The sequence below is a fragment of the Canis lupus genome, chromosome 16, assembly GCF_003254725.2.
Source record: "Canis lupus dingo isolate Sandy chromosome 16, ASM325472v2, whole genome shotgun sequence".
Taxonomy (NCBI): Eukaryota; Metazoa; Chordata; class Mammalia; order Carnivora; family Canidae; genus Canis; species Canis lupus.
In genome coordinates this window covers 23,756,471-24,044,828 of record NC_064258.1, presented here as the reverse complement: position 1 = coordinate 24,044,828, position 288,358 = coordinate 23,756,471, and the positions used below count along the sequence as shown (strand labels likewise).

The 288,358-nt window shown below is 38.8% G+C and overlaps 6 protein-coding genes and 1 long non-coding RNA gene across 15 annotated transcripts; 4 read left to right on the top strand and 3 right to left on the bottom strand.

Moving 5' to 3' along the window:
* Positions 1-24,411: 24,411 nt before the first annotated feature.
* Positions 24,412-43,402, top strand: CHRNB3 (cholinergic receptor nicotinic beta 3 subunit). Its single transcript, XM_025443230.3, has 7 exons — positions 24,412-24,817; positions 24,932-25,083; positions 25,965-26,116; positions 27,148-27,192; positions 39,156-39,265; positions 39,482-40,364; positions 42,494-43,402. The coding sequence occupies exons 3-7, from the start codon at positions 25,985-25,987 to the stop codon at positions 42,626-42,628; spliced, it is 1,305 nt and encodes a 434-aa protein (XP_025299015.1). The 5' UTR covers positions 24,412-24,817; positions 24,932-25,083; positions 25,965-25,984; the 3' UTR covers positions 42,629-43,402.
* A 12,395-nt stretch (positions 43,403-55,797) lies between these two features.
* Positions 55,798-74,590, bottom strand: CHRNA6 (cholinergic receptor nicotinic alpha 6 subunit). 3 transcript variants are annotated; one of them, XM_035699872.2, is made up of 7 exons: positions 74,150-74,590; positions 73,678-73,735; positions 72,248-72,387; positions 61,522-61,566; positions 59,415-59,524; positions 58,332-59,310; positions 55,798-56,963 (listed from the first exon to the last, which is right to left on the bottom strand). In XM_035699872.2, exons 2-7 carry the CDS (start codon positions 73,709-73,711, stop codon positions 56,832-56,834), a joined length of 1,440 nt encoding a protein of 479 aa, XP_035555765.1. In that variant the 5' UTR covers positions 73,712-73,735; positions 74,150-74,590; the 3' UTR covers positions 55,798-56,831. The 3 variants fall into 3 exon arrangements, with proteins under 3 accessions (XP_035555765.1, XP_025299086.1, XP_035555767.1); XM_025443301.3 differs by lacking the exon at positions 73,678-73,735 and having other exon boundaries at positions 74,150-74,589; XM_035699874.2 differs by lacking the exons at positions 72,248-72,387; positions 73,678-73,735 and having other exon boundaries at positions 74,150-74,589.
* Positions 74,591-114,121: 39,531 nt separating this feature from the next.
* On the bottom strand, positions 114,122-124,754 carry THAP1 (THAP domain containing 1). Of its 3 annotated transcripts, XM_025443755.3 has the most exons (4): positions 124,155-124,420; positions 123,671-124,062; positions 120,785-120,980; positions 114,122-116,982 (listed from the first exon to the last, which is right to left on the bottom strand). In XM_025443755.3, exons 2-4 carry the CDS (start codon positions 123,721-123,723, stop codon positions 116,608-116,610), a joined length of 624 nt encoding a protein of 207 aa, XP_025299540.1. In that variant the 5' UTR covers positions 123,724-124,062; positions 124,155-124,420; the 3' UTR covers positions 114,122-116,607. The 3 variants fall into 3 exon arrangements, with proteins under 3 accessions (XP_025299540.1, XP_025299426.1, XP_025299615.1); XM_025443641.3 differs by lacking the exons at positions 123,671-124,062; positions 124,155-124,420 and adding an exon at positions 124,616-124,754; XM_025443830.3 differs by lacking the exons at positions 123,671-124,062; positions 124,155-124,420 and adding an exon at positions 124,616-124,754 and having other exon boundaries at positions 114,122-116,916.
* Positions 124,755-124,834: 80 nt separating this feature from the next.
* Positions 124,835-129,763, top strand: LOC118350969 (uncharacterized). The gene is made up of 2 exons (XR_004805672.2): positions 124,835-124,973; positions 125,355-129,763. It is a non-coding gene; the product is annotated as an uncharacterized LOC118350969 (long non-coding RNA).
* A 5,257-nt stretch (positions 129,764-135,020) lies between these two features.
* Positions 135,021-163,776, bottom strand: RNF170 (ring finger protein 170). 5 transcript variants are annotated; one of them, XM_025443521.3, is made up of 8 exons: positions 163,540-163,776; positions 157,721-157,796; positions 156,704-156,847; positions 153,177-153,252; positions 150,614-150,722; positions 146,903-146,976; positions 142,468-142,578; positions 135,021-138,255 (listed from the first exon to the last, which is right to left on the bottom strand). In XM_025443521.3, exons 3-8 carry the CDS (start codon positions 156,838-156,840, stop codon positions 137,986-137,988), a joined length of 777 nt encoding a protein of 258 aa, XP_025299306.1. In that variant the 5' UTR covers positions 156,841-156,847; positions 157,721-157,796; positions 163,540-163,776; the 3' UTR covers positions 135,021-137,985. The 5 variants fall into 5 exon arrangements, with proteins under 5 accessions (XP_025299306.1, XP_025299257.1, XP_025299359.1 ...); XM_025443472.3 differs by lacking the exon at positions 157,721-157,796; XM_025443574.3 differs by lacking the exon at positions 157,721-157,796 and having other exon boundaries at positions 156,778-156,847.
* A 115-nt stretch (positions 163,777-163,891) lies between these two features.
* HOOK3 (hook microtubule tethering protein 3) lies at positions 163,892-280,309 on the top strand. The gene is made up of 22 exons (XM_025444110.3): positions 163,892-164,202; positions 179,212-179,297; positions 195,974-196,046; positions 200,656-200,706; positions 202,253-202,385; positions 206,777-206,844; positions 216,833-216,895; positions 218,308-218,391; positions 225,206-225,369; positions 228,590-228,730; positions 230,282-230,483; positions 234,158-234,268; positions 235,167-235,254; positions 243,316-243,385; positions 246,660-246,800; positions 254,396-254,483; positions 260,513-260,547; positions 264,247-264,329; positions 265,745-265,845; positions 267,481-267,585; positions 267,740-267,811; positions 270,703-280,309. Exons 1-22 carry the CDS (start codon positions 164,146-164,148, stop codon positions 270,841-270,843), a joined length of 2,157 nt encoding a protein of 718 aa, XP_025299895.1. The 5' UTR covers positions 163,892-164,145; the 3' UTR covers positions 270,844-280,309.
* Positions 236,834-243,309, top strand: LOC112657891 (peptidyl-prolyl cis-trans isomerase A-like). Its single transcript, XM_035699870.2, has one exon. The coding sequence runs from the start codon at positions 241,748-241,750 to the stop codon at positions 242,240-242,242; it is 495 nt and encodes a 164-aa protein (XP_035555763.1). The 5' UTR covers positions 236,834-241,747; the 3' UTR covers positions 242,243-243,309.
* Positions 280,310-288,358: the final 8,049 nt, after the last annotated feature.

The window sequence follows — 288,358 nt, the reverse complement described above, 5'->3', positions numbered from 1 at the left end:
ATCATCCTCAACCATGGGATTACTGAAAACAGGTTTTGTTTTAGTTTTTGGTGTTTTGCAGGGGCAAGGAGAGTACTTCTCTTTGTCTTCAGGATCTGCCTGACTCTGGATATACAATCAAATTACTCTGAATTTAAAGTCCCTTGAAAGATCTCACTTCTGGGCATTATGCCACCAGCTCAATATAGAGTTAGGTCAATTTGTGTAGTTGCTTTTTTTTTTTTTTAACGATTTTTTTCCTTTATAAGTTTAACTTTGTAATAATTGTACAAAATATTTACCCAATTCTAGGGGTATCTGGATGGCTCTGTCAGTAGAGTATGCAATTCTTGATCTCGGGGTTGTGGGTTTGAGCCCCACTTTGGGTGTAGAGATTACCAAGAAAAATAAATAAGCTTAAAAAATATGCTTACCTGGTTTCAAAATCAAATTTACCAGACAAGGTATAGTCAGAGAAGTCTAGCTTTCCATACCTATTTTCTCAACTCTATTCTCTTTTTTTCCCTATCAGTAATCTTTATCCTCCCTCTTTATGGTTTATTATTCTATTTTTAAAAATACAAGTTTATATATGTGTATCTATAGAAAAATGTGTGTATGTATGTGTATATATATTCACATTCTTTTATCAAATAAATGGTATATTAACATTTCTTCACTTGTACTTTCCACTTATTGATATAATCTGGAAATAACTATGCAGTACTAATAGATGGAAATATTTATTGTTCTTTTTATTTTCCATTAAATACCTCTCCATTTTGAAAATGTAAGTAATTCAACCAGCCCCTATTGATGGACAGTTGGTTTGTTCCCAGTCTTTTCTTACGTGGTGCTGCAAGAATAGCCTGCCTTGTACATGCATCTTTTCTTATTTTTGCTATACTATCTTTGGAATAGATACCTAAAAGTGGGAAATCCAGGCCAGTGAATAAATGCATATGTAATTATGCTAGATATTGCCAAATTTCCCTCCATAGGAACTATACCATTTTGCTTCCCCACCAGCAATGTGTAAGAATGCCCATTTCCCCATAGTGTGGCCAGTAGAATATGTTATCAAACAGTTTGGGTTTTGTCAATCTGCTAAGTGAGAGACGTGGTATTTCAACAAGTTTTAATTTGCATTTTTCTTATTGTAGCGAGATTGAGAATACAGTTAAGAGCTGTTCAGATTTCCTTTTCTGCAACTTGTCTATTCATTTTTCTAGTCCACATTTCTATAGGTTTGTGGTCTTTTTCTTCTTTAATTTAGAAACTATTTCTATGTTAGGAAAAAATAACCTTTTGTCTATAATTTTCCCTCAGACTGTTATACTTTGCTTATGATTTTTCTTGTCATGTAAATTTTTTTTTTACATTGTCAGATCTACTAATCCCCTCTCTCATTGCTTCTGGATTTAAAACCTTAGGGAACTTTGCCCATTGCATACATTACACAGGAATTCACCCACATTTTCATCTAGCAGTTGCCGGGCTCAATTTTTCACATTGAAGTTCTTATCCATTGGAATTTATGTGTACTATGTGGATAATAAATCTAATTTTATCTTTTTCCACAGGGCTTCCTAGTATTCTAAAGCCACTTATTAAAATGCCTGTCTTCCCCCCATTGATTTGAGATGCCTCCTTTATTATACACTAAGTTTCCATATGCAATTGGACCTTTCTCTAGACTTTTTAGTCTGTTCCTTGGTCTGTGTGTTTATTTATTTGCCAGTACCACACTGGCTTGTTTATGGAGGTTTTATAGCATTTTTCCTGTTTTACCCTCTCCTATAGTTCTTTTTTCAGGGGCTTCCTGGCTACCCTTGCCTTTTTGTTCTTTTAAACAAACAAACTATTCTTTCTATAATTTATATGATTATACACTTTATAATCAGTTTTACCTCCATGAAATCGCCATGACCCCTGACAATCCCACCAATTCCATCATCCCATATCTAGATGCTTCTTGGAGAAAAGCCAGCTAGAAGGTGGAGGGTGGAAATTGAGCATTTATTCAAGAGATTGAATAATCTAAAAGAGATTGAGATGCCACTCTCCAGGAAGCTTAAAGCTTTTGCTTTCCTGTTACCCAGAAGGTGAGGTCTCAAGTGAAAATTCAGATTGCTTATGGAGAAACAAAGAAGATATGTTTTCTTTATATATCAGCACAGGAGTGTGAGTGAATTTGTGATGTTGCTCTTCTTTTCTTGATTTTATTGCTCTTAGCATAATCATTCTCATCCAATGGAAACCTCACCAAAGCCTGTTCTTCACATTCCTTCCCCAATCAACCACCAAGGCCTGTTGTTTCCACCTGTACAGTATTTCCATGTGTTCCCAAATAACAGATGAGCAGAACCTCAAGGCTCTCAACTGTGTCATCCCACTGTAATTTCAAAAGAAACATTCTTTCCAGAACCAATTCTTTTTTTTAAAGATTTTATTTATTTATTCATGAGAGGCAGAGAGAGGCAGAGACATAGGCAGAGGGAGAAGCAGGCTCCCTGTGGGGAGCCTGAATGTGGGGCTCTATCCCAGGACCCCGGGATCATGACCTGAGCAGAAGGCAGACATTCAACCACTGAGCCACCCAGGCTCCCCTCCAGGGCCAGTTCTAAGAATACACATGCATATATTCTTCTAACCAATTAATTTTAGCGAATTTACTTTGAGAAACAAAGTATGCCGAACCCCCATTATGATCTCACCTGTTCACTGTGCAGCATCAATGTTGATTTTTTTCCTTGTATTTTAAAATAAGACATTGCGCCTCTCCATGGAGCCAATCACGATTAAAAATCCATTTTCTGTGGGCTGCAGATAGATCTCCCTTTAATAATATCTGTACACATATTCAGATTAAAAACTAGTGTGCTTTATCTAGGAACGTTTTAATCTAAAAAAAAAAAAACTACCCATTTTTAGAATCAGATTCTATTCTTAGATGTGTAGCAAGCCATAAAGCACACTTACCCACCAAAAGACACGTATAAGAATATGTGTAGCAGCTTTAGCCATAAGAACTCCAAAGTGAAACAACCCAAATGTCCATCAGCAAGAGAACACACAAATAAATTGGAGTATTTTCCTTCAACAGCAAGCTACACGTCAATATAGAAATCAGACTACTGCTAAATGCATCAACACATGGAGGACTTACAGGCATAATCATGGGGGCAAAGGAGCAGACAACATAAAAAGAGTACATATTATATAATTCCATTTATAGGAAGTTCCACACAAGTAAAACCAACCTATGATGATAAAATCAGAATTCTGACCCTGAGAGGAAGTATAGTCTGGGGAGTGGCAGTAGGAAGTACAACCTTTGGGGGTGGAGGGCAGGTGGAGATGTCTCTATCTCCAGCTGGGTGGTGGTTATCTGAGTGTTGAGCTATGCAAAAATCCACTGACTTGTATATTTAACATTTGTAAACTTTCCTTGATGTAGTTTATACTTCAGTTAAAAAAGTTAATCTTAGAGAACATCCCTTCCCAAATCCCAACAGATAGCAGACTTCGCTAAAAATCCTTTGGTCCCCAAATACCTGGCACAAGAAAAACCATGGTCTTACACACCAGGCAGGAGCACAAATCCAAGTGTATTTTCCTATAATGGTGCTCCCTGAGACACAAAAAAGATGTACAGTTTACTTTCTGGTTAAAACGGAATTTCTCAGCCTTACATCTCCCATTTACTGCAATCACCATGTGAGCAAGGGAAACCTGGCTCAATTTATGAATCAGGAACATGATAAAGTGAGGTTGGAACTCCTACAATACAGTAGAAGTTCTCCTGGCAAGCACATAGCTGGCTTTACAGGCAACTGTAAATTCCTCAAGGGTGGGAGATTGTCATTCTATCTATTGTCTGTCCTTTGAGCCGTTAGTACTGTGCCTTTCCTGAACAGAGTAGAAAATCAGAATGGATTAATAAATGGATGGATGCATGGATGGATGGATGGGTGGGTGGAACCTTACATCCTCAGTACAACAGTTTAATTATCATTCCCAAATGCATGTTTTCTTTGTAGTAAGTCCTCCTCGAGGCTCCACGATTATAACAAGCCTTCCTCATCTCTTCCCCTTCAATTCTATTGTATCTTTGATGAAATATAATTATATGCAAGTGGTATTTTTCTTAGTGTTCTTCCTTGCTGAAATACATCCTGTTCTCATGGTTGGTGTCCCATAGTGAAATTTTCCAGTGATAAGAACTGGCATATAATCTCACATTTTTTTTCCATGGGAACTGGCAATGTTAACAATTAGAGTCAAGTTAGTTTAAAATACACAAAATACACCAATACTGGGATTTCTCACCAAAGGCTTAATGTAAAATCAAACTGTCAAGCACTTCCACCAGAGTAGAATAAATTTCTCCTTGAGAGCCAGCCCTGCCAGCCTGGGACCAGGGCAAGGGTCCACCCAGGGAAGGGCTGGAGGATTAATAGGATTCCTTTCTAGATTGGTGAGGCTTACCTAGGACCATTTGGTTCAAGGCTGCTGCTGTGTCTCTAGAGTTTGTCTATGTCCTTAGGTTGCAGGCAGAGGAAGGAAGATCCTTCTCTTTGCCACTTCTTAGAAGATCTAGAACATTCTTTCCACTTTATCCTACACCCATCCTTAACCCTCCAGAGAACCAGACTTCCACTGTTTGTGGGATTAGAACCAGAATCTAGCCTCAGCACATTGACATTGTGGGCAGATGGTTCTTTGTTGTGGGGTTCCCTGTGTTAGTAGGATATTCAGTAGCATCCTTAACCTCTACCCACTGAATGCCAGTAGCACTCCTCTTCCCAGTGTGACAACCAAAATGTCTTCAGACGTTGCCAAATGTCCCATGAAGGATGAAATGGCCTCCAGTTGCAAACCACTGAAGTAACCAATCAGGTATGATGGCAGTACTCAAAACCCAGGGATACAGCTCCCACTCATTTCCACCCCATACGACTTCCAACACTCCCTTACTGATAGCAACTAAGAAGGGAACAGTAAAATATTAACTCTATGACTCTATGATAGCCACTGGGTGCAGTGTGGGTAGAAACAATCAGATATAAGAAGATAACAAAATGCAAATTTTATGATAATATTTTGGTGTCCAGGATGTGTTCTGCCTGCAGGCAGGCCACAGAAAACTCACAAAGGACTGCAGAGTTGGTGAGGTCAAGGAGTATGTTTTCACAAAACCTTCTGAATCAAATCTAAGAGCTATAACATCTCTTTTGTGGTTACTGCGTTATAGAAAGAAGGGGGAACCTGGGAATTCCCTAGTCAAATGTTCTCTGTGATTCAATCCTTCAACTTCAAAGACTATCCAGTGTTTCCACATAGCCAAAGACCTGGAGTGGGGCAGTGGGCAGGCACACGCAGGCCAAGAGATGGCCCCTAACCCTGGATGTATTGTGCATTTCCTTAGCCCATTATTACATACTTTCACTACTGCTTTATGTCTGTGAGTCTCCTCTTGCTGCAAGAGCTGTGTGGTGACTTGATTTTGTCTGACCACCATATTCTCTCTCCTTCTCATAAAGGACCCTATCTAAGTTCCTTAGCTACAGAGGGAACACAGGATCCAGGATGAGTCCATCAGAATACTCCATCTCTCTAGTCACAGTGAGTAGTCGCCAAAATTCTTTTTTTGACATTTTCAAAGCTGGGAGAAATGAGCTCCCTTGCCTCTCTGGTCAGGGGCTAGGTCAGATGTACCAGGCACCATGTGGAAAAATCCATTTAAACCAGGAGACATGAAAACAATTCCTGAAGATAGGAAGCCCTGGTGATGTTGCATCCCTGGTTCTGGTCTTCACGGTGCTCAGGCTTCCTGTCCCTGTAAATTTAGATCTTCATTTGACTGCATAAATCCCCGGGGGATCGGGGCACTTGGGTGGCTCAGTGGTTGAGCGTCTGCCTTCAGCTCAGGTCGTGATCCTGGTGTCCTGGAATCAAGTCCCACATTGGGCCCCCCGCAGGGAGCCTGCTTCTCCCTCTGCCTGTGTCTCTGCCTCTGTGTATCTCTCATGAATAAATAAATAACATCTTTTTTAAAAGAATAAAAAAAAAAAAAAAAAAAAACAAGAATCACCCTGTTAGGTGCCCCTCCATTTTTTTATTCTAAGCAAGACTGATTTGAAGCCTTGTTCACTATAACAAGAAAGTGCTGGCAATCATAGACTGTAAACTTAATCTAGGAGAGGATGCTATCTTACCACTTTTGTGTATTACTCAAAGTTTCTATCACAAATGACCCCAACACTGGTTTTCAAGAGATTCTTGCTGATTCATTCTGAATATTGAGTTCTAAATAGGAGTAATTCTTAGACAATAGTCTTCTCATTGTTGTATAAACCCAAAATGTTCCTTCCTGCTTTACTATCCACAGAACTACATGTCTTTATCTTTACTGAGAGAGACTGTGCTGACATAAACCTTGTTCACATTTAAGGACGACCCGTCAGTGACATGTCCCCCTGCTCATCACCAAGGTGATTTGGCTGATATCCCTGGGGCATAGTGTCTCTCCTGCCTTCATGAGTGCCACTTCTTGAGGCTGTTTAGTCTAAGGGGATAATCATCAAAGCACGGAAGGCCTGATTATTCTATCATGTCTATATTTGTCTGGGGCAGCTTGCTAGAACCTATATTCAATGGATAATATTATCTTTTTAACACCTATACTGGCAGTTAATCAGTAGTACATAAATACATATTTAATACAATTATACATAATGTATTTATATATATATATAATTATGTCAGGAGATGGCATATGGAAATTGAGAACTCACTCCAGGACCCTCAAATTCCAATTATTTTAATGTTTCTTTCTTTTTCTTTTCTTTTTTTTTTTTTTGAATGTTTCTTATACCACTCATGGAGCCAACGAATATAAGGGGTGTGGGGGAAGGTCCCTCTGGCCTGGCCTCCTCATCCATTGAAGGCCTACTGATGTGGCTCCTCTAGGCAGACCCTTTTCTCCACTGTTGTGATCTTTGCCTCTAGCCCTGTAGGGACAGAAAACTCGATGTTCTCAGTCTCAGTGGTCAGTTGAGTCCTCTGAATATCTCTAAAATCCACAACTTGCAAAAGATAAAATAAAACATATATTAATCATGAGAAGGAAGAACAACCTCAGTTTTCTTTTCTATGGGCCACCATCTTTGTTTTTCTGATACGTACATCTTATCTTCTTCTTGCTTAATGCAAAGGACAAAGCAATTCTAATATTTGTGCCTCTGAACTATAGCCAAATTATAAATTGTTGTCAATAGTTGCAAGGAAAAAAAGTGACACCTTAGAATCCTATATTATCACACCTTATTGCTTCTTTTATAAATCAAAGTACAATTGCCAGGTCATTTTGGGAAAAGATGGGTGTGTTTTAGGAAGCACCCAAGAACTCACCCAAAGTTCCAGTGTTGAAAACCTGAGAATTTAGTTCATTCTGGCCCTTGGCTCAAAACAAAACAAAACAAAACAAAAGATTCCAGTAGTTGGAGAGGGAAACAGCTTGCCATATGGGTAAGATGACTGTTCTATAAGATGAAGGGTTGGATAAGAGCCAGTGAGGAATGCATAAAGAGGAGAAAGAAAGGAAAAAAAAATAAGAAAGAATGGTGAAGGTAAAGAGAGTAGATGAATGAAAGATCATCAAAACATAGGTCAGAAGACTTCTGCTTCAAAGAAACATTCACTTTGTCTCCCCCATAAAGTCCTCATTAAAGATTTTTAAGAACTACAACCTCATACATTTTCTGAATCATGAAGCTTAGAAACCCCACAGCCGAGCAGAGTTACTACTAACAAAACACAAACGAAAGGAAAATTACAAGTGTTGGTGAGGACAAAGACACTGGGACCCATGTGCACCGCAGGTGGGGACACAACATGGTACAGCAGCTGTGGGAAATAGTGTGATGTTTCCTCAAAAAATTAAAAATGGAATTACCATATGATACACTTCTAGGTGTATACTCCAGATAACTGAAAGCAGAGACTCAAAAAGATATTTGTACACCCATATTCACAGCAACATATTCACAGAAGGTGGAAGCAACTCAAGTGACCATCAACAGATGAGTGGATAAACAAAATGTAATATACACACACAGTGGAATAGATACACACAATGGAATATTATTCAGCCTTAATAAGGAAGGCAGTTTTGACCCATGCTACAACACAGATGAACATTAAGGACATTGTCTTAAGTGAAACAAACTAGTCACAAAAACACAAGTACAAATATAGCAGAATGATTCCACTTATATGAGGTCCCTAGGGTAATCAGATTCAGAGGGAGGAAGCAGAATGGTAGTTGCCAGGAGCTGAGAGGATGGAACAACGGGGAGTAGAGTTTAGTGGGTATGGAATTTCAGTTTTGGTAGATTTTTGTTTAAATATTTTATTTATTTATTCATGAGAGACACAGAGAGAGAGAGGCAGAGACACAGGCGAGGGAGAAGTAGGTTTCCTGCAGAGAGCCCAATGTGGGATTCGATCCCAGAACTCCGGGATCATGACCTGAGCCGAAGGCAGGCACTCAACCACTGAGCCACTCAGGTGCCCCTCAGTTTTGTAAGATTAAAAGAGTTCTGGAGATAGATGGTGGTGATGGTTGCATAACAATGTGAATGTACTTAACACTACAAACTGTATGCTTAAAAATGGTTAAGATTTTATGTAAGTTTTATGTTATATATATATTAACACCATTTTTTTTTTTAAACTCACAGCCCAAGAGTGATGTTCTGGAGTCCAGCATCCTACCCTGCTCCATCTGCATGCATTGCCTTGGAATGCAGTGGGTAGGGACACCTGGATGGCGTCTGCCTTTGGCTCAGGGTGTGATCCTGGGGTCTGGGGTCACATCCCCGCATCGGGCTCCCTGCAGGGAGCCTGCTTCTCCCTCTGCCTGTGTCTCTGCCTCTCTCTGTGTCTCTCATGAATAAATAAATAATATCTTAAAAAAAAAAAAGAGGAATGCACCTGGGGCCTTGTTGGAGCTGTGTACAGTGGGTACCACTCAGACCTCTTGAATCAGAAATTCTGGGTTCTGGAATTATTATTTTAACAATCTTACCAGGTGATTCTAACACCCCTCAATTCTGAAAACCACAGCACTAAGGTAATTGGAGACAGAAGGGATATGTTTTGAGATTTGGGGTATGTTTTGAAGATAGAGAAAATATGACTTTGTGGGGAATTGGATATAGAGTAGAAAGGGAGAAGAATCAGTAGGTAAAGATTGAATGGATATCTGTTAGATGAGTAAATGTTTTTCAAAACTGTTCTACCTTTATTTTTTCTTTGTTTTACTAGAGTCAGAAAGTAGGGGGTGGGGAGCATAATTTCTTAAAGCATCAGGCTGGAGAACAGGAAATAGGCCAGGATGATTGACCTATAATCTTTAGAAATTCATGCAAGGTAGGTTTTACCCAAATGTGTACTTAACTGTACACATGGCAATTATGTCGCAGGTGGAGTCATAAAGCTCATCAGCCTACAGTCACATACAATACTCCCCCACCCCCAGCACACACACACCTAGAGCTGTGAGCATACCTCTCTTCTTTCTTTTTGTACTGATGTCAGAGGGGGAATGATGTGGCTCAAACCTAGGATCTTCTGGGACAGGGGACTTTCAGTTTTTAAACCAGGATTGTCCCAAGCCAATCAGATGGTTGGTCATCTTGGTTATAACACAGACTCATAGAATTATCAAATTTAAGGGAAGCAGAGTTCATCTGATCTATTGTTTGACACTTTGGCTATAGATTGGAATTACCTGGAGGACTTAAAATTTATATGATTGCTGGGTTTCACAGTGGACCAGCTCAAATCAGTATCTCAGGGGCACATGGCTGGCCCAGTCGGTGGAGCACCAGACTCTTGATATTGGGATATTGACTTCAAGCCCCATGTTGGGTGTACAGATTAATTAAAAACAAAATAAGATCAGTGTTCCTGGGTGCATACCTAGGCATCAGTATTTTTAAAAGCTCCCCAAGGGAGCACTGAGAACTGATTTAATCCAACTTTTTTACTGGATAGATGAGGAATCTAATGCCACTAAAAGTTACTTATCCAAGGTCACACTATTCATTAGCAGCAAAACTCAGTGTTCCTGACTCTTAGGCCAGTGTTCTTCCCACACACCACAATCCTTTTATGGATAATTACTGATTAGTTCCTTGCAACCAAGCCCTGGTCCAGTGCTATTATTTAGGGTAGCTCACACACACACACCACCTGTCTGGACCTCAATAAAACAGACCTTTGAGCTTCCAGTTGGGTGCACTCATGGCTGAAATCCAAGACTCTCTTTTCTTGCTCCCTTCCAATTTTGTTCTCTACCACCTGCTCTGTTCCCAAGTCCCTCTGACTCCTGAGGGATTCGGACTCAGCCCAGATTCCTCGCTCCTGTTTACATATTTGGCCTCAATTGTGTAGACCCCAGCACCGCCTCATTTCAGCTCCTGGCAGCCCCTTAGGGCATGTGGGGTGGGCACCCCAGATTCCTGGCCTGGGTGGGGAAGCCCAGCCGGGCAGCAGCGGGCCTCACCAACACTCCTACCAGGAAGGGCTAAGATGAAGCTCCCTTCACTGCAGGGCTGATTCTTAAAACAAGCTAAACCGGGATCCCTGGGTGGCGCAGCGGTTTGGCGCCTGCCTTTGGCCCAGGGCGCGATCCTGGAGACCCGGGATTGATATCCCACGTTGGGCTCCTGGTGCATGGAGCCTGCCTCTCCCTCTGCCTGTGACTCTCTTTCTCTCTCTGTGTGACTATCATAAATAAATTTTTTAAAAAAAGGAACAAGCTAAACCCACCGCAGCCTGTGGTGTAAACTCTCCTCCCTGGCTGCCTGACCACTCGCTTTCTAGCACTAAACCAGCAGCGGCTGCTGAAGATGAGTCCGGAGTGAAATAAAATGCTCGTCAAAGGTCAGGGTGGAAACCAAACCTCAGGCCTGGCCACTCTGCCCAGGAACGGCTGCACGGTTTCCCGGGCCAGGAAGAAGTACTGGAGAGTTAAGGTGGTAAATTGACCACAGCGAAGGAAGACGCCGTCCTTCCAATAGGATGCAGTCAAGTCAGGGAAGAGGCACCCGCAGAGGATGACATGAAAAGTGTTGAAATCCATTTCTAGGCCCAAATGGAGCCGCTCCCAGCGGGGGGCCACAGCAGACAGAACCCCAGATGGCTTTGGGGCCTGCAGTGCTCTGCTCGGGATGCCCCCCACCCCGTCAGCTGGTCCCCACACGCCGAGCACCTGCGGCCTCTCCACCCGGACACCACGGCACTGCGGCCCGGCCGGTGTTTCCCCTGCGTCTCCTCCTTGGTCTTTGGTCTTTGGTCATCGGGAAAAGCTTGCTGCCTGCCGCCCCACTTTGCAGGAGACTGTCCCCTTCGTGAGCAGTGACATAGTGTGTCCCACAAAGTGTCTTCCTCAATCCTCTTTGTAAGAGAAGAGCAGCAGCAGCCCCTCCTCCCCGGGGCCCTCCCTGGGGCTGCCACCCACCGCAGCCCTGCGCACCCCGGGGCCCTCCTCCCCGCCTGGCGGCCTCCTGGGGTGGGCCCTCCTGGGGTGGGGACCCTGCCATCCAGCGTGTCCTCCCGGCCCGGTGGCGGCTCCACCTGGACGGCGGTGAAACAAGTGCGCCCACGGCCGCCCCACGGGCCCGGGAGCCTGGGGAAAGCAGCCGGACACGTGCGCGTCTCGCAAGCACCGGCAGGTGTGGGGAACGTGCCGTGCGCGCTGTTTGGAGACGGTTCCTGGGTGCCAGCCTCCTCCCACACTGGCCGCCGGCGGGTGCTGGGCGCGGGTGCACCTGCTCCGCGCCCCGCCGCCGTCGACCCCGTGCCGCCCAGGGGAGGATGCGTGCGGCCTTTAGGAATTCCAGCAGCCCGTTGCCTCCTGGCGCTTGGGTTTTTGGGTGTAGGCAGCCTGTTTTTAGTTCCGTTTATTTTTATGACTTTAAAATGTAAGGAACAAACACCGCGGAAAACCCATGTCCCCTTACCCGCAGTGCGCCCTGCCGTCCACCAGGGGGCCCCCAAGTCCCGTCCACACCTGCCGGCGTCGCCGAGTCCTTTCCCTGGGGCCCCGGCCCTGCTAACGCCGAGCTGGAGAAATGCAAAGCATTCCCGGGAGCCACGGAAGTAATCTGACACGTTATTTAGATGCTATGACTTTCTAATCTCTGAGGGTGACGAGAAATGCTTCTATAGGGAGGACGTCACACAAGCGAGCAGTGCAAAGGAAGGAAACGGTTGAGACTCTGCATTAAAAGTGCGGTTCCTCCCAGGCTGTTTGAATTTAGTAAATTGGAAAGCCAAAGAATTACCGTGAGAGTGAAATGTTAGCCGTCGAAGGATAGGAGATTATTTAGGAGGGCAGTGAGACTTTCAAAGTCATATACTATGAAATTCTCGGCCTTCTGATTCCTATGAACACTGACGCCCCTCCTGAATCCCTCCCACAAAACATCCCACTGGTGGTAAGAAGAGTATTGGAAGTTCTAGAAATGCTGGCTAGACGCACAGGGAGATAGGCAGCTGCAGGAATGACTGAGGCGAGACCCAAGGAGGGGCCCAAAGAAGAGTGTGATGAATAACTGGGGAGAGACAGAGGTGCTGAACCTGCAGAAGGCAGGGTGTGTGTTCTCTCCACTCCCATTTCTCCATTTCTGTATAAATGGACAGTCTGGTTATGGGTATCTTATGAAGCCGCGTGGCACATGATTCTGACCCTGATTCCACCATCATCTAGCTGTGTGCCACCGGACCATGACACCACCTCCCTCGGATTCACTTTCCTTGCTAGTAAAATGATGTTGGTGTCAAGGGGTTTGCTGTCACATAGCAAAATTTTCCACAGCAAAAAGGCAGTTGTTCCCCTAAGACATCTTTTTTCCTAATCAAAACCCCTTGCTCTTTCATCATTTGTCATAAGGCCTACTTTCCAGATCCTGGGTCTCTTGACTCCCCTAGATGAGCATATTTAGCTTTCTTAAAACACGTTGCTCTGGGGATCCCTGGGTGGTGCAGCGGTTTGGTGCCTGCCTTTGGCCCAGGGTGCAATCCTGGAGTCCCGGATCGAGTCCCACGTCGGGCTCCCGGCATGGAGCCTGCTTCTCCCTCCTCCTGTGTCTCTGCCTCTCTCTCTCTCTCTCTGTGTCTATCATAAATAAAAATAAATAAATAAATCTTAAAAAAAAAAAAAAACCCACATTGCTCTAAACAAGATGGTTCCAGGTGCCTCTGGCAAGGTAGAGCTGCTGCCCTGGACACCATTCTTATGGGAACCACGATGCTGTCAGTATTATATAATTTCAATAAAGGCAATGCATTAATAATAACCTCAATATATTTAATTTTTCTAAATGTTTAAAAAAATTTTGTAGAAATTGACATATTTTGTCCCAATTCACACAAATGTCATTATAATCTATTGTACTTTGTCTGTAGGGTCAGCATCCCAGCGTTTTGAGGTTGTTCTGAGTCTTGCTTCTGTCACAACAGTGGATGACAAGGTTGTATAGTTTACTATTGCAAGGGAACCTCGGCAACCAAGTTGATCCTCTTATTTTTGTGTTATTTGCAAATCTGACAGGATGTCTTCCATGCCTTTAAGAAAGTACTTGGGAGGAGCGCCTGGGTTGCTAAGCAGGCTAAGCATCTGCCTTTGGCTCAGGTCATGGTCCTGGAGTCCTGGAGTCCTGGGATCAAGGCCCAGACTCCCTGCTTAGCGAGGAGTCTGCTTCTCCCTCTCCCTCTGTGTGTGTTCTCTCTCCCTCTCTCTCAAATAAATAAAATCTTAAAAAAAAAAAAAAAGAAGAAAGAAAGAGAAAGAATGAAAGAAAGAAAGAAAGAAAGAGAAAGAAAGAAAGAAAGAAAGAAAGAAAGAAAGAAAGAAAGAAAGAAAGAAAAAGAAAGAAAATATTTGGGAGATGTTAAGTGTGTCAGAGCCATGCTGCCACAGGAGAAAATGTCACTAGAGACCTTCTTTTCGGTTGACTCTACTTGCTAATCAATTCCCTATCTATGGTTGCTCAACCAGCTCTGAATCTACTTAATTGTACTATGGAACCATCTACAATTCTTCCATTTGTCTTCATGCAGATCATGAAATAATTTCTAAAAGTTTCTTTTTTTTCTCTAAGTTGATATTAACACATTCTCCTTTTTAATGGTATCAAGTTTTATGTTACAAATAGTAACAGTTCTGCTGAGGATAAACTTTCTATAAGGTAGATAAAAACTATGCAATATTGTGTGTATGTGTCTAGGTGTGTGTAGAGCAAGATCTTTTTTTTTAATTATTTAAAGATTTTATTTATTTATTCATGAGAGACACAGAGAGAGAGAGAGAGGCAGAGACACAGGCAGAGAGAGAAGCAGGCTCCATGCAGGGAGCCCGACACGAGACTCGATCCTGGGTCTCCAGGATTATGTCCTGGGCTGAAGGCAGGCGCCAAACCACTGAGCAACCCAGGGATCCCCAAGATCTTGATGGTGGTTAGATTAGGAAGGTGGACCATAAGTGTTCTTAAAGTTTACAGTGAGGAGGGTTCCCTGGTGGCTCAGCGGTTAAGCGTCTGCCTTCAGCTCAGGGCGAGATCCCAGTCCAGGGATTGAGTCCCACATCTGGCTCCCTGCGAGGACCCTGCTTCTCCCTCTGCTTATGTCTCTGCCTATCTCTGTGTGTCTCTCATGAATAAATAAGTAAATAAAATCTTTTACAAAAATTTACGGTGAGGATTATACTACTTTTACAATTAAAAAGAATACTGATTGGAGGCACCTGGCTGGCTCGGTTGATAGAGTGTGCAACTCTTGATTTTGGGGTTGTAAAGGTTGAGCCACACATTGGATGCAGAGATTACTTAAAGAACTAAAATATATAAAAATAAATAACAAAAAATATTTATTGTAAAAATATATATATTTATTGTAACTTTTCAAATCTTCAGTTGAAAGCACATCTGCTTTCTCTCACCTTTCACTGTGTTTTTGTGACTATCATGAGTACATGTCGTATGGAAGTGGTCTGAAGAGCATTCCAGAGCCTCAGGGTAAGCGAGCTCACTCTTTACATAGAGCACATTTGGTCAGTGATAGATGAGCAGAGGTTCTGCTTGGGATGCTAGAATACACACTTCTCCTCCATCGATAGTGGAGACCTCTGATTATTTCTGTTTTGATAGACCCAACACCATAGCCCAGCTCATGTTTATTGTTGGTCAGAGAACAGATGAGGGAACATGCACACAATGGTTCAAAACAGGATGCTTTTTTGAAGTAAGGATTTGTGTTTTGTTCTTTGTATGTTGTATTTCTACATTTTCCAAGAAAGGAGCTGGGTTCCTTATGTCTATAGGGACCCAAAGCAGAAGCTTCTTAAAGACAATTTCTCTTCCTGTTTATTTGAGGTCTGCTATCACCAAGAGTCTAATCTCACTGAAGTGATTATTTGAGGTTTCTAGAGTGGTATGGAGACAAGATGAGTGTCTTTTTCAGGGAAGGGAAGCTGTAAGGAGAGATAGGTGAGAACTTCGTAAAACTGCTGAAGGGGCCAGAGGTGGGCTGGTGCCTCCGGAAGGCAGGACCGCACTGCAGTGGTAGCACCCAGTGGGGGTGGCCATCCTCAGGAGGCAGTGGCATGTGGAGGCTCAGAAAGGGGGCATCTGTCACCTCCTCAATCCTGGGCATTCTACCAAGCAAAGGCTAGCACAGCTGCCACTTGCAAAGGACCATGTGGGCTGGCCACGGACCCATCTGCTATGGTCAAGATGGACTGGAGCCTATAGGGCCTGCCCTCTGTTTGGAGTGCCACATAAGCCTCCCCAATTCTTTTGCTACTCTGGGCAAGAGGATGGAGCTCCTGTAATGACTGAGACAGATTTTTTTTGGCTGCTCAGCCAAACAACAAGCTTCATTTATTTGATTTATTAAAATAAAGGTGATACTTCCTGCACCCCTGGGTTGGCGGCTCATTTATTCCTGAGACAGTTGTAAATTCACAGCAGGCCGGGAACACAGTTCAGATGCATCGGGAATCAATGTCTGGTTGTTTCCTTCCTCCTTCCCAGCAACACTCTTAAGCATTTCGTGTGACAGGCACTGGACAGAAAGTGGAGACAAAGGGACGAGAGAACACAGCCCTACCCTCGGGGGTTCGCAGAAAGGATAGAGAGGGGTGGGCATGCGGAGGCAGGACTCTGTCAAAACAGGGCTGTTTTGATTATATATTGGTACTTAATTGAGCAGGGCCTGGTGTTTGAAAGTTGCTAATGGCACATAGTGGGGGCCTAACAAGATAACATCAAGAAAATTCTAAATTGGATTAAGTCAGTGTTAGAAGGGGCAGGAGGGCCAGTGATGTATCCTCCAGACGGAGGAGGCACATTACGACTGAAAGACAGAGCGGCTGCTCCACACTGTTCACACAGTGTTTTATTCAGGGTGGCTTATTGACAGGGCAGTCGGGGGCGAGTGGACCAACCCTTCAGGGCCCTCCACAGCTATTCTCCACCCCTACTGTCCATGAATCCAGACCTTAATTCCCAGGTTTTATGGAGCGAGGGGCAGGGTGCTGCCGCCACAGGGTAGTTATCTAAGGTGGCCCCAGCTGTGCCCAGATGGAGGCCAAAGATGGAGTCATTGTTGTCCACGTGGAGTTCCTCAGTGCCCTGGGTCATGTTGCTCCAGTGCTCCATCCCCATCCAGGTACCCGTTCCCACCTGGCCCTCTCCTGTAGCCAGCCTTAACTCACACTTGTTCATTCGTTAGATTTGCATTTATGAGGGGCCGCACTGGGTGTGGACTGCACTGAACTCGATGAAAATCTGATCTGCTGTGAAGAAGGTAAATCAGAGGAAGGTGGCATCACAGCCTCCAAATCCCATAAGGGAAACAAAACAAGACTGAGCTCTGACTACACTTTCTCCTGTAGAAAGATGAGTGGATCTGATGGGCTCAAGGGAAGCCCAGAGGATGCCCTGGCATTAGAACACTCGAGAACCAGTAGATGTGGGAACCAAAGGGCATATTCATTATTCCTTTTTTTTTTTTTTAAACTGCCATATAAAATAGACATCCGACATTATATTAGTTTCAAGTGTACAACATAACGATTCAATGTTTGGATATATTGCAGAATGGTCACAATAAGTCTAGTTACCATCCGTCAGCACGCATAGTTACAGGTTTTTTTTCCTTCTGAAGTGTTAAGATCTATTCTTCTAGCAATAGCATTATTAACTATAATCGCCATGTTGCACATTACATCCCTATGATTTATTTTATAACTGGGATTTTCTACCTTTCAAACCCCCTCTTTTTTTTTTTTTTTTCAAACCCCCTCTTATTCATTGTTCTTCAGCTCCAAGTCCAAAATGAAGACACAGGGAGAAATAATATGTATGAGAAACTTCTCACTAACTTTCATGATGCATGTGATAAAATGCAGTTTTTCTCCTTTGCTCAGATCTCCAACAGTGAGAAAAATACCACAGAATATTCAGAAGTTGTCTAGCTTCATCCTTTTCCTCTGCCTTGCAACTCTTTGCGAGAGAGCAAATTAATAAGTCAGGAGTTAGGACCCAGAGATATGTTTTAGACTTACATGATCTGACAGCTGACTGGAAATCAATGAAGTGTAGTTTAAGAAACATCGCACGGATGCGGGGTGGTCTGAGACTGTCTTATCCCACTTCAGGTGTCTACTTTCCCCTTGGGTTCCACTTCGGATTTTGAACCACTGCATTTGCTATTCAAAACCTCCCTTTCTGATGGAAATACTGTATTGTTGAAAAGGAAGGAGTTATCTCTCCTAAACTGACATCATGAGACTGGCAGGCTTTATCCTTATGCTCATCGTCCTTGGTGTCACTCCCTCAGGTAAGCTCAAATTAAAGTAAATTAAAACTTCATCGTTGTAGAATGATTTAAGCAAGGGAGGTGGAAATACGATATTGATAATGTTAGAATTACAAACTGTAATGTATAGGTATCTTTAGGATAAACTTTGGGATGTGGTTCTAATGGGTGATTCTAGGAAATCTGTTTATTGCTAAAGAAATCATACCTATGGATTCCATAATATTTATGCTGTTGTCATTTTTCTGGGATATTCCTTTTGAATCATGAACTTGGTAGGAAGATACAAAAGCAGGAAAAATGTTACTGAATGCTTCTCAGGATTGTTAAAAGATCTGGCACAGAAATTTACTCCATCAACTTTTTTCTATCATGTCTACTAATAATCATTATATCTGTGTGTAGTTTCTTAATTTTATCCAATATATCCTATACACCTGCATACAAACTTTAATAAATTTGTGTGTAGGTTTACTTAGTATGTTTGTATATCACAAACAAAAATAGACGTCAAATGTCTATGAACATATGTGAGTTTTCTGTCACTATTATCCCCCTGCAAGTCAGAGAATTCTTTTTTTTTTTTTTTTTTTTAAGATTTTATTTATTTATTCATGATAGTCACAGAGAGAGAGAGAGAGGCAGAGACACAGGCAGAGGGAGAAGCAGGCTCCATGCACCGGGAGCCCGACGTGGGATTCGATCCCGGGTCTCCAGGATCACGCCCCGGGCCAAAGGCAGGCGCCAAACCGCTGCGCCACCCAGGGATCCCAGTCAGAGAATTCTTAATAAAGAGGACAAATTAAAAAAAATATATATATAAAATATATATAGATATAAAGATATATATATATATACACAGACAGACAGGCAGACAGACAAAAGAGAAGTGGAAAGAGGGAGAAAATAACTGCAAAGTTTAAGGGGAAATGGTCATTTGCACCTGCCAGTTATCTGGGTTTGGAAATCATTTCACTTTTTTTCTTTCTTTTTTTTTAAATTTAAATTCAATTTGCCAACAAATAGTATAACATCCAGTGTTCATCCCATCAAGTGCCCTCCTCATTTTGTTTTTTATGTAACTTAAGATCACAAAGCTCTTCCCATTGTGGTGGCAACCATTTAGAGCTGGAGCCAGCTGGTTGGAAAATCCTGCTGTCCCATTAGCAATTTGTACTTATTTCTCACTAATATTTTTGCCATGTTTGACTATGCTACTTTCAGCTGGAGAGCCAGAGGCACCAAGTGAGATTTGCCCAAGTCCTAAAATAAATCCTAGATTCCAAATCTAGGCACATGTACCTAAACAGTATCCTTTCTTTAAAAAGGTAGCTTCTCCTCATACTGAGGACTCAAAAGCCATCCTTTCTAAGTGCTGAGGGCATCAGACCCACTTTCTAATATGACTAAATTTGATCTCTGCAGTCTGAAATACAATTTGTCAATCATAAAAATGATAATCAACTTCTGTGTGTTTTAGGATGCAATTAATATCCAGGATTCTAATGTTTTTCTGCTTTTATTTACTGTTCTATTTACTATGAAAGAATTTATTCTTACCGTTCTTTCCCCAGGGAACCCATATCACAGGTTAGCAGGGGTGGTTGTATAAACCCTCTCAGTTCACTTGTGCACCCTCTTTTTGCACAGTAGTGGTTACATAAGAAAATGGGGATTGGAAGGGAGCCTGGTACTCATTCTCCATCAACGAGGCTGCAAGCTTTTGGGAGTGTATACTGTGCTGTATACGTCTGTCACAGACCTGTAATACATCAATAATCTGTAGTCACTCTCACACTTGTGAACATTTCTAGATCCATTAGAGTCCATTTCTATTTTTCAGATCTGTACCACTTTCCTTAAGTTCTTTAACTATACTACTCACTGCAAAGGAAAGAGTTTCTTTTTGTTACAAAAGTACCTTTTCCAAATTACAGAGGGCAATTCCTCATTTTTACATTTTTGGCTTTGGTGGAGAGGATAATTGTGTATGGCCATGTGACATTTCTTGTGTTGCTAATTCATATTTGTTGCTAATTCATCATTGTATGTTTATCACTGCTCCCAGAAATAAAGACTGTATCTTACTCATCTTCCTATTACTCTTACCACACGATGACGTGTGTTTACTCATTCAGTAAATATTTATTGAGGATCTACCGTATCCTAGGAATGGTTCCAGCATGGGCAATGCAAGAGGGAAAAAACAAAGTCATTCTAATAAACTCTCACGCTGGCAAGAATCCATTCAGTATTTATTATTTATTTCGCCCTGAGGGCTAGCTCTATGTGTTGAGGCTAATATATTTGTAGTATGATTTTTTTTAACAAGGTGGTGATAATGGAAAGACAGAACCAAAATATACCAAAAGGTGTCAAAATACAAAAAAAATGTGTCTCAATCATATTTGCTGAGGTTTAAAAGTCTTCAATTACTTCTTTACTCTCTTAGCTAAGGATAAACAATGGTGTTGTCTTCAATAAAACCATAAATAAGCATGTGCATTTTCATCAATTAAGTCTTATCAGTTATTTATACCTCAGCGTGCATACACTTGTCATAATTTTGCGGAAAATGGGTGTTGATAATTGGGTGGGAGAGAGCAGAAGGTCTGAGAGTCTGAAGAAAGGAAAAGAAACACAGTCAAGAAAAATAAAGATGTCAGAAGGTCAAGTTGTAGGTTCCAAAGAAAAATGTTTTTGTCTCAAGCTGGTACCGAGTACCTCATCCACATCTCTCATGGTCCCACTTACAGGGCTTGAGAGAGTCCTAACTTCCTCATGGGCAGTGAGTCCTCTCTAATCCCATCATAGCTTTAGATACCTTTACCTGATGCCTCCTCTGTTGCAGTAAATGGCAGCCAAGAGGGAATTTGTCTGATCAATGGCATATTTTAAACATTGCCTCTTTTTTGTGTCTTCAAAATAGCAAATATAGGTCACATTTTGTGGCTGTTTCATGGACGTGAAATCCTAGAACCATAGGGCAAGTGAGTTGGTAAGGGCTTACCCATCATCCACATTTCTAATTTTACCGGGAGAGGTTAAATGCTTTTCTTAATTAAGATCGCCTGGTTTGGAAACAAGACCAGAACTAATGTCTCTAAATCTGAGTCCAGTAGCTCTCAATGTTAAATAAATATTTGTGGGATGCTTGTTCTAAAAAGTGACGAGTTTGGCAAGAGACTCAGCATCCAGGGCCAAGAGCTGAGTCCTCCTAGAGCAATTTCCCAGCCTGAGTTCCACATGGAGGAAGCTACTAGAACTTGGGAGTCAGAAAACCGTACCCACCACTCATTAACTGAGTTGACCTTGAGTAGGTCTCTGCCCCTCTCTGCACCCCAGGATCTTTGTCTGTAAAATGAGGAGCTTAGTTCATCTCAGTTATCCTTTCTAGCTTCATTGTCTACACATGCACCTTAGTCATTTCACTGGTCCTTCCTCTTTAATGTTGAAATTATTTATGAATACAAATGCTTTGCCATCCCTCTCCTTTGAGGGGCTGACTTTGGAACTGCAAGCACCCACTCAGGGAATCACTCACCTTCTGAAAGCAGCTTCTCAACTTGTCAATGTATTGCTGAGATATATCTTAGAATATCAGACTTGTCAAATTTGTTTAAAATACAAGTGCAAGGGCTCCTGGCTGGCTTAGTCGGTAAAGTGTCTGCCTCCAGCTCAGGTCATGATTCCAGGGTCCTAGGATGAAGCCCCCCACATCCCTGGTCAGCCTGCTTCTCCTGCTCCCTCTGCCCCTCTTCCTGCTCGTGCTCTCTCACTCTCGCTCTCAAATGAATAAATACAATATTAAAAAAAAATAGAATACAAGTCCATTTGCAAAAATTTGGTTTACACACAACTTCTCAGGAATCCATTTATTCCTTAAAACAGAGACCACTCGTCTTGGAAATCTTGAAAACATCTGTGACTCTACACCCTCTAGATGACTGAGCTGGGGTCACTCTGCTTCCTTCCCCTGTGCATGGAAAGTGCTGTTAGGCCCTCTTGGGCATTTGTTCACTCACCAGACAGCATCAAGTATTTATTGAGGCCCTAGCCTCAAAGAATCAATGGTGGAAGCAGTTTCCCTTCCTTATCATGTTTTATTTTACGGAAGGACAAACCAGAGACATTTTCAGGGCTATCCTCTGCATCTGCTTCAGTAACCTCGATGACTTCAGCTTTTATTTGGGGAGATTGAAGATGTCAGACAGAAAGCATGAAACCTTTGGCCTTTTTTGGTAAGGTCTGCTTTGGTCAATACAGATGTGTACTAGTCAGCTCAGGCTGCCATAACAAAACACCACAGACTGTGTAGCTTCACAGAAATTTATTTTCTCACAGTTCTGGAGGCTAGAAATCTAGGACAAGGTGTAGGCAAATTTGGTTTCTGGTGAGAACTCTCTTTCTGGCTTGTAAACAGCTGCCTTCTGGCAGTGTCTTCACCTGGCTTTTCCTCATGCCTGCACAGAGAGAGAATGAGCTCTCTTGCATCTCTTCTAAGGACATCATCCTATTGGATTAGGGTCCTACACTGATGACTTCATTTAGCTTAAATTACGTCCTTAAAGGCTCTATCTGCAAATACAGTCAGATGGTGGAGAGTACGGGTTCAACATAGGGATTTGAAGGAACCCAAATATTTAGTCCATAACAGCCAGTACAGATCTATGCTTTTTGTTCCTTGATTCAGACAGCAGCTTACCCTCCCACATTGGCCAAGCAGGTAAAACATACAAAGTGCCCTGAAAGAGCAGATCTGCTATTTCCCTTTGGATCCTGGCAAAGAGCAGGGATCCAACCATTCTTATGGAGGGTATAGTTTTAAAGGTGGCAAGTGCTGGGGATTGTCAAGGTCAAAATTTTAGAAGATCCTCCCCAATGTGCAACTCTACCTCTCTGCAAATTGACAGTAAAATTTTCCTGCCAGGAAAGGAAATCAAAAGTACAGTTTCTGTTCTCAGAATCCCTCCCACAAATCCAGAATTATAATGGCAGCGTATCCAAGCTATGAAGTCCCTTATGTGTGTGTGTGCGTGCACATGCACACATGTGCTGGCTCAGATGTTATTCAGTTGTTCTCAGCCTTCCTGAGTGTCTCCATCCACCGAGAGACGGTGTCTTAAGTAATTAGTCCTTACTGGCCTGAACTGGAGCACAGGGGCTCTTGAGGAAGCAGAACCCTGGCCCTCAGCTGCTAGGACTGCATTCAGATAGAGGTAACTATGGCGATAACCACTTATCCCAAAAGGAGAATGACTTTTCTCACACACCAAGAAATTTGGAGCAGGCATTCCTGGGCTGATTGGCGGTCCTACAGCGCTGGGAGCCCAGGCTCTGACGGCCCTTTTATTTCACCATCTAGTGTGTGTAGCTTTCATCAGGCTTTAAGATACCTCTGTGGCCAAATCCCTAGATCCCACGTTCCAGTTCCAGGCAGGAAGGAGAGAGAGCAACCGGTGAAAGATGGAAGGTGAAAGATGCAGGTCGGACGAGTCTGTCTGCTCCAATGGTATTTCCTACAAACCTCACCCTCTTGCTTCTGTTTGTATCTTAAAGTGGCCAATGTGTCTGTCACATGGCCCTCCCTACCTGTAAGAGAGCCTGAGAAGGGAACATTTTAAGCTGGCTCCATGCAATGCTGAATAAATTTAGCATCTGTTACCAAAAAAGAAAGGGCAAATGGGCTATTGAGCAAGGAACAGTCACTGCCATCGTGCCCTTGAAACAATATTCTCCTCCTCACTGGAGGGCTGCCTGCATGGGGAAAGGCCAAGGGAGGACAGCTGTGGCCTCCCTGTCTCCCTCTTCTCCCTAGCAATTCAACTCTAGCCTAAACTCTTCTAATACCACTCAGCAAGCAAAAGCCAAGTAGCTCACCATATTGCTACACACATGTTGGCTCAGCAGCCCCAATGGGCCAGGCCCCACTGAGCCAGGAGGAGCAGTGAGGAAGGTTTCGCGGAGCTGGCATTTCCCGTGTGGCAGACAGACAATAAACAAAGACACATAATAGGTCCAAGTGCTCCGATGTGAGATAAAGTACCATTAATGGGAAAAAGTGTGAGGAGGGATATTTAGATTGTGTAACCCAGAATGACCTCTTCAAGGAGATGACATGTGAGCAAAGATGGGACAAAATGAAGGAATGAGTATGGGGTTATGGGGTCTCTACAGGGCCAGGGCCTGCTCCAAACAGAAACATACAGGCATGTTCTGGAAAGAGCGGACGGGCTTGAGGCACTGGGGAGGAGGGCTGAGGACAGAGTGGGAGAAGGTAGGGCTGTACACAGCCTGGGAAACCATGAGAACATGAGATGTCCCTTCTAGGTTTGATAGGAAGCCACTGCAAGACTTTGAGCAAGGAACTAACATAATCCTCTTCTGCTTGTAAGAGCTGGCTTGACAGCTGAGCAGAAAATGAACTGTAAACGGAGCCAGGGTGGAAGTGATGAGGAAGCTGCACACGAATCCGAGGGCGAGGATGGAGTCTGTGACACGGGCGGTTGCCCATGGAGATGGTGGGAAATAATCAGAGATGCGATGTATTTTGAAGGAAGATGAGCCTGGATGTGGGGTAGGAAATTCGTGAAGTGTAGCCTGAGCGAATGAACACTCTGTCCCTCGAAAGGTTTCGGGAAATGTCAACTCCCACCCTCCCCAACCCTTCCAGTAAGGTTCTAGGGTGTTTACAGAGTGCTGCCCTGGCAACCACCCAGCTGACCTGCTCCGGAGTGTGCCTTTGCTTGCTGAGAACAGCTAAGTATCCAAGTTTGAGAACAGCTAGCTTTTTAAATAACTAAGTATAAACATAAGTTACAGCTCTCTCGTCACTCATTTGCATTTTAGTCACTCATTTGCATTTTAATATGCTTTCTTGAGAGTGAGAGAAAGAGGTATGCAGCCCATCTTACACCTCTGATCACCCCTAGGAGCATTAAGAGTAGGTTTCAATTTACTTATTTTATAACTGGAGGGACAAACTTCCAGTGACCACGAGAGAGGCCATATTCAAAACAACAATAACAAAGTGTCCCTGTTTTCTTTTTTTTTTAAGCCCACATTTATTTATCCACAAAAGACACAGAGAAAGAAGCAGAGACATAGGCAGAGGGAGAAGCAGACTCACTGTGGGGAGCCTGATGTGGGACTCGATCCCAGGATGCCGGAATCACACCCTGAGCCAAGGGCAGATGTTCAACCATTGAGGTACCCAGGCACCCCAGCTTCCTTGCTTTAAATTTGATAGTATGACACTGAAAAGAAATAAAACTCATCTCTAGGCTGCATTCCTAGACCATTTCTTCAGCCTGAGGATCAAAGCTTGAAATTAGGGTGTTCTTAGGCTCTCAGATATACAGGAGTGGAGAAGAGTGTTAGAACCTGGTTGTTGACCAGGGAAGGTCTTTGCAAGGGAACAAACAGCGCAGGGGATGTGGTAGGTGTTCTATGGCTATGTGGCAAACACATGGAAAATGTCCCAACATATTCCTTTCATCGGTTCATTCATTAAGTAGATATAAAACGGGTATGTGCTGTGGGTAGGCACTGTTCTAGGCGCTGGATACACATCATCGAGTAAATTGGATCCTGTGCCTGCCATCATGGAGCTCGAGGGAAGGACAGACAGTGACAAATACACAACACATTGTGGTGGGGACCTGACGGAGCTCAGTGGGGGCGTGGTGGACGGGGCCGTGTCTGTAAGGAGGGGGCATCTCAGCTGAGACGTGAGGTGGAGGGTGGGGGGGCGCTGCAGGTGATTCTTTGGGGGTCAAGGTGCTGACCTCATGATGGGAGAAGCCGATGGATGAGAGAGCCAAGCTCTGGGGGAAGCAGAGTCTGCTTTCCACCCACCGTGTGTTGTGGGCATGGAGAATTGAATTTAAATTAAAAATAAATAAGTACGATATCCATTAGAAGAAGAAGCAGCAGCAGCAGAAGAGCACGGATCGAGAACTCGCTCAGAGCTGCCTTTGCTGAGAGGCTGCGCGGCCGGGATGAAGGCTCAGGACGGAGGAAGCTCCACCAGCCGCCCCGCCCGGCCTCGCCTCGCGCATTAACCGGGGTTTCCCTCTGGATTCTTCCAGGCTCTGCGGGATTCCGTTCAATGGCCGAAAGTGAAGATGCCCTCCTCAGACACTTATTCCAAGGTTATCAGAAATGGGTTCGCCCTGTGCTAAATTCCAATGACACCATAAAAGTGTATTTCGGATTGAAAATCTCTCAGCTCGTAGATGTGGTGAGTCCTCCTTGGCGCCGCTGGAAAGAGCACGCGTTCCTCACCGTGTGTGGCTCGGGGACGCCGTTTCCGCTTGCTTTCCCCGTGTCTGCCATTTCAATTTTAAAAATAGCTTGCTGTGAGAAAAAATCTGCCCCGAGAGGCCAGTGAAGTGACCTGGGGACGGAATGAGCAGCGTCGTGGCGGCGACACTCCTGGCGCGGGGCGGCGTGAGGCTCAGGCTGCAGGTTGCAGGGACAGGCATCGCCCCCGGGGGCGGGGGGGGGGCGGGCGGCGCCAGGCTGAGCCCCGGGAGAGGAGACCAGGGACAGCCGGCCCGGGGCTCCGCAGTGTCGCCCAGACCGGTGGGGGCAGGCGGGGTGCCTGCAGGGAGAGAGGGCAGGTGATGCCGGAGCCTGACGGAGGGCCTGGTGTCCCCATCTCCTCCCGAATCCCCTCAGGGCCCCACGCATCCCGCATCCCGCGGGCACCACCCATATCTTAACACGCTCTACTGACTGCTGCCGAGCTCCCACTTCTGCCCTGGTCCAGTTCCCGGGGAAATCAGTGAACTTTAACAAGCCGGTTCTAAAAAGTCATCCTGCTGTGGTCCCCAAAGTTCCAGAATAATCCTCCCAGATTGTCCCAACCCCGGCCCCGCCCCACCACTTGCACCCTCACCCACCCCAGCTGACTCAATGCCCAAGGATTCCTTCTAGCAAATCATGCAAAAGTGACCTCTGATTTAGCTAATATTCATTCTGCTTTGCGATCTTACTTTGCCTTCTGGATTTAGACAATTTTAGGTAAATATCACCACAATGGACTGCTACTTGCTTTGATTATTATTTTTTATTTTGAGCAAACTATGCATAATATTTTAGGATCCCATGGCATTTAACTGTGTTGAAGTTGAGAATCCTTTATGCTTTGAACTCCTCAAATGTAAGACTCAGAAAGGTCTTTCGGACCAAAAAAAAAAAAAAAAAAAGAATCTAAAAGACACCTTCACTTAATTTGAATTTATATCTTTCTAATTCTCATTTTGTTAGGATGAAAAGAATCAGCTGATGACAACAAATGTGTGGCTCAAACAGGTAACTGTCAATCCAAGCATTATATCTGCTAACCTAATTATTGCCACTCTTTTCTATTTAAAAAGACACCTATTTGAAAAACAATGATATAAAGAACATATTGGGTTCCTTGGGGAGATATTTGGGAATGGTTGGGGTCTATTATTTCCTGTTCTTTTGCGGGAGTTGGAGAGCAAGCAGGTCCTGGAAGCTCAGAAGCATGCCTGGAATGGACTCTGATGCCAAGGTCTGAGCACTGCTCCCTGACTACCTGGAGAAATGGGGAAAGCTCCAGAGAGCAACTTTCCCCCCCTTAGGATATGGCAACTAGAGCAGGCCTTTATTATTGGTACTTTTCACTTTTCTTGAGATTTTGAAAACACGAGGTCATTTCAGTAGAAGTGAACAAGAAGCCACAACTCCTCACAAACCTTAACTGCAACTTTGGAAATGACTTCCAGCAAAGCTGGGCCACCAGAATCACAGTGGCCTGGTGGATGCCTCCAGGTCAAGACAGAGTCAAAACCAGAAATCTCCAATACCCAAAACAGAGCAAGAGAAATCCATAGGAATGGGGTAAGCTGATGCTTGGAAAAGCCAGCCTGACGACTTAGGTTCCCATATTTTAGAAGTAATGAGAATAATTTTTTTTTCATTAAAGTATAGTTGACACACAATGTTACATTGGTTTTCAGGCATACAACATAGTGACCTATCAAGTCCGTATTTCATGCTGTATTCAACACAAGTGTCACTACCATCTGTCACCATATGCGTTATTACAATACCATTGACTACATTCCCTATGCTGTACTTTTCATCCCCATGACTTATTCATCCTATAACTGGAAGTCTGTATCTCCTACCCCCCTTCACCCATTGTGCCCATTCCTCCACCTCCTCCCCTGAGGCAACCATCACTTTGTTTTCTACATCTGGATCTGTTTCTGCCTTTTTGTTTGTTTGTTCATTTGTTTTGTATTTTTAGATTCCACATATAAGTGAAATCATATGGTATTTGTCTTTCTCTGTCTGATTATTTCACCCTGGGTCTATCCAGGTTGTCACAAATGACAAGATTGCATTCTTTATTAATGGCTAAGTAACATTATATATAATATAATATATACCACACATATATATATAATATATATACATATATAAATTATATATATATGTGTGGTATATAATATATATACCACATCTTCTTTATCCATTCACTTATCAACTGACATTTGGGTTGATATGTCCCATATCTTGGCTATTATAAATAATGCGTAGGGGTGCATGCATCTTTTTAAATTAGTATTTTCATTTTCTTTGGGTAAATACCCCAAATTGCTTGATCATATGGTAATTCTATTTTTAATCTTTCGAGGAACCTCCATACTATTTTTCACAGTAGCTATACCAGTTTATATTTCTAGCTATAGTGAGCGACGTTTCCCTTTTTCCACATCCTTTCCAGCACTTGTTATTTCTTGTCTTTCTCATTTTAGCCAAAGAATAATAGACTTTCTTTGCATTAAATTTTTAAAGGATTGTCATCTTTCTTCTCTCATTTACATTTCTCAACATTCAGAATTAACAAAGCAGGTATCACACTATCCCTGTTTACAGAAACAGAGGAGTCCAGGAATTCATCTGGCTGGAATCTGGATTCCCCAGTTAGGGCCTTCTCTGCCATACCCAGCCTCTGCCTTAACCATCAAAGCCCTGCTTCTAAATCACTGGAAGAGCCAAAGTAAGAAAACCCTCTATACATTTTATAGAACAACAGAGAATATTATCAAAGCTATTCTGTGCACACAGATTGGATTTGGAGTACAAATATCACAATAAATATTAGTTAATATATTCTATGTTATGGCACAAAAAAAGAAAGATGAATTCTATAGCATGGTGGCAAGCTGGGAAGGCTGCATGGAATAGGAGGCATTTGAGCTCCATCATATGATATATATGTATCTTTTTATTTGTTTTTAAGATTTTATTCTTAAGTAATCTTTATACCCAACATGGGAATCGAATCTATAACCCTGAGATCAAGAGTCATGTTCCATGGACTAAGCTGGCCAGGCACCCCTAGTTTTTTTTTTTTTTTTTTCATGAGAGATAGAGAGAGAACAAGGCAGAGGGAGGAGCAGACTCCCCATGGAGCAGAGAGCCCAGTGCAGGGCCCGATCCCAGAACTCTGGGATCACGACCCGAGTCGAAGGCAGATGCTTAACCAACTAAGCCACCCAGGCGCCCTACCCTTTGCTTTTTAAAACTAAAAAGGTAAAAGAAAAGTGAAGGATAAAAAAAAAAGGTAATAAAAGATAAAGAAAAGGGATGATGAAAACAAGACAAAACTGATATTAACAACCATTGGCATTTTATACAGATCTCAGTTTCAGAGTAGCTAATAATAATACCTAACAGTTATTGAGCATGTACTAAATGCTCTGATTGGGTGTGTCCTAGGAATGAACCAGGTTCATTCTCGCAGCCACCTTATGAGGTAGGTTCTATTAGGATTCCCACTTTGCAGATGAGAAAACTGAGCATTAGAGAATTGAACTGACTTGTCCCAGGTTAGGCACTGGAGGTCTGGCTCACATGAAGAAATCCTTCCCTTGCCTTGGACAAGGGAGCAGCTCCAAGATGTCCTGTGCTCTGCTCAGTGCTGTCTCCATATAGACTAGTTCCTGGTCCTTGTCTTCTAAGGTTTTGCTAGCTCAACATCGGATGGTGTAGAAAAGCATTTAGGAGAGAATGAAGTAAGGATTCGTTCCACAAGGTTTACTTACAGCCTACTAAGTGTCAGCCACTGGGCTAGATCCGGGTATATGAAGAGGAAAATACAGCCCTGCCTTCAAGGGGAGGACAAAGTGTAGTTGTGTAAAAAACAATGACTGTGATATGATAAACACCATAAGGAAAATCTACACAAGTACTATGTCATTACAAAAATAACAATGAAACAGGGAGAAAATCAGGGAGAGCTTGCAAGGGAGGAGATATTTAAGGTAGTTAAGGTAGGTCTTCTGGGATCAGTAGAAGTTCTGCAAGCCAAAAAGGTGGAGAAGTTGTGACCCCCTGCATACTATTCTCAATCGTATAACTTCCCAAAGCTCTCATGCCAGAGCAAACCTATGGGAAACTCTCCCCAGCCACCCCTGTTTACCTCAGTCAAAATAAAGACAGAAACAGTAAAACCCCATTCTTTTCTCACTTCTCATCTAGACGCTGAAAAATGCTCCCTGATTCATATCACAGAAAGAATAAAACTCCACGTGCTTGGAACAAAAACATGTTCCATGGTAGCTTCCACAAACAAGATGCTTGTTTTTTTAATGCAATTCTCCCATCTTATCCCCTATTTCCACAGTTCTCCTCTGGTATATTTAGATGTTCTTCCTCCATCCTCTTTTTTTTTTTTTTTTTCCTCCATCCTCTTAACCAAAGACCTTTATCAAGCACGAATGTAGTGACATCCTGAGAAAGTCCTCTATGTGGAGCTATTTTTGTTTTATTGATTTTATTTTGGAAACTTATTTGTCTTCCTCCTTCCTATTTCAAGGAGTAATCAAAACCCTATAAATCATAAATAGATTATTAACACCGACTCACTAAAACTACATGAGAAAGTACTTAATGCCTTACCACTCAGATTCTGCTCCATCATATTCAAGGTTAGGAAAACTGCTTCGCAAGCACCGTAAAGGCAAATGGGAAATGAAACCACCCTTTCTTTAATAATAAAGGGTTGAACCCTTGGCCTAGAGTCTATCATATGAGTAATCGCTAAGACAACAGACATTAAAATTACTCACTCGACAAGCATTTACTGAGCACCTACTATGCACCAGACACTGTGTAAGACCCTGGGCTAGGCACTGTGGGGTGTGAATACCATAAGACAGCAAGATTCTGAGTGATCTCGCTTCACTGTAGCTGACAGCAGTTTGCTGTCCTACCCCCTTCATTTTCCTGAGGAAAATAAAACTGCCTGAATGTCTGCCAAAGCCAACATCTCAAAGTAGCCTTGTTTCTCCAACAGCTGATTCCTGTTTTAGACCAACACAAAGTTCCACTTCAATATGCAGGCCTCACAGGCTAGATTCCTGGAGCTGGTCTGGGAGGGAAAATGAGAAACAAACTTGCCATGGAAGGGACAGCCTTGCTGTAAAGGGCTGGGACAGCTTCCCAAAGTCTAGTAATCTTCCACCACCTGCAACGGCACCTACAAGTCTAGGAATTTACTTCCGACCCTTAACTCAGCATCTTATTTTCCTTTCTTCTCCTAGACTCACTCTGACTTAGCAAAGGAGGTCAGTTTGGTGGACCCTGAGTAGGAATTGAGCAGGAGTTAGGAGTCAGGAGTCAGAAATCATGATATATAAGCTTCGGCAAGTCATTTTGCCTCTCTGACCCTCCATCTCTTCTTCCATGAAATAGAGGCAATGCCTACCCCACAATGTTGTTAAGAGGTGAAATGCAATCATGTGTGTGAATGTGATGTACAGTATCTGGCACATACTTGGGACTCAATAAATGTCATTTCCGGCTGCCACATTTGGAGGCTTTTTCATCCTTAATGACAAATCCCATTTTTTGGCTCTGGCAGCTCATGGATATAGTAGGAATATGAGACATAAAGTATGTCATGTTGTTTTCTTTAAGATTGAAATGAATCAACCTTAACTTGCTTTAAGAATTTCACACTTGGAAAAAAAAAAAAAAAAAGAATTTCACACTTGACTTTAAGGTAAGTGAAGATCCCCAGGATGCCCCAGAGGCTACAATTCAAGGCACTACTTGTTCTTTGCTATCTTTTGGTTTTAGTATTAAACTAAGAATAACTAGGGGAATTTTTTTATAGTAAAAAAGTCTTTGATTTAGGTTTAAATGAAATTCAGTTCTGGATAACAGCTAGACACTTATGAGTGATATTTCAAACTGTCTAAGAAAGGACAATTTTAAGGGAATATATACGATATGGATTTGAAATTGCACTTCTCAGAATCAAGGAAACTATTTTTCCTTTTTTTTTTTCTTAGTCACAGAATTACTTTGAGATTTGGTCCTGACATATCCCGTGCTCGCCTGTTTCCTGCAACGACACAGCTTTCCACCTTGGAACTGCCTCAGGGTAGAGCTGATGTTTGTAAAGAGCTTTGAGTATCTTGACTGGAGCATGCTATATGAACATAGTATATTATTTCTAATCTCTTACTTTAAGAAGGGAGAGACAGGAGATTAGTCTCTGGATGACCTCAGGGTTTCGGAGAAAACAGGAAGTAACCAGAAAGTTCCAGAGGTCCTTAGCAAGAGAGAGGATGGAGGCTCTGAATCCTCACCCTGACATTGCTGGCTTAGCACGTGCGGTCATCCTGGGGCTTAGGACTCTGTCAGCATCGCAGTGGACGCATATGTTGATAGAAATTCAGGGAACCCCTCTGGACGGACTTGTCAAGGAGAACATTTCTGATTCCCCAGGTCTGGGTACAGAAGAACACCCCACAGAGGCATACAAGCAGCAAAGGACCACAGGGTGGGGAACTCACAGCTTCTGACTCCAGTTCAGTGCTCTTGCTCTTCTGGGTACTCCGAAATCCCAGAAGTCCCACCTCGCCCCCTTCTCTTTCCTGGGCAGGAACAAGACCTAAATCACTCTAGATCTCTTTACGTCCTCCTCAAGGATTCTTCGCACCCCTCATCCGTCGTTCCCCCTTCTCTGCCCCGGCGCCTTCCCTCTCCGGGTTCCTTCTCCCTCGCGGCTCCTCCTACCCTCAGGTCTCGGCTTTTGCAGGTTGTCTCCTCAGAACTGCCCTCCCTGTCCACCCCGCGTTCCTTCCCATTACACCCAAGCCGCACCCCCCTCGGAGCAATGAGCCCGAGCCCAGAGGCCGAGGCCCAGGCCAGGAGTAGGGGCGGCGATGGGTTCCGCGTGGCCACCAGCCTTGCCTTCTTGTGCCGCGCGCATTCGTTCCGCCCAGACTGTGACCCCGTAAGCCACTGGCACTCTGTCAGGAGGTCCGGCAAGCAGGGCAAGCCCTTCTGGCCCAAAAGTTCCATACCCTCGGGCTCCCCCCTCCGCCCGTTCCCTTTGAACAGTTCCTAAAACCAGGTATTTGTTTGCTGGGCTGCGCCAGACAGCAGAGGCCCCAGAGCTGTAGGTGCACCTGCTCCGCTGGGGGAACCGGGCGCAGGGGAGACAGCTGTGCCTGCCCCAGAGAGGAGCCTGGATCCGAGGAGCAGACAGTTTTGTCCGCAGCCATCTGTATGCTCTTAACAGGGAAGGGCAAGAGTGGGCCCGGGGCTGAGCTCAGCAGTGCTGTCCCCTCAAGACAGCGCTGGCCATGAGAGCGCGCTGGCAGCCCACCTGCCCACCTGTGTGTCTGCCCCGCCGCTTGCTGCCTGTGCACCAGAGACCCGCCACCTGCTCAGGATCTACTCAGATGCTCCCAGGATGAGCTGAGAACTTTTTGGTTGCACATGACAGAGAACCCAACCCAAACTGGCTTCAGTAAAAATAGAAAGTACTGGCTTTCATAATCTGGAAAGTCCAGGGACAAGGCCAGAGTCACCTGCAGCTTGACCCAGGGGCTCAAGCAATATTCCCAGGAATGGTGCTCCTTCTGCCTGTCTCTAGGCCCCTCGTCCTCTGGGTGACCCCATTCTCATCTCAGCCTCACCTCAGCAAGGTGGCTGTATCAGCTTCTGCCTCAAAGTACTTCCTTCCTGTGTTTAAGTCCAGCAGGAAAGAGGATGGCAAGCCTCTTTTCCAGTGCTCCAGAAGATTCATGCTATCTCACTGTTCCCCATTTGGTTACCTGACAACCCTGAAGATCATGGTGGGCCAGTGTGAGGTGCAGCCCCATTTGTGGGACAGAAGGAAGAGTCAGATGCACCCACAGCTAGTGAGTGACAGTGCAATGAGGTAGTTGCCCAAGAGGAAACTAGGGTGCTCATACTGGAAGAAGGGCAGGTGAATCTGAGGCAGCAGGTGGCACATGTCCACTTTATTTCTGAATTTGTTTTCTCCTCTTTCTATAAAGAGCTCTTAACAACTGCTTCCTTCTCAAACTGAGCCTTGCCCAAGTGGAAGTCAGCTGAAGTTTCCTATTATTAATGGTTCATCTTCATACTATAATTTTCTCTCCCCTTATTTGTTGCTGAACTTGGACATTGTGTAACATGCTTATTTGTAAAATTCCTCCACCTTTTGACAGATATTTACCATTAAGGCAAAACAGATTTTCTGTTTTTATTGTCTTTCTTTTCTTTTTTAACAGAGGAAAAAGTGGAATAAGCAACTGTTTTAGCCTGAGTACAGAGTCCATAAGCTTTATAGCTATCAGCCCCAGAAATATCCTTGAAAGCAGAGCCACAGAAAGTTGGATCAAATAACTGATGTTATGAAGAATTGTAAGCCACAAATTTTTCCACTGTCCAGTAGCATGGGAAAAGGGAAAAGAGTGCAGGATATGCCTTTTAATGTTCCATGGCTTGAGTACCATTGCCATCACTCAGTGGCACACCTTGGTGGGGGGCACCCTTCACGTCCTAGTCAATGTGAAAGGCACCTCCTAGGGTTGTGATGCACGGCATGCCCAGTCATATGCAGCAGCCTTGAATCCTGTTTTCTTTACTGACCAACTGTGTGGCCTAGTACAAGGCACTTGAATGCTCCGGGCCACAGGGGCCTCATCTAATATAGCACTAATAGTAGGTAATTTTGTAGCTTATTGAAGGAGTTAGCACTAATAAATATAAAGCACTTCGTCAGTATAGGGGAACCTGGCTGGCTCAGTCAGTAAAGCATATGACTCTTAGACTCAGGGTTTTGAGTTTGAACCCCATGTTGGGTGTGCAGTCTACTTAAAAACAAAAAACAACAGAAAATCAATCAATACAATTCATCTTATTAAGAGACTAAAGAATAATCATGTAATCATCTCTATAGAAGCTGAAAAGCTTTTTATACAACTTAGGTCAAGATCCATTCTAATTAAGAAAATTATATTGTGGGGCACCTGGATGGCTCAGTTGTTGCGCATTGGACTCTTGATTTTGGTTCAGATTGTGATCTCAGTGTTGTGGGATCCAGCCCCACATAGGACTCCACACTCAGCAGGAGTCTGCTTGGGATTCTCTCCCTCTGCCCCTCCCCCCATTCACACTCTCTCAGCATGCGTGCTTTCTCTCTCCCTCTCAAATAAATAAATCTTTTTTTTAAAAAAAGCTCAGCAAACTAGAAATAGGAAGAATCTTCCTTAGTCAAATAAAGGGCACTTAAGAAAACCAACAGCTAACATAATACTGAATGATGAATATCTTCTACCCAAGATCAGGAACAATGAGAAGATATCTACTCTCCCACTCCTATTTTTTAAAAAGATTTTATTTATTTATTCATGAGAGACCCAGAGAGAGGCAGAGACAAAGGCAGAGGGAGAAGCAGGCTCCCCACAGGGAGCCCAATGCGGGACTCAATCCCAAGACCCCAGGTCCACTCCGTGAGCCAAACAGCAGATGCTCAACCACGGAGCCACCCAGTGCCCCTCCCCTCCCATTCTTATTTACTGTCATACTGAAAGTCCTAGCTAGTGACTTAAAGCAAAAACAAAACAAAACAGTAAAAGGCATTCAGATTGGAAAAAAAAGAACTAGAACTCTCTATTTGTAAATGATGTAATTGTTTCTGTAGAAAATCTACCCCAGGGGATCCCTGGGTGGCGCAGCGGTTTGGCGCCTGCCTTTGGCCCAGGGCGCGATCCTGGAGAACCGGGATGGAATCCCACATCGGGCTCCCGGTGCATGGAGCCTGCTTCTCCCTCTGCCTGTGTCTCTGCCTCTCTCTGTGTGTGTCTATCATGAATAAATAAGTAAAATCTAAATAAATAAATTCTTTAAAAAAACCGGAAATGCTGAGGTATAAATCTAACAAAATATGTGTGAGGTTTATAGGCTGAAACTACAGAACACCGATTTAAAAACATCAAAAAAGACTTAAGTACATGGAATGAGAAATGATATTCCTTGGTCAGAAATCTCAATATTATGATAGTGGTTCTACCCAAGCCAATCTATATATTCAAGGCAATCAGAATTAAGATTTCAGAAGGATTTTTCTTATAGATAGCAACAAGCTGCTTTAAAATTTTATAAAGAAAAGCAAAGGAACTAGAATAGCCAAAACGATTTGGAAAAGGACACTACAGTTGGAGGACTCACATTACACCATTTCAAAACTTACTAGAAAGCAATGGAGGTTAAGAGAGTGTAGTACCAAAGAAAGGAGGGACACAGATTAATGAAATGGGACAAAAAACCCATAAATAGACCCACAGAGTATATATGGTTGGTTGATTTTTGACAAATGTGTAAAGGTAATTCAATGGAGAATGTTTACCCTTTTCAACAAAAGGTGCAGCAATGATTGGATAGCCATGTGGAAAAACAAAAACAAACCAAAAACTTCATCCCACATTCACACCATAATAAAAAAAATTAACTCAAAATGGATTTTAAATCTAAATGTACAACCTAATACTATAAAATTTCTAGATAAAAAAATGGGAGATCTTTGTGACCTTGAGTTAGGCAAATATTTCTTAGAAATGGTATGTTTCATAAAAGATAAAATTGGTAAAATAAACTTCATCAAAGTGTATAACTTCCGTCTTGTGAAAGACGTTGCTTAGAGAAGTAAGAAACCACAGACTGTGGGAAACTATTTGCAAATCAAATATTTGATGAAGGGCTTTTATCCAGAATATATAAAGAAGCCTGAAAACTCAGTAATAAAACAAACACCGTGATTAAAAAATATGCAAGAGATTTAACAGCCAAATAAGATATATGGGTGGCACATAAGCACATGAAGAGACGCTCAACATCATTAGTCATTAGGAAAAATGCATATTAGAAACCTTAATGAGATATCATTTCACAACTATTATAATCGAAATAAAAAACGAGACAATATCAAGTACTGGAGAAGACGCTAAAGACCTGGAACTCTCATACATTGCTAGTGGGAAAACAAAAATGATAGAGCCACTCTGGTACACAGTTTGGCAGCTTCATATAAAGTTGAACATACACTTACTTTATGGCCCAGCCATTCCACTCCTGGGTATTTACCCAAGAGAAGAAAAGAATGTTTTTCACTCAAAAAATTACACAAAATATTTATAGTGGCTTTATTTGTAATCATTAAAAACTGGATGAACCCAAATATCCTACCTGGGGAATGGATACATAAGTTGTGGTAAATTCATACAAGGGAATACTACTCACTAATAAAAATGAACCAATGACTAATATAGAAGAATCCAAAATCCATATGGTAAGTAAGAGAAATCAGGATCAAAAGGCTCTCTATTGTATGATTCTATTTATATGACCAAAGGCAACATTATAGGATCAGAAAGTAGATCAGTGATTGCCAGGGGCTGGCAATGGAGGAGTTGATTACAAAGGAGCAGCACCAGGGAAAACTTTTTGGGCAACAGAGTTCTTGGATCTTGATGTTGTTAGTGATTATACAACTGTTTGCATATAGAACCATATACAAAAGAGTGAATTTTATTGTATGTCAATTTTTAAAAAGTGAAACAAACAAAAAGTGCTACTCTGAGTTCCCTTCAACATTTCTGAGATTCAGACCTGCCACTGATAGTACAAGTCTCCTTCGTAGGAGACAAATGATTCATAGGAAGGAAAATGAATGTCCTTTTCAAAATGGGTAGAGGAAGGGGAAAAGGAAGAGAAGGCTGTGAGTACCAGGTAAACATGGTAAATACTTTATTAGCTTGGGCTCTTAAACTTAATCTTCATATGCATAGTTTTCCATAAATAGGCACACAGTCTTTTATCCTTTAGATTGTAGCTTTTTAATAACCTACATCCTTTTAAATTTGTTTTTCAAGGATCAAGCCTCACAAATATTGCCTAAGATAGACAATATCTCATCTGGTGTAACAGCCTTACACTTTTTCAGGCATCTTGCATGTTTCAATACTTTACCATCTAGCGAAGTTACCATCTGCTGAGTCCTGATTTTTTAAAGACAGGGAGGCTCTCATTGGGCATACCCTTCAAGCTTTCTGAAGTATCATTTAATATTATCCTACATCATTACTTAACAGTCTACCTGAGGGACAGTGGGAGAGAAGAACTTAATTTTCAGGTCAGATTTCATAAGATTCTGGATCCAGATCTTTTTAAGAAAGTCCACTTCTGCTGTAATTGGATCATCCATACATCATCCTCTTGACCTTCATAATCCAATCAATTAGTGGTCAGGTTTGTTAATCTGGGTCCATTAGGTCCTATAAAACATGCTGAATGATTTCATTCTATTATGAGGAAAAATATGTAAATCTCTGGAGGCTAACAATATTAGGAATATAATTTAAAATTGTAATTGAGTGGCCACAAAATAAATTTAGATTAGAACTTAAAAGGAAATTCTTGGAAAAGATTTTTTTCTTTGGATTAAGGTTATAATGTCATCAAGACTACTCAGTGGATACTGGATGTTTCATATTAACATACTGGGTGGATGTTTTTTTAAGACTCTTGAGTGATATTCAAAATTGTTTGTACCCATCATCATGAGATTAAGATATTACTGGACCAGCTCTCCTGAGCTAGATTTACCATTGCTTTTTCTTTTGTTTCTTAAGAGAAATAGGCTGAAAAAATAGATCACAAATCAGTGGCCTTGTTATTGAGACTCTTCATTGAAAGGTAAATATGGCAATTTTGGAAATCCCAAGTGGGATGGCTGTGTGGACCTGGGGAAGACCAGAGACCAGGCTGGCTCAACCTGTATCTTGAGAATTGCACTAAGCCACAGGGTAGGGTCATAAGATCTAAAAACAGATGAATTTCCCATTTAAAACCAAACATTGGATAAGTAAATTAACATAAACTTGAACACTGAATTTTCAGAATAAAATTACAGTATACTCATTTTGATGCAGGAATGGACAGACCACAAATTACGCTGGAATCCTGATGAATATGGCGGGATTCATTCAATTAAAGTCCCATCAGAATCTCTCTGGCTTCCTGACATAGTTCTCTTTGAAAAGTAAGTAACCCCGAAGAAAAATATGCTGGTCAGATTAGGACAGGTGACAGAAAAGCCTGATTTTGGCAAAATAATTCAGAGAAATGTACAACTTTCAGTAAGCACAGAACCATTTGTTCTTGAAATACTGACTCTGTGGCAGGAAAGTAATAAATGCAACTAATAGAGGGGTGGGCCAAGACCCAACTCATCTGTGTCCACTTGCTTCTACCACAGTGCTGATGGACGTTTCGAAGGCTCGCTCATGACCAAAGTCATCGTGAGGTCGAACGGCTCGGTCATTTGGACCCCTCCCGCCAGTTACAAAAGCTCATGCACCATGGATGTCACGTTTTTCCCATTTGACCGGCAGAACTGCTCCATGAAGTTCGGGTCCTGGACTTATGATGGCACCATGGTTGACCTCGTTTTGGTCAATGACAATGTTGACAGGAATGACTTCTTTGATAACGGAGAGTGGGAAATACTCAACGCAAAGGGGATGAAGGGCAACAGGAGAGACGGCTTCTACTCCTACCCGTTCATCACCTACTCCTTGGTCCTGCGCCGCCTGCCCCTGTTCTATACCCTCTTCCTCATCATCCCCTGCCTGGGACTGTCCTTCCTGACAGTGCTCGTGTTCTACCTGCCTTCCGATGAGGGCGAAAAGCTGTCCCTCTCCACCTCCGTGCTGGTTTCCCTGACAGTCTTTCTCTTAGTAATTGAGGAAATAATCCCCTCTTCCTCCAAAGTCATCCCCCTCATTGGGGAGTACCTGCTGTTCATTATGGTTTTCGTGACCCTGTCCATCATTGTCACTGTGTTCGTGATTAATGTTCACCACAGATCTTCCTCAACCTACCACCCCATGGCCCCCTGGGTGAAGAGACTGTTTCTGCAAAAACTTCCTAAAGTGCTTTGTATGAAGGACCATGTAGACCGCTACTCCTTTCCAGATAGAGATGAGAGTCAACCGGTGGTGAAAGGCAAAGTTCCAGAAAAAAGGAAACAAAGGCAGGTTAGTGATGGAGAAACAGTCCTTGTTGCTTTCTTGGAAAAGGCAGCAGATTCCATCAGGTACATTTCGAGGCATGTGAAGAAAGAGCATTTCATCAACCAGGTGAGTACACTGGTGCTTATCATAACCCTGCCCCCAAAGAGCCCTGCAAGAACCAATATTCCCGTATCTTTTGGCAACAAAACACTGTCATTGCTTGAATGGGACGTTATTAGCTACCTGCTTTTCACATGTAAAATGTTAAACAAGCCCTGACATGAGTAAGAATTTTAGTGTGAATTTTTAGGAAGCAGTTCCCAGGAACAGAATTAAGAGAAGTGAAGCATGTGTGGATTAGGCCCCATTCCTTATGATTAGACTTGATTCTATTTAACATAATTTAATTCTACATTTTAAGTTGGTTATCCCTGTCTCTGGTAATTTATCTCTCATTTTTAGTGGCATGGTGGTTATTTCTATCCGTAGTATTTGGAAAGAAAAGAACAGAATTAGATTTGGGGATTAATATAAAAAATACAGTGCTCCACAGATATTTTGGTGAGGGGAAAGCATAGTTATTTTGCTTACAGATTTTTTTAAAAACGCAGTGAGAGTGTATATTTTGGGCTCAAAATAGTCATGGACTCAGATTAACTGCTTAAAACAAGTTATAGGCCAAGTTACAGGGTTCAATTATTCTCCTCTAAAATCAGTGAAAATTAGTGCCAAGAGTTTGGTCACATAAATAAAATAATGAAAGAATTTTTTAAAAGAAATATCCTCTGGGCAGCCCCGGTGGCAGAGCGGTTTAGCGCCTGCAGCCCGGGGTGTGATCCTGGAGACCCTGGATCGAGTCCCACGTGGACTCCCTGCATGGAGCCTGCTTCTCTCTCTGCCTGTGTCTCTGCCTCTCTTTCGCTCTCTCTGAATAAATAAATAAATAAATAAATAAATAAATAAATAAATAAATAAAACTTAAAAAAAAAAAGAAGAAAGGAATATCCTTCTGTATTATGTCTAGATACTACCTAGAATATTCTCTCTATTTGTTGTGTTTTTAATACACTGAAAAACATTTTTAAAGCATTAGGGGGGAAATGCTGCTATGGAACAAACATTTCTGCTATTCTTAGGGTTGTTTGTTGTTTGTTTACATCCTGTAAAAATTCTGATTCAAAGATTTAAATAGCTTTTTAAAAATTATAAAAGTGACACCTTCTCAGGGTAAGGAATTTGGAAAATACATAAAGTGGAAACAAATGAGATGCCAGGGTGACTCAAAGGCATCTGCCTTTGGCTCAGGGTGTGATCCCAGGTCCTGGGATTGAGTCCCTCATCAGGCTCCCCCAGGGAGCCCACTTCTCCCTCTGCCTGTGTCTCTGCCTCTCTCATGAATAAATAAAATCTTTTTTTTAAAGTAGAAACAAGAACATTAAAATCACTCATAATACCACCACTTAATGTTATGACACTTTAAACATTCAATGTGTATTCTTTCCGTTTTTTCCCAAAGTTTTCTTAAATCCCAGTGTGTGCCAGATGCATGCAGGTTCTACCTCCGCACCCATGTCCCCTTCTAGAACTCCTGGGCTGTGCCCTCTTTACACAATCCCCATATAAAAGAAATGGGACATTTCTTTTCCTTCGAAAGAGAACGGGCCCATGTCCTTCAGACCTCTGGATATAACCCTGACCTCGTTCCTACAGGCTTATTGCCCCCCCAACCCCCCAACTCCCCCGCCCCCATCCAAAGGGATCCCGCCCACCTCCCCTTCAGGGTGCTGTCCTCCCCTGACCACCTGTCCCCACCAGCAGTTCCCAGGTGTCCAGAAACGAGCAGCCATCCCCACACGTGGAGGGGAAGAAAAGGCTTTTTCCTTTCTGGCCAGGAAAACTTAACTTTTAAGTTTGCAATTCATCTCATATGTAATATCTGGAAGATCATAGTAAGAGATTCTGGCTTTTTGTCTGTGTAAAAATCAGGCTTTTCCCATTTTGATCAGTCTTGTTTACCAAGGCATAAATGATTCCGTTGTTTCTGTTACGCCTTCGGTGTTGCCAAAGAGTTCACAGGCTGGCCAGTGAAGGTCACGGGGAGGAACCAAGCCTACCCTGCTGGGGATGTGGCAGGTGTGTTTTGAAAACTGCTGTGTGTAAAGCTGAATGTTAGTTACTCTGTTCCAATCCCTTGAAATGAATTCCGAACAGTTGCTCCGCATCTTGAATGGAAGGAGTCCTTTTCTCTTTTGCAGGTGGTCCAAGACTGGAAATTCGTAGCCCAGGTTCTGGACCGCATTTTTCTGTGGCTCTTTCTGATAGTGTCAGTTACAGGCTCTGTTCTGATTTTTACTCCTGCTTTGAAGCTGTGGCTACATAGTTCTCACTAGCAATCCGGGGCCGTCTGAAATACCAGAAAGACGAAATTAGATCTTAGAGCTGACATCCAGCTAGCATGTACATACGTATCCACCTGCACGAGCTTTCTGGAAGGGCCTGTGTCATCCTCGGGGAAACTGACATTTGTAAGTGTGGGTTTGCCCACAGTAAATCCATGATTGCCGCTGGAGCAAGTCTGGGGTTTAAGTAAAGCAGAACATCTTCAGGCCCCCGCCTTGCCTTCCCCGGACATTCAGGAAGTCATACATTCCAGGCTTGACATCACAGCCAGGACGCACCAGGACTGTTGCTGGCTACTGGACTAAGGCCCCCAGGAAACTGGACTGAAGCCTCACCAAGGATGCCCACGAAGAATTTAAGACAGTCTTCGAGTCAAACTATTTGCATGCTCAGACCTGGGTCTCCTGCACCTACTGGTGTCCTTGCTGGTTTTGCCTAAGTTTGCAAACTGCTGCTGTGTGTTGTGCTGCTGTAGCAGTGTGCGTGAACAAATCTCAACAGCCATTTGGGGAATTAAACCGGTTCCACAGATCTGGCCCAGCCTGCTTGTTTTCACGAAGACTCCAAGATGCTGGGTAACTAAACTCCTTCCTTTTCCCCCACAAACATAGTATTTGTTAAAGACAAATTCTCTCTTGAATGTGGTGACCTCAGGTGGTCTTCATGGATTATTCATAACATTATAAAGCTTTTCTGATGGTGAAACTAGAACCTACTGTGAGTTGTAACTTGCTTAAAGGGCCATATCAAAATTACTGACGATAGAAACCATGTCATCTATTACTGGCAGTGTGGTCATTAATACCCATGATCTTCTCCTAGAAAATACAAGTCCTGAACATTCTCTGATAATGGTTTGGAAGTACCCACATTCAATCTAATCCATTTCAACAGTACTCTCAAGGCTTGCCATTCTCTTTCTTTCTTTCTTTCTTTCTTTCTTTCTTTCTTTCTTTCTTTCTTTTTCTTTTCTTTTCCTTTTTTTTTTTTTTTTTTTGGTAAGAAGACTTAAGTTCTACTCTCAGCAAATTTTAATTATACAATGTGGTATGATCAACGAGTCACTATAATTTACATCAGATCCTCAGATCTTACTCGTTTTATAACTGATAGTTGATACCCTTTACCAACCTCTCCTTATTTTCCCTCCTCATCAGCCCCTGGCAACCACTTTTCTACTCTCTGTTTCTATGAGTTTGACTTTTTCTTTGTGTCCACATATAAGTGAAACCATGCAGTGTTTGTCTTTCTGTCTGATTTTTTCACTTCTTAGCATAATGCTCTCCAAGTTCATTTGTGTTGTTGCAAAAGACAGGATTTGTGTCTCTTTTAAGGCTGAATTCTGTTCCCGTGTGTGTGATCACATTTTCTCGATCCATTCATTGATAAATAAACATTTAAGTTGTTTTCATACCTTGGCTATTGTGGATAATGCTGCAGTGAACATGGGAATACAGATATTTCCTTGAGAAAATGGTTTCATTTCCTTCAGACACACCCAAAAGCGCATGGATCTCTTGGCAGTTCTATTTTCCATTTCCTGAGAAACCTCCATAATTTTTTTTTAAAGTGGCCATACCAGTTTACATTCCCACCAACAGTGCAAAAGTGTTTCCTTCTCTCTACATCCTCGCCAGCATTTGGTATGTCTTGTGTTCCTTATGACAACCATGCTAACAGCCATGAGGAGACATCTACTGTGCTTTGGATTTGCACTTCCCTGATGGTGAGCACCTTTTCACATACCTGTTGGCCATCAGTGTGTCTTCTTTGGAAGCATGTCTATTCAGATCCTTTAACCATTTTTAAATTGGGTTATTTGGTTTTTTACTATTCAGTTGTATGAGTTCCTTGTACAGTGTATACTAACCTCTTATCAGAAACATGGTTTCTGAATCTTTTCTCCCATTTTATAGAGTATCTTTTCATTTGGCTGATGGTTTTCTTTGTTGTGGAGTAGTTTGATGCGGTCTTGCTTGCTTATGTCTGCTTATGTTGCCTTTATTTTTGGTGTTAAATAAAAAAAAATCATTTCCAAAATGCCCTCCATTCCATTTTGACGTGTCTCCCCTGCCCCTCCGGGAGCACTTCATCCCCGCTCTGCCAACCCCCTCTTGAAGATGCATCAGGGAGAGTAGGTTCTCTAAAATTACTGCTGCCAAATCCTGGATTTTAGCTTGAAGCATTTATTCTTCTTCCCCAGATTTAAATCCCCCAGATTTAGATCCCTTCTGGATTATTTTGTTTGGAGGCACGTTTCCCATAAACAGTTTACAGCTGAGACAGGGTTTAACCTTTTCATATGTATTGTTACCACCGACAGGGTTAGTCGTATTCATGCCATTTTGTTTTGTGTTTTCTGTTAATGTTTTCTTGTTCTCTCTTTTTTTTTTTTGCCTCTTTTCAGCTCTGACTAAATTCATATGCTGTTCCTTCTTCTCTACTGAATTGAAAGTTATGCATCCATTTCTATTAATTTATTAATGAACATATTCAAACTTCTTTTTTTGGTGAGGGGAGGGACAGAGGGAGAGGGAGAGACAGCATCTTTTTTTCTTTTAAACAATTTATTTATTTATTTGAGAGAGAGACAAAGAGAGCATGAGTAGGGGGGAGAGGCAGAGGAAGGTGGAAAAGCAGACTCTGTGTTGAGCAGGGAGCCCAATGTGGGACTCAATCCCAGAACCCTGGGATCATGACCTGAGCCAAAGTCAGACACTCAAACAGCTGAGCCACCCAGGAGCCCCAAGAGGGAGAAAAAGAATCTCTCCACATGAGGCTCCTTCTCACGGTTCTGAGATCATGACCTGCGGAATCAAGAGTTGGACACTTAACTGCCTGAGGCCCCTAGACATCTCCAAACTTCTTTTTTTTTTAAGTTCTTTTTTTAAAGATTTATTTATTTACTTATTTATGATAGACATAGAGAAAGAGAGAGAGAGGCAGAGACACAGGAGGAAGGAGAAGCAGGCTGCATGCTGGGAGCACGACGTGGGACTCCATCCAGGGTCTCCAGGATCACGCCCCAGGCTGTAGGCGGCGCTAAACCGCTGAGCCATCGGGGCTGCCCGGCATTGGGATTTAATGCCCATAGCCACCGCTCTCGGAATGAAACAATTCCTTAAGCACCTTCACTTCCCCTCTTCTTTTATCACTTTTTATATTTTGTCTAAATCATACAGACTTTTAGTTCCAGATTATTATTTTTTGTTATGTATTTCTTTCTTCTAAATAATTTATTGTCAATAAATACATTTTGTCTACAACCGCATTATAAACAAGTAATTGTTTTACTCATTTCTTGGTTCGCCACTTTTTTTTTTTTTTCTCCTGTTTTCCTTTCCCTGATTCATTTCATTATCTAAGAAGAATACATCTCCAAGTAATTCTTTAGGAAAGTTTTGAGTGGGGTTATCTTTCTGAATCCTTGCATTTCTGAAATTGGATAAATTGGCCCTCCTAGAATAGATTGGCTCTGCGTGGAATTTTGAAATCAAAATCATTTTCCCTCAGAATTGTGAAGATATTCTATAATACCTCACGTTCTAGATGAGAAGCGTGGTGAGGGTTGATTCTCATTCCTTGTTCCTATGGATTCCTGTTTTTTTCCTTTATGAAGCTCTTGGACTTTTTTTTTTTTTTTTGTCTGGAATTTAGAACTGTCACCTGAATATGCTGTGTGTGTCTAAATGTAGGGTTTGTACTCTCTCTCCCTCTTTGTTTTTATCTTGGCACTTGATGACTAATGTCTTTCGTCAACTCATGCAAATTTTCTTCTCTTATCTCTTTTATTATTTCCTATCATCCATTCTCCCCCTCCTTTCTTTTTGAAATTTCTAGTAGGATATCAGTATTCTTGGATCTGTCTTCCATGTTTATTAACTTATTAACTCCTCTTTCATACTCTTTATTTCTCCAATTATTTACATTGTCAGCTTGATGATACTGTTAACTAATTTGATATTCAGTCATTGTCTACTTCACTATGCAGCCCACATACCAAGGTGAGATTTTGTGTGTTTGTGGAAGAATCATGTATTTTATTTCCAAGAACTTAGTTCTTGTTTTGGGAAGTCATGCTTTGTAATAACTTGGGAGAATATTAATTATGATTATTTTTAAGTCTTCTGTTGTCTGCATTAATAATTTTTCTTCAATGGTTAATTCTTCTACTGTTATTTCTAATGCTTTTTTATGGTAGCTTTACTCCAATGTTTGTTGATTTATGATATTGTTTCTTTACCTGACAGTGGAAACCATGTCTAATTATAGGAAATCAGGCTCCAGTTGTTTTTTCCTTTACTGTATGTGTCCAAGAAAACATTTCTCTAGGTTGTGTGACCAGCTCATCTTCTACATTCAAGGAACCCCTTTCTTGTTGGCAGCCATTAATGATCTTGGGCACTAAACTGTTTCTCTGACTTCAGTGCCCACTCTGGTTTCTCATATATCAGGATACCCACCAGTTGGGACAGAGCACAGAAGCCATGATGAAAAGTGAAATATTGCTACAACTGCTCTTAGGCCTCTGCTTCATTGCCCACCAATTATACCTTAAATCTCCTCTGTGTATAATCTTAGAACTATTGTTGGGTTTTGTTAGAAAGAAAATAATTTCTTTGGTGGTCCCATCTTTCCTTCATGGGTCCAAAATTCTACTGTTCTGTTAGGTTTTATCATAAATCTGATCTCCCATCCTACATATTTCAGCCATTCCCCACCAATTGGGTCTATGAAGGTACCTCAGCCAATGTTCCAGTGCTATTATGGATGGATTCATTTTACATTTCTTTTGATATATGAATAGGATTTGGAGGACAAAAAAAATTTTTTAAAGGAAACACATCAGTCAACCATTTTATACTGATCTTTTCTAAATCTCAGTCCTTATAGACGTGTCCAATTGTATATGGAAAGTAGGACACTGAAAAACCACCACAGTGACATCACACTATAAGAAGAATGTGGATCTATTTTAAGGACTCTGATTAATCTTGACTTTACAGACAGGTGGATGCTGGTCATGATGAGGAAAGATGATTCTGTTGGGAATAAGATCATTGATTAATGACCCCAAAAAGTGAAGCGTGTCTTGAAGGTAATGTTCCACATATGTTGTTAGATTTGTCAGGAGGACTAAAGAGGTTCTTCGCACCTGGCCGTTTGCAGTCTCCTGGACATCTGCACTCATTTCCAAACTGCTTCTCTTACTTCCAGTCAGATACCCATCCTGTTCACACCAACCAGCCCTTGTCTCTTTCATACCTGATCTCTCCATCCCTGTGCCCTTGATCTCTGCTCTGAAACATGGTTTCTGCCATGACCCAGACATCTGCCTTGTATGGCTCTCTTTCCTAGGCCTATCAGGTGCCCAGATTTGCTTTCATTTTAGGACAAACACAGACCATAGTGAACAGAAATAATAGGTTGTTTTTTTTTTAACGGCCTGGACTGCCTTCATAGAGAGATTCATGCCATTCGAATCATCCTCAAAAGCAGTTATAAATTCCAAAACAGAAATCACATTTACATATTTTGTTTAATATTTAAGTGTTTAATATTTAATATGGTCAGTACATTTTTCAACAGATACCAAACTTTATACCATAGAATTTTGTTTTTATGTGCCATGCACACACATTGTAGGACACTGGACTCCTTGTATGATCTACATATCTGTTACTTTGCTGCACATTTTACTGAATTTTTAAAAGGGAAACAATATGGTGAAGTGGAACACAGAGCACTAGGCCCCTTGGGTTCAAGACCGGCCATCACCTAACTGTGTGGGTATGTGGGCGGTGGGGCCTTAGGTGGATCATTTGCCCTCTAAGAGTTTTATTTTCCTGGCCAATTAATTAAAGATTATGACTCATGGTTCTCTCCTGCTGTAAAATACAGTACTTTGAAGATTTTCACAATTTTTTAACCACACAACTTCTAATTATAACTCTGTTCCTTTAGGAAATGTCATCTATTTTATTACTGCTTTAGACCAGGATTTGCAGGGATACATTGTAATGAAAATCAAGGATTCCCTGCCTTAAATCCCTGATTGGATTATGGACTCAAAGGGCAAATCACTGTTCTTCCTTTTATTGAGAACACTATTGACTTTAACTCATTACTTAACTTTCTCTAACATTAGCTTGCTAGGTAAATGGCAATACTAGTAAGAAAAATGCATTTATATTCAGTTGTAAATTTTGAAAAATGTCACATGAAACACTGTCCACAGCAAGCCTCTTTCTGACCAGACACAAATAGAGCAAAGGTCAAACATTTTTATGTGTACACACAGCTTTAGGTGGAATACAATAACAGTTTCAAATATGAAAAGCATAAGTATTTATATATCACAATAACCCAAAGACAGTAACTACAAAAGATAACTTCAAAGCAAAGAAATTTTAATTTCAAATGTATAACAAGAAAAATCTTTTGTGGGCAAAATCTGCCAGCAATTATAATGGGTGGGTCGGGGGTGGGCAGGAGTGCAAGAGTACCTGGTTCTGGCAGTCCCAAAGAGATCAAGTTTGGCCACTCTCTGCTGACACAACTCAAAGGCAAGACAGACTAGTGGTGGTAAAACCAGAAAGGAATTCATTTCAGTGAGGCCAACACCAGGAAGGCAGTGAACTAATGTCTCAAAGACTGGCTCCAAAGTGCTGCAAATACTTCAAGGTTTATATAAGAAAAATGTGGGATGAATGTCAGTGGGGAAATGCAGGTGGCCAATAAAGATCAAGTCGATTGTTGCCTTGAGGTCAATTACCCCAGGTCTTGCTGGATGAGAGCAGTTGCCCTTGTTGCTCAAGGGGTAGTTTCAGTCCCCATCATGGGATGCTTTTCCTGAGTTAAGCTTACCTGCTGGAAAAAAGAGCTTAATCAGTTACAAAGTACAAACTGCAGCCAGAATGGAGGTAGGCAGTTGAAGTCCTCTTTCACTATTTCCAACAAGTAGATGTTGTGAGACCCATACAACTCTCCATCACAAGTATGAGCATGTAGGACACACACCTGCGTGGACACATAGAGAATGTCCTAGATTGTCCTTATCCTCACATCTCTGTCTGTACCTCCTCATGAAGCCTTCACAGAAGGCTAAGCTCCCTGTCTCTGAAAGCCTGTGGTTTTCAGTATCTGCTAGATCATGTAAATATAATTGTCTCCTGTTATTTCATTAAGTGAATTTTATCCCCTTTAGTTATGTCATAGTATATCATTCCATTATATCCCCAACAGCATCTAATAGAGCCGAGTACATGGTCAAGGCATAATTAATATTTGTTGATTAATTAAAACAACATCAAAAAAAAAAAAAAAAAAAAAAAATAAAACAACATCAGACAATTTGATTGCTTTATCTAAAATGAGGACAAATTTGTAGGCTTCCTCAGCCTCTCTCAGTATTTCCAGGTCTGTGTGTGTGTTCATGTGTATGTAATCTTAAGTATGCACCTTAAAGAAACATTTTCCTACATTAAAAAATCCTAGGGACACCTAAGTGCCTCAGCAATTGAACATCTGCCTTCGGATCAGGGTGTGATCCCAGAGTCTTGGATCAAGTCCCACATAGAGCTCTTTGCATGGAGCCTGCTTCTCCCTCTGCCTGTCTCTCTCTCTCTCTCTCTCTCTCTCTGTCTGTCGTGAATAAATAAATAAAATCTTTTTTAAAAGGGGATTCCTGGGTGGCTCAGTGGTTTAGCACCCACCTTTGGCCCAAGGCATGATCCTGGAGTCCTGGGATCAAGTCCCGCATCAGGCTCCCTGCATGGAAACTGCTTCCCCCTCTGCACCTGTCTCTCTCTATCACTCATGAATGGGTAAATAAAATCTTAAAAAAAATTTTTTTTAATTCCTAAAGTACTATTATTATGCTTAGAAAAATTAATAATTCCATATTCAAGTTCCTATCTCAAGAACAGCCTAAATTTGTAGTTAGCTTGTTTAAAGTAGGATTCAACTATAATGTTATGCCTCTTAAGTGTATTTTCATTTCTTTCTGGTCGCTGACTTATTGAAAGGACCAAACTGATTTTCCCCAAGAATGTCTCATTTTGGTGGTCCATCTGGTTGCTTGCTTCTGGTATCATTTAACTTATTCCTCTGTTTCCTGTATTTCCCACAAACTAGAAGTTACATCATAATTCTGGTTAAATATTTTTGGCAGAATACATCATACACTATGCTGTGTAGATCATATTGTACCATAAGAGGAGCATATTCTCTGGCTGTCTCATTAGTGTTAAGACTAATCCCTGGATCAAGATGATAACAGTCTGATCTCTTGCCTTACCCAGTGAATATAGTGGAATAGCCTATGACAATAACACACAACAAAGTTATAAAGACTCTTACCTATCACCTTGGACCCCTTAAAGATGGTCTCTAACCAGCTACATTAGAACATTGCAATTTCTGGGCAGCCCTGGTGGCTCAGTGGTTTAGTGCTGCCTTCGGCCCAGGGTGTGATCCTGGAGACCCAGGATTGAGTCCCACATCGGGCTCCCTGCGTGGAGCCTGCTTCTCCCTCTGCCTGTGTCTCTGCCTCTCTCTCTCTGTGTCTCTCATGAATAAATAAAAAAAATTTAAAAAAGAAGAAAAGAACACTGCAATTTCCAAAAAACAGCATTTTCACGCTGGGTTGGTCCTTTTGGTTGTGTCATAATTCTTTGTTGAAGCATCTACTGTTATGTATTTAATTGAATTCGTTTCATGAACACCATGGTGACTGCCATTTATGTTCAACCTGAGATGCATTCCTCCTTTGTATTAAGAGTTTCTGTTCAGTATGTCAATAAAATAATAGTGAAAATAAAAGTAACATTACTTCTTTGGCTCACGGACAAGCGTAGGTTTGGGAAAACTAGCCGCAAGCAGCAATCCATCCACTGGTGTACATCATCACACTCCAGAGTGACCACTGTCAGGGCAGGGCAGATAAAATTAGACATAGCCCTGAGCTCAAGGGTCGTTCCAGCATTGGGCAACAAAAGGAGATACAACCAGGCCAGAAGAATGCAGCATAAAAAGTGAAATCATATGTAAAAAGAACACACGTTATGAAGATTAATTTAGGCAACCTTCTAAACAGCCCTATGAGAAAGTACTATTGTAATCCCTGCTCACTGGTAAAGGTCTTCTTCCTGAGCAAGAGTCAACCCTCAGGGGAAAAAAATGGGAAAGACCAACCTTACTCTTTGTCCCTCAGAAAGGATGTTCTTGCCACCAAGAAGTGGCCGGTGAGGGTGTGCGGGGTGTGGGAGGTGTGGCATGTCACTGCGTCTAAACAAGCCTGCTTAGCCTATGCCCACACAGGCCTGTGCTCCAAACCAGTACCCTCCAGAAGGCTCTGGTTTTTCATAAGGGGCTTAATGGGTGTTTTGATAATTCTACACTGGCCTGTCATACACAATGCAGAATGCTTCACAACCCCAGCTCCCAGGCTTTAAGTGACAATAGTCCTTGTGACAAGCAAAAATGCCCTTGTAGACATTTCCAAACACCAACTGGAAATAGAGTGTGTGTGTGTGTGTGTGTGTGTGTGTGTGTGTGTGTGTGTGTAAAAGGGATAAGGTAGCCTTTCTGGCTCAGAATGACTAGATACCGCTGAAAGGTCCAGATGACAGTCAAAAGCAGGGACAGGCAAAGGGAGGTGTTCAGATGTTGTTCCCCTGTTCTTGTTGCCCTGTCCCCTCCCTCACTGAGCACAGGAAGCACATGTTAAGCCTTGTGGGAGGATGGGGCTAGGTGGAGGCATCCCAAGTAGATGCTCCCTGGGCCCTCACAGGGTGCCTCCTGATTCTCAGAGTGCACCTCTTCCCTTCCTTCCCACTTCTCCCACTTCCCTCCACTCAGATTTTGCCCCCTCTGGTATGACCCTCCCAACAGAAGGAATCAAGCCCCAGTTTGTTTAGTCAACACTGCAAACTTCTGGCCCAGCACATGGGGCTTGTTTGGCTAACATGAAGGCTTTATTTTTGTTTCTTAACTTAGTTGCCACACTTTAAAACTAGGAGATTTTATATAAAAAGCTGGATTTTCAGTTTTTCTTTAAAAATCAGAAGTTCAAGCACCCAAGTTCATACTTGTATCCCCTGTTGCCATTAAAATAAACTTTGCCACTAATACAATCTCCCTCAAATAAGATAATACATGGAGCTTCATCTCTCTAACCTGATTTACATTTCACTTATATTACATGTCTTCCTCCTGATTACTGCCAGTGAGAGGCCCTCTCTACCTATGAGGTTACTGGGGGGGTGTTAAGGGGAGAAGATGGGCCATTCTCAGTTGATTGCCCTCTCACAAGAGCAACTGAATTGTACTGGGGTCAGGGAAATGAGTAAAGAGTCGGGAGATGTGGAATCTGTTAGCTGTGTGATCATGGGCAAGCCACTCTACCTCTTGAGATTAAAAAAAAAAAAAAAAAGTTGGGTTAAATAATCCATGAGCTCCATTCCATCCCTAAAAGTCACTGATTTTGCAGTTCAGGTACACAGACTCTCCTATGCACGTGCACAGACACACACACACACACACACACACACACACACAGATATTGATAATGAAATCATAACTAAGATAATTTCAGATCAATTCTAAAAGTTAAAAATGTCAATTAACAAAGAATTTTTTAACGAGTTACTGTGTTCGCAACTCTTTAAGATTTCAATCCTTGCTTTCCCCTTCTTCTTCCAAACAAATGAACAAACGCTGTGACTTCCCTTTTATTCACATGCTTATCTCATTTCTTTTAAATGCATATTGCTTGTTTGCTTACTTGTGAGTGCAAGATCTTCTCTCTGAGGGTCACTGAGCAAATTCTGGAAAGTTGGGGGAGGAAGTCTGAGGTCTATTCGTGTATAAAAGAATGTGTAAAGAAGTCAGGATTGGGGTTTCCCTGCTCATGGCTGGGAGTACTTTCCTCCCATCTTCCTGCTTTGCATTTCTTACAAGTCTTGTTTTTATATCTAATAAGGGGTTAATATCTAGAATATATAAAGAACTGCAACTCAACAGCAACAATAAAAAACAAATAACTTGATTTTTAAAAGGGCAGAGGACTTGAATATACATTTCTCCAAGGAAAATATGCGAAGAAAAAAGGGACACCTGGGTGGCTCAGTGGCTGAGCATCTGCCTTCAGCTCAGGTCGTGATCCGGGGTCCTGGGATCAAGTCCCACATCCGGCTCCCCGCGCGGAGCCTGCTTCTCCCTCTGTCTTTGTCTCTGTCTCTCTCTGTGTCTCTCATGAATAAATGAATAAAAACTTCGAAAAAATAAAAAAAGAAGAAGGGGAGGAGGAGGAGGAGGAGGGAGAAAAGGAGGGAGAGGAAAGAAAAGAAATACAAATGGACAATAAGCACATGAAAGATGCCAATGATTAGAGAAGTGCAAATCAAAACTACAAGGAGATATCACCTCACACCCATTAGGATAGATGGCTACTATAAGGGGGGAAAAAGCAGAAAATAGCAAATGTTGCCAAGGATGTGGAGAAAATGCAGCCTTTGTGCACTGTTGGTGAGGTTGTAAAATGGTGCAGCTACTATGGAAAAACGGCATGGTAGTTCTTCAAAAAATTAAAAATAGAACTACCATATAACCCAACAATTCTACTTCTGGGCATATACTCCAAAGAATTGAAACTCAGAGATGTTTGTACATGCCTATTCATGATAACCAAAAGGTAGAAGAAACTCAAATGTCCGTTGATGGAAGAATGGATAAACAAAATATTGTAAGTACGTACAATGGAATATTATTCAGCCTCAAAAAGCAAATAAATTCTTATGTCATCTGTACTTCAAATAAAATAATTAATTATTTTTTAAAAAGCAAAGAAATTCTGACACATGCCACAACATGGATGAGCCTTGAAGACTAAATGAGACAAACCAGTTACAAATAGACAAATACTGTATGATTCCACTCCTCTAAGGTACCTAAAGTAGTCAAATTTGTAGAGACAAAGGGAATGGTGGTGGCCAGGGGCAGAGGGAGGAGTAGGGATGGGATGAGGAATTGCTATTAATAGGTACAGAGTTTCAATTTTACAAGATGAAAGAGTTCTATGGATGGATGGTGGTGAATACCACTGAACTGTATACTTAAAATAGTGCAGACAGTAAATTCTGTTATGTGCATTTTCACTATTAAAACTTTTTAGGGGTGCCTGGGTGGCCCAGTCAATTAAGTGTCTGGCTTCGGTTCAAGTCATGATCTCAGGGTCCTGGGATCAAGCAAACATCAGGACTGTCCTCAGCAGGGAGTCTGTTTGTCCCCTCTGTCCCTGCCCCTGCTGGTATTCTCTCTCTCAAATAAATAAAACCTTTAAAAAAAATAAATACAACTCTTTAAACAATAATATTAAATCAAATCAATTGGCTTAACAGTGAAAAAATGTATCAAGTAAACCAAACCATTGTAAGAAAGATAAAATATAGATATGATCACAAATATGAGAGGCAGTAAAAATACTTTAAACAGAGAGCTTCAAGTTCACAACCTCTGCCTGGTGTACCACAGAGAGCATGAGGCTCCTGGATGAGATAGACAAGGAAGAATGAGCATGAGGTAATAGAAGTTCTGGTGCATCAACACAATGGAGATTATGCAATCATAAAAATGTACTTGAATAGAGAGGCAGCTGGTAGGCAGTGGGCTTGAGCAATGGAAATCCGACCACAGTGATCCACAGCTGAGCCCAAACAGGCTGGTGAAGTCACCCACTTGGAAATAGCCATAGGCCCTAGCTGACCAATGGTCTACTTACATGCAGGCACAGTTACCAGAAAAGGGAAAATTCTATACATTCCCATACCTCCTTCATTCCACCCTGTACCTATAGCCCCTCGCCACCACCTCATGGCAGATAGTCTCTCTCTCGCTGTCCTGGCCACTGGTCCCTTTCCGTGTATTCAGTAAACTTTTATCTCCTTTGTTCTGACTCGGGTGAAGTCTCTCACCACCTGTGCCACCGACCTCCATGGATGGGGACACCCCACATTCAAGACTATGTAACATCATGGAGAAATACTGCTGACATGTTTTGAGAAAACAGCAAAATACAAAATTGAAAGGTATAATTGAAGTGTGCATTCATTACATGTGTGATTAGGCAAGGACGAGATGGGAAAAGACAAAAAAGAAATTAGTTCCTTTGTTAGGTAGATTTATTTTTTTTTTCTGCTTTGAAAGACATTTTTATTGTTACAATAATATTTATACAACAAATATGAAGATAAAGATAGAGTAGAATGAAACAGAATTCCCAAAGTGTTCCTTCTCAGAAAAGGTTTTGCTCCACAAGGTACCAGATCACAATTTCTTAAAGAAGAAATAACTTTATTTGCAGTCTCGGCTACAACGGACCAGTGGAAACAGCTGACCAGAGCAGCCACCTCTTTGACCCACAGCAGAGGCTGCCACACATTTATGTGGCAACACTACATCATGCTCTCCTACTCTGGCTGCTGTAGTTACATTCCCCACGCGATACCTGGTCCTGGAGATCTTTGTGTTTATGACTTTTCCTCAAAAGCTGCAAGCACTTGGGGACAGAACCTATTTCTGTTGCCCTTGCAATGCCTAGTACAGTGCTGGGTTACCACTCAAGTTTCTTGCCAGATGAGTGCTAATTAGATGCAGCCTGCTGAGAGAGACCCTGATGACCCGCTATTATTTTTTGCTAATTAATATATCAAATAATGTTGACATGCATGAGTACATTCCAGAGGCATGCATAAGAAGGCAGGCGTATAATAATTCCCAAGCGCTGCAGATGCCAGCAAGGTACGAGCTCCAGTGTTTCATGTCTGGATGGTAAGCAATAAACTGGAGGTACAAGAGCACCCCATTTTAGCGTGGTTTGGTGTTCCTTACATGGGTCACTGTATTATGGATCACTCGTGTCCCTGGAAGTCGAACATGTACAGAGAAGAGAAGCCTGTGGATGCTGCCAGCTTCGGACTCCAGTGTTATAAAACATCTTCGAGTACTCCTCTGTGCTACAAAGGAGGGCATTCAGCCTCCTAATCTGTAACAAAGTCCTCTTTTTTTCCATCTAGTCGTCAGCTTCAGTAGATGGGGGACTTGGATGGAAAACTATGTCGCTTTCCTTACAGCAGGGAGCATAGAACAAATATAGCATCTGTAAGTTTCAAAAGGTAAAAGGAAAATACATCCTTAGGACTTTCCTGTGTTCCCCAGCAGTGGTTGTAGAAATAGCCCTGCAGTTCCAAACACACAGACAAATATAAACACCCAAAGAAATACTCTGTCTACCACCATGGCTACGTACTTCCAGTCATCTTCAACCTGAAAGGCAAACAAAAAGTCAAAACAATTAAAAAAAAAAAAAAGGAAACCATAGGGGATGTGTTTTGTCTCATAAATAAGCTGCTTTCTTTTCAAAGAAGACTTCCCTGGCAATTTTTAAAGCAAACATAATTTTATCGTGGTTAACTCGTGTTTCCTATATAGTTCACAGAACTTTTGTCTGAAGAGAGTGGATGCACATGCCCCTCTAGTGCCTCGTGCAGATGGCTACAGAGTTAGCAGGATCACCCAGAGCACAAAGGACTTTTCCTGCAAAAAGCATTCCCAAGAAAACCACTCGGATAGCTCAATTTTTGCCATTGGCACCACTGGATATTCTGACCCCTTGGCAAGTCTGGGAAATGGGTTTGAGACAGGGGTGCAGGATGGGAGAAATGATGGAGGGCCCTCTTATCAGGAATAGGCAGCTCTCTAGCCCTCAAAGTCATGCTAGCTATGGAGAATTCATTGCTTTTCTCATGTCCTTCCAGTTTCTAACCTCCAAATTCTTATGCCTCCAATTTATGGCTGAGACTTAGTCTCAGGTTGTGTCTTGAGGGCCCTACCAGATGATGTTTAAGACAACAATAACCCCTTGATTTTATGAAGGTGTCACCATGATGCATCCCCCCACCCCCTGCCTTGTGACTCACAGTCACAGTATCCTCCCCTGCACCAACAGAGCGGACTTCAGGTCTCAAGACATCCTTTCACTAGGAGATATGAATGCCGACAACTGCAGTATGAGGTCAAACCCTGACACCTGGCACAAATTTTCAGATGCCCGAAGCTAGTCATCCTTATGCTATGGAAAACTGGCATGATTTCCTTGAGCTCTCTCTTTGGAGAATGGGGGAGGTCCATGCTGCTATCATTAGACTCTGGGCAACAAAAGCAGAATATGTTGATGCTAAAAATATCCCTGAGGCTCCTTCAATCTACACCTAGATCCCTCTCCAGTAGAATAAGTGGGATTGGAATTGCAGAAGACTCACTCCCCTCTCCCAGCACTCTCAGGCTGCAGGCTGCTGTGCAGTTGGTTCTCCTGCCCTGGAGGCAGATCTTCCCATTCACCCTTCCCTCTGCCACTGTTCTTAAGAAAGAGTTTCATTAACCAAGGTTGTCCTGAATGTTTATTTTAACCAGATTTCACTGGAGTTAACATTTCAAGAGGTGGAGTTTTGTTCTGAAACTATGGTTTTTCCTAACCAACCCCTAGGCCACTTCACCCATAACTGCTTAATAACTGAGTGTCAGTAATGCTCCCTGTTCCTCTTGTAAACAGAAGTCACACTGAAGATCTGACTGGACCTACAAGTGCCTCTAAGCCCACTCTAGGTGGACAGGCTGGAGGAGCCATGTACCTACCTCCTTTGTTTCATTTTGGTTCTTCATGTTTTCTGCTATGAATTGAACACTATTAATTACATCTTCGACATCAGGCCAGTGCTCTGAATTTTCAGTCATCCATTGTAAAGACTGATGACTTAATCTTCTTTTGCTGGTGGCAAGCTCACTTGATTTATGACAGTGGCAGCATTCTTTAGGAAGTTTTGTCTCTCTGTAATTATCAAAGTTGACTTTGGTGGGCCTACTGGAAATGCCTTTGGAGTTTTTATCAGAACTCGTCTTCCTCATCTTGTCCAGAGGCCTCCTCATCATCAGGATCTGGGGTAACAGCTGGAGGAAAACCGTCTTCACCCACTTGGGCATAGTGTGTGTTGCTGGGGTGCGATAATGTATGTTCAACACAAACACAGTCACCGCAATGGACAGGGTGACAAAAATCATGGTGAACAGTAGGTACTCACCCACCAATGGGATCACAAGAGACGTGGATGGGATGGTTTCTGTGATTACCAGCAAAAACACAGTCAGAGAAAGCAGAACTGAAATACAAAGTGTCACCTTTTCACCACAATCAGAAGGAAGGTAAAAGACCAGCACAGTTAGAAATGAAATAAAGAGACAAGGGATGATGAGATTAATGGTATAAAACATTGGCAGTCTTCTAATGTAAAAAGAATAGGTTATATCTGTGTATATCTCCTCACAACAGTTGTATTTTATATCATGTTTGTAGCCAGAAGCATCAACAATTTCCCATTCACTGTTTTCCCAAAAATCATTCATGTCTACTTTAGATCCAATGATTAGAAGATCAATTTCAGCTTTGTCATAGGTCCAAGAACCAAATTTCAGGGAACAATTTTGATGATCAAAAGGGAAAAAAGTGATATCCATAGGACAGGAACTCTTGAAAATAGCCGGTGGAGTCCAGATTATCATGCCATCATATTTAAGAAGAGCTTTTGTCTTGCCTTCCACTTGAAAGTCACCAACAGCACTGCAAAGTAAACCAGACACCATTTAGTAACACCCCTTTTGCTGTGGGTAGGCATGTACTGAAGGCAACTTTAGAAAGAGATTACTGTTGCCAGAAGCCCATACTTGTTGTAGAGGACAATGTCAGGCTTCCAGATTCTATCCGCAGGAACACGAAGAGTCTCAATGCCATCATATTCCATTGGGTTCCAGCGCAATTTATAGTCATTCCAGATCTAAAGGCAAAAGTCAGTTGAATAAAAAAATTTTAGTGACTTTATTCCAATATTAATTCCATGTTGGTTTAGCAGGTTTTTTTGGAAAAAGTAAGTTCTTATTTAACGAGTACATTGGAGGGGCACCTAGCTGGCTCAGTTGGTAGAGCATGACTCTCGGTCTCAGCGTCATGAGTTCAAGACCCACACTGGGCATGGAGCCTAGTTAAAAAAAAAAAAAAAAAAAAACAAAGAATACATTGGTTTCTATCAAAAGCTAGGAGATTAGGGATGCCTGGGTGGCTCAGCAGTTGAGCATCTGCCTTTGGCTCAGGGCATGATCCCAGGATCCCAGGACTGAGTCCCTCATCGGAGTCCCCACAGGGAGCCTGCTTCTCCCTCTGCCCATGTCTCTGCCTCTCTCTGTGGGCCTCTCATGAATAAAGAAATAAAATCTTAAGAAAAAAGAAACTTAAAAAAAAAGGTTGGGAGGTTAAATCCATGGAGGATAGGGTGCTAGGAAAGAAACAAACAATCCAATCATGAAATGGGCAAAAGACATGAACAGGAATCTCACAGAGGAAGACATAGACATGGCCAACAAGCACATGAGAAAATGCTCTGCATCACTTGCCATCAGGGAAATACAAATCAAAACCGCAATGAGATACCACCTCACACTAGTGAGAATGGGGAAAATTAACAAGGCAGGAAACCAAAAATGTTGGAGAGGATGCGGAGAAAAGGGAACCCTCTTGCACTGTTGGTGGGAAAACTGTGTGGAGGTTCCTCAAAGAGTTAAAAATAGACCTGCCCTACGACCCAGCAATTGCACTGCTGGGGATTTACCCCAAAGATACAGATGCAATGAAACGCCGGGACACCTGCACCCTGGTGTTTATAGAAGCAATGTCCACAATAGCCAAACTGTGGAAGGAACTTTGGTGTCCATCGAAAGATGAATGGATAAAGAGGATGTGGTCTATGTATACAATGGAATATTACTCAGCCATTAGAAATGACAAATACCCACCATTTGCTTCGATGTGGATGGAACTGGAGGGTATTATGCTGAGTGAAATAAGTCAATCGGAGAAGGACAAACATTAATGGTCTCATTCATTTGGGGAATATAAATAATAGTGAAAGAGAATAGAGGGGAAGGGAGAAGAAATGAGTAGGAAATATCAGAAAGGGAGACAGAACATGGAAGTCTCCTAACTCTGGGAAACAAACTAGGGGTGGTGAAATGGGAGGAGGGCGGGGGGTGGGGGTGACTGGTTGGCGGGCACTGAGGGGGGCACTTGACGGGATGAGCACTGGGTGTTATTTTGTATGTTGGCAAATTGAACACCAATAAAAAATAAATTTATTATAAAAAAAAGGATAGGGTGCTAGGTAGCTGAGCTGATTTTGGCAAATATGACTTAAATAATTAGCTATTGATTATTAGCTGGCTAAGGTTATAAATTCAACTTCTGTGTTCCACAGACTATATTCACACTGGAGTAGCAACTCATTTCTAATATTAAAAAAATAGTTCAAGTGTACCATGATGAATTTGTTACAAAGTCTGCATAAAAGATTAAGACAAGAAGGAAAAATGAAATAGTATAACTGATAAAACCAGCTGGTGGGACTCTAACCCACAAGCTCTCATAGTCAGTTCCTGACTTCCCCCTGGTGCAGCAGGATCAAAGAGCTGGCAAGCATCTGACTCTGGGGCTCAAGTTACAGATATAAATAGGAGACCTGAGGCAGAAACCAGAAGGGACAGGTCTCTATGTCCCAGAGAACTTTATCACTACGTTTCAGCACCTGTGCTGTGTTTCAGCACATCAAGAAGCTGTTTCAGAGCTGACCTTTAGGCTTTGGAAACAGATAGATAGTATTTTATGCTCCATCATAAGCTAGAGATGGAAAGAGGGAATGTTAGTGGAATTTATCCAGTAGACATTGTTAGCCTGGCACATGAGTAAGATAGGTCCAAGGGAAGGACACATAATGCAGACACATACGTGACGTAGCCACAGATTGGTTTCCATGATCTGGTTTACTTCATCCTGGAAAAAAGAAATAACATTTTTAGCCTTAAATGTACTTGCTAATAAATGTACTTGCTAATAATGGATCTTAGAACAATAATTACAATGGAAGAGAGCCAAATCTGAGTTATTCATACTAACGGAGGAAAACAAAACCTAAAAAGTCAACTTATAAAATGCAACCAGAAATATATTTTCACATCTCATTCCAACCATGTTCACTTTGAAAGAAACTGTGGCTTAAAAACTGTCTTTCAAATCAGATTTAAGTCTCACTTCTTCTGTGAAGCCTTTCTGATCTCCATAGCTCATAAGGTTTCTGATTCCATGAAAGGAGGAAGAGAAGGGACTGTGGGAAGAAGGGAGGGGTAGTACTGCAGATGGTGATAGCTATCAGAACTTGGTTCATTGTTTTTACCATCTTCTTCCCAGTCCTTGGAAACCTCCCTTCCTCAGCTGTGCTCAGCACTCTCCAGGCTCTGAGTGCTGAGCCCAATTGCCCCTTGAAATGTGAGCCTCAGCTTACCATGCGGTTTCCACCTGGGACCTGCCACTCTGATGCACCACATCCCAATTCTCATTCAAGCCATACTGATTTCTTCAATCATTCATTACTCAAGTATTTATTGAGTACTGTGTGCTCTATAAATGCCGGGAATTTAGACACATGAAGGTAGGGGATTTTTCCATCCTGTTTACTGCTAAACTATTAATTGGAGAGACAAAAATTCAATAATAGATATATAATATAATGTATGACAGTTATAAGTCCTATGAAGAAAAATAAAGAGGGATAGAGGGGTGTGTTTGTGCATACATACACACATACACAAGCACACACACAAGCAAACACATCTGTTTGAGACAGAATGATGAAAGAAGGCTTCTCTGAGGAGATAGATTAAACAAGTTCCTAAATGGCCTGAAGACAGTCATGGAGCTATCTGGAATAAAACATTTCAAGCCAATATACCAAATATAGTATGCTCCTAAGCAACTACCAGGCTTCAGTGGGAAAACTACTGAAGACATATTCAGGACCTTCAGCAAACTTACAACACAACTGCTTGGATATTAGGTATTGGGTATTCCCAGTGGCCAGCAGTAGGTTCCCAAAACTTACCAACCAGGGTGCCCAGGTGGCTCAGTCGGTTAAGTGACTGCCTTCACCTCAGGTCATGATCTCAGAGTCCTAGCCTGGGATTGAGGCCCCCATTCCCCTACCCTGTCAACCTCCCTGCTAAGCAGGGAGTCTGCTTCTCCCTCTCCCTCTCCCTTTCCCCATCGCTTGTGCACACACTCTCTCTCCCTTCTCTCTTTCTAAAATAAATAAATAAAATCTTAAAAAATAAAACAACTTACCAACCTTGCTTTACAAGACACATGGACACCTTTCATGTCAAATGAATTCAACTGTGGTTGACAGAATTATAGCCAGGACTCAGACATTAACCTGCTCTTTTTCACTGAGCTGCTCTGTTGTTCTCTACTCCCCCTGCTAAGTTTCCTCCTTCGAATGGGTTTGCGTCAAATAATGGTAAGCTTCAGTGTTTTAAAAGGTCAACAAAAAGACTTACATTTATGGTTTCCTATTAGCCAGGAACAGAAAAAAAAAAAAAAAGGAGTAGAGAGCTATACTTATCCATTGGCCAAGCAGTCCATGGCTGGTGCCTTCTGCTCATGAGAAGGTCTTGTTGTGACCTATGGATTCCATCCAGTGGAGGCCATGTCAATAAACCATTGGCTGTCAATCAAAAATGGACTAACTATGCAATCCAGAAAGGCCTCAGGGGTAAATATCATAAGCATCTTCCAAAGACTGCATTCCCTCTATATACTAGTATACTGTGTTTACAGAACTAGTGTATACTGTGAACTAGTGCATCGTGTTCAAATAGTTAAAATCTGTTGGCAATATTGTCCTGACAATATCCCTGTCTTCCACCAAAACTTCTATAGGCTAGTAAAGCTCAATGTGGTGTGGACATCTTCAGGGGTGTCAGCCAACTTTCTTGTGAATGAGGACTTTTTCTGGCAAGTCTTGTTCTCCATCCAATTCCATACCACACTGATGGTCATGGGTAGTATCATCAGAGAGCCCAGCTGAAAGAGGCCAGAGATCCACAATACCATTCACGTTGCTGGGACCATTGCCCTATATCTCTTTCTTGGGAAAATAAATTAGTTGGCACCCTGCCTGAATTAAAGGATTGGAGTTACAATTTCAAACTGATTAGGCTCTGAGCAGCAGAGATTGAGATCAGAAAAGCCAGGTGGACTACACTTTCAAGGCCTTTAAGTTTGTCATTTCAGATATGTGAGGCCATCGAAACACTAGGGGCTTTGTCTTGGATCTCTGTTGGGAGCACAGCAGGAGTACTCTTACACTGAAAGATCATCTATCCAGAAAACTTTGTGGCCAGTATCATTCTGTATGGCAGCAAATACACTTCCATACAGAGGAGCAAAAGGCCTAGAGACTTTGAGAAGGAAGTTGATGATTGTGCGTCCTTGTTGTACTGCATCACAGAGCTATTCCCAGGGCTCACTGTGGCTCAATGACAACAATGTATATGGTCCACAGGGGCTTCTGGTGCCCCAAATGAGACCAGGTAGCTTATAATACACCAATAAGAATGGCTACATTAATGTCTGACAAAGTAGACTTCAGAAAAAAATGATTACTATGGACAAAGAAAGACATTACATAGTGCTTGAAGGATAAATTCACCAGGAAGGCATATGATCCTAATTGTATACACACCAAACAATGAAACAAAAATTGGTAAAGCTGAAAGAAGGAATAAATCCCTAATTATAGCTGAAGACTTCAACACTTCCTCTCTCAGCAACCTATAGAATACTAGACAGAAAATTGGCAAAAATATAGATCTGAAGAATACAATCAACAGGACCCAACTGACATATATAGAATCAAAATAGCAGAATACATAAATTTTTCAAGTATGTGTGGAATATTAACCAGATAAATCATATTTTTCATTTTTATTAAATATTTTATTTATTCATTCATAGAGACACACAGAGAGAGGCAGAGATACAGGCGGAGGGAGAAGCAGGCTCCATGCAGGGAGCCTGACACAGGACTCGATCCTGGGTCCCCAGGATCACACGCCAGGTGTAGGTGGCACTAAACTGCTGTGCCACCAGAGCTGCCCATAATTTTTAAAAGATTTTATCTATTTATCCATGAGTGATGCACAGAGAGAGAGAGAGAGAGAGGCAGAGACACAGACAGAGGGAGAAACAGGCCTCATGAGGGGATCCCGACGTGGGACTTGATCTCAGGACCCCTGATCATGCCCTGGACCGAAGGCGGCGCTAGACCGCTGAGCTACCCGGGCTGCCCGATAAATCATATTTTTATCATGGGCCATAAAATAAACCTCATAAACTTAAAAGAATTGAAACCATACAGTGTGTTTTCTGACTATAATGGAATCAAACTAGAAATCAATAACAAAAAGACAACAGGAAAATCTCTAAACCCACAAGAATTAAACAATAGACTTCTAAATAATACATAGGTCAAAGAAGATGTCTCAAAGGAGGGTTTTTTTTTAAGATTTTATTATTTTTATTTCTTTATTTGAGAGAAAGAGTGTGTGTATCACCGTGTGAGTAGGGGAAAGTGCAGAGGGAGAAGAAGAAAGAGAATCCCCAGCAGACTCCACAGCGAACATGGAGCCCTGGGCAGGGCTTGATCTTATGACCCTGAGATCATGACTTAAGCCAAAATCAAGAGGCAGACACTTGGGGCGTCTGCCTTTAGCTCAGGTCATGATCCCGAGATCCTGGGATCAAGTCCCACATCAGGCTCCCCAGAAGGATCCTGCTTCTCTCTCTGCCTATGTCTCTGCCTTTCTTTCTGTGTCTCTCATGAGTAAACAAATAAAATATACATTAAAAAAATCAGACACTTAACCGAGTTACCCAGGTGCCTCTCAAAGGAGATTTTTAAAAATACATAGAACAGAATGAAAATGAAAATACAACATACCAAAACATGAAGGACATAGCTTAGAACAGTGCTGAAAATAAAATTATAGCATGATATGCTTACACTAGAAATAAGGCCTCAAATCAATAATCCAAGTTTCTACTTCAAGAAATTAGAAAAAGAAGCACAAAATAAATCCCAAAGCAAGCTTAAGGAAGGAAAAATAAAGATAAGAGTAGAAAATTTGGGATACCAGGCTGGCTCAGTCATTGAAACATGCAAGTCTTGATGTAGAGAATAAATAAGTAAACAAACAAACAAACTTTTTTTAACAAGAGTAGACATCAAAATTAAAAAGGAAAACAAAAGGCTGAGTCTTTGGAGGAGAAACAACAAAATTGAGGAATTTGTAGCAAGATTGACAAAAATAAAAACAGAGAAGACACAACTCACCAACATCAAGAATAAAACAGGAGCTATCACTTCAGATCCTGTAGCCATTACAAAGAATAGACAATACTATAAACAATTTTATCATACACTCAAAAATTTCTAAAAAGTGGACTAAAACCTCAAAAGCCACAAACTATCCAAATTCAAAGAAAATGAAATTGACAGTCTGAATAGTCTATGGCCATTTTTAAAAATTGAATTTATAGTTAAAAACCTCTGGAAAAGAAGTATCTAGACCGAGTAAGTTTCCCTGGAGAATTCTACCAACCAGATAAAGAATTAATATTAATTTTACACAATCTTTTCCAGAATGTAGAAGAGGATGGAACAATTCTAAACATTTTTTATGAAGTATTATCCAAACACAAAACCCAAAGACAGTACAAAAAAAGAAAATTACAGATCAATATCTGTCACAAACCCATCAATAAAGTATTAGCAAACTGATTCTAACAATATATAAAAAGTTATACACCAGGACACCTGGGTGGCTCAGTGGTTGACCGTCTGCCTTCGGCTCCCTGTGTGATCCCAGGGTCCTGAGATCAAGTCCCACATCTGGCTCCTTGCACGGAGCCTCCTTCTCCCTCAGCCTCTGTCTCTGCCTCTCTCTCTGTGTCTCTCATGAATAACTAAATAAATCTTTTTTTAAAAAGTTATATACCATGACTAAATGAGATGTAAGGCTGGTTCAACACTCAAAAATCAATCAGTGTAAGTTACCATATCAACAAGGTAAAGAAGAAAAATTATGTGATTATATCAATTGATGCAGAAAAAGCATTTGGCAAAAATTCAACATCAGCTTATGACAAAAATTCGTTGAAAACTGGGAATAGGGATCCCTGGGTGGTGCAGTGGTTTAGCGCCTGCCTTTGGCCCAGGGCGCGATCCTGGAGACCTGGGATCAAATCCCACATCGGGCTCCCGGTGCATGGAGCCTGCTTCTCCCTCTGCCTATGTCTCCGCCTCTCTCTCTCTCTCAATGTGTGACTATCATAAATAAATAAAAAAAAAAAAAAAAAAGAAAACTGGGAATAAAGGAGAATTTCCTCAGCTTGATGAAAACCTCCATAAAAATGCTACAGCTATCATTATACTAAATTGTAAAAAGTTGACTGCTTTTTCCTTAAGATTGAGAACAAGGCAAAGATGTTCATTTTCACCGTTTTACTCAATACAGTACTAGAAATTCTAGTCAATGCAATAAGACAAGAAAAAGAGGAAAAAAGCACAGATTGGAAAGAAAGAAAGAAAGAAAGAAAAAAACTATATTTGCATATGACATGGTTGCCTACATAGAAAATCCCATGGAATTTATAAAAATATTGAAACTAAAAAAATACTGATATTAATAAGTAAGTTCAGCAAAATCTCATGACATAAGATCAATAGACAAAAAATTCAATTTCCATATAATAAGAATGAACATAGAGAAACCAAAATTAAAAGCACGTTATTTTCAATTGCTTCAAATAAAACAAAATACTTACATATGTACACAATAATACATGAATAGGATCTGTGTACTGAAAATTACAAAATGCTGATAAAAAAAGGGCTAAGTGGAGAAATATCTTGCATTCACGGGTTGGAAGACTCAACAAAGTAAATATGCCACTTCTCCCCAAATTAATTTATAGATGTGGTACAATTCCTTTCAAAATCCCAGCAAAGCTTTTTGTATACATAGGCAGCTTATTCTATAAGGCTTAGGCCCTAGAATAGCTAATATAATTTTGACAAAGAAGAATAAGGTGGCAGGAATCACTTTGACCAATATTAAGACTTACTGGGTGCCTGAGTGACTCAGCCATTAAGCATCTTCCATCAGCTCAGGTCATGATCCTAGAGTCCAGGAATCGAGACCCCACATCAGGCTCCCTGCTCAGCGGGGAGTCTGCTTCTCCCTCTCCTCCTGTCCCCACCCCCACTCCTGCATGTGTGCTCTCTTTCTCTTTCTCTCAAATAAATAATTAAAATATTTAAAAATAAAAAACATAAAAAACAAGACTTACTATACAGTTACAGTAATCAAGACTGTGTGGTATTGGTGGAGGGTTAGTCATATAGATTAATGGAATGGAATAGAGGACCCTGAAGTAGATCCATACAAATATGCTCAACTGATTTTTCACAGAGGTACACAAGCAACTTAATGGAAAAAGGATAGCCTTTTCAACAAATGACACTGGAGCAACTAGACACCACAGACCAAAAAAAAAAAAAAAAGAGAGAGAGAGAGAGAGAGAGAAGGACCAAGCCTCGCATTTTTTTTTAAAGAGAGGCAGAGGGATCCCTGGGTGGCGCAGCGGTTTAGCGCCTGCCTTTGGCCCACGGCGTGATCCTGGAGACCCGGGATCCAATCCCACGTCGGGCTCCGGGTGCATGGAGCCTGCTTTTCCCTCTGCCTATGTCTCTGCCTCTCTCTCTCTTTCTCTCTCTCTCTCTCTGTGTGTGTGACTATCATAAATAAATAAACATTTAAAAATAAATAAATAAAAATAAAGAGAGGCAGAGAAACAGGCTCCATGCAGGGAGCCCAGTGTGGGACTTGATCCAGGCAACCCGGATCATGCCCTGAGCCAAAGGCAGATGCTCAATCACTGAGCCACCCAGGCATCCCTAAGCCTCAGATTTTATACAAAAATTAAAAATTAACTCAAAATGGATCACAGTCTTAAAAAAATAGAGCTTTAAGAAAAAAAATAAAAGAAAATCTCTGGGATCTGCTTAACACCAAAAGCACAACACATAAAAGGAAAAATTTATAAACTGGACCTCATCAAAATGGAAAAGTTTGAGTGAAAGCCCACATGAAAAAGATGAAAAAAGAAGCTACAAACTAGGGTAAAATACAACTGACCCTTGAATACACAGGTTTCAACTGTGCAGATCCACTTATATAGAGAATTTTTATAGCACTGTGCTATAAATGTATTTTCTCTTTCTTATGATTTTCTTAATAACATTTTATTTTCTCTTACTCTATTGTAAGAATACAGAATATAACACCCTTAATATACAAAATACATGTTAATCAAGTGTTATCAGTAAAGCTTCAGGTCAACAGTAGACTACTAGTAGTTAGATTTTGGGAAGTCAAAAGTTATATGAAGAATTTTGACTGTGCTAGGCGCTAGTGCCCCTAACCCCTGCATTATTTAAAGGTCAACTGTATTTACAAACCACATATCTGGCAAAGCATTAGCATCTAGAATATAGCAAGAACTGTTAACACTGGACAGTTAAAAAAAATCAAACAATTCAATTAGAAAATGGGCAAAAAACCATGAACAAATATTTCACCAAAGAGCATATACAGATGGCAAATTAGCACATGAAAAGATCGTCTATGTCATTAGTCATTAGGAAAATGCATATTAAAACTGCAATGAGAGGGATCCCTGGGTGGCGCAGCGGTTTGGCGCCTGTCTTTGGCCCAGGGCCCGATCCTGGAGACCCGGGATCGAATCCCACATCGGGCTCCGGGTGCATGGAGCCCGCTCCTCCCTCTGCCTGTGTCTCTGCCTCTCTCTCTGTGTGACTATCATAAATAAATAAAAATTAAAAAAAATAATAAAAATAAAAAAAAATAAAACTGCAATGAGATATCATTATATACCTATTAGAATGCCTAAAATAAAAAAAAAACACCAAATATTGGTGAAGATGCAAATAAACTGGATCACTTATATATTGCTGGCAGGAATGTAAAAGGATAGATTCACTCTGGAAAGCATCCTGGCAATTTCTTTAAAAAACTAAACATGCAACTACCATATAACCCAGCAATTACACACCTGGAGATTTATCCCAGAGAAATGAAGATTTATGCTCACACAAAAACCTATACCCAAATGTTCATAGCACTTTTATTTGTAATAGAATAAAACTGGAATCAACCCAAATGTTCTTTAACCACCGAAAAGTGAAATAAACTGCAGTGCCTAAATACCACACAGCACCAAGAAGAAATGAACTATTGATACAGTCGACAACTGGGATGAGTTTCCAGAAAAACCAATCCCACAAGATTACATACTTTATGATTCCATTTTTATATAACTTTCTTGAAATGACAAAATTTTTAAAATAGAAGACACATTAGTGGTTGCCACTGGGAAAACTGGGCAAAGTGTACAAAGGATCTTTCTATTATTTTCTTTTTTTTTAAGATTGTATTTATTTATTCATAGAGACACAGAGAGAGAGAGGCAGAGGCACAGGCAGAGGGAGAAGCAGGCTCCATGCAGGGAGCCTGATGTGGGACTCGATCCTGGGTCTCCAGGATCAGGCCCTGGGCTGCAGGTGGTGCTAAACCGCTGTGCAACCGGGGCTGCCCAGGATCTTTCTATTATTTCTTACAATTGCATTTGAACCTACAGTTATTTCAGTAAATAAAAATTCAAGTCTTCCTTACATTTCCCAAGTCTCCCTTACAGCTAGAGGTTGTCAGTGAACCAGGAAGCAGAGGATGTTAGTAGGGTTAGTAGGACTTCTAGGAAAACCCCTCAGGAAGTCACAGATGTCTGTTACATGCCCTTCTCCCTTCCTCCTGCTTATCATCAAGGATGTGAATATGATGAGCGAAAATCAGCAGTTATCTTGGACCACTTTGGCAACACTGAGGGAAGAAAGCACATGGTGAAATAGAAAGATGGAACCTTGCTCACTGTCACCAATGTATGGTTTATGCTTTAAGCATCACGGTCAATGTGATTGGCATCCCCTGAATGTTGTGCAGTGCCTAACCTGAGCAACTGAATACAGTGGAGCAATCACTAACACCATGAAGCCACCTGGTATTAATCTCCTAAACTGTTAACCTTTACATTTCTATTACATAAGAAAGAAATAAACTTGTTTTATTTAAGTCATATTTTTTTAAAATCTTTGATAGCAGCCACATGCAAATGTCAAAATCTGTGTGTTGCCATCCCCACCCACCATCCTCAGAACAATGTCCTGGAAAGAAATATCAACCAAGGATTTGAAGTGATGCTGTACAGTGAAATAGAAATAGTGAAATAGTGAATAGTGAAAATTAGAACAATCCAACCACAGCAAACTATAGCTTCCAGCCAGGTAGGAAGCCAGTAACCAGTCAACACGATTTGGGGGTAGAAAGGACCAGAACAGGTACCAAATAAATATTTTTTAAGGAATGAGTAGGCCCATCTAAGCAAAATAAAATGTGTTATTTTTTTTAACCAGTATATACTGGTATATACATACTTCCAATTTGGGCCAGAAGCCAGAGAACCAGGCCAGGGGTCAGTCTCATCCACTAGGAAACATGGACTGGAGAAACATCATGGGCCCTGACTTCACATCTGTAATTAAGATCTTTCCCCAGTGAACCCTGAAAGCCACCACTGTTTCCTAAGGGGCAAAGTCTAGGAGCACAGAGAACTCCTTCCTTATCCATAGGCTGGGACTGATGAAAGGGGCTCCCTTTGCTGTACACTGTTGTCTCAGGAGCTCTAGCTTTAGCCTCCCCCTATACTTCCTGAGCCTACCTATTCCTGGCATTTGGTCCGCAGGCCAGCTCTGCTCCCTCCTATGCCTTGGAGCCCAGAACCCTGCTCTATGTTATAATACCAGGTCCCACTACCTCCTCTCTGAGCAATTAGGACATGAAGGTTATTCAAAGGAGAGAACTGCAGTCCTCCTTGCCCTTGAACATAGCAAGAAATCCAAATTCCCGCCTGTTTTCTCACACTGGATGGAACTATATGAAAGAAGGTGATTTTCTTTTTCTTTCTTGCATAATGTAGAAGACTTAAAGCCATTCTTTTTCTATGGAGTAAAAAGAACATGAACTTTGGAGTCAGACAGGCTCAATTAAGATTGCAGTTCCACCATGTTATAGTTGTACTACCTAAGGAAGGTCACTTAACTGAGCTTCCCTCCAGCTATAAAATGCAGATGACAGCCACTAAGTGCAGACATAGTGACTGGTGCAATGGAATTAGCTCCCTTTGTATTCTCCCTTCAACTTCCCCTTCGCCTCTTTGTTTCCTAAACTGGCTCTGGAAGCACTTCCAGAGACACACTGCCTTGATGTAAGTAACTTTAACATTAGTGGTAAAGTGTCTTCTTCTCAACAGGAGGACTTCAAAGGGCCAGCACCCATGTAGATGTGCATTTGTTCGTATTTTCAAAATTTCTATATTTACCATGTGCAACAACTAGGACAGTGTTTGAGAATTGCTCTGCGACCCCCACTGCTCTCTGCAGAGTCAGGGTTCCTCCAGGAACATGTGAACTGACGGCACTTACCACATTAGCCAGCTGTGTGATGGCCACTTCAAAATGCACTGTGACGGGATCAGAAACATTTTCTACAGGCCTGATGAACTGGTTATAATGAGAAAACAGTTTGTGAAAGAGCCTCTCTTCAGATGCACAGCCTGCAGAGCCTGCATGGCAAAACAGAGGGAAGAGTTAGAGAAGCAGAGAGAGTGCTCACAGGGGTGGGGAAGGTTCTGGCAGCTTCCATCACCAAGTGACATGAGCAGTGGGGTGTCCAAGTAACTGAGCACTCCTGGCCTGCGTTCTGTCCACCCACACAGACTTGTGTGCCCGTTGTATATGCCTCTCGGGGCCTCAGTTGGTTACCTTTGCCCTGAAGATAAAAAGGGTAAAATGCCTACGTCCCATAACTATTGTGATAGCAAATAAAATAATATTGGCAAGAGCACTCGTAGAAGTCTAATACACCGCGAATATAAAGGGATAGCATGAAATCCAATTCTTGTTTATGTCACTGAGGATGACGATCTTACTGATTTGGTTATTATGGAAAAGTCCTGCCCTTTCTTGTCAAAATACTGATTCAACTACCTGTTTCTACAACAGTGAGGTATTTAGCTAGGGAAGCTTCTCCAAGCAAATTGAAATAACTAGTAATTGTATTAAGATCTTAACAAGCCATAATCCTTTTTAAAATCAGCTTTGAGTTCAATTATTCTGGAGATTTGTGTAAGTGCAAAGTTTTTAGGGCAAACAAATAGTTTCAAAAGAATTCAAATTTAGTCCTTAAATAATAGCATTTTAATCACTAAATTTTAGATAGTTTAATGTGTATGTCTGTATTCTTCCAAGAATGCATCAAAAGGAGGTTACTTGGCCTTCATGCCTTCATTTGACATAATTCATTTCATTCATACCCCTCTGTATCCCTTACAGAAGCCAAATTTGACATCTGAAGTACTATTCTACAAATTTCCCAGAGGGATTAGAAATCCCTCTGAAAGAAAGAAAATTAAAGGGACTGAAAATCAGCAAAAATGAACAAAAGGATAGCTGTTGTATCACTAAATAGTCATTTGACAAATGGACTTGGAAACACTGAAACTCTGAGATTCCAGCAGGGAAGAACAATTTTAAATGTAAAATAGCACTCTTAAAAAAATAAATAATAAATAAATAAATAAATAAATAAATAAATAAATAAATAAATAAATAAAATAGCACTCTTGTTACCATAATCAATAAGGGTAGCAATATTTCTACATAAAACAGACAATAAACAATTCTCTCCATTACCCCATTATCCATGCCCCCCACCCGAGACAGCATAGGTAAAGCCTCCATCAGTCTTGAAGAGCAAACCCTGCAAAGCCAAAAGCACGTGGAAATGTGGTTTTCTTCAGCAGAATAGCAGCTAGCTGTTTCCAAGTCTTAACTTTTAAAATGAGTGATCTTACTCTTAGGATCCATTCCAGCACAGTAATATGACATGCTTCCCAAAACAATGATGATTACCTTCAAAATGGAAGGGTTCATGGAGTAAGTAATAGTATCAGCTAACAAATAAATCACAGCTTTAAAAAGATATATTCAATACAAATACAAGTAAGTCAGCTAAATATATCCAGAGAAAGTATGGATAGAAAACTGCATCATTATTATCACCACCAGTTTTTTAGTGGGACAATAAAATATGGTTTACAGTGTTTCATCGTCCTCTCCACCCCACCCCCTAAATCTCATGTTACATGTTAAACTTCCCCAGTAAGAAATAGATTAATTAGCAGTTATAACCGTAGTAATCCCTCTGCAGACCCTCTACATATTCAGACATAGGGCATTTCACCTGTGCTCAGTCGAGCACAACTAGAAAAGTAAACACATGTAGCCATAAAAGAGAATATGAGAAAAAACAGAAATAAGACCTACCTTTCAAGCAAGGAATGAATATACAGGAGCAGAGGCACAGACCAAAGTGAAGGAATCCCTGGCCCTTGCTGGTCAGCATGATTAAAACACACTTTGATTCCTTTTATAGTCAAAGGATTGTGGAAAACAAAGACCTTTCAGACAGCCACATGCATCAGACCTTTAAATCATTAGAGTCCCACTGCAGTCCATGTGTGTCTTCTGTGAAATAAAAACATTCACAAACCTAACACGGATGTTCCCAATATCATAAAGTGGGGCTCACACAAGGGCAAATAAAAAGGATTCAATCTGATGTCAGATGAGTCATCACTTTGCTGTCACCCTAGATCTCTTTTTGTGTAAGAACAGTGAAGGAAAGCGCCGAGGAAACGGTAGGCAGGCAGAATGGAAAACATTGCCTGGCTTAGATCTTTCTGTAGCACAGTTTGGGCAGTAATTCTTGGGGGAGAAACACTCGTTTACTGAGCCCCAAGTACAGGCACAGCATGTGCTAGGGTCCCAGGCAGTGTATTCTGATTCACCGAATTCTCTGGTTAATCAAGGCCATCCTTGTTACTAAAAAACTTACTAAAATAGGAGTTTCCTGTCTTAATAAGCATGGCTTAGAACAGGATTCATCTGATTTTGACTCCAGGGCTTTTAGTGTTTTGTCTTTCTGAGTTCAGGAATCACCATCCAGGACTAGAGATTAGGTATCTGAGAACCAGAGGGGATGAGTATGGAACACAGAATGCCACCTGGACAGCCCTATGTTTATTTCAACATCCTTGTCATCAACTGGTTTTCTTATAGGTTTCTTCTTGTCTCTATAAGTTTAGTGTCGATGGGATTCTGATGAACTGGGCCTTCTGGTCAGATTTTGTTATTGGTTAAAGAGGAGATAGGCCTACAACAAAAGGAAAAAGTGACCTCAGAATGAGAGAAAATATTTGCAACCACATGTCTGATAAGGGATTAATACTCAAAATATATAAGGAACTCCTAAAACTCAATATAAAAAAAATCCAATTAAAAAATGGGCAACGGGGGCACCTGGGTGGCTCAGAGGTTGAACATCTGCCTTAGGCCCAGCATGTGATCCCAGGGTCCTGGGATTGAGTCCCACATCAGGCTCCCTGGAAGGAGAAGCCTGCTTCTCCCTCTGCCTATGTCTCTGCCTCTCTCACTGTGTCTCTCATGAATAAATAAATAAAATATATATTTCTTCAGTTTAAAAAAGGAACTACCAGGAGCAGAGACCCACGATTTACTTGGCTCACACCTTCACAGCTACCAGAGTTGCCCCCGCCCTCAAAAGGAAGAGTAAGCGGAGCCAGTGAGAACTCTCTTCCTGATACGTGTGCCGAATAAAGTCCTAGGCAGGCCTGAGGGTCACGTGGTGACACGTGAGATAAAACCAGCAATGTGTATCGTGGGAAACTCTTTGAGGCAAAGGGCAACATGAATTGCTGGGTGGCCAACATCACACTCACATATAGAGAAGGCCAAGTGGCACAGCTGGGGCAGGTATACATCCATGGCGGCAAGATCTGCTTTCTCATTTTGTCTGACACGCTGAAAAATGTGCCCATGTTAAAGAGCATAAAAAATAAAAACCAAGGCTCAGAAGCTGGCCGGGGAAAAGCTGCTATTCTGAAGCCCCAGTTGGCTGCAAGACATGGAATGGGGTATGGAAACATCTTATAGAAGATAAATTTATCTGTCGAACAGAATTTTGTTATCTTTTCTTTTAGGTTATCTGGGTTTGGGAAGGTGTGCATGTATGTACATGTTCTAGGTTTTCATTTGACATCTTTCTCTTTAGATCAGAGTAAACTAAAATATGGTGGTGGTGGTTGGTCTATTTTCTTGGAAAAAAATAAAGAAAGAATTACCATATTATCTAGCAATTCTACTTCTAGAAATAAATTCAAAGGAAATGAAATCAGTATCTCAGGGAGATATCTGATTTCTCTGTGATGGCAGCATTGTTCACAATAATCACAGTACGGAAACAACCTAAGTGTCTGTCGATGGGTGAATGGACAAAGATATGATGTGTGTATGTGCATATTGTGTGGAATATTATTCAACCATGAGAAATCCTGCCACCTGGACAACATGGATGAACCTGAAGGACAGCGTGCTCAGTGAAATAAGCCAGACAGAGAAAGACAAATACTGTACAATCTCGTGAATGTATGAAATCTAAAAAAGTCAAACTCATAGAAGCAGAGAGTAGGAGAGTGGATCCAGACTTTCAGTTATAAAATTAATCAGTTCTGGTGACTGATTAATCACACTACAGTGACTATAGTTAATATATACTTTAAATGTGCTAAGAGAAGGGCATTTGGCTGGCTCAGTTGGTAGAGCACGTGACTCTTGAGCTCAGGGTCACGAGTTCCAGCCCCACAGTGGGCATAAAGTTTACTTAAAATTTTTTTTAATTAAAATTAAAAAAAATTTTTTCTAGGTAAATAGATCTTAAGTGCTCTCACCAACACACATACACAAATGATTACCAAGTGAGGCGATGGATATGTTGATTAGCTTGACTGTAGAGTCATTTCACAATGCACATGCATATCAAATCATCACACTGTAGACCTCAAATATATATAATTTTTATTTGTCAATTAGGCCTCCAGAAAGCTGGGGAAAAGAAGAAGAATGAGACTGGAAGATGATCCCTTGGGTCCTTCCCACCCAAACATTCTGTGACGTTATCCCAAAGACAGTACACTTTGCAATTATGCAGAGTTCAGACCAATGACTTTCCTCAAAATTCTATTAACCACATATCTCTTGAGGGAATGAAAAAGGAAGCAACATATAGAACCAAACTTAGACCAGACAAGTGCTGGCTGCCTGCCTGCTTTAGATATGTCATCTGAAGATGTTACTGAAGTGCTCCCCTTAGCAGATGGGCTTTTGTCCTTTGCTGGAATGTCCTGTGGAGTCTGGAGAGAATCTAAGGTGATAAAGAGAAAAGCCTGGACAACACTTAACCATGATGGATAAAATGCCAGGTCATATCCTGAAATGAGGCAATGCCTCACTCATTTTTGGAGTGAAACACAAATCAAGTTGGCTGTTTTCCAAAGCACCAATACCCTCAACTCTATTTCTCGGGCTTTAAATGATTTGTTCTTCACACTTTCTACCAGACGGACGTTGCAGTCTGTCAAGAAAACTGTTGTTCCAGGGTGCCTGGGTGGCTCAGTGGTTAAGCGTCTGCCTTCAGCTCAGGTTGTGATCCCGGGTCCTGGAATCGAGTCCCACACCAGGTTCCCTGCTCAGTGGGGAGCCTGTTACTCCTTCTCCCTCTGCTGCTCCTCATGCTCACTCTCTCTCTCTCTCAAATGAATAAATCAACCTTTAAAAAAGAAAAAGAAAACTGTTGTTTCACATCTTTTGTTTTATCCATCAATCCTCTATAGCCATCACCTGTCACCTTAATGAACCACTCTAGAGCAATCTCCTGGAATGAGTCCCAATCAGCTCTGCTTTCTTCCAGGAACACACCGCCTGTCCCCAGGAGTCAAGGTGCAGAATGGGAGGATAGGGGATGTAACAAGCGGAGGTCACAGAAGAGCCTCACCGGAGACCAAGAATGCAGAGGGAAGAATATGGACTTTGGAGTCAAACAGACCTGTATTTAGATTCTGGTACTGATACTTGGAGGATGTTGGACAAGTTACTTAACCTCCTCCAGCTCTGTCACCAGAAAAATGTGATTAAATTCAGTGTTAGAGATGATTTCACCTCTCCCTACCCAATTTTTCTTGTCATTTTTACTCACTGTCTCTCTTTTCTTTTAAAGTTTATTTTGTTATTTTAGTACTCTCTTCCCCCAACGTGGTGCTTGAACCCATGACCCCAACATCAAGAGTCACACACTTTTCCAACTGAGCCAGCCAGGTGCTCCTCTCACTCTCTTACCACTGCAGACAGCCAACAAAATTGGATAGCTCCTGGGCCTGAATTTACAGGAAAAATGTGCTGTATTTTAAATGCTTATGTAGAATATACATTCTCCCACTCAAAGAAAACGTTTACACTCTCCTCTCATCATCAGAAAAATGCTTGAGTTTTGTAATTCAATTCTGGGTTTACATCCTGTTTCAATCCCTTTCTGAAAATTGCAGGGAGAGAAGTTAAAACCAAATACACAGAAGAAAAGAAGTATCACTTAAAAAAAATTTTTTTAAATTTAATTCAAGAAACGAAAGAATGAAAGACATCTTGTCTTTTCCTGGTGTTGCTGGTTACCACTTCGTGTTCATATTCCAGTCATTAGTTCAGCTGTGCTCTCAAACCAACCAGAAGCAACATGGTTTATGGAGGTGGAAAGGCTGAAGGGAAGGTGAGATTCATCAACCTGGGAAGAGTCTATCTTGCCCTCCCCCCCCCCACCTCCTGGGCCCCCTCATTCCTCTTAGCCCTTCCCAAAAGGAAAAAGGAAGACGTAATGCAGCTTAACGTTTCCAAAGCTATAATCTGATAAAAACTGAGGATCCTACAGCTCCATACCCTTATGTGTATCAAATAAAAAGTGACATCTAATTCCTGGGGATTCTTAACCCTGGGGGGAGGTATCTGTGGCTGGTCTCATAGTTTTCCCAATTTCTGCTCCCAGTCACCCCACCTTATCCCTTTTAAAAATAATATTCTAGAGAATGAATGTGTCAGGAAACTGATAAGCTTCAGAGGCTCATTGTTGGGTTCCTTTTGGGTTATTGTAGACACTAAGTTCAATTTGGAGGTTTTCTCTTATTTATTTATTTATTTATTTATTTATTTATTTATTTATTTATTTTTTATTTATGATAGTCACACAGAGAGAGAGAGAGAGGCAGAGACACAGGCAGAGGGAGAAGCAGGCTCCATGCACCGGGAGCCCGACGTGGGATTCGATCCCGGGTCTCCAGAATCGCGCCCTGGGCCAAAGGCAGGCGCCAAACCGCTGCGCCACCCAGGGATCCCAATTTGGAGGTTTTCTGAGGGAAAAAAAAGTGATACTACTAATATGAAACTTTTAATTATTAGTATTATTTTAAGCGTTTCCCCCCTCCAGTTGCTTAGTGAAAGCCATTGCCTCACTCGCTCTAAAAATAAAGGTGACTGATAGTTGTGTGCTTTGTTGAAGTCTGAGGGCTTTTTGGCATAGAAACTGCACGAATGAACATTTGTGAATGACCTTTCTCCAACTGTCAGTTCCCTTTAAACTCAAAACGAGAAGACTCTTTAGTTGTCCCTAAAGAAATGTAAAGGAAATAAACCCTTTAAACATGTATTATTTATAAATCCACTGCAGCAAAGCATCATCAATAATTTAATGATCCCATATGCCTGTTTTTTTTTTTTAACTACTGTCATTAAAACTGTCACATGTTCCATATCCCTAGTCAGTAGTATTTCACATCCACTCCACTTGACATTTCCTATGAGGCAGGAAAAATAAAACAGCAGTAGGGTAAGTATTCAAATTAAATGCTAATTTTGGACCAGGAAGAAACATTTAACAAAGAGCTTATAAAAGAGGCTCAAATTAACCCTACAATGCTCACCTTTTGACCATCTACATTTTAAGAAGGGAAAGTCTTAGAACCTGGGGTAAGGTAAAGCGGTGAAAGTAAGTCAAACTGTGTTGAAATGCTGAGAGGGGGCATAGCAATGATAGCAACCTCTCAGCAGCACAGGCTGAGGCCTTGACATTCTATTCTCTCTTTTAATCCCCACCCAGACCCGGAGGAGATGTTGTAGTTGAAGACACTGACACTCGGTCACAGTGGATCCCAGTCTAGGTCTGTCTGAGTCTACACTTAACACTTTAACCTTAAAGCTATACTCAGTTGCTTTTAGATTCATGAATATTTCATAGGCTCAATATCTTTTCAGAGGGTTGTTATTGAAACGGGTTGTGGTTAGCACTAACTTCATTTTCATTTCCCATGATCCTTCACCTGAGTCAAGGAAGCCAAAGCTGATACATAAGGGGTGTTGTAATGGAGCACACAGTACCACACTGAAGTGAAGGCCCAGGGACTGACCCACTTAAGGCATAAGCTGACATCAGGCAAGTTCCTGCCTCGGGGAAAGTGGGTGGGTGATGGCAGCCACAACCGCACCTTCAGGAGTGCTGTTACGGTTTGCTGGGAGGTCGCTAGGCTAAGCACTTACTGGGGAAGGGCACATAGGCCACACTCTTCCAGCCAGAGTGATTCCTACAGAGACCTTTGGGAATTCTATAACTTTCCTCCAGCCTTTCCCTTTCACTAAATGGGAAGCAATTATCTCTGGGTCCTTCAAGGTAGAAGAGAATGTGCTTAAATCATACACCCCCTAAAAGAAAGAATTGACTCAAGGTTACCATTGTCCCAAACTCAGTAGTAATAAAAATGTAATAAAATGTATCCTACTTACAGTAGACCCAGCTCTATGATGGTAAATAGTAATAACTGCCCATTTGTATTCATTTTCTAGGGCTGCTACACTGAATTACCACAAACTTGTTGGCTTAATGTGACAGAAAGTTATCCTTTCACAGTTCTAGAGGCTAGAAGTCAGAATGAAGGTATCAGGAGGACCATGCTCCCCCTGAAGGCAGTAGGAGAGAAGTCTTCCTTGCCTTTTGCGGCTTCCGGTAGCTCCAGGTGTTCCTTGGCTTGTGGCCACATTACTGTGATCTCCACCTGTGTCATTATAAGGCCTCTACTCTACACCATGCCTTTGCCTCTTTTGTGTCTTACAAGGAAGCTGATCCTTCCATTTAGGTCCTATCAGGCAATCCAGGATAAAGTCATCTCAAGATCCTTAAATAAATCACTTCTGCACAGACCCTTTTTCAAAGAGAGTAGTATTAATATAAGTTCAAGGGTTAGGACTTGAACTATATACAATACAATACAATACAATACAATATATACAATATATATACATATATATGTCTGTATATATACAGACATATATATCTTTTAGGAGGGCCACCATTCAACCCACCGCAGGAACTCACAGGATTGTGGTGAGGATTTAATTAGAAAGTATATATAAGGGATCCCTGGGTGGCGCAGCGGTTTGGCACCTGCCTTTGGCCCAGGGCGCGATCCTGGAGACCCGGGATCGAATCCCACGTCGGGCTCCCGGTGCATGGAGCCTGCTTCTCCCTCTGCCTGTGTCTCTGCCTCTCTCTCTCTCTCTGTGACTATCATGAATAAATAAATAAAATCTTTAAAAAAAAAAAAAAAAGAAAGTATATATAATTGGGGCACCTGGATGGCTCCACGGTTGAGCATCTGCCTTCAGCTCAGGGCATGATCCTGGAGTCCCGGAATTGAGTCCCACGTCGGGCTTCCTGCATGGAGCCTGCTTCTCCCTCTGCCTGTGTCTCCGCCTCTCTGTGTCTCTCATGAATAAATAAATAAAATCTTTAAAAAATAAAAAAGCATGTATAATAGCAGCTACTGGAGTAGTATAGGGGCAATACACATTCATTTCCTTTTTCCAAAGAACAGTACCCTGCTGTGTACTACTGACTTTGGGTACTGGTGGGGAGATGCAGAAAGTATGACTGCTTTTGTATAAAATGGAAGACTTCTTGTTCTTTCAAAGAATAAAATCTGAAAAATCACTTATATGATGGTTCCTGATTTGTAGTTCAACTGTTAGAGTGCATCAGAAACAAGGATGAGAGACCATCTTTAAAAGCTTGGATTTCAGGTCCCGTCCTCAGAAATTCTGATTCACTGGGTCTATGTGGGACCTGGAAACCACATTTTTATAAAACTCCTGAATTGATCCTGATGCAGGTGGGCAATGCTACACGTCTGAGCTCCTCCAGCGAGCTGTGGTAGAATTTCCACACGGTCCATCTACAGTGTGCTTTTGTGATATTATAGAGTTAGACGTTTCTAGGACATATGTGCCCCCATAAATGCGTAGGTCACAAAACAAAAATGTTAGAGATATTCTGAAGTTGCTATACAGCACTTTGTGTTTCTCATACTTTTTCTATGAGAAAGCTCATTCAACACGTATTTACTAAGTCCTACTATGTTCTGGGCACAGGGATAGATGCTGAAATATAGTTGTAGAAAATATACATTTATGTTTTCAAGTATCCATGGGACATTTACAAAAATTGATCTCTTGTCAGGACCAAAAGAAGTTTCAAAAAGTAACAAAAAATCTTTGCCATATGGAACACTCTCCACAAAAAAAGCAAAATTTAAAATTCCAAGATAATGCTCCAAACTTCTCTTTCTTGCAGATTTCAAAATGTTGTATCCAGTCTTCTCTTTTTCAAGGGCCAGGGAGGTAAAGCTAATAATGGATAGAAGTCATGTGGCTCAGGTTTCATGGGTCCAAATATAACTAAGGTCCTGTTAATCCTAAGGTGCTGATCACAGCACTCATGCAGCATGTGGCCCCTTCCCAAAACTGCCCTGGTGTTCAGGAGGCTGTCCATGCCTCTGTGGGAGCTTGACCCTGCCCCAGGCTTTCCCGCTACTTTACTGAGCGTGGCTGTCTTCACAACATCAAAGCCTTCCTACCATCTGGGAGATAGGGATAAAGAAGGGGGGCTTGGGGTAAGGGGTGGGGGAGATGATCTGGGCATGGAGAACCCAGGGAGAATCACCACCTCCACCTGCTGAAGTAGGACTGCTTGGGCCCAAAGCTTTATCTGGACTTGTCTAAACATGGCAGTAAGGGGACCAGCTAGGCCCTTGGCTAGGCTACAGTCTCCATCTGCTAACTGCTGCACTCTTTTCTGAAGCCCTCACACCAGAACACCTCCCTCTTCCTCAAACTAAAAAGGCAGAGGCCCAGAGACCTATCTTTGGATGTGACTTGCTAGGGAGAGAGTTGGCTCCAGGAAGTTCCACGGTCCAGAAACAAGGGAATGGAGAGAATGAGGAGGACGGGGTGAGGCACTCCCCCAGAGGAGACCCTGGGGTGGCTCCCTCAATTTGCTGTTACTCAGAAATAAAGTTTCATGAGGAGAAGAAAGAAAATCAAACTTGTGACAAGGAAAGTGTACCGTTGCCTAGAACGTGATGTCAAAGCTGCATGCTGGAGGCAACCACAGCCGTTTCAGGAGACCCAGCTCTGCCTCCACAGCTGCCTGTGTCCCCTACACAGTAAGACCCTGATTTTGCCTCTCCAGGTAGCAACTTCTTCCTTAAAATGAGGTGATAGGAGCAGACAAACTCAAGGCCACAGCTCCTGGTTTTACCCAACAAAATACAGTGACATGAGCAAATGTGCCTACTGTGGTTAGTGTTTTAATTTTAAAACTAGCCTAACATTAAAGGGTGCTGACAGGTGCAGACAACCTTGAAAGAAAGCAAGAAAGCACTCACGTAGATGAATGAAGGGGAGCAGTCTGGGCAAGGGGAAAAATGAAGTGAGAAAATAGGGTATCTGGACATGTTAAGTAGATGAATTTGCTTACTTGATCGAAGAGTGAAGATGCTACTGGATGGAGAGCTCAGAGCTAGATTTTGGAGGAATTTGAATGGTAAGCTAACACATTTAGTCTTTGGGTAATAAGAAACCATTGGAAAGTGTGAACATGGGATTAACATGATGGAACCTATAGTCCAAGAACATTAATTTCCACCTTATGCTGTGTTTGTTTTGATGTATCAGGCTTTTTGTTTTTAATAATTTATAAGTATTTTCTCTAGTATATATGAAGGAATTGATAGTGATTGAAATGCATTAAGCTAATTCCCTTAAGACATTGTAAGACTTTAAAACCCTGTGCTCTTTTCAAGTCCAATGCTCTCATGACTTTACATGAAAAGCTTTGGAATCTACTGCAAATTCATAGTACACTACTATATGTTACATTTTAGTTTGAACTTAAGGAATTTATAACCTAAGACTGGAATCATGAGTTTAATTAGTTTCCATATGTTCTCTAGTAGTTCAAAACTAAAATTAAGGTTAATTTATCTGACATCTTATAGTTCAGTTGAAATGGTTGGCAATACTATTTTTCATATTCCCTAGCAAATATGAGGTCAAGCCAAAGTAATTAAACTGTTTTGACCTACAAAGATGGTAATTTTATATAGCTCTGCCGATTGTATTGTGATATGTTTCATTACTATACATTCAGTGTTCCATTTTCCTTTAAAATAGAGTATATATACTACATGTGAGATATTGGGGCAGAGGGAGAAGTTACTGAGATAAATAATAATGACCATTACCCTTGTATACCTTAAAATCTAGAAGATTCTCAAACTCGCAAGTATATAAGAATCATCTGGAGATCTTTTTTAATTAATGCAAGTCCCCAGAGATTCTAATTTTTACCAAACATGTAAAGCCAGAGTTCTCAGACTATCCTCTCTTAAACACTAATCTACAGAGAGAAGCATTTTAATGACTAGTATGGCCTTCAACGTGGAGCTATGGGAGGCCTGGAGAAGAAGTATGAACGAGGCTCTGCTACCAACTACATCACCCGAAACAAAGCCCGGAAGAAGCTGCAGCTGAGCCTGGCTGACTTCAGGCGGCTGTGCATCCTGAAGGGCATTTATCCTCATGAACCCAAACAGAAGAAGGTTAACAAAGGCTCTACAGCAACGGGAACTTTTTATCTTCTTAAAGACATCAAGTTCCTCCTCCATGAACCCGTTGTCAACAAGTTCCGGAAATACAAGGTGTTTGTCCGGAAGCTCCAGAAGGCATATGGGAAGAGCGAGTGGAACACTGTGGAGCATCTAAATGACAACAAGCCCAACTACAAACTTGACCATATTGTCAAGGAGCGGTACCCCACATTCAGAGATGCTCTGCGGGACCTGGATGATGCCCTCTCCATGTGCTCTTTCTTAGGAGAGAGAAGAACTTCCCCCCAGAGACTCCTTCAGCAGCCTTCCTCTTTCATCTCAACTGTCAGAACTAAGTCACACACCCAATCCTAAACCAGTCACAGGCAAAGAGGATGGGATTGTCAATGGTGATTCAAAGCCTTATCACCTGGGGTGGAATGGGTGTTTGAAATCAACCACACCCTCAAGAGTCTGGATTAGGGGGTAGATATGCAAACTCCAAACCACTCACCAGAGCCATAAGATGACCCTTTAAAGGCAATGGTCATATTTTAGAATTCTTTATACCTTTAGCAGTGAATGTCGGTGTTTATTTGACTGAAGGAATGATCTAGTACATAAATACAATGCACAGAGATTATCTTTTGTATAAAATGGTGAGATGGTAAAGACAAGATGATAAAAAAGGCTATCCACCTAGACAGGATCTGGAATCGTGGAGGGAGAAAAGCTCTACAGAAAGTGGTGACGCTGTCTGAATCTTGCTGCGTTAACCTGTAACAGTGACTTCCTGTGTAAAGAGGCATTTTAAATGTCAAGGAGCTAAAAGACAGGATTATGGTAGCTCTTAAGCTAAACACTAAATCAAATTACTTCAAGGACTCTAGTCTTAAGGTCATATTTATATAATGATGGCCGAATTGGACTGGACCCAAAAACTTGGACTGCTTTGTTTACTGAGGCTTATGTGTAGATACATATATACCCATCTGGAACACTTCCTATTCGGCCAGGCATTAAAAGAGCTTCTAACAAATTTAAGTGAAGTTTTGTTCTGAAATCTGTCATAATCATAAGGTTTGGGCTTAATATGAAATTTTAAGAGAAAATCAACAATTTGTTAAATAGAGAATAAAAGACACAGTTATACTGGCTGTCTAAAAAATAAGCAAAAACCATGGAAAGGCATGTTTTCTCATAGTTCTGAATTGTCTGCTACAAAAACCTTGTAGTTTAAGAAAGAATATATGAGATTGAAGAGGTTGCATTTTTTTTGTCTCCTAAATGTCTTGTTAAGAGCTGGTGAAGGGGCAGCTGGGTGGCTCAGTTGGTTGAGCAACTGACTCCTGGTTTTGGCTCAGTTCATGATCTCAGGGTTGTGAGATCGAGCCTCCCTCCCATTGGGCTCTGTGCCAGGCATGGACCCTGTTTGGTATTCTCTCTCTTCTCTCCCTCTGCCCCTCCCCCCAACTCACTTTCTTAAAAAAAAAAAGGAAAGAAAGAAAAGCTCCTTTAAGTGTATTTTTAAATGCATATTTTGGCAAGATTTAGATGTGTAATTGAAAAAGAATCTGGTGGGTCTCTGAGAAAGATATATATCTAAAACTGTTAGTTGAGTTTATTGGTAATGCAGAAATCCAGAAAGTCACTAGCCACTTTCAACTTCCAAAGCTGCTGAGCTGCAAATTTTTGAAAATAAAGAAACATAAAAACTATACAGGCAGCTTTTTTTTTTTTTTTAATTTTTTTTTTATTTATTTATGATAGTCACACAGGGAGAGAGAGAGGCAGAGACATAGGCAGAGGGAGAAGCAGGCTCCAAGCACCGGGAGCCTGACATGGGATTCGATCCTGGGTCTCCAGGATCACGCCCTGGGCCAAAGGCAGGCGCCAAACCGCTGCGCCACCCAGGGATCCCTATACAGGCAGCTTTTAAAGGAAAGGGCACAGTGGATTATATGTAAATATAATATATAATATATAGTATATAATATACAATAAAATATATATTATATAAATATATTTATAAATATAAATAAGTAGTAAAAATATAGAAGTACTCTTTTTAGAAGTACTATTTTCCTAGAAATTTACTTTATATTGATAAAATTTCCTACACTATCAGATTTTATGTGCTATGCATATGTGAAAAAATAATAATAAACTTCTAAATATGATGCCCCTTTCCAGCAACTCATGAGTTTATGACATCACCATGGGGAATTTACTCAGTTTCAGAAAAGAAAAAAAAAATTAGGAAATCTTCTAAATTTTTGAAGCCAGTGGGTAATGTATCTGAGAAAAGAAGAAAACTAAGTCACACCCTTTAAAAAAAAAACAGTATAATAAGACTTTTTAAAAAGGTAATAGAACTGCAGATAGTAGCAAATACTGATCTGATGTTCTTAAGTTGTTCTTATTGCTGATAATCAAGAGATAGGAGATAGACGACCCTGTACTCGGAATCTAGTTCTTCCACTGCCGGCCTCTATGCCACAGGTTTCACAGGGGAGATGAATGGTGAGGAGGAGAAAATATTCACTATTTTATTTTTTTTTAATTTTTATTTATTTATGATAGTCACACAGAGAGAGAGAGAGAGAGGCAGAGACATAGGCAGAGGGAGAAGCAGGCTCCATGCACCGGGAGCCCGACGTGGGATTCCATCCCGGGTCTCCAGGATCGCGCCCTGGGCCAAAGGCAGGTGCCAAACCGCTGCGCCACCCAGGGATCCCCAATATTCACTATTTTAAAAGCACACTGCAGTTTAAGACTGTTGCTCTAAGCAAGGGCTGCCAATTCAAACACCTCTTAGAGCCAAGCAAGTAATAGGAGTAAAAGTGCAGATGGGGGATTGCCTGCATATGCCCCTCAGAGATGCCGCAGCCCTGCTCTGCTCCAGCCCACTGGGCCATGTGGAATGTGTTGCGCCCAAGATTGCGAATCCAAGAAACCACCAAGGAGCCAACACCCATGCAAGCGCACGAGGGTTTATTAGCAAACTCGAGCTTGGGTCCAAGTGTACCCGACACAGCGGAGCAGGGACTTGGACCCCGAAGTGGGTTGCAGCTGGGTTTTTTTAGGCCGGTCTAGGGGATTTTCAGAAGGGGTGGAGGAATTCCTCAAGTTCTGTTTACATTCTGATATGGGGCTTTCAGGGGCATTGAGCTCTGTTCTCATTTTAATATGGGACTTTCTACCACAGGTGTGGGCTCTGTTGTCTTTCTGATAGGGGATTCTCTGCCTAGGGCAATTCTGAGCTCTCTTGTCTTTCTGATATGGGATTCCCTGCTGAGGACATTCTGCAGTTTTTCCTGTAAAGTTCAGCTCTTATTCACAGGGGCCTAAGATGGCTATACTTGTGCTAATGCTAAACTTGAGGTGGAATGGCCTTGATTTTTCTTGGCCTCCATAGAATGGTATTGCCAGGATTGCTGATTTTTCAAGAAAAATACAAACTTTCAATTATATGTGATTTCCCTTGATTCATTTTGTCCTCCTTTTATTCTTTTCTTAGGTAATCTGTATGCCCAATCTGGGACTCAAACTCACAACCCCAAGATCAAGAGTCACATGCTCTACCGCCTGAGCAATCAGGCACCCCTCTCTTGATGCTTAATTTTGACAAATTTCATTTTATTTTTTAAATTCCATTTAAAACACATCTTAATAGCTTGTGGCCCCACAAAATATGTCCCCTGATTCAGAGCATGACCTCATAGAATTTTCTAGAATTTCTAGAATTTTCTAACTCCACCCTAGAGGAAAAACAGTATCTGTAGGTAGAGGATTGCAGTGTCACTTAAGACAACATGCAGATGGGCAGCCCCGGTGACCCAGCAGTTTAGTGCCACCTTCGGCCTGGGGCCTGATCCTGGAGACCCAGGATCGCGTCCCACATCGGGTTCCCTGCATGGAGCCTGCTTCTCCCTCTGCCTGTGTCTCTGTCTCCTGTCTCTCTCTCTCTTTCTCTCTTTCTCTCTCTGTGTGTCTGTCATGAATAAATAAATAAAATATTTTAAAAAAAGAAGAAGAAAGAAAAAACATGCAGATGGAGTTTTTGCTCTGCTAGTCTGCACTGCTTGGCTGCTCTGTCTACATAACAAAGTAAGGCACATGTGTCATTTGTGTGGAATTTGGGGGCCAAAAAACAAAAACAGAAGAAAATTTCTTGGGAGCAAGTGGGAAAGCAGATGTCAGCAATATGGTTGGTGGCCTGTACTTACACTGAGGAGGATGGTAGGAAACTCACAGGAGTGAGATGACTGAGGCCTTATTGTGTGTATTTGTGAGAAAGAGAGAGAGAGAGAGACACTGCAATAACCACAAACCTTCAGTACAAGCCCGTTTCACAAAAACACTGCGGAGGTGGCACTAGCAGAACAGGAGTCCATGTTAGAGAAGTTCTGAAAGAAAGGTCACAGTGTACTTACTAAGAACGATGACCACCAGAATGCAAATGTGTATGGAAAAGGAAAATAATAGTTTTGGCTACTTCATTTTAATTTGGAGAGTAATCTCTGATCACAGAGACTTTAAAGGGGGCATTATTTTTATATGATCAGGGGCACTGAAAAACCTGGGTTTTTTTCTTTCAGACACTTCAAATACCAAGCTTTCCCTGCCACCTGCTGGTTATTGGTTGCAACTTAAAAAAAAAAAATCTGAATAAGTCGTAAAGTATAAAAGAAGACCACCACAATGTGCCAACTTAAGAAATAAAATATTACCAATAAAATTTGGAATCTGCTCTATTCCTCTCCCTGACTGCATCTCCCTCCTCTTTAAAAGGATCGTCTTGAACTATAAGTTTATCATCTCAACACACTTAATTTTTCTGTATTACATATGTATCTCTAAGCTATACTGGTATGGTTTTGCATGTTTTTAAAGTTTATATAAAGAGTATCATTTTGCATAGAATTTTCTGTATGAAATATGCAGGCTACTTTTTAAACCCACATTGTGTTCATGAGATTCATCCATGTTGACATGGCATTTTCACTGCCATATAGAATTCTAGGTAGTGGATATGTCATAAATTGTTTGTCCATAGTCTTCTTCATGAATATTTGGACAGCTTCCAATTTTTTACTAATACAAACATTGCTTGTCTGAACATTCCAGAATATGTCCTCATATGTAAATGCTGAGTTTCTCAGGCAGCAATTTTAATTGTAAATGTTTTGTCAAAATGTTTACACATCTCCATCCCCACTTGATATTGTCAGATTTCTGAATTTTTGTAGTTCTGCTGGGTGTGCAGTGATATCTCTTTGTGGTTCTAGTTTCATGACCTTGATGGCCTTTGGCACAGGATCTGGGAATCAAGTTATTTAGCTCATCTTGAATAAAGGTTTATAATTGCCTCTGTAAAGATCTTGCATTTCTTTTATTCGATTCATTCTTAGATATCTCAGATTTTTTATTGTAAATGTATTGTTTTTAAATGACAATTCCTAACAGATTTTTTTGGTACTAGGGTATATTCATGCAACTGATTTTTTTAGATCAGTTTTATGCCTAGTAACATTGTTAAATTCTTTCATCCACCCCTAAGACTATATTTGTAGATTCTTTGTGATCTCCTAGGAAGTCAATCATATTTTCTATTTTATTTTTTTTCTCTTTAAATTCTTTCTCCTCTTCCCTATTTTTCTGATCTTATTACAGTGTCCTGGGATGTAGTACAAAGTTGAATAGAAAGGGTGAAATCCAGCACCTTTGGATAGCCCGTGATCTTATCGGGAAGTTCTTCATAGTCCTAGTTCTGTAAGAATTTACTTTTTGTTTTGTTTTTACCATGAATGTGTGTTAAAACTTATTTTTTTGCCCTGCATATATTGATAATTCTGTTTGGTTTGTCTCCTTCATTTGGTTACTCCAGTAAATAACATTAATAGATTTTTTTCAGACTTATACCATTCTTGCATTTGGAGGATAAACTCAAATTTATCTCAAAAATGAGTGAGCTCAAGCCTGAAAGATTCTTTTCTTACACTATTTGTCTGGTTCCGGCATATCTGCTACATAAAATAAACTGGATCACATTCTCTCATTATCTTTTCTCTGCCATGAAAATTAAAAGACCCAGTAGAAATATCTGTTCTTGAAATCTGAGGCATCAGTGGGAGCATTTTTTAAAGAATGCTTCATTTCACTTTAGAAATGTCGAGTCTAAAAAAAAAAAAAAAAAAGAAAGAAAAAAAGGAAATGTCGAGTCTATGGTAAAAAAAGAAAGCCACAGGGCCCCAAAATGGTGCATTTATGTTGAGGCCCCAAGTCAGTAAACCAAGACTTAATACCTAACCTAATTGCACTTTCAACTCCCCAGAAATGTGACCTTTCAACAGTCCACATGGGAATTTCCTGGTCAGCACAAGGAATTTTACTGATAGGCCACTTCCATTCCCCTTAGGAGGGTTATCTTGCCCAAAACAATGGATTCTTTGCTACTCATTTTCTTTTCTCCACTCTCTAACTCTCCTTTTCGGTAGCCCTTTGGAGCTCCCCTCTACTTGCTATATGGGATGCTACCGGATTCATGAATAGATGAAGAAAGCCAATTAGATCTTGAAAATATACTCTGTTCAATTTTCATTATTTAACATGGCACATATGTCATAGATTCATTTCATTCCTTCAGGAGGGAATCAGTAGCTGGTCAAGCAGTTGAAAGACTGAACAGGTACTGAAGCTAGAGGCTGGAATATGATGGCTAGATTCAATTCAAAACTGGTTAATAAAAAAAAAAACTGGTTAATATCTATACACGGAAATAAAACTGGAGACTGTGGGGTTATATCTTCTACCAGAAATCTCAAGCATCCCTACTGGAAAAAAAAAAAACAAAAACAAACAAACAAACAAAAAAAAACAGAGACTTAGCATGCAACTTCAAAGGGTCTTAGTTCTAATCATTATTAAATAGTCAATCATATAAAAAAGTATGGTGTCTTAAAGATTGAAATAGTCTTCACTAGGCCTGTTAGATAATGCTCTGGTATGATCCTGGAAAGACAGGCATCTTTTGCCTGACTTCATGCTCTGGCTATTATTTCTTAACAATTGAATGCCTTTTATGGGCTGAGCACCCTATTGGGGTGAATGGCTTCAGCCTCACTTTCAGGTATCCTATAGAGAAAGACAGCCATGTAAATGACCAAGTTCAATATTGTATTATAGGTACTATGATTAAAAGTCTCCCAGGGCACAGGAGAGACACTAAGAGAGGTGGTCAGGTGTTACTAGGAGAGCAAAAAGGCCAGAGGCATTGCCCAGGTGCTGGGGAGGAGCAGCCATTCCAGGGAAGAACAGTCACAGGCAAGAATGTGTGAAAAGCCAGTTATGTTACCTGTCACAACCACTATTTGTAGCCTTTAATTACCTACTGTCCTCAATTGTCATTTAGCTGCTTTGTATAATAGAAACATTTCAGCAGTATCACATACTTGAAGTGGGGAAATGCTGGGCAGAGATGGTCTTATACTTTTGGGAATAAAGTAAGCTGTCATGGGTAGTCTATGAGATTTGTAAAAATCAGGAAAATTGACACTTGGGACCTGGTTTGAATCCCAGCACAACCATTTGCTAGCTGCGAGACCTCGGGTAAATTAATAAACTTCTCTCTGTGACTGCTTTGTGCAAAAGGGTCCCCAAATGACCTGACACTAGCACCATGAGGTATAAGTGAAGAACAGTGTTTCTTTGGAAGCTCTCATGCAGAAAGGCAGCAGAGTCCAAAGATTCCCTGTGCTTCCGCCATCCTGAGGGTCAGTGTGCTAGGTCAGCAGGCACGGCTGGGCACACCACAGAAGAGTCCAGTAGAAGGACCCCACTGCATAGTAGCGCTCTAACTATGTTCGGGGGAGGGGGAGAGCCAGAGGGAACATACACATGAAGCCACGATTACGGGAACTTTCTAGAGGAGACAATGACCTTTTTAGGAGGATAGTCCTCCAGAGACAACCTCTGGTTTCAGCCTGTCAAATCTGTGTCCAAAATGTATACTTGCACGATTTTAATTAATGCAGGTGACCAGGTGCCAACAGGAGAGGCCAATGCCATTGAGAGAATTTATCACTAACATTTTTCAAGGGAAGGGGACATTGCAAGGCCACGCAGGGTCACAGAGGGAAAGCCAGGTTTGGTCAGATGGCAAAAGATAGGAAGGAGGGAAAAGCTGAAGCTAGAGCTTCTAGTGGGGTTTAGGGCAAAGGCAAGAAGGCAGGGAAGGGGGTTTGCAGTCAAGATTGGCTAGTTCAGATAATTCTGGTGGTTTGGGCTCTAGGGGTAATCTCCAGTTGTCCCATTCCTGACACTGGGGATTTAGGGCTGGGGAGATACTGGCTGGGGATGCAAGAGTCAGAGAAGGGAATGGGAAGGGCCCAGGCTAATGTCTTCCCAGTCTGCGCATGAAAGGTGTATTCTAGGCAAGCTACCCACCATTCCCAGAAGTCACTAGCTAACCTTGGGGAGAGCAGTTTCTCCCCAGACCGAAAGGCCCCCAAGAGTTATCAAAACATCTTGAGATACAGAAAATAAAATAACAGAAAGAATACAAGCTGCTGGGACAGCCTCTTGCTAAGCTACTCATGCCCTCCAGCATCACCTGGACTTGTCTGTCGTCACCTCATCTACCACACGGGAGCATTCATGTCAACTATATCTCATGAGCTTATTATGAGACCTAAGTGTAGTAGGAGACACTTCATAAATGGCAGTTCTGTGACCTGTCTCACCAGCCTTAGCTTCAATAATCCATGTCACTCTCTTTTTATTGTAGTAAAATACACATAACATAAATTTACTGTCCTAACCATTTTTTAAAATTTTTATTTATTTATGATAGTCACAGAGAGAGAGAGAGAGAGAGAGAGAGAGAGAGGAAGAGACACAGGCAGAGAGAGAAGCAGGCTCCATGCAGGGAGCCCAACGTGGGATTCGATTCCGGGTCTCCAGGATCACACCCTGGGCCAAAGGCAGGCGCCAAACTGCTGTGCCACCCAGGGATCCCTGTCCTAACCATTTTTAAGTATACAGTTAAGTGATATAAATACATTCACCTTGCTGTGCAACCATCACCACCATTCATCCACAGAACTCTTTTTATCTTGTAAAATTGAAACTCTGTACCTGTTCTACGATAATGCCCTATTCTCCCCTTCCCACCAGTTCCTGGCAAATACTGTCACATTTTCTGTCTTTTTTATTTTAACTACTCTAAAATACCTCATATAAGTGGAATCATACAGTAGTTGTCTTTTTCTGACTTTCTCATTTTCCTTAGCATAATGGAACAAGATTCATCCATATTATAGTATACTGCAGGATTGTCTTCCTTTTCAAGGTCAAATAATATTCAATTGTATGTCTATATCACATTTTGCTTCTCCATTCATCTGTTGATGGACAATTGGGTTGCTTCTACCTTTTGGCTACTGTGATTAATGCTTCTCTGAACCTGGGTATATATATATCTCTTTGAGACCTTGCTTTTAGTTCTTTTGGCTATATATCCAGAAGTAGGATTGCTACAACATATGGTAGTTCTATTTTTAATTTTTTGAGGAACTATCTTTTTTTTTACCACAGCTATTGTACCATTTTACATTCCTGCCAACAGTGCACAAGGTCTCCATCTTCTCCACATCTTTGCCAACACTTATTCTCTGTTTTTTTGATAGTAGCCTTGCCAATGTGAGGTTATATATATTGTTGTAGTTTTGATTTGCATTTCCCTAATTACTGGTGATGTTGAACATCTTTTCATGTGCTTATTGGCCATTCCTATATTTTCTTGGAGAAATAACTACTCAAGTTTTTTGTCATTTTTTAATTGGGTTATTTGGCTTTTTATTATTGAGTTTTAGGAGTTCTCTATATATTCTGGATATTAATCCATCCCTAATTAGATATATGAGCTGCAAACATTTTTTCCCATTCTGTGGGGTGTGGCTCTCCACTCTATAAATAGTGTCTTTTGATGCACAAAATTTTAAAATTTTTGTGAAGTCCAATTTGTCTATTTTTTTGTGTGTGTTATCTGTGTCTTTGGTATCATAGCCAAGAAATCATCATGAAATCCAATGTCACGAAGGTTTGGTTCTATGTTTTATTGTTTTAGATCTTGCATTTAGGTCCTTGATGTATTTTGAGCTAATTTTTGTATAGTGTTTAGTAAGGGTCCAACTGTATTATTTTGCATGCATCCAGTTTTCCCAGCACCATTTGTTGAAGAGACTGTCCCTTCATTGAACAGTTTGGTATCCTTGTCAAGAGTCATTTGTCTGTCTACATGAGAGTTTATTTCTGGGCTTTACATTCATTCTATTGGTCTATGTGTCTGTCTTTATGTTAATACCATCTTCTTTCTATTAGTAATTTGTAATCAGTTTTGAAATCAGGAAGTGTGAGTCTTCTGGTTTCATTCTTCTTTTTCAAGATATTTCTGGCTATTCGGGGTCCCTTGGGATTCTTTAAGAATTTTAGGATGTCTTTTTCTATTTCTGCAAAAAAAAAAACCCCACAAACCAACCAACCACATACCATTGGGATTTTGACAAGGGTTACCATTGAATCAGTAGATTGCTTTGGGCAGTATTGACATTTTAACAATATGAAGTCTTCCAATCCATGAACATGGGATGTGTTTCCAATTGTTTATGTCTCCTTTAATTTCTTTCAGCAATGTTTTGTAGGTTCCATTACACATGTCTTTTACCTCCCTGATTAAGTTAATTTCTAAGAATTTTTTTAGGCTATGAAATTGGTCTTGCAATTTCCTACTCAAATTGTTTATTGTCCTTGTATACAGGTAAACAACTAACTTCTGCATATTGATTTTGTATCCTGTTACTTCACTGAATTCATGGATTAGTTCCAACAGCTTTTTTGGTGTAGTCATTAAGGTTTTCTACACATAAAATTATAGCATCTATAAACAGAGATAATTTTACTTCTTTCTTTCCAAGTTGGATGTGTTTTATTTCTTTTTCTTGCATAATTGTTCTGGCTAGAACTTCCAGTACTGTCTTAAATAGAAGTGATGAAAGCAGGCATTCTTGCCTTGTTCTTGTTCTTAGGGGGAAAGCTTTCAGTTTTCACCATTGAATGTGATGTTTGCTGTGGGGTTTGCATACATGGATTTTATTATGTTGAGGTAGTTTCCTTTTATTGTGAAAGGATGGTGTTGAATCCCACATCACTTTTATTTCTCAAAGCAACCACTCTGACCAGATCAGCAGAAAGCTCATTATCTCTTTCTTAGGCTCCTTCTGCAAAAGTAGAAACTGGATACAGGCCCTTAGAAGCTAAGGCAGGGAAAGGACTGCAGGGTGAGGGATGGTAATGGACACTGTGGGAACAGCATCTGCCAAAGAACTGCTGTTGGGAGAGTCATATCCCAAACAAACTGTGGTGTCTGCTTCTTTGCAGACCTCTGCAGCTGGTACATATCGTGTTCCAGCCCCAGTGGTCGTTCACGTGGACAATCCTCCATTCTCAGCACTCACTTGGCCAAGGCTGCCCCCCACACTTTCCTTTCTGCCCATGTGCCCAGGCATTGCTGCCTAAGCACACCCACTGTGAGTTGAGGAAGTTGGAGCAGACTTTCACACCTTGCCCTGGGCTCCCTGTCACCAGTCCAGATGAATCATTTATTTCTTCATATTTAATTCCTCCAGAGGGGCCCTGGGACCTTCCTTGATGGTAGACATCACTTGGTCCCTCAGAAAAATTCTAATAATATTGAATCTTCAAAAGGGAGTCCACTGTACCTCTTGAAACTGTCAAGGTCATGAAAAACAAAGAAAGGCTGAGAAACTGCTACAGACCTGAGGAGACTAAGGAGACATGACAGCTAAATGCAATATGGATCTTGGAACAAAAAAAGGATATTAGTGGAAAAAGTGGTGAAATGTGAATAAGTCTGGAGTTTTGTTAATGACAACATACTAGCGTTGGTCTCTCGTTTTGGGCAAAGGGGTAAAATGGGTAAGATGAAAACAGAGAAAGCTGAAATTCTGAAACTTTTCTAAAAATCTGAAATTATCGCAAAATAAAAAGTTTATTTAAAAAAGGGGGTAGGGGGAGTCCAGGTCTTAGTTCCATTTCTTCCAGATGACTTCCCTGGTTCTTACTTAAATTTATTCACGTCTTTCTTACCCATAAATTTCTTTTTTTTTTTTAAGATTTATTTATTTATTTGAGAGAGAGAGACGCATAGCACCAGCAAGGAGGGGAGAGGTAGAGGGGAGATAGAGAGGAAGAGAATCCCAAGAAGACTCCCCACTGAGCATGGAGCCCGATGCAGGGCTCAATCTCATGACCCTGAGATCATGATTTGAGCCAAAACCAAGAGTCAGATGCTCAGTCAACTGACTGAGCCACCCAGCCTCCCCTCCCCCCCCCCGCAAGTTTCTTTTTCTTTTTTCTTTTTTTTTCTTTGTTTGCAAGTTTCTTTTAAAAACAAAATTCTTTTTCGGCAGGGCAACTTGGTCAAACCAAAAATATGGATGTGTTCAGTGTCCTTTGCATACAGTTCCTTTGCATACAATACCTATTTCTTTACATTTACCTAACACATGATGCATGATTCTCCACAGATTATGGAAAATCTGCTCCAAGAGGATGAAGTAGCTGAAAACCCCTCAACACCTTCTTTCACTAAATACATGTGAAGTTCTGGGGTCGCCGGGTAGCTCAGTCAGTTGAAAGTCAGATTCTTGATTTCAGCTCAGGTCATGATCTCAGAGTTATGAGATCAAGCCCTGTGCTGGACTCTGTGCTGAGTATGGAGTCTGCTTGGGACTCTCTCCCTCTTCCTCTGCCCCTCCCCCTACTTTCTCTCTCTCTCTCTCTCTCTCTCTCTCTCAATAAAAAGGATAATCTAAAGTTCTGTTAATCCTCCTTACAGTAACTACTCTTATTGTTGATATGAACTAATGAGAAAAAGATAATACCATATATTTTAAAAACATTATTAAATGAACCAAGCTAGTTATTTACAAATCTTGATCTATGAAGAAGTACTATTATGCTCTTCTAATTGGAAGAGATTGTCCAGATATCTCCTAGGATAAAATGACCCCAAAGTGAGTTCTTCCATTCAATGTACATACATTATTTACATTCTGTGTAGGTGTCCTTTTATTGATGGGAACCATCAAATGACTTAGCTGTAAGTATGCTAGTAAAACGTTAAACAGCTATCAATTTGACTACCAACCTCCAATATCACAGGAATGTGTTCAGTAGCCCCATGATGGCCAAACTTGTAAATATCCAGGCACCTTATATCAACTTGAATGAATGAATGTGAACAGAGACCTAGGCCCTCCAAAATCTTATACTGACCTAAGAGGGAATCTTGTGACAAATATACCACAGGTTCTGTAATTAGACATTCTAAGGGGAGGAGAAAAAAGAATTTTTCTGGACATACATGAAAAACAGATTGCAAGAGTAAAAAAACAAGAAACAAAACAGAGGTTTTTAATAAATGACAGAGGAGTTAGCCAGTGACCGTAACTCTTAGTACCCTGTAGTTGTCCCAAGCCAGAAGGTTTCCCCACCTCTCAGCAGAACTTAAGCCTAAATTCAGCAGGCAGGACTATTTTGGTGCACCTCCTTTAGCCAACTGAGTGGTTCCCCTGCTCCTCATGATTCCTCCAAGATGGAGAATGGGGCCCCAGCTGGTGACTAGGCATCCTATACTAGATGGCAAAATGGGCAAGGGATGGAGTAGGATACACTATATCCTTCTGAACGCCATATTCCCAGGAGTTCCATTTTGAGACCCTAGCTATTATGAATATCTACTTTGAATGTGTGAGTTAGGAAATGTATCTGCCAAAGCTCTTTGTTTTAAGCAAATGGAAATCAATTCTGGCTAACTTAAGCAGAGTAAAAAAATGACCACATTTCACTGATTCCTACACACATAACTTTTACTTTTAACATCTTTTGAAATCAGGAATATCTTTCAATAGATAGTGCCTTATAACTGCTGTTGGCCAGGTGGCAGTCATGACATAGTCGTCATTGCCTGAATGTATATGCAAACTAGGTTGATATTCCCATTGGCATGATGGAAAACTGCAAACCTGGACATTTCTGTCAATGAGCCATTTAAAGTCCATTTGAGGGATCCCTGGGTGGCGCAGCGGTTTGGCGCCTGCCTTTGGCCCAGGGCGCGATCCTGGAGACCCGGATCGAATCCCACGTCGGGCTCTCGGTGCATGGAGCCTGCTTCTCCCTCTGCCTGTGTCTCTGCCTCTCTCTCTCTCTGTGACTATCATAAATAAATAAAAATTAAAAAAAAAAAAAGTCCATTTGAGAGAAGAACATGAGCCTGTTTTTATCTGTCAGCTATGGTAAGATCAAGAAAGTGTGAGCAGAGCACACTTGAAAAACTGGTATAAGGAACGTGGAAGGGACGCCTGGGTGGCTCAGTGATTGAGCATCTGCCTTCAGCCCAGGGTGTGATCCAGGGGTCCCAGGATCAAGTCCCACAGTGAGCTCCCTGCAGGGATCCTGCTTCTCCCTTTGCCACCCGCCCCCCGCCCCCCGTCTCTCCTGAATAAATAAAATCTTTTTTTAAAAAAAGGGTGTGTGTGTGTGTGTGTAAGAAACTTGAGGAGACAATAGTGGGGCACTTTTAATAAACGCTTCATCACCTAGGCTCTTAATGGCATAGAGGGCAATGTTGTATGGAGAAAAAAATGGTTTTTAAGGATTCTAAAAAGTCAGACTCCGAATGAGATGTTTTAGAAATACCTTAAGCCATTTGTTCTGCTAATATTTTCTTTTTCATGTATCCACAGGTGATAATATGACAAGGAACTATGTCTAAATACATCTTTAAAATACATCTCTGGGGATCCCTGGGTGGCGCAGCGGTTTGGCGCCTGCCTTTGGCCCAGGGCGCGATCCTGGAGACCCGGGATCGAATCCCACGTCAGGCTCCCGGTGCATGAAGCCTGCTTCTCCCTCGGCCTGTGTCTCTGCCTCTCTCTCTCTCTCTCTCTCTGTGACTATCATAAATAAATAAAAATTTAAAAAAAAAAATAAATAAAATAAAATACATCTCTGGTGAGTATATAGATTTAAAATTCCTGGTAGTAAGAAGACATTGCATCACCATTAAATTGGCAGCCATAAAATAAATAAATAAATAAATAAATAAATAAATAAATAAATAAATAAATATAAATTGGCAGCCATTTCTCATTCATAGTGGTACATGAACCTCCAGTTCATTGATCATTTGAAGGTTTCTTAGATTTGATGATGATTAAGATGGTGTGGTAAATAAGAATTATCAAGATAATCAAAGAACCAAACGAGGTCAGAAGTCAAGAACAATGCTGAGTGATGATTGAGTGACACAGTCTGTTAAGCGTAAGACTCAGTTTTGGCTCAGGTCTGGATGGATCTCAGGCTTCTGAGATAGAGCACCCTACCCCCCACTGCTGCCATTGGGTCCTCACTCAGCATGAAATCTGCTTGAGACTTTCTCTCCCTCTCCTTCTGCCCCTCTCTGCCTCTCTCTCTCTCTCAAATAAATAAATAAATCTTTAAAAAAAAGAAGAAAAAGAACAAGGCTGAAAATCATGCTGCGAAAAATGGTATGGTGTGAACACCGCATTCTCACTCCCAAGCATGGAGAGCACAACACATGACCCCAATACTCTTAATGCCTGCTGCTACACCAGTGTCATAGCCAGTGGTGACCAGAACTCAATGTTGCTCTATTTTCGTCCCTGCAAGAGACCATGTCTCATGGTCTTTTTTTCCTTCCCTACTTTCCCTATGTCTCACCTTTATTTGCATTATTAGCTTCTGATACAAAGACTAAGGTGGATATTAATGTCCTTGCCATAGAAACTGGGAAAACAAGTAGCTGGCATTTTGGTCCTTCATAGTAGAAGGTAGACTTGGTCTCTGATGAATACTGACAGATAAGGGAATTCCCAAGCTGTAAAAAGGTGATTTAGATGTGAGGCAGCCAGAAAGAATGACAAATAAGACCTCCTGCTGGTGAAATCATAATGCCCTTCTGTGGAGGCCCATGGTGAAAAAAATCATGGTTAATGCTGGGGAGAGGTCAGAACCACAAAAACTCTAAGCCCATCCCAAAATCAAAGACCCAAGGACACCAAGGATACCCAGAGACTGCAGTACTAGATCAGGAGGTTCTATGCTTATCAGACTTCATGTTTCAGCTTCACTGATCCTGGTTCTTCTGTCCAAAATAATGATAGACAAGATTATTGCCACTTTTACTTTTGGAAAGTCCTTCATATATTTGAAGATAGAAGCTTCTTTAAAAACATTTCAACAATTTAAAATTTTAAGTTATGAGAAAGTAGAAATTGAAAAATTCTATGTTAGGGGCACCTGGATGCGTCAGTTGGTTAAGCATCTGCCTTCCTCTCAGATCATGATGTCAGGGTCCTGGGCTCAAGCCCTACATTAGGCTCCTTGCTCAGCAGGGAGTCTACTTTTTTTTTTTTTTTTTTTATAGTCACACAGAAAGAGAGAGAGGCAGAGACACAGGCAGAGGGAGAAGCAGGCTCCATGCACCGGGAGCCCTACGTGAGATTCGATCCCAGGTCTCCAGGATCGCTCCCTGGGCCAAAGGCAGGCGCTAAACCGCTGCGCCACCCAGGGATCCCAGGGAGTCTACTTCTTCCTCTCCCCCTGCTTGTGCATGGTCTCTCTCTCTCTCTCAAATAAATAAATTAAATTTAAAAGAAAAAAGAGGGATGCCTGGATAGCTCTGTGGTTGAGTATCTGCCTTCTGCCCAGGGTGCGATCCCAGGGTCCCAGGACCAAGTCCCACATCAGGCTCCCTGCATGGAGCCTGCTTCTCTCTCTGCCTGTGTCTCTGCCTCTCTCTCTCTGTGTCTCTCATGAATAAATATATAACATCTTTAACAAAAAATTAAAAATAAAAGAAAAATTCTATGCTAGTATCCACATTTTTTGCCTTGTAGAAAACTTATGATTGTGCATCAAGAAAAAAAATAAAATTAAAAAAAAAGAAAAAAAGAAAATTTATTACAGGGCTAAAAGCTACCATTTCCAAGATAAGTAAGAATTATATATAGCAGAATAACATAAAATCTCTATGATAGGATCTTAATTCATCATTACCTGAATCAAAATTTAACTTTTAACTTAGAATAATACAAATCAGGGGGATCCCCGGGTGGCTCAGCGGTTTAGCGCCTGCCTTTGGCCCAGGGCGTGATCCTGGAGTCCTAGGATTGAGTCTCGCATCGGGCTCCCTGCATGGAGCCTTCTCCCTCTGCCTGTGTCTCTGCCTCTCTCTCTGTGTGTCTCTCATGAATAAATAAATAAAATATTTTTTAAAAAAAGAAAAAGATTTTACATGGAAGTGCTTTCTGCAAGAATAACAATGATAATTTTTAAAGTAATTATACTGTGACTTAAATTTATTATCATGCATTCTTTTTTCTTTTTCCAGCTTCACTGAGATATAATTGACATATAGCAGTGTGTAAGTTTAAAGTATATGACATGCTGATTTGATACATTTATGTATTGCAAAATGAGTACTACCATAGCATTAGCTAATGCCTCCATCAGGTCACACACACAATTATCCCCCATCTTTTTTTTTTTTTTTTTTAAGATTTTATTTACTTATTCATGAGAAACATAGAGTCAGCAAGAGAGGCAGAGACAGGAGAAGCAGGCTTCATGCAGGGAACCCAATATGGAACTTGATCCCAGGATCCTGGGATCAGGCCCTGAGCCAAAGGCAGATGCTCAACCGCTGAGCCACCAGGGTCCCAACACCTCTCCTTTTTTTTAGTAATGAAAATAATCTTAAGATCTCATAGTGGCTTTCAAGTATACAATACAGTATTACTAACTATAATCATGTGCTCACTTCGGCAGCACATATACTAAACTTTAATCATCATGCTGTACAATAGATCCCCAGAACTTATCTGGCTTCTAACTTGAAGTTTGTACCCTTTGACCAAAATCTCCCATTTACCCTACCCTCCAGTTTTTGGTAACCACCACTCCACTGTTTCTGAGTTCAGCATTTTTAAATTCCACATATGAATGAGATCATACAGTATTTCTCTTTCTTTCCCAGACTTCCTTCACTTAGAATAATGCCCTTAAGTTTCATCCATTTGTTGAATGGCCACAAATATTCATAAGCTTACTACATGTCCTGAAATGTGTGCAAATAAGTCTCAAAGGTAATTTCCAACTTGCTTCTAATGTTTAAAGTACTTCCTCAAAAAAAAAAAAAAAGTACTTCCTCATGAGAGGCTAGATAGAATTCAGAATGTTCAAAATGTGTAACCATTTCTTTTTCTTAAGAGTCTAGAACCTTAGTCAAGCCCTGGCTTTTTTGATTCTTTGCTTCAAAAAGAATAGTATCATGTCTAGTAGGTATAGTTTTCTTTACCGTGTACTCCTCTCATCTAGAGTTAGGACCACTTGCTTACTTCTTAGGGAAAATAGCATATCATGAAGGCTAAGGGTGCCATTTCTGAGTCAAGATACTAGAGTTCAAACCCTAGCTCTGCCTCTTTCTGTCTGTGAGATTTCTCTTTCAGTGGTCCCACCTGCAACAAGAAGATAGTAATAGTATCTCCCTGACTCGTTGAGGTGTTCTGAAGATCAAATGGTATGAAGTGTTGAGTAAGGTGTCTAATGTACTTTAACTGCTAATAGATTTGATATTCGTTGCTATTTTTTTTTCAATTTTTGTTTTTGAAACTTTGGGTATACAAAATTATATTAACTGGTTACTCCTTGATTCATAACCCACTGTCATCATTGGCCCATAAAAAGGTACTCTTTTGTTTTATTCCTTTAATTTGTGTTCATTTTTTATTTTTCTATATTAGCTTGTTTAATAGTATATTAGATTCATATCAACCCATTCAACCCTAGAACTAGACTATTACCAATAATTTACACCTACTTAAAGGCTTTCACTTTGTCCTCTTTTTTCTCCTCACTCTTCCCAGAGATAACAACCGTCTTAAATTTTGTGTTACTCCTAAATACCTTTTTAAAAAACTAAGCTATTTATCTATATGGCTCAACAATATATTACTTAGTATTGTTGGTTTTGTATTTTAGAATAAGGATATAAAACTATACATTGTTAAAAAAATTTAAAAAAAATAAAATAAAATAAAACTATACATTGTGTTCTAAGATTTGCTTTTGTTACACATTATTTTATTATGAGTCATCCATGTTTTTTTATGAGCTCCAATCATTTATTTTCACAGTTATATGATATTCTATTGTGTGACCAAACCACAATTCATCAATTCTCCTATCAATGGGGATTAGGATTACTTACTTTTTTCTTTTTTTTCTAACAGTGTCTCTATGAACATTCTGGTACATGTCTCTGGTGCATATGTGTAAGAATTTCTCTTAGTCATATAAATATAATGAATGTGCTAGTTTATATGCGAAATCATTTCCCAAAATGGGTGTACCAGTATACAGTCTTACTAGCAATAAGTAAAATATCACATTGTTCTATATTATCTCTAATGCTTGGTATTGTCAGACTATTTTTTTTAGTAATACATTTAGTTTTTGGCCCTGTTGGGAACTATACAATAAGCAAGTGATTTGCTGTTAATTTATTAAAAATAGAGAGGGATATTTGAAAACAATATATGACATTTCAATTGCTGAGCATCAAAGTTGATCCATGTTCAACAGAAAAAGAATAGAATGGGAGCTGTTTTGTCTCAATATATTTAATTTTATGTTTGTTCATGGCTACATGTATACATTATGACTAAAATGCTAGGCTAAAAATACTAGATAATATTACGTGAATGAAAGTTGAATGAGTAAAGTCAATTCTGTATTTTTGTTTCTTATGAGACATGATTCAGATTGCTGCTCAGTTAATATATTCATTCATTTAACAGATTTGTTTGTTTTAAATTTACTTTTACCTTTTCACTTTTTAACTCTTAACTATCAAATGAGTATGAAATCACATATCTCACTGTAGTCTCTATTTCCATTTTTCTCATTATTACTGGTATTAAACATTTTTTATATGTTTATCAGTCAAATGTGTTTCCATTTATGTGAAATGCCTTTAAGCAGTCACTCATGTTGGCATTTAATTATTGTTAGCCTAGCTAAAGTTTGTCCCTTTTGTTGATTTTCCCATACAATCAATTTTTAGTTTCTTTGATTTTCTCTATTATTTTTCTATTCTCTATTTCATTAATTTCTACTTTAATATTTATTATTTTATTCCTTTTGTATACTTCAGATTTAGTTTGTTCTTTTTCCAGTGTTTTTAGGTGGAAGTTTAGGTTATTGAGTTGAGATCTTATTTTTTTTAAACATAGGTTATAAATTTCCCTCTAATCATTGCTTGGGCCACATACTATAAGTATTGATACTTTGTGTTTCTTTTTATCTATCCAAAATATTTTTACATTTCTTTTTTTTTAATATTTTTTTTAAGATTTTATTTATTTATTCATGAGAGGCAGAGAGAGACACAGGCAGAGGGAGAAGCAGGCTCCATGCAGGGAGCGCGATGCGGGACTTAATTCCGGGACTCCAGAATCACTACCTGAGCTGAAGACAATTGCTTAACCGCTGAGCCACCCAGGCGTCCCTATTTTTACATTTCTTTTGTTATTTCTCCTTTGTTCAACTGGTTGCATAGAATGTGTTTTGTAATGTTTACATTCTTAAATTTCTTTCTATTTTTTAAATGTCTGTTATTGATTCCTAATTTAATTCCATTGTAGTCAGAGAATATACATTATATGACTTCAATACTTCAAAACTTATTGAGACTGTATTTTTATGGCCCAATATATATTCTATGTGATTTGAAGAGAATATGTACTCCGCAGTGATTGAGTGTAGTGTTTTACAGAGGTCTCTTAGGTTTAATTTGTTTATAGTGTTATTAAAGTTTTTCAAATTCTTGTCGATTGTCTACTTAATTGTTCGACTGATCATTAAAGATGGAGTATTGAAGTCTTTAACAATATTGTTGCCCTTTTTCTCAATTTCCATCACTTTTCACTTCATGTATTTTGGGGCTCAGTTGTTAGCTGCATATATGTTTATAATAATTATCTTTCTGATGGATGGACCTTATATAATTACCAAATATCCTTCTACATCTAGTAATTTTTTTCCCTTTAAAGTATATTTTGTCGGGATGCCTGGATGGCTCAGTGGTTAAGCTCTGTTTTCATCTCAGGGTATGATCCTGGAGTTCAGGGATCCAGTCACACATCAAGCTCCCTGAGGGGAGCCTGCTTCTCCTTCTGCCTATGTCTCTGCCTCTCTCTCTCTCTGTCTCTCTCATGAATAAATAAATAAAATCTTTTTTAAAAAATAGAATATATTTTGTCTAATATTAGCATAGCCACTGCAGCTTTGTTGTGGTTTCTGTTTGCCTGGCATGTCATTTCCATCTCTTTACTTTCAACCTATTTTTTACCTTTAATGTAAACTGTGTCTCTTGTAGACAGCATATGGTTGGAGCTTACTTTTCTTATTCAGTCTGACAGTTTCTGCCTTGTGATCAGATTGTTTAATCTAGTCACATTAAATGCTACTATTGATGCTGGGTTTATGTCTGGCATTTGGTTTTTGTTTTTTAAATGGCTTGTGTCTTTTTTCCCTATTCCTCTTTTATAGCTTTCCTTTGCATGAAGTGAAAGTTTCTAGTTTAAAATGTTAATTCCTTTCATGATTCTTCCTCCAACACTTTGGAGTTATTTTCTTAATGGTTGCTCTGTTTATCTTAATTTATCATGATTTATTTCAGAGCTGTACCAACTTAATTCCAGTAAAATATAGAAACATCACTTCTATGTAGCACTATTACGTCTCCTCCCATTTGTCTATTATAATTACTATACATATTACATCTATATATGTTACAAACCCAACAATACATTCTTATAATTACTACAATATATGTATATTTTTATATCTTCAAAAAAAGCCGAGAGAAAAAAGGAGAGCAAGTATAATTTGTAGTTTATTAACCTTTTATTTATCATTTTTGTTTTTCTGCATGTCTTCTTATGGATTCAAGTTACCATCTGGTGTTATTTCCTTACTTCAGTACAACTGTTCTCCCCACTCATTTGTTATTGTAAAGTAGATTACATTTCTCTATGTTATAAGCTAACAATTATATACATAGTTGTATGCAATTGCTTTTTAAATTAGTTAAGAGTAAAAAAATGCAGTTGTACTGTCTTTTATAATTACACAATCACCTTTATTGGCAATCTTTGTTGTTGTTGTTTTTTTTATTCAAATTACTTTTGAGTGTCACTTGCTTTCAGTGTGAAAAGCTTCCTCTAGTAGTTATTTTAAGGTGGGTTGGCTAGCAACAGATTCAGTTTTTGCTTATCTGAGAATCTTTTTTATTTTATCTTCATTTTTGTAGAACTATTTCTCCCTTCGATTGTGCCAAATTTTTCTTTTACTAGGTATATGAGTGTTTATAATTGTTGTGTCCTATTTATTCTTGAGCTTTTTATTAAGACAAAATATCTTTTTGTCTCATAAATCTTTTTAATCTAAAGCCTATTTTGTCTGTTAGCCACCCCTTCTCTCTTTTGGTTACTGTTTGCATTGAATATCTTTTTCCCCACCCTTTCATGTTTGATCTATTTTGTGTCTTTGGATCTAAAGTGAGTCTCTTAGAGACAGCATATAGTTAGATCTTTTTTTAAAAAATCCATTCTACCAATCTCTGTTTTTTGATTAGACAGTTATTCCATTCACATTTAAAGTAATTACTGATGAGTGATTTACTTCTGTCATTTAGCTACTTAATTTCAATATATTTTATAGCTTTTTTGTTTACTTCCTGTATTACTTTTTTGTTTCATTGAGCTTTTTTAAATAATGAAACATTTAAATTCCCTTCTCATTTCCTTTTGTGTATATTCTATAGCTATTTTCTTTGTGGTTACCATGAGGATTACATTTTACATCCTAAAGTTATAACACTATAATTTGAATTTATACTATCTTAACTTTAGTGACATACAAAAACTCTGCTTCTTTACTGTTTTATTTCTATCCCTTTCAGTTTTTTTTTTAAGTACTTGCATTTTTTTTCTAAGATTTTATTTATTCGTGAGAGACACACAGACACACACACACAGAGCCAGAGGGAGAAGTAGGCTCCATGCAGGGAGCCTGATGTGGGACTCCATCTCGAGACTCCAGGATCACACCCTGAGCCGAAGGCAGACACTTAACCACTGAGCCACCCAGGCATCCTCCCTTTCAGTTATCGATGTCACAAAATTACACTATGTCCAAAAACATAAACTAATGATTTTTTGTTAATATATTAGTACCTTAAATTATGTAGAAAACAAAATGTGGAATTTCAAACCAAAGTTACAATAATATCACCTTTTATACTAATAATTATTCTTTTTAATGTTAATGCAATTATGTAGAAAACAAAAGGTGGAGTTACAAACCATTGTTACAATAACAATAGCTTTTTATAATTGCCCACGTGTTTATCTTTATTGAGATCTTTATTTTTCATATTGCTTCAAGATGGTGTTTCCTTTCCTGCAGGACTCCTTTAGCATTTCTTGCAGGCAGGATGAGTTATAATGAATTCCCTCAGCTTTTGTTTATCTGGGAGTGTCATAATTTCTCTCTCACTTTTGAAAGACAATTTTGCCAGATAAAAGATTCTTGGTTTACAGGTGTTTGGTCGTTTTGTCCTTTTGGGATTTTGAATAAGTCAGTGCACTGCCTACTGGCCACTAAACTTCACATGAGAAATCCATTGACAACTATCAAAGATGCCTTAAATGCAATGAGTTACTTCTCTTTTGCCATTTTCAATATTCTCTTTGACAGTTTGATTATAATGTGTCTTAGTATGAGTCTTTTTGAGTTTGTCCTATTTGGAGTTCATTGACTTTCTTGGATATTTATATTCATGCCTTTCATCAAACTTGGGGACTTTTCAACTCAAGTTTCCTCAAATACTCTCTGACTCTTCTCTCTCTTTTCTCCTTCTGGGGATCCCAGAATGTATATGTTGGTCTACTAATTTATGTCCCACATGTCTCTTAGGTTCTGTTCACTTTTCTCCAATCTTTTTTTTTCTCTTCTTCAGATTTAACAATTCCAATTGCCCCAGCTTCGTGTTTGCTAATTCTTTTGCTTGCTCAATCCTGCCTTTTAACCCCTCTAGTGAATTTATTTCTGTTATTGTACTTTTCAGTTCAGAATTTTTCTTTTCTTTCTTTTTCCTTCTTTCTTTCTTTCTTTCTTTCTTTCTTTCTTTCTTTCTTTCTTTCTTTCTTTTTTCTTTCTTTCTTTCTTTCTCCTTCCTTCCTTCCTTCCTTCCTTCCTTCCTTCCTTCCTTCCTTCCTTCCTTCCTCCCTTCCCCCCTTTTTTTTTAGTAGGCTCCACATGGAATGCAACATGAGGTTTGAATTCACAACCCTGAGATCAAGACCTGAGCTGAGTTTAAGAGTCAGAGGCTTAACCAACTGTGCTTTTCAGGGGCCCCCAGAATTTCTTTTTAATTCCTTTTTAGGTTTTCTATTTCTGTCAATTATCATTTTGTCCATACATTGTTTTCTTGATTATCTCTATGTTTTCCTTTAGTTTTTTTCTTTTTTTAAGATTTACTTATTTATTCATGAGAGACAGAGAGAGAAAGAGAGAGAGAGGCAGAGACACAGGCAGAGGGAGAAGCAGGCTCCATGCAGGGAACCTGACGTGGGACTCGATCCTAGGTCTCCAGGATCAGGCCCTGGACAAGGTTGCACTAAACAACTGAGCCACTGGGCTGCCCTGTCCTTTAGTTTTTAAACATCTTTAGTTGTTTTAATATTTAAGTTGTCTAATATTAAAGATCTGCCAATTGTTTTTTCTTAGGAACAGTTGCTTTGGATTTATTTTTTCCTTTGAATGGGCCAAACATTCCTTTTCTGATATGCCTTATGACTCTTGTGTTGAAAACTGGACATTTGAATCTAAACATGTGGTAACTGGAAATGTTTCTCTCCCCTCCTTAGGGTTTGTTGGGTTATGTTTTATTTTTATTTTTATTTTTTTATTGTGTTAGGCTATCTACTAAGAATCTTCCAAGGGTCAGCATAAGGTGCAAACTTAACGTTTTCTCAGTTCTTCCCCAAGATTTCAATTTTTCCCTGGGTATGCATAATGATTTTATAATTTCCCTGTATGTATGGATGCTTTGAATGCCCTAGTCTTTAATGCCTAGCTCTCAAAAGAGGACCACCCCCCCCCCCCCAAAAAAAAATGAATTAGGGAAGGAAAGGCACCAGTCCCTTAAATTCCCTGAAGTCAGGTAAGAGCAGAGGAGCTTGCAGAGTGAGGGGGATACAACAATGGCTGCTCACCTCTGTGTCTTCATCTTTTTTCTTTTTAAGATTTTATTTATTCGCGAGAGGCACAGAGAGAGAGAGAGGCAGACAGAGGCAGAGGGAGAAGCAGGCTCCATGCAGGGAGCCCAACATGGGACTCAATCCTGGGTCTCCAGGATCACACCCTGGGCTGAAGGCAGCACTAAACCACTGAGCCCCCTGGGCTGCCCTGTGTCTTCACCTTTATGATCAAAATAGCAATCATGTTTTAGAATACAGATCTCTGATGTTTGGAGAACAGGATCCTCATTGCTCACCATAGTTCTCACCATCTACACACAAGCTTCTCTCTTGTAACTCCTCCACTGCCTACTATGGAGGTGGAGGTGGCAAATAAGCTAATAGCTGAAATTGACTGATATTAACCACAGTCTACCATTCAAGCCTTCTTCTGGAAGTTGCAAGCCCTCAATAGATTCCAGAGTTCCAAATATTTATATCAGATAGATTACATCAATGCCATTGTTACTTAGGTGGGGAAACAGATTGCTGGTGCTTCTTATTGCACCATTTTCCTGGAAACCTCCTTTACCTTCATTTTTTTTTTTAATTTTTATTTATTTATGATAGTCACACAGAGAGAGAGAGAGGTAGAGACATAGGCAGAGGGAGAAGCAGGCTCCATGCACCAGGAGCCCGACGTGGGATTCGATCCCGGGTCTCCAGGATCACGCCCTGGGCCAAAGGCAGGCGCCAAACCGCTGTGCCACCCAGGGATCCCTACCTTCATTTTTGATAGTTTTGCTTACATATGATATTTTTGGTTAAAAAGTTTTTCTTTCATCGCTTTGAATGTCATCCCACTGCCTCCTGGTCTTCATTTTTTATGGTAAGAAATCAGATGTTAATCTTATCAGGGTTCCCTTGCATATGTCATTTTTCTCTGATTTTGATCATTTTTACTAGAACGCATCTGGATGTGGATTTCTTTGTATTCGTCTTAGTATTTTTGTTTCTTGAATTTGTAGATTAGTGTTTTTTATCAAATGTGTGGATTTTTCACCCATTATTTCTTCAAATATTTTTTTAAGTTTATTTTTTTAGTAATCTCTATACCATAGGTGTGGCCTGAACTCATAAGCCCAAGATCAAGAGCCAATCAGACACCCCTCTTCAAATATTTTTCTCTCCACCATTTCTATTCCATCCTCCCTTCTGCTGGTCTTTCCATTATACATATATTGATGTGTTTAGGGGTATTAGGTTTCTCTGAGGCTCTGAGGTATGAGGCTCTGCTCATTTTCCTCATTCTTTGTTCTGTTTTTCAGATTGTGTAATCAATCTTCAAGTTCATTGATATTTTTCTGCAAGTTCAAACAATTGTTAAGATTCTCCAGTGAATTTTTTTTTTTCAGATTTTATTTATTTATTCATGAGAGACACACAGAGAGCGAGGCAGAGACACAGGCAGAGGGAGAAGCAGGCTCCATGCAGGGAGCCCCGTGTGGGACTCAATCCCGGGCCTCCAGGATCCATCCTGGGCTAAAGGCGGTGCTAAACCACTGAGCCACCCAGGCTGCCCTCCAGTGAATTTTTCATTTTGATTATTGCACTTTACACCTCCAGAACATCCTTTTTAAAAATTTGTACCTCCTTGATACTTTCTTTTGTAAGATTTTATGTATTCATGAGAGAAACACAGCGAGGCAGAGACACAGGTAGAGGGAGAAGCAGGCCCTCTACAAGGAGCCTAATGTGGGACTTGATCCTGGACCCCAGGATTATGCCCTGAACTGAAGGCAGATACTCAACCACTGAGCCACCCAGGCATCCCCTTGATACTTGTTTTTTGATGAGATATTGTCATCATTCCTTCCTTATTTAAGCATAGTTTCTATTAGTTCTGGAACTAATATTTACATAGCTTAATTATAATGGCTGCTTTGAAGTCTTTGTTAATTCTGTTATCTGGCCTTTCTCACAGTTTGTTACCTGCCCTCCCCTCACCTCCCTGCCCTTCTCTCGTATGAGTTACACTATCCTACTTCGTTGCATATCTCATAACTTTTTGTTAAAAACTGGACAGATTTGACTATATATATTGTAAGATCTTTGCAGCCTTGAGCATGCACCTCATGACCTGGAGAATAGAGCTTTTAACAGGCCTTTCTCTATTTTCCCGATCTCTTTGTTAAACTATCTGCCTTTGCTGGTGTCAAACTCAGATGTTAGTTCCATGTCAGTGGATTGGGTTTTTTTTTGTTATTGTTTTTGATGATGTCCTAGAGCTTAAATTGCTCTGTAGTCTGATCTGATTAGATTCAGGCCTTTTTGCAGAGGTAGTTTTTGAGTCCCGTCTTTGAGGCTTGTTATGACTACAGGAAGGCTCTTCTTTCCCCTTTCCCTATTCTCTTTAGTAAATTACCTAGCCTAAAAATAACTTAGCTTGTTAATTTGGTGGAGCTACCCCTTTTAATTTTTTACCACTTAATTTTTCATTGTCCTTGGGAGCTCCCTTAGTCCTGAATCTCCCCCATACTCTGTCAGATAAAATCAGTTCCTTTGGTAAGAGCTTCAGACCTCTCTGTTCTCATGACTTCATCTCCCCTGGAGGGGATAAAAATTCTATGCTGCTACTCTTAGCTATGGTTGGTAGGGGCCATGATCTGCTTCTCCAGGGTTAATAGCTTGCTTTATGATCAGAACTCAATGGAGATGGTAGCTTCTAGTCTTCTTGGCTTGCCTCCCCAGGGCATGGAAACGTCACCCCATGAGCACCTAGGAAAAGGGTGATCGGAGTCCTGGTACTCTTGGCCTGCTGCACCTGAGGTAACTCCTCCACCCTGAGTGGAAGCTGGGTGGAGGGAGTCCTGACATTTTGGCTGCACTTGCCTACAGATTAGCCTTTGAAACACAAATCTAAGGGGCTATGGGAATACTGGCTGCCTCTTCTTCCTTGGGAGATACCACAAGACTTGAGTGGGTACTTGAGGAGTGAACATTATCTTCTTGGCCATATCCACTCAGAATGGAGTTTCTGTAGCGCTCGGCTTTGTGTGTGTGTGTGTGTGTGGGGGGGGGGTGGTGGTGACGGTGATGGTAGTGGTTTAGGGCTAGAATAAGTTGTAGCATAAATACCACAGGCTCTTAAAATTCTTTTAGAGGTTTAGATTTTCTTGAATGTTTCATTTGCTGTATGACCTTAAGATAATAAGCAGAGATCTTAAATGGTTCTTTAAAAAAAATTTTTTTTTAACCAATCATGGTAATTAGGGTGAACATGCAGCCATTCCAGAAGCCATTTGTCTATTGTTACTATCATATAGTTTGTCTCACCAAAAATAGTTTAAAAGAAAGGACATTTATTCATATCCCTTAGGATATTTTAAAAATGAGAATTTGATCATCTCAAAACCCCAAATACTATGAATTTAGAAAAGAATATAAATTCTTAATAGATTTGAGTTTAAAAAATATTTTATCATTCAGAAAAAATTCTCAATAGAATAAAACAACATCCAAGGTAAAAAAGATATCAAGACATGAAATTTTAAGAGCAAACTTTTCCATTATTTTAAGTACAATAATTATAACTGCTTTTTTGCTTGTTTGTAAAACACTGTTTGCCTTTAATATTTTTTTTCACATCAAGGATTGTATTTTAGTATACAATATATAAAATCATAATGCTCAGAAACACCAGTTACCATCATAAAAGCAATGCTGTTTACTCACTGGTCATCTGATTCACATGGTTGCCAATATCAGGAAGAGTAATAATCAAGCAGATTTGTAAATCTGCTCTTTTTTCCTTTAAATGCTATTTATGGATGGCTGCCTTTAAAAAATTCTGGAACATTAAACAGGAGTTTTCATTTTACAGATCATATGCACTTTTATTATTTTATGTTGCTTACTACTGACTTTATAAAAGCCATAAGTGTTGGATATGTATGTATATTTTTTAATAACTAAAGATGATCAGAGAATATTAATTGAACCAAAAAAAATCCATATCAAGTGAAACTTTCATTTGCCTTCATCATTACTGTCACACTTCTAAGAAAGGGATTACACAAATTATAGTTAGAAAAGAAAGATTTCATGTGCTTGGACTTCCAAGTAAAAAGTTTTGCTAATAATTTTACACTGTTTACTGCAATAACAGAATTATTTTTAGTTCACATAACAGGTATACAATTACTAAACATTTAAATTATTTTACAAAATTTTAAAACGTCTTTAACTCGGAATTTGATGGTTCAAACTATGAAGCAGTCCAAAGTGAAGATTATATTTCCACTATAACCAAGTATAAAAAGAATGGCAACTAATTCTATCCTAAACCAGAAACCCATTTTAAAGAATCTCAGAAGAATAACTGCTTAAATGTAAACGGTAAACGACTTGTTATGGATATTTTACAAACATATTTCTGCAGGGTTTGGAAGTTATGCTAGTGTTCAATCATTTGTAAGTCCCTTCTAGTTCTAAAATTCTATGATTTTATATGCTTTCCTAACAGTTCTATTAAGAAAGTTACTTATCAGTATTGCCAGATTACATCATCACACATAGATGGAAATTTTAGTATGTTACTGTATGTGCTTAAAATAAATGTAATCTTTCAGAATATGCTGCAGTTCACATAAATCTCCCCATCACATTTGTTCCAGACTGAATTTCAACATGCTTGAACAGAACCTATTTCCTTTATGTGGCAATGAAATAAACAATACAGTAGACAAAATAAAATTTTAAAACATTCACCAAATGTTACAGCTCATATTCAGAAATAACCACCTGTACCTCAAACTCCCTATGTTAAACTATGACAATTTATTTAAATGCAAACAGCTGGTATACATGCTGCTTGCTCAGTTCTTTCCAAATAGGGATTTATGTTTGTTAGGAAAAGAAACTCCAGGTTAAATCATAATGTTACGATGCTAAGTAATTGGGATTGCCACTTTCACAATTCAATGTTGGATTCTTAGTTTTGGGGACACATACACACACTACTTCATGGGTTTCCAAAACAGTGATGAGATCCATGAATAACTAGAAAACATCCTCTGATTCATTAGAGTTAGTTCTGTATGCATTAGACCACATAACTTCAAGTAATCTTCTCATTATAATTTTCTATTTTTGAAATACTGGTTCATAAAAAATCAAGGTATCATCCACTGGCAGCATAGCAGTAAATTACACTGAAAACCACATGTACAAAAGACACTTTTGAATGTCATTGTTTCATATTTTTAATACTGCCTTAGAAGACCTGTTCTTCAACTACCTCAGTGTATTCTGAAATGTAAAATAATTATAATAGGAATAATTATTCTAAATCTAAGTAGATAATTCCTAAGGCAGTATTTGTTTACTCAGAACATATTTTCATTTCAAATATATAACTAAAACTTCTCACGTCAGAACACAACTCATAGTTTGAACAGAAACTTCAGTGTTTAAATCTCAACGTTCAATAACAAACACTACATATTAGGTTGCTTTGGAATACAAATCACTCGGTTAAATAAATGGGATATAATTTCTAACTTGTGTTAAAAGTGAAGAAATCCTTTTTTATGTGAAGATGTGACCAAAATCAATTGGTCATATTACAGTAGAAATCAAACTCTACTGACACAACACATTTGTTAGAGATTTGTATACAGATATAACAACAGTTGGGAACTAGATGCTCCTTAAGCTTGGGGGTAATGAAAGAAAAAGGCATACTATGGATCAGGCCCCCATTTTTATTACTTGTTTAATAACAATGCCTACTTTATTGAAGAATGTCTCTTCCACTGGAAATACACTTCTGGTTTAATAATGTTAGTGGGGAAAAAAGGCAGACCCACTTTTAAAGAATGATTCATCCTTATTTACCTACATTGACTAGGTATAGAATGACTCTTCATTTTCTGCTCTGAAGATAACCAATTTATTTTTTGAAGTTTTGACTTGTCAACTTATTTTTGATAAGTGATTAAGAAAGATAAATCTTCTGACTTTACAAATAAGAATATGTGAATAAGAATATATATATTTTCTGAGAAGTTACATCTCGTGATCTGACCTATACTTCTGACTTACAATGTAACTAAATTCCTTTAATAACCTGCATTAATTTTAAATTTTAAACTTAAATTGTCCTTGTTATACTGTTCACATTCACTTTATTTCTCATTTTTACATTTCTATAAATACCCAAAAAACAAAACTCCTCAATTTGAAACCAACTTATATTGGAGTTCTGAGGTTAGTCTTTAACTTTTAAGATATTTTGTTAAAATGTAAAAACCCTGAAATTAGAAACAAAAATTTTACAATTTTACAGTATATATCTAATTTATTTAAAAAAATATTCTGAATTGTTTTTATACAAGTAATCAAGTGTTATTTTTTCAAATGAAACTCCTTTATAGGCTAGAAGAGGATGTGTGGTGTTGCCCCATTAAAAGCCAATACAAATATCTTTTTTTTTTTATGCTGGCACTTCAACTATTTCAAAATAGTCATTCGGCAAAATCACATAACCTCTTTCTGATATGTCGTCCTTCTCTTTCTGGAAGTGAACAACCTCCTTTAATTTTTCAAGCTGTCGTTCTTGTCTTCTGCATCTCTGCTGTGCAGTCTTGAGCTTCTTTCGGAGTTTTTCAACTTGTTGTTCTAGCTGATGAATCCTTTTTCTCTGGTGCATTGTATCCTCCACAGTATAGTTGTGGTCACAGAAAACTGAGAGATTATCAGGGGTCTGAAGAGGAGGCATTAGTAATCCAATAGCAGCATCAACCTGGGAAATGGGAGGTGTTAAAGGAGGTGGGGGAAGCTGTTCTTGTGGCTCCAGAAGATCTTCCTTCTACAACAATAATGCAAAGTAGGTTCAAGTTTAGTAACTACAAATAACAATTTAAAAGAACCCCTGTGGAATTTAAGAATGACATTTTTATAAGTTGGACAACCTAGAAGAAAAGGTTAAATTTTTAGAAACACACACTCTTCCAAAACAGGAAGAAATAGAAAGTATAAATAAACCAATCACTAGTAATGAAATTGAAAAGGTAATCAAAAAAGTCCAGGACCAGATGGTGATTCTATCAAACACTTAAAGAGTTAATACCTATTCTCCTCAAAATATTCTAAAAGACAGAAGAGAAAGGAAAGCTTCCAAATACATTCTGTTAGGTGAACAATACCCTAATACCAAAAACAAAGACACTGAAGAAAACTACAGGCCAAAATCCCTGATGAACAAAGATGCAAAAATCCTCAACAAAAATACAGGCATATTTGACAATACATTAAACACTCAACAATACACTAAAAGGATCATTCACCACTATCAGGTGGGATTTATTCCAGGGATGCAAGGATGGTTCAATATTCATAAATCAATATGAAACACTACATTAACAAAGGGTAAAAATCACACGATCATCTCAATAAATGCAGAAAAAGCATTTGACAAAATTCAACATCCTTTCAATGACAAAGTCTCAAAAAAGCTGGCTTAGAGGGAAAATACCTCAAAATAATAAAGGCCATATATGAAAAACCCACAGCTAACATTACACTCAGTAGTGAAAACTGAGAGTTTTTCCTCTAAGATCAAAAGCAAGACAAGATGTCCACTCTTGCTATTTTCATTCAACATAGTACTGTAAGTCCGAGCCATAGCAGTCAGACAAGAAAAAGAAATAAAAGGCATCCAAATTGGTAAGAAAGAAGTAAAACTATCACTATTTGCAGATGACATGATACTATACAAAGAAAATGCTAAAGACTGCAACAAAAAACTATTAGAGGTAATAAGTAAAGTTGCAGGATACAAAATTAATATATGGAAATCAGTTGTGTTTCTATACACTAATAATGAAGTAGCAGGAAGAGAAATTAAGAAAATAATTCCATTTATAATTACACCAAAAAGAATGAAACACCTAGGAATAAATTTAACTGAGGTGAAAGACCTATGCTCTAAAAACTACAGAACACTGATGAAACAAATTGAAGATGACACAAATAAATGGAAAGATATATCATTTTTATGGACTGGAAGAATTAACATTGTTAAAATGTCCATACTACCCAAAGCAATCTATAGGCTCAATGCAATCCCTATGAAAATACCAACAACATTTTTCACAGAACTAGAACAAATAATGTTAAAATTTTGTACAGAACCCACAAAAGACTCCAAACAGCCAAAGCACACTTGAGAAACAACAAAGCGGGAGGTATCATAATCCCAATTTTGAGATATACTACAAAGCTGTAGTAATCAAAAGTGGCACAAAAACAAGACACATAGGTCCATGGAATAGAACAGAAAGCCCAGAAATAAACCCATGCTTATATGGTTAATTAATTAATCTACAACAGAGGAAATAAGAATATCTATTAGGTAAAAGACTCTTCAATAAATGGTGCTGGAGAAACTGTACAGTTACATGAAAAAAAAAAAAAGAAACTGGACTTTTTTTTTTTACACCATACACAACACTAAACTCAAAATGGATTAAAAACTTAAATGGGAGGGACGCCAGGGTAGCTCAGCAGTTGAGCATCTGCCTTTGGCTCAGGGCGTGATCCTGGGATCAAGTCCTACATCAGGCTCCTTGCATGGAGCCTGCCTCTCTCGCTATGTCTCTCATGAATAAATGAAATCTTAAAAAAACAAAACAAAACAAAACAAAAAAACACCAACAAAAACTTAACTGGGAGACCTGAGACCATAAATATCCTAAAAGAAAACATAGTAATTTCTCTGACATCAGCCTTAGAGACATTCTTCTAGATGTGTCTTCTCAGGCAAGGAAAACAAAAGCAAAATAAACAATTGGTACTATACCAAAACAAAAAGCTTTTGCACTGTGCAGGAAACCATCAACAAAATTATAATGCAACCTAGTGCTGGGGTGCCTGGGTGGCTTAGTCAGATAAGTGTCCCACTTTTGATTTTGGCTTAGGTCATGATCTCAAGGCTATGAAGGGGGGCCACATGGGGGGCTCTGTGCTCAGCAGGGGGTGTGCTTGAGATACTCTCTCCTCCTCTGACCTTCCCCCCAGTGCTCCCTCTAAAATAGATAAATCTTTTAAAAAATAAAATAAAAATAACGTGCAATCTATTGAATGCAAAAAGATATCTGCAAACACTATACCTGCTAAGGAGTTAATAACCAAAATATATACAGAACTTAGATAACACCACACCAAAGAAATATAAAATCCAATTAAAAAATGGGCAGAGGACATGAACAGATATTTTTCCCAAAGACATACACATGGCCAACAGACACATGAAAAGATACTCAATATTACCAAATCAGGGAAATGAAAATCAAAACCACAATGAGTTATCATTTTAGATCTGAGTGACTAATATCAAAAAGACAAGAATTTACAAGTGTTGGCAAGGATATGTGCTGTTGGTGAGAGTGCAAATTGGTGCAGTGACTGTGGAAACAAGTATGGAGATTTCTCAAAAACTTAAAAATAGAATTACCATATGATTCAGTAATTCTATTATTACTGGGTATTTACCTAAAGAAAATGAAAACACTAATTTGAAATATGTATCCCTATGTTTACTGCAGCATTATTTACAATAGCCCAGATACGAAAGCAAACCAAGTGTCCATTAATAGATGAATGGATAGAGATGTTCTGTGTGTGTATGTTGGGGGGGGAGGATATACACATATATCTATACATGCACATACATATATACACACACATTAGAATATTACTCAGTTATAAAAAAGAATATTACTCAGTTATAAAAAAGAATGAGATCTTGCCATTTTTCAACATGCATGGACCTAGAGAGAATTATGCTAAGTGAAAAAAGTCAGAGCAAGACAAATACCATGTGATTCCACTTATATGTGAACTCTAAAACACAAAACAAGTGAAAAAACAAACAAGTAGAAACAGACCCATAAATACAGAGCACAAAGTGATAGTTGCCGAGGGGAGGGGATGTGGGGATGGGAAAAATGAGTGGAACGTATAGGCTTCCAGTTATGTGTTCAAGTCACAAGGATGAAAGCTATAGCATAGGGAAGATGGTCAGTGGTATTCTAATAGCTTTGTGTGGTGACAGATGGTAGCTACAGTGTGGTGAGCACAGCATAATATGCAGATTTGTCTAATTAGTATGTTGTACATCTAAACTAATGTAACATCATCATGTGTCAATTACACTTTGATTTAAAAAAAGACTTTTTTTGTGAATCTTTAAGATAGAAACAATTTAAAACAAAAAAATTTAAGTTTTAATTATACTTTTTCACCTGAAGTAGAAATGGGATGCAAAAAAGAGAGAATGATAAGATTTTATTAAATACAAAACACTTAAACTGAGGGGGAAATACTTTGGAACTGAAAAAGAAAACCCAAAACTTATCAACATACACGTAAGTAGTACAGAGTGACCTTAAAGTAACTTACAAAGCTAGACTGACTTTCTTAGTGTGAGTATATTTAACTTTAATAAACTACACTTTGTAGTTTTAAAAAGTACATCATTGTTAACAGTGAGTTATCTACCAGTGATGGCTTCTAGGTAACACTGATCTTCTTTACATTACTTTCAATTTTCCACAATAAAAACATGAATTTTATAAATAGAAAATCCATTATATTAAAACACACATTACCTTGTCATGTGGCTCAGTACAGAGAAATATTGTGGGTACAGCATTCTCTTTCAGCAACTTGTTGTTGCACTCCCTCTTAAAGCAGTCCGGAGTAAAGTGCTCCGAACAAATACTGCTATATTTGGTGGGTTTAAAGTTTTTCCTTCGGACAGCTGCCTCCCATTTTTTGCAAAGACTGGGTCGAGTAAGAGGGAACCTAAGAAGAAGAGATAATTCAGTTCTCTGACCTTATTTTAAAAGAAAAAAAAAAAAGCACATCTAAACTTTCATGTTTAGGAAAGAACCATTTTATATTGTTGTTTACAAGCTAAGGGACATTTGATTAAAACACTAGCTCTGCAATTTTTTTTTTTTGGACGGTTTTTAGTTGTGCCTTTATTCACCTGAGTTAAGAATGTTTTAAAGATCCTATAAATAAAATGACCAACTACTAGGGTGTGATAATAAGTCAACCCTCTCAGCATGGAATTTTTTTTTTTAAGCCGTATTTGTGGGTGTTCTCTGTGATGCATCACTGAATTCTACTTCTGAAACCAATATTGCACTGTATGTTAACTAACTAGAATTTAAATTAAAAATTTTATAAAAAATAAAAAGCAGTATTTGTTATAGGAATCTTTTGATCACAGGGTGGTTACGAGAATGTCAGAAACAATGATGCAAACAATATAAATAAGACAGGCTGATTAAAAATTTACAAAATGTAAAAACATACATATTGAAGGTCAGCCATGCAGACAGATGCATGCAATGGGAAGAGGAGATGATGGGAAGCTGGAAGTGGAAGTCAAGGGACATGTGCAGTACTATCACTGGTCTCCCTCCATTACTTTCAAATAAATGAATAACTTATTTTCACTAACTTTCACTAAGTGATACAGGTATTGCACACACATCTAAATATACAAGGGTAGGGCAGCCCGGGTGGCTCAGTGGTTTAGCGCCGCCTTCTGCCCAGGGCCTGATCCTGGAGACTCAGGATTGAGTCCCACGTCAGGCTCCCTGCATGGAGCCTGCTTCTCCCTCTGCCTGTGTCTCTGCCTCTCTCTCTCCTCTCTGTGTATTCTCAGACATAAATAAATAAAATCTTTTTTAAAAAAATAAATATACAAGGGTAATCATATAGCTTCTCTGTCTCATTTATTAATGTTTAACTTTTTATGTCAAAGATACTAAGAGTTTCAAGTAAAATATATACTATAGGGTAAATCTGTACTGATTTTTTTTAATCAATGAAAATAAAATTATATGTTTATATCTACATACTGCAGAAAAAGAAGGTTCTAGTTCTCTTAGGATCAATTTGACAAATATGAATTAATCGAATTATAGTCAAATCATAATGATAAATTTAAATTTTCATGTATTCATTTATTTATATGTTTGGAATTGAAAGGGGGTGGTTGATTAGTTTCATGAACTTGGATGCCCAAGTCTCTCCTCAGGTTTGGGAAGTTCTTATTTGTTTTTTAATTTTTAAGTTTTTATTTACTGGGGCACCTGGGTGGCTCAGTGGTTGAGCATCTATCTGCCTTCAGCTCAGGTTGTGATCCCGGGGTCCTTGGGATCTAGTCCTGCATTGGGCTCCCTGCAGGGAGCCCCCTTACCCCTCTGCCTATAGGTCTCTGCCTTTCGTGAATAGATAAATTAAAATTTTTTTAATTTATTTTTTAAAAAGATTTTAATTTACTTATTCACAAGAGACACAGAGGCAGAGACACAGGCAGAGCGAGAAGCAGGCTCCATGTGGGGAGCCCAACGTGGGACTCGATCCCAGGTCTCCAAATCACGTCCCAGACTGAAGGCGGCACTAAACCACTGAGCCACCGGGGCTGCCCAATTTTTTTAATTTAAAAAAATAAAAGTTTTAATTTATTTTAGTCTTCTGATTTGTTTTTAATTCCAGCATAAGAATATTATTGATCTTATTTTACCTCGAAATCAACTGGAATATGTCCATCTGGCCCAGAAAAGTGGGCTTAGAAAGGGTTTATATTTACTGTGATTTTACTTTTCCAAGTCAAGTATCTAGTGAAATGGGGAAACTGGAAAGCCAAAGGATGCTTCAACTCCATGTTCTAGCTTCTCTTCTACATAAGGTATGCCAGAGCTGGACTCTGCTATCATGAAGAACTAACCAATCTTTGGGACAGTTCTTTTCTTTGCCCAGAACAGCTGCTGCCACTGGGCCACCATGTAGAAAGTGGTAGAAGATCTCTGCTGGAAATGGCCTCCAGAAATACAACAGATGGTAGCCATCACCAGTAAAATTCAGCCCCTTGGGCCTCCTGTCTTACACACTACAATGATCAGGCTGTTCATGATGGAGTTCTGTGAGAATAATTCCCATCTATTTCCAAAAAATTGTTCTTTATAGGTAAGAAGGAGAGGCAGATCAGCTCCTCCTTTGACCCAATCATTTGACAGCCAGCAGAAGCTATTTCTGATGTGTGAACGCCATCCTTAGTTTCTAGTACCAATGAAGGGTTTTCCACATTTTTAGATTCTTTGATTAGAAACGGGGTTGTGCAGAGCTGGCTGTAACATAACAGTGTCACCGTCTTCTGATCTATTCCTACACTTTCAAAGAACTGGAAGTCAATTCATCAGCTTTCAGAAATTCCAACAAATGAAGAAGTGATCTCAGGATATACTGAAGTAGATCCTGGAGTGTTAGGTGCTCTCAGTCGTCCTGCAGGTGGAGGGCAGGATGGGGCTGGTGGTGGTGGTCCATCAATCAACACTCAGATCTGCGTGGTAAGGCACTCATTTCCCTGGGTCCCTCTTCTACTAAGCATAAAATGCACCCACATCCCCTGTTACACACGACCCCACCAAAAAAACTGACGGAATACTTAAATTTTGCTTTTGTAATTATTTACTTACGTATAATTGCTATAATTTGCCATCGGTTTGGTAATAATAATGTAAATAATCATATTTATAATAACTTAAAGTCTGTAAACACTTTATTTGGCGGAATGAAAATGCCATCGAGTCCCACTTTGCAGACATCCGATGATCACGAGGTCGTTTCTCCCACAGGCCTCTCTAGCCGCCAAAGCCATCACGGCCCCGGGACCTGTGGGCTTCCTCGGGGGCGAGCCAGCTGTGCGGACCTGGGACCCCATCGCTGCGCGCCAACTGAGGTCCTGGCCGTCCCAGAGGCTCCCTCCAACAGCCAGAGGTGCCCCGAGGTGGGCCCCTAGGCACTGAGTGCACACGTCCTCCCCGAAAGCCTGAGCTGCTGTGAAGCTGGCCTCCCAGGCACGCCAAGGCTGGGAAAAGAGCGGCTCCGTCACGTTCACAGCCTCTGTCTCGGCTCCGTACTGACTCAGGAGGCGCTACTACGCCCTCGCTGCCCTCTTACCCCGAGCAGAGGCTCGCGCGGCGCCCACGGACGCCGCTCCTGGGGCGCCGACACGTCCACGGCAGGCGGCGGACGAACCCCGAGCGTGGATTCCGACTCTCGAGCGCAAGAAACGGCCATGGCAGCCACGCGCAGCCGGAGGCGGCAGCACGAGAGCTCCGACCCAGGCGGGTACACCCGCCGCCCGGCGGACGGGGGACGGGGGACGGGGGACTAGGGACCGCGAGGAGGACCGGCCTGCCCCGGCCCCTCGTCGAGGCTCGCGCGCACACCCGCTGGCCCCGCCCCGCCCCCGCCCCACTTATCAGGGCTCGCGCGCACACGCGCTGGCCCCGCCCCTGCCCCACCCCGCCCCTCATCCGGGCTCGCGCGCACGCAAGCTGGCCCCGCCCCCGAGCCTAACCGGCCGCTCGCCCCCAGCCCGAGCTGGGCCAGCCCCGCGAGACGCGCGGGGTACTTACTTGTGGAAAGAAACGGGCTTATCCTTATCGTACCGGTTCTTGCAGCCGTAGGCGGAACAGGACTGCACCATCCTTCCGGCCTCCACTCACTTCACTTCTGCCGCTCCCGCAAGCAGGAGAAGCGGCTATCGATGCCGCTGCGCTGCGCTTTGACACCCTCACTCCTTCTGTAGCTTTGGTCAACAGTTTCTGTGATGATAAGCTCCCCCGCATTGACTACTGTGCCCGTTTTGTTGTTTGCATTAGCAGAAGGACCACAGCCATCGCCCGTCTCCCATCTCCAAGATGGCGGAGGCAGCTTCAACCTCACCTCTCGCGAGGAGTTTGTCCCACTGTCTGATGAGCCCCGAGGTCAGAGGTAACGTTCCTTGGGAAGCAGGCCATTGGCTAAGGCCAGGCGTTGCGGTAGTGGGTGGGGCCTCCGAGCTTCCGGAAGAGGGAGAGGAAGTGTTTTGGGAGTAGCGGAGAGGCGAGGGGAGGGGACGGAACCGTGAGCGCGGGGCTAGACTCCGCCACCTGCTTGGCCCCGTGTGTTAGTTTATCTGGGACGATGCGGGGTGGAGAGCAGCGGGGTCTTTGGGTGTGGTGGCGTAGAGGAGGGCAGGTATGAGGGTGAGGCCTTTGGGTAGCTCTTCCCGTTTCTCTCAAAGGGCAGCCACAGATGGAATATGATCTGTGAAACTCTGTGGACCCTTGCCCACATCGCCAGGCTTCATCCCATTCATTACCTGCCCTGCAGGTGTCACAAGGCTCTGAGGGCGCAGGCGCCTGAACTGTGGCAGTGCGAGCGGACACTCGCTCCCGCCGGAGGGCGTAGCGGTAGTGCCCCGCAGGTGCCGGGTGGGATCGCGAGCTGCGCGGGTGGGTCCGTCCGCTTGCCTCCGGCGGCGTGCCCTCCCGTCTGCAGGTCGGGGCCTGCGAGTCTGCAGCGCAGGCTGGTGACGAATTCCACGGCTCTATTGTACTCTTTCTGCCTACCCCCGCCTCAGTCCTCGTGGTTCCCCAGGGTTCCATCCTCCGCCCTCCTCCTCCTAAACACCCTGCTGCTTGAGTTCAATAAAACGCTCTGATTTCCTAATGGTCTTCTATTTCTTATGTAAATTTTTCTGCCTTCGATTATCCTCTGTGAATTATGTGTTCAGTTGCTTAAACCGGAAACCTTAGATTTCTTTCCCACTCTCTACATCTGTTTGATGACCAGGATAAGTTTATAAAGTAAGTAAATACTTGTTAAATCCATCCCTCCTCTCCTCGTTGTTCTTGATCAGGCCCTCTCGCGTTCTCTTAACCATGCAACAGCCTCTGACTGTCCGAGGTCTCGTTTTGCCTCTCCAGTCTATCCTCCACAGAAGGTAATTGTCATACACCTGTTCACATCTTCAAAAGCTGCCTCTACTCGATAGTGTCATAAAGCCCTTGAGGACCGGCTACTTCTACCTTTTCACTGTATTCTCCATCCACTTGTCTTTAACTCTTTCCTACCATCATGTTTCACACAGGGCAGGCATTCTCCTGGCTTCCATAAATAGCCTGTTTGCCCTTAGGCTGAAATGCCTCTCACTGACCTGTCCACCTTCAAGATGTGGCTCAGGTGTTATGTTTTCTAACATGCTTTCTCTATCCTCTTTTTCTTAAGCCTCTCAACTTAGGCACCTCTCTTGTTCCAACGAAAACTTTGCGTTTAACCTCTCTGTATATGAACCATACGTTACTGTATGGTTGTCCCACTTCATGGACTGAGGCCCTGTTGAGGAGGACTTTGTCTTAGCCTTGTAACCCCAGCAGCTTGCAGTGTCTGGCATTAAGTATCTAGAAAATGTTTGTTAAATCAACTGGGCCCAGAAAACTTGAGGAATTTCAGAGCCATATCCTTTCACCAAATACTAAAATAATAGTTTATTAGCATTTCCAGGGATAGACAGAAATTTCTTCTGTGGTTTACTGTGCATGCAATAAGGATGAGAATGTGATAGGGATGCCTGGATGGCTCAGCAGTTAAGCTCTGCTTTTGTCTCAGGGCATGATCCTGGAGTTCAGAGATCCATCAAGCTTCCTGAGGGGAGCCTGCATCTCTCTCTGCCTATGTCTCTGCCTCTCTCTCTCTCTGCCTCTAATGAACAAATAAAATAAAATCTTTAAAAAAAAGTGTGATAGCTGCTTGTGAACTGAAAAGTATATTTTAACTAAGAGTTCACTGAAATTGACTCATCAGCTGATTCAGCAGATATTTACTCAGCATTTGCTATGTTCTATGCACAGTTCTAGGGACTTGAGATACATAAATGAACAAGACAAAGATTTCTGCCTTCACGGAGGTAATAGTCTAGTGGAGGTTGGAGGGGGCAGACAAAGAACATAAAACCATATGACATGTTAAAAGGTGAAAGGGGCTATGTGGGGGTGAGGAGGTTGCAATTTTAAATACAAAGGATAGGACAGGCTTAGTAGAGACTACTGAGCCAAAATTTGGAATGGGTAAGAGTTAGCTAGAAATATATCTGGGGGAAGAGTCTTACAGGCAGAGGGAATGGCTAAGGTAAAACTCTTGAGGCTCAGTGTCCCCAGCCTGTACAAAGAACAGTAAAGGGGCCCGTGTGACTGGAGCAGAGTGAGCTGGGGGGACAAATAATAAAGTCAGAGGAAACAGGCTGAGGTCATGTAGGGACCTGTAAGCTAGCGTAAGGACTTTGACTTTTACTCTGAGATGGAGAACATGGTTTACGCAGAGAAATGATCCAGTCTTTTAAAACCATCACTTTGCTGTGTTGAGTATAGATAGCAGGGGGTACTTAGAGGCAGAGAGACTGATAGGCAGGCTTCTATGGCAGTGTAGGTGAGAGAGGATGGTGGCTTAACCTGGCTGGGAATAAGGAATAAGAAGTGATCTTGTCTTCTCTCCTTTTCTTCCCTTCCATTTCTTTATTTACATTTATTGAGCAAATGGCAGACATTATGCTAGGTCTGGGAATATACTGGTGAGCAAGATTAACAGTCCCTATCTTCACAGAGCTTATTGTAGTAAGGGGAAGACAGACAATAAGAAGGTGAATAAAATAACATTGTGCTGAGATGCCTGAATACATAGAGGAGGGGTCACTAGCTGGGGTAGGTGGATCATCTGAGAAGGGAATATTTCGCTGAGAAAGAATGGAAAAAGATCTAACACTGAAGAATGAAAACGGGGAGGCTGGGAAGAGCATTCTCCATACAGGGAGTGTGTACTGAGGACCCGTGGCAGCAGCGAGTTTAGTTATTTTCTGGGAACTGAAGGAGGCTGCGGCATGAGTCCAGGAGCCAGGGGAATCAGGGCATGAAGTGAGGTTGACATACGTTTAGATTTTAAGTGCAGTAGGAAGCCAATGAACCTTTTTAGGCAGGGAGAGACATGACATTTTTAAATGTCATTCTATTAGATGAAGAGCTTTTCAGAGGGGCAACAGTGCAAGTGAGCAGCAGACCAGTAAGAGGCCATGGCAGGCTAGTAACACAGCTTGGTGACTTGGACTAAGGTAGTGGTAGTGGAGATGGAATGACCAGGATTTGAGAACATGTTGGATGTAGAAATGTCAAGGCTTTGTGCTAATATGAGAATGCAGAAGAGAGAGGAATCAAGGTATTACATTTATGGCTTGAGCATTTAGATGGAGGGATGGCCTTAAAAAAGAAAACAAGTGCTATCCTCTTCTCCCCACAAAATAGAGGACTTGCAGAGTGGGAGCAATTTCTGAAGTGCAGTCATCAGTTCTGGGAGTGTAGGACTGGAGAATGTCAGAAGAAAAAGACCAAAAGTACTCAGAGGTTGGTCATACAGGCTACTAAGGAAGCATGCAAGGATCACCAACCAGTGCAGAGCACTCTTTTGAAGTTTGTAATAATTTTTAATCAGTTTGTTTAGAGTGAAACTAGTCAGTTTAGTTACTTGGTTGGATTTCCTTTAATGAAGTTCTCTTCTTCAGTCCCCCTTTTTGTTTTCTTTCTTCTAGGTATTAATAACTTAGAAGTGAAATCTATATTTTTATTATTTATTGACAATAATCCTAATGTTTCCTTACTTTGAAATGGTAAATTTATTTTAGTATATGTGCTGCCAAAGCAAGCACTGCAATGGTAAATTTATTGACCAAGTAAATTGCCTGTAATTTTTAAAATATTAATTGAACTGAATGTTGAATTTTTCTAACCCCCCCCCCCCGAATTTAAATTTTCACTCTTGTGTAGTCTCACATTTAATAGAAAAATAATTTCCACTTTCTCTAAACTAATATATATGCATTGTCTGTTTTTCTTCTCTCCTTTGCCCATTTCTTGTCAACATATTTCTTAAGGCTCATATAACTATTCTCTACTCACCCCTCTCTGGTCAAGGGGTGATTGCAGGGAACATTTATTTCAAAGAGGATGATCTGTCTTTTTAACAATTCAAATGGCCATTAATCAGTTGAATGAATAAATTGTGGTATAGTCATACAAAGGAATACTATACAGCAATCAAAATAAAGAAACTATGACCCGCAACAATATGGATGGTTCTTACGTAATATTGAAGAAGTCACACAAAAGCAAATATATGATCCTGTTTTTTTACAGAGTAAAAAAGGGTTGGTAAAAGTCAAAAGTTACTTTGGGGTAGAGAGGGAATGAAAGGGGGCATATGAGATGGTGGTAATGTGTCTTTTGACTGAGGTGATAGTTAAACAGTGCGTTCACTTCATGATAATTCATCATCTGACCCTGATGATTTAGAAAATCTCTGGTGTAAAAATCTGAGGGTCAGTGGAGGGGAGGTGGGTGGAGGATGGGGTAACTGGGTTCTGAGCATTAAGGAGGGCACATGATATTATGAGCACTGGGTATTATATGCAACGATGAATCACTAAATTCTACCTCTGAAACGAATAATACACTATATGTTTAACTGAATTTAAATTTAAAAAATTGTTTTTGAGTAAATAAATAAAATCTTAAAAAAAGGGGGGGGGAATCCCTGGGTGGCTCAGCTGTTTAGCATCTGCCTTCGGCCTAGAGCGTGATCCTGGAGACTCGGGATGAGTCCCCCATCAGGCTCCCTGCATGGAGCCTGCTTCTCCCTCTGCCTGTGTCTCTGCCTCTCTCTGTCTTTCATGAATAAATAAAATATTTTTAAAAATTGTTTTAAATCTGTTTATTCAACTTTAATAAAACAGCTTATTAAGCAAACAAGGGCTACACAAGATATGCAAAATTGCCTTTTAGAGAATGGGAGAGATGTTTATATACTGATTTGATCTCTTCATTTGATCCCTTACATAAGTATCAAAATGAATGTATGGGCAGCCCGGGTGGCTCAGCAGTTTAGCGCCACCTTCAGCCCAGGGCCTGATCCTGAAGACCCGGGATCAAGTCCCACGTCTGGCTTCCTGCATGGAGCCTGCTTCTTCTGCCTGTGTCTGTGCCTCTCTGTATCTCTCATGAATAAATAAAATCTTAAAAAAAAAAAAAAACAACCAAAATGAATATCTGCCTTAGCTTTATATGAACATTTATGGGAATGAGAATAAATGGGGTAAACTGAGGAAGGCTGGTTAGAATTCTGCTTTTCAAAGTCTTAAGAAACTAAGAGCTAATTCACTAATAGGTTATTTTTTTTTAAAGGAAATAAATTGATAGTTTTTTAGGAAAAAGGAAAACATAACCCTTGACATGAAAAGGATAAGTTGTCATAATTATTCAAGAAGGGTAAACTTTGTCTTCTTGTTTGATAACCTGGAAAAAAACAAGCCACTTGTTTTGATGTAGGAGAGGGCTAAGGACTAAAGATGTTTTAAATTCACTAATATCTAATAGTTCAGATTTTAATTTCTATACAACTATGCTTTCTTTTTTCTATAAACAACTTTTAGGGGTGCCTAGGTAGCGTAGTTGGTTAAGAGTCTGCCTTTGGCACAGGTCATGATCGGGCTCTCTGTTCATCAGGGAGTCTGCTTCTCCTTCTCACTGTGTGCGCTCTCTCTCTCAAATAAATAAAATCTTTAAAAAAAAAACCCTACAAAATTATTTTATTAAAAATCATTTTTAAACCCCAAAAAACAAAAACAGCAAACAACTTTTATTAAAAGTACCCTACCATTTATTCTCTCTGGCCCTCATTATCCTTATCTGTAAAGCTATGGGACTAAATTTTTTTTTTTTTTTAGATTTATTTATTCATTCATGAGAGACACAGAGAGAGGCAGAGACATAGGCAGAGGGAGAAGCAAGCTCCCTGCAGGAGCCTGATGTAGGACTCGATCCCAGAACTCCAGGATCATGCCCATGAGTCGAAGGCAGACACTTAACCACTGAGCCACCCAGGCATCCCTAAATGAAGAAATCTTAATTTGGAATCCTGAATGGCCACGTCTTTGAATCCTCTGAAAGAAAATTACACATACATGTGTATATATGTGTATATATATATGCATATATATATGCATTTTTCTGGGAGGCTATCTGTAGCTTTCATCTGGTTTTCTAAGGTCCCTTCCAGTTTTAATATCCTAGGATTAGTGACACAGTAATTTTCATGTAGATATAAATTGTTTTCTCTGATTAGAAGGATTAGTGTTTTGATCTGAATGTCAGGTATTGTTTTTTTTTTATTTTATAAAGGATTTATTTATTTTAGAGAGCAGAGGGAGGGGCAGAGGGAGAGAGAGAATCTTAAGCAGGCTCTTTGCCCAGCATAGAGCCCAACACGGGGCTCAATCTCACAACCCTGAGATTATGACTTGAGCAGAAACCAAGAGTCAGACACTAAACCAACTGAGACACCCCAGTGCCCCATGGATGTCAGGTATTTTTAAATACTTTTTCAAAATTCTGTTTTTAAACAAATTAAAATCCAAACTGTTAGATGCCAGTGAGTTTAAAACATCACTAGCCTTTAGCCCTCTCCTGTGTCACGTTGTACTCCTTAGAAGGCCCACAGCTATATACCAGTAGTTTGAAGGAGCATTCAGGACAGTGTGCAAATATGTTTAGTGTTTCTAACTGGGTGTTTACTCCTCTTGTGCACCCTTCTGGGACATGGACCAAATCAGAGGATGTAGGTGGATGGGGATGACAGTGACTGATGAAACCTCAGATTTGCTTGCAGTCAGTACATCAGTGCTTAAATACTGATGCCATGAAGATGGTCTGGTTCTGAGAGAAAAACGAAAGCTCAGTGTTTGTCTTTATTTCTATAACAGTATCACATCCTGTCAACAGCCCTTAAGGCCCACTAGCCTGGGCCTGGGAAACTCTAAGTCTTAGGCCATAAAAATTTGAATGCCCTTTCCTATTCTGACCCACTCCCTGGTTTATGGGGTGCTGTTTAGAAAAACAGAAGACCCTGGAGAATATTAGCATATTTAATGTTTCACAGGGGGGTAGGGGAAGGTGTTGGTGCAAACATAAGGGCATAGACTCACAAAAGAATATTTCAGCATCATAAGAGGATAAAGACCATACAATCATTTCCCTAGATGCAGAAAAAGCATTTGACAATGTACAACATCCATTCATGATAAAAACCCTCAACAAAGGAGGGTTGGTTGAGGGAATACACCTCAACATAGTAAAGCCATATATGAAAAACCCAGAGCTAACATCATACTCAATGGTGAAAAGCTGAGAGCGCCCCCTCCCCACCCACACACACAGTCTAGAACAAGACAAGGATGTCCTCTCTCACCACTTTTATTCAACGTAGTACTGGAAGTCCTACCACAGCAATCAGACAAGAAATAGAAATAAGAGGCATTCAAATTGGTAAGGAAGAAGTAAAACTTCCACTCTTTGCAGATGACATAACATTATATATAGAAAACTTAAAGACTCCACCAAAATACTACAAGAACTGATCAGTGAATTCAATAAGGTTGTAGGATTCAAAATCAATATACAGAAATCCATAGCATTTCTATGCACTAATAATGTAGTAGCAGAGAAATTGAGAAAGCAATTCCATTTATAATTGCATCAAAAAGAATGAAATCCTAGGAATAAATTTAACCAAGGAGGTGAAAAACCTGTACTTTGAAAACTATAAAATACTGATGAAACAAATTGAAGACAACACAAATAGAAAGATATTCCATGTTCATGGATTAGAAGAGCAATATTGTTAAAATGTCTATCCTGCCCAAAGCAATCTACAGATTCAGTGCAATCCCTATGAAAATACCAACAGCAATTTTCATAGAACCAGAACAAATCATCTTAAAATTTGTATGGAACCACACAAGATCCTGAATAGCCAAAGCAATCTCAAAAATGAAAAACAAAACTGTTGGTATCACAATCCCAGACTTAAAATATACTACACAAAGCTATAGTAATCAAACAGCATGATAGTGGTATAAAAATAGACACAAAGATCAATGGAATAGAGGGCCCAGAAATAAACACACGATTATATGGTCAATTAATCTTCAACAAAGGAGGCAAGAATATGCAATGGGCAAAAGATAGTCTCTTCAACAAAAAGGTGTTGGGAAAACCGACAGCTATGTGCAAAAGAATAAAATAGGACTACTTTCCATCACCATACACAAAAACAAATTCAAAATGGATTAAAGGCCTAAACGAAACCATAAAAATCCTTGGAGAGAGTAAGCAGGCAGTAATCTGACAACAGCAATAGTAACATTAATCTAGACACATCTCCTGAGGCAAGGGAAATAAAAAAAAAAAAAAAACACTATTGGGACTACATCAAAATAAAAAGCTTCTGTGCAGCAAAGGAAACAATCAACAAAACAAAAAGATAACTTACTGAATATAGAAGATATTTAAAAATGACATATCCAATAAGAAGTTAGTATCAAAAATACATAAACTTCTACAACTCAACACCAAAACAGCAAATAATCCAATTACAAAATGGGCAAAGACATGAACAGGCATTTCTCCAAAGACGTCATCCAGATAGCCAGCAGTCACTGAAAAGATGCCCAACATCACTAATCAGGAAAATGCAAATCAAAACTACAGGAGATATTACATCACACCTGTCAGAATGGCTAAAATCAAAAGCTCAAGAAACAAGCATGGATGAGGAGATGGAGATAAACAAACCCTCTTGCACTGTTAGTGGGAATGCAAACTAGCGCAGCCACTATGAAAAAACAGTATGAATTTTCCTCAAAAAAGTTAAAAACACAATTACCATATGACCCAGTAATTCCACTACTGGGTATTTACCCAAAGAAAATGAAAATACTAATTTGAAAAGCTACATGCACTCCTATGTTTACTGCAGCATTATTTAAAATAGCCAAGATAGGGCACTTAGGTGGTTCCATGGTTGAGCATCTGCCTTTGGCTCAGGTCATGATCCCAGGATCCTGGGATCGAGTCCCACATTGGGCTCCCCACAGGGAGCCTGCTTCTCCCTTTGCCTGTGTCTCTGCCTCTGTCTCTCATGAATAAATAAAATCTTTTTAAAAATAAAAATAAAATAGCCAAGATATGGAAGCAGCCCAAGTGTCCACTGATAGACGAATGGATAAAAAAGATGTGGGGGGGGGGTGTGTGTGTATAATGGAATATTACTCAGCCATAAAAAGAATGAAATCTTGCCATTTACAACATCATGGATAGATCTATACGGTGTAATATTAAGTGAAATTAAGCCAAAGAAAGAAAAATACCATATGAGTTCATTCACATATGGAATTTAAGAAACAAAACAAACATAGAAAGGAGAGAAAAAAAACAGACTCAAATATAGAGAACTGGTGATGGGTAGGGGGATAGGTGAGATAGGTGAAGGGAATTAAGAGTACATTTAACATGATGACCACTGAGTAATGTATAGAATTGCTGAATCACTAGATTGTACACTTGAAACTAATGTAACACTATATACTAATTATACTGGAATTAAAATTAAAAAAAGATGTTAGGAAAAAAAAAGGTAATCAAATATATACTCTAAAGAAATAGGGGTGGGCAAATCAGTGTACAAGCCTAAATTCTAATTCCAATTCCACCAGAATAGATTGCCCACGTTAAATAATTTTCCTCAGGGCAGACCAGGTGGCTCAGCGGTTTAGCGCCGCCTTCAGCCCAGGGCATGATCCTGGAGACCTGGGATCAAGTCCCACGTCAGGCTCCCTGCATGGAGCCTGCTTCTCCCTCTGCCTGTGTCTCTGCCTCTCTCTTTCTCTCCTCTCTGTGTATTCTCATGAATAAATAAATAAAATCTTAAAAAAAATAATTTTCCTCAAAAATAAAAACATTTATACTTTTTCAGTTTAAAAATATGTAAGCATAATTAGAAATGTGATGAGACATTGGATGTCTGTTAGTGAAAAAAAGTCACTGCAACAATTACATTGAACACTATTTCAGGAGTTCTGAATTTTAAAGCAAACAATATTAAACAGGAATATAACACAAGTTTTTAATTTTAGATATATTGCTTTTATTCAAAAGAGTAACTGCTTGACAACCTAAGTCACAAAGTTTGGACCAAACCACCAGTCCACTGAAATAGCCCTGTGAGGTTTGTATCTGCACAGCCACAGGGACCCTTGTTGCTTTCAAATGCTGAGAATTATAGTAGCTGAAACCAGTGTTCTAATGAACAGAATAATTGTTTCCACCATCATGTTCCCCCATGATGCCTAAAGTTATCTTCTGCTCCTCAGGTTGGACCATCTGTTTTTGTGAAAGTTACAATATTGCAGTTTACAAAAATCCAAATTGTTCCTTTGATTTATATGATCTAACTCTAAATCATAGAAGTATTACTATTTTAAAACACTGATTGACTCTACTTGCTTTAAATAATCTCAAATCCCTTTCACGTTTATTATCAGTAATCAGGAAAGATGAAATAAGCAGTCCTAAAATTCTGAGATGTCCACGTGTTCCCTTTTCAATTTAATAAGACTTCACATTATATAGTGTCTTTGTATGTTACAGAAGTTGGTACAATACACCTCTATCAGGAAAGTCTTAGAAGGAATTACAAATATTACAATAAACTTATAACTAGAAATGTGACATTTGAAGCAGAATACATGCAGAGAAAATTAAATCCTTTCAAAAAAAAAATGACATTGCTATAGCCCACATCAAATTTGTAATTGGTGACAAATCTGTTTCTAGTCTGGTAAATGGTGGCATACCCAAGTCCCAACTTGTTAGCTTTTCAACAGGTAATTGCAGCTGAAACATGTCACCACTCTGGACATTTGATTTGGAACTGTAGAATTAGGATTCATGAAGTCTTGATATATCATCTTTCTAGACCCTTCCTCTTAAATCACCTAAGTTAATGCTACTCCAGTGTGTTCTGAAAGGCTTCCCAAGGTTCCCAGTTTCTCTCCTGCTTCATCTCTTCATAGTAACCTTCACATCTATTTGAACCCATACTAAGGAGTTTACTAAGAGTCTAATACCTGTTTATGCAGTTATTTGTGCATGGCTTCAGACCAAAATTTAATCTGTAACACATGGATTTCATCTATGAAAAGGCAGGCAGCAATACTCTGCCTTCTTCACATGACTGTCCTAAGGATGTCAAGTATGCAAGAAATGCTTTAATTATAATGTATTACATTTATGCATTATTGTTTTCTCTATGACAAGCAATACCTTTGTCCTACACCCAAATTAGAAAATACTGTTACTGGTATTTCATTCAGCATCTCATTAATTGATGATTAATCAGATGAACTTGAGAGAATGTGATAGATTTGGGGGTTTTTCTCCCTCAGTATATAAATAGGCTTACTAACATATGGACGGACAGTATGACCATCAGTGACTGCAAGGTGACAGAGCCAGCACTGACCCCTTGGCATTGATTGATTACCTTGCTGTCCAGTTCACAGATGAGCAGTGCCAGCTGAGGGAGTCAGGATTTCATAACCTTGTGGTTTTGATTCTTCTAAAACAGAAAACTGCAGATGAGAGCATTAGGTACTTATGCTGTAGCCATCAAAAAAGCAAGATAACTTTTTTATTGAATTGCCTCAGACAACACTTGCTTATTGTGTTAGACCTGAGGAATCTGGGCTATATGCTGCCATCTAGGGACAGTATTACAAAAGTTTTCTGATAAGAGAAAACCAAAATTGCCCATTCTGTTGGTATAGCTCACCAGTAATATCTCTTGTTAAATTTAAATAGTGTCCCTATACCCATCCCAAGGTCTTTGATGCTCATTGCCATGAAAAGCTACTTTCCTCAGAAATGCATCAAACTACTATGTGTTTGCAGTATCACAGAGGTTCCTGAAAAAAAATTTCCCTTTACAAGTTACTTTGATAGATGATTTCTATAAAAGAACCAAATTCTTGGGCAGCCCTAGTGGCCCAGCGGTTTAGCACCACTTACAGCCCAGGGTGTGATCCTGGAGACCTGGGATCGGGTCCCAAGTCGGGCTCCCTGCATGGAGCCTGCTTCTGTCTCTGCCCCGCCCCTGTCTCTCACGAATAAATAAATAAAATCTTAAAAAAAAAAAAAAAAAAACCAAATTCTTGTTTAAATGTTACAACTGAGAAAAATCATGTGTGCTGACTACAGATAAATGTCTTGTATCATGTTAATTCTTCTTTTGATTAAGAAGTGTCTTATAAACCAAAACATAAAATCAAATTATAGGGGCAGCCCGGGTGGCTCAGCGATTTAGCGCCGACTTCGGTCCAGGGCCTGATCCTGGGGACCCGGGATGGAGTCCCACGTTGGGCTCCCTGCATGGAGCCTGCTTCTCCCTCTGCCTGTGTCTCTGCATCTCTCTCTATCTCTGTGTCTCTCATGAATAAATAAATTTAAAAAAATCATATTATAAATTTCAAGTTTCTTCTTTAACTGTAGCTGATAGCAAAGAATTATATCAAAATGGAAAAGCACAACTGCTCCAAATGCATAAAACTTAGCTAGTACTAAAAGACACACTGACTTTCCCCCAATATTGTACAACATTTTATTGTAACAAAAATAATTAGATGCATCTCGTAGCGATATATTATCATATAGATACACACTGAGAAGGATAAATTGGATAAACTGTAAAACAGTATCTTACTATTTTTCCAATTAATCTGAGTAATTTTTGGAAAAATAAAAAGGTACAAAATTATCCCTTTTTATATAATTCCATATTTTTTCCAGAGACTTAGAGACAACACAGAATCAAGATATAGTTGTTAAGTTATTATAATTCTAATCTTAATATTAGAACCTGTAATGTAAAAATTCCAGTCCTATCTTGTTAGGCATTTGCCAAATGAAATCAAATGTTTGCCATACAGTGGTTTTAAGCTTGTACAATAATATTCAAATGCTATATATACTGCCATGGGCTCTTCTGATTTCACACATAGGCTGAAATATTTTAGTAAACTCACACTTTTTCACCTGTTTAGTCTTTGTGTTATCACTTCTCGATACATAATAGAGATGTAGATGAGCAACAAAAAGATGACAAAGAAATCATCTAGAAAGCCTAGAATTCCAAACAAGGCTTCAGGTACAAAATCTAGAGGTGATATGAGATAGAAAAAAGCTCCCATTAAACAAAGTATTATCCTGATGCGGAACATCCAGAAAAGGCCCCCGACTGAAAACATTTCCCTGAATGCATGCCTCAGTAAAGTAGGTAGATCCATAATTCTTTCCATAATCTGGTAGGGGGAAGAACAAAATATGATTTGTCATCTAATATGTCAGATATCAAAATAATATAATATTCTTACAATGTGCAAACTCAGTTAACATGAATTAAGGAGTTTCACATATTTTTTAGTTATATCTTTTATTTAAAAACAGATCTTTGATAACTAGGTTCTTATAAAGTAGATCTTACAGCAGATAACTGAAAAGCAACTAAAATGTCAACAAACTTAATTAAAATATAGGATATACTGAAGCAAAATTCAAGTCCTCTCTAATTTGAATTAGTAAAATAAACCAAATGAAGCACCTGTGTGTGTATATAGGATTAGAGCCTAAGGCTTGAGCTCAAGTCTCAGCTCTTAAAGTCAGACAGGTCTGGGTTTAAACTCAAAGTCAATCTCTTAGTAGTCAGGTGACCTTGGGGAAGTTGTTTAAACAACTGAGATGATGCAACCAAGTATATGCCACCAGGGCTATTAAGAACTAAGAGATATTGTATACAAAGGATCTTTGTAAATTGCCAGACAATACAGAAGTAGTATACATTAAAGACACATTAACTTACATGGCTTTGACAGTCTAAGAATGGCAATGAAACTGATTCCTTCCTAGGATGTTTATTTGGTTTAGCTTGAGTTTAAGCAAATTACTAATTGCCACAAAAGTTTTTGGAAAGTCAGACCCTACCTTTGTGAAAACGATTATGAAAAAAAGATAAAAGAAAAAAAACCTATTATGCTTCTGAAATATGCACAGAAACATCAATTTTTACATAAGTGAGCATAATTTTCACAGCCGAAATTTAACAAATTATATCAATTTTTGAAAATTGAAGCATTCAGAGAACTTGGAACCCTCACAAACTATTGGAAACAGTTTGGCAGTTTCTCTAAATGTTAAACATAGAGCTATCATAATATCCAGCAATTCCACAACGAGGCATATACTCAAGAGGAATGAAAACACAAATGTGAATGGAAGCATTATTCATAATAGATCAAAAGTGGAAACAATTCTAATGTCCATCAACTGATGAATGGATAAACAAAATGTGATATATTATTTGGCCATAAAAAACAATGAAGTTCTGATATAAATTACAACACGATGAACCTTGAAAACACTATGCTAAGTGAAATAAACTAGAGACAAAAGGTCATATATTATATGATCCCATTTCAATGAAACGATGAAAATGTCCAGAATAGCCCAATCTATAGAGACAGAAAGTAAATTAGTGGTTACCAAGGACTGGGGAGAGAGGACAGGAAAGGGGAGAATGGGAAAGGATGTCCAAGATTTAGGGATGATGAAAATACTGTAAAATTAGATTATTATGATGATTAGATTAGATTTATTCTGAATACACTAAACACCACTGAATTACATACTTTAAACAGGTTGCACTTTATGACGAGTAAAATATATCTAGATAAAGTTAACAAAAGAGTACTAATATCTACTTGTATGACCTTGAGCAAGTTAGTTTATCCTCTGTCTCCAAACTTTGCATTTGTTTTACATATGGTGCTGTGTAGTAAGTAACTAACATGATTTCTTAACTTCTTTCATGATCTCACTTCCCAGGGGCTGGTAATGCAGATAAACTGACCAGAGGAAAAAAGTCACTTCCTGTGTTCATTCCACTGGGCACAGCTCAGCTCTTTTTAACAATCCGTATAATTACTATATATATTTTGTTTGCCTCACGAGTGCCAAATAAGTAGAGAGGGAAGTGAAGACAAAAATGGGAAGAACTGAGCAAGTAATAAGTAAATAGTTATATAAACTCCACCAGATAATCTTGTAAATCCTTTTGAAAACTTGGTCATAAAAAATCAAAATGGTCTTTTTAGAATCACTTCCTACATTAATTTTCTATTCTCTATAGGAGAAACATTTAAAACAAAACAGCTGCATAACTTTCACAAGTCTATGATAAATTATTTTAAATATTCTAGTGACTAGCCAGTATGTCTTTTGAATACTTTTCTGTCCCTTATCAGAGCTGTTTTCATATGGTATCACTTATACAAACTCTGTAATAAGTAGACAAGGAGGATGATTAAGGTTATTAAGAAATGTTTGAAAAAAAAAAAAAAGAAATGTTTGTATATTAATCACAATCTTACTCCAACTTTGGATGAGGGAAAATACCAAAGTCAAAGCTAACTGTCTCTATTACACTGTAATTTCATCACACACCAGACTTCTTACTCATCAAATATATGACACCTACCAAAAATTAATAATTGAGCAATGGTATGCTTCACACTTAAAAATAGGAATAAATATCTTAAAATGACTTTTTTTAAGTTCAGTGATAGGTCTTGAATTTGGGACATGTTGATTTTCAAAGAATCATCCTATAGATGTCACTAGAGGATATGCAAAAAAAAATAATTGCTGGATGAAAAATAGCAGAGGCCCCCAAATAACTATGGAGGACAACAATGATTGGATTAAGTTTTCTGTCTGTTTAAACATCTAGATTTATCTGTTATCCACAACGTTTGAAATTGTATGCTCTTAAGTGTACATGACATCACAGTATAAGGAATACATGCAAAGAAGCACAAGATTACACAAGTATTTAATACTGAAGTACTTTGTGCTTGTTTTGGCAGCACATATAATAATACTGAAACATTTTAATAGATTATATTCTTTGCCGAGAGTAGTATCAATTTTTAAAGATAACTCATTAATTTATTCAACAAATATTAAGAACCTACTGTATCCCAGGCACTGAAATTGCAATGAGAATAGAGCAGTGAGGATATAAAGATAATGCTTGCCCTCATGAAGCTTTTAGTCTACTGAGAGAAAGATAATGAACGAGATTTGAGTATGGTTTGTGACATGCTACAAAGGAACAGTGCAGAGGACAATGATAGTGAATACCTTAGTTGATCAGAAAAGCCTCCCTGAGGAAGGGTGATTTAAGAACAACCTAAAAGATGAGAAGTCAGCCATGAGAAAAGCAGAGGGACAAGTATGCCAAATAGAGGCGTCATGTGTGAAGGTAGTAAGATGGAAAGACTTGGAGTGTATTTTGAGAGTGAAAGGCAGCTGGTGGAGGTGAAGCATTTTGAGGGAGGCTTGGGAGAGAGCAACTAGGTCATGCAGGACTTTGTGAGCACAGGAAGGAGTTGGAACATTATTCCAAAACACTGGAAGTTTTAAAATACAAGAATATCATGGTTTTATATATGTTTTCAAAATATTATTTGGGCTGCTATGCAGAGAAAAAAGTCACAGTGACAAGGCCACTTGCAGTTTATCCTAAGCAAGAGAGGATGGTGGCTTAGGCTAGTATGATTGCTATAAACACAGCCTATTTTTATGAGATAAAAATGACAGGATCTCCTAAAAAAAGAAATGATACAACTTATTTCTAGATCAGGTGAGGGGAATGAGGGAAAGGAAGAAATCAAAACAGCTGAGTAAGACTGAGAAAAGAGTACACTGTTGAGGAGGGAAGCAATTCAATATTGTACATATGGCATGTGAGACGCTGTGAAATATCCGAGTGGAGATGCAAGACAAGTACCTGCATGTATGCTCTAGAGCTCAGAGGACTTTCCATATAAATATGTACTTAGCATATTCTTATTTTTGAAGTACATACTTAGTCATGCACACACTTCTAGAATTCTTTGTTAGATTTTAAGAAAACTGAATGAGCCAGTAAAATGTGAGTTTTTAACCTACCATATGCTTTTTTTGGGGGGAGGTCAACCATAGAGTCAATATGTTCTTTAAAAATCAAATGCTTTTGAGTAACTAAAATAACATATCAAAAAACCTCAACATCTAGATTTACTTAGGGAAACATTTCAAACAGAAGGCCAGGGTAAATAAAAAAGTAGAAAACACAATTGTAAAACTCTCCACAAGTTCTCAGTTTTAAGTTTTTCATTAGACAGTCCCTATTTTAGATTTGCACTGGAGTCAATTTTACATTTCCCTCTAATTTTTCTTTTTTGATCTCTCTCTTATAAAGACTTCTATAATGCTTTTTTTTTTTTTAATAGAGAACTATAGTCCTTGGGAAAGCTGTTACTCTGTAATTGACAACAATGACAAAGGTTAAAACTTTACCCAACACACATAAACAATGAGATTTTTTTATAGTCAAAGAATATTTGGTCAATCTCACATTACAAAACAGAAGTATCATTATACTCTAACTTTGCACCTGCTATAACATTACTTACAGATCTGGGCTGCCCTGAGAATCTCCGGTTATAATCATTAATATCTTGACGCAATGATACAACATCCTGAGATTGGTCATTTTCACCAAATACTGTTAGCAGTAAAGTTACCTGTGTATTAAAAAAAAAAAAAAAAAAAAAGTTATACCTTTCTGCAGCATTACTTTTTTTCCTTTTGTGTTATTATTCAATAGAATGAGAAAAGCTTCTAAACTTATTTTCATTTATTTTTTTCACTCATTGCTTTGAATAAAGGCAACATGAGGAGGAAAGTAAGTTATCATTGCCTTACAATAAAATCCAAAGCAAAATGTAATTTGTATTCCCATAAAATCAAATGGGCAAGTTAACTAAACACTGGTTCTAATATCTTTCAGTTCACTCTAGGAATAAAGTCAGTAGTTCTCTGTTTGGGCTAACAAATATTTGAGGATGTAAGAATTATGAGAAAATATTCAGGAGCAAAGTGACATAAAAATACATGTTTAACATTGTGAGAGAAAAATTAGGGATTTCTTTTGTGATTAAAATCATTATTCTTCAACCTCACTGGTATTTGAAATATCTTCAAATGCTACCAAACATAATACAGCGATTAAGTTATTGCAGAGGCCCACTCTCAAACACCCATCCCTACTATAGTCAAAAAAGGTAATTCTTGATACTGATATATAATGTAATGCTTTTAACCTGGTTTCCTCCATGGTACCTCCATGGTAGAGGTTAGGATAAACAAATATCCCAGGACCATACTAAGGTAATCTGAAGATGACAGCATCTTGAAAAACAAGTACATTTTAATATATAACTATGCCAGGACGTCTGGGTGGCTCAGTGGTTGAATGTCTGCCTTTGGCTCAGGTCGTGATCCTGAGGTCTTGGGATCGAGTCCCACATCAGGCTCCCTGCAGGGAGACTGCTTCTCCCTCTGCCTGTGTCTATGCCTCTCTCTCATGAATAAATAAATAAAATCTTTATATATATATATACGTAGATATATGTGTGTGTGTGTGTATATATATATATATATATATATATATATATATATATATAACCATGCCTATAGAAATGGTCACTGTACAGTAGGATAAAAATGGGAAGGAGCAGTGAAAGATTTAGGTTTAAATCATCTAGCTGTTTTTATCCTTCTTCAGGTCAGCTGTAAAACCAGGACTTCCCACTACTCACATGCTTCCCAAACAGCCAAAGAGAGGAGTGATGAAGAGCAGTAGGTGGTAGGAAAGCAAGTACAGCCTCTCTTCACAAATTGGCTAATAAAAATGCATCCTTCGATAAATAATAATTGACCACTTACTGTGGGCCAGGCACTGTGCTAAGTGCTACATATACCCAAAAACTTATCCTCCCCAAGGATAGAAGGGGAGGCAGACCTGGTCAATAGCCTGTTATAAGGCACTGTGGTGGGGGTTATAATGATGCTTGAGAATAAAGAGTTCTGCCTGGGGTGCCCAGAAAGCTGGAAACATATTATGGCCCTCGCAGTGCAGGTAACACCACTGGTATGTTAGGGTATGCATTCAGAAAGAGAAGTGGGGAGCATGTTACAGTCAGAAGCAGCAGCCTGTACACTATTTCCAGTGAAACAGGATGGGGAACAGGTACCTGCCACCTGTCTTGCTTCCAGGATGAATTCTTCTACAGTTAGGGAACCAAAAGCTATTATATAAAAACAATTTTTTCTCTACCTTTCTAGGCTCTAGCAATTTATGGGTGGTCAGAAGGGTATCACCTGCTAATACATATATAACCTATGAAGAGCGGTGGAAAGAGCCAAGAAGAGGGGACATGTGGTGAAACTAATTCTTTTTTTTTTTTTTGGAACTAATTCTTTAATGTGAGACCATTCTATAATATGGTCTGGTCTCGGTGTTGCTGGCAGATAGCTAAGGATTATGAGAGGTGGTATCCTGCAAATAAACTTCTCTGTTGATTGCCTTGTGTCACATAATCAAATCAGCCATAGAGGCAGTACAAACAAAAACAAAAAACACCACCTGCCATGTGATACAAAGTCAAATGTGAAAGAGGCAGAATTTGGGAAACGTAGAAGCACGCAGGAAAGAAGGAAGATAAAGCTCCGAACTTCCCTCTTTACACCAAAAAATAAAGCAGTGATGGGGATAAGTGGATAGCCAGAACAAAGGCTGAAAGGGTATGTGTGTCTGTGTGTGTTTAACAATTCATGCTATATGGTTTTATTCCTATAAAGTCCAAAAATCAGACAAAACTAAATAATCTTACAGGTGTATGCTACAGTAATAAACCTATAAAGAAAATCAAGGGAATGCTTATCATAAAAGTCAAACACTAGTTTGCCTCTAGGAGAGGAAGGAGGGGGTGGAGATTTGATCCTTAGGAGGCTTCTGGGGGCTGTTAGGCCAGTTTCTATTTCTTCACCTGAGTGATGATTACTGAAGTGTTGCTTTGTGATGATTTAATAAGCTGTACTCATTTGTTTTGTGTGCTTTTCTGTATGTCTGTTATAGTTTACAAAGAATTCTGGAAAAACTGGCTTCTTCTACCATTTTGATTCGTTTTTTGGTCTCTGTGGGTTTATGGCTTTTTACAAAACGTCCTGTTCTTTTAGTGGCTTGCAAAAGGTAGCAAAAGTAAATATGTGTTCAATTTGACTTCTTTACTTGAAAGCTCTCTGTTTTAGGACTTTGCTTTGCACAATGGAATACTTCCTAAGGAGCTACTATCTTTTTACATGTTCATAACTCATTATTAGAAAGGCAGGTATTTTTATTTTAAATGAAAAATAAAGTAAGTATACAGGAAATTATGAAAAAAATGTATACAACTGACAGAATGTTCTATTTCACTATATTTACTAATTAAAAAACTAAAAATTTCATTTTCTTAAATTTAACAGTATTTTGTTTTTCTGGTATCAGAGAAATTGAGAAAAGATGGCACATATCATCTGTGCTGACATTTCAGTCTTCAATATAGATTTATAAAAACTTACTGTTTCCCTCCTGAAGTACCTTCTATACTAACTATAAAGATCTGTTCTGGATCATATAATATGTAAAACTGTCTCCCAAAGAGACATTTTAAAAAATTATTATTCATCATATAAAGCTATTTAGACCCTCACTGGAGAAGGGCAGATTAAAGTAAATTGAGTAGCCCTGAGTGGCTCAGTCAGTTAAGTTTCTGCTTTAGCTCAGGTCATGATCCCAGTGTCCTGGGATTTAGCCCAGATTCAGGAGCCTGCTTCTCTCTCCACCTCCGCCTGCCACTCCCCCTGCCTGTGTGCTAGCTTGCTTTCTACTGTCAAATAAATAAATAAATTCTTTTTTTTTTTTTTAAAGTTAAATTGGAAGGGAAGAACTTTTTTTTTTTTCCAAAAGAAGTTTATGTAGGGGAAATACTTGTTTAAGCCTGATTAGCTGGTTCGACTATTCCTTTGCTAGTATCACAATGAAGTCTGACTAGAATTTTGAGAAGGTTTCATTTACCAGGTGTTTTTTTTTTACTACAATTGAGGGATTTAGAAGAAAATTTCCTTTTCTTGGTATCTTTCAGACATTTTAAAAAATAATGGAGTAACACTTTAGAAGCTTTGGATAAACAGAACTTCCTTACGACCCAACAACTGGTGCTTACCCAAAGAAGACAAAAATACTAATTCAAAGGGATACATGCACCCTAATGTTTAGCAGCATTATCTACCATAGCCAAATTATGGAAACAGCCATAGTGCCCATCGACTGCTGAATGGATAAAGAAGTGGTATATATACAATAGAGTATTACTGAGACATAAAAAAGAATGAAATCTTGCCATTTGCAACTTTGCAACAACATGGAAGGAGCTAGAATATTATGTTGAGTGAAATCTGTCAGTTGGAGAAAGACAAATACCATATGATTTCACTCACGTGGAATTTAAGAAACAAAATGAAAATGGGAGAGAGAGGCAAGGAAAGAAACAGACTCTTTTAGCTAAAGAGAACAAACTGATGGTTACCAGAGGGGACGTTAGGTGAGAGGATAGGTGAGATAGATGATGAGGATTAAGGACCACACTTATGATGAGCACAGTGTATGGTATGGAAGTGTTGTTCACTATATTCTACATTTGAAACCTATATTACACTAGATGTTAACTGGAATTTAAATAAAACTTTAAGGGATCCCTGGCTAGCTCAGTGGTTGAACATCTGCCTTTGGTTCAGGGTGTGATCCTAGGGTCCTAAGGTCAAGTCCTACATCAGACTCCCTTCAGGGAGTCTGCTTCTCCCTCTGCCTCTGACTCTGTGTCTCTCATAAATAAATACAATCTTAAAAAAAAAAAAAAACAAAAAACTTAAAAAATCAAAACAATTCAAAAATTAGATACAGAAATTTTAAAAATTTACAAAAGGAACTAGCATAAATTGATGCTTTCTGGATACAAACATTACCGTTTGTCTACAGATTGGACAACTGATTGCCCCAAGCCATGAACCATACCGCCAGTATGCAATAATGCAGGTACCTAATGAGGAGGAAAAAAAAATTAATACTGATATTTTAAATTTTAAAGCCCATGAATCTTCAGAAAGTTTCATATATTTGAAATATTTTCATAGTATCATCTTATTTTAAAATATTTTTTATTTCATCCAACCAACTCTTCAGGCAAATTCAAATCTAGTAACAATTCTCAGCCACTGAGAAATATTTTTATTTAAACTACTAGCTAAGATACAGACATTTTTATACAACTCAAAGCAAGATGCATTAACTGCTCCAATGCTGAAAAATACTGTATTTCCTATGTAAAATAATCATTGTAAATATGACAACCAACAAATCACAATATTAATTTTTCTGTTCCAAACTTGGTATATATGTTACAAAAACACAACTTCTATTTTTTTAAGAATTTAGAAAGCCAAATTACAATGGTGTCAATAACAAAGAACTAAAGGACACAAAGACTACATGCTCTCTGACCTAATAGTTTATAATCCAGTTCAATAATTGAATCAATTTTTGTACTAGATGGATTTGATTTTTCTCCTTGAAGGTGTGCATGAGGAGCAAAACAGCTAAAGACAGCCTAAAGGAAGAGTGATAGACCTCAAAAAATGGCAGGTAAGCTAAGTGTAGAAGCACTAAAGTTCAGGCCAGTAACGAAGAAGGGATATTTTAAAATACTGGGACGCCTGAGTGGCTCAGTGGTTAAGCGTCTGCCTTTAGCCCAGGGCATGATCCTGGAGTCCCAGGATTGAGTCCCACATCAGGCTCCCTGCATGGAGCCTGCTTCTCCTTCTGCCTATGTCTCTGCTTCCCTCTTTCTCTCTCTGTGTCTCTCATGAATAAATAAATAAAATCTTAAAAATAAAATAAAATACTGTCTGATGTTTAAGGGGCCAATTCATTTCTTCTCTGCAGGACACCTATTTCTCAGATAATCCAGATCCCATTATGAATCTGAACTAAGTGCTTCCAGCCTCCCTTCTACCTCTAGGATCTTTCCCGTATTCTTATTCTTGTCTTAGCAACCTCACTTAGCCTTCTTGTGTTCCTTATTCTGATTCTTCCAGATTAAATAAATGTCCAGAATTCAGAATAAGCAATGACAGTCAAATCGAAAAGACCAAGGTGACATACTGAAATCAATCAGAAGGTAGTTAAATCTCAAACTGTTTATTATTAACTCAAGTACAAAAGGAACGTAGGGAGGGAGGATGCATCAGAATAATTTGTTGATGAGAAAGGATTTGAACTAACTTTGTAGGATAGGTAAGATTTAAATACAGAACAGGAAGCAGGATGCTCCAAGTTTTATGAATAGGAAGGAGTAAACACCAGAGGTAGAAATAAATGGTATGTAAGGAGACTGGTAAGGAAACCAAGGGGCTAAGCAAAGGCTATCCACATTGGACATTACACTGACTGTGGGGAAAAACAGGTTCAATGATTTAAAGATGAATTTAAGGGATGCCTGGGTGACTCACTTGGTTAAACATCTGCCTTTGGCTCAGGTTATGATCTCCCGGTTCTTGGATGGAGCCCAGTGTCCAGCTCCCTAATCGGAGGTGGCGGGGTATCTGTTTCTCGCTCTCCCTCTGCCCCCTGATCATGCTCTCTATCTTGTTCTCTCTCTCAATTAAAAAAATAAAATCTTAAATAAATAAAGATGAATTTAAAAGCCAAACAATCTTTGTCTGGTATCTTTCCCTGCTCTCAGAGTGCTGTGTTAGATAATATTAATTTGAGCAATCTAATTTCACATAGAAACCATATGAAAGCAAAACTTATGAATCTTGTTAGTATTATTATTAATATCTGTAATGATGCCTTAGCTTTACTACCTATTCACTCAAAAGTTCAATGTGTTTTGATATATATTAACTTATTTAATCCTACATCTCTTTCCTACAAAATTAGAGTACAGGTGTCCTTGCTTTGCAAATTATGTAATGGTTACTGCACAGAAAAACCACAGTTCAGCAAATCAAACACTCCATCCAGTTCACACACATCTGCTATATTATCAAGGTTTTCCCTTTTCTTCAACTTTCCTCTTCTATAAAAAGAGAGCCCCTTAAATAAGATGGTGGGTGGGAGAGATGACCCAATGACTTTAAATCTGGGTCATAATCTAAGTTTTTTTGCAAAATGGGAATAGCACTTTATAAGGTTGCTAAAGAATTAAGTAAAAACAAAAAAACAAAAAACAAAAGAATTAAGTAAAAACAATGTGGGTCACAAATCCAATTTAAGATGAAGTCTGTTGCTGCCATTATTCTTAGCTCACTGTAAAGTAACAGAACTGTAGTTCCATATACAGGAACCAAGCTAAGATGCTGTTGATATAGTACCAACACGTGAATTACTATTCAAAGAAACACATTTCTGTTTATTGAGAAGTTGAATGACTAGATTTTAAATCTCTGAACCAAGAGACAGTAAATAAAAGTATCTAACAAGCACAGCAGGCTATCAGAAGCAATCTACCCAATTACCTCAGACCCAGAAACCAAGAATACAATACAGCCATCTTTCAATTGACTGGGTTATCCACTCTATGAATTACCTAAGCCTGGGTTGGCAAATGGAGTTCATCTAGCTTGGCAAATCTCATTGATTCTTAACACCTGCCTGAAGTTCTGTATTAGAGGATGATTGAGGTCATCTCCAGACTCAGAAAGAATGTCCAATTGATTAGGAATATCTACCAGAGGTTTTGGGGAGGAGAGAGTATCTGCTTTCTCTGGTGGCCAAATAATTTCTCTATCTGATCTTTCATAATTTTGCTGCTCATTAGCATTCCCAACAGACAAAAATAGATACTGAATTAAGTGTTTTATAACTTGTTAGCTAACTTAGGGAAGAGGATGAAATTAATGGATGATGCAATAATGAGACTGATCAGTAATTACTAAATGAGCACAGGTATAGAAGACCCTGCACTGCATGATATGGATTTCAAAGTATTTATGTCATCCTGCAAAGCATAAATAGCAGCGCTATATACTTAGTAATTCTATATAACCTCAAACAACAGATACAAATGGGAGAAAGAAAGGATCATTTTGAGCTGGTGCAGGGTAAAAAGGAGGTAAGAGAGCTAAAGGGAAGGTCTTGGGTAGGGTCTTAAGAGAAACTTCCTGCCTTAGGAAGGATGAATAATAAATGAAACTACCAAAAAGTAATAAACAATGAAGGATTCGGCAATCCCTCATGGTATTCATATACTTAAATTATTATTCAAAGAAACACATTACTGTTTACTGAGAAGTTGAACAACTAGTGTTTTTTCATCTTTGAGCTCACAGACACTAAATCAAAGTGGCTAACAAGTAGACCAGGGTATCAGAAGCCATCTATCCCATTCATGTAATACAAAACTGACAGGGATCCCTGGGTGGCTCAGTGGTTTAGCACCTGCCTTCGGCCCAGGGCGTGATCCTGGAGTCTCGGGATTGAGTCTCACATCGGGCTCCCTGCATGGAGCCTGCTTCTCCTTCTGCCTGTGTCTCTGCCTCTCTCTCTCTGTCTCTCATGAATAAAGTCTTTAAAAAAAAATACAAAATGTGACAAAATTAGGAATCCAGCCCATGTACCCATATGGGTCTTGGTCTAAATAGTCACTTCTCCCAAATATAGCATTGTTTGCTTACCACAAAAAAGATGTCCACAGTTTGTTTCAACAGGGAAGGAGGCTTGATGTAAACAGATTGGACAGTACATGTCAGTGTAGAACTGCTGCCGAGCAGCAGCAGGGGCATCCTGATGAGAGAACATGCATTCGAGATTATACAATGCACATGGGTCTTCAGAGTTATCTCGAGGAATAAAATTATACTTAAGAACACAGTTGATAGTGCATAGTCCTTATCACATTTTAGATGTGCAGTAGTTTAAAGTTTTGTAAGTCTGATAAAGTTATGAGCTGTGTTATTGTTTTATTTAGGCTGCAGGGTCTCTACTTTCCTTCCTGAACACACCAAGGACAAAAACCAACATTAACTCCAGAGTTTCTCTTTTATGCTGTTAGAATGAGTTAGTTATTCTGAGAAGTACAAGCCTAAAGCAAAAGCTAAAGAAATGTCAAACTGTTTCCCAAGTATTAGTTTTTAATCATTTTTAATATCTTTTTCATTCCCACGTTCCTAACGAGTGTTGCAGGTATGCTGTACCTCACAAGGGACCAGAATTAAAACTTTCAAAGAAGAATACTGGTCATTTTGGAAGAAGGAAAATTTAATACACTGGTAACCTGGGCTTAATCTTTCACAAATTCAGATTAGTAAAATTTAACGTTCCTCAGTTACATCACTTGTGATTGTAATAGGAAATGTGGAATATAATCACCTCTACAAGAAGCATCCAGATATCAAAGAGCCCACTGGAATGTAAATGATATGAGGATAAGAACTTTATCTATAGGACTCATGGTAGTGACCTAGGAACTAGAAAAGTTTCTAGCACTAGTATATAATGTGTATCTTTTAAAATACTATAAAAACCTATCTTTATATTTTTTTTTCAGCTGGTAGAAATTTTTTTTTAATTTTTTAAACCTATCTTTATAGTACCCAGCACACCTCTTGTAAAGTAGCCAGCATTAAAAACATCAAATTATCAAAAAAATTATAAAATTGGCTAAATATGAACTATTAATTGTAAACTGAATCAAAGATTTTTGTCACCTAAAACTAATAAACATAACAAAAACTCCTCTTTCTTAAATCAGTCCCAAAACACTAGAATATTCTATAAGCCATGATCACACATTGATGTTAGTCTTTTATATCATTTTTAATGGTGCAAAGAAAAACATAAAGCATTTAATGTCCCCCTCTCTACCTTTTGTCTTCATCATTGTTTTTTGGAAGTAAACTAAATCAAAACAGAAACAATAAAAAACAATTACCAGTGCTGTCCAACAGAACTTTATGCAGTAATGGAAATCTTTATCTGTGGGTACTGAGTACTTAAAAGGTGAGCAGTGTAACTAAAAAGCACTGAATTTTAAATTGTACTTAATTTTAGTTAACTTAAAATTAAATACCTACATTTGGGTAGTGGCTACCATATAGGACAGCACAGAAAGGGCTAAGTCACTAGCTTTATTCTAACTACAGCTAAATATTATGCCTGAGGAAGGTATGAGGGAGGTGAATTGGACAGTGGTGCAAAGGAATCTGGAAGATGCAACTCAGTGTGGGACTTCTGTATAGCCAGATCCATTCATGTCATTCCAGTGTGAATTTAAGTAAATCTTAGTGTTCTAATACGTTAGATGGGAATGAGAATTGTTGCCTTACTGATCATGTTTGCAGACCGAATAAAACAGTTGTATGTGAAAGCCCTCTGTAAATTATAAAACACTATCCCACCATGAATTATTAATAACAATAGCTCTGGAACAGAGTATACTGCTAACATGATTAAATTATTTTTACATCAGTGAATTTAAGTTTTATGAAGGCAGGAATTCTTGTTTGTTTAGCTCACAACTGAATCCTCAATGCCTAGAACAGTGTCTGGCATATAGTAGATGTTTAATAAATATATGGTGAGTGGATAAATTGTAAAAGACTTTTTTTTGAAGAGAGTTATTTATTTGTGAGGAATTAAAATTTGGTGGGTGGGAAATCCATTTTTAATTTTTTTAATATTAGCTTTCTTGGCATGAAGGTGTACAATATTCTGTATATTCCAGCCTTCATGAACTATATTACATTTCCGGTTCTTAGAGAGTCCATCTGGTTTATAACCATAGAAGAGAAAGAAAAGTCTTCTTTGCCTAGCTAGTTTTGCTAACCTTGACCAATGAAGAAAAAGAAGAGTTGGGGGGGAGGAGCCACCATTGTAGTCATTTTTTTGTAGGTCTTTGGGGAATAGGTAGGACTTTGGGGGAAAAATAGTTTTTCCACCACATTACAGTAAAGCCAATTAGAGAGTGATTATATCCTCACAAATAAATAACAGGAAAACTGCTGTTCTTAAAAAAAAAAAAAAGAAAAAGCATGCACATGGAAACATCTGAGTAGTTAAAACTAGTCATTTGCCTAATCTGAAGAAAACATCCAATCAATAGAATAATTTAAATTAACAAAGCAGGAAAGCACTCCATGTTTCCAAAAAGTAATTTATTATTTCATCACAATTGCATATGCAAGAGGAATGGTGACATTACTCCTCATATAAATATACACAGTTACATAACAATAGTACCTGCTCTGTTTGCAGTTGCTCCCGAAGTACCCTTACTAGCTCTTGGTTTTCTGGGTGAATGTTCTGATGTGCATTTCTGTTGAATAAAATATAATGAATTTTGAATATAAAACACCATCAGATGAATCACTCATTTTTTTTTTTAGATTTTAGTTTTTTTAGGTAATGTTTAAAGATCATGGGTATAGGCTGATTTCAGGTTCAACTGGCAAATGATGAAATTCAGAGGCCTAGTACCTTGTAGATTTGATGTAACCGCAGGCTTACAAATCATATGAAGAACAATTAATACATTTATTTATTCTGTGAAGTTCCTTCAAAATAAGCAACTATATAATTATATACTTAAACACTTTTCCATATGTAATTAGATCTTTCCACCTATGAGGTAGAAAAACAGAAAATAAAACTAAATCATATAGAAAAGCCCAAACCTAACATACCACTAGTATCTTAACATTAACAATTAAAAGGGAGACTCAAGGGCAAGAATTTAGTGGCTGATATAAAAGAAAGGGATTAAGAGATGAGGGTATTGGAAATTACAAGTGGTGGTTAGGTTGACAGGGTGAGGATGAAGATTTCCATCTGATTCACAGCTTAATTCCATTTGGCAGTAACAGTTTCTTCTAAACTTAGACATTTTTAACAGCAATATTTTAGATCCACAAAATCTCAGCATTACTCTATGTAAGAGCCTTTATTCTCTGGATGAGCTAATACTCAACAGTGATAAAACCTCTAAATCAGGAGCACCTGGGTGGCTCAGTCAGTTGGGCGTTTAACTCTTGATTTCAGCTCCAGTCATGATCTCAGGGTCTTGTTATCAAGCCCCAGTCAGGCTTTGCTCAGTGGGGAGTCAGCTTGGGATTCTCTCACTCCCTCTGCCCTTCTCCACCCACCTCAAATGAATGGATAAATCCTTAAAAAAAGAAAAGAAAAGAAAAGAAAAGAAAAGAAAAGAAAAGAAAAGAAAAGAAAAGAAAAGAAAAGAAAAGAAAAGAAAAGAGAAAAGAGAAAAGAGAAAAAAGAGAAAAGAAAAGAAAAGAAAAGAAAAGAAAAGAAAAGAAAAAAAAGAAAAGAAACCCCTCTAAATCAATATCCTAACAGGACAGGGAAAAATGTTAAAAATACATCTTATAATTATTCAATTTTTAGTAAAAAATTCAGGGTAGCATGCAAAACATGACCATTAGTTTTAAGAGAACATTAAAAAAAAGTCAACTAATCAGAAACTAAACATAAACATAATAAAACTATTGAACTCTGTTTAAATACCTTAAAGTTTGGTAGATTATTTTAAATATTACCTTTTTGTGACTAAATAAACAATCTCTAACAGAAAGCTACTCTCTGGTGAAAACAATCTATCAAGGCACAGCACATGAACCATCTCATTTAAATACCAGTATATACCTAACTAAACAACACTTCTCTAGGACACTGGAAAACCATTCCTTTCTCTTTGGAAAAAGATAGTTACTACTTTTCAGAGTATAGATATAAACCATGTAACTGGAAGGTCTTTTTTTTTTTCTTTTTGTTTCTTTCCATAAAAAGAAGATAAAAGAGTGTAAAATTTGGTTGTAGAATGCTAGAAAAGTCAATGTATAGCCAGACGGATGCCTGGGTGGCTCAGCAGTAAAGTGTCTGCCTTCGGCTCAGGGTGTGATCCCAGATTCCCGGGATCGAGTCCCACAGTGGGCTCCCTGCATGGAGCCTGCCTCTCTCTGTGTCTCTCGTGAATAAATAAAATCTTAAAAAAAAAAAAAAAAAAAGTATAGCCAGACAACAAGAACAAACAGCCTGGGATGCTGAACATGTACAGAACCAAAAATCTAGAAAATATTAGGGTAATTAAGACAGATTTAAAGAACTAGATTAGACAATCATTAAAATGTGATTATCTTGGGGCGCCTGAGTGGCTCAGTTGGTTAAGTGATGACTCTTGGTTTCGGCTCAGATCATGATCTCATAGTTACGGGATTAAACTCCATATCAGGCTCTGCGTTCAGTGGGGAGTCTGCTTGAAATCTTCTCTCCCCCCACCCCCACTCCTGCTCCGTCTCTCTAAAATAAATAAATAAATCTTAAAAAAGTGATCATCTTCGCTGTGAGAAAATGACATTAAATAGGTCTAAATAAAGATGGCAAGGGAAAGACTGGCTCTAATATAAAAACAAAGTACATCATCTACCAATGATTTATGGTCTTTTGTCATTCTTTGAAAAAAGAGACCAAAATTATCCAGTGAATCTCAATCTCAGCATCATGAGTTCAAGCCCCACATTAGGTGTGGAGCTTACTTTAAAAAAAAAAAAACCCAAAATAGAAAAATGTAAAATATGGTATCATGTACATAAAACATGTACGAGAAGGAGCAAAGATATACTACTTTTAGGATGTATTTGAACTTAAGCTACCTCTAACTTAATATGGACTGCTATATGTACATAGGATGTTATATATGAATCTCATGGTAAACACAAACCAAAAGCCTATAATAGGTACACAAAACATAAAGAGAAAGGAATTCAAGCAAACACACACAAAAAAATCATCAAATCAAGAGGGAAGCAAAAGAAAGAAAAAAAACAACAAAAACAACTAGAGAACCACTGATAAAATGGCAGTACCTACAGACCTATCAATAATTACTTTTTATTTGTATTATTTTTTCATCATAGTAAGTGTACTTACTCTTTAATCCCCATCACCTATTTCATCCATCCCCTAAACAACCTCCCTTTTGGTAACCATCAGTTTGTTCTCTATAGTCAAAACTTATGCAAGGGCAGCCCAGGTGGCTCAGCGGTTTAGTGCTGCCTTCAGCCCAGGGCATGATCCCCGAGACCCCGGATCGGGTCCCACATCAGGCTCCCTGCCTGGAGCCTGTTTCTCCCTCTGCCTGTGTCTCTGCACCTCTCTCTCTCTCTCTCTCTCTCTCTCTGTGTCTCTCATGAATAAGTAAAATCTTAAAAAAAAAAAATGAGAGGAAGATTAAACTGCTCTTTAAAAAAAAAATTTTCCTTAGAGACTTATGCTATCCCTAACCCCTCCCCAACTTGAAAGTATATAATCTGTCATCTGTCACAACCCTCGAGCAGCTCTTTCTGCCCACGATCCTGTCCCCATGCCTTAATAAAACCACCTTTTTGAGGGCATCTGGGTGGCTCAGTGGGTTAAGTGTCTGCCTTAAGCTCAGGTCATGATCCCAGGGTCCTAGGATTAAGCCCCACATAGGGCTCCCTTGTCTCTCCCTTTCCCCCTCACCCTGCTTGTGTTCACTTGCTCTATCAAATAAGTAATAAAATCTTAACAAAAACAAAACATCTTTTTTTTCCACTGATGACATCTCAAGAATTCTTTCTTGGCCATTAGCTCCAAACGCCAACATTTCCACATCACAATCACTGAGGTCTATTACTCACTTTTCTAAATGAAGTACTGAAAATTATTAGAAGCAGTCAGAAAGCAGTGGCCTTTGCAAATATACATTATTTCAATATTTTGGCCTTTAGTCTCACCTGAAAAGTGCATATACCAGGGTAGCAATCAAAGCGAAACTGACCACAACTGCCACAAGTACTTGGTCACTTACTCCTTCTATGACTGAATCATCATCCAATTTCAAACTTTGAACTTCACCTTGATATTTGGCCATTCCAAGTCTAAAAGATAAAGAAACAGACAAAAGTTACAAATGACACAGTGAAAATGAATATACTAATCAAAACAACAAAAATATAACTCACTTCTAATGTATTTAATTTTTTTAAAGCACCCATTTAAGGAAATTGCATTAAGTACAACTCCAGTGGGAATTCTCCCGTTGAGTTCTTTTTTTTTTTTTTTTTTTTTCGTTGAGTTCTTTAAAATTTGCCAGACACATTATCTGGAGGAGTACAAAATTCTTTAAGATTTTATTTATTTATTCATAAGAGACACAGAGAGGCAGAGACTTAGGAAGAGGGAGAAGCAGGCTCCCTGCGAGGAGCCAATGAGGGACTCATCCCCCCCACCAAGAGCGAGCCAAAGGCAGAGGCTCAACCGATGAGTCACCCAGGTGTCCCAGGAGTATAAAATTCTATCTCCTTCAATCAATTAATTTATCATCTACTTACATTTTTTAAAAACAAATTTTTAAAAAATACCCTTTATTCTTCAAGCTCTGTTCCTTTAATCTTAAGGCAAAAAAGATATTCCTCACGGCCAGCGCTCTTCTCATTCTTAAATAGCAAATCAGTTCTCCAGGTAAATCAGATCTCTCTTCACCCTCACAGCACTACCTGTGTCCTAGAATGTACCAATTTCGGATTGGGAAGGTAATATATTCTCTTCTTCTGTAAACGTTCCTGTGTTATCTAGCATAGTGCCCTGCACACAGTAGGGCCTAATAAATGTATATTTAAACACAAGTGACTTACCTTACTTAAAATGTTAGTAACTTGAAAAGTAGAAGATATCAGGCTATAAGATATTTATGTCTATACTATGATTAGTTGAATTAGTGAAAATTCTACTTGAAAAACTATTAGCCTCACCTGGGACTAAGCTCAGCATATGGTTCAGAATTCTTTGAACTGTCTGGAATATGGAATCACTCTGAGGCTGCATTTCCTTATGAAGAGAAAGGGGAGGATATGAAACTCTCCTTCCCATACACTAAGCTTGAGAAAAATGGTAATACCCAATTTCTATAGGTATGAAGGGAAATAACCCAAACTATATCAGAGTCCAAGAATCACAGATAATTTATATTTTTCACATTGCAAAACAGAAAAATTTAGTCTCATAAGACACCTAAAGGAAAATAAAGGAAATAAACATATATGACTATTCATAATTAAAATAAAATTCTGTATATACATATATATATAAATAAATATATAACTTATGGCACTAAAAAGCTTTATTCATTAACCTAGCAAGTCTCTGTTAAGAGGAAACTTTGTGAAAGTCTAACACCTATGAAAAGAATCCAAATTGGTTGCTAATAAGGAAATTACCTTATGGAAGAAACCAAAGCAAACAGATCAAAGGCAGTTTCCATCAGCTTTACACATAGTAATTGCCTAATATATCAGGAACTTTCTAATGATAGGTTTCAAATAACCATCATGAAGGCCACACACCAGGAAACTCAGAGAGCAGCTCTAACTTCATTATTTTCATTCAAAAGAATAGTCAAATGAACTGCCAATAGAAACTGAACAAACAGCCCCAAGTAATCTAGGGGTGAGCCATGTAATAAATTTAGGTATTTATTTTATCAGGTTTCCTCCTTTTATTTATTTTTTTAAGATTTTATTTTTTTTTTAATTATTTATTTATTATTTATTTATGATAGTCACAGAGAGAGAGAGAGAGAGAGAAGCAGAGACATAGGCAGAGGGAGAAGCAGGCTCCATGCACCGGGAGCCCAACGTGGGATTCGATCCCGGGTCTCCAGGATCACGCCCCGGGCCAAAGGCAGGTGCTAAGCCGCTGCACCACCCAGGGATCCCTTTAAGTAATCTCTAAGCCTAACATGGGGCTCGAACCCACAACCCTGAGACCAAGAGTTTTAGGCTCCAATTACTAAGCCAGCCAGACGCCTCAGCAGGTTTCTCTTTTAAAATTAGAGATACTTTGTACAGCTGTGTCAAGAATCCTAGGGGCAGGGAGAATTACTTGCAGCTTCACAAAGGTAACCAAATGTTATCCCCTTGTGTCAAGATTTCCAGTCTTTTAACTACTGATCTAATTACTTCACAGAGTTTTAAGGTTTTTCCCTAGGGTATAAATTTACTACTAAAGGAGAGCAGAATTTGTCACCCCAAAATATGATTTTGTCTTGTGAGTTACGTTATTTAAAAAAAAAAAAAAGACAGCAAAGAAAGGAAAAGTTCTGAAAACCAAGGAGAAGTTATGCTTTTGTAAAAGACATTTACAAGGGAAATCCCCATTTGTAAGGGGATCTCTATATATACCAGCACTAAATCCCTAGAAACTTATGAATGGAGGAGGCACAGACTTAGAACAACTTTACCCTTGTTTACTGTGCTTTTCCTGGTAACCTCCCATAACCCTGTTCCTCCACCCCCAAGGTCTTTCGTTTGTCTTTAGCTGAAAGTGGTATTTAATGTGATGGCTTGGGCCCTTTGGGGGTTACTCAGTTTTCCGGAGTACCTTGCAAGTACATGGGAAATAAACAAATTATTAAGCTTCAGGGCACCTGGCTGGCTCAGTCAGTGGAACGTGTGACTCTTGATCTTGAGGGTTAGGAGTTTGATCCCCATGTTGGTTGTAGAGATTACTTAAAAATAAAATCTTTAAAAAATTTTTTTTAAGCTTCTGGTTTTTTCCTGCTAACGTCTTCTATTACTAGTGAGTCTCAGCCAGGAACATAATAGGGTAGAGGGATATTCCCTTCCCCCCTCCTTGTATTTTTTTTTAATGGGTTACATTTGTTTCTGTGCTCTGCCAAGCGTAATCAATGGTAATGTGACTAAATTCCACTGTACAAATCATACGTTTTTTCCATTCTGCTGTATATTTAACTTCTTTGCAAATAAGGTACTGCTTATGATATTGCTTCAAGCACATTTCCAAGAGCTCAGAGATCCAGGATACTTTAAGTACTGCAGAGCCATATAATGTTTTTTGCATCATTTTATAGCAGAGGTTCCCAATTTATTGAAATGCAGAGTTATTTTATTTTATTTTTGCAGAGTTACTTTTTATTTCCACAAACGCTGGTTTCCCCAAAGAAAGTGGGCTGAGAGAGGGGAGGTGGGGAAATTGCTGCTAAGTTTCTGGAGACAAGGGAGATCCCAGCTAAACCCTGAGCTCTCCCATGAAGAACTACGAAGAGCTGACCTTGTGAGGAGCTTCCAATAGATCAACTTCCACTAGTAGTTTTTCTTATAATCAGAGTTTTAAAATGGAACTGTAGGAGTTAATAGCTCAAAAATGAGGTATTGTATCATCATTCTCAGTTTAATAAGATGATCTAAGATTATAGAGAATGAATTAAAAAATTGTTTCTACTCCAACTTTTGCTTTATATAGTCAGGTTTTGTCTAGACCAGAACTGTGCTGCTGGTTTTGCTCACTGGCACAGGCTCTGAACTGAAGCCTAAGCACTGCTGCTTGGAAACTAACAGCCCAGATTTTAGATCCAGTTCAACTACAACTGTATCCTCACTTTATTAATCTCTAAGGATCTTTCATTTTCTGCAGAATGTAAAAACTGGGCTTGAGGATTTCTTAAGTTCCTTCCCCCATTTCAAATATGAAAATAAGAGTTACCAGTACTTCATTTTTACTATTTGAGATTCACAGAAACAAAACACCATAGATCTTGGAAACTGGTATAATTGATAGAAGCCTAAAGAGGAACTGGTTTCTAGCTTCGGTTTTGCTATTGATTAACTAGCTAAGTTTAATTGAAGAGTAGCTTAATAGATCAGAGAAGCATAGGCTTTGGAGTCAGACAACTGTGTACTTATGTAAAGTTTGCATCTCAGCTTCCTCATATGCTAAAATATATAAAATTAATTTTAACTATATCAAATGCCCACTTTTAAGTAACCTCTATGCCCAACATGGGCTTGAACTCACAATACTGAAATCAAGAGTTATAGCCAGGTGCCTGGTTGCCTATGGCACCAGACAGGTATCCCTCAAATGCTCACTTTTTTGACCAAAAATAAAATAAAATAAAAATAAATTTTAAAAAAGCTGTTTTATGGGGTTTATAACAAGATAATGAAGGTAAAGAATTTAGTATATTGCTTGGCACATCATATAGGTGCTCAGTAAATGGAAACTATAATATTTTGATTACTATTTTTTAATAGATTTTATTTTTTAAACCAACTGAGCCAGCCAATCACCCTTGATTACTATTATTAACAATTGTCAAGAAACATTATAAAACTTAACCATGCCTTCTCCATAGCTGCACTATGTTGCATCTCAAATTCTGTTTAACCAAAGCTCTAAGTATGCATTCCTTGGGAAGACAGCATAAACTTGGGAACACTGCCACACAGGACACTATTATGTTTATTTAAATCTGGTAAACAGCTATACAAATAAATAAGTCTGATAATCAGCCATTGATGAGAACTAGTCCCCAACTAACTAGAGTAAGAGACAGCTAAGACAAGCTGCACTCACCTCTCTCCTTAGTCTTTTCCAAAACTTTCAGAAAAAAAAATTAAGAATAGGGAAAGGTAGGAAATTCCATAACTTCCAAAGGAGAAACTCAGTGTTTTTTAACCCAAGTTCATGTAGAAACACGACCATCACATGATTTCTGCAATTACTCACATTCAAGAAGTTTTTAATATAATTTCCTTCATTGAGAGCAACTGGAGCCACAAATGAAATCTCAAGTACACTGCAGTATCATATATACATGTACTGCGGGTGAGCAGTCAAGACTGAAAATGGAAGCTTAGGTCATGTGTGTCAAAGCCTTGAAAACCTGAACAGCTGGAGTGAAGGTGTTCACAACACCACAGTCCCTCCAGAGCAGGCTAGCATCTTGTTCTTGACTTCCAAAGACATGTTGCAGGTGAGTCAGGTTTAAGCCAATGTAACATATACTTATTGACTTTACGTGCCTAACAAGGGTAATGGTCATTAACATGCTAGGGATTCTGTGGAAACAACCTAATGTGGAATGTAGGAACTCTGGTTTGACCGAGACCCAGACGCACCAACAGAGGAAACAAGAGCAGGTGAGACATACTTATTTCTAAAGATTTCTCCTCCCTTGGTGTAGGGAAGATTTTTTTTTTTTTAACACCACTGAGAAGACTTCAGGTCAGTTTTTTACATTTACAGAATGATAAATTCATCACACGTGAAATGTTAATTGGTACTTTGTAAAGCATCATTAAAAACTCACTCCAGGGGCACCCCCGGTGGCGCAGCGGTTTAGAGCCGCCTGCAGCCCGGGGTCTGATCCTGGAGACCCAGGATCGAGTCCCACGTCAGGCTCCCTGCATGGAGCCCGCTTCTCCCTCTGCCTGTGTCTCTGCCTTTCAGTCTCTCTCTCTCTCTGAATAAATAAATTAAAAAAAAAAAAAAAAAAAAACCTCACTCCAGGGACACCTGGGTGGCGGTTGAGCGTCTGACTTTGGCTCAGGAAGTGATCCTGGAGATCGAGATGAGTCCCACATCCGGCTCCCAGCACGGAGCCTGCCTCTCTTTATGTCTCTCGTGAATAAATAAGTAAAATCTTAAAAAAACGAAACAACTCACTTCAGTTCTGAATGTTCAATGACAAAACCTACTCCTGATGGGAAAAGAGGGGCTCCAGGAACTCGCAAACCAAAGTAAAGATGTGCTCTAGAAGTTGTTTGCTGCCCTCCAAATAAGTTTGGCATTATCGGGTAAAGTTAATGCATTCCCTGTAACTCAACGATTCTCCTAGGACTCCAAGGCATATATCCTAAGAAAGCCCCCTACACCTTTGCACTAGTATCCAGGTGTTTTTAGTAGCCTCAGCGGAACAACAAAAGTCCATGAACAGAATGGATACCCTATTATACGATGAAATACTAGACAGCAATGAAAATTACCTACAGATGTATACAAATTTACCATTAATTTAAAGCCACACAATACACTGATCCCACTCCTAAAAGTACAAAAGCAAAGTACTATATTGTTCAGGCATGCATACACAAGCAGGAAAATGAGCATCCTCGAAGTCAGCCTAGGGAGGGAATCGTTCTCAGGACGCAGAGTAGGTGTGGGTATGACTCCTGAGCTATGGACAGTGTCCTTCTGTTTTTACCTGGGTGTTAGTTACTATCTTCTCTAAGCATGTACTTTTCTGCATGTTTTATCGCCTACAAATACACGGGGACCTCGCGCACACCCACCCTCCTCTGGACAGGTGGGCGCTGGCGGGCCACCCTGCAAACCCCGAGAAGGCCAACGCCTGGTCTGCACCAGGACACAGGCCCGAGGGCCGCCGAGGTCCTCGCGCACCAACACCTGGCGCACACCCCGCCCTGCTCAAGCAGCCCAAGTTTCCGGGGAGTCGAGGCTCCCCGCGACCCCGGGAGGACCGGCCGGCCGTCCTCCCCAGGCAAGCACCGAGCACCGCGAGCCGTGTGCCAACCGCGTCCGCCCCGCCCCGCCCTGCCCCTGCCGCCGGGACTCCGGGCTCAGCGCCGGGGTTCCCGGAGGAAGGCGGCGCCCCCGGCCCAGAAGCCCGGAGGCGCCCCCGGGGCAGCCCGCCCACGCCAGAGCCCGGCCGGCAGCTCCCGCGGGCCCGGATCCGGGTGGGCGTGGCCGGCCGCGACCCGGCGGCCGCGGAGGGGGAGGGGAGGGGAGGGGAGGGGGAGGGGGCGCGTACCTCTCCAGCGCAGAGGATACCTCGCCAGTTCCCGGTGACAGAGAACAGAGGCTATTTCCGGGCACGGCCCCCGCCACCCCTCCCGGGCAACCACTAGCCGTCCCTTTTTTAATTTGGAGTGCGGACACAGGCGCACGCGCACTGCCGCGCTTCCGTGAGGCTGCGGGCGGACGGCGGAGGGGCACCCGCCGCCGCCTCAGCCGCCGCCAGGGCCCGGCGCGTGCGCGCGGGGACACGCAGGGGGCCGGCGTCGGGGCGCGCGCGGGGCGGGGAGGCGGGCCGGCCGGGCCGATTGTGCGCAGTGGCTCGGCGGCCGCGACTCCGGCCAGGGCCGGCGCTCTCCGGGGGCGGGGACGCGGGGCTGCGGGCGTGGCCGGGGGCGCGCGCGGCGGGCGCGCGGTCCCGAGTGAGCGAGGAAGGAGGGGCGGCGGGGGTGACGGTGCTGGAGCCGCTGGCGGCGCCGGGGCGGTAGTCGGCGGCCCGGGCCTGCGGACGAGGTGGGCCGGAGGCCAGGTCAGCCGCCCGGACCCTCCGACGCAGCCCCGCACCGAGCGGCGGCGATTTCTGGCGAGGTGGGGAGGCGCTGCCAAGCCCCAGCCGGGGAAGATGTTCAACGTGGAGTCGGTGGAGCGGGTGGAGCTGTGCGAGAGCCTTCTCACTTGGGTATGTGATGCCTGGCGGGGACCCCCTCCCCCAGGCCTCCTTTCCGGGATCCCCCACGCCCGTCGCGGGGGGCGAGCGCCGAGGGCGGCGGTGCCGTCACATCCGGGGCCTGGGGCGGGCGGGGCCGGGGGACGCCGGTGCGGGCCGCGTCTACGCGGGCGGCCGGGCGGGGCGGGGGGCGGCGGGCGGCGGGCTGCGGGCAGGGCCCGGGTCCGAGGGAAACTTGCCGGGCTCGGTTGTCGGCTGCCCTCCGGATGGAGCCACCCCGGCGCAGGCGGCACCGGGTCCGGGTTGTTGGCGGCGGCGGCTTGCGCGGCGGGGACCCCGAGGCGCCCGCGGGCTCCGCGGCCGGGAGAGGCCCTCGGGAGCTTTGTTGTAGCGCCCCGGAGCTCGGAGGGCGAGCCGGGCCCGCCGCGGGAGGACGCTGCTCGGCAGGGAGGGCCGGAGGAACACGGAAGGGCGCCCACACCCGGCATTCAAGGTGCGAGATGCGCTGCCGAGGTACTTATTAGCGTAGTAGATAAACAAACCTGGAAGATACGTGCAAATCAGCAACGGAACTCGACATTTTGGGGCGACGCTCTGGACCCACGACCTTAAATTACTAAACACATTGACGTCGTCACGTTTTGAATGTGTGTTCAGTTCTGCTGCTAGGAATTGTGCCTCTCGCAGCCTCTTTGAGAGCCGGTGATGAAACCCAGGCTTCGTGTTTCACAGAACTTGGTGTCAGTTTTCGGGGCGGGGGGGGCGGGGGTTGGGGGGTTGTAGAGGTCTGCAGAGTCACGGGATAAACCTAGTGCTTTTTCCAGGAGTTTTACTCATTGCTAAAAACGTTAAATGTAATTTCTAGGATAAGAGACGACTACATCTATGACTCCTGGGGTGACTACAGCGTTTGGGGTTCATGTTAAAGATGAGATATAGATGTCAAAGATGCTGTTCGGCGGTTCCTTGAGTTCAGATCCCTGAAGTATACATTTCGCCTTCCTGTGTGGGGGCACTTAGGTGAAAAGGTTGGAAAAGCTTTGCCTTAGGTAGGTTGCAACAAAGGTGGTGTAAATAAATACTCTTGAGACTTTCATAATGTGTCAAGAATCAAATCGTGCGCTTTGATACATGCTGTAACTTTGATGTTAGGCTATTCTTGGGAGTTGAGGCTGTTTTGTTTTTGGTTTTTTGCAATAATATATACTAACCATACAGCATGCAAATGTAATGGGGTCCATCTTCAGACGAGAAGATGGGTTTACCTACCTGCTCTATTTTAGGGAAAACTGATAAGCTGCATAATGTGGCCAAGGCAGGGAAGAGATAAAAGAATGAATGACCACATTTTTTGATACTGTGGAAGGAATAGATTTGGCAGAGGTTGTAAACAGAAGATTGAGGATCTTAAGATGTGCCTTTTTGAGTCTGTACAAGCAAGTTCTTCCCTCAATGCTAGAAAAAGGCAACACGGCAACGATGAGGAAGTTAGCTAACTGAACCTGACGTAGGGCTTCATTGTTTAAAGTCTAGAAAGACAAGTCTTGAAAACAGGCTCATTTGAAGGGCATCTGCAAAAAGATGGTGATTCATTGCACTTACTTGGGTGACAAAGTTTGAAGGGATGCTAACAGAAGCACACAGTATGAGAGCATCTATGTAGAATCTGGCAAATATCAAGAAAACAAAATCCAGGTTATCAGAGAGGTCAGGGAATATGACATTGTAGAAAAGGATTTTTGAAATGTCACTGGAAGGCTCATCAAGAAAAATTTTTGGAGAAAATTTTCAAGAACAACCAGAGGGCAGATTCTACACAAAGATGTACAGTTCTAAGATTTGGAAACATTTTAAAACCTTGTGCATTGAAATGTTTCAAAATAAAGTTGAGTTTAAATGTTGGATTCTCTTTAAGTTGTCATTATAAAAAGCAGAGTAAGTGTTTACGCAGAAAATGTTTGAGGTAGCTAAAAGTGTACGTTTGGTCTAGTAGTTCCCCTCATATCTGGAGGCCAGCCTGTGTTGAAAACAATTCCAAAACTGAGTGTAAGGGGGAAAAAACGTATGCAGTACGCTCTAAAGAAAGACTCCGTCGGTGTGCTTAGCTGGCTCAGTGAGTAAAGCATGTGATGGCATGGAGCCTACTTGGGAAGACTCCCATTTGGACTAATTTACTCTACATAAACTTTTAGCCACCTTGGCCATATGAATTCTGTGCACACCGAAGGTTAGGAAGTGCCTGCTACACTCAGCAAGATACATATAGTTGCCAGTGTGACCTAGAAGATCTAAGAACTGAAAGCTCATTCTTGGAGCTGACAGCCTTACAGAATTCAAGAGCCTCCATGCTCATTATTGAAGATCATAATTAGATCTTGAATATCAAAAGTTTGTTTTCACTACATAGCATTTAGTACTAGATAGGAGGAATTCTTCCACTGGAAATAGTTAAAATAAGAAAGCCTTGGGACGCCTGGGTGGTTCAGTGGTTGAGTGTCTGCCCTTGACTCTGGGCATGATCTCGGAGTCTAGGGATCTAGTCCCGCGTCGGGCTCCCTACATGGAGCCTGCTTCTCCCTCTGCCTATGTCTCTGCCTCTCTCTCTGTGTCTCTCATGAATAAATAAATAAATATCTTTAAAAAAGAAAGCCTCAGGCACTTTAAAGGCATGACTATTAGTACCTATCCAGAATTAATTTCTGTGGACTTCGAATTGCCTTGAATGCTGCATAATATTTCTATTTATACTAGCCCAAGAATCAAATGTTCCAAATTTTTGTTGAAAGAGGAATGCTTAGGAAAAAAAAGTATCTTCCTACCAGTGGAAAACACCTTAAGTTTAAATTCCAAATCAGAGTTTATGCAGCAAGCAAGTTCAGCAGGATGTGCTTGAAAATTTACACTCTACCTCCTCTCCCCATCCTCTGAGTCAAATTATATTCTTACCTGTTAAAGAAAATCTACCTTGCATATTATACTTTCAGGCTTAATTTCTTGAACTTTACATGAAAAGATTGCTCTTTCCTAAGTTTTAGAGATTGAAAAACCAGAAAGAATCTGGAATGCTACCAGTTAATGGCAAGAAGCTAAGTGGGAAAAGAATCATCACATAGGCTCAGTACATTTCGTCTGAGAAGCCCAGCAACATTAGCGTATCCATGTAGTTTTCATATTAGTTAGCAGCCGATAAAATGCATTCTAGTTTATAGACTTGGGGAAGGTATGATTATTTGTGATGGTATCTCCCACATTCCATTCTGTCTGATCTACCTAATTCCATTCTATCAACAATTTTTTTTCTGTGATGGAGGAATAAATCAACGTATAGAAGTTAAAGTACAAAAAAAGCGTAATTTTTTTTTTTTTTAAGATTTTATTTATTTATTCATGATAGATACAGAGAGGGGCAGAGACACAGGCAGAAGGAGAAGCAGGCTCCATTCAGGGAGCCCGACGCGGGACTCCATCCCGGGACTCCAGGATGACCCTGGGCTGACGGTGGCGCTAAATCGCTGAGCCACCCGGGCTGCCCAAAAGTGTAATTTTTCTTTTTTAAAAATTGAGGATCAATATAAAATGATAAGAGCATAGGTTCTGACATGGGCTATCGGTTCAAATCGTATTTTTGTTTCATACTAAATGTAGGTGACTTTGGATAGCATAACTTTATCTCTCTTTTTTTTTAAGATATTTATTCACTGATCCTCAATTTTTAAAAAAGAAAAATTACACCTCTGGCACAGAGAAAAGGCAGAAACAGACAGAGGAGGAAGGCCCCCCGCAGGGACCCCGTGTGTGGGAGTTGATCCCTGGTCGCTGAGCCACCCAGGTGTCCCTATCTGTTTCAATTGCATTCCTTCCAGTGGTTCTTTTTTTTTTTTAAATAAATTTATTTTTTATTGGTGTTCAATTTGCCAACATATAGAATAACACCCAGTGCTCATCCCATCAAGTGCCCCCGTCACCCAGTCACCCCCACCCCTCGCCCACCTCCCCTTCTACCACCCCTAGTTCGTTTCCAAGAGTTAGAAGTCTCTTGTATTCTGTCTCCCTTTCTGATATTTCCCACTCATTTTTTCTCTTTTCCCCTCTATTCCCTTTCACTATTTTTTATATTCCCCAAATGAATGAGACCATATAATGTTTGTCCTTCTCCGATTGACTTATTTCACTCAGCATAATAGTCTCCAGTTCCATCCACGTCGAAGCAAATGGTGGGTATTTGTCATTTCTAAAGGCTGAGTAATATTCCATTGTATACATAGACCACATCTTCTTTATCCATTCATCTTTCGATGGACACCGAGGCTCCTTCCACAGTTTGGCTATTGTGGCCATTGCTTCTATAAACATCGGGGTGCGGGTGTCCCGGCGTTTAACTGCATCTGTATCTTTGAGGTAAATCCCCAGCAGTGCAATTGCTGGGTCGTAGGGCAGATCTATTTTTAACTGTTTGAGGAACCTCCACACAGTTTTCCAGAGTGGCTGCACCAGTTCACATTCCCTCCAACAGTGCAGGAGGGTCCTTCCAGTGGTTCTTATACTTTAGTGTATTGATTAACATTGTTGGAGGGCTCATTAAAACACAAATGCTAGGCCCCATGTCCAGGGTTTATAATTTAGTAGGTCTGGGCTGGGGCCTGAGATTCTGATTTCTAACAAGTTTCCAGGTAATGCTCTTGTTAGTGGCCTGGGGACCATACTCTGAGAATCACAACTCTAGAGCAGGGATTTTTAATTTTAGCATTATTGACATTGGGGTTAGATGATTCTTTGTGGCAGTACTCTGCATTGTTGAACGTTTAAAAGTAACACCCCGGGGGAGGAGCAAGATGGCGGAAGAGTAGGGTCTCCAAATCACCTGTCTCCACCAAACTACCTAGAAAACCTTCAAATTATCCGGAAAATCTATGAATTCGGCCTGAGATTTAAAGAGAGACCAGCTGGAATGCTACAGTGAGAAGAGTTTGCGCATCTATCAAGGTAGGAAGACGGGGAAAAAGAAATAAAGGAACAAAGGCCTCCAAGGGGGAGGGGCCCCGCGAGGAGCCGGGCTGAGGCCGGGGCGAGTGTCCCCAGGACAGGAGAGCCCCGTCCCGGAGGAGCAGGAGCTGCACCGACCTTCCCGGGCGGAAAGGGGCTCGCGGGGAGTTGGAGCAGGACCCAGGAGGGCGGGGATGCCCTCGGGCTCCCAGGGACAGTAACAGCAACTGCGCGCCCAGGAGAGTGCGCCGAGCTCCCTAAGGGCTGCAGCGCGCACGGCGGGACCCGGCGGGACCCGGAGCAGCTGAAGGGGCTCGGGCGGCGGCTCCGCGGAGGGGGCTGCGCGGCCCCGGGAGCAGCTCGGAGGGGCTCGGGCAGAGGAAGAGGCTCCGTGCAGAGGGGGCTGCGCGGTTCCAGGAGCAGCTCGGAGGGGCTTGGGCGGCAGCTCCGCGGAGGGGGCTGCACGGCCCGGGAGCGCGAATCCACCAGCGCAGGCCCCGGAGCACAGGGCGCCCGGACACAGCCCAGGATCCGGCCTCCCCCGGGACAGGCAGAGACCGGGAGGGCCCAGGACAGCAAGGACGCTCCTGCCCCAGCTGAGCAGATCAGCGGCCCCGCCCCGGAGCCTCCAGGCCCTGCAGACGGAGAGCTCCGGAGTTCCTGCCGGAGCTGAATCCAGGTTTCCAGAGCTGCCCCGCCACTGGGGCTGTTCCTCCTGCGGCCTCACGGGGTAAACAACCCCCACCGAGCCCTGCACCAGGCAGGGGCACAGCAGCTCCCCCAACTGCTAACACCTGAAAATCAGCACAGCAGGCCCCTCCCCCAGAACACCAGCTAGACGGACAACTTCCAGGAGAAGCCAAGGGACTTAAAGAACACAGAATCAGAAGATACTCCCCGGTGGTTCTTTTTTTGTTTGTTTGTTTTTGTTTTTGTTTTGTTTTGTTTTGCTTTTTGATTTGTTTCCTTCCCCCACCCCCTTTTTTTCTCCTTTCTTTTTCTTTCTCTTTTTCTTCTTTTTTTTTTTTTCGTTTTTTTTTCTTTTTCTTCCCTTTTTTTTCTCTTTCTCTTTTCTTTCCTTCTTTCTCTCCTCTCTTTTTCTCTTTTTCCCAATACAACTTGCTTTTGGCCACTCTGCACTGAGCAAAATGACTAGAAGGAAAACCTCACCTCAAAAGAAAAAATCAGAAACAGTCCTCTCTCCCACAGAGTTACAAAATCTGGATTACAATTCAATGTCAGAAAGCCAATTCAGAAGCACTATTATACAGCTACTGGTGGCTCTAGAAAAAAGTATAAAGGACTCAAGAGACTTCATGACTGCAGAATTTAGAGCTAATCAGGCAGAAATTAAAAATCAATTGAATGAGATGCAATCCAAACTAGAAGTCCTAACGACGAGGATTAACGAGGTGGAAGAACGAGTGAGTGACCTAGAAGACAAGTTGATAGCAAAGAGGGAAACTGAGGAAAAAAGAGACAAACAATTAAAAGACCATGAAGATAGATTAAGGGAAATAAACGACAGCCTGAGGAAGAAAAACCTACGTTTAATTGGGGTTCCCGAGGGCGCCGAAAGGGCCAGAGGGCCAGAATATGTATTTGAACAAATTCTAGCTGAAAACTTTCCTAATCTGGGAAGGGAAACAGGCATTCAGATCCAGGAAATAGAGAGATCCCCCCCTAAAATCAATAAAAACCGTTCAACACCTTGACATTTAATTGTGAAGCTTGCAAATTCCAAAGATAAAGAGAAGATCCTTAAAGCAGCAAGAGACAAGAAATCCCTGACTTTTATGGGGAGGAGTATTAGGGTAACAGCAGACCTCTCCACAGAGACCTGGCAGGCCAGAAAGGGCTGGCAGGATATATTCAGGGTCCTATGTGAGAAGAACATGCAACCAAGAATACTTTATCCAGCAAGGCTCTCATTCAAAATGGAAGGAGAGATAAAGAGCTTCCAAGACAGGCAGCAACTAAAAGAATATGCGACCTCCAAACCAGCTCTGCAAGAAATTTTAAGGGGGCCTCTTAAAATTCCCCTTTAAGAAGAAGTTCAGTGGAACAGTCCACAAAAACAAAGACTGAATAGATATCATGATGACACTAAACTCATATCTCTCAATAGTAACTCTGAATGTGAACGGGCTTAATGACCCCATCAAAAGGCGCAGGGTTTCAGACTGGATAAAAAAGCAGGACCCATCTATTTGCTGTCTACAAGAGACTCATTTTAGACAGAAGGACACCTACAGCCTGAAAATAAAAGGTTGGAGAACCATTTACCATTCGAATGGTCCTCAAAAGAAAGCAGGGGTAGCCATCCTTATATCAGATAAACTAAAATTTACCCCAAAGACTGTAGTGAGAGATGAAGAGGGACACTATATCATACTTAAAGGATCTATTCAACAAGAGGACTTAACAATCCTCAATATATATGCTCTGAATGTGGGAGCTGCCAAATATATAAATCAATTATTAACCAAAGTGAAGAAATACTTAGATAATAATACACTTATACTTGGTGACTTCAATCTAGCTCTTTCTATACTCGATAGGTCTTCTAAGCAAAACATCTCCAAAGAAACGAGAGCTTTAAATGATACACTGGACCAGATGGATTTCACAGATATCTACAGAACTTTACATCCAAACTCAACTGAATACACATTCTTCTCAAGCGCACATGGAACTTTCTCCAGAATAGACCACATATTGGGTCACAAATCGGGTCTGAACCGATACCAAAAGATTGGGATCGTCCCCTGCATATTCTCAGACCATAATGCCTTGAAATTAGAACTAAATCACAACAAGAAGTTTGGAAGGACCTCAAACACATGGAGGTTAAGGACCATCCTGCTAAAAGATAAAAGGGTCAACCAGGAAATTAAGGAAGAATTAAAAAGATTCATGGAAACTAATGAGAATGAAGATACAACCGTTCAAAATCTTTGGGATGCAGCAAAAGCAGTCCTAAGGGGGAAATACATCGCAATACAAGCATCCATTCAAAAACTGGAAAGAACTCAAATACAAAAGCTAACCTTACACATAAAGGAGCTAGAGAAAAAACAGCAAATAGATCCTACACCCAAGAGAAGAAGGGAGTTAATAAAGATTCGAGCAGAACTCAACGAAATCGAGACCAGAAGAACTGTGGAACAGATCAACAGAACCAGGAGTTGGTTCTTTGAAGGAATTAATAAGATAGATAAACCATTAGCCAGCCTTATTAAAAAGAAGAGAGAGAAGACTCAAATTAATAAAATCATAAATGAGAAAGGAGAGATCACTACCAACACCAAGGAAATACAAACGATTTTAAAAACATATTATGAACAGCTATACGCCAATAAATTAGGCAATCTAGAAGAAATGGACGCATTCCTGGAAAGCCACAAACTACCAAAACTGGAACAGGAAGAAATAGAAAACCTGAACAGGCCAATAACCAGGGAGGAAATTGAAGCAGTCATCAAAAACCTCCCAAGACACAAGAGTCCAGGGCCAGATGGCTTCCCAGGAGAATTTTATCAAATGTTTAAAGAAGAAATCATACCTATTCTCCTAAAGCTGTTTGGAAAGATAGAAAGAGATGGAGTACTTCCAAATTCATTCTATGAAGCCAGCATCACCTTAATTCCAAAGCCAGACAAAGACCCCGCCAAAAAGGAGAATTACAGACCAATATCCCTGATGAACATGGATGCAAAAATTCTCAACAAGATACTGGCCAATAGGATCCAACAGTACATTAAGAAGATTATTCACCATGACCAAGTAGGATTTATCCCTGGGACACAAGGCTGGTTCAACACCCGTAAAATGAATCAATGATTCATCATATCAGCAAGAGAAAAACCAAGAACCGTATGATCCTCTCATTGGATGCAGAGAAAGCATTTGACAAAATACAGCATCCATTCCTGATCAAAACTCTTCAGAGTGTAGGGATAGAGGGAACATTCCTCGACATCTTAAAAGCCATCTACGAAATGCCCACAGCAAATATCATTCTCAATGGGGAAGCACTGGGAGCCTTTCCCCTAAGATCAGGAACAAGACAGGGATGTCCACTCACCACTGCTATTCAACATAGTACTGAAAGTCCTAGCCTCAGCAATCAGACAACAAAAAGACATTAAAGGCATTCAAATTGGCAAAGAAGAAGTCAAACTCTCCCTCTTCGCCGATGACATGATACTCTACATAGAAAACCCAAAAGTCTCCACCCCAAGATTGCTAGAACTCATACAGCAATTCGGTAGCGTGGCAGGATACAAAATCAATGCCCAGAAGTCAGTGGCATTTCTATACACTAACAATGAGACTGAAGAAAGAGAAATTAAGGAGTCAATCCCATTTACAATTGCACCCAAAAGCATAAGATACCTAGGAATAAACCTCACCAAAGATGTAAAGGATCTATACCCTCAAAACTATAGAACACTTCTGAAAGAAATTGAGGAAGACACAAAGAGATGGAAAAATATTCCATGCTCATGGATTGGCAGAATTAATATTGTGAAAATGTCAATGTTACCCAGGGCAATTTACACGTTTAATGCAATCCCTATTAAAATACCATGGACTTTCTGCAGAGAGTTAGAACAAATTATTTTAAGATTTGTGTGGAATCAGAAAAGACCCCGAATAGCCAGGGGAATTTTAAAAAAGAAAACCATAGCTGGGGGCATCACAATGCCAGATTTCAGGTTGTACTACAAAGCTGTGGTCATCAAGACAGTGTGGTACTGGCACAAAAACAGACACATAGATCAGTGGAACAGAATAGAGAATCCAGAAGTGGACCCTGAACTTTATGGGCAACTAATATTCGATAAAGGAGGAAAGACTATCCATTGGAAGAAAGACAGTCTCTTCAATAAATGGTGCTGGGAAAATTGGACATCCACATGCAGAAGAATGAAACTAGACCACTCTCTTGCACCATACACAAAGATCAACTCAAAATGGATGAAAGATCTAAATGTGAGACAAGATTCCATCAAAATCCTAGAGAAGAACACAGGCAACACCCTTTTTGAACTCGGCCATAGTAACTTCTTGCAAGATACATCCACGAAGGCAAAAGAAACAAAAGCAAAAATGAACTATTGGGACTTCATCAAGATAAGAAGCTTTTGCACAGCAAAGGATACAGTCAACAAAACTAAAAGACAACCTACAGAATGGGAGAAGATATTTGAAATGACTATCAGATAAAGGGCTAGTTTCCAAGATCTATAAAGAACTTATTAAACTCAACACCAAAGAAACAAACAATCCAATCATGAAATGGGCAAAAGACATGAACAGAAATCTCACAGAGGAAGACATAGACATGGCCAACATGCATATGAGAAAATGCTCTGCATCACTTGCCATCAGGGAAATACAAATCAAAACTACAATGAGATACCACCTCACACCAGTGAGAATGGGGAAAATTAACAAGGCAGGAAACAACAAATGTTGGAGAGGATGCGGAGAAAAGGGAACCCTCTTACACTGTTGGTGGGAATGTGAACTGGTGCAGCCACTCTGGAAAACTGTGTGGAGGTTCCTCAAACAGTTAAAAATAGACCTGCCCTACGACCCAGCAATTGCACTGTTGGGGATTTACCCCAAAGAGACAAATGCAATGAAACGCCGGGACACCTGCACCCCGATGTTTCTAGCAGCAATGGCCACGATAGCCAAACTGTGGAAGGAGCCTTGGTGTCCAACGAAAGATGAATGGATAAAGAAGATGTGGTTTATGTATACAATGGAATATTACTCAGCTATTAGAAATGACAAATACCCACCATTTGCTTCAACGTGGATGGAACTGGAGGGTATTATGCTGAGTGAAGTAAGTCAGTCGGAGAAGGACAAACATTATATGTTCTCATTCATTTGGGGAATATAAATAATAGTGAAAGGGAAAATAAGGGAAGGGAGAAGAAATGTGTGGGAAATATCAGAAAGGGAGACAGAACGTAAAGACTGCTAACTCTGGGAAACGAACTAGGGGTGGTAGAAGGGGAGGAGGGCGGGGGGTGGGAGTGAATGGGTGACGGGCACTGGGTGTTATTCTGTATGTTAGTAAATTGAACACCAATAAAAAAAAAAAATAAAAGTAACACCCCCCCATGAATGAATGAATGAATGAATGAATGAATGAATGAAGCAAGCATCCCTGGCCTCTACCTACTAGATGCCAATAACACATGCCTATTTGTTAAAATCAAAAATGTGTCATAGGGTGCAAAATCACCTCTGGTTGAGAACTGCTCTAGAGATAGTAATTCCAGGTGATCTCATGCTTTACTTTTCTCATGCTTTGGGGGAGGATGAGATGGAGGCTGGGTGATGTTAATAGAGCTTCTCAGAATTGAGAGGTTAGGATCTTTCAGGTAGAATATCACACCTTAATGCACTTAGGTATAATTATCTTTAAATTTTACCATGCTACTGTTGCAACACATCCTGTAGATGTTAACACAGTTTATGAGAACTGGTAGATGATAGATTTTTTTTTTTTAATTCACATACCTAAAATCCATCCTTTAAAATAAGTGTGCAGTTCAATGATTTGTAGTATGATCACAAGGTTGTTCAACCATTACTACTACCTAATTCTAAAAACATTTTTATCATCCTGAAAGGAAACTCCATAAAGATAGATTTTCTTTGAGATCTGCTTTACTTTCATCTCAAAGCACAGGTGGATATCATAGCCTTCATCATCAACTATTTACCTTAAGAGCCAATACAGAGAAAGTAATTGTTTAGAAGCCATATTAATAATCATAATATAGTTTTTTCTAAGTCCCAAAGAGAAACAGAATTTTAGTACTAAATTATTTGCATTATTGAAGAATTACTTTATGTTTTTCTTCTAATTGGCCAGAGACACTTTTCTAATCTGCTTTGGATAAGAGGGTTACAAATGTCTAACCAGTGTCCCATTGCATAAGAATTATTTGATGACCTTGTTAAGTGTCAATTCTCAGCCTTTTGCAGCTTCCCAGATGATTCTGAGGTGCACCAGGTTTGGGAACTGCTACTTTAGACTTAGCACAGTACCTAATGTACATTCATTTTCTCATTTATTCCTTTACCAACACACCTCTCCATAAGGTATTTTTCCCAATTGCTAGATTTAAAAACTCACATTGAGAGAGGTAAAGTGGCACACTCAGGTTCACACAGCAAATTAGGAGCAAAGCTGGGATAGAATAAGTTCATTACATTCAAATGCTCACTGAGGGCTTATTCTATGTCAGACATTGTGCTAAGATTAGAGGTGAAGAGATACTAAATGAGTTGTGGCCCTCACTGCTGCCTCTTTTTCATTCTAAACCTACAAGAAAGAGATTGATTTATCAACTGTAAAATGAAAGCAGGTGCTTATCTCTTTTTAAACTACATTGTTACCACATTACTATTGAGAAGGTAGCTGGAGATAATGTAGAATAAGATTTAATATCAGTTCCTACAGATGATGTTTATTTGTTCCGTTTATTCATTTACTAATTATTTATTAAAACTTTACCAGGAATGATGTTAGTGTTAGGGAATGGCTTCTTTTTATTGCCTCTCCCAAACGGAGTAAGAACCACTTGTTATGTGATCTTTAGGATAATTCCCTTAGTTTCCATCACCAAAACCATCACTACTCACAAGACTCTCCTGTATAGAATACATAAAGTAGGTACTGACTGCGTTTATCAGTAGCTTTTTTTTTTAAAGATTTATAAATGATACAATATAGAGAAGTAGACACCTACTGTTACGAAGTGAGAAAATTACTAGAACCGAATTAATAGAATTGAGGACAGTTTGTCAGTATATATCAAAAACCTTAAAATGTGCATATACTTTGACCCAGTAATTTCATTTCTGAGTGTGTAACCTGATAAAAATTTGTGAGAAGAATTGAGTATTTTTCCCAACATTTCCATTGTCTCTACTTGGTTTGACCTCAGCTATGTTAATACTGTAAACCTACTAAAATGGGTTTCTGTGCCTCTTTCCCTCCAATCCTTTCTTCATACCGCATCCAGGATCTTTATACAGTGCAAATCTCATTGCCTCAGTCTCCTGCTTGGATTCCTTTGCTTATTGCCTCCTCGGTCCCCGCCCCCCACAGTTGCTGTTAGGATAAAGTTCTGACATGGCTTATGAAGTTTTGCACAGTGATGCCCCATCTTTCACAATTATATTCTTTAACCTCTTCCATCTCTTCCTGTTCCCACCCCCCATCCCATGCCAAGCTGTTTCTCATTCTTAGATTGCTTCTCCCTGTCACTTCTAACCTTTGTGTTGGTGTTTGCACATCCTGTCATTCTCTTTCATTTTGCTAAACTATAAACTGTGCAAGAGCATGGCCTGCATCTGTCTTTTCTCAATGATTTATTCCTTCTAAGTCTTGGTTGCACTACCGAGTAGAATCATTGTTGGCTCAGGTGTATTATCTTATGGAAATAATTTCTATTTCTCAACCATGTCATACTGATCAGTGCAAATTTAGTTGGGTGTTTTGTTTTTTGCAAAGTTAGATCTAATTCAGAATACATTTAAAATCAGAATTGAATATCTAATTTCAACTAGTGAATGTGACTTCTACATCTGTATAGAGGTATTTTGGTTTTGGTTTTGAGTAAAAGAAGTCTCAACCTGGCCAGTCTTTTTTTTTTTCTTTTTTTTTTTTTTTCTTTTAAGATTTTATTTATTTATTCATGAGAGAGACACAGAGAGAGGTAGAGGGAGAAGCAGGCCTCTCATGGGGAGCCCGATGTGGGACCTGATCCCATAACTCCGGGATCATGCCCTTAGCCAAATGCAGGTGCTCAACCACTGAGCCACCCAGGTGTCCCTCAACCTGGCTAGGTTTTTTTTTTTTTTTTTTTTTTTTTTTTTTAGGATTTATTTATTCATGAAAGACACAAGCTGAGAGAAAAAGGCAGAGGCAGAGGCATAGACAGAGGGAGAAGCTGGCTTCTTGCAGGGAGCCCAGTGTGGGACTAGATCCCAATCGCTGAGCCACCCAGATGTCCTGTCAACCTGGCCAGTCTTAAACGAGTTTATCTCACATAATAGGCTTTACGGTTTTTTGTAATTCAGTGGCTCAATTTTGGCCTCAAGGACCTAGTTCTTTGTATCCGTCTTTGTCATACACTGCATTGGCCTCATCCTAAAATGTATTCCATTAAGAGCCCTAATATGACTGCTGGTGGCATTTGAGGTAACATACTTGTTCACATCAAGAGGAGATTGGCTTTTCTTTCCTAGAAACTCAAGTTTAAGCATCACTCTGCAGCTCTTTGGTTCAGATTGTCTTTGCCCTGTGAGTCCTAAGTCAATCACTAGTAGAGGGGATGAAGGTACCATGACTTGCTTAGATTGATTATCTGTGAGCAGAATGGATGCTGGGATGTCACTAAGTATCCACCACAATTTCTTTACTACCCAAAGGGAAAAATTACAATGAGAACCTGCAGGTGGGACGCCAAGATGGCTCAGTGGTTGAGTATCTGCCTTTGGCTCAGTGCATGATCCTGGGGTCCTGGGATCAGGTCCCCGTCAGGCCCCCTGCAGGGAGCCTGCTTCTCCCTGTGCCTGTGTCTCTCTGCCTCTCTCATGAATAAGTAAATAAAATCTTTAAAAAAAAAAAAAAAAAAGAGAGAGAGAACCTGTAGGAAATTTCCCATAAGGGAAAACTTTTCCAACTTTTTTGCTTTTTAAAATTTATTCCATGGGACACCTGGGTGGCTCTGTGGTTGAGCGCCTGCCTTCAGCTAAGGGCGTGATCCTGGAGTCCCGGAATTGAGTCCCACATAAGGCTCCCTGCATGGAGCCTGCTTCTCCCTCTGCCTATGTCTCTGCCTCTCCCTTTCTGTGTCTCTCATGAATAAATAAAAATCTTAAAAAAAAATTTATTCCACTCCCAAGATGAGATCACAAAAAGAAACCTATAAACTCTGTATGGTTAACCATGGAATCTCCCCTCTAACCCTCCTCGCTCTTTTTCTCCCCACCCAGATCCAGACATTTAACGTGGATGCACCATGCCAGACCGTAGAAGATTTAACGAATGGGGTTGTGATGGCCCAGGTTCTTCAAAAAATGTAAGAATAAATTGCTTTATCTTTTTGTATGTTCTTATATGTGAATATTTATTAGATTGAAAACGTGGACAAAAAATAAATTTACATGAAGTGTGTGTTACATGTAGAATAAGAACTGTAAATGTCAGTGATAATTTTGTTGGCATATCCTTTAGGTGCAGATTGACTGGCTGAAGGTTTAATTAAAGGTATAATTATTATAACATGCCACTGGTTTTGGCATAATTATTTGCTCTTGTGTTTCTCAGCATAAACTTGGCAGAAATTTTCATGTCCAGTGATGAGATTTTCTCATTGTAGAAGAATTTAGAGGCTTACTCCCTCTTTTTTAAGGATTTTGCTCAAATGTTATCAGTGAGGCCTTCCCTGACCACTCATAAAATAAGTGACTACCATTCATCTATGCTCCGTTTATATCCCTTTTAACCTTTTATGTTCTTCTCAAAGGTATGTAACACCATTTTATATGTTCATTTGTTTTGTGCTGCTTCCCTCCCCACCACCCATGTATATATACACACAGTGTAAGATTCACACAGGTGCAGAGAATTTGTTTTGTTCACCATTGTATCCTATCATAATGTTTTATTTTTAGTTGAATCAGATGATAATGTCCTTTGTAGATCACAAATGGCTAAATATGATCAGTTTTTCATGATTCAGCCTTCATTATGGTTACTTATGTCTACCAAATGAAAGAATGACATACTTATTTGAGATATATGAAACATACCTGATTCTTCTAAGTACTTGAAAAAATAGATGGTAAAGTTGATATTGTATGACTATTTCCAACTTTTGACTTAGGAAATTTTTAAATAAAACTTGTAAATTTAAGGAATCTTTAGGTTTGATGTGATTTGGGGTATACTTTAGTCTTTTGAAGCACTGAGCTCTTAGTAGGCTTTGTGATTTGCATATGAGTAAAAAGATTTCCTGCAGTTTTGTTAAGAATCAATATGAACAGTAAATGAATTCTTGCTCTTGTTCACTTTGCAGTGAGCTACATAGAATTGTCCATCTGAAACACAGTTCAGATGCCTACATTTCAGAAAATCTGCATGTCTTTAGAACTAGGGACTCATGCTTGAAAACTACCTTGCTATTGCTTTTGTCTGTAAGTACATGGCACACCTCTCCAGATACATAGGTACACAGACTTTTTGGTGGAGCTTGAAGGCTCATTTGAAACCTGATCATTCTTAGTTCTAGCACCCTGAGAACAGTAATCTGCTGATTTTCATGGTCACTTCTGTGTGGTGCCCTAATAATTTTTAGCGTTTGAATGGTCTCGAGAGTTTCACTGAAGCTAAGTAAGCTTTCCAGGTATGTGTCAGTAAATGAATTTTTTATTTAAGTTAGGGTAGGATTTCTGTCATTTGCAGAAACCAGGAGAAGAAGGACCATACGTATATATTGTTTTACCAAATCAAGATTATAGCATACATGATGTTGTGCAAAGTGATTAATTTACCAAGGTCTTGTAGACCTATTTCTTATCAGTACTTAGTTTTTGACCTTTTTTCCTCCCAAAATGTTGCCTTTTTTTCCTTTTGTTACAGTAAAACATATACAGAAAAGTATACTTAAAAAATTATGAATTCGTGTGTGCATATGCGCATCTGTATAACCATCACCCAGGTTGAAATACATATCTAGCCCCAGATGGTTCCCCCATGACCCTCCCTAAATCCGTATCCCTTCTCCAAAGATAGCCATGACTCTGACTTCTACACCAGTAGTTACTTTGTTGACATCTTATAAAGAGAATCATACAGTATGTATTCTTTTGTGTCTGACTTCTTCCAGTCAACATAATGTCTGAGATTCATTCATATTGTTGCATATTATCTGTTTTTAATATCTGTATATGTACAGTTTCAAGGAAGTTCAGTTCCTTTTTGTCCCTTTGATATTTATTGAGGGTTACTTTGTGTCCAACACTGGTGATACAAGGGTAAGCCAAAACCTACAGGGCAGTTGCCTTCAGAGAGTTTATAACCTTGGGAAAGACAGATTTTAAATAACTATGAAAACAAAATTGCTATTTAATTAGTGCTACAGAGCAGAAATACGTAATGTTATGAAAGTTTGTAAAGAGATGCATTTGACTTAACCAAAGATGTCACATTTTACCTGAAAAAATAAAAAAATTGAATCTGAAAGATGATTGGTAATAGATTTCTTAACATGCAGAAGACCATACACAGAAGAGGCCTTACAAGCTGATGGAGTATGGTGAACACCACCACCGAAAGAGAGAGGGTTTGAGTGACTAAAGCAGAGAGGGAGCATGTTACAAAATGAGAATGGAAAGAGAGATGTTGCCAGACCATGTAGAATCTTGTGTCTTTATTCCAAGCGATATGAGAGGCAGGGAAGGGTGGACAGGGTCAGATTTATATAATATTTTTTTAAGTTTTTATTTAAATTCCAGTTAGTTAACTTACAGTGTAATGTTAATTTCAGGTGTACAATATGGCAAGTCAACACTTCCTTTTTTTTAAGATTTTATTTATTCATGAGAGACACAGAGAAAGAGAGACATGGACAGAAAGAGAGTCAGAGACATAGGCAGAGGGAGAAGCAGGCTCCCTGCAGGGAGCTTGATGGGGGACTTGATCCTAGGACCCTAGGATCACAACCTGAGACCTGAGCCAAGACCTGAGCCGATGGCAGATGCTCAACCCCTGAGCACCCTGGTGCCTCCAGGTGCCCCAGTGAGTCAGCACTTCCGTACACCTAGTAGTGTTCATCACAAGTGCCCTCCTTAATCCCCATCACCTATTTAACTCTCTGGTAGCCATCAGTTTGTTCTCTGCAGTTAAGAGTGTTTCTTCCTTTGCGTCTCTCTCTCTTTTTTAAAAAAGATTTATTTATTCATGAGAGACACAGAGAGAGAGGCAGAGACACAGGCAGAGGGAGAAGCAGGCCCCCCTCAGGAATCCGATGTGGGACTCGATCCAGGACCCCAGGGTCACGCCCTGAGCCGAAGGCAGACACTCAACCGCTGAGCCACCCAGGTATCCCTGTGTGTCTCTTTTTTGTCCCTTTGCTCGTTTAGTTTCTTAAATTCCGCATAAGAGTGAAATCATATGGTATTTGTCTTTTCTAACTTATTTTGCTTAGCATAATACTCTCTAGCTCCATCCATGTTGCAAATAGCATGACTTCATTCTTTTCTTGATGGCTGAGTAACATTCATTGTGTGTGTATATATATACATATATATATATATATATATATATACACACACCACATCTTCTTTATCCATTCATCTGTTGATAGACATTTGGGATGTTTCCATAATTTGGCTATTGTAAATAACTTTTTGAGGAGCCTCCCTACTGTTTTCCACAGTGGCTGCACCAGTTTTCTTTCTTTCTTTCTTTCTTTCTTTCTTTCTTTTCTTTCTTTTCTTTCTTTTCTTTCTTTTCTTTCTTTTCTTTCTTTTCTTTCTTTTCTTTCTTTTCTTTCTTTTCTTTCTTTTCTTTCTTTTCTTTCTTTTCTTTCTTTTCTTTCTTTTTTTTCTTTCTTTCTCTTTCTTTCTTTCTTTCTTTCTTTCTTTCGAGTTTTTATTTGATTAAATCCTAGTTTGGTTTACATTTTGAAAATATTCTGGCTGCAGATGTAAAATTAAGTAAAAGAGGCCATAAAAAAATAAATAAAAGAGGCCATAAGGATGAGGGATGATCAATTAGAAAGAAATTTGTAGTAAAATCGGAAGGGAGATTACGGTATTTTGGATTAGGAGATAGTGAAGGAGAGACAAAATGGATAGACTCAAAATAGTAGAGAAAACCAAATGTTGGTGATTGATATGGGGTAGTGGAATAAAAAAGTGGTATCAAAATTGACTTTTAAGTTTCTAGCTTAAGCAAGTACACAGAAAGGGGTGCAAATGAGTGATGTGGGAATGCTTAAAGGGGATCTACTGTGGAGGAGTGCTGGATATATCATGGGTTTAGTTTGGGGGACATTGAACTTGAGTAGTATTGAGATATCAAGAGAAAATGCCAAGTTAGCATTTGATCATACAGGTCTAAAGTATGGAAGAGAAGTCCATACTTCCAGAATCAATTTGGGTATCTCTTAATCAAAGCCATTAGTGTAGATTAAGTCACTTAGGGAATAGTATAACATAAGAGGAAAATACATATATCCTGAGCCTTGTAGAGCTTTGAGATTTAATTCTGGTTGGAACCTCAAACAAAAGTACCAGAGAGGTATGAAGAAAGCCAAAAAGAATGTGGGTGCTGAGCAGAGTTTCACTGGAAATTGCAAATCTTTTCATTTTGTCTGAGCTGAGAAGTAAAAAAATTATCCTTCTGTGGTTTCAACAGAAATTTTATCAAATACGAATGAGCCTAAGTATGTTTCTTTTTAGTGTAATTTTTTAATCTGTCAAGCCTTTTAGTCATTTTTTTGTTCATCTATTTTCCAGCTTCTAAAATTTTGTTGCTGTTGTCTTCTTTCTCTATTTTTGTCCGTATAGTTTATGTCCCCCTCTTTTTTAAATTAATAGACTTTTTTTTTCATTTATTTATGATAGTCACACAGAGAGAGAGAGAGAGAGAGAGGCAGAGACATAGGAGAGGGAGAAGCAGGCTCCATGCACCGGGAGCCTGACGTGGGATTCAATCCCGGGTCTCCAGGATCGCGCCCTGGGCCAAAGGCAGGCGCTAAACCGCTGCGCCACCCAGGGATCCCTTTTTTTTTTTTTTTTTTTAGGACAGATTTAGTTTCACAGCAAAATCGAAGTGGGAAAGAGTTGCAATATGGGATGACAGAAAAGTTCTGGGGGTGGATGATAGTGATGGTTGCAAACACTGTGAGTGCACTTAATGGCACTGAACTGCACACTTTAGTGTAAATGACAAATGTTATGCTGTGTATATTTTACTATTTTAAAAAACATTTTTAAAAATTGAGCATAAATATGGTAAATTCTCACACACTCCTTGCCCCACCACACACAGAGCTTCCCCCACTATCAAGATCCCATACCAGATGAACCTATGCTGAAACATCATTATCACCCAAAGTCCCGAATTTACATTAAAGTTCATTCTGTGTTGTACATTCTGTGTAGGGGTTTGACAAATATGTAATGACATGTATCATCTTTATAGTATCACACAGAGTAGTTTCACTGCCCTAAAAATCCCCTGTGCTCTACCAAGTCATCCTTCCCTCTGCTGTAGATTACCTAGCAACTCTTGATATTTTTTATTTTTTTATTTTTATTTTTTATTTTTAAAGATTTTATTCATTTATTCAAGAGAGACACACAGAGGGAGAGAGAAAGGCAAAGACACAGGCAGAGGGAAAAGCAGGCTCCATGCAGGGAGCCCGACGTGGGACTCGGTCCCGGGACTCCAGGATCACACCCTGGGCCTAAGGCAGGCGCTAAACCGCTGAGCCACCCAGGGATCCCCTCCTGATCCTTTTAATGTCTTCATAGTTTCGCCTTTCCCAGAATGTTATGTAATTGAATCATAACCGTATATAGTCTTATCAGATTGGCTTCTTTCACTTAGCAATATTCCATTTAAGATTTCTCCATATGGCTTGATAGTTCATTTGTTTTTAGTGCTTTCCTCTTTTTTGTAGCCTTCATGAGATGAAATCAACATATAGTAAATTATACATTTTTAAAATACAGTATTTGATAAATTTTTACCTATGTAGATGCCCGTGAGACTATCACCACAGCCAAGATAATGAACGTATCAGTCACTTCAAAAAGTGTTTCAGTCCCTGCCTTCTGCTAGCCCTTCCCATCCTCAGGCAACCACTGATTTACTTTTCATTACTGTAGACTAATTTGCACTTTCTAGAAATTTATATAAATGGACTCCCACAAAATGTTTTCTTATTTGAGGGAGAAGGTATGGCTTTTTTCATGCAACATAACTATTTTGAAATTCATTCATGTTGTTGACTGTAATAGTTCATACATATGCCATTGTATAGATATACTGTGATCTATTCATCTGCTGAGGAACAGCTGTGTTATTTTAGTTTGGGACTATTACAAATAAGGCAACTGAATATTAGCATACAAATTTTTGTATGGACATATGCTTTTCATTTCCCTCTAGTAAAATTGCACCCAGGAGTGGAATGGCTGGAACATATGGTTAGGTATATGTTTAATATTTAAGAAACTGCCAAAGTGTTTCCAAAGTGAATGTGCCATTTATGCTCCCATAAGCAGTGTATGAACATTCTTATTTCACCACAGTCTCACCATCACTTGCTAAGGTCAGTGTTTTTTTGTTTTTCAGGAATTTTTAAGGTTTTATATTTCAGTAATCTTTACACCTGGCATGGGACTTGAACTCACAACCCTGAGATCAAGGGTCACATTCTCTACCAACTAAGCAACCCAGGTGCCCCTCTTTTAATTGAAGTATAGTTGATACACAGTATTAAATTAATTTCATGTATATAAGGTTAGTCTTTTTTATTTTAGCCATTCTGGTGGCTGTCTAGTGGTAACTCAGTGTGGTTTTAGTTTGTATCCCTAGGATGACTAATGATGTCCAGCATCTTTTCATGTATATCTCTTTTGTGAATGGTTTCCCGTGATCTTTTGCCTGTTTTTTATTTAAATTGTTAGTGAATGTAGAGTTCCTTTATATATTCTAAATACAAGTCCCTTTTCAGATACATGTTTTAAAATATTTTCTCCCAATCTGTGTCTTCCCTTTTCATTTTCTTAATAGTATCTTTGCAAGGTGCAAGTTTCAAATTTTGATAAAATCTAATATATTTTTCTTTTTTTTTAGATTTTATTTTTTTAAGATTTTATTTATTTATTTATAGACACACAGAGAGAGAGAGAGAGAGAGAGAGAGAGAGAGAGACAGGGAGAGGGAGAAGCAGGCTCCATGCAGGGAGCCTGATGTGGGACTCGATCCCGGGACTCCAGGATCACACCCCAGGCTGCAGGTGGCGCCAAACCGCTGTGCCACCGGGGCTGCCCTAATATATTTTTCTTTTATGTGTTTTTTTTTATTCTTTTTTTTTTTTTTAAGATTTTATTTTTTAAGTAATCTCTGCACCCAGCATAGAGCTCGAACCCACAACCTCAGAGATCGAGAGTCGTACATTCCATTGCCTAAGCCAGCATTAAAAAATGTTTACCAAACCCAGGGTCACTAAGATTTTCTTCTGTTTTCCTCTAGAAGTTTTATAGTTACAGTACTTACATTTAGGTCTGTGGTGCAGTTTGAGTTACTTTTTTTATATAGGAGTTGATTTTTTTCATTTTTTGCTCTATTTATTAAAAGATTTATTTCCCATATTTTCAGGAATTTTAATTATGTTGATCTGCCTAGTGACTAGACAGACATCATCCATAGATGATTAGATACTTTTTTTTTTTTAAGATTTTATTTATTCATGAGAGACAGGCAGAGACACAGGCCGAGGGAGAGACAGACTCCCTGCGTGGGAGCCCAATGCGGGACTTGATCCCCAGACTCTGGGATCATGACCTGAGCCAAAGGCAAACGCTCACTGAGCCACCCAGGTGTCCTGTGATAATTAGTTTTTTGTTTAAGTACTTTTTACTATAGAGCAGTTACTAAAAACATTAAGATGTACTCTATCCTTTCATATCTGTACATTAACAAATACAAAATGAAAACTTCTTTTCCCCTTAAGTCTTGAGGGAACTGTGATTGTTAAATGAATTTTCTATTTTCAACTCTTTGGTTTGAAGAAAATTAATATTGGTAAAAAAAAATCTACAAAGCAGAATCCACTTCAGAGAGCACAGAATGTTTTTATATGAGATAGCAAGAATTTGAATTGACTATGCTCTTAAGCCTGTGTTTCTTGGTTAACCTGTAGTATTTGTGCCAAAGAACGATCAGCGCTTTGCCTGATCGAGCTTTGGCTCTAAAAGATATCTAGTTCTCCCCTGATGCTACTTCTGCAGGCTTCTCAAGTGATGGCTATTTTTTCTCCTACAGTCTTTAAGTACCACGTAGCCCAGAGGTGATGGTGCTCCTTAGTGCTGCTTCCAGACCATTCTCCAGCATCTTACCTAAAACCCTAGTTTTGAATCTTGTGACATCATTTACTACTCTTCATTGTTGTGATCATTCCTTCTCATTTTTTTTTTAAAGATTTTATTTATTTATTCATGAGAGACACAGAGGGGGGAGAGAGAGAGAGAGGCAGAGACACAGGCAGAGGGAGAAGCAGGCTCCATGCAGGGAGCCTGACGTGGGACTTGATCCCGGGCCCTGGGCTGAAGGCGGCGCTAAACTGCTGAGCCACCCGGGCTGCCCTCATTCCTTCTCATTTCTCAACAATATGGGATCCTGGCACACTATTGGCTCCTTCTGGTACTATTCATATCTGCGTTCTGTGATTTGAATATATACGTGGGTGATCTTCATATCCTTGCCTACCAATTTCTTGAACTCTTCTCCGTTGGTCTTCTACTAGATTTCAGCCACTCATTCCCATGGTCATACCCCATACTTTATAATTGATAGTGTGTAATCCATCCATAATCTCAGTTTTCTTATTATCAGTGGTTGTTTCCTATCTCACTTCCTCTGGTATCAAGCTTCCAATAATTCTTTAATTCTCTAGTGCCAGTAGGATCTTAATACTGTCCACCTTCACTGCCCACTCTCTCCTCTTATTTAACTAAAATTCCATGGTCAATCATAATTACTCCCTTATATACACTTTTAGCTTCTCTGCCCCTCTCATATTGTATTTGTTTAGCATAGCCATAACTTTGGTTAAAGCTAATGTCCTACTAGTTAATGCTTCTTACCTATGCAGCTGAACCCAGCTGAAAAAATAATGCAAACATGCTGATGGATCTCATTTTAAATTTCTCACCACAAAACTGCAATGTTACCTTATGGGATCTCACAGTCATACTGTGTTTCCCTAGCTCTTTCATTCCCCCACTCTTCCAGATGACTATCTCACACTTTTCTCTTCTCAAACTTCCACTACCTCCTCTCTCATTTCTCTTATCCGATCACCTTACAAGGTGGGATACCTCCTACTTCTGAGGACGTTGAAACAAAACAATTTCTGTAGAATCCCATGACTACATGTACCCACCTACCAGCATTAGTTTGACTTTACCTTGCTGCCTGTTATGACACATATGTGTGGGTTGGTGGTGAAGGATCCTGTCTTAAAGTCAGTACCTATACTTTGTATATTGCATCCCATTGCCTCTCACCTACTCAAGATCATCACTTAACCAATTTGTTGGAACCAGTTTGTTCCCTTTTTCTTACATCATCACTTTTCCCTTTTCTGCTGGATCATATCCACTAGTAGTGAGCAATGGTTACTTCTTTTCTCTTTAACAGTACTTCTGATCTCACTGCTGTCAGCCAATTTCTCCTCCCCTTTGTAGCAAAAACTTCTTTAAAGAATAGTTTGTACTCAGTTGTTTTCGGATTTCTCTCTTCTCTTTTAAATCCACTTTTTAGTTACCATTTTATTTTATTATAGTTAACCATCACCATTTTATTAAAACTGCACTTGTTAGCTCACCAATTCTCTACACATTGCTGATTCTAATGGCCCATTCTCAGTCTTTATCTGGACCTGGCAGCAGCATTCAAAGGACTTACGTCCTTGTAAGCTGTTAAAAATTAGGTTTCCAGGATATTGTTACCCTCCGGGTTTTTCTCCTGTCTCACCTGATGATCTGTATTTCCTTTGCTTATTTTCCTCTTCTATCCTACTTCCAAATGTTGGAGTGCTTAAGGACTCAGGCCTTGCTCCTCTACTCTTTTCTGCATTCACTTCCTTGATGATTTCATCTAGTCTCATGGATTTAAATATCATCCATATCCTAATGACTCTTAAGTTTGTATCTCCAGCATGAATCTTTCCTTTGACCTCCAGACTTAATTCATCATCTATTCAATGTCTCCATTTAAGCCTAAAAGACATTTCAAAGTTATTATATCGAAAACTAAACTCCCTGTCTTCTACCCAAAACCCACTTAGAAATCTCATTTCAGGGGATCCCTGGGTTGCGCAGCGGTTTAGCGCCTGCCTTTGGCCCAGGGCGCGATCCTGGAGACCCGGGATCAAATTCCACATTGGGCTCCCAGTGCATGGAGCCTGCTTCTCCCTCTGCCTGTGTCTCTGCCTCTCTCTCTCTCTCTCTCTCTCTCTCTCTCTCTCTGATGACTATCATAAATAAATAAATAAATAAATAAATAAATAAATAAATAAATCTCATTTCAGTTGTTGGCCGTCAAGAAAGAGGGAAAGGAAAATAGATAAGACCAAAAGAGAGAAAATGAGGTCAAGCTGTGGACAGTTAGAAAGCCTCTTACATGGATACTTGTCTTTTTATAGTAACCTGTGTCCTTGGCTCAGAGCCTATCCCTTATGTGCCTTTATTGCTTATTTTGATTAGTGGAGGCTAAGAATACTTTGCTATATTTTTTGATGTCGTTATGGATGTGAAATTTAAATATTATAGCTAAGTCTTGAATACACATTTAACAGCAGGGGACCAAAATGATTGTTTTGGGTAATTAAAAGATAATTAGAAAATAGACCAAAGAATCAGCCTATCCAGAAAGTACTAATATTTGCCATACTAAGAGATGGAATCAAAATATAGTTTTGGTTTTGGGTCCATCTTAATTTGAGTTCAATAAGAATATTACAGTGCTTAAGTAATCTTAGCAGTACAAATGAAATTTAATGTTTGTTTTTGTGAAGGCAAGTGCAGCAGATAATATATTCTTGGAATAATATTACAGATTAAAGTTAAGTGCTTTTTTGTATTTTTTAGCTTAGGCTAGGACTGGTTCATAAGTTATAGTCAAATATGTTATTGGAAAAATATAAGGAAATGGTCTTGTGTGTTTCATGGGTTCTTTTTGCTTGTTTGTTTTTCTTAGCAAGAGTCAGGACATAGTAAGAAGCTAAAGATAGCTTCTTACTCATGAAGAATACTCCAGTAAGCTAATCAGTTGTTATTTACACGTCTGTGTAGAACTATGATCTATTAAGATTTTGGAGAAAATTACCTTTATGTTGTTTGTTCACAGCCTGAGAGCATTAATTAGGGAGTATTTAGAAAACATTGCTGAAATTGTAAACTACTTATAGGAACAGAGTTATGGCTAGATGCTTGCATATTGAATCAAAGTTTATTACTTGGAAAAGTTACATTGGATGTAAGAAAACTGTAAGACTACAATTTTGGCTGTATTCTGTCCAAGTAGTAGGTTGGATAGCTTAAAAGTACTGTCACTTTCCAAATGTATTTTAGACTCCAGGTATTTTTTTGAGAACCTGTTATGTGTCAGACATGAGGTATTGGGAATGAGTGAATAAGAACAAATACCTGCCCTTAATGAACACAGTGTCATGAATGATATTGGTCTTTCTTTCCTTGTGACCTAGTTTATTCAGCATGGAGATAATGAGGCAGAGGACCTTAATGTTGTTTGCTCGAACCAGTTTTATGTCGGACTCTACTGATCTGTTTTAACAAAAATGATTGTATTGCCAACTCTGCTACTTAATTATCTGATCGAACTTGGGAAAAATTACTTGATTTCTGAGTCTGATAGTCCTCAATGGTAACAGGTATAATAATATCTCTCTTGCAAAGTCCTTATGAATGTAAAGTGCCTGATTCAGTGCTTAATATATTACCATTGCTGCTTAGCAGTGGTTTTTGTTGTCTTCCTTTCCTAGCTCAGACATGATTCTCAGATTTTGATTTGGTAATTTATTTTTTAAGATTTTATTTATTTATTGTTGAGAGACACAGGGAGAGAGAGAGAGGCAGAGACACAGGCAGGGGGAGAAGCAGGCTCCATGCAGGGAGCCCGATGTGGGACTGGATCTGGGGACTGCAGGATCACGACTCAGGGCCAAAGGCAGACACTTTAACTGCTGAGCCACCCAGGCATCCCAGGTCTCTTTCTTGATATGGTAATCTTTTAAGGAGTAAGCAAACTGTTATTATAGCGTTTGATTTGCAATATTTTATTCAGATATTTATAAGTTCATTTACTTGTATTGCTCTAAATTGCAAATTAAGTATCTTAGAGTATATAATTTATTAGACATTTTAAAAAATTACTTTAAGTAAACTCTGCCCCCAACTTGGGCCTTGAACTTATGACCCCGAGATCGAGTCACATGCTCTATTGACTAAACCAGCCAGGTGCACCTTCTTAGACATTTTAAAGCATTATTTTTTTATAAGTTTATGAACTTACTGGTGAAGCTTAAGTATCCTGTAGTTGTGAGACCCTGAATTGCCACTCATCTAATAAATTCAGTGCTTTTGTCTTTGAGTAATCATGAGCCACTTAGCAAACTCAGATTGCCGGCCTCATGAGTCTTTTTTGGTTGGAAAGACTAACACTTGATTTGCAATAATTATGCTTTTTTAGATTTCAAGTATCAAAAAATATTGAATTTTTTCTAATTTCTGAATTATTTTTATAATAATTCTTTAGTATTTTAGTAGAATTCACTCAATTGTTGCTTTTCTTTGTATTCTATTTTTATGAGGTTTTAAGGAAAAAGGACACTTTTTGGGGGTAGAATGCCCGTTTTTTTGTTTTTTTTTAAGATTTTGTTTATTTATTAATGAGAGACGCAGAGATACAGGCAGAGAGAGAAGCAGGCTCCATGCAGGGAGCTCAATGTGGGACTTGAAATAGTGAAATTTCAACCCAGGAAACTTAGTTTAATAATCACTAGATTATTTCAACCTAGTGAAATAATCCAACCCAGGATCATGTCCTGGGTCAAATGAAGGCCCTTAACTGCTGAGTCACCCAGGCATCCCTAGAATGCCCATTTTACAACAGTCACTTTCTCTGAAAACTCACCCTTATTCTGCCAAATGTGGTCAGTCTTCCCTCCTAAAGTTGTGTGTGACCTACTCGCAGCCCTCTGTCCTTTTGGTCACATATAAATTGGATTAGGGATGAAAAACAGATGCTAGCCCGATCCATGAGTCGCTTAATAAAGCTAATCAGATCTTCAAAAAAAGAATAACAGACTCTAGCTAGATTATTGGAATGATCTGAGAATTTAGAATTGTGATGGAATGATGGCTGGTCTTTAAATGATTTGCTTGATCTGAAGTGTTGAAGACTTGGAACGTGTATGCAGTAGTGTATATGGAGAAACAGAAAAAAGTCAGTCTGCAGAAAGAAATGGTATAGTTGGACAGAAAAAAAGACAGAAGGAGAGTACTGTCCAGATTCCTAACAGCTTTTCCTTATTCTACTACTTTGTGAGGCCCAGTTATCCTTCAATACCCTAACATATCTCTGTGATCTTCCAGTAAGTTTCCCCTTTTTGTACAACGTTGCTCAAATTAGTTTCTCTTACTTAATTTTTTATTATTTTGTTGTTGAACTTCTAAAAAAGCTGGATTGTTTTAAAAATAAAATGGGTATGAATATCCACATACAGAAGAATGAATTTAGACCCCTCCCTCTACTATACACAAATGGATCATAGATCTAAGTATAAGAACTAGTACTATAAAACTCTTAGAAAATGAAAGGACAACTCACTGATGTGAGAAATTATTTACATGTTTTATGTCTGAGAAGGGGCTTTTTGTCTTGAATACTAAGGGAAGAAAAAACCTCAAAACCCATAAGATATGAATATGCTCTTAAGAACTCAATAATAAAAGGTCAACCCAATTTTTTAAAATAAGCAGAGACTGAATAGACTTTTCTCCAAAGAGAGTATATAAATGGCCAGTGCTCAACATGTTTAGTCATCAAGAAATGTAAATCAAAACTACAGTGACATACTACTTCACGTCTACTTAGGATGGCTGTAATTGAAAGGACAGAAAATAACAAGTGTTGGCAAGGCTATGGAGAAATTGGAACCAACATACATTGCTGGTGGGAATATAAAGTGGTGTAGCTACTTTGGAAAACAGTTTGGCCTTGCTTCAAATGTTAAACATAGAGTTATTATGGAACCTAGCAATTACACTTCTGGGCCACAAAGAAACATGTCCACACAAAACAGTGCACAAAAAAAAACATCATTATTCATAATAGCTAAAAAGTGGAAACAACCCAAATGCACATCAGCTAATGCATGGATAACCAGAATGTATTATATCCATAAATGGAATATTGTTAAACTATAAAAAGAAATGAAGTGGTGATACATACTATAATATGAATGAATCCACCAGACACAAAAGACCACACAGTGTATGATTTCATTTATATGAAATGTCCATAATAGGCAAACCTATGGAGACAGAATGGCAATGAGTACTTCCCAGGGGCTGAGAGAGAGAGGGAAATGGGGAGTGATAGGTAATGGTTTTTTTTGGGAAGATAGAAATGTCCTAACATTAGATCATGGTTATGGTTGTACAACTCTGTGAATGTACTGAAATTCATTGCATTGTATACTTTATTTTTTTTAAGATTTTATTTATTTATTCATGAGAGACCGAGAGGCAGAGACATAGCAGAGAGAGAAAGCAGGCTCCATGCAGGGAGCCTAATGTGGGACTCAACCCCAGGACTCCAGGATCGCGCCCTGGGCTGAAGGCAGGCGCTTAACTGCTGATTCACCTAGGTGTCCCCATTGCATTGTGTACTTTAAATGGATGAGTTCTACGGTATATGCATTATATCTCAATAAAACTATTTTTTAAAGATTTTTATTTATTCATGAAGGAGAGAGAGAGAGAGAGAGAGAGGGAGAGGGAGGGAACCAGGCTCCATGCAGGGCTTGATCCCGGATCTCCAGGATCAAGCCCTGGACTGAAGGCAGTGCTAAACTGCTGAGCTACCCGGGCTGCCCTCAATAAAACTATTTTTAAAAGCTATTTAAAAAAAAAAAAAAACTATTTAATACAAGCTTCAAAAACAATTATGAGATAATAAAAATAAGTAATAAAAAATTTTTAAAATAAGTAATAGATTTCTACAGTGGTAACTAAAAAACAGTTGTAATTGATTTTTCATAAATTTTATAACCAAGTACATTTTTCTTTAACAATAACATTAAAAATTATAAGTAGCATATTACTTTATTTAAAGATCTGAACAAAATTTAGTACTGATTGTATGTATCATTTTGAGTGACCGTTTAAGTTGAAACGTAAATTTTTTTTTCCTAACATACTTCTCTCATTGCCATTATGTTTTTTGGGTGAATGGAGACAGTTGTGGCATTATGGAAAGATCATAGCACTTAGCACTTGCTAAAGCAGGACAGACATAGGTGTTCAGTATTGATCTTGAACAAATAATTTAATGTCTTAGAGCATTGGTTTCAAAAACCTTAAAATAAGGATCATGCTGGGCTAAAAAATTCTTTTTTTCTTTCTATTTATAGTAGTTTGGGTGGTTTTCCTAAGAAAAATAAGTATAAGTAGATTCATAGGTGTTTCAGTTTGGCCATACCAATGTTATCTTAGTTTTTGGGTTTCTTTGTAAGATTTTGTTTATTTGACAGAGAGAGTGGGCAACAGCACAAACAGGGAGAGCAGCACTAGGAAAGGGAGAAGCAGGCTCTCTGCTGGGCAGGGAGCCCAACGCAGGGCTCCATCCCAGGACCCCAGGACCATGACCCGAGCCAAAGGCAGACACCCAACTGACTGAGCCACCCAGGTGCCCGTTATCTTAGATTTTAAGCATTTTGCAAACATGTTCCAACTTGTCTAATGCTTAGTATTATATGTGAGAAAATAGGTTCTTGGTCTATACTATTTAAAGAAACTGAAATTTTGGGGCACCTGGGTGGTGCAGTCAGTTAAGTGTTAGACTCTTGATTTCAGCTCAGATTGTGAGATCATGCCCCAAGGTGGGCTCTGCACTGAGCCCAGAGTCTGCTTAAGACCCTCTCCTCCTACCTCTGTCCCTTACCCTTCCCCACATGCTCACACTTTCTCTCAAATCTTTTAAGAAAATAAAGAAATTGAAATTTTAATAACATTATTGGTGACTTTCAAAGTATTAGGTGATGGAGATTGTAATATTAACTGAGAGGCTTATGTTAACCTTTTTATTGATATATTTCTTTTGTCTAAAATTGTCATCAGTTTTGACTGGTTTTATATATTATTGTGTCTAAAAGTTATGTTAATTCAGGGGAACTTATCGATCTATAACTTGTTTTTAAAAATACAACAACCAGGGATCCCTGGGTGGCGCAGCGGTTTGGCGCCTGCCTTTGGCCCAGGGCGCGATCCTGGAAACCCGGGATCGAATCCCACGTCGGGCTCCTGGTGCATGGAGCCTGCTTCTCCCTCTGCCTGTGTCTCTGCCTCTCTCTCTCTCTCTCTCTCTCTGTATATGACTATCATAAATAAATAAAAATTTAAAAAATATATTTAAAAAAATAAAAATAAAATAAAAATAAAAATACAACAACCATATGTTATCATTTTTCACCTTTTAGTTTTTGATAATATGTGTATTATTTTATGATGTGCTGATAACAGGTTGACTTTAGAGAAATCTATTGTAATTGCATTCGGTCTCCAGACTGAGTTATTTGGTGATAGATAAATGGCAAATACATTTTTATGTTGCAATTAAGTGATGTTATGGGATAAGTTTCAATTTTCTTTTTTTTTTTTAAATCTTGATAACTGCATGATTAATATGCGAGTTTTTTCTTATTTGCAGAGATCCTGCATATTTTGATGAAAATTGGCTAAACAGAATCAAAACCGAAGTAGGAGATAATTGGAGGCTAAAGGTATTTTCTTTTTATTTTCCCATCTGTTAAATAGTTTTTTAGTAGCGTACATATAATATTTGTTGAACTTTCACCTGATGTGTTCAGTGAGCTTTGGAAACCTAGATTGCCTAGTGAAATAATCCAAAATTAAAGGTCGGAGGTAACCTGAAGTTGCTCACAAAGATATGTATAGTATGTCAGTGAAGTCCGTGACTACGGGCATGGACTCTAGAGCTAGAGTGCCTGGATTCATATCAACTGTCTGGGAAAGTCTTCTAACCATTCGGTACCTCAGATTCTCCATTTGTAAAATGAGGATTTTAATAGGATCTACCTCACAATAAATGAATTGTGAAATAATTCACAATAATAAATGAATTAGCATATGTAACAGACTTAGGATAGTGCACAGGTAATGCTAGTTGCTAGTGTTGTTATTATTAATAATGAGAAAATATTGGTCATTGTTAACTAAGTCCAGAACACTAAGAGAATGACGTATTTTTATTTCCTTCTTAGTAGCCTTAAGTTCCAGTATTTCTCAAGCTTCTTTGAGAAAGCCAAAACCCACAGTAAGAAATACAGTTTACATTGCAGCCTCCTGTCCATCTAAACATATGTCCATAGATAGTAAGTTTTTTCCCTTATTCTATTCATTGATGATTTAATTTTTAAAAATATTAGTTACAACCCACTACATTATTTTAACTTTAAATTTTGAAATAATTCTAGATTCACAAGGGGTTGCAAAAAATTGTACAGGGAAGTTCTGTGTACCTTTCGCCCAGTTTCCCCAGTGATTACATCCTGCATGACTATAATACAATATCAAAACTAAGGAACTGACATTGGTATGATCAAGTGCCCTTTTGCCCTTTTGTGTTTGTGTGTACAGTTCTGTGTAGCTCCAGCAATAATGTAGTTTCCTATAATGCTCACCACAATGAAGACAGAGATGTTCCATCTCTGCAAGATTTCCACGATGCTGCCTTTATGACCACCTCCACACCACACACTCCTCACCCTAATCCCTGGAAACCACTAGTTTTTTCTCCAACTCTATAATTTTGTTACACTAAATTGATTTTTATGACCAGTGATGATTATGACTGGCAGTTTGGAAAGCTTTAGAACCATTTCTTTTTGATACAGAGAGGAAGAAACTCAGAAATGCAAATCAGTAAGCGTGTTAAGACCCTAGACTTGAGATATGTTAAGCTTGGTTTGTCTTTATATTTCTTCCAAAAAACATATTTGATGAAAAATAGTCATTGATGGCTTAAATTTGGGTCTGCCAAAATTTAATTCCTTTTGTTTACTAAGCTAGAGTGAAGGGACACTGGTTTAAGCTACTGGCATTTGTTTTGTTTTGTTTTAAGATTTTATTCACTTATTTATTTGAGAGAGAGCAGAGATCATGAGCAGCGGGGAGGGGCAGAGGGAGAAGCAGACTCCCTGCTGAGCAGGGAGCATGATGTGAGGCTTGATCCCAGAACCCTGAGATCATGACCTGAGCCAAAGGCAGGGGCTTAACAGACTGAATCACCCAGGTGCCCCTTAAGCTACTGTTTTAATTTCTAAATAATTTTTCAAGAATAGGCAATTTAGGGACACCTGGGTAGCTCAGTGGTTGAGCATCTGCCTTCGGCTCAGGTCATGATCCTGGAGTCCCAGGATCGAGTCCCACATCAGGCTCCCTGCAGGAAACCTGCTTCCCCCTCTGCCTATGTCTCTGCCTATGTCTCTGCCTCTCTCTGTGTGTGTCTCATGAATAAATAAATAAAATAATAAAAAAAAAGGAATAGGCAATTTAATGATTATATATTTATATAATTATTATTTAGAGAGAGAGAGAGTGGGGGAGGGGTGGAAGGAGAGGGAGAGACAGAATGCCAAGCAGGCTCCATGCCCAATGCAGAGCTCAGTGTGGGGATCTGAGCCGAAATCAAAGAGTCATTGACTCAACTGACTAAGCCAAATAGGTGTGCCTAATGATTACTTTTTAATGTTATAATGTGTAAAGCAGTTCTGGGTATTTAAAATAATGCTACTAATTAATTTGTGTTTGCTTGCTCTCTTGACTGAAGGAAGAGTTGTATATACCCCACCTTACATACACACAACATACATCTGTACACACATTGTCTTAATATCGTGTGGCAAAGACAGTAATATAGAGAAGGGGAAATGCTGTATCATATTTTTTTTTTCTTAAAGATTTTATTTATTTATTAATGAGAGACAGAGAGAGAGAGGCAGAGACACAGAGCAAGAAGCAGGCTCCATGCAGGGAGCCTGATGTGGGAATCGATCCTGGGACCCCAAGGACCCCAAGGCAGGCACTCAACCACTGAGCCACCCAGGAATCCCCCTGTATCATATTTTTTTTTAAGATTTTATTTATTTATTAGAGACACAGAGAAAGTGGGGGGTGGGGGCAGAGACACAGGCAGAGGGAGGAGCAGGCTCTGTACGGGGAGCCCGACGAGAGACTCGATCCTGGGTGTCCAGGATCACGCCCTGGGCTAAAGGCGGCGCTAAACCGCTGAGCCACCAGGGCTGCCTACTTTATCATATTCTTAATATTCAGAACTGGAAATGTCAGTTCTGATTTGTATTCCTGTTCTCCATATTTTATCCTATGTTGTATTTTTCCAATTTCAAGATACCATTAATTATAAAATATATAGCTCTTTTCAATGGGAAGGAAACTACCATTTTAAAGTAACACATTGATTTTTGAGACATTTTAATGTCAAATATTAAAATATGAAAAAATGAGCATTCTAGAATAAAGAAAGCAAAGTATATTATATATTTTCCATGTCTCCAAATTTTCTAGAAGTATAAACATGTTACTTTATGAGTTTTTTTTTTTTTTAATAAGTTTTTAGGGCACCTGGCGGCTCATTTTAGCATCTGACTCTTGGTTTCAGCTCAGGTCCTGATCTCATGAGATTGATCTGCACATAGGGCTCCATGCTCAGCAGGGAATCTGCTTCTCCCCCTTTCTGCTGGGCCCCCTTTCTCCCCACCACTCACACTGTCTCTTTCTCAAAAAAAAAAAATAAATAATGTTTTATAAAAGTTTTCAACTTATTTTTTCTCTTAAAAAGGTCTGAAAAAAATACGTCTGATTCACTGGATCACATGTATGATTAAGCCTCTTTTACCTGATAGTCACAGGTTCTTTCATCTTCTGTCCTAGCACATCTTTTGCTACTAACATTGAGTAGGTACAGTGAGGTAGATGGTCAACAGGATCATATTGTGTACACATTTAATTAATACAAACTTAACTATGAGTTGAGTCAAAAAAAAAAAAGAAAAAATAACAGCTCAAATAAATAGTATAGGTGATTCTACTGGTCATTTCACTCAGATAACACATAGGCCAGTAAACCCTTGCTTTGGAGTGGTTGAGTGATAGAAAACATCACCTTGTTTCTAAGATGCCTTTTTTTTTTTTTTTTTTTTTTTTTAAGTAGGCTGCAGGGATGCCTGGTAGCTCAGCGGTTGAGCCTCTGCCTTTAGCTCAGGGCATGATCCTGGAGTCTTGGGATCAAGTCCCACATTGGCTCCCTGTATGGAGTCTGCCTCTCCTCTCTCTGCCTATGTCTCTTCCTCTCTCTCTGTGTGTCTCTCACGAATAAATACAATCTTTTTTTAAAAAAATAAATAAAGTAGGCTGCACACCCAGTGTGGAGCCGAACGTGGGGCCCAGACACACGACCCTGAGATCAAGACCTGAGCTAAGATCAAAAGTCAGACGCCCAACCGACTGAGCCACCCAGGCACCCCAGGATGCTGCAACAAATATCTTGCAATGCTGACAGTTACACTAGCATTTCAAGATATAATAGTATTTTTAATTGTATGGCTCCTAAATATTTACTTTGGCTAAAGAAACAGTAGTCTTTTCTGACAGTGGAGAGAATTTGGAGACATTATATGTTGTAGGTTACTTTAAGACAATTTTTGTCAGTGTGATCATAACATTGAAAATTTAACATGATCGGAAACAGTTTTTTTTAAATAAATCTCTTGAGATCACATAAATTAAGCCATTGATAGTCCTTTTTTGATTATTATGGTAATTCACATGTGCTGTTGAATTTTATTTTTTATATTTATGATTCGAATAATTCAGAAGGTTTTTTTTTTTAAGATTTTATTTATTGATAGAGACACAGAGAGAAAGGGGGAGCAGAGGCACAGGCAGAGGGAGAAGCAGGCTCCATGCAGGGAGCCTGACGTGGGACTCGATCCAGGGTCCCCAGGATCACACTCTGGACTGCAGGCGGTGCTAAACCGCTGTGCCACTGGGGCTGCCCTCCAAGGTTTTTTAAAAGATTTTATTTATTTGAGAGAGCAAGTGAGCATGAACAAGCATGAGGAGGGGGGAACGGGCAGAGGGAGAGGGAGAGGAGGAGGAAGAGGAAAAGTCTCCTCACTGAGCAGGGAGCCTAACAGACAACTTGATCCCAGTACCCTGAGATATCATGACCTGAGTCTAAGGCAGATGCTTAACCGACTGAGCCACCCAGGTGCCCCCAGGAATTTTTTATGTTAAATTATAATTTGATCTGTGCTTGGCCTTTACCCAGTTTTATCTCTCTCTAAACAGATAAGCAATTTAAAGAAAATTTTAAAGGGAATCCTGGATTACAATCATGAGGTAAGGACTTTTTTCTCAACTGCTTAGAGGTAGAATTATAGGACAATTTAACTTTATCTTTTACAATAGTTCCAAGTAAAGGAAAATTTACCTCAAAATTAGTAATCTGTTAATCTTCCATTTTATAGTTTTTAGGATGTTGGTTTGAACAACTATTAGGTAGTTATTAGATAAATGCTCTTTTTCACTATAATATATGGATAGTTTATAGATGATTATTAATTTATGTTATACTTTCTTTTCTGCCATTTATTAAGCTCTCTTCTCCCCTTGCGAAGGTGGTTTAGAATCCAGGCATTATTATATTACAGCCAACTTCCTTGCTTACTTTAGTTTGATTCCTTGGCAAACCCCCGTCTCTATCTTAGTTTATCCTCTGAGTCTGCATCAGAACAGTCAAGGAATGGCTTGGGGGGAAAAATCATGAAGTAGAACTAGTTTTACTTCAAATTTTGTGGTCACAGATACCAGATGAACACAACATAGCCTGGAAACCTATGTTATGTTTTTACTATTCTTTCCCACAAGTTTACCTGCATTTATACCTACATCTTATACTTATATCATTTATCTTCACAGCTCAGCAAGTGATCCTGTCATCCATCCTGTTACTCAAGCCCAAAACCTATAAACAATCCTATAGTCCGTCCTTCTTTTGATATCATCATAAGACCTACTAGTTAAATCTCCAAAATACAGCTTTTTCCATCTCTACTGCTACCAGTTTGTACCCAGCCATCATTAGCTCTCACTTAGAGTTATAGAGTAGTCTGGTTGGTAACCCTGATTTCACTCATTCCCTTCTATTGTCTGTTCTTATTCTTCACTCTAAAGCCAGAATGATTTTTAAAAATATAAATTTGATTATGTCATTCTTCTGTCTTTTATGGTTTCCCATTGTATTGATAATCAGATTCATACCTATTACCGTGAGCCACCAGACACTGCATGACCTCCTTACCCTGCTCACTGATAGCACTAGAGCCATATTCATCCTGCTTCTGTGCTTTAGGATTTTCTTTTTTCACTGTATGGTTATTAGACAGGGACTGACCCATTTGTCTGCATATATTTCATTTCATTTGGGGCCAATTTCCCCATAAAGGAATCCTCCATTCTCCTTCCTGATAATAAGTGTTTGGCTATCAGCATTTTCGAGTCAAATAGAGTGAATATGTCTAGGGAGCGTCTTACTGTTGGGGCATGAACCTATATTTAATCTCCCCTCTTTCTGGTACCCCATTCAGAATCTCTCTGGCTATGCTTTGAACTTTAGAGAATTTGTCTTTCTAGGGGCAGTTGAAGATATTAGAGTATTCAGTTTCTTTGCTCAGTGTATATACATACCAGATTGGGGTCTAAGTTATGGTGATGAATATTGTTATAACTTAGATATGGAAGGTAAAAATAGAAATTGGGAGTAGAATTGGGATTATAGCTCTATCCTTAGCAATGAGTTTCTGGTACTGACAAACTAATTTGTATCAAATATTTTATTTGGATACATAAATGTGAATGCAATTCTGATCCTTTTGTCCGCATTCAGATTTTAGGACAGCAAATTAATGACTTTACCCTTCCTGATGTGAACCTTATTGGAGAACATTCTGATGCGGCAGAGCTCGGAAGGATGCTTCAACTCATCTTGGGCTGTGCTGTAAACTGTGAACAGAAGCAAGGTAATTTATTTGATATTAGTGTATGCATTTAAAATAATTAAGGAAAGTAATACATATTATATATATTATTTATAAATCACCAGTGCAAACAATAACATCTTCATAAGGCCACCCTCAAACAATGCCTTTTTCTGTTTGTTTTTTAAGTTGGTTCCATACCCAACATGGGTCTCATGACTGAGAAATCAGAGTTGTGTGCTCTACCTCCTGAGCCAGCCAGGTGTCCTAAGCAATGCCATTTTCTACAATTTTGTTAGTACTTTGTTTGCAAGCATAAGAGTTTTGCAACTTAGAATATATTTAATTGTGATGATAGTCTTTCCTTTTAAGCAAGACTGCATAAGTTTTTTAGTATATTATTTTTAACTACGCTGAATGTGATGAAACTTGCTATTGGACAAGGTCCTGCTAAAGTAATGTCAGTAATAATGAGAATGTTACACTACATCAGTGCAGCTCTAGGAACTTAAAGTTGGATACTTTAGATTGTGAGTATGAAGGATTTATTTCACAAATATTTACTGAATTCATGTATTATACTGGGGCTAGGAGCACAGTGCCAGACAGAACAGACACAGCACCTGCCCTTGTGGAACTGGTAGGTGAGTGAAGGGGGGAGGGCACACATACCTATGTGATCCGAGTGGTGACGAGTGCCATGAAGGTAAAGTGTAATGGGGGGGGGGGGCAGTCCAGGCGTGGGCCAGGGATGTTATTTAAGCAAAGATGTGGAGGAGGATGGATTAAGAGTAATCTGAAATGTAGAAACTGAATGTCAGAAAAACTTAAGTTACCTTTGAGAGATTTAAAAAAAAACCACAAGTATTATTAGAGAATAGTAAGGAAGGGATAAAGGGTGATGAAACAGATGAAAAGTAGACAGGGACTACTCTAAACAATGATGCAGTATTTTACTGTTATACTAGAAGACCTTCATAGAAGACAGTTTTTTTTTTTTTTAAGCCCAAAGGCTTTTTTCTTATTCCTTCTACCTCAGCCATGGTAATGCAAAACAGATTTTTATTTATCTATACGTTTTCAGTGTTCTAGTAATAAGTTTAATAATGGTCAACATTGTTTTCTTGAAGCCATGACTGATAGTTGGTCTGTGATCTGGCTGTTTTTTCTAACAATGTATTTATTTCTCTTTGTCCCCATGCCTTTTAGATTTTAGTGTGTATTCTCTTATATTAAGTTTTAGATTATTTCTTCAATTCAACTGAAGAATTAAAATAGAGAATTTTCTACATTTGTGAGTTTTGTATATTAACTAAGCATTTTTTGTCAAAGATTAGAAGATTAGTGTAAATAAGATTCAAGACACATTAAATCTCTAAGTAGATGCTTTGATTTTAAAAGGTGTATGATAAATTATTTAATATGGTTACTGATTTCACATAATGACCTCTTCTCTGTTGATTCTGTTAAGAAATCCATCAACTCCTAGAAGCATTTAACTGTTAAGAGTTGGCTAATTTACCGTGGGGTGGAAATAGGAAAAGACAAGGGTGTTACCTCTATCCATACATAGCCCTATGGAAAAGCAGATAGTCATAATATTTATCCAGCTTCTCACACAGACCAAGTGTTGTGTAACACCTAAATTCGGTTTCTCCTCTGAAATTGTATTTAAATGATGAAAACTTTGAATAGGATTTTAGTATCATATTTATCCAGAGGGCATTCTGTATTTTCAGAAGCAGACTTGAGAACAAAGAATCAAAGTAAGTGAGTTTCTGAGTTCAGTATTACCTGTTACTGCACATTTATGATGTGTAATGTGAGGCTTACTAAAGCGGTTCTTCCATTTGCTATGTGACTGACATTTGGACTAGGCATTTGGCTTGTTTTCTCATCTACAGAATGAGGATACAAAACCTGATGGTTATGAGGAGTAAATGAAATTGTATATGCATATTTGCTTTGTAATACATAATGCACTATACAAATAGAAAAGGCCTTATGTTTAGATGAGTTTTTCAACTACAAAAATAAGGAGCAATAGCTCAGAACATTGACCTAGCATACATTTATGTTGGCCATCTGGCTTCTCAAATGGGGAAAATAACTAGTGCTAAAATTGAAAAAGCAAAGAGTAGTAGTAGAAGACACACTCATAGTAATTATTGAGTGTCTCTCTTCTGCCTGGTACTCCTTTAGGTAGTAACAGAACAAAAATAGTTTTTACACAGCAGGAAAACTAAGTATTATATGACTTGCCCCAAGATTTCTGTTTGAGAAAAGCTAGACAAGGACTACAATCCATGTGTCTCCATGTTTAAACATCATATTCTTTATACTAAGTTGCTTGCTGTAAATTCTGGTGCTAAAAACTAAGTTTTCAATATAGTCTTATTGACATAGCACACCTCATTCTCTAGCCTCATAGATCTGCACCAGTAATCATACATACTTGTATTTTGGACACTAAAGATTATTTATTTATTTATTTATTTATTTATCTTTTCAAAAATTGTACATTAACATAGTTCTCATCATCATTTTATCATGTAGCATTTTACGGTGTTCGCGGGGAAGGGCCTTGACGTGGCAACACCGCTTCTTAACTAACGCTTCCCCTCTCACACCTAACTAACTTCCTAACCTCCCTGTTCCCACTGTTATTTTCTTCACTTCCAATAGGCTGTCATTAAATTTTCCTTCTCCATTATCAGTGCCACTACTTTTTCTTTTCCATGTTCACAGTTTTTTATTTTGAGGGCTATTTAGTCATCCTAGCTGTGCCATTTTCTCCAGACCCTTAGGATTCTGCATTTGGCACCTTTGAACACAGTATCTAAAAGCACTTCCTTGGGACGCCTGGGTGGCTGAGTGGTTGAGCATCTGCCTTTGGCTCAGGCCGTGATCCTGGTCCAAGGATCGAGTCCTGCATCAGGCTCCCTGCCTGGAGCCTGCTTCTCCCTCTGCCTGTGCTTCTGCCTCTCTCCCTATGTCTCTCATGAATAACTAAATAAAATCCTTAAAAAAAAAAAGAAAGAAAGAAAGTCTGTGATCCATTTAAAAATAAGCACTTCCCTTGCATTCCAAGACCTACAGGATGTTCCTTGTTAACAAAACAGAACAAAAAATTGAGCTCAGAATAAAGGATTTCTTTTTCCCAAATAATGGTTCTGATACATTCCTACTGTTGTCCTAAGAAATCCTGTGATTTAAGGATGTTGTGTATATTTGTATGTGTCTCCACACATTTGATTGGGTACAAGTATCCTTAGAACAACACTTGCTTTTAAGAATATGCCTTTGATTAACAAAAAGCTTTGACTGTAATAACCAGAATGTCCGAATGTCACAGTTTAGTAGTGCTTTCAAAGTACTTTGTTTTTTGGGATTTTTTAATGAGTTATCTGTCACGTAAAGCATATACAGCTTGGCATTCCAAATACATGAGTCTCTTACCAAAAGATCATTTGAGCAGTTTCGCAGTAAGATTCCATCATGTAATACTTGAAGTGCTGAGAAGTTTCTGGTGTATGTGTGGGAGGTTTTTTTGGATGTATGGGGGAGAGAGGCAGGTTGAGCCTAAAATTCCCTTAATTACTCTTTTAAATGTTTATTAAAATGTATTTACTATATTTGTTAGAATCGAGCTGGCCTGTTGATTTTTTTTATGTTGAATTCCACTTTTTCCATTCATTGTTGGATTTGCAAATAAGGAAAACTACTTGTAGGGTTGTTTTTTTGTTTTTTTTAATAGAAGACAAGAAATTATTTTTTCAGCTGGTCACTACTGACAGCCAAAAGATCTTCTCTTATTTGGTAGTGGTGAGGGTAAGATTGATGAAGTTATACTTTAGCTTGTTGGTGATGTATTTTAAAGCCGAGGGTTATACAATATTTGTTTAATTATGGTGTCACTTCTATCTTAACTTCATCTTAATTCTTTGTCCTAAGTAGCTCTCAGATTTATTAAGATTTTTCTCTTCTGTAGTAGAAAATATTAAGGTAGGAATTGAACATGATGCAATACGTTAATGTCACACAAGAATAAAGCACAGACATCAGTTTTTTTTAAACTGTAGCAAAGTAAATTTAAAATTTTAGGAATAGTAGTGAGTTCTTCCCATCCTGGCTTTAGGCTTTAACATTTCACTGTCTTCCTGAGATACTGTATTCCTGTGACTGTTAGCTGTAGCTTCAACTTTGTAAGTAATGGTGGTGGTAGGGAGTAGGGTGGGTTATCTTAAGGAAAGAGAAATAGTGTGATTTTCAGCTTTTACTTTACCTGTGGTACCTATATTTAACAATATATGAAGAATCCCTGGGAAGAATAAAAACAGAAAACTAGTTAAAAGAATTCATGAAGTGTGAGCCATTACTCCTTGAGTATCTTTAACTTGAACAGTGACATTCCAGATTGTTCTTGTTTTCAGAGTACATCCAAGCCATTATGATGATGGAGGAATCTGTTCAACATGTTGTCATGACAGCCATTCAAGAGGTAGGTTGGAGCTTTGTGATTACTGTTTGTGAGAAATTAAAAGATCAAACTAGAGCTTAAATAGTAGTAGAAATTTTGTTTTTATTTGTCTATCAAGATTTTATTTGTTCATGAGAGACACACAGAGGCAGAAGTAGGTTCCACGTAGGAAGCCCAATATGGGACTCAAATCTCGGGACTCTGGCATCACGTCCTGAGCCAAAGGCAGACGCTCAACTGCTGAGCCACCCAGGCGTCCCTAGAAGTAGAAATTAAAAAAAAAAAAAAAAAAAAAAAGATTCCCCTACTCATTTTTCTTTAGAATTTTTTTTCTTTGCACTTATGATATAGCTTGCCTCATTTTTATTTTAAAATCATATATTTGGGCACCTGGGTGGCTCAGCAGTTGAGTGTCTGCCTTTGGCTCAGGTCATTTTCCCAGGGACCCAAGATCGAGTCCCACATCAAGCTCTTCACAGGGACCCTGCTTCTCCCTCTGCCTAGGTCTCTGCTTCTCTCTCTCTCTCTGTGTCTCTCATGAATAAATAAATAAAACATTTAAAAAATTAAAAAATAAATCATACATTTAAATTTCTCATTTAAATCTTAAACATGGGCAGCCTGGGTGGCTTAGCAGTTTAGCGCCGCCTTCAGCCCAGGATGTGATCCTGGAGTCCAGGGATCGAGTCCCACAGCAGGCTCCCTGCATGGAGCCTGTTTCTCCCTCTGCCTGTGTCTCTGCCCCCCTCTCTCTCTGTCTCTCATGAATAAATAAATAAAATCTTAAAAAACTTAAACATTTGTCTTGTCGGTATAGATTATTTATTAACTACTGCTAATTATTAAAAATGTCCCAATGAACTAGGAATAGTAGACTAATTTCTAAAGCCATTAAAAATATGTATATTAGGGACACCTGGGTGGCTCAACGGTTGAGCGTCTGCCTTTGGCTCAGGGCATGATCCTGGAGTCCTGGGATCGAGTCCTGCATCAGGCTCCTTGCATAGAGCCTGCTTCTCCCTTTGCCTGTTTCTCTGCCTCTCTCTGTGTCTCATGAATAAAAAAAATCTTTAAAAAATAGATGTATATTAAACCAGCAGTCTACCTCACATTTAATTATTGGTTTCTTGTTTGGCAGAAAATGAGCTTTCGGGATCCCTGGGTGGCGCAGCGGTTTGGCGCCTGCCTTTGGCCCAGGGCGCGATCCCGGAGACCCGGGATCGAATCCCACATCGGGTTCCTGGTGCATGGAGCCTGCTTCTCCCTCTGCCTGTGTCTCTGCCTCTCTCTCTCTCTCTGTGACTATCATAAATAAATAAAAATTAAAAAAAAAAAAAAAAGAAAATGAGCTTTCAACTCCAACCATACCCAAAGCTATTTCTAGATGAATATTTATACTGAAACTGTAGAGGAGGAAAAATATCGTTTTCCTCTACCCATCCAAGTTCTCAGCTGGAGATCTCTGTAACAAAAGATTAAAAAGAAAAAGGATACAGATGTTTTTGGGTTGTTTTTTAAGATTTTATTTATTTATTTGAGAAAGAGTGCAGAGCCAGAGAGAGAGGGGACACAAGCAGGGAGGAGGGCAGGGGGCAGAGGGAAAGGGAGAAGCAGACTCTCCACTGAACAGGGAGCTCAGTGAGGGGGCTCGATCTCAAGACTCTGGCATCATGACCTGAGCAGACACTCAACCGACTGAGCCACCCAGGCACCCCCATATAAGTTTTACATGACACACGGACCTTCTTAAGGAAACGAAGACCAAAGAAGTGTTTAAACCTGAGTGTTTTAGTGGTGGGTTTGATGAAGAGTGGAGAATCATGGAAAAATGTGATAGGGCAAAAAAGAGTTTGAGCTAAGGGGTAGTAATCTGGGGGAAACAGCAAGTCCTATTCATTGAGTCCTTTTAGAATCCCTGTATTTTTGGAGAAAAGGATGTTTTTCCTCTGAGTATAGGGAAAACACCTCTCACATGAGGCTTTTACCTGCTTCTGGAGAAGGTAAAAAAAATATCCTTCCTGTACCTGCTATTTTTCCAGTTCCTTTAGCTTGATGTATTCAGTATGCCAGGGTACCTACCATACTTTGGGGTAGCATGTCTTGAACTCCATTAAGTATAAGACATGAAACTAAAAATAAAATGTGGGTTAATAACCAGTTGGTCTCAGGATGAGAGAATGTTTTTAATCATAAAAGCAATAGAACAAACTGTTAGGGGTACTAGAAAACAAGGATTTGAACGTGCAACTGGCAGAGGAAAAAATACAACAGACAACATGAAGAATGCTAAGTGTAAATTAAAGTTGTGTTTTTTAAAATATCTGACCACCTGACTGTAAATCCAGGGATTCTCACTACTCTCTCAGGGTTCTATTCACAGAACTCGGGAATATGATGTAAGTATTATTATTATAGTAAAAGAATACAAACCAGAACCAACTCCCCCTGTCCCAAAAACGCATAGAGTGAGGTCTAAGAGGTCCCAGATACAAGGCTTATGTTGTTCCCCCTCCGTGGAATCAAGACCTATAACTCTCCTAGCACATTATGTGTGGCAGTTCCCAAAGTACTGCCAACCAGGGAGGCTCACCTGAGTTTTCATGTCTAGAGTTTTTATTGGGGTTTTATTATGTGGATATGATTGATTGCATCCTTGACCATGGGATTGAACACAGTATCTAGCTCTCCTTCCCCACAGAAGTCATGCTGTCAGGTGGTTCAAAGACCCAGTCTTCTGACACATTGCTGATTTTTCTGGCATGGCCAGACTCCAGTTTGAGTCATCCAGTTTTTTAGCTTAAAGTACCCAGGGGCCCACAAATAACAAAGATACTCTTAAAAAAAAAAACCAAAAAAAAAACAAAGATACTCTTATCAGTAAGGAAATTCCAGAGATTGAGAGGCTGCTTGCCAATAAGGGGACGCAGGCCAGCCAAATTCCTTACTACATAGGACCTTTCAAAAAAGCAAAGCTTTTAAAAGACAGTTTATCATTCAGCTCTGATGGTAGGAAGATAAACTGGTACATCTTTTTAAAAATACACTCTTTGATATCATATAAGATACTAGGTCATAAGTGTTAAAATATCAAAATGACAATCTCTTAAGCAAGATAAAGGTTTATTTGCTCTTAAGTGGCCCTGGGTTCTGCTCTGTAGTCATCAGAGACCCAGCTTTCTTGTTTCTTTTTGTCTGCCATCCTTAATACGTGTTTCCCATTTAGTGGTTCGGCTCTGGCTTCTCAGATTCCACCTATCACATTCACATTTCCAGCCATCAGGAAGGAATGAAGTTCCAAGTTTCCCTCTAAATAAACTTTCAGCAATTCTCACTCCTGTTTGCCTGATATCACTCACATAACCACACAGGGAATCTGGGGGGGGATGTGGCCTTTATTCCAGGTAGTTGCAAAACCAGCCAAAACTCCAGTCTGTTAACTAAGCAAAAATAAGAAAAATAGTAAGGGGCCACTAAGAGTTCTGCCTTATTATAATTGACCCTGTAATTCTGTTTTTAGGAATTCATCCTATAAGGATATCTGAAATACAGAGATAGATAATAGTAATAGCACACATTTATTTTGTACCTACTATGTGCTAGTGCTGGTTACTTACTAAACACATTTATTAACACACTTAAAATTCACTACAATTATAATCAATGCTACTGGAGTGTAGACATAAAATTGTTAAAATGGCAAATTTCAGTTCTATATACTTTACCAAAATAAAAAAATGAAAAATTAATTGTAATATTTTGAGGTATATACTGTTATTGTAACCTGATTTTATAAAAAGGGGAAACTGAAGCATAGACTGTGAGTAACCACAAGTTTACGCAAGTATTGGCAGAGTTAGAACTCAGATCTAAGCAGTCTGAATTCAGAGCCCATGCCCAGAACCATTGTGCAATATTGCCTCAAGATTGTTTATTTCAACATTATTTTCTAATATTGAAACATTAGAAACATCCTGACTGCCCAGCAATAGGAGCACAGATAAATAAATTATGGCAGATTAATATATTGGCATACTAGGTAGCATTAAAGTGTATTTTTAAAAAATATATGACAGCACGAGTAAGGCTTATATATAGAGAAACAGCACATGAGCAGTATAATCCCATTTCTGTTAGAAATTAAGATGAGGGCAGCCCTGGTGGCTCAGAGGTTTAGCACTGCCTTCAGCCCAGGGTGTGATCCTGGAGACCTGGGATCGAGTCCCATGTTGGGCTCCCTGCATGGAGCCTGCTTCTCCCTCTGCCTGTGTCTCTGCCTCTTTCTCTCTCTGTGTCTGTCATGAATAAATAAATAAAAAATCTTAAAAAAAAAAAAAAGAAATTAAGATGAGTGAAAATGACAGAACATTATCTCCAAATGATTGCTGTTCTAAGCTTTTTTCTCTATTTGCTGATTTTTTCTATAATTACAGGTTCGTATCTCTAATCAGAAATATTTTTAAAATTAAAATCTGTGACCAAATGATTTTTAATTGTATGAATTTAGCCCAAAGAATTATTTACAAATTCAGACCAAGATTGGGCACAACAGTGCTTATCAAACTATTTTATATAATTTTTTTTTTTTTTTTAAGTTTGTTTGGGACACCTGTGTGGCTCAGTGGTTGAGTGTCTGCCTTTGGCTCAGGTTGTGACACTGGAATCCTGGCATCAAGTCCCACATCAGGCTCCCATGAGGAGCCTGCTTCTACCTCTACCTGTCTCTGCTGGTCTGTCTCTCATGAATGAATAAATAAAATTAAAAAAAAAAATTAATTTAAAAAAAAGTTCAAGTTAATCTCTGCATCCAGTGTGGGGCTTGAATTCATAACCCCAAGATCAAGAATAACATGTTCTTCTGACTGAGCCAGCTAGGCCCTCCCCAAACTATTTTATGTTAATAGAAATACAACAATAATATTCATCCATTGGTAAGCAAGTGTTTAAATTAGGGTACCTCCATCTCATGGAATATTACATAGCTGATAAAAAATTTGTTTAAAAAAAAAATAGTATCTTCTGGGGCACCAGGCCCATAAGTCAGTTGAACTTCTGACTCTTGGTTTTGTCTCAGGTCATGATCTCAAGGTCATGAGATCTGCCCCTTGTGGGGGCTCTGTGCTCAGTGTGGAGTCTGCTTAAGACTCTCTCCCTCTCCCTTTGCTGCCCGCTGCCCACCTCCCACATCCACTCACTTTCAGTCCCTTAAATAAATCTTTAAAGAGATAAAATATCTTATGACAAGGGAAAACATTCAAAATGTCAAGTGAACAAAGTAATATTAAACTGTACCTACAAATAGGTTTTAAGAATAGATTATATGTCTTTTATGTGCATATTCCTTTTACTTAATTAGCACATACCATCAAGCACCTAATATGCACCAGGAGCTGTAGTAGGCATTCAGGTAACAATTATGAAAAAAAAAAAAAAGACATGGTCTCTTGCCCCCACAGAGTCTAAATCTCATGGGAAAAATGGCTAACCAAGCAAATATAGTCAAAGCATTTCAAATGAAAAGTACCATGATGGGAAAAATATTAGGACCTCAAAGGAGTAGCTAACTCCATTTGAGGACTTAAGGGAAGGCTTCTCAAAGAAGGTGACATCTTGACTGAGCATGGAAGGATGAGATGAGGTAAGTAAGGGGCAAAAATTCTTCTAAAGCCCAGGAGGCAAGAGAAAGCAAGACCTACATGAAATGTTGGATGTACTGAAAAGAAGAACCCCTGTAGCAAACGTGGTGGGAAGTGCTTAGAAATGAAATGAGAGACCTAGATCATTAGAATACTAATCAGTTTCATGAGAGAGTTGGGATCGTGGAAATCAGTGAGTAGATTTTAAGGAGAAAATAGAATTAAAATATGTATTTAAGGGCAGCCTCCGGTGGCTCAGCGGTTTATTGCCATCTTCAGGCTAGGGTGTGATCCTGGAGACCTGGGATGGAGTCCCACATCAGGCTCCCTCCATGGAGCCTGCTTCTCCCTCTGCCTGTGTCTCTGCCTCTCTCTCTCTCTCTCTCTCTCTCTCTCTCTCTGTGTGTGTCTCATGAATAAATAAATAAAATCTTTAAAAATAAATAAATAAAAATAAAATCTGTATTTAAGAAATCCATTTGATGGGAATGGTTTGAAGGGAAACTGGGCTAGAAAAAGGGAGAGCAGTTAGGAGACCTTGGTAGTTATCCAAGGTCTATCCAAGGAATTATCCATCTCCTTGGAAGAATGATGGAAGCTTGAACTAGGTTATGGGAGTCAGGGTGGAGACAGGTGGACAGATTAGAAAATTATAAGAGCTTGAATCAATAGGCTTGGTGACTGTTTGGACCTGGGGGGGGGGGGGGGAAGGAGGGTAGCTGGATAGAATAATGGAAGTAAGAAAGGCTTCTGTAAAATGGTAGTCTCTCTCTCTCTCTCTCTCTCTCTCTCTCTCTTTTTAGGGCACATTCTATTTATATTTATTCAGATACTACGGACTTTTTTTTTTACTGTGGTAAAGTACACATAACAAAAATCTGCCATTAGTGACATTTAATATATTCCTAATGTTGTGCAGACATTATCACTATCTTGTTCCAGAACTTTTTCCATCACTACAAAGGAAAATCCTGCACACTCATTACACAGGCAGTTCTCATTTCCTCCTTGCTTCAGCCCTTGTCAACCAGTAATCTACTTTCTATCTCTATGAATTTCTCTATTCTGGATATTTTATATAAATGGAATCATATGATATGTGGCCTTCTGTGTCTTTGTTCTTTTAGCATAGTATTTTCAAGGTTAGTCTGTAGCATGTATCAATACATGTTCCTTTTTACAGCTGAATAATCCATTGTATGGATGTGCAACATTTTGTTTATCTGTTCATCAGTTGAGAAACATTTGGGTTGTTCCTACCTTTTGGCTATTGTGAATAATTCTGTGGTGAATGTTAGTATATGTTTGTTCTTTTTAACACCTGTTATTAATTCTTCCGAGCATATTGAAATTGAATTTCTCTGTAATTCTGTGTTTAACTTTTTGAGGAAGTACCAGCTTGTTTTTCACAGATCCTGCAGCATTTTACATTCCTACCAACAGTGTATTAGGATTCTGTTTTTTCCACCTCTTTGTCAACCCTTGTTATTGTCCTTTAAAACAAAAATCTATTCATTTATTTTAGAAAGCTCATAGGCAGGAGGGGCATAGGGAGAGAGAGAAACTCAAGCAGACTGCTGAGTGTGGAGCCCAACCCGGGGCTCAATTCCATGTCCCTGACATCATGACTACAACTGACAACCAAGAGTTAGATATTCAGCTGACTGTGCCACGTAGGCACGTCTGTCCATATTTTTTATAACAGATATCTTATGAAGCTGGAGGAGACTCGATCAGGGAGCACATGTGGAGGGATTAGCCTTCAATGGGAAGAATAGCACTTGTGTTAGTTACAAGAAGATTGAAAAAAGAAAGGATGGGCATGAATGTTGCCAATTTTGTGGATTGAGACATAGGAAATTCTTATTTGGAGATAAGGTTTTCTGATGATGAATGTGGAGATTCGAGAAGTAAGTAAGAAAGCTTTCTTCATCCCTTTTAAAGTCAAGATGTCACCTTCTTTGAGAAGCCTTCCCTTAAGTTAGGTTTAGAATAGTCTTTAAAAGGGATGAAGAGACTGCTGACTGGGGAAGCATAACTGTACTTTCAGGGAAACTTTAAGGGCCCATTTGAAACTGGAAACTGGGGACGCCTGGGTGGCTTTGCGGTTGAGCCCAGGGTGTGAACCGGGTGTCCCGGGATCGAGTCCCACATCAGGCTCCCTGCATGGAGCCTGCTTCTCCCTCTGCCTGTGTCTCTGCCTCTCTCTCTCTCTTTGTCTCTCTCATGAAAAATAAATAAAAATCTTAAAAAAAAAAAGTAAAAAAAAACTGGAAACTGTATTAATAATAGTGTTTTATGATTTAAATTTTTTGGTTTTTTACCCTCTCAGTACTTAGCAGTCAGGGTTTATAGCCACAAGAGGTAGATGGATTGATCTTAGACTGAGATTTTGCCAGGAAGAAGGAATGGAGGATAAGAAAATTGATGATGTTGGGACACCTGGGTGGCTCAGCGGTTGAGCACCTGCCTTCCGCCCAAGTCATGATCCTGGAGTCCTGGGATCGAGTCCCACTTCAGGCTCCCTGCATGAGCCTGCTTCTCCCTCTGCCTGTGTCTCTGCCTCTCTCTGTGTCTCTCATGAATAAATAAATAAAATCTTAAAAAGAAAGAAAATTGATGATGTTGACATAGGTCATCAACATAATAGACTGAAAAATCTAGGCTAGAAGGTGGTTGGTTAAATGAAGAACCATGGAAGCTAAAGCAGGAGAGGAGGATGAGTCCCAAAAAGATGATGATGATAGCAGGAGGAGGAGGAGTAAATATGAGCAGGCAAGCCGTAATGTTTACTATGAAGTCTAAGCAGAGTAAAGAAGAAAGTAAGTATTAGAATGATGGGTTCTGACTAGAAGCCCAGGAGAAAGGAGGGTAATATAGGTCTTGGAAACCTCAAATTGAGGAGCACATAAACTAAACATAATTGCATCAGAGACCAGGGTTGGGAAGAGGTTGTATTCAGAGGGTAAGACACCTAGGTTTTTATTCAGAGTTGTTGCTGTGTTATGATGAGGACTTAACTGTAACAATGGGAGAAGAAAAAAGACTAGGAAAAAAAAAACTAGTCCTTCTACGACCTGCCTCTGATTGGATACTGCCTCTCTGAGGATTCTAAAACAGCCTATATCACATTATGTTTGTCTTCTCACTTGTGCTACACCAATGGTTGGTAGCTGCTTAAATATTTCAGAATTATAAAGGTGATTGTTTCTAGATGGTAGAATAATGGATTTTTTCTTTATACTTTTTATGAGTTATGTTCTTTACAATGGGATTTTTTCAACTGGAAGAAGTCTTAAAAATCTTTCAATTAGCATTGTCACAAGAAAAGCATAAACATTGAAGCCAGTATTTTTTTTTATCTTTTTTTTATTTTTTATTTTTTTACTCTTCCTGAGAGTTTTTTTCCTAATTATACTAAGGGACTTTGAACTTTTCCTATTCCATTAATACAGAGCAGTGATTCTCAAACTTCAGTATGCATCAGAATCACCTGGAGGACTATTAAACACGTTGCTGAGCCCTAACCACAGAGTTTCTGAGTTAGTACATCTGGCCTCAGACCCAGTAATTTGCATTTCTGACGAGTTTCCAGACAATACTGATGATGTCATTGGTTTGAGAACTTCACTTTGAGAACCATTGATAAGGAGAAAAAAGTACAGCTGAACATAACTTTTCAGAGTAGTACCGGAGGCTGAAATTACAAGATCTCTCAACAGTGCATCCCCACATTTCTGATTGTCCCCCTTTCTTTTGTCCTTTAGATAGAACATAAGGAAACAGTAGAAAAATGGGACCATTTGAGTCTGCCCCTGATATTTGTCACAATCAGAATTTTATCCCTTTCACCCCCAACCCCTCACACGTTATGGATCCTCTCTCTGCAACATAAGGGTGAGAGAGACTAAGACATAGATGTGTGTGTGTGTGTGTGTGTGTGTGTTAATAAACATTAGCCAGTTCGTTTTGGCTAATACTGATGTTGCCCATATTTATTCTTTAGATATAGTTACTTGAGTGTTGCTGGGTTTTTTGGTTTGGTTTTGTTTCATTTTGTTTTTTTGTCTGAACAGTCAGCTTTAAAATATTTAGCCACTTTTTAAACTTAAAGATTTGTCTTGATTCTTACGACTGGGTTTACAGTGAAAATGAGCACCAGAATTTAGACCTGTAATTTTGAACGAAGGCATTATCCTGGGATGAAAATTATTTCAAACAAGTTTCAATGTATAGGAAAATGTTCCTTTTACATTTGTGTTTTCATTTTAATTTTTATAATTCTGTGATGGCCAGGTGTTTGTGTTGTTGTCCAGGTATATTTTATATGATGTCTTTTTTGCCTCATAGTTATATCATTTAAATCTTAATTTCAGCTGATGAGTAAGGAATCGCCTGTCTCTGCTGGAAATGATGCCTATGTTGACCTTGATCGCCAGGTATCTAATTTTGCATTGTTTTTATCCATGCAGAGTTCATTGAAAGGGATAAACTTGAGATGTTAATGAAAAGAATGTTTCAGATGAAATTGCTTATAGAATATACTGGTTTAAGTCTTTTTGTTTTGTTTTGTTTTTTACATAAATTCAAGACTTTAGCTACTTTAGTAGTGGACATTACACATCTGTAATTGAATTTATAATTAAAATATTATTGCATGACCCACTTTAAATTTAAGTCCTTGTAATTCATGTTCTCTAATCATGATTTTTCTTTCTCCATTGGTGATATCTTTCTGTATGCCCCATTAAGACAACAGATGCATTCCTGGAAAGTGGCATGCATTTAATCTTATGATTTACTTATAACACAAAATACCTTTTATTTCACATGAGTCTTCCATTGCAGATGTATCCTCCACCTTCATCTTTGTGAAAGATTGAACAATCAGTAGATATTTAAATGAACTAAGGAAACTACTGTATTTTTAAAGGAACTCTGCAGTTTATTCTTGCAGTTTTAACCAAAAAGTTATTTTGTAATTTTAATTACTGCTTATCAATAAAATACTGCAGCTTACCTTGTCAGTTTCTATGTTTCAGTTGTCTGGGACATCTGTTCCAAAGCATGAACAGAAATCTTCATGCTATCCTCATTTCTTCTCAATGGTTTCTTAATGTTTTTTTGTAGGAAAATCTTTGGGTATGATATAATTTTAACCCGAGTTGTAATTTGCTTCCTTTACTTTGTGATGTTAGATTTTAGAGTTGTTACTTTTTATGAATTTGTTTGTATCTTTATTACACAGAGGTTTGGTCACAGGAAAGGAAAAGCTAATATTTTTAAATTTTTTTCTTTTTTCTTTTTCTTAAAATTAACTAATCAATTTTAATTTGTTCATGCTTTGCTAACTTAGAGTTTATATAATAATGGGACACAACTCAAATGTTTGGTTTGTGTCGAGAATTAGTATAATAAAAATATTTTTAAAACTTATAAAATTAACATAAAAGTTTAATATGACTGAAGAACTTGTGTTGAAATACTTTAGCTATATAGTTCAACATTGAAACCCCTATTCTCTAGCACATATATTTTATCAAGGGAAAATTTATCAGTTATTACAGAATCATTATTACTAAGAATCATGTAACCTAGATAGGAAAGTGTAAGAAAACTTGATGAGAGCAAAGAACCAGATACAGAGTACAGAAAAGACAAGACTTAGGACTAGAAGATATTCAAAGTTAGAAATGGCTGCTTTTGAATCTTCAGAAGAGTTCTCCATTTCTCCCAGCCCCTCAGAAAGAAATGGGAGGAAAGTGTTTTAATTCTTTATTGTGCCTATATAATTATTAATTGTTGCTTCTTCATATTGAAATGTTCATTGTATCTCTTTGTTTCTAACTAGTTGAAGAAGACTACAGAGGAACTGAATGAAGCTTTGTCAGCAAAGGAAGAAATTGCTCAAAGATGCCATGAGCTGGATATGCAGGTAAGAGATCATTTCTGTGTACCACCTATTTGAAATGTACCCTATAAGCAACACCAAATGGCTGTAGTGCAACACAAATTAAAGAGTAAAGGGGGAGAGGGGGCAGATTTTTGGTTAGAGCTGGTAGACTCATCAAATATATTTTCTTTCCTCCCTGCAACCCCATTAAATTTATAATAAATGAATCAAAATAATACAAGAATACAAAAAGAGAAAGTAGGGATATCTGTGCTAGCTTTAGAGAGGGGTGGAGGAGATTTTTTAAAGCCCTGACTTATACTCTAATTTACTTAAAGGCCAGCTTTTTATAAATAAGCCCTAAGGGGAAGCTTTTGAATGCATAGTTTATGGTTACCCTTGCTTTGACTACCTCTTAAAGAAAATCTGCATTCCAAAAGAAAAGGATCAAGATAGGCTTGGAAAGTAGTCCTGGAGCAAGTGGAGAAATTTGGGATAGTAGCACATAGTAATCTTTTTTAAATCTGTTTAATACCCTCAGTGAAATTAGTAAAGAAATTCCATCTAGGACATGATGCTATTTAAAAAGTAAAAAAAAATCAGAAATCAGACACTTAAGTAATTTAAAAATAGAATTGTTAAAGTAAAAAATGTAACAGAATAAAGTTTAAGAAATCTCACAAATAAAAAGAAAATAAGTAAAAAATTATTTGAGATTTACCTCAAAATGAAGGAGGTTGGGCGCATGGACAGAGAGGTACAAATAAGATATAATTGGCCATGTTTTGATACTTGTTAAAGCTGGGTCATGAATACACAGAGTTCATAATATTTTATAAGAGAAGCATTTTACTTTGAAAGGCACAGGTGTTGGTCACTGCTTTGGATGCACATAGGAAGAAGTGTAATTGTAGCACACTTGCTGGGTCATATAGTAAATGATATTTATCTAGTTACAATGTTAAGTGCTGTTAATTTGTTTTTTGAAATTTTAGAACTTAACTATATACACAAACACTGGGGATCCCTGGGTGGCTCAGCAGTTAAGCGCCTGCCTTTTGGCCAGGGCATGATCCTGGAGTCATGAGATCGAGTCCCGCATCAGGCTCTCTGCATGGAGCCTGCTTCTCTCTCTGCCTGTGTCTCTCTCTCTCTCTGTGTCTCTCTGTCTCTCTCTCTCTCTCATGGATAAATAAATAAAACCTTAAAAAAAAAAACTATACACAAACACTAAGATTAGTAATAATACTGAGTAAGAGCTGATTATTTTTTATAACTAGGATATAGATATTATCTTTGATAATGTATAAAGTTATACATTAGGATTGGCAAACCAGCTTGCCATCTGTTTTTGTAGGTAGGTTTTATTGGAACACAGCCCTGCTTTTTCACGTATTCTCTGTGACTGCTTTTATGCTATAGTGACAGAGTTAAGTACTTGCCAAAGAGACCTATTGCTCTCAAAGCCGAAAATATTCACTGTTCGATTCTTTACAGAAGAGTTTACCAATCCCTGGTATAGACAGATCGCAAAGTGAATGGCAGGGTTGCAAAGAAGTTACAAGAAGGGAAGGTGTTGCCTTATGATACACTTAGCTCTGCAGAAAACAGTAGTAACACAATTTAGAATTGTCCTACAGAGAAATGTAAAATTGCAAAAGTAAAGGTACAAATGATAGCAGTAGACTAGGCAAGAGACATGAGGGAAAGGTAGGGTCAGTCACTAATGTTATTGTCTTACCAGAAGGGAGTTAAGAACTACTTCTGTGGCACAACATCCATTACATGCTGGCTCTACCTAAGCCTCCAGTCTCAGCTCAGAATCACCTGATTTGTCATTTATTATGGTCATGTAGTCCATGGTCCATATAGCAGGCACACAATGAATATTTGAGAGAATGAATGCACTGGTGGGGCATTGTAAAGAGAGTCAATAGGTACCTGTTTAAGACGGCAGAAGTGACCAGTGAAGGTGACAAGAATAGTGATATAATTGCATTTATGGAAAGGAAGAATGGCACAAGTTGCTATAATTTAACCTATCAGAGGAGTCACTAGATAATGTCTGAGGTTGATAAATCAAGAATGGTGGTGTAAAACATTTAGAGATGTAAACTAACAACCAAAAACAGTAAAATTGGGAATAGTGAAAATTAGTTGTCTCTTGGAAGTAGAAAAACTCAACAGAATACTGTAACTTTTTATTATAAGCCCCTTTTTCTTGTCTGATTTTTTTTCTTATATTATTATTATTTTTTCTTTGCATATTACTCTTCATTACAGGCATACCATAGACTTATTATGGATTTGGTTCCATACCACTGCAGTAAAACAAGTCAGATGAATTTTTAGGTTTCCCAGTGCATATAAAAGTTGTATTTACACTTCACAGTAGCCTGTTAACTATGCAATAGTATTATGTATAAAACAAATGTATATATATTTTTTCCTCAAATATGTACACCTTAATTTAAAAATAAATTACTAAAATAATTTAAAAATTGCTAACCATCATCTTAGCTTTCAGCGAGTCATCATCTTTTTGCTGGTGGAGGGTCTTGCCTCAGTGTCATTGGCTGTTGACTGATCAGAATGGTGGTTGCTGAAGGTTGGGATAGCTGTAGCAATTTCTTAAAATAAAACAATAATGAAGTTCGCTGTACCTATCAACTCTTCCTTTTATGAATGGTCTCTCTACAGCATGTGGTGCTGTTTGATAGCATTTTAGCCACAGTAGAACTTCTTTCAAACTTGGAATCAGTCTTTTCAGACCCTGCTGCTCCTTTATCAACTATTTATCTGGTATTCCTAAATCCTTTATCATCATTTCAACAATGTTTACAGCATCTCCACCATGAGTAGATGCTGTCTCAAGAAACCACTTTCTTGGCTTATCCATAACAAGCAGCTCCTCATTTATTGGAGTTTATCATGAGATTACAGCAATTCAGTCACATTTTCTGGCTCGGCTTCTAGTTTTCTTGCTATTTCCACCACACCTGCAGTTACTTCCTCCACTAAAGTTTTGAGCCCCTCAAAGTTCTTCATTAGGATTGGAATCAGTGTCTTTCAAACTTCTGTTAATGTTGATTTTTTTTAACTCTTCGCATGAATTGTGAATGTTCTTACTGCTATCTGGAATGGTGAACCCTGTCCAAAAGTTTTCAGTTTATTTTATCCAGATGCATCAGAAGAATCAATGTCTGATAGCTATAGCCTTACTAAATGTGTTTCTTAAATAATAAGACCTGAAAGTCAAAATTACTCCTTGACCCATTGGCTACAGAATGGATATTGTGTTAGCAGGCTTGAAAACATTAATCTCATTGTACATCTCCGTCAGAGCTCTTGGGTGACCAGGTGTATTGTCAATGAGCAATAATATCTTTAAAGTCCTCTTTTTTTCTGAGCAGTAAGTCTCAGCAGTGGGCTTAAAATATTTAGTAAACCATGTTGTAAACAGATGTGTTATCACCCAGAGTTTGTGGTTCCATTGAGAGAGCACAGGCAGGGTAGATTTAGCATAATTCTTAAGGGCCTAGGATTTTCAGAATGAGAAAGGAGCACTGGCTTCAACTTAAAATCACCAGGTTCATTAACCCCTAACAAGAGATTTGACCTGTCCTTTGAAGCTTTTTTTTTTTTAGATTTATTTATTTATTTATGATAGAGAGAGAGAGGCAGAGACACAGGAGGAGGGATAAGCAGGCTCCATGCAGGGAGCCCGACGTGGGACTCGATGCTGGAACTCCAAGATCATGCCCTGGGCCAAAGGCAGGCGCTAAACCACCGAGCCACCCAGGGATCCCCTCCTTTGAAGCTTTGAAGACAAGCATTGACTTATCCTCTGTAGCTGTGAAAGTCCTAGACAGAATCTCTTCTTCCAGAATAAAGCTGTTTAATATACATTGAAAATCTGTTTAGTATAACCCTTCATAAATTATCTTAACTCCTTAATTTCCTGGATAACTTTATGTCTCTTTTATATCAGTATTTGCTTTATTCATCTTGCACTTCTATGTTAGGAAGATTATTTCTTTCCTTTAACCTCTAGAACGAACCACTGCTAGCTTCAGACTTTTCTTCTGCAGCTTCCCCACCTGTCTCAGCCCTCAGAAAATTGAAGGGAGTTAGGGCCTTGCTTTAGATTAGGCTTTGGCTGACGAGAATGCTCTGGCTGCTTTGATTTTCTCTGTATTAGCGGTAAGGCCATATCACTCTCTTATCATTTGCATGTTCACTGGAGTAGCCTTAAACTTTTACTTTCCTTCAAGAACTTTTCCTTTGCATTCACAATTTGGCTAAACTAGTACAAGTAGCCTAGCTTTCAGCCTCTCTCAGCTTTCTACATGCCTTCCTCACTAAGCTTAATCATTTCTAGCTTTTGATTTAAAATGAGAGATGAATGACATTCACTTGAACATTTACAGGGCATGGTAGGGTTATTAATTAGCCTAATAATCAATATTGTGTCTTAGGCAATAGGGAGGCCTGAGGAGAGAGACTAGGTAGTGGGGGAAGGAACAGCTGGTTGGTGGAACAGTCAGAACACATTCAAAAGTTACCAAATTGGGATGCCTGGGTGGCTGAGCAGTTTAGCGTCTGCCTTAGGCCTAGGGTATGATCCTGGAGTCCCGCATCGGGTTCCCTGCGTGGAGCCTGCTTCTCTTTCTGCCTCTGTCTCTGCCTCCCTCTCTCTCTGTCTCTCATGAATAAATAAATAAAATCTTAAAAAAAAAAAAAAAAAGAATTTAGGGTTGATAAAAAGTCAAAATATGTGTGAAGGTAGAGCCAATGATATTTTCTGACAGATTGGATATGGATACCAGGTAAAGATGTTAAGGATTATGACTGAGCAACTGGAATGATAGAATTACTTTTCACTGAAATGGGAAAGACTGGAAGGACTGGGAAGTGAGCTGTAATTAAGAGCACCCCTTGGACAATTTAAATTTGAGATGCCTGTTAGACATCCAAGTGGAAATGATACCAGTGTAGGATTCCAGACTAGAAATAGAAATGTGCGAGCTGTTACTGAAAAAATGATATTTACAGCCATGAAACTGGAAGCCATCACTGTATGTAGAGAGGAAAAGCTGTACAGCACTCAAATGACAGAGAAATAAAAGGAACTAAGGAGAAAGAGAAGCCTGGTAGATTGGTACAGAAACCAGGAGAGTCATTTGTCATTCTTTGTCATTTGTCCTGGCAGCCAAATGAGAAACTGCTTCAAGGAGGAGTATGTGATCAGTTGTGTCAAAGGTTGATTGTTCACAGTGACATGAAAGTGTCAGTAGTGCTCCTGGTTAGCAGTTCTGTGGAATGATAGAGCCAATAGCCCAACTAGAATGAATTCAAGAAAAAGTGGGGCATTGGAATTAGAATTAGTGAGAATTAGAAATGGCAGTTAACTTTTGTTTTTACAGCTTTGAGATATAATTAACATATAATAAACTTCATATTTTAAGTATACAATTTTGATGCATGTTGACAGATGTATGAATGTGTGAAAACTTTACCACAATTAATATAATGAACCCATCACCCTCAAATTTTCTCATGATTCTTTAATGTATTCCCTCTCAGGTCCCCAGCTCTGCTCTGTCACTGTAGATTAGTTCGTATCTTCTAGAATTGCATATAAAAAGAATCATACACTATATATGTGCTTTTTTTTTGTCTGACTTCTTTCATTATTTTGTGATTCATTTGTGTTGACAGTAGCAGTAGTTAATTCTTTTTTTATTGCCAAATAGTATTCCATTGTGTGAATATTCTAGAATTTATCCATTCACCTGTTGATGAACATTTGTGTCGTTTATAGTTTTTCTCTATTACAAACAAAACTGCTGTTAACGTTGTTTATGGATGGGACACCTGGGTGGCTCAGCGGTTTAGCGCCTGCCTTCAGCCCAGGACGTTATCCTGGAGACCCGGGACTGAGTCCTGCATCAGGCTCCCTGCATGGAGCCTGCTTCACCCTCTACCTGTGTCTCTCTCTGCCTCTCCTCTCTCTCTCTCTCCGTGTGTGTGTGTGTGTGTGTGTGTGTGTGTGTGTGTTTCTCATGAATGAATAGATAAATCTTTAAAAAATTTTTGTTTATAAGTCTTTGGGCATGTGCTTTTATTTCTCTTGAGTAAGTAAATACTGGCTGGGTCATGTGGTAGTTACATGTTTAATTTTTTTGAAAAATGCAAAGCTGTTTTCCAAAGTGCTTGAAACATTTTATGTTCTCACCAGAGACGTCTGAGACTTCCATTTGTTCTACATCTTTGTCAACACTTGGTACATTGGTTTTTTTGTTTTGTTTTTTAAAGTGGGTATTTGGGATCCCTGGGTGGCGCAGCGGTTTGGCGCCTGCCTTTGGCCCAGGGCGCGATCCTGGAGACCCGGGATCGAATCCCACATCAGGCTCCCGGTGCATGGAGCCTGCTTCTCCCTCTGCCTATGTCTCTGCCTCTCTCTCTCTCTCTCTGTGACTATCATAAATAAATAAAAATTTAAAAAAAAAAAAAAAAAGTGGGTATTTTTTATTTGAGCCATTCTAGTAGAAGTGTATTGGTGTAACATTGTGGCTTTAATTTGCATTTCTTTAATGATGAATCATGAGTATCTTTTGGTGTGCCTAGTTGCCATTTACATATCTTATTTGGCGAACTGTCTTTTTAAATATAAAGAAGGAATTTTGCTTACTCTTACATATTGCTTTGCTTGTGCAGTATTCCAAAGTAATGTACATGTTTTAAGTAGAAGTTGATTAAAACCAGATTTAATTCATAATGGTCACTTACAAGTGATTATGCTGATGCCAGTGTAATTGGAAGAAATAGTTGTTGTCTTCCTATACTCTTACAGGTTGCAGCATTGCAGGAAGAGAAAAGTAGTCTCTTGGCAGAGAATCAAGTATTAATGGAAAGACTTAATCAGTCTGATTCTATAGAAGATCCCAACAGTCCTGCAGGAAGAAGGCATCTGCAGCTCCAGACTCAACTGGAACAACTCCAAGAAGAAACATTCAGGTAAAAGACCATGCATCAAAGTCTAACTTTTAAAAATTCAGCAACTATCTTTTAATGGTAAAAAAAATGTAGTGTTAGGACTTGTGGGTACCTGTAGACCAAGGAGGATGTTTACATCTAGGAAAAATTCTATCAAAGTAACACCCTCAAGGCCGCCTGGGTGGGTGGCATGGTCAGTTTAGCGTCTGACTCTTGATTTCAGCTTAGGTCGTGATCTCAGGGTTGTGAGACTGAGACTCATGCCCAGCATGGAGCCTGCTTGGGATTCCCGTTCTCCCTTTCCCTCTGCCCCTCCTCCCCCCATAAAATAAAAAATAAAATATTAGACCACAAGCTGCAGGGGGAAAATTTCATAGTTAAGTACATCATCTTAAAGGACCAGACACCATAAAAACATAGAGGCACTGAATTTATAAGAGACTGGTGCCCTTTGCAGGAGATACAATATAAAGGCTAGGTACATAATTTATAGAGACAGACTTATTTAAAAGGCATACTGATTTAAAGGGACAGTGTAAACACATCTTCTGGAAGAGGAAAAGGACAAAAGGAAAGAAGAATGGCCCTTTGGCAATTGGATGGTGAAAGGGAAAAGAAGTAAAGAAGCAATTGGATGGTGAAAGGCAATTGGATGGTGAAAGGGAAAAAGTAAAGTAAAAGAAGTTTGGTGTTCCGCCAGACAAAACAGAACCACAAAATTGAAGGACTTAACAGAAGAAATATAACATCTTACTTAATAGGAAAAAATAAAAATGATTCTTAAGTCTTCCCTTAAACCTTAGAAATGGTCCATCCCTTACAGTCTACATCAGCATTTCAAGATGTGGTCTGAGGACCTCTTCAGGTTCTCTGAGACTCTTTCAGAGTCTTCCAGACCCTCTCTTTTCTAACTGCATATCTGTGTAAGAGTGGATTTCCATCATATATTTCAGCCAAAAAGGCATCACAGCAGATGAATACAGAAATAGCTATGACAACCCAGCTGTCTTCTAATAAACTGGACTATATATAAACAAAAGTTTTTTGAAATTTCAGTGACTTTAAGAGTGTGAAGGAGACCAAAAAGTTTGAGTACCCTTTGTCTGCATCTTGACTTTCTAAGACAGTAGGTAGTACAATTTAAGTATGACTATACTCTTTTGTTTCTAAATTGCGGCCAGTTTCTTAAAGTGTGGTTTGGGGAAATGGTATTTAGAATTGTCCCGAGTTTTCATTAAATATAAAGGAAATAGTATCTAATGCTTTTATTGTTCTAGAATACATGTTGCAATATATGTTGCAATTTATATTTCGAAGCATTTAAATATTTTATCATATTTGAATGTTTATCATTTATATATCTCACTATTTCTTTTTGAGAGAGAGCTCACATGCAGATGGGGCAGCGGGGAAGAGAGAGAGAGCGCGAGCAAACATCCTAAGCAGACTCTATGATCTCACAACCCTGAGGTTATGACCTGGGCTGAAATCAAGAGTCACTTAACCGACTGAGCCACCCCAGGTGCCCATCAGTATTTATTATTCTTTATAGTCAGATATAATGCTTCTGGCTCATCTTTATTATGAACTTCTACCTTTAATTTTTGTTTTTGTTTTGAGCTTTTAAGATTTGAGTCTCATAGATTATTTTTTTAAGATTCTATTTATTGAGAGAGAGAGAGAGAGAGAGAGAGAGAAAGCAAGAGAGAATGAGCAGGGTGTTGTGCAGAGGGACAGAGAGAAGCAGACCCCTGCTGATCAGGGAGCCTGCCTTGGGGCTTGATCCTGGGACTTTAGGATGATGACTTGAGCCAAAGGCAGATGCTTAGCCAACAGAACCACCCAGGCCCCTGTTCATAAATTATTTTTAATTACAAAAGGGATAATACACCTTTTTAATGGCAAGATCTAGCAGTTACATTTTAACCAAGAGGAGAGAGGGTAGCTATAAGACATTTGTATAGGTCAGAAGACTTTCTAGCAATAACCGCAGTTAGTATCATAAGGAAAAACTTGCACTTTTAAGTATATAAATACCCAAAGAATAAAAAAAATTAAAAGATATATGAGGGACTTATATGATGAAAATTTCTGTTATACATAAAAATTATTTCAATATATGTAGAGTGATAACATGTTTACTTATTTTGTTTACATTGTAAGGAGGATTGTAAGAATGCCATTTTTTCCTAAATTATTACTTAATTTGAACTTGATTCCAATTCAGATTTTATTTTCAGCTAGAAGTATTGACGAGCAAGAGATTCTCAGAACATTTACACACAAAGTATAATAAGGGAGTGCTTGCTGTGTCCAGTGTTGAAATGTTATATTTCTCTACTAATTTTAAAACTAGTACTGGTGCAGCAAAATACAAACTAGTAACACAAAGGAAGATCCAGAAAACAACGAAGTGTATGTTAAAATATGTAACATAATAAAAATGGCATTTTTTAAATCCATAGGTAATGGTTAAATTATTTATTAAATGGTTTTGGGGTAATGGGTACATATTTTGGCAGAAAAAGTTAGATATCATAATACAAAAATGAATTACAGGGGAAATTGAGAATTTCACTGTTAAAAATGCAACTATATAAATACTAACAAAATACAAGATAAAAGAAAAAAGTTTCTAATCATACACTAAAAGTAGAAACTATAAAGTATAAAATTCATCAATAGAATTACTAAAAATTAAGAATTTCTGCTAACATTAAATATTATAAATAAAATTAAAATAAATAATAAACATGAGAGACAGTCTTACAAAACAAAACAAAAAAGTAGTAGGAACAGTATTATCCAGATTTGGAGGGAAAAGATCTATGAATAGCAACCAGACTAGAGGATATACTCAAAAATGCTAACAGTATTATCTATTTAAGATCAATACATGATTTTTATCTTCTTAGCTTTTATGTATTTTGTAAATTTTCAACAAGGAACATATGTTAATTTCACAGTCAGAAATAAAACGTTAAATTAATTGTGCTGTATGTTGAAAAAATATTTCTTGACATCTAATTTTCTGAAAAGAGGAGTGGTAATCAGTTGTCAAGTTTCCATAAGCCTTGGACCAGTGGAATCCATTTTTAGGACCATTAAAACTTGGAGATACCACTTATGGTCACAAAAGATTCAAGAGTTTATTCTCATGTTTTTTATTTCCTTTTATGTTCTAAGGAGAATTGTTAAATAGTAAATAGTACTTTCTTGGTCCGTTTTATTTTGGTTACAGACTAGAAGCAGCCAAAGATGATTATCGTATACGCTGTGAAGAGTTAGAAAAGGAAATCTCTGAACTTCGGCAACAGAATGATGAACTAACCACTTTGGCAGATGAAGCTCAGTCTCTGAAAGATGAAATAGATGTTCTTAGGTAAACAGTCTTCCCATCTTGTTCGACTCTCAGGCCTGTCATCACCCAGAACAGCTCTACCAATGATGTTACAAACTCTAGGATCCCTGAGCATAGCAGGATGTTTAAAAGCTGGACTACCTGAGTTCAGAGTCCAATGCTACCATTTACTTATTAATCTCTGTGTAACCATTTTCTCATCTGTAAAATGGAGATGATACACATACCTATCTCAGATTTACATGCAGAACTGAGTTTATATTTGTGAACAGTTGAAACAGTATCTGGCAATTAAGTGTTATATAAATGTTTGTTAAATAGAAATTAATCTCTGACTATCACTTCATACTTGTATAGCTCTGGAGCTTTTCTTACTATGACTCCTTTTCTTTAATTAATTTCAAGTCGTCCTGGTCATTCAGTCTTCCTCTTGCTCGGATGCTGTCACACCCATGATGCGTCATTTCCTTGCTAGACTGTTTTATCTGCACTTGCCTGTTCTCTCACTAAGTGCCTTCACTCCCTGCCACCTCGTTTTCTGACCATTACACTTGTATAATTTATCCTCTGTTGGGTCATTCCAGCCATTTTTACTTTTGCTCTTTGAATACTAAGAATGAGTAGAAAAAAATCACACAGTGATACAGTTTTGTCCTGCTACAAATTCATGATCTTCACTCTTCGTTGGGTTCTTCCCTGTGGTCCACCATTCTGCCGCTCATGACAGATATTTCTGTCTCCCATTTCTCTCATAGCTAGTACATATGTCCATAACTTCTCACCTGGACACCCACCCCCCACACCTCTCCATGCCTTAGTGTCAGTAGATGACATTGTCTCCAACTGCATCAAGGAAGAAGCTATGAGCTGTGGGACTCTCCATGTCCTATACTTCCTGTACCTCCTAACTGCTCCGCATTCCCACCCATCTTTTCATTTTTGCTTTTAGAATGTAGACTTGTTATTCTTTCTCTTTTTCAGGGCTTTGGGTCTCAACATTTCTTGCTCACACAAAGACTGTGTTACATCAGTCATCATTTCTCTTTGAATTTGGATCTCCCACTTTAGCATATATTTTTATGTTTAGGTCTCTCTCCTCTTAGGAGAAAAGACTTATTACTGTCTCCTTCCCTCCAGAACAAATTTAGATGACATAAGGTGAAATTTACATTGTCTCCTTAACTCTCTAAAATTTCCCACCTCCTGCTCCATTGTTCCATGAAATAGCTGTTCCTGTGGTCACGAATAACATTCTAATTGCCACATCACTTGGACTCTGCACGATTTATTTTGCTGTTGTGCTACATGTGACTCTGCTGGTTACCCCTCCCGCCACCAAACACTATCACCACCACTTGCTTTCCTTAAATTACATAACATTCTCCATTATACACTTTGCTATAATTTTGGTCATATTTTTTTGCCTGAACAAAAACAATCTAGAATCACCTTTGGTCTTATAATTTCATTAGAATGTGTTCTTTTCTGGCAGTCCCTCTTGGGTTAGCACTATTGAAACAGCTTTACAGCTCAGGATGTGTTTCTGATTTCTGATTTCCCATCTCATTCTAGACATTCTTCTGATAAAGTATCTAAACTAGAAGGCCAAGTGGAATCATATAAAAAGAAGCTAGAAGATCTTGGTGATTTGAGGCGTCAGGTTAAACTCTTAGAAGAAAAGAATACTATGTATATGCAGAACACTGTCAGTCTAGAGGAAGAGTTAAGAAAAGCCAATGCAGCTCGAAGTCAACTTGAGACATATAAGAGACAGGTAAAAAGAATAGTAACCGAGTTTCTTAATGATGTTTTCAAGCAGGTTCTCCATTATAACACTGTGGCTCACCAGAAATCCACTTATTTTGTTTTCACAGTATTGTTTTTTGTTTTTTAACCTATGAAACTTAGATTTGTTTGTTTTTTTCTAAGTTTTTAATTCCAGTATAGTTAACATTCAAACTTAGTTGTTATCCAGAGGTTATCGATTAGTGTCTCTAGCAGATCCTGTTGTTTATTTTTAAATTATTATGTTTTACGAAATACACAAAAGTAAAATAGTAATGCAAGTATCTATGCTTAAAAAATAAAAGACTCGTACCCTCCCCAATATAACCACTGTGCTGTTTTGTAGTTTTCATTCCTATGCATCTTTTTTTTTTCATCTGGTGCATATATTAGTTCATATATATATATGTGTGTGTGTGTGTGTGTGTAATATATATATATATATATACACATATATATATATAAAAAATGTATAACATCTTTGCATGGTTCAAAGCTATATAAATGATATAAGGCCTCGTCTGTGATTTACTTTGTTCAGTATATTTGGGAAATTTTTTTATGATGATAAGTACAGCTTTATTCAGTTCATTTGTACCACTATGGTATCCTGTTTAGTCACCATACCACAATTTATCCATTTTCCTGTTGAAGGACACACAGGATGTTTCAGCCCTTTTTTTTTTTTTTTTTTTTTTAATTATAAGAAGTGCCACTTTGCATGTTATCGAACCTGTCCTCCTCTATACATGTGTGAAAGTTTTTCAGCTATAAGGAGTTTCTTCTTTAGAGTATCTTCATTTAATTAGATAAATTGTTCTTTGAAGTGATTGTATTACTAAACAAGATTTTATGAATTTCTGTCTTTCCACATTATCACCAACACATAGTATTGTCAAACTTGAAATTATGCCAATTGGATGAGTATGAAATAGTGTCTCTTCATGATTATACTTTGCATTACCCTAATTACAAATATATTTTAATGATCACAATTCTTTTGTGAATGGCCCATTTTAAATCTTTTATTCATTTTAAAACTTGTATTTTTTTCTTACTGATTTCTGAAACTTCTTTATATGTTTTGCTATTAATATTTTGTCAATTACACTTACTGCATTTATTTCCTGCCAATCTGTAACCTTTTTACTTTTTTTGAGATTAATTTTAAGATTATGAACTTTAAATATCCTTTTATGACTTATGCCATTTATGTCTTAAGTCATTTCCTATATAAAGATGTAAGCTAATCTCTATTTTCTTAACAAAGATTTAGTTTGTTTTGCTCAATTAGGTCTTTTAGCCACATGGAATTAGTTTTTGTGTAGGATGCTAGATTATGGATCCATTTGATATTTTATTCTCTGTGTAGGCAACCAGTCACCCGATTGGCATTTATTTAATATAATAGTCTTTTCCACAAGGACCTGCAATTCTATTCTATCACACACCTAAAGATTCCATCTTAAATTTGTTTCTTGGCACTCTCTTCTCTTTCATTGGTTTGTCTCCTCTTACATCAATATTCCACAATCTTATTATCTATATATTTTTAATAATTTTGATATTTGATAATATATACCCCCACATCTCATTCTTTTTCAAAACTGTCTATGAGACCTTTTCTTTCCCTTTTATACCCCAAACCTTTGGGAATTGGAATTAAATTGACTATCGATTATTTAGGGAGAATTGACATCTTATGGCAATGAATGTTTCTATTGGTGAATATATCTTTACATTTGTTTAGGTCTTCAATGTCTTTCAGCTAAGTTTTATAATTCTAACTGTCATGTACATATTTTGTTATATTTACTCTTAGGTACCTTCAGATTTTGTAACTGTGATTACCAAAAGAAATGATATCATTTTCCATTTTCCATTTGTTCCATTTTATATGATTGAAATTGATTGTTATGTTCATTTTACAACTATGCCAGCATTTCATATTATTCTGATGTCTGTAGGATCTCTCATCAGAAGTCATATACAAATAAAAGCAGTCTTTTTTCTTTCTACTCCATACCCTTTTTTTCCTTCTTAATCAGCATGTTCGACCTATAATACAAGTATGAATAGAAGTAATTGTAGTAGGCAATCATTTCTTGTCTATTTTGTACAGAATGCTTTAAATGTTTTACCAGTATATTATTAGCACATTTTACTCAGAGTGTCTATCTTAAATGGATGTTGAATTTAATGAACTCCTTTTCCTGCACTATGGAGAGACTCCTATACTGCTTCCCCTTTCTATGAATGTGATGAGTTATATTAACTGATTATTGATGCTTAAACCATCTTTGTATTCCTGATTTAAACCTCGTAGAGTTACTGCAGATTATCGTTTTCACATTGCTAGATTTGCTTTGTTCATTTTACTTAGAATCTTTTTCCCCTATGATTCACTTGAAGTTTTCTATCTCATACTTTCCTGATCTGATTTTGGCATCAAAACTATATATTAGCTTAAAATGAGTTGAAGAAGTTTTAGTTGAACAGCTCTATACACCAAGTTTTTTTGCTGGATACATTTCTACTTAATATTTTATTATGAAATTTTCAACATACAATAAAGTTGAAAGAATTAGTGAACTTGAATGTGGACTGAGAAATTAACCAAAATAAATAAACCCTAGAGAAACTATATGTGAAATCTAAAAACATTAAAATGAGATGATATAGAGTTTCAGAAGAGAGAACAGCAAGAATTACAGAAAGACATTATTTGAAGAAAAGAATGCCTGAACTTTGGTTTGGAACTAAAGAAGGACACCAGAGATAGTATTAGCAATGAATTACAAACAAAATACATAGGAATCTACAACAAGAAATATTGCAGTACAATTCTATACATGAATTCTCTCTGCCCGTTTTGATCTGTGGCTTAATATACTTTGTTTTTCAGTGATAGTGTTTTTCTTTCCACAAGTTCTCTTTAAGTGTTCTTTCACACCTGCCCGATCATCTCCCTTTCATAATTTTGATTTGTCTTTATTTTCTTTACTTATTAAACCTCATATTTTGTAACTGATAATTCCAATCTAAAATCTTTATAGGTCTTATTCTGCTATTTTGTTGTTGTTGTTGCTGTTACTGGTTTTCTAGCTGGTGTTCATAGGGACTTCTTTATAGCCTTTGCTCTTTCATTTGGCTCGTCTTTATCTTCGGGAATACTTGGAGGGTTGGGGCTGATGTTGTGTTTCTCCAGACAATATATGTTCTGTTTTTGCTAGATATTTCACAGCACTGTTAACCAAGATTACTTTAAATTAATTGCTTGTGTTATGATTTGCCAGATAAGGCATGTGGTAGAAATGGAAACAAATTTACATAGTAGCAGGCCATAGTTAGAATTGAAATTTCAAGTTACTCTTCATTAAACCCAGAGCTCTCACTTTAAGACAGGCAAGCTTCCTTACTGATTTTTCCAGCTAATAGTTCTTTCATAGTTTTGTACCTTGCTATTCCAGATATTCTGGTTTTAGAACCTGTAATGTCTGAGCAGATTTTTGTTACTAGTTCTTTCTGTTAGGGTAGGCTGCTATATCATACTCATGTTTTTGAGTATTTGTGGGGGAGGAAGTTTTCATAGCTCTGCAGAAGAAAATAATGAACATTTTAATGTTTCAAATTACACAAATTAATGGTACCTTTCTGAATCAGGTAGTAGAACTACAAAATAGATTATCTGAAGAATCGAAGAAAGCAGATAAATTAGATTTTGAATATAAGCGGCTAAAAGAAAAGGTTGACAGTCTTCAAAAAGAAAAGGATGTGAGTATAAGACATTCTGGTTTTGAACACTGCTAAAATTAAAACAATGATATCTAATTCATGTTTTGACTACATTAATTCCTTCTGTTTGTAAATTTTAAAATGAGAATTCCTGTTTGTTTTTAAATTATACAAGATTTACATTTTTGTTTCAGGAATAAATCTAAAAGAGTAAAAGAATATTTTTACTTCCATTCTAATTTCTTTTGTATATTTTTATGTTTTCTACCACTGTTACTTCTTATACATTGTTCTACTCATGACTTTCTATAAATATGTGTTTTCTGTTTTCTGTAGAATTAATACAGAGGACCCAATTCTTTTTGTTTAGCATATTTTGAATCTTTTAAAAATATTTTTACTCTTTTTTTTTAAGATTTTATTTATTTATTCATGAATGACACAGAGAGAAAGGCACAGACACAGGCAGAGGGAGAAGCAGGCTCCATGCAGGGAGCCTGACGTGGGACTCAATCCAGGGTGTCCAGGATCACACCCTGGACTGAAGATGGCACTAAACCACTGAGCCACCTGGGCCGCCCAAATATTTTTACTTTTAATGATTTATGAATATTTAAAGTCTTTGCTGTTTGATTGTTTTATGTCTATGAAGGGAATGTTATTTATGTAATGTACTTATGTTAATGACAGAGTAGACACTTATATTTCTTATGTTTAACTGTGGATAACATACTGCCTTGCACATTGTAGATATTCATTATTAAATGGGAAAAAGTTTGTTGTAATTTTTCCTTTTATGATTTTTTAATGGAAGATCAAAAGGTGAACCATGCCCATTTTCCCTGCTGTTCACCATTATCTTAGGTAAGGCAAAGACCCTGATGAATAAATTCATAAAACTTAAAGCTAATTTTCCTTCTTTTTAATATTCCCCCAGAGGTTAAGAACGGAAAGGGATTCTCTGAAGGAAACCATTGAAGAACTTCGTTGTGTACAGGCTCAAGAAGGACAGCTCACAACTCAAGGTGAAAATACTGCATTAGCCTAAGCAAGATTACTAATTTCTTATGGTATCAGTAGAAATTTTAGATTCAGGGGCACCTGGGTGGCTCAGCTGGGTAAGTGGCCAATTCTTGATTTTGGTTCAGGTCATGATCTCAGTGTCCTGGGATCAAGCCCCACATTGGGCTCCACAGTCAGCAAGGATTCTGCTTAAGGTTTCTATCTCTCTGCCCTGCCCCTGTTTGCATGCTCTCTTTCTCTAAAATACATAAATTAAAAAAAAAAAAAGAGAGATTTTAGATTCATTTTAAGGTACTTGCACCAATGGATGAAAATGAAAAATTAGTGAACAGGCCATGAGGTTGATAGAAATTCTAAAGTCTTGCCATATTTTATGGCAAATAGGACAAGTTATGAGACCAGATTTACTTTCCTACTTTGTTTTAATTGTGTTTAAATATTTGAACTTTATTAGATCAAAAGCATAAACATTTGTTAAATCATCTGTGTTAATAATAAACCTGGAAAGTTTTATTATGGAAAGTTGGCTTTGTTTTGTTTTGTTTTTTAAGATTTTATTTATTTATTTAAGAGAGAGAGAGCATAAGCAGAAGGAGCAGCAGAGGCAGAGGGAGAGACAGGCTCCCCACTGAGCAGGAAGCCTGAGTGGGACTTGGTCTTAGGACCATGACCTAAGCCAAAGGCAGACGCTTAATTGAACCACTTAGGCATCCCTATTCTAGAAAGTTGCTTTTGACCTCTTTGACCTCTTTAAAGTGTTGTTGTTTTTTTTTCCACTTGAGATGTGGAGTGGCTATTAGTGCATTCTCAGGTAGAATTCTGCTCTTCTCACAGGAGAGAAGCAGCGCTTAGCTCAGAGTTAGTCCCTACCACTTCTGTCATCATGCTGGCAGATGTGGAGCGTGAACAGTGACTTGTTCAGCTTCACAGTTTGTTCATTCCTGCACTAATAACCAGCCCTTGACTTTTCGGTTACCCAAAACTGGGATTCTTCCTTTCCTCTGACTATACCCTCCTTTTTCTCCTCATTCCTTCTACCCACTGCATTTTGCCTTTAACCCCTCTCTGTTGTTTCTATTGATAATTGGACAGCTCTCTTGTGGCCCCATTTTCCAGCTTACTCAGCCTGCCCAGCAGCCATTTTAACTGTGTCCTCATCACCACCATTTTTCCTTATGCTGAAAGCTTGTCAGGCCCACTTCAGATACCCAAAAGTTTTTTTTTCTCTATTGCAAATTAACCAGGGCCAGCTAAAGACAGTTACATATCTTTCTCATTTTTTCTTTTTTTTAATGAAGGTATAATTGACATATATAACATTATGTTAGTTTCAGGTATACAACCTAATGATTTGATATTTGTATATACTGTGAAATCACCACACAAAGGTTAATTGACGTCAATCATGTATAGTTATGAAATTTGTTCCTCTTATGATGAGAACTTTTAAGATCTAGTCTCAGCAACTTTCGATATGCAGTACGGTATTATTAACTATAGTCACCATGCTGTACATTACATCCTTGTGACTTGCTTTGTATCTGGAAGTTTGTACCTTTCAACTCCACCCATTTTGCCTACCCCCCATATCCTACTTCTGGCAACTACCAATCAGTTCTCTGTATCTGTTAGCTGGGTGTTTTTGTGTTCTTATTTTTTTGTTTTGTTTTGTCTTTAGATTCCACATACAAGTCAGATCACACAGTATTTGTCTTTCTATGTCTGAGTTATTTCAGCTAGCATAATGCTCTCTCAAGGTGTATAAAATATCAACAAATGGCAAGATTTCATTCTTTTCGTGGGTAAATAATAAATATATATATATAATATATAAATATAAATTATATATGTATATATGTTATACACACACTCCACAACTTGTTTATCCATTTATCAATTGATGGAAACTTAGGTTGTTTCCATGTCTTAACTATTGTAAATAATGAGGGCATAGTTATCTTTTCAAGGTAATATTTTCATTTTCTATGGATAAATTCCCAGAAGAGCAATTGCTGGATCATATGGCATTTCTGTTTTTAATTTTGTAAGGAACTTCATACTGTTTTCCATAGTGGCTGTACCAAATTACATTCCCACCAGCAGTGCACATGGGTTCCCTAGTCCATATCAGCACGACTTTTTAACTCTTGTCCTTTGGATAACAGCTGTTCTAACAGGTGTCAGGTGACATCTCATTGTCATCTCATTGTTTTGAGGCTATGGTTTTGATTTTCATCTCCCTTATGAGTGATGTTGAGCATCTTTTCATGTGTCTGTTGGCCATCTGTTTGTCTTCTTTATAAAAATGCCTATTCAGATCTTCTGCCCATTTCTTAATTGTTGCTTTTGCAGTTGAGTTGTATGAGTTCTCTGTTTTTGATATTAACCCCTTATCAGATGTATGGTTTGGAAATATTTTCTTCCATTTAGTACGTTGCCTTTTCCTCTTGTTCATAGTTTCCTTTTTTTTTTTTTAAGATTTATTTATTTATTCATGAGAGACACAGAGATAGGTAGGCAGAGACATAGGCAGAGGGAGAAGTAGGCTCCTCACAGGGAGCCCGATGTGGGACTAAATCCTGGATCCCGGGATTAGGGCCTGAGCTGAAGACAGCCACCCAACTGCTGAGCCACCCAGCATCCCTTGTTCATAGTTTTCTTTGCTGTGTAAAGCCTTTTAGTTTAAAATAGTCAGTGCTAGAGTTGTTTATATATTATATATGTCTTCACACACACAAAATTATTTCTGAATGTAATTGTATTCTTTTTGCTGCTTGGTAATCCTTTCATTTATCTCTAATCAACTGTATGAGTTTTCCCAAAATTTTAAGAATCAGACTAAGCCTTAATTCTTTAACTCTCAGCTCCTTTGTCATCAAGAAAGACCATCTTATGTAGACTTACACATTTGTTTCTTTGCCACCTATAAACCTGTTTTAACCTTATTTTTGTGTATGTTGTTGACCTAGCAATTTTGCTCTAAAAATTTACCCTAATGAGTTAAAGCATTGTTTATAATAGTGAAATTTAGAAACAGCCTAAAAGTTAGCAGTCTTATTCAACTGTATACTGGAGGGCCATTGAAAAGAATGAAGTATATCTTATATATTTGACATGGAGAGTTGTGTATGTAGTATCATTAAGTTTAAGAAGTTAGTGACATTGGGCAGCCTGGGTGGCTCAGCGGTTTAGCGCCACCTTCAGCCTAGGATGTGATCCTGGAGACCCAGGATTGAGTCCCACGTTGGGCTCCCTGCATGGAGCCTGCTTCTCCCTCTGCCTGTGTCTCTGCCTCTCTCTGTGTCTTTCATGAGTAAATAAATAAAATCTTACAAAAAAAAAAGTTAGTGACATTGTAATAAACACTCTTGGCAAGTTAAGAATAGGAGGAAACTTCCTCAACCTAATAAAGGATGGCTATGTAAAACCTATAGCTAACATCATACTTAGGATGAATACTAAATGCTTTTCCCCTAAGATCAGAAACAAGACAAGAATGATCACTCTTTTTTTTTTCTATCTTGTTGTTATTACTTACTAAATATAGTGAAATCAATAATTCTGTACATCAGTGCTCATCAAGATAAGTGTGTTTCTTAATCACCATTACTTATTTTTTCCATCACCCCCAACCCACCTTCCCTCTGGTAACCCATCTATTCTCTGGGGTTAAGTAAGAGTCTTTTTTTTTGAGCAAGAGTGAGGGCAAGGAGGACAGAGGGAGAGAGAGAATCTTAGCATTATACTCTCTAGTTCCATCCACGTTGTTGCAAATGGCAATATTTTGTTCTTTTTTATGGCCAAATAACAGTCCATTGTGTATATATACCACCTCTTCTTTATCCATTTATCTATCAGTGACATGTGGGTTGCTTCCATAATTTGGCTGTTGTAAATAATGCTACAGTAAGTGTAACAGTGCATATAAGGACACCTTGCCATTTCTATTCACCATGATATCAGAGGTTCTAAGCAGTGCAGTCAGACAAGAAAAAGAAATGCAGTCAAATTGGAAAGGAGGATGTAAAAAAAAACAAAACAAAACCATAGAACTAGTAAATGAGTTCAGCAAAGTCTCAAGATACAAGGTCAGTATATAAATCCAGTTATAGGGGTGCCTGGGTGCTCAGTGGTTGAGCGCCTGCCTTTGGCTCAGGTGGTGATCCCAGGGTCCTGGGATCAAGTCCCATATCGGGCTTCCCGTGGTGAGCCTGCTTCTCCCTCTACCTATGTCTCTGCCTCTCTCTCTGTGTCTCTCATGAATAAATAAATAAAATATTTAAAAAAATAATAATAATAAATCCAGTTATATTTCTGTGTACTCCCAGTAAACAGAAAATGGAATTATAGTAGTATCATAAAGAATAAAATGCTTAGGAATAGGTTTAACAAAGAAGTGTTAAGACTTATACACCGAAAAGTATAAATCATTGCCAAGATAAAGATCTAGATATATGGAGAAATAGTCCATGTTCAGGTATCAGAAAGTTCACTCTAGTTAAGATTGCAGTTCTCTTTATTAATTTAAAGATTCAGTATAATCCCAATCAAATTCTAAGCAGACCTCTTTTATAGAAATTGACAAGCTGATCCAACAATTTGTATGAAAATACCAAGGAGCTAAAAACCAAAAAAAAGTCTTGGAAAGCAAAAGGTTGAAGAACTCACACATTCTGATTTCAGAACTTACTATAGAGCTACAATAATTGAAAAGCATGGAATTCACATAAGGATAAACATCTAGAGACCAATATAGTATACCACATGAATAGAATGGAGGAAAAAAACACCTGATCAATTGATGCAGAAAAGGCATTTGACAAAATCTAACACCTTTCATCGTAAAACATACACACAAAAAAACATGAAAAGCCTCAGTAAATTAGAAGGACAACTAGAAAGGAAATTTCCACAACACAGTAAAGGCCATATATGAAAAACCCATGGTGCACACCATACTCAGATATGGTGAGTATCATTCATAGCTGGTGAATGATACCAGCTACTACAACTTCTGTACTTCTATTCAACAGAGCACAGCATGTTCTAGCCAGAGCAATTAGACCAAAAAAATTTAAGTCAATTGGAAAGGAAGAGCTAAAACTATCTCTGCAGATGGCATGATCACAAAAGCAAAAAATACCTATTAGAACTAATCAAATGAATTCAGCCAAGTTTGAGGAGACAACTCAGTTATGTTAGCTGCAAAAATAATTCTGTGTGCGCACACTAATAATGAACAATACAAAAAAGGAAATTAAGGAAAGTTTATTTACAATAAGATCAAAAAGAATAAAATACTTGGGAATAAATTTAACCAAGGAGGCAAGCCTTGCACCCTGAAAACTATAAACCTATTGTTGAGATGATTCAGTGCAATCCTTATTAAAATATTATTGGCATTTTTTTTTTTTTTTTTTTTTTGCAGAAATAGAAAAACCTATCCTAGGAGCACCTGGGTGGTTCAGTGGTTGAGTGTCTGCCTTTGGCTCAGGTCGTGGTCCTGGGACTGAGTCCCATATTGGGCTCGCCAAAGGGAGCCTGCTTCTCCCTCTACCTATGTCTCTGTGTCTTGCATGAATAAATAAACAAAATCTTTAAAAATAAAAGAAAGAAAAACCCATCCTAAAATGCATATGGAATGTCAAGAGACTCAGGTTAGCCAAAATAGTCTTGAAAAAAAAAAAAAGTTGGAGAATTCACCCTAATTATTTCAAAACTTAATAAAATGGTAGCAATCAAAGCAGTGGCTATGGGTATAAGGACAGACCTATAAACTAATGGAATAGAACAGAGAGCCCAGATAGTGAAAAGTCAACCCATAAAATGGGGAGAAAATATTTGTGAATCCTATATTTAATAAGTGATTGATATCCAGAATATATAAAGAATTTATACAACTCAACAACAGCAAAAAACAACTAAGCTCACAAATTGTCAAAGGACTTGAATAGATATTTCTCCAAAGAATATACACAAATGGCCAAAAAGCACATGAAAAGATGTTCAATATCAACATCGTTAGGGAAATGCAAATCAAAACCACAGTGAGATGGTTCATATCCATTTGGAATGGATTATTACCCAAAAAAGAGAAAGAAAAATAATTCTTGGGAGTCCATGGAGAAATTGGAACCCTCATGCATTGCTGTAAGGAATGTAAAATGGGGAGCCTCTGGTGGAAGAGTCCTGTTCTTTAATAAGTTAAACTTACTGTATGATCCAGCAATTCCATTTCAAAGTAAATATCCAAAAGAATTTAAAAATGAAAAAGGACTCAAGCAGATGCTATTTCACAATATCCAAAAGATGGAAACAACCTAAATGTTCCTCATCAGATGAATGGTTCAAGAAAATCAAAATGTTGTGTGTGTAATGGGTATTATTTGGTCATGAAAAGGAATGAAGTTCTGGTAAATTCTGCTACACGTTTGAGATTTGAAAACATTAAGCTGGCAGACGACGCCGCCCCAGAGCTGCCCTCACCGTCCAGCCATGGTCAACCCCACCATGTTCTTTGACATCGCCATGGATGGCGAGCCTTTGGGCCGCGTCTCCTTCGAGCTGTTTGCAGACAAAGTTCCAAAGACAGCAGAGAACTCTCGTGCTCTGAGTATGGGAGAGAAGGGATTCAGTTACGAAGGTTCCGGCTTTCACAGGATTATCCCAGGATTTATGTGCCAGGGTGGGGACTTCACACGCCACAATGGCACTGGCGGCAAGTCCATCTACGGGGAAAAGTTTGATGACAAGAACTTCATCCTGAAGCACACGGGGCCTGGCATCTTGTCCATGGCCAACGCTGGACCCAACACAAACCGTTCCCAGTTTTTCATCTGCACTGCCAAGACTGAGTGGTTGGACGGCAAGCATGTGGTTTTTGGCAAGGTCAAGGAGGGCATGAACATCGTGGAAGCCATGGAGCGCTTTGGGTCCAGGAATGGCAAGACCAGCAAGAAGATCACCATCGCCGACTGTGGACAGATCTGATGAATCTAACTCTTGTTTTATCTGAACTTCCAGACCATTCCTTTAGCTCAGGAGAGTGCCCCTCCACTCCCACCTGCTTGAAATAGCCCAGAGTCTCCGCACTCTCACCGCAGTTCTGCAGACTCCGTGGTTCCTTTCCCCAAGTCTAGCTGGATTGCAGAGTTCAGTTTATGATGATGAAATAAAACCTAAACTACCAAAAAGAAAGAAAGAAAGGAAGGAAGGAAGGAAGGAAGGAAGGAAGGAAGGAAGGAAGGAAGGAAGGAAGGAAGGAGAGAGAGAGAGAGAAAGAAAAAAGAAAGGAAAGAAAGAAAGAAAGAAAGAAAGAAAGAAAGAAAGAAAGAAAGAAAGAAAGAAAGAAAGAAAGAAAGAGAAAGAAAAGAAAAAAGAAAAGAAAAGAAAACATTACGCTAAGGAAAGTAACTCAGGCACTGAAGGATAAATACTGGTATTGCCGCACTTATATGAGGTATCTAGGCTGTTCAGGTTCATTGAGAGACAGAAAGTATAATAAAGGTTATGAGGGGCTAAGGAAGAACAGAGTAGGGAGTTATTTAATGGTTACAAAATTTATGTTTTGGGGTGAAGAGTTTGGAAATAGGTAGTGGTGATGGTTCCACAGCATAATGAATGTAGTTGCTACCACTCATTTGTACACTTCAAGATGGTTAAAATGATGATGATAACATAAGGCAACTTGTATGGTCTTTTACTTAACTAAAATGAAGATTCTAAATGTTAAAATTAATGCTTAAAGTAAGGTTTCATGTAAAACTAAAGGAAATCAATGTGCTTTCTCTTTATTTTACTTTTATATTTTTTAAATTTAAATTCAGTTAATTAATGTATAATATCGATTTCAGAGTCAGAGCCAGTGTCCCATCCGTCTTATATAACACCCGCTGCTCATTACATCACGTGCCCTCCTTCATGTCCAACACCCAGTTACCCCATCCCTTCACCCACCTCTACTCCAACAACCCTCAGTTTGTTTTCTATGATTAAGAGTCCTTTATGGTTTGTCTGATTTCATCTCTCTCTTAAACCTTGTATCAATGTTTGTATATTTATAGGCTTAATGCCTCTGGGAAGTCAAGAATCTTCAGATAGTCTGGCAGCAGAGATTGTTACACCTGAAATCAGGTAAGGAGATCATGAAATACAGTTGTATTGTGTAACATTCCTGGAGGAAACTTAACCCCTCTACAATATAAAGAGGATCAGGTTTTTCTAAATATTTTATTTATATATTTGAGAGAGAGAGCACAGGCAGGAGGAGCAGCTGAGGGAGAAGCAGACTCTCCACTGAGTAGGAAGCCTGACGTGGGGCTCCATCTCAGGACCCCAGGATCATGACCCGAGCCAAAGGCAGCCGTTTGAACTGGCTGAGCCATCCAGGCACCCCTCCAAGGATCACTTTCTTATTATTACTAACACTTTCAACATGAACTCCGTATTTAATGTCCATGTTTTCAGCATGTTAGAAGCTTTCTTAATTTGGCGCAAGAGACTTGATTGTCCCACTTCAGTAGGACAGTTTTTCACATATTCATAACAAACCCATATATTCGTGGTTGGGTATCCTTAGCAGACATTTAGCAGTGAAAACATTTGGCTTAAAGACAAAGGTTATGGGCAGCCCCAGTGGCGCAGCAGTTTAGCGCTGCCTACAGCCTGGGGCATGATCCTGGAGACCCGGGATCGAGTCCTGCGTCGGGCTCCCTGCATGGAGCCTGCTTCTCCCTCTGCCTGTGTCTCTGCCTCTCTCTCTGTGTGTCTCTATGAATAAATAAGTAAATAAATAAATAAATCTTTAAAAAAATAAAAAGACAAAGGTTATGCCTAACCAACAGCCTGTGAAGTAATTAGTCATTAATATTTATCTTTTGGGACACCTGGGTGGCTCAGTGGTTGGGCGCCTGCCTTTGGCCTGGAGCATGATCCTGGAGTCCCGGGATTGAGTCCCACATTGGGCTCCTTGCGTGGAGCCTGCTTCTCTCTCTGCATGTATCTCAGCCTCTCTCTCTATATCTCTCATGAATAAATAAAAATCTTTAAAAAAATATTTTATCTATTAACTGCATGAAATGGTCTGGGAAAGCTATATTGGAGTAGACAGAAGTATATCCCCATCTCTACTACTCTTCCCTCAATATTACCTTACATTCTTATTTAGTCATAGTGTTTTTAAAATTCTGTTTATTTCAATATACCTGGCTTGATATGTAAGAATGAAAAGTTAGGGGGAGAAGCATCAAGTATCCAACAGAAGGAGAATGATTAACCCTGAATATTGGTTTACCTTCTTTGGGACTGTTTGCCCCCATTTAAAATAGACCGTGGTCTTGATTTTTCGTAACATTTTTGAGGGTATTAAATGAAATAATGGTTGTCTAAGAACTTTATGAACTCTGAAAGTTACCATAGGCATTCAGTATATATAAATGACATTATTTATATATATTGTAAATGAATAATAATGAATGAAAACTCTTAATTTATGTTGTTGGCACTTATTTAAGGAGGATAAACAAAAGGAGTATAATGCAACACCAACACTGGGAGCACCTTGTATATCTCACTTATCTACCATCTGATGTGGTACTTTATTTTTGGAGGAATAATATTTGTAGAATGAATAAACATTTATTATTTATAAATGCTTCTAAGTACATGACTATGCCAAAAAAATAAAAAACATTTTTTTTTTGGGGGGGGGGGACCTGGGTGGCTCAGTCAGATAAGTGTCTGACTCTAAATTTCCACTCAGCAAATCATGATCTTAGGGTCATGGGCTCAAGCCTTGTGTCAGGCTCTATGTTAGGTGTGGAATCTGGTTAAGATTCTCTCTCTCCCTGTCCCCCTCCTCGCACTCATACATGTATGCCTCCTCTATCTCATTAATAAAGAAATAAATAAAAATTAAAACAAGGAGGCTTTTAGGTTATGCAGTTGGATTTTTAACCTGAGGAAAAAGAAAATTGATAAAGATTCAACAAATAAAATGGCTTTTTTTGAGAATGACTCAGTACAAATTTAAATATACTGTTTCCCGAAAAGCTGTCAAGAAAAAGAAATGGTAAAAGAGATGAGATACAATATTGTTTTAGTTGAAGGTGTACAACATGATGATTTTTTTTTTAATTTTATTTATTTATTCATGAGAGACAACGGAGAGGCAGAGACAAAGGCAGAGGGAGAAGCAGGCTCCATGCAGGGAGCCCAATGTGGGACCTGATCCCGGACCTCCGGGATCATGCCTTGAGCCAAAGACAGACGTTCAACCACTGAGCCACCCAGGTGTCCGCATGATGATTTCATATATGTCTATAATGTGAAACGATCACCACAATAAGTTTAGTTAACATTCATCACCACACATAATTCTTTTTTTTTTTTTTCCTCTTGTGGTGATACAACTTTTCCTTTGAGCAGTTTGGCAGAATGTGGATATTGTCTACAAAGGTGCCTATCTCTTCAGTGCTTGGGTGACTCGGTTAAGCATCTGCCTGCAGCTCACGTCATGATCTCAGGATCCTGGGATCAAGCCCCATGTCAGGCTCCCTGCTTAATGGGGAGTCTGCTTTTCTCTCTGCCCTTTTCTTTGTGTTCTCTCACTCTCGCTCTCTCTCTCTCCTCTCTCACACAAAAATAAATAAATAAATAAATCTTAAATGTGCCTGTGTCTCAACCCCTAAGTCACCTTTCTAGAAATTAATCCTAAGGAAATAACCAATAAAGCTGATTGTTACTAGCATGTTAAAGCTCAAAATTAGTAACAGTCAAATTTGAAATAATTGGGTATTGATTAAATAAATAACAATTCATCTATATTGTTTAACTTGTCATTTAAAGTATTATCATTAACATATAATATTTAATGATATGAAAAGATTGTGAATAAGTGTAAATAGCAGATATAGCTCTGATAATAACAGCTTGTTAGCAAGAATACAATTTAACATTTTTATTGGAATGGGGGGACTGCATATCTTGAAGGCATTCTTCATTGAATATTATATCTTGACACCAAGTAATTGGCATTTCAAGAGCAAAGGATTAGAGATTGTATTTTTGGATACAAACCAAAGAACAAATACATCAATGAACTCCTAGCTTAAACATTTAAACCAAAAAGAAAAAAAAATTTGATATCATTCATTATAAATCATGGTATTTGGATGTTTGGATGCTGTTATCTTCAGATTATTCATTCTGAAAAGAAAGTACTCAAGACCTGAAATGTAATGTCTTAGCCAGTTACAAGAGCTAAATTCTTTGCAGGTATTTTGTTTTTCATTTCTGTCCTATGTATTAAATCTGTAATTGTGCATAGCTGGATTTTATAACGATATTGTTTTGATGTGCCACATAATCAGGCTTTTTTTTTTTTTTTTTTTTTTTTTTGCTAATTTAGGGAGAAACTTATTCGTCTTCAACATGAGAATAAGATGTTAAAAATTAACCAAGAGGGTTCAGACAATGAAAAAATCGCCTTATTGCAGAGTCTTCTGGATGATGCAAATCTGCGCAAGAATGAGCTGGAGACAGAGAATAGGTAGGAATGTATATAGATGGCAGCATGTAAACACCGGTTTTCTCTGTTTTCTTTGATTTTGATTACCTTAAAGATTTGAATTATATTTTGAAAACTGATAATATGTTATTCCATTCCATTTTAAGAGGACTTTAATCCATTGTGGAAAAGTATTGTGCCTCTTTACAACAACATTTCCTCTTTATTTCCCCTTTTCTCTTTCTAATTAAAACTAGAGGATTAAAAAACCTGATCATTCAATCTTTCACAATTTCAGTTGTATATATTATCAGATTAATAAAGTTTATCCTGTTTTTATAAGCTAAGGTATTGAAGGATCAGTTAATATGAGAAAAATAGGATCCATCAAAACTGAATTGACAAGAGCTTCCCCCCCTCCTCCCCACAAACAAGAGCTTTTAAAAAAAAAAAAAAAACAAAACAAGCTCTTATTTCTTGGGACCCTGAAAAAATGTCTTTCATCTTATAAACAATTATGAGAATTTAGAATCTGCAAATTATACAAGAAAACCACTTTTCTGCTTCTAAGTTTTCAGTGTATTGCATTAGGCAGTCATTCAAAGCTACTTTATAAAGCAGTAGCTTACTCTGGAAAGGACTAATTTTATATCCTGTTGTGACAATCTTTCTTTTCTTTTTTGGAAATGTTTCTTAGATACCAAACATATGTCTTTTCCTTTCCTTACTGCTGTGATACACTGTTATTTTTGAGGGATTTGACATTTTTATTAATGGTTTCATAGTTTGCCTGATATTACAGATTCTTTATTATGTCTTATTGATTTGGTATTTCCCAGATATGAGTCATTCTTGTGAGTCAGTACTGTTAGGACAATTTTACATGTCCTGCCCTTCTTGGCACCTTAAGTTTTAAAGCTGCTGAGGTAGAATCAGCAAGCAGTATAAATACCAGGATGATTAGTAGAGCATAATTAAGTATAAATTAAAGGAAAATAGTTTTATATCAGTTGTAAGAGCATAGAAAATGAGTACTTTTAAAAAATACTTAGAAGAAGTTTTAAATGAAAAGAGGAGAAAGGGAATTGCAGAAATCAGCTGGCAATCATGCGGTCCCACACTGAGAACACCCTGTTGACCTCCATCATCCTTTGCCTCTGGGCTCTATTGTAGCCATCGTACAGGAAGCCCTTCTCTGTACCCTAATTTTTTTCCAGTAAATTGACACCCACAACTTCCTTTATAATGCTTTGCATTGTTTCTCACAGGCCTTACAGCTATCAGTCTTCTCTCATCAGAAACAAAACAACTACTTGTCATTGACACAGCACTCATGTTGTAGATGACAGATTACCTCCTAAATCCTGATGACATTTACAGCTGTTTACAACTTAGTATTGTGTTTGTTCTTTTTACTCATTTTATCTTACTTTATGTTTTCATCATGATCAGTGTACACTTTAATCCCAATCCTTTCTTTCCTGCCTTCCCACATCCATTCTCCTTCTGATAACCATCAGTGTGTTCTTTATAGTTAAAAGTCTGTTTTTTTGGTTTGTCTCTTTTTTCTTTGCTCATTTGTTTTGTTTCTTAAATTCCACGTATGAATGAAATCATATAGTATTCGTCTTTCTCTATTTCACTTAACATTATTCTTTCTATCCATGTCATTGCAAATGGCAAGGTGTCATTCTTTTTTATGACAGTTATTCCATTTTATATATACCAACTTTTCATCCATTCAGCTATCAGTGGGCATTTGGCTATTTCCATAGTTTGGCTCTTGTAAATAATGCTGCAATAAACAGAAACCTGGCCGGCTCAGTCAGTTAGGCGTCTGCCTTCAGCTCAGGTCATGATCTCAGGGTCCTGGGATGGAGCCTCACATCTGGCTCCCTGCTCAGTGGGAAGTCTGCTGCTCCCTCAGCCCCTTCCCCTGCTCATGCACGTGCATGCATGCTCTCCTCTACCTCTCAAAAGAATAAATAAAATCTTAAAAAAAAAAAAAACTTGGTTTCATTGATCTGTTCTAATGGTTTTTTTAGTTTGTATATCATTTAAAGCTGCTCTGATCTTTTTTATTTCATTCCATTTCCTGGGTTTGGGTTTTGTTCTTCTTTTTCTCTTATGTGAAAAGTGAGGTTATTTGAGATTTTTCTTCTTGACATAGACCTATATTAGTATAAACTTGTTCATAGAACCACTTTTGCTGCATCCCAAGGATTTGGGACCATTGTGTTTTCATTTTCATTTGTTTCCATGTAATTTTGATTTCTTGTTTGGCCCATTCGTTGTTTAGTAACATGATATTTAACCCTTACGTATGTATGCTCTTTCCAGATTTTTTCTTGTGGTTAATTTCTAGTTTCGTAGCATTGTGGTCAGAAAAGATTTGTGGTATGACTGATTTTTTTAATTTGTTGAGGGACCTGTTTTCTGGCCTAGTACGTGATCTGTTCTGGAGAATATTTCATATGCACTAGAAAAGAATGTGTATTCTGCTGTTTTGGATGGAATGTTCTGTCATTCAGCCACACTTTCCTTCTTGATTTTTTTTTTTAATTTTCTAATGTTTTATTAAGATGTTTGCCAAACACACGAAAAAGTAGAATGAATAATGGAATATGCTTATGCACCAGGCACCCAGGGTTCACATAAATTAAAATTTTGCCATTTCGGATTCAGATATTTTTAAGGAAAACACACTTCAGAAACAGTTGGTAGCCCCTATGGTTTCCATTCCTAAAGCTCCTTCTCCTCTCTCCTTCCTCCTTCCTTCTTCCTTGCCTCCTAGAGGAGACTATCATCCTGTGGTTGGAGCCTTCTTGATTTTTTATTAGGATGTCATTCAAGCCACTCTTCCCTTCTTGATTTTCTGTTTGGGTGATCTATCCATTAATGTAAGTGGGTGTTAAAGTCCCCTACTGTTATTGTATTACTAGAGATTAGTTCCTTTATGTTTGTTATTAAATGTTTTATGTATTTGGATGCTCCCATGTTGGGTGCATAAATTTTTTAAATTGTTATATCCTCTTGTTGGATTGTCTCCTTTATTATTAAATAGTGTCCTTATCTCTTGTTACAATCTTTGTTTTTGTTGTTATTGTTTAAAGATTTTATTTATTTGAAAGAGAGAGAAAGCACAAGTAAGGGAGAGGGAGAGGCATCCGCCCCACTAAGCAGGGAGCCCAGCACAGAGCTTCGTCCCAGAACACTAAGACCATGACTTGAGCCAAAGACAGATGCCCAGTTGACTGAGCCACCTAGGCACTCCCACAGTCTTTGTTTTAAAGCTACCTTTTCCATTATAAGTTAGCTACTCTGACTTTCTTTTGACATCCATTTGCATGATCAATGTTTCTCCATCCCCTCACTTTCAATGTGCATGTGACTTTAGGTCTGAAATGAGTCTTCTGTAGACAGCATCTAGATGGGTCCCCCTTTTTTTTTTTTTTTTTAAGATTTTATTTATTCATGGGATCCCTGGGTGGCGCAGCGGTTTGGCACCTGCCTTTGACCCAGGGCGCGATCCTGGAGACCTGGGATCGAATCCCACATCGGGCTCCCGGTGCATGGAGCCTGCTTCTCCCTCTGCCTATGTCTCTGCCTCTCTCTCTTTCTCTCTCTGTGACTATCATAAATAAAAAAATAAAAATAAAAAGATTTTATTTATTCATGAGAGACACAGAAAGAGAGGCAGAGACTTAGGCAGAGGGAGAAGCAGGCTCCCTGTAGGGAGGCTGATGCAGGACTCGATCCCAGGACCCCAGGATCACAACCTGAGCCAAAAGCAGACACTCAACCACTGAGCCACCCAGGCACCCCAGATGGGTCTTGTTTTTCTATCTACTCTGTCACCCTGTTTTGATTGGAGCATTTAGTCCATTTATACCAATGTAATTATTGATACATGTGTATTTATTGCTATTTTGTTACTTGTTTTGTGGCTGTTTCTATAGTTTTTCTGTGATCTTTTCTTCCTTTGTTCTATTACATGGTTTGTTGGCTTCTTTAGTGATATATTTGGATTCTTTTCTCTTTATTCTTTGCATACCTATTACTGATTTTTGATTTGTGGTTATCATTAGGTTTGTATATAATATCTTCTGCATATAGCAGTTTATATTAAGTTTAAACCCATTTTCTTCCCCCCCCCCCACCCTATCTTTTAGGCATATGGTGTCATATTTTACATCCTTTCCTTTTATGAATCCTTTGACTGATTTTTACAGAAATATTTATTTTTACTACTTTTGTGTATTTTACTTTTCATGCTCCCTTATGGCCTTTCCTTTCCACTCAGAGTCCCCTTTCTGGGGACTTGTATTTGTTCTTGTATTTCTTGTATTCTTGTATTTCTTGTAGGGTTGGTTTAGTGGTCATGAATTCCTTTAGCTTTTGTTTGTCTGAGAAACTCTTTATCTCTCCTTTTGTTCTGAATGACAGTCCTGCTGGATAGAGTATATTCTTGGCTAGAGATTTTTTCCCTTTCAACACTTTGAGTATATTATGCCACTCCTTATGTCCTGCGAGGTTTCTGCTGAAAAATCTGCTGATAGCCTTATGGGGTTTCCGTTGTATGTAACTGTTCTTTTCTCGCTGCTTTTAATTTTTTTTTCTTTATCCCTAACTCTACCCATCGTATTATATGTGTTTGTATGGATCTTTCTGGGTTGGATTTTTGGCGGGATCTCTGTGCCGCCTGGATCTTGATATCTGTTTCCTCCCCCAGACTGGGCAAGTTTTCAGCTGTTATTTCTTCAGATGAGTTTTCTGCTCCCTCAGTTCTCTCTTCTTCTTCTGAGATCCCTATAATGCAGATGTTATTATGTTTGATGGAGTTGCTGAGTTTTCTAAGACTACTATCAATTTGCTTAATTTTCTTTCTTCTCCTTTGCTTAACTTGGTTACTTCCCATTGCTCTTTCAGGTCATTAATTCATTCCTCTACTTCATCTAGCCTCCTATTACATCAAGTGTATTTTTAATTTCATTTATTGTATACTTCATTTCTGATTGGTTCCTTTTTAATGCTGTGTAAGGGTCTCAATGATGTCCTCCATTCTTTTCTCAAATTCAGTGAGTTTCCTTATTGTCATTATGTTATATTCCTTGTCAGGCATATTATTACATATGTCTCTCTTGCTTTGGTTTCTTGCTGTGGTTTGGTCCTGTTCTTGTATTTGGCAAATATCTCTGTGTCTCCTCATTTTGCCTTATTTTCTGTGTCTATTTCTGGTGGAAAGTCAGCTACTTCTCTTGCTCATAATGATAATAGCCTTATGAAGAAGATGTCCTGTATTGCAGTATCCCCTGTTCCCCAGGGCCTGGCACTTCTTGGAGTTTCTCCTACATGTGTGCTCTGCTGTTGAGTTTTGACCTCTTTTTCCTTCATTCCCATTGTCTATAGATATTCTCTTTGCCTATTTGTGGGCAGTGTTTGGTCCCCAGCAGGGATGGGGAGTGTTTTAACAAGGGGTGTAGTGGTGTGCTTGTGAAATGAGATCTGCCTCACAAGTGAGACCAGAGGTCCCACAAAACACACAGGTTAGGAGATGTGGTGTTAGCAGGGCTTGTGCCAGTCTTCTGCGGGAGGGGGCCTGCAGCACTAGGACTAAGAGGAGCGTGACTGTGAGGGGTGGAAACATGAGGCAGTGCTTGGTGCAAGGAAGTTAAATAGGAGTGGTGGCTATGTGTTTGTGCTGGAAGACAAGCGAAGAGAAATGGTACTTGCCAGTTCCCTTATTCCTGGAAGGGTCTGTGCCTTTTTGGGACACATTCCAAGAGGAGCAAATCAGTGTCCCTCGAGTCTGCCCTTGGCATTTTTCAAGCTGCTGGTTCTATACTGTATCTACACTGCTGTTGGTCATGCTATCTTTAAGGGTTGGGGCACTGCTTCCTATTGCAGTCAGGGCTCTACCAGAGCCAAGCTCACCAATAGCTTCACTTGTGTATTTATGTATACTTCACGCTTTAACAGTTATATTGCTTTGTTCATTTGTCTATTTGCCATTACTGGACATTGGAGTTGTTTTTAGATACTTACAAGGAACATCTTGATATGGACTTACTATATTTTATATTTTTATTATTATATATTTATATTTTGTTATCTTTTATGGTAATTACCAAGGCCTAATAGGTTTACAATATTTGTTGACTAAATAATTTCAAAAGTGGCTAAGTTGAACTACTCTAATAGCTTGAAATATATTTCCATATTACTTTCTGAAAAAATTGAACAAAGCTACAGTGTCACTAGTAATGTATTTGTGTATCTCCCCATATAAAATATAGGTTTTCAGATATTTCCTTCACTATTTAAAAAACACCCAAATTCCTCAATGTGAGAAATATCAGTTATTACTATAGATTTGATTGAATTTTTAGTGTGATTTTCACTAATTACAGAACTTGGAACATTTATAGTAAGAATTTCTTAGTTTATTTAGTAAAAAAATAATGGCTTATTGAATTTTCTGGCTGTTTCCATCCTAAGTACTCATTGTCCTGTTTTGTCATTAATTCAGGATGGTCAGGCTTCACTAACGTGTTTCCTATTAAAATAACCAGTCATCTCTTAAATGGCCAATCTAACGTGAGCATTTAAGACTTTATCTTTCTTGGGATGCCTGGGTGGCTCAGCAGTTGAGCATCTGCCTTCGACTCAGGTCATGATCGCAGGTTCTGGGGATCCAGCTCCACATTAGGCTCCTTGATCTGCAGGAAGCCTGCTTCTCTCTCTCCCTCCTCTGTTCCCCCTGCTTGTGCTTTCTGTCAAATAAATGAATAAAATCTTTTTTAAAAAAATCTTTTTTTAAGTAGGCTCTAGATATGCCATTCTTGACCTCATTTATACCCTCTTATTTTTTTGTGGGCTTTGGACATGGTGAATTCTGTCTTAAATCCGCTTTCCACCCTTAATCACTTAAGTATTTTTATTTCTTATTCTGGTCTCAGTTCAGTCAAGCCTAACTCCTCCACACAATTAGGTAAGGTTCTTGCTGCTTCAAGCAGTCATTAGTCCTTTTTGGGACCTCTATGTACTATGTGGAAGTATTTATCTTGTATTTTAATATTTGGCTTCCTCACTAAATTCCTTGAGTACAGGGATCTTTTTTTTTTTTTAAGATTTTATTTTATTTATTCATAGAGACAGAGAGAGAGAGAGAGAATGAGAGAGAGAGGCAGAGACACAGGCAGAGGGAGAAGCAGGCACCACACAGAGAACCTGACGTGGGACTCGATCCCGGGTCTCCAGGACCACGCCCCAGGCTGCAGGCGGCGCTAAACCGCTGCGCCACCGGGGCTGCCCAGGGATCTTTTAACATAGGGCTGAGCATAGTGCCTGATACATAGCTTGAATAAAAATGTATTGAAGTGAGCTTCAAATAATTCGATATGTGTAAACAAGTATACTTGTGCAACAAAATATGTCCACTAAACTACCATATTTGAAATCATCATAGAAATTTTAAGTAAACAAAATATAACCAACTAGAACAGTGAGCTCTACTATTTATCTTAACATGAGGGTTTGTTTTGCGAGTTATGCTGTCTCTCTAACCAATATGACGACCTAGGGAGAAGGTATAATTAAGTCTGGATTTGGAAAATTATTATTCATTTGATTTCTAGGCTGGTAAATCAAAGACTTCTGGAAGTACAGTCACAAGTTGAAGAATTGCAAAAGTCTTTACAAGATCAAGGCTCAAAAGCAGAAGATGTAAGTTTTAACGTGTGCCAACTATGGTGCAACAGTTTCACAATGTTATTTTTTAATTGTCTCTATCAAAATAATTTATAATTACATTGGTAATAGAAAAGAAGCAATATTTTCTTTTTACTAACATTCCTTATGAAAAAGACCAGACAGTACTTCATTGTTTTGGAATCACTCGGCTAGGAATTAGAAGTTTATTTGTAGTTAATAACTAAGGAATTAATTGGTGGTGGTTTTCATTTGTTTGCCTTAGAAAGTAGGGAAGCTACTTTTTTTTTTTTTTTTTTAAGTTTTTATTATTCACTTACATACATTAACCTCTACACCCACTGTGGGCCTCAAACTCATGACCCTGAGATCAAGAGTCACATGGTCTTCTGACTGAGCCACTCAGGCTCCCCAAGGCTTTGTGTTATAAATGGACTCATCTCAGTATTCAGAATATAGGGTTTTTCCTTCAGGTCAACAACAGCAAAATGCTAGTAGAAATTAGCATGTTCAAGTAGAAATTTTTTATGTGTAATTTATATTTTTAAATATAATGCTATCCCTAAAAATAACCATCTCAGAATTTCTGAATCCTTCTTACTATCCTCAGCCCTGCCCCACTCAAATATAAGTTCAGTGAGCTTTTTTAATATTCCCTTATACTTTGCATATCTGTCATAGCCTTGCCTGCTTGACTGGCATGCTCACGTTAGAATGTACTAAATGTGTTGAACCAGAAGAACTAGATGGACTTTCATGTTTTCATACTCACTGTCTAAATTATCACAGTGCTTATGAAGCACATAGTCTGAGTATCTAATGAAGTGTCAATTAAATTTTGCAAATCCTTTACATTCAATAAGCAGTATACGGTGGAACTACAACTGTAGAGTGTTCAAAAATAGTGTAAAGAGGAGGAAAGAAAGCCTTAATTTTAGTGATCAATCTTTGCTTCAGACAGTTGGCTCTTGTTTAATTATTGCTGGTGTAATTTTCTATAAACTCTGGCTTTTGAGTATAAATCTACATAGTTGCTTTCACTGATAGTCTTTTTGGAGAATTGTCAGAACCATAGATATATCATTTCTATCCAGCCTTGTTAATGTAGGAGCGTATGAAAACAAAAGGAACCAATGAAGGGACCAGTCTATTACTCAAAACCTGTGAATATTAGATAAAAAAGCTCATCATTGACCTAATTTTATAAGTTTCATAAATATACATCTATCTTCTATTAGCAGTATGCTCTTCCTAAGATCACTGACTTTAGTTTGTTCTTCAATTAGTGTGTTGGTAGTCCTTCTTAGATCCCAAATTGATTCCTAGTTCCTAAAATTGTCACCAACATCTAAACTACCTTAATTCCCTTATTAAAATGGAACTAGTTTGAAATATCATGGTTTACTTTTAAACATGTTTTTAATCCAGAATGCTCAACCAGAAAGAGGTGAAGCAAAACAACATTAGTGTATTAAAATCTCAGTCTAAGTAAGAGGATATTAGAGATGAACCAAAGTGATTTCTTCAGTAAAATCACTAGATCCCTTAAACTAAGGTAAATATAAACTTTGTTTACAAAACTTTGAGGAGACTTTTTGTTGATTTGTTATGGGAGAGAGGGGAAGGGCATGTGGTCCGTAGGAATGGCCGAAGAAGTCATATCAGCTCTACCTTAGTGTTACAGTCATAGCTATTATACATACTTGATTCACTTACTTGTAGCAGAACGTACAGAAGGAGTTTATTCTGTTAAAAAGTAATTTCGCATAGCCTGATTTAGGTATCACTGTGGTGGTAATGAAATCTAATTAAATATGCTGTGTGTCATTAAAGAGAATATATACTTCAGAAGTGAAATGCTAGCCCTGAAAGTACCCTTTGCATAAGTTAGTTTATTTAACTGCCCAGATGCTAAAGAAATGTGTTGCTCTAAATTCTTAGATCTATCTCCTTAGAGTTCTTTTATATATATATAGAAAAGATTCAGATAGGAACTTCCTTTATTGTGATATACCTCAAAATGGTGAGAAGAAATAAATGGTGTGGTTCTTTCCCCCAGCAAATGTTTGATGTTTTTGTCTTCTCTTTCACTAACCTATAGTGCTGCATCTCAGGAATATGTAGTACGTAGGACAACCAACCAGATGGAACTGATCCTCTCTGAAGAACGGCATAATTTCTGCCTATTTCTGTTACCAAAAGCATAGTCCTTTCATGTGACCCTAAGTCAGAGAGTAGGATGGTTTACACATTTTTATTATTATTTTTATGTCATTTATCTTTAGCATGGAAACAGAAAAAGCATTGTTATATCCAGTCATATGGATAATTTGAGCTAGCCACAGTGTATAAAACTCAAGAGAACAAGACAGGATGAGGAGACCATAGAAGAAAGAAAAATGTACATTTTTTTAAAAAAATGTATAACTTTTACCTCTGTTCATGGATTACTAAATCGTTCCTTCTATTGGCTGCTGTGTTTGCTTCATACTAATATGTCCTCTCTGTCTCTTGGCATGGTTTCTGCTCAAAAGGCTATTGTAAGTATGGCTTTCTATTCATTTCTATATATTGAGCAAATTTTTTATTTATGTACATTCTCTTCCATCATAATTTATGGTATTGAAATTTTTAATACAGGAATTTTATATGCAGTGAATATATTATTTGCCTTACAGGTTTATGCCCTTTACTCTTAAGATATTTAAAGGATATTGAAAACTTAACAAGTCAAACCAAAAAGACACCTGCTCTTATTTTTTCCCTCATCCCACTTCTGCTCTACCTCCATATTATAATTAGTACATTTATTTTAAAGATTTTATTTATTTATTCATGAGGGACACAGAGAAAGGCAGAGACATAGGCAGAGAGAGAAGCAGGCTCCATGCAGGGAGCCTGATGTGGGACTCAATCCCAATACTCTGGGATCACACCCTGAGCCGAAGGCAGACGCTCAACCACTGAGCCACCCTAATTAGTACATTTTTATAAATTATTTTGAGGCTTGCTATTGCAGTCTGGCCCCTCCTGCCCCCTCTATAGTAGTAACAGTCTTCAGTGGAGAGGTGGTGGAGTTTAAGAAGCATGGAAGTAAAGACCATGCACAAACTTTGGAGTCTGGCATACCTGGATTGTTTTGTTTTGTTTTGTTTTGTTTTGTTTTGTTTTGTTTTTTGTTTTCAGACCTGGGTTATAATTCTGGGTCTGCCACTTGAAAGTTACGGAATGTCTCCCCAGTCTCACCTTTCTCACCTATAAGATGAGTCTAATATTGTTCACAGTTGTGAGATTAACATGAGACTGCATATGATATACTTTAGTGCAGTGCCTGGTATATTAACCATTCATGAGATAATTATTGTGTATTATCTCAGGTAAAACTAATTTTGCAGGGCACCTGGGTGGCTCAGTCAGTTAAGCATCTGCCTTCAGTTCAGGTCGTAATCCGGGGTTCTGGGATAGAGTCGCATCAGGCTTCCTGCTCAGCAGTTTTCTGTTTCTCCCTCTGCCTGCCGCTCGCCCTGCTTGTGTTCTCGTGTTCTCTCTTTCTCTCTCTCTCTCTCTGTCTCAAATAAATAAATCTTTTTAAAAAAAACTTTTTTAAACTAATTCTGCTAGAGCCCAGTCAAAATGTAAATGCAAAATTACAGGTATTTAGAAAGTATTTTCATTTTACTGCCTGTATTAAAGAAGGAACAAAGTAACAATTGAAAGGTAACAGGCGGGGATCCCTGGGTGGCGCAGCGGTTTGGCGCCTGCCTTTGGCCTAGGGCGCGATCCTGGAGACCCGGGATCGAATCCCACATCGGGCTCCCGGTGCATGGAGCCTGCTTCTCCCTCTGCCTGTGTCTCTGCCTCTCTCTCTCTCTGTGACTATCATAAATAAAAAAAAAAAAAAAAAAAATTTAAAAAAAAAATTAATGAAAGGTAACAGGGGGGCAGCCCCAGTGGCCCAGCAGTTTAGGTGACTCAGCAGTTTAGCGCCGCCTTCAGCCCAGGGTGTGATCCTGGAGACCCAGGATCGAGTCCCACATCCGGCTCCCTGCATGGAGCCTGCTTCTCCCTCTGCTTGCGTCTCTGCCTCTCTCTGTGTGTCTCTCATGAATAAATAAAATCTAAAAAAAAAAGTTAACAGGGTTTATTGCCCTTTTTTTATATTTGGGGGAAGCACTTGTAGGGGGCCTTGCAGTCCATTGATCTTGGTATAGTTGACATATTGAGCAAAGAAGTAAACTTGATAAACTCCAGAGCTCTGTTACAATGGGTGTGAATAAACAGTTACATAGTCATTTTTAAATCAGGTGACTGAGGAACACCTAGGTGGCTCAGTGGTTGAGCATCTGCCTTCAGCCCAGGATGTGATCCTGGAGTCCCGGGATTGAGTCCCACATCCGGCTCCCTGCATGGAGCCTGCTTCTCCCTCTGCCTATGTCTCTAACTCTCCCTCTCTGTGTCTCTCATGAATAAATAAAATCTTTAAAAATAAATAAATAAATAAATCAGGTGACTGAAAATCCAAGAACTTGGTGTGAAGGCTTTACCCCCTTCACTGCTGCTTTTGACTGGGCAGGTTGTTTTATAAGCCTGTATTAATTGGGTTTGGCTGAATTTATCTCAAAGTGGAATGTTTCATAGAATTCATTTATAATATGTACCTTACAAATGTTAAGTTTAATTATTAAACCTAGTGGTCCTTTATCGAATGCTATTAGTTTTTATTTTTAGGCCAATCCTAATATCCTGCTTTTTAGGAGACCATGTGTGTGTTGTTGTTTTGAGAGAAAAACCACACATGTGAACTGGGGGGAAAGAGGGAGAGAGAGAATCTTTTTTTTTTTTTTTTTTTTTGTTTATTAAATATTTTATTTCTCTGAGAGAATGAGTGACAGAGAGCACAAGCCAGGGGGCAGAGGCAGAGGGAGAAGCAGACTCCCCGCTGAACAGGGAGCCGGATGTGGGAATCAATCCCAGGACCCCGGGATCGTGACCTGACCTGAAGGCAGACACTTAACTCACTAAGCCACCCATGCATCCCAAGAGAGGGAGAATCCTAAGCAAGCTCCATGCCCAGTGCAAACCACCATAGGGCTCAATCTCACAATCCTGAGATCTTGACCTGAGCCAAAATCAAGTACCCCTAGGAGACTTTTTTTTTTTTTTTTTAGATTATATTTCTTTTAGAGAGAGAAAGAATTCTCAAGCAGAGTCCCTATTGAGCCTGGAGCCCCAACAGGGCTCCATTCTAGGACACTGAGATCATGACCTGAGTTGAAATCAGGAGTCAGATGTTTAAGTAACTGAGCCACCCAGACACCTCCCCTAGGAGACATTTTTTAAAAACACCTAGTTTGGGATTCCTGGGTTGCTCAGTGGTTAAGCGCCTGCCTTTGGCTCAAGGCGTGATCCTGGAGTCCTGGGATGGAGTCCCACATCAGGCTCCCTGTATGGGGCCTGCTTCTCCTTCTGCCTGTGTCTCTGCCTCTCTCTCTCTGTGTCTCTCATGAATAAATAAATAAATTTTTTAAAAAAATTAAAAAATAAAGAAATAAAAACACCCAGCCAAAACTGTGTTTTTCAGTAAATTAAATTCTATGCATACACCATCCTTCACATTCCCATATATAATCACAGAAATTATTTGTGTGCATATTCAGAAATCTCTGAGTAGGTCAGCATTCATGGAAATTGATCCCATTCTCTATCATGATGCAAGGAAAATAATATAGATAAAAAATATGTTAGGGAAAAAATCTATTATTATTAGAATTCTACCTGCCTATTGAGTCCAGGAATGGTAGGTCTATATATAAGTGGCCTTTTTATTCAATTCTTCCTGACTATAAATAGATGATTCAGATATACAGTTTCTAGGTATTTTATGCCAAGAGAAATAGACTTAGGTACATTGTATGTTTTAAGCTCTTTGACCAGAGAATTTACTGAGAACCCATTCAGAGTTGATTACTATTGTGCTGTTTATTTTTACAAAGTAATTTATTAGTTAAAATGTTAAATAAATTTTTATTATTTTTCATTTTCAGTCAGTTCTTCTAAAAAAGAAGCTGGAAGAACATCTGTAAGTATGAAAGCTGTTGAATCTCTTCTGTTCTCTCGTGAAATAAAAGTATTTTGTTAGGTTATTACAGAGGATCTAGGCAATGGCACAGGTGGCCCTGAGGATAGGGGAAATTATAAGACACATTCATAGTGTCTGAAGGGTCATCTCCATCCAAGGTCCTTAAATTAAAAATAAGTACTGCTTTAGAACTGTTTTCTCAAATAGGATTCCAGAGTTTTATATCTTTGTGATAGTATGTCTAACCATAGTTAGGAGTTTGAGACGCTAGATCAGGAAGCAGAAACCTTTTTCTATAAAGGGCCAGCCAGCAGTTACCCTAGGCTTTGTAAGCCATGGTCTGTGTCACAACCACTTAGTTGTGTAGTTTGAAAGCAGCCATAGATTATATATAAACTGATGTGACTGTTCCAATAAAACTTTATACAAGAACAAGCAGCAGGCTGAATTTGGCACACAGACTATAGTTTGCCAGTGCTAGAGTATAACTAGCTGAATCTTCCTTCCTTCCTTCCTTCCTTCCTTCCTTCCTTCCTTCCTTCCTTCCTTCCTTCCTTCCTTCCTTCTTAGCTTCCTAGCTTCCTTCCTTCCTTCAGATTTATTTATTTATTTATTCATGAGAGACACACAGAGAGAGACAGAGGCAGAGGGAGAAGCAGGCTCCATGCAGGGAGCCTGATGTGGGACTCGATCCTGAGCCAAAGGCAGACGGTCAACCACTGAGCCACCCAGGCAACCCAGAATTTTCCTTTTTAAAGTACTACAGAGCTTAGCAGCAGCAGATTTTTCAAACATTTCCTTGAATTGCAAATATATGAAAGTGACTTTTTAATCTAAAAGTGAAATAAATTGTAAAACGTTGCATTTGTTTTCTCATGATGAAATCTTCATCCATTTTTATCTTTAGCTGAGGTTGACATTGTTAGGAATGTTTCGTGATTTTTCTCACACCCAGTAACAATTTTAATGCTTCCTATCACTTTCTAGGAAAACTCTCCTAACAAACATTGAGCGGGGGTGGTCATGAACTGCTAGCCTATTGGGAATGTTACAGTCTTCCACTATAGTAAGCCCAACATCCTCAGTATCACAGAGAGAAAATGACTTGTTCTACAATGATGGGAAAAAAATTCTATTATCTGGTAATTTGCCTCATGCTATCCTTTTTTTTTTTTTTAAGGTGGGAAAAGTGAGATAGTCCTAGCAACTGACACTTGATGGCAAATCTAATAATGTGCAGATTCTTTATGTACTAGTAGAAGAGAAATGTTACCTTCTAACCATTGTGAGGTTACCTAGAGTCAGGATTCAGTACTGAATTCTGTCCTTTTTTCTTTCCTATTTCTGTAATGCAAAAAAAAAAAAAAATGGAATGCCTGTTGTTTCATAAAACTGACCATTATTCTGTGTTCATTTACATGGTAAATATCTTCATCAAAAAGAAGTGATGATGAGGCCTGTTAGTCTCCTGTGGCTACCATAACAAATTACAAAAACTGGGTGGCTAAACAAAGCAGAAATTTATCCTCTACCAGTCCTTGAGGCTTTAAGTTTATAATCAAGGAAGTCAGCAGAATTGGTTCCTTCTGGAGGGTCTAAGGGAGAATATGTTCCATGCCCATCTTCAGGTTGGCTGCTAGCAATCCTCAGTGTTCCCTGATTAATAAATAACACTCCAATCCCTAACACCCCATCTTCACATGGCATTTTTCTCTCTACTTTTTATCTTCACATGGCCTTTTTTTTAAAGACACTAGTCATTGGACGTAAGGCCCACCCTGATCCAGCATGATCTCATCTTAACTAATTATATCTGCAAAGACACTGTTTTCAAATGATGTCACATTCCTAGGTATAAGAGGTTAGGATTTCACCATATCTTTTGGGGGAGATAAAATTCAATCCACAAGAAGGTCCATAGACATTTCAAAAGGTGATCATTCTCATGCAAATTAAAAACTACAGTGAAGACTATTTTACACACACAAAATGTAAAATTTGAAAATCAGACATACTAAATATTGCCAAAGATGGTCAGCAGAGGTCATTCTAATCCATTCCACTGAGTATACATCAGTTAGCAAACTGAACATGCACATATTCTGTGACCTATCAGTTCCACTCCCTACATATACTCTAGCTTCCTAGAAGTGCTGTTACCATTTCTAGGTGTGTGTCAGGAGACATGTAGTAAGTGTGAAAAAATGTTGTTTGCAATCATAAAAAGGTAGAAGCAATACAAATACCACCGGTTTGTAAAATAGTAGCTAGAATGAGGTATGTTCAAACAACAGAACACTACAGTGCAGTAAAAAATATGTAACTTGGGGCTAACACATCAATATAAGTGAATCTTAAGAGCATGGTGTTAAGTAGAAAATGGAAGTCATAGAACAATACATATAGTATGATATAAAAAGCAAAATTTGGTAAAATGCACCAATATATTGGTTAGGAATACACACAGGCTCATCACAAAAGTCATGAGAAAGATTAAAATTCTGAGTTTGGGTTCCCTAAGGTTCTGGAATAATTTCTGTTTCATACCCTATTTCTTTACTGGGCTTAAATTTTCTTATTCTCTTAACTACTGTATATACTGATTTTTTTTTAAGATTTTATTTATTCAAATGACAGATGCAGAGAGAAAGAGGCAGAGACATAGGCAGAGGGAGAAGCAGGCTTCATGCAGGGAGCTCGATGTGGGACTCTATCCTGGGATCACACCCTGTGCCAAAGGCAGATGCTCAACCACTAAGCCACCTAGGCGTCCCTGTATATACTGATTTTATATCTAGATACATCACACTCTCAACAAATTTGTTGAAAAAGAAATAGGCTTATTAAATCTTCATTTTTTTTCTAGGAATAGGATATTATAAAAATTGATTAAAAACTTTATAAAGGTTTTATAATGTGAAAATCTTATTGCAAACATTTTCTAAAAATAAAAATAGAGTACTATCCACCAATAAAAAATTTGTTGAAAAAGAAATAGGTTTATTAAAGTATTATGCATTAAAAAGACCAGAAATAGACTTTAAAAAGTGATCTGGGGGATCCCTGGGTGGCTCAGCGGTTTAGCACCTGCCTTCAGCCCTGGGCATGATCCCAGAGTCCCAGGATCCCAGTCCCAGGATCAAGTCTCTGCCTCTCTCTCTCTCTCTCTCTCTCTCTCTCATGAAAGATAAATAAAATCTTTAAAAAATAAAAAGTGATCTGTTTTCTTCAGGTTTTTTTTTCTGTATTTTCTTCTGATTTATGCAGCCTTTTTTCCTCTTATATTACAAAGTGTCAAACTAAATACCATAGAGAGAATTGCACATATAGTAACTAACAGGAAGAAACATATTTTCTGTGCATTTTTTACTCTTGTATTAGGATATATAACTTAGATAAAGTATACAAACGCTAAGTTCTAAGTTTGTTGGATGTTTTTCTACATAAATAGGTATCAACCTATAGAATCAACAGATCAACATACAGAATACTTCCAGCAACCCCCCAGGAGTCTTCATTCTATTCTATTTTTAAAATATATATGAAATTCATGTCAGATTAGACTTTTTATCCCTTTTTTGTTCATAGCAGCTGCATGCTATGCAACTGTATCCCAGAATAAAGAACATAGATCTTTTCATTTCAAGTGGGGGGAAAAAAGCAGTAGTAGATGACAATGTGTTACATATTTTGTTACAGGGAGAAGCTTCATGAAGCCAATAATGAATTGCAGAAGAAGAGAGCCATTATTGAAGATCTTGAACCACGATTTAATAACAGCTGTGAGTTTTTCCTAATTAGCATAGTTATTTTTAATTGAAGTTGACATATTATGTTACTAATTATCACAGTTATTTTGTGTGTGTTTTTTGTTTGTTTGTTTGTTTTGTTTTTAAGATTTTAAAAGAGAGAGAGTATGTGTGCATGCAGGAGGGAGGGGCCCAGGCAGAGGAAGAGAGAGAATTCTAAGCTTATGCAACACTGGGCTCAATCTCATGACCCTGAGATCATGACCTGAGCTGAAACCAAGAGTTGGATGCTCAACAGATCAAGCCACCCAGATGCCTAGTGATGAGTTTATATAAAGTTGTTTCTTTCAGAAATAGGTTCTATTACATATTCTAGCAATTAAAGAATTTATCTTATTTACAGAAAGAGTGTATAATCATCTTTCCAGTATTTCTAATTATAGTTCTGAGTTTTTCCTTAGCTGTGGATGCTAATGAATATTTTATGAAATTAGCTGTTTTCATAGTATGTTTAAGTCAACCAAACTTTTACTGCTTTTGATATTTATACATGTAAGTAGCCTGACTTTATTAAAGCTTTTATGTAGAGCACAACGAAGATCTTCCTCCCCCCCCCTTTTTTTTTAAGTGTGGTGAAATATACATCACATAAATATGACCATTTTAAGGTTGCCTGGGTGGCTCAGTCCATTGAGTGTCTGACTTCAGCTCTCTGGTCATGATTCCAAGGTCCCGGGATCAATTCCCCAAGACGAGCTCCATGTTCAGTGGGGAGTCTGTTTCTCCCTAGTCTTCTCCCTTACCCCCCACCCTCGCTCGTATGTGTGCGCTCTCTAACACATAAAATCTTTTTTAAAAATAACTATTTTAACCATTTTTAAGTATATAGTTCATTGACATTTAGTATATTCCCATTGTTGTACAAACACTATCCATTCCCAGAACTTTTTCGACATCGCAAGCTGAAACTTTGTTTCTGTTAAACAATAACCTCCCATTGTTCCCTATCCTCCCAGCCCCTGGGAGCTACTGTTCTATTTTCCTTCTCTGAGAACTGTTCTAAGTAACTCATCTAAGTGGATTAATACATTTTCCTTTCAAGTCTGGCTTACTTCACCTAGCAGAACATCTTTCTTTTTCACTTTTATTATCTCCATGTTGTTGCATGTATCAGAATTGAGCTGAATAATAATTTGATTATATATATTGACCACATTTTGTTTATCCACTCATCTACTGATGGATACTCTTTAATTTATGCATTTCCAGGCTGAAGTTTTTATTAGAAAAACTTTCTATAAAAACAAAAAATTACAGGTTTTTAAAATATAATTATATATAGGAGTAGACCAAACACTTTCAGTGCTGTTAACTAATCATTTTATCATTTTGAAACATTTTTCAGGTTGTTACAATCTAAAAAAAATTTTTTTTTCACTCATCTGTAGCCTTAAAAATTGAAGAATTACAAGAAGCTTTACGAAAGAAAGAAGAGGAAATGAAGCAAATGGAGGAACGATATAAAAAGTACTTAGAGAAAGCCAAAAGTGTAAGTATGAGTTTCTAGGCTTCTCACTCCACTTTCCGATCCTGTTTCACTGGTCATCCAATTTAGGACAAGTACAGTGACTTCTTATATCAAGAGCTATCAGGAAAAGAACAAAAAATCTTTTGACAAAAAAAAAAAAAAATGCTGAGGATGAAACAATGATCCAAATAGATCACCCCATACTGTAGTTACTAATTACAAAGAGGAAAATGGTCCTTTATGTAGAAAATAAGTGGCAGTCCCCTCTTTAGGGTAATAATCAAAATTAGCTACACAAATGATAGGATAACAAGCAGATGTAGTGTCATTATCAATAATATGTAACCTGAACCTAAGCCATCTTTTAGACCTAACTTTCAGTTTCCAGAGAAAATGAGATTATTGGAACAAGTTGAATAATACCTTCAGGAAATAATCAATTAAATCCAGAATTGGGGATAAAAGTCAGTGTTATGAAAAACAAAAAAAGCCATTGGAGTATGGGGGGAGCACAAGAAGCTCTTCTAATTTAAAAGATCCCAAAGGGATCAAAGTGCCAAATGTAACCTTAATCTTTGGATCCTGAATTGTGGGTAAAAGGAGGAGTGATTTATCAAAAACATTTTGGAGACACCTGTGGAAATGTATATTTGGACTGAATAGTGATGACTTACAGAATTGTTCATATTCTTACAGATGATACTGGTATCATGATTGTGTAAGAGAATGTCCTTAGTCTAAGGAGATGCATGTTGAAGTATTTGGGGGTTACATGTCACGAGATACACAGATTACTTTACAGTAGGCTCCCAGACAAGCGTGTGTGTGTGTGTTTGTGTGTGTGTGTGTGTGTGTGTGTGTGTGTCTGGAGAGAAGATGTGGCAGTGCAGCAAATGGTAAATTGGGATTAAAGGAAGTGGGTTTTTTCTTCCCCTCTTTCAGTTTTCTATAGCTTTGATCAGTTTTAATAGTAAAAGTATTGGTTCAAAAAGCAAAATGACGCTTCCCAGTAGACTGCTAGTTGGTCAGCTAGAATTGCATCACATGCCCATGCCTAAACCAACCCACTGGCAGAGGTGATGGGGTCACAGTGATGGGCTTTTTAACCATCAGGACCTGCTCTCCTAGAGTAGAGGGCTGGTCAAAGGCAGATGGTAGCTGAGCCACATCAGAGGGAAGGAAAGGGAAGGGGAAGACACCTGTCAGTAATGTCTACTGTAGTATTATTTGTTAATTTTAAGCCAGAATTGCTTGCCATAATTGATTCTTACATAGCTGGAAGTTTTATATAAATGAAAGTTTTAACAATTGAATATTATTTCATACATTCAGATCTTAAAGTATCCTTGCAAGATAGCTTTATGATTCTTACAAGGTTTACCTTTAAGTTTGGGTTAATTTTTATTCATTCATGAGAGACACAGAGAGAGAGAGAGAGAGAGAGAGAGAGAGACTGGCAGAGGGAGAAGCAGGCTCCACGCAGGGAGCCCGACGTGGGACCCAATCCAGGGACTCCAGGATCATGCCCTAAGCCGAAGGCAGGCACTAAACCGCTGAGCCACCCAGGGATCCCAAGTTTTTTTAAGTAACTGCTTCCTTAAATGTTATAGCCTTTAAATTGAAAGTTTAAAATTTTTTCTTTGTTCCTTTTTGCAGGTTATCCGGACTTTAGACCCTAAGCAGAATCAAGGAGCAGCACCAGAAATACAAGCTCTTAAAAATCAGCTCCAGGAACGGGACCGACTGTTCCATTCTTTAGAGGTAGTTTGCTATACTATACAATAAGATATTTGGTTTTTGGTTCTTTATTTTCTAGGACCCTTGCTATATACAACTGTGTCCATGAATTTAGATAATTTATTTTATTATTGAATTTTCATCTTTACATGTTTACATGTGCTTGTTTTTTTTTTAGAGAGAATATGAGAAAACAAAGACTCAAAGAGAAATGGAGGAGAAATATATTGTTAGTGCCTGGTACAATATGGTAAGAAAATAATACTTCAAAATTCTCTGCAAAGTTCAATGAATATGTAATATTTATCATACTATCTGTGTTGTAGAAGTAGTTCTACCAAATGAATCTGAAAGTAATTGCTATCCTAACACACACTAACCAAACCTAATACTTATCATAGGATTGAAGAGCAGAAATAAGAACCATCATAATCAGGGTTAGGAAGAATTGAACACATCATTATCCCTAGAGGATAGATAAATGACAGTGTGATTTCTGGGCCTCAAAACCATTTTATTCTAGGAGAAGGGGACTTTAATAATACCAGAACATAGTTGCAGTAAGTGTTTATTGTGTGAGATTACTCCATTGCCTTTGCAGGAGTGGTACTTACAATGAGGATGGTTTGGAAAATGTTCATAGTTTTAAACCCTGAACAACTGGAGGTTTTGAAATTGAATTTTCTAACACAAAAAAGTGTTAAAAATATTGCAGGGGAAAATAAATGCTTGTTAACTTCCTGGGCTTCAGTAAGATTTTCTGGATATGAATAGCTGTGAATTTTGAAGAGTGCTGCTGTATGTACTTTTAGTTTTGTCCTAGACCTGTCTTTTTTTCTTCATTGTTTTTCTTCCAGCAAGACCACTTCTGCCTTGGCAAAATGTTTGTTGCCTAAGACAGGAAATTGAACCAGACTTTTTCCATCATCCCCTTCTCCCCATCCCCAACCCTACAGTTATGTTGCCATTGTTTCCTTTTTACAGTTGTAACTGATACTGTGTCTTAAAGGGTGATGTCCCAGGTCTCCAATGATGGGATTTGACCTTTGTCAGAAATTCCTGTAATTTCATGATATGTCCACATTTATATTTGCCTTGGTTAAAACAACATATTTCATATTTTATCACAATTTAAAAAAACAAAGGAAATCAAATTGAGTTTAGAATACTATTATTGTTAACAAATATAGATTTCTTGAAAATTAAAAAATAGGGGAAAACTATTTAAGGAAGTTCTCTAAGTACTAGTTCTGACTCCACCTATTCTCTTAACCTCTTGAAGGGTTAGTGTTAGTGATCTTGGAACTCTACCCCTCAATCCTTATTAGTCATTTCATAGTTTTGATTGATTTGTATGACTTCACATATTATGCTTACAGAATTGAATTTATTTATTCTGTGACATAATAAAGAATAGCAGGTCTATAGAGAGTGAAGAAATAACTCCTAGTAGACTCACACAAGTTATGTTCTAGTAAAATTAGCCAGTAACAGCTTCATACGTACATTCAGAAAGTTCTGCATCCCAAACTATTGAATGGAAGGGAAACGACAAGCACCGGGAAAAGGCATTAAGTATCTCAGAGTGGCCTAGTCATGGCTCCTGCAGTCTTAAAGGTATGTGAAGAATTGGAATAAGTTGGTTAGAATGTGAAAGTGAAAAAAAGTTAGTATATTTAATATAAAATATAATCGGCAATATATGTAGCCAAATTAATAAATTAAAGACTACCAGTAGCTATTTGTCAGTTTTCTTCAAATTCTTAAATGCTTTGATTTCAAATTGAGTAAAAAAACATGTTCTGGGGAAAAAAAAAAAAAAAAAAACATGTTCTGGATTTTCCCATTGGGAAAATGGAGAAATGTGAATTTGGGTGTATGCAATAGACCAAAATTCTGTTAAAGACAGAGAGCCCATGACCAATGTTTTCCCTAGATGCTAACTAACAAGTGCTAGGAAGATGAATGTTTGGTCTTCTGTCCTCTGTGCCGATCTGTCCAGTTCACTTTAGGAAAGCCCTGGGACTTTTCACATAACTTGGCTTATGCACCTGCTCTCCTTTTGGATCTCAGCTGCTTATTTCTTCCTTTCTTCCTTGTTGCAGTGCCCACTTCCTCCCATCAGTTTACTTGTAGCCAATCACTAGTAAGAATAGTCACATGCAGTTCTTTTTTTTTTTTTTAAGATTTATTTATTTATGGTAGACAGAGAGAGAGAGAGAGAGAGAGAGGCAGAGACACAGGAGGAGGGAGAAGCAGGCTCCATGCCAGGAGCCTGACGTGGGACTCGATCCGGGGACTCCAGGATCGCACCCTGGGCCAAAGGCAGGTGCTAAACCGCTGAGCCACCCAGGGATCCCCCTCACACGCAGTTCTTAATATTTCCCTGGTCAGGGTTCCTTACTGCTTATTAAATAAGTATCTAGACCACTTTTTCCCTGATCTCCTCACAGAACAACAGGTTAAAAGGCGCACTCCCAGAGCTCTCCTCCCTCCTGTTAAGGTGCTCTGGGTCCAGCAATTGTCTATCCTGTCCTTTCTGAGCTAGTAGGCCATCCTACTCCAGGCTTCAAGAAAGACCCCTGGCTCTCGGTTGGGCCTTCTGTTGTGGACTGTCAGGAACTTTTCTTAATTTGCTTGAGAATACAAGCCCGCCTGGAGTGAAGAAAAACACCTTGGTGGTATGTATTATACCTAGTGTGGCTTTCCTCCTCAAGAAACGACATGTGCATTTGTGTTTTCCACTCAAAATAAGCCATATAATTTCCACAACCTCCTGTGAATCAGCTGCTACCAATTGATTGCACTTTTTGTCCTTCGAAAATCACTTTTTACATTTGATTTGAAAAGGAAATACAATGATTGAATATGGGTAACGTATTCTAAAATTCTGTCTCTATTATCTGGTGTTTTGGTTATTGTAAATTCAGAAAATTAAGCCTTAATTTTTCCAAGAGAAGATTTGTACCTAATTTTGGAACTAATATGTCTCTATAAGATTTTAATCTATAATGAACAGAATTAACATTCCTAATTGTGCCTTATAATGCAATGTGACAAATTCTGCATGATGAAATTTTCTTTTGTGAGAGTATGTTCCACTTTTTTTCATTGATTACTTTTTTTTCCTATGTTATATAGGGAATGACCCTGCATGAAAAGGCGGCTGAAGATAGACTTGCTAGTACAGGTTCAGGGCAGTCATTTCTGGCTAGGCAAAGGCAAGCAACCAGCACAAGAAGATCTTATCCGGGCCATGTTCAACCAGCCACAGCAAGGTAGACAAGTCTTGCCATCAGAATTAAAAAACACCCTGCATTCAAAACATACTTCTGTTACATATGACAACATTTCAGGAAATTCAGCCAGCTTATTTTTTGTCTCTTTTATGTTGGTATTTAGTTGTTTCTCATTTGAGGACTTTCTCTCTCCTCTATCTATATTTTAGTTTCTTGGTTCTTTATTTTGTAGTCCTTTCAGTTCCTTTTAATGTGCCAAAAATTTTTAAATGCCCAATTAAAAGTGTTGTATAATAGTGTAGTACTTTTCTTTGTATGAAAATGTCCTTTCCCCAATGATGTAGGCTTTGTAATGAATTAGATTTTCTGCCAATAATTGATATACAATTTATATTCTTTATTGTGCCTCTGTGTTACCATGCTTTATAAGAATGTCTTTGTTTAAAGGGAATTAATCTTTTTATGATGTATTAATCTGTGTTTTCAATTGTTTTCCAAATGCACTTCAAATAACTTGCATATTTACTATATAAAATGATTGGCAAGTGCACTTTTTGCAAAGACATAAATACATTGGCAGAGGTGCTAATCAGATGTTACCTAAGGCACCTGATAGATTTATTTAGAGGGGAAAAAATGAGTTTTCCACATTGTTTTATAGGAAATTAAATTTGTCCGAAGATTTGGAAACTATTTTTAAAACATACATAAAATTTCATTATTTCTTGCTATCTTGTTTGCTGACAGAAGATAAATGCATTGGTTAAGTTATTTGGGGGGAAATTACGGAAGAAAAAAAATCAGGCAGTGCATTAATTTTTTTCTTGTTTTGGAATATCCTAGTAACTGAAGATCAAATTATAGCAATGTGGCTAACACAGTTTCAATAGCCCTCCACATCTAAAAGATTTATTTTCCATATACTTAGAAGTAATAGGTAGCCTTACCTTTTGGACAATTTCCTGTTGACTTGCATCTCATTTTACTTATTCTTTAATATAAATCCTTCTATTTCTCAGTAATTCCTAAACCTGACATCCTAATATGTCATTAAGATCAATAAGTGACTTCTTGTATGTGATGTTATGACAGTCTCTTAACATTTTTTCTTATTCTATGTACTAGTCCAAGAATTTGCTACTGAATAGATTCTCTTGGGTAGTTGGTTGCCTTGAAGTTCTGAGATTTGTTGACAGATTGTAAACCATGTTCATTTACGTTGATGAATGGCTGTCAAGTAATAATGATTATAAAGCACTTTGTATAAGGTGCTATGTAAATGTGAAATATCATCCATTTGAAAATGAAATGCCTCTGCCTGACTTTCCATATTGGCTTAAGAATTTGGTCCCAAATTATATTTAAGTTCCCCTCCAGCCTTTTTCTTGCATCATGGCCAATTTTTTTTTTAAAGCAAAAAATTATTGAAATTAGATTGGTTGGTTGGTTGGTTCTGGTTTTAGATAGGTCACCTAAAAGATTTTATTTCATGTACTTGCTATTTGGAAGTTCAGGTTTCATTTAGTCCTGTATATTACATACAAATGAATAACACTAAATCAAGCTACATGTAATTAAGAATTTTCAGAAACCATATTCAGGTGTCTGACTTCAAATTCTTTACTGATTTTTTTAAGTAAATTGACCTATAAGTTAGTAGTGTTTTCATTTGTCCTCAGAAACTGTACTTGAAGAAAAGTATTAGAGTGTACACAGAAATGATTCCATATTCGTGCTAATTTTTTACATTAAATACAGAAGTCTGAGTGCAGTGTGAATGCTTCTGCCTGATAAGACTGTAAAGCAGGAAGAATTAGTAATAGTGGAGAGAACCACATGAATAGAATGCATTGTGGGGTTTCAGGAGGCTAAGCAGACCTCATCAACATAATTTTAACAATAAAAGATTAAAAACCAGTTAAGAGGGTTCTACCCATGTCCCCTTATTTCACAAATACCATAAGGATTTAACTGTTTTAAAACAGGACATTAACACTAACCTTGGTAACATTAATATTATTTGGAAATTATACTATGTGCAGAATAAGATAGATGAAAATAAAAGAGTCTATGAGCTATTCATTAAATGGATTGTATCCTATGAGATGAGAAGTTTTCATTTTAGTTCTATATTTACTGTCCCAGTCCTGGTCTCCTACCTACGTACCTACCTATCCACCCACCCACTCAGATATATTTCTCTGAATGGGAGGGAGGAAAAGGTGCCAGGCTTTTAGAAGCAAGTTTATTTCTTATTTTGCTTTGGCATCTTTGGCATGCTGTTATTTTGGTGTTTACATTCACAACTTTCATTTCCCTTTACCTGTATAGTTTAGTATGTTACTTTGATTAGATAGAAGAAATTCTATTTCCAAACATTCTGATATTTTTTTTAAAAAGCAGGAATAAAACTTATCTGTAGCAGTAACAGCCCTGTTCCTCTTGCCCAGCTTTGGACAGGATTTATAAATCACTATTTCTCCAGTAATGGTTAATAATTTCTCAGGAGGTTTGTGAAAGTCTTAGCGTGCTTTATCTAGATGTGAGCTATACTGTGCTATATTTTTACAAATTCCTCGTATACAGTAGCTTCATACAGTGGAGCTAGCCCTGGCCTCAGCAGTGGAGTAAGTACAGTGTTACTGCATTAGGTTGGAATGATCCATCCCTGCAGTGTTGAATTCTTACAAAAAGCTTATTTTCTGTTTTCCTTCTAACCAGGGTAAAAGAATACAAAGTAAATAACTAAAGAATATTAAAGAATAACATTTATGTTCTGCAGTGTGTACTTAGAAAGTTTGTAATTGGAAAAAATCCAACAAATATCATAGTTCACCACATAGGAAAAGAGAATAATACAACTGTACATTTCTTAAAAGAGTTTCAAAAACTCAGTCATTTTATCATTTGTCTAATTATTTGATAATAACTGACAAAAGTCGCTAAATAAAGGACCAATGTTCCAAAATTGATTAAGATTGAATTATTTCTGTTTGATAGCCCTAGCCTGGTAAAGTTGGCTTGATGAGATATGAGATGATTAGATAATAATAGGATAATTTTGTTGAAGTTTTACTGTTTTTGTTTATATGATAAAAGCTCAGTGTACAAAATTAAGCTAGATGTTATGCAGTCATAAACCTTGGTCTTTATATCTCATTAGTCCCTGCACAGGCATGAGAATCCACACTGTGCAAGTAGATCCGCAATAAGTGATTGTTCAGTGAAAGATGAGTTAGGCTGAAGAAAAGGTGATTTTATTGGCTACTTTATTCAGATCTCCTTTTCAGTAGCAGCTTTGTTTTTGTTAGCTAATGATAAGAAATATTTTTGAGTGTCCCTTGCTCCCAGACAAGCATTCATCTTTTCAAGATAACACCATGTTAAATTTCATTTTTTTTTAATTTTATTTATTTATTCATAGAGACAGAGAGAGACAGAGACAGGCAGAGGGAGAAGCAGGCTCCATGCAGGGAGCCTGACATGGACTCGATCCCAGGTCTCCAGGATCACACCCTGGACTGGAGGCGGCACTAAACCGCTGAGCCACCCGGGCTGCCCAGATAACACCATGTTAAAAATATGAAAATCTCTATCCCAATATAAGAAGTATTTTGAAACAAAAATCTAAATTTTTAAAATTATCTTAACTTTCTACATTTAATTTCCAATTGTCTAGACCTTAGATTTTGGAATGTTACAATTATCCCCAGTGGGAACATGTGAGATTATCTGAAAAAGCATCCACAACCCACAGCCAATGTAAACCTAGCTAGTTTTACAGCCCCATGGATAAGAACAACCATGATCCTAAAATGAGAGAAAAATGCTTGGTTTCTTGCTTTTTGCTAACTGTAGAATAACATTAAGACAAAATGCTTTTTGTTGTCTATTCGTTAAACTATGGAAGGAAACTTTGACTTCTTAACCTTGTATTATGAAGGGACTCTTATCAAGCTGATGTAGCATTATATTTCTTCAAAGGCAAGCTGGTATGATACCCTGCAGTAGATGAAGGAGTGTACTAAACAAAAGAAATGGGGTATCAGAGTCTTTGAAAATTATTTTAGTGTGCTTTTTATTTTCCCTTTTTATAAGTTAAGAGGGTTTCCATTCAATATGATAATCTCTTTTTCTATAATCCCAAATGTCAAAATAGCAGTTTATTTTGGTAGTTGTACAACCCAGTTTCATTACATTTAGAAAGCAGTTTCAGAGCTTATTCTTTGTAACTATAATGATTCTAATATTTTTTATCATGAAGTTTTTATATGAGGAAGGGTATTCTCAGTGTATCTGTCATCCAATTTTTTACTTTCTGTAAAGCATATTTAAATAATAATTGGTGTATGTTCCTTTTATGAAAAATTTGAAAATGTTCTATTGTCCAATTTAAGCACAATAATTTTATTCTAAAGTTTTGTAGTAAAACTGTTCATTTTTCAGAAACCCAAAAAGCAAAATAATTTGCCACTGACACAGCTAATTTCTGCTTTTCCCCACCCCCCAAAAACCACAGAAGTATTACTTTAGCTTCCTCTTTACAAAATGAAGGACAATACAAATGTGATGATATACATCTCTTTTAAATCGTTGATTATGTTCTTGGGAAGAATGAATGTATTGATTATGTTGTTAAATAGCCTTTTATCAATCCAATCCAACTCACAATTATCTATGACTTTAAAAACTTATGAAGTTTATGTAATGTTATCTTGAACTATACTTGGATCCTTCACATTGCACTTAAATTGATAAAAGGACATTAGTTTATTTGAGAAACTAGAGACCTGAACCTAATTATGGCAAGTATATGAGTTTTGACAGTTGTAGGGTGTCTATACATGTTCTCTAACAATTATTTATCAAAAATCATGTGATGTCTCTCTTCATTATTTTTCTATTTTCCAATATTTTCCAGTAATATTCTGTAAGATAGGTTTGTATGCCATATTTATAAGTAAACATAAAAATCTGAGAAAGTAACAGAAGGCTCTTAAGACAAATCCATTCCTAGAAATTAGAATGGATTATTGGGATAAGAAATGGCCTGATGATAAACAAGTATCTAGGTGGATAGACGTACTAATGCAATTCAAAATAACACTGTCTTAACAAATGTTCCTAAAGTGACAGTTTACATAAAATCTTCTGGCTTTCTTACATGATCATTAAATAAAAAGGAGTAGACAAAATTTATTTTCTAATTGTCCTTCCCTTTGGTGGGCATTTGATACAATATTAACTATATGGTTATCAGTGGGGGGGGGGGAGCATCTATTTTCATTTTAAAACTGTTCCCCATTACTAAATCTAAGATAATCACTTGAAGCCATTAAGGATACTATGGTTTGATCAGATGAGAAATCTGTGGTGGCTGAAAATTACTACCGATTTCTCTAGATCTGCTGCTTTGTCTAGTTTATAAACCTTAGGCTCAATGTTATGTTCCCCCCTAATTAGACATAGTAGCCCCCACAAAATTTTGTTTTAACTGAAGGCAAGAGTAGAGATTTTAAAATATATATTCAAGAGAGTCTTTTATGTAGCTGATATGTTACCCCTAGGCTCTGAATTAGATCTTTAGCGTCTGAAGATGAAATCATCAGAAGTGTCCATGGCCTCAAACTTTCAGGCCCATAGGACTATCAAATATCCCGAATTATATCTACTCAGAGCTTAAAGGAAGAATTAACTATCATGACAAGAGTAATCTCAAAGTGAGAAAAGGGAAACTACCAAAGCATGTGTGGCTTTAATGTGTGTGGGAGACTTCTGAACAGGTGTTATCACTTAAGAGATCTCTAAGTTGACAAAGGAAAATAATTAGTTTAGCAGTTATATTGTCAAAATTAATAAAAGGGATTCATGTTTATTCTTGCTGTATTTGTCAACCTATGGGCAGTGGTTACTGTATATATATTCTATAGTATGTTTATATATGTCACTATTAGAGATGAGTGTCTTAATATTATTTACTGTTACATCTATTCATTTATGTATTATTTATACTTTACCACAAGACTCACAGCACTTTACTAATATTAGATCATTATTTTTCTTCTACTTTTCTGTGGCATTTTCAACTTGTATCTTTTACACTAGGGTTTTTTTCCTTATGTTGGAGCACTCACTAAGAAAAGTGTAACAGATTACCCAGAGAAATGGGCTCTGTACTCTTCCTGAAATATTTAGAGTGGGATCTGAAAATATAAGTCTAGAGATCTATTTGAAGCTGCTTTGGGGCTACTAGGCATCAATTACATTTTATATTTCACATTAATAAGACTCTTTTCAAGTCAATACTCATGAAGCCAAGTTCTCTCAAATGCCAATACACTTGAAACTTTGTTTTCTGGAGTTGCATTAATAAAAAATAAACAGTCTTCTAGTTAGTCAGAGGTTCTTACCTTTGGTTCGCCTGTCTCCTAAAATACAGACATATCAGTTGCCCTTCGCTTTCTTTCATAGTTCTTCATTATTGCCTAGCCCCAAAGACAGGAGAAAGCAAGCCAGGTTCCAGGAGCTCTAAAGTCAGAGAATCTAAGAAATGGTGGGGGTTAGCTGATGGGAAAAGGCAGTCAGTACAGATGGCAGAATGCTCCAGAAATATTCTTCATTCTGCTATAACAGATGAGCTTAATGAACTTGGCTATTCTTAAGTTCAAATATGGCAGTTTTCAGCTTGTTCTATTAAGATATGTCTCCAAGAGTCAGGACTCTTCCATTTGTAACTTGAATATATTAATATTTGAATCATAGTCCAAAAGTAATTGAAATATTTGTTAGGTAACCATTGACACATGATTACCGCCAAAGAATGAGGAGGTTTGCGCATAAGAACTTTCTCTTAGAGTTTTGTTTTTGTGCTTTTACATGAGAGAAATGCTTTTGTAGTATGAAAAGTTTCTGGAGTATTTTCTTCTGCATTACCTCCTGTTCTACTGATGCTCTTTGCTTAAGTTACCTAGAAGAAAGCAACACTGAAATAGAGAAGTCTAGACCCTGACCTTTGAGGGAAGAGCTGCTTTTGTCCCCCCAAAGTAAAAAATTAAAAATGAAATATACTCATACAGAAGCAAAATACAATGTTTTGAATATCTACTAATTAGTTGGTGGATGGATAAGTTACCTTCTAAGTGTCTTTATCATCCAGTGTCTTTTTGCTAATTTAGATAAGACTAGATTCTATACCTACATTGTCTGATTTATTAGCCACTAGCATATGATGATTTAAATTTAATAAAATTCAAACTTTGGTTCTTCAGTCACCTAACCACACGTCCAGTGCTAAGTGCCACACATGGACAGTGGTTACCATTTTGGACACATAAATACAGAACATTTCCATCATTGCAGAAAATGTTTTTTTTACAATGCCCAAAGAGAAAATAGGGACAAAATAAAAGTATTCAATTAACTTATAAACTCTTAGATTCTACTGCCATAGTTAAAGAAAATGGTTTTTCATATAAAAATTAATACAGCCCTTTTTAAAGTCACTGGAATAATCAGAACCCCATTCTTTGAAATTACTTTTCAATATATTTTTAAACAGATGCTCAGCACTTTACTTTTCAAGTAACATAATTAAATCATTTTATAAATCATAACAGTATCTTCAGGCTTTTTCCCCCTTTTTTGTAGTCTTTTCAAATTGATGATACATAGTTCATCTGCAGGTAGAACAGAAACCAGTGAATTCTTTATTTACAAATAAAAACTGTTAAACATTTATCCTTCTCTTCTGTTTTTTTAATTATATATAGATCTAATGAAAGTGGAAAAGTTTTTTTGTTTATCTCTCCCTTAAAGGTACATCAAGATCCAAATTATTTCTTGGGTTTTCTTTTTTGGGAGGGTTCTTCATAGTTTCTTGCTCTTAATAACTTGGATTATGAATCACATTCAGTTTCATGTATGAGGCAAGCATTTTATTCTGGTGACTTAATGAAACCTTTTAGTATTTACTTCTTAACATAATGAAAAGGATGTATATGGATGCATCTTTAAATTTTTAAATGAAAATAAAGAGACTAATAATTCTCTTGAGTCAGCTTGGTGCTTAGTTAAATACTAAAACTATCGTTAGGAAGTCAGGATGCTTTCCTCTCCCTTTTTAAATGTTTTAAATCAGGCAACAGACTCAACCCAGTAGTGTCAAATTCCAAGCAAATTATGAAATTCTTATTGTTCAGTACAGCTGGGTAAAAGGTGTGATTTGAGGGTTTTGGTGTGTTTTTTTTTTCTTGTTGGCCTAATTTAATGTGTGTACCACAGAGACTCATGTTAGTTAAGAGAAATTTTAATTATGCTTGAAATAAATAGTATTTTAATATAAATACAGGAAATGACTGTACACAAATGCCAATCAATGATTTAAGGCCTTCAAAATTGTTTTAATAGTAGCCTTTTGTGTTTTAATAACCTTAGTTATTTAAAATTTAGATGCACTAAAATGTCATTGCCGTTACTAACTTTGCTGTGTACAGGTTATGTATAATTCAGAATGCTTTGCACTTAGAGGAATAATTTGTGGGTTTATCTTGTTTTGCAAGTTTTCATGTTTTGACAATTGCCCCACCATTTATACACCCAATTTTTGGTTGTATAATAAATGGTAAAATTCAAACATACCTAATAATTTAATAATTTGCCTTATTTTGATTAATAAATTCTGTCAAAGATTTGAAGATAGAAAAAGGCTTTTTTTTCCTTAAGTATTTTTTACACTTTTCAGATGAGCTGGAAAACACCTTAGTACATTAGAGTTGGAGTTGTATTGATTACAGTCCCAGCTCTAAAGCCTTATACTCATGTCTTAAGTATTATTGATTGTTCTATGAATTGTTGTTAGTTTCCTATTTGGCATCATAGTTACCCACCTTGCAGCTTAGCTTTTACAAAAAGGATATTACTAGCTGTATTCTTATTTCTGGTTGACTATTGAATTTATAATTTAATGACTTTTAATTTAATGACTTTTAATTCTTTGTCAATGTAATCCAAAAATGAAATCCCCTTAGGACTCTAAATTTCTCACTTCACAAATGGAATCAATACAGAAATAGCAACATTGTACATAATACCATCCAAGGATTTTTCCATGTGTTTACCAAGTTTACCAACCATTTACTGTATATCAGATTGGTGGGTTTTCTTAACTGATTTTCCAAGGTGAATGACTTGTTAGCCTCAGTAAGAAATTTTCACTAAATCACAAAAACATAAGGTCCAATAACCACCAAAAGACAGATTTTTAATTTTTTTGAAATCTTATATTTCCTTTTGATATCACTTATTCATTTTAATTTTATGACTGCCAACTTGTTATGGTATTAATTATATGTGTATGTTTATATGTATGCATATAATATATGTATATGAAGAATAAAGTTAAGATTTGGTCAAACTATATTTTCCCATTCAAGTACAAAAATGTTTTCAAGGCTGCAAAAAGTGTACAGTTGTTAAACAAGTTGTAAATAAAGACTTGTATAAAAATTCAATGTAGTTTTTTTTTTTACTGCTCTTAAGCTGTGTCAAACACATATTTAATAATTGTCTAATCATGTTCATCCCCTTGCCTTTGGCACTTGCTATGGTGTCCTATCAATTGAGAGATCATGCCACTGATTTATTATAAATCAGGTATATTCTTTGAGGTTTTTTCCCCAGTACGTATCATAGATTTTGTTTTGATTTAGGCTGGTACTTAATAGTTGTAAGCTGATTATCCAAAGTTCTTAACGGATAAAAGCTAAACATGGCTTCTTCCCTCTTACAGTTACCATGGGAACACAGTCAGTCTCAGTACAGACTGTACAGCAAGAACCAATGGGAGAGAAGTTGCATTCTTTAACAATATAAAGCATTATTGTTGGAGCTTCCTATTTAGGTGATTAGGACTCCTTTTCCTCCCTTGCACACCCTTATAATTCACCCTTTTCCCCATCTCCACCCTAAACATTACTGAAATACGACATTTTCAGTGTTGAGTAAAATGGCAGTAGCACTGTGGAAATTGATTATATTTACATTAAAATAATCACCTAAGTAATTTCAAAATGAAGTTAGCACCAAGGTTAAATTAAAAAGAAAAAAAATTATGTAGAGACACCTGGGTGGCTCAGTCAGTTAAGCAGCTGCCTTAGGCTCAGGTCAAGATCCCAGAGCCCCAGGATCAAGTTCCAGGATGTCGGGCTCCCTGCTCAGAAGGGACCCTGCTTCTCCCTCTCCCTTTGCCACTCCCCCTGCTTGGGCACTCTGCAATAAATAAAATCTTTTTTTATTTTTTTAAGATTTTATTTATTTATTCATGAGAGCCACAGAGAGGCAGAGACACAGGCAGAGGGAAAAGCAGGCTCCATGCAGGGAGCCCAATATGGGATCTGGTCCCGGATCCTGGGTCACGCCCTGAGCCAAAGGCAGATGCTCAACCACTGAGTCACCCAGACATCCCTCGAATAAATAAAATCTTAAAAAAAAAAAAAAAAAACAAAGTCCGAAGAGTGCTTATTTTACTGTCAGAAAGATATATATAAGTTTTCTTCACTAATTATCATGAGATACCATATTAATTTCGCATTTATTGAGTGCCTCTCCTGGGTATTTAATATTGAAGCAAAGGAGAAAGATAGGTTGGATCACAAAAAATGTTTTTGCTTTCAAAGATTTGGTCAAATGAAGCACAACACTGAAAGGTCCCCAAAGAGAACTGTCACTCAGGTGAAAGCCTATCAGTTTGCCCTAAATACATGTATGTACTGTGGAGGTAATTGCTGCATCACAAACCACTCCAAACCTTAATGGTTTTAAACAATGTCATGTCTCTCTTGTATCTGAAGACACTCAGCTGCCCTCAGGAGGGACCCTTCAGTCACAGCTAAATGATGGCCGAGGCCAGACTCATCTGAAGGCTTTCTCTCGTGCATCTCCTACCGACTGCCAAAAACCTTTTGGTATTTTCTAATCCCTGTGCCAAGCAGAGTCACAGTGGTACTGTGGGCAGATGGTACAGGTTAGTCAGGGAACTTGAGTGTGAGTAAGACCTGAAGTAGCTACCTGGAACTCCAGTAAGTTTGAAGCCACACATATGCTCGTGCTTCTTTTATCTAATTGTATATAAAATGGGCTACATGTTCCTACAATTTGATAGTTAATTTCTAGGACTATTTTTTAAGATAACTGTTGAGAGGGGATCCCTGGGTGGCGCAGTGGTTTGGCGCCTGCCTTTGGCCCAGGGCGCGATCCTGGAGACACAGGATCGAGTCCCACATCGGGCTCCCGGTGCATGGAGCCTGCTTCTCCCTCTGCCTGTGTCTCTGCCTCTCTCTCTCACTGTGTGCCTATCATAAATAAATAAAAATTAAAAAAAAAGATAACTGTTGAGAATATAAAGGTCTATGTCTGTATTCCTAGCCAACATCCTCAGCACAATAGATGCCTACTAAAAGACATGTTTCCAGAGTTACCAACACCTGCATTTTCAGTTTTTTCCCCTAAAATGAATCATTCCCATTAGTATACAAACATGCTATTTCTCACATACTCTATTAATGAATTACTTTTAACTATTTTTAAGTGTGCAATTTGATAATTTTTGACATATATATACTCATGATGATTCCATCACAATAACCAAAATAAGCAGGGTACCTGGATGGCTCAGTTAATCATCTTCCCTTGGCTTGGGTCATGGTTCCAGGGTTGTGGGATAAAGCCCCACGTGGGGCTCCCTGCTCAACAAAGAGCCTTCTCCCTCTGCCTCTCCCTGCTGCTCGTGCTCTCTCTCAAATAAAATCTATCACCTCAAAAAGTGTTTTTTCTTGGTAATCCCTCCAGGTCTTCCTAGGTACCCTGGACCCATTCCTGTCTCTAGACGACAATTTTTCTGCTTTTTGTCACTCTAGGTTATCTTGCATAGTCTATAATTCTATACAAATGGAATCCTACAAGGTATACTCATTTTTGTCTGGCTTTTACTCAGCATAACTTGAGATCTCCTTATATATTGTGTGTATCTGTAATTCATCCTTTTTTATTACTAAATCATATTCCATTGTATGAGTATTCCACAATTTGTTTATTCATTCACCTGCTGGTGGACATGTGAGTTGCTTCCAGTTTGGGACTATTTTGAATATTTGCTCAGAAGCCTTTGTGTGGGGCAGCCTGGGTGGCTCAGCGGTTTAGCACCGCCTTCAGTCCAGGGCCTGATCCTGGAGACCCGGGATCGAGTCCCACATCAGGCTCCCTGCATGGAGCCTGCTTCTCCCTCTGCCTTGTCTGTGCCTTTCTCTCTGTCTGTCATGAATAAATAAATAAAATATTTAAAAAAAAAAAAGTCTTTGTGTGTTCGTGTGCTTTCATTTCTTTTTTGTAAACACCTCGAGTGGAATGGCTGGGTCATATGGTAGGTATGGTACTTAATTTTTAAAAATTACATAACTGGGCATCCCTGGTGGCACAGCAGTTTAGCGCCGTCTGCAGCCCAGGGCATGATCCTGGAGACCCTGGGATCGAGTCCCATGTCAGGCTCCCTTCAGGGAGCCTGCTTCTCCCTCTGCCTGTGTCTCTGCCTCTCTTTCTCTCTCTGTGTGTCTCTCATGAATAAATAAATAAATAATTACATAACTGTACTACAAAGGGATTGTGTCTTTTACATTTCCATTAGCAGTGTATGAGAGATCCACTTCCTCTACATCTTTGCCAATACTGAGTCTTTCTTTTTGATAGTAATCATTAGTATCTCATTGTGGTTTTGTTTGAACAGTTTTGGTTTTATTTTAATTTTAGCCATTCTAATAGTTGTATTTTATGGTGTTAATTTGTTTTTTCCTATGAGCTCTTAAGAACCATTTCATGTTCTTATTTGCCATACATATATCTTCTTTAGATAAAATATGTTCAAATTATTTTCCAAGTTTTTATTGGATTGTTTTCTTACTAAGTTTTGAAAATTCTTTATTCTAGATTTAAGTCCTTTATGGGATAATTGATGTGTAAATATTTTTTCTCACCCCGTTGCTGGGTTTTCCATTCTCTTGGCAGTATCTTTCAAAGTGCAGAATTTCTTATTTTCATGAAGTATAATTTTATCTTTTTTTTCATTAAGGCATTATGTCTTTTGGTGTGTAAGAAATCCTTGTCCAATCTAAAGTTATGAAGATTTCCTCCTAGTTTTTTTAGAAGTTTCATAGTTTTAGTACTACATGTTATGTTTATTACCCATTTTGATTTAATTTTTGTATACGCTGCAAGTGCAATGTATGATTTAAGTTCCCTGTCTTTGGAGGAAGTGCAGAGGCATATAGAATTGCTCAGGACCATTTGTTACAAAGACTATCCTTTCTCTATTGAATTGTATTTTGCACCTTTGTTGGAAATCAATTGTCTATATATATATATATGTGAGTTTTATTTCTGGATTTCAACTGTTACATTCATCTCCATCTTGATTCCAGTAATACCCTGTTTTGATCACTGTAGATTTTTTTTTAAATATGGTATTCAAAGTTTTGTTTTGTTTTGTTATTTTTTTATTTATGATAGTCACAGAAAGAGAGAGAGAGAGGCAGAGACACAGGCAGAGGGAGAAGCAGGCTCCATGCACTGGGAGCCCGACGTGGGATTCGATCCCGGGTCTCCAGGATCGTGCCCTGGGCCAAAGGCAGGCGCTAAACCGCTGCGCCACCCAGGGATCCCCACTGTAGATTTATAAGTGTTGAAGTCATACAGTATAAGCTTTCCATCTTTTTTCATTTTTTTAAAGATTTTATTTATTTATTCATGAGAGACACAGAGATAAGCAGAGACATAGGAACTGGGAGAAGTAGGGTCCTGGAGAGGAGCCTGATGTGGGACTCCATCCTAGGACTCTAGAAGCACACCGTGAGCTGAAAGCAGATGCTCAAACACTGAGCCACCCAGGTGTCCCTCCACCTTTTTTCTTTTACAAAGTTGTTTTGACTATTTAGGTCCTTTGCATTACCTGCCATATGAATTTTAGAATCAGCTCATTAATTTCTACAAAACAAAGCCTGGTGGCATTTTGACTGGCATTGCATTGAATCTATAGATCAGTTTGGGAGAATTGACATCTTTATATAAAGTTTTTGATCCACTTATTTAGGTCTTTCATTTCTTTCATCAATATTTTCTAGTTTTCAATGTACAGGTCTTTGGTACCTTTCGTCAGATTTATCCTACATATTTCCTAATTTTTTATGCCATTACAAAGGATATTGCTTTAAAATATTGACTTTCAGTTGTTCCATGCTAACACATAGAGATACAGTGGCACCAATTTCCATCCTACTTAATTTTCTTTTTTTCTTTTATTTGGCTTTTATTTCATTGGTTTCTGTTCTGATCTTTATTTCCTTTCTTCAACTTACTTTGATTTTTCATTTGCTCTTTTGTCTAATTTCCCAAGGTAGAAGCTGAGGTTATTGGTTTGAAACTTTTCTCATTTCCCAATATAGCCCTTTAATGTTAAAAATTTCTTTCTCCGGGATTGAGTCCCACTCAGGCTCCCTGCGTGGAGCCTGCTTCTCCCTCTGCCTGTGTCTCTGCCTCTCTCTCTCTATCTCATGAATAAATAAAAATCTTTTAAAAAAATTTTCTTTCTCACTAGTACTTTAGCTGCATCCTACAGATTTTTATATACATGATTTCACTTTTCATCCAGTTCAGAATATTTTCTGATTTTCATTTTGATTTCAGCTTTGACCCATGGGTTATTTAAAAATGTGTTATTTAGTTTCCAAACATTTTAGGGTTTTCCGAGAATCTTTTTAGATTTTATTTATTGGGATCCCTGGGTGGCGCAGCGGTTTGGCGCCTGCCTTTGGCCCAGGGCGCGATCCTGGAGACCCGGGATTGAATCCCACGTCGGGCTCCCGGTGCATGGAGCCTGCTTCTCCCTCTGCCTGTGTCTCTGCCTCTCTCTCTCTCTCTGTGACTATCATAAAAATAAAAAAAATAAAAAATAAAAAAAGATTTTATTTATTCATGAGAGACACAGAGAGAGAGAGGCTGAGACACAGGCAGAGGGAGAAGTAGGCTCTCCACAGGGAACCCGATGCAGGACTCGATCCCAGGACACCAGACTGGGATCATGAGCTGAAGGCAGATGCTCAGCGCTGAGCTACCCTGGCATCCCTCCAAGAATCTTTCTGTTAGTGATTTCTAACTTAATTCCATCATGGTTAGAGAACATGGTTTGCATGACAAGAATCTTTTTTAATTTATTGGGACTTGTTTTATGACCTAGAGTGTCTGTCTTGTTGGGATGTCTGGGTGGCTCAGTGGTTGAGCGTCTGCCTTTGGCTCAGGTCGTGATCCTGGAGTCCTGGGATCAAGTCCATCAGGCTCCCTGCATGGAGCCTGCTTCTCCCTCTGCCTGTGTCTCTGTCTGTCTCTCTCTCGAAAAAAAGTAAATAAAATCTTCAAAAAAAAAAGAAAAGTCAAATATTAAAAAAAAAAAAAGAATGTCTGTCTTGGTAAGTTTTCTGTGTGTGCTTGAAAAGAATGTATATTCTGTTAGGTGGAGTGTTCTAGAAATGTTGATTAGATAAAGCTAGTTGAGAGTGTTAAGTCTTCTATAGCATTACTGATTTTTCTTCTTACTTTTGTATGAGTTTTTGAGATAAAAGTGTTGAAATCCCACTATAATTATGGATATGTCTATTTCTGTTTATAGTTCTATCAGTTTTTGCTTTATTTTGAAGCTGTTAGTAAAATAAATACTTTGGATTGTTGTCTTTTTGAATTAACCAACCCATTTGTTCATTATGAAATGAACCTCTTCATTTCTACTAATTTCCTGTAATCTCAGGCTTATTTTGTTATTATAGACATTCCAACTTTCTCTTAATTAGTTTTAATATCGTTTATCTTTTTAAAAACATGTTTGAGTAAACTCTATGCCCAACATGGGGCTTGAGCTCACAACCTCAAGATCAAGTGAAACATGCTTTACCAACTGAGCCAGCCAGGTGCTCCAAATGTTATATCTTTTTATTTTTTGTACTTTTTTTACTTTTCTACTTCTAACTCACTTGTGACTTCGTATTTAAAGTAGTTTCTGTGCAGCCCTGGTGGCTCAGAGGTTTAGTGCCTCCTTCAGCCCAGGGCCTGATACTTTAGACCCAGGATCGAGTCCCACATCAGGCTCCCTGCATGGAGCCTGCTTCTCCCTCTGTCTGGTCTCTGTGTCTCTCTCTGTCTCTGTCTCTGTCTCTCATTAATAAATAAATAAAATCTTTAAAAAAAATAAAGTAGTTTCTTGTAGGGTGTCAGGGTGGGTCAGTCAGTTGGGTGTCTGACTTCAGCTCAGGTCATGATTTTAAAGTCTTGAGGTCAAGCCCCGTTTCGGGCTCCCTGCTCAGTGGAGAGCCTTCAGCTCCCTCTCTCCTTCTCTCTCTACTGCTTCCCCTGTTTGTGCTCCCCTCTCTCTGTCAAATAAATAAAATCTTTAAAAAGGTAGTTTCTTCTAGAAAGCATATAGTTAGGTCTTTGTTTAAAAAAAAAAAAGATTTGGGAACCCTGGGTGGCGCAGCGGTTTGGCGCCTGCCTTTGGCCCAGGGCGCGATCCTGGAGACCCGGGATCGAATCCCACGTCGGGCTCCCAGTGCATGGAGCCTGCTTCTCCCTCTGCCTGTGTCTCTGTCTCTCTCTCTCTCTCTCTCTGACTATCATAAATAAATAAAATTTAAAAAAAAAAAAAAAAAGATTTGTTTATTTATTTTAGAAAGCATGCAAACGGGGAGAAATCTCAAGCTGACTCATGCTGAGTGCAGAGCCTGAGGCAGGGCTCGGTCTCACAACCCTGAGTTTATGACCTAAGCCAAAATCAAGAGTCAGACACTGAACCAACTGAGCCACCCAGGCACTCCTGAGTCTTCCTTTTATATCTAGTCTGACAATCTCTGCCTTTTGTGTATTTAAGCCATTTACATTTAATGTGACTATTTATATGATTAGGTTTAAATCTACCTTCTTGTATTTGTCTTCTATTCATTCTGTCTGTTCTTTGTTCCATTTCTTTTTCTGGCTTCTTTTGGAAAAATTGAGTATTTTTTATTCCATTTTATCTCCCTTGATGCCTTCTTGACAGATGTCTATCAACCTTTCTTGTACTGAAAGGCTACTGATAATGAATGCTTTCAGCTTTTGTATATCTGAAGAAATCTACCTTGCTGCCATTTTTTCATGAAATATTCAAGGGGTATTTTCTTTTGTTTAAAGAAGTTGTTTCACTTTTCTCTGCTTTGCATTTTTTCTTTTTTTTTAAAATGTTATTGATTTACTCATGAGAGACATAGAAAAAGGAGCAGAGACATAGGCAGAGGGAGAAGCAGGCTCCCTGCAGGGAGCCCAATACGGGACTCCATCCCAGGACCCTGGGATCACGACCTGAGCCAAAGGCAGATGCTCAACTGCTGAGCCACCCAGGCATTCCCCCTTGCATTTTTTCTATATAGTAATCAATTGCTACCTAACAAAGTAACTCAAATTAATTAAAGTTGGTTGCATAAAACAACAGACATTTA

Coding starts and splice junctions, on each gene's coding strand:
- CHRNB3 (XM_025443230.3), top strand. CDS start 25,985: ATGGCCGAAAGTGAAGATGCCCTCCTCAGACACTTATTCCAAGGTTAT. Junction 26,117..27,147: donor TCTCTCAGCTCGTAGATGTG/GTGAGTCCTCCT, acceptor TCATTTTGTTAG/GATGAAAAGAATCAGCTGAT. Junction 39,266..39,481: donor GACATAGTTCTCTTTGAAAA/GTAAGTAACCCC, acceptor CTTCTACCACAG/TGCTGATGGACGTTTCGAAG.
- CHRNA6 (XM_025443301.3), bottom strand. CDS start 74,228: ATGCTGACCAGCAAGGGCCAGGGATTCCTTCACTTTGGTCTGTGCCTC. Junction 59,525..61,521: donor CCAATCTGTGGCTACGTCAC/GTATGTGTCTGC, acceptor TTTTGCCTTTAG/ATCTGGAATGACTATAAATT. Junction 59,311..59,414: donor GACATTGTCCTCTACAACAA/GTATGGGCTTCT, acceptor TTTACTTTGCAG/TGCTGTTGGTGACTTTCAAG.
- THAP1 (XM_025443641.3), bottom strand. CDS start 124,686: ATGGTGCAGTCCTGTTCCGCCTACGGCTGCAAGAACCGGTACGATAAG. Junction 120,981..124,615: donor AAGCCCGTTTCTTTCCACAA/GTAAGTACCCCG, acceptor TCTTCTTCTTAG/GTTCCCTCTTACTCGACCCA. Junction 116,983..120,784: donor GTACTGAGCCACATGACAAG/GTAATGTGTGTT, acceptor TTATTGTTGTAG/AAGGAAGATCTTCTGGAGCC.
- RNF170 (XM_025443521.3), bottom strand. CDS start 156,840: ATGGCCAAATATCAAGGTGAAGTTCAAAGTTTGAAATTGGATGATGAT. Junction 153,253..156,703: donor CTGGTATATGCACTTTTCAG/GTGAGACTAAAG, acceptor TTTATTCAACAG/AAATGCACATCAGAACATTC. Junction 142,579..146,902: donor GTCCAATCTGTAGACAAACG/GTAATGTTTGTA, acceptor TTTAATACACAG/GTAACTTTACTGCTAACAGT.
- HOOK3 (XM_025444110.3), top strand. CDS start 164,146: ATGTTCAACGTGGAGTCGGTGGAGCGGGTGGAGCTGTGCGAGAGCCTT. Junction 202,386..206,776: donor AAACTGTGAACAGAAGCAAG/GTAATTTATTTG, acceptor TCTTGTTTTCAG/AGTACATCCAAGCCATTATG. Junction 260,548..264,246: donor AAGAAGCTGGAAGAACATCT/GTAAGTATGAAA, acceptor ATTTTGTTACAG/GGAGAAGCTTCATGAAGCCA.
- LOC112657891 (XM_035699870.2), top strand. CDS start 241,748: ATGGTCAACCCCACCATGTTCTTTGACATCGCCATGGATGGCGAGCCT.